At 39.0% G+C, this 235,775-nt stretch overlaps 6 protein-coding genes across 25 annotated transcripts; 2 read left to right on the plus strand and 4 right to left on the minus strand.

Moving 5' to 3' along the window:
* Positions 1-10,916: 10,916 nt before the first annotated feature.
* LOC121329194 (rap1 GTPase-activating protein 1-like) lies at positions 10,917-135,695 on the plus strand. Of its 17 annotated transcripts, none has more exons than XM_041274659.1 (25): positions 10,917-10,953; positions 54,666-54,701; positions 87,535-87,628; positions 101,460-101,495; positions 103,457-103,504; positions 104,017-104,055; positions 106,097-106,282; positions 107,192-107,295; positions 108,423-108,501; positions 109,763-109,816; positions 110,093-110,176; positions 111,134-111,234; positions 111,912-112,041; positions 114,742-114,897; positions 115,777-115,848; positions 116,539-116,625; positions 117,570-117,710; positions 120,320-120,451; positions 123,568-123,645; positions 127,071-127,180; positions 127,742-127,855; positions 130,731-130,860; positions 131,411-131,522; positions 131,992-132,092; positions 135,296-135,695. In XM_041274659.1, exons 4-25 carry the CDS (start codon positions 101,478-101,480, stop codon positions 135,383-135,385), a joined length of 2,166 nt encoding a protein of 721 aa, XP_041130593.1. In that variant the 5' UTR covers positions 10,917-10,953; positions 54,666-54,701; positions 87,535-87,628; positions 101,460-101,477; the 3' UTR covers positions 135,386-135,695. The 17 variants fall into 17 exon arrangements, with proteins under 17 accessions (XP_041130593.1, XP_041130579.1, XP_041130578.1 ...); XM_041274649.1 differs by lacking the exons at positions 10,917-10,953; positions 54,666-54,701 and adding exons at positions 60,347-60,424; positions 134,060-134,110 and having other exon boundaries at positions 135,296-135,381; XM_041274644.1 differs by lacking the exons at positions 10,917-10,953; positions 54,666-54,701 and adding an exon at positions 60,344-60,424 and having other exon boundaries at positions 130,749-130,860.
* A 6,822-nt stretch (positions 135,696-142,517) lies between these two features.
* LOC121329196 (Y-box-binding protein 1-like) lies at positions 142,518-154,008 on the minus strand. 3 transcript variants are annotated; one of them, XM_041274662.1, is made up of 8 exons: positions 153,672-154,008; positions 151,755-151,818; positions 151,148-151,181; positions 150,711-150,800; positions 148,933-149,259; positions 145,440-145,537; positions 144,087-144,352; positions 142,518-142,871 (listed from the first exon to the last, which is right to left on the minus strand). In XM_041274662.1, exons 1-7 carry the CDS (start codon positions 153,817-153,819, stop codon positions 144,118-144,120), a joined length of 996 nt encoding a protein of 331 aa, XP_041130596.1. In that variant the 5' UTR covers positions 153,820-154,008; the 3' UTR covers positions 142,518-142,871; positions 144,087-144,117. The 3 variants fall into 3 exon arrangements, with proteins under 3 accessions (XP_041130596.1, XP_041130595.1, XP_041130594.1); XM_041274661.1 differs by having other exon boundaries at positions 145,452-145,537; positions 153,672-153,980; XM_041274660.1 differs by lacking the exon at positions 142,518-142,871 and having other exon boundaries at positions 144,085-144,352; positions 153,672-153,981.
* Positions 154,009-159,687: 5,679 nt separating this feature from the next.
* On the minus strand, positions 159,688-183,082 carry LOC121329369 (peptidyl-prolyl cis-trans isomerase H). Of its 2 annotated transcripts, XM_041274947.1 has the most exons (9): positions 182,899-183,082; positions 164,734-164,798; positions 164,281-164,304; positions 163,618-163,662; positions 163,017-163,059; positions 161,769-161,861; positions 161,187-161,274; positions 160,573-160,613; positions 159,688-160,200 (listed from the first exon to the last, which is right to left on the minus strand). In XM_041274947.1, exons 1-9 carry the CDS (start codon positions 182,962-182,964, stop codon positions 160,132-160,134), a joined length of 534 nt encoding a protein of 177 aa, XP_041130881.1. In that variant the 5' UTR covers positions 182,965-183,082; the 3' UTR covers positions 159,688-160,131. The 2 variants fall into 2 exon arrangements, with proteins under 2 accessions (XP_041130881.1, XP_041130882.1); XM_041274948.1 differs by lacking the exon at positions 163,618-163,662.
* On the plus strand, positions 171,410-176,598 carry LOC121329368 (probable G-protein coupled receptor 160). Its single transcript, XM_041274946.1, has 2 exons — positions 171,410-171,490; positions 175,016-176,598. Exon 2 carries the CDS (start codon positions 175,093-175,095, stop codon positions 176,188-176,190), a length of 1,098 nt encoding a protein of 365 aa, XP_041130880.1. The 5' UTR covers positions 171,410-171,490; positions 175,016-175,092; the 3' UTR covers positions 176,191-176,598.
* Positions 183,083-184,543: 1,461 nt separating the features above from the next.
* LOC121328244 (transcription initiation factor TFIID subunit 10-like) lies at positions 184,544-188,130 on the minus strand. Its single transcript, XM_041272808.1, has 5 exons — positions 187,794-188,130; positions 186,620-186,777; positions 186,158-186,222; positions 185,414-185,528; positions 184,544-184,967 (listed from the first exon to the last, which is right to left on the minus strand). Exons 1-5 carry the CDS (start codon positions 187,930-187,932, stop codon positions 184,878-184,880), a joined length of 567 nt encoding a protein of 188 aa, XP_041128742.1. The 5' UTR covers positions 187,933-188,130; the 3' UTR covers positions 184,544-184,877.
* A 1,751-nt stretch (positions 188,131-189,881) lies between these two features.
* LOC121328542 (EF-hand domain-containing protein D2-like) lies at positions 189,882-224,656 on the minus strand. Its single transcript, XM_041273254.1, has 4 exons — positions 224,149-224,656; positions 196,074-196,221; positions 194,980-195,114; positions 189,882-194,384 (listed from the first exon to the last, which is right to left on the minus strand). The coding sequence occupies exons 1-4, from the start codon at positions 224,442-224,444 to the stop codon at positions 194,253-194,255; spliced, it is 711 nt and encodes a 236-aa protein (XP_041129188.1). The 5' UTR covers positions 224,445-224,656; the 3' UTR covers positions 189,882-194,252.
* Between the last annotated feature and the right edge of the window lie 11,119 nt (positions 224,657-235,775).

The raw sequence follows: 235,775 nt of genomic DNA on the forward strand, positions 1-235,775 counted from the left end.
TTAATCCAGCTAATAGCTTCTTGCCTCAGTTGGATAGGTAACATGAGTCTTACCAAGGCATGTTTCTAACCTTGTTTGTGCAGATTTAATAGTGCTTAAAATGTATACTGTTTGAATGGGTCCCTAGCTACCAACAGCTCCCGTGTGCATTTTCCAATAATCACTGCCTTTCTCTCACCTGCTTGCTGCAGAGTGCACCAGGCTTTCCATGGCTATTTTAAAACCATTCGTCTCAGACAAGATTTTCTATAAGAAACTGCAATACCAGTTCTTGTGCTAGTTAGAAATGAACATATATTTAAAACGGTAGTGCTGTCCGGATTTTTGGGATAAAAGAGCAACACGAATGACCAGTGATCTTTTTAAACAGATCCAAAATCACAAATCAAATTAAATGTACATATTTCAGAATTCTCTTTTAACAGCGACATACTTTTCAAGCAGTGTGAGCCATCCCAAGTCATGCTGCAGGTCGCTTACCCAAGTTCAAAGTACAATGATACAGACAAGAGCTTCTATGAAGGACATAACACATTCCTGAAAATTAATTTTCAGAAGCCAGCTGTGGGTCAAATAAAGTCCTTACTCACCTTTTCTGTTTAGTGTATATATTCAGACTCATAAGTCATCAGACTATGATTCTGTACTTGGTGCTAGAATCAATTTTTTACTCAGTCAGTAAGCTTGATGTGATTAATGAGGTGCGGTTAGCTCTTTGTAGTCACATTCGGTTTCTTTATAAATGTGCTGTCCTCCCTTGAAATCTACAGGAGAGTCTCATCAAAACCTCATTCTCTATTCCATTGAGATCTGCCAGTTCTGGAGAATAGACCATTTCAATGAGAAAATTAATAGGGGGAGAAAATCTTTTTTTTCCACCACCCAGACATGGACATACATTGCTAGCTTTGATCAAAAGCTGTTCCCAACATTATCTAAAAATGTTGAGGGGTTGAGGTTGGGGTTCGGTTTGAGGTTGAGGTTGAGGTTGGGTTTGACGTTGAGGTTGGGGTTGGGGTTGGGGTTGAGGTTGAGGTTGAGGTTGAGGTTGAGATTGAGATTGGGTTGAGGTTGAGGTTGAGGTTGGGGTTTGTGTTGAGGTTGGGGTTGAGGTTGGGTTGGGGTTGGGGTTGAGGTTGGGGTTGGTTTAGGTTGGGGTTGAGATTGGGTTGGGGTTGGGGTTGGGGTTGGGGTTGAGGTTGGGTTGGGGTTGGTGTTGTGGTTGGGGTTGTGGGTTCATATATCAACAAAACCCATGAATAAATGTCATCCTTCATATTTACAGTAGGATGCACATTATTCCTTGTATAATGTAGAGCATTGAAACCTAGTTGTGCAAGCTATCTATTAGTGAGAGATCAACCACAGGTTGAAGACATATACACTGATTCTGTGTATTGTCATTACTATTTAGGTACTGCAATTTGAAGCTTTTGATGTGCAGGTATGTCTATTTTTTGGGGTTAATATAAACCTTTAGTATTGAGTAAATCATTTCAGCCTGACATTTCAACATAGCTTCAAAAGCAGGGACTGAATTTTGTATACTCTAAACAATGCATTGAAATGTTATTTTTTGTTGACAGAATGTTGTGCCTCTTGAACACAGAGGAATGTAATCCAGGCTGATCAGCGAATCATGTACATGTCTCCTCTTAATGAGTTTCACTAATTGAAGTGGCACATTCCATTAGCCTCGCTCCTTCGAGAGGTTAACAAACTCTCTGTGCTGTTTCATATGTATCAGGTTAGGGGGAGTGCCTTACAGCCTGGAAGTGAAAGCAAGCACTGTGCTGATTTATTTTTTTGTGTAACAATTCCAAATGATATGAACAAGCTTAACAAGATGTTTGGGAGTACTGGACAAACACAACCCTTCAACCCTGGATGCAAACCTTTAAAAATAAGAACATGCAGAATTCACAGGACAGGAGCAAGGACTGGATTGGAAGGGAAGGAGTGTGCCTGTGGCTTAGTAAATAGGACAGAGTCTCCACTTGACTCGTGGAGAGACGCCCTTGCAGAGGTGAGGCCATTGGTCTCCCCAGGCTTGCTGAGGGAAGACTGCCAAGGCTGAGTGATGAGCTTCACATCCTCCTAGGTGGAGACTGGAGCGCTTCAAGGAGAAAGAATACAGAAACAAGCAAGGATGCCAGGGGCTCCCCCTGGTTAGAGAGCCGCCTTGGTGGAGCAGCCATGTGGCTGGGCTCCGAGGCTGAGAAACACGGGTGAAAAGGAGAGAGTGAGCGCAGGAAAGAAAAAGGAAGAAAAAGGATAAGAAGGTTTTGGCCTTGTGATTGATTTTTTTTTTATTGATTACAAATATTCCCAATATATTAAAGTTTAAGACTTAGATGTTTAAGATATTGAACTTAAACTAACTTCCCCAGCAGGAAAAATCCCCAACAGAAACAAATTCACTGAAACTGGAAATTTGTAACCTAGAATTGCAGTAAATAAATGCACTGAGCACTGTGCTTACCTGTAAGAATTGTTCATAGGGAAGATGTTTTTTTCCCCTGAAGTCAGACTGCTATGGAGGAAAGGCATGACCAATGAAGATGGATTTTTCAAGGACATGCTTTCACAGACTGCTTTGATTACATTTTTTCAGCAGAGTTGCAGTGCGTGGGGAAAAAAAGACTTGAAACTAATAATAAAAAAAGTTTTATTGCAACCCGTTACAGTATAGACCAACATTGGGAAGAGAAATGCTCTGTAAAGCTGATTTCCCTCCAGCAGTTGGGTTTTAGTTGGTGCTATTCCAAGTTATACATTTTATCACAACCCATCTTTCATAGGTATCCAGAGCCGGTTGGTTAACTACAGGTAATGATAGCTATAGAGAATATTAATACTATTGCAAACCAAATCTATAGTTTTGGTTATGAGTGTTTTAAAGGTTGTGTTTTGTTCTGTGTCATGTAGGCGACTTTAAGTGTATGTTGCTATTTAGCTAAGCTGTAAATTCGTGATAGCTCTTAGAGGGCATCTGTGGGATAACAAGCACTCTACTGGGAATCTGATTGGCTGAGACAATGTGAGGTTGATCATTTACTTTAACTGGAGATTTCCTGCGTTCTAACTCCAATGTTCTCTACAGCACAGGAAATAATTAGGTATTGGACTGCCTTTGAAAAAAATGTAACCTGAAGAGATTTGACAGTACAGGGCAGTGACAGTATGGCTAATACTAATAATAAATAACAAAATAGATTTTTTTTTTTTTTTAAAAACCTCGTTTGATTTCTTTCTGAATCACAGACAAATTCTCAATTCTTCATAGCGGTTTCATTTTTAAACTCAATTTAGCTGCAATACTTTGTCTTAATTTTTTTTTTTTTCTTAAAATCTATACTGGACTGCTGGATTCTTATGTAGAATAACAGAGGCTGACCTTTCGGTCTGCAGCCATGTGTAACCCTTTTATATTTCTTTTTATATGTCTGTATCTGCATAGAGATTTGTCATTCTGTGCTGCTGAAGTGGAAGCCGTTTTACACTTGTACACTGCAGGTAACATTTTAGACTACCATTATTCCATCTTGAAGTGGTACAGATCACTCTTCTAAATTTAAAAGTTGTTTGCCGAGCTACCAAAAAATTATGCTGATAGATCTATTAATTACCAGTGAGTAAGTGGCGTAGGTGTTTTGGGGGAATGCTTTGCAGGCATGGAAATAAGACTCCTAATGCATAACAGTTTCACCCATTCCAGGTTTTATTATGAGCTTGATTAGCCACAGTGTATAGGTAACAAGCTCAGGTGTGTCTCATTAAACACATGGTGAAACCAAGAATGGATCAAACTTTTATGCTATGGGAGTCTATTTCCTTCCCTACTTTGTCGTAATAATCTCTAGTTGTGGGAGTTGATTCCCCCGCCAGTATAAATGTACAGTATGCACTTTTTCAAATAAATCCTAACAAGTTAGAAGAGCCACAAGCTTTCACAGGCCAAACAAACAAACACATCAAAATAGCATTGTTTTTGTTTGGCATCTCAGCATCTTAATAGTAAGGCAAGGGCTGGACATGAATTGTCTGACCTCACAGTTCAAAGACAGACATCAGTAGTCAAGAGGTAAATACGTCTCTTATGCTGATGCCAGTATTACTAACTCACTAGCCTCTAGGAGGAGATCCATTACAGCATGTCCCCTGCAAGTTTGCACACATTTAATTAAAAAGGCAGTCGGTCATCCAGATCAAGCTATAGTTTAATAGGAACTGGGTTCCAGTGCTCCTCATCAGTCTGGTTTTCAGTTAGAGGCAGGCAGTTAAGAGTACCTATAGAATTAGAAACAGAGTTTGTGTTCTCCTAGGAAGTTAACAGAGAAAGCACCTGGTTTATGTCCTTGTCCCTGTGGCTTGAAGCAGACTGCCGGATAAAGCAATCCAGTGTCAACTTTTCTAAGAGAGTTCCCTTTTAGCCTATAACAAGAATGTGAGTTCCCAGTTTAAACCCTGAGGGGTAAATGTACTGCAATGGGCGAATTTGCATTTTCGTTGCGACAATTCTTAAATGTACTAAGAGAAAATATGTTCGTGAAGAGAGCTGCAATATACTAATTGAAATATTTGTTGCGTCATCATAGCGAGATCTCACGTTGCGAGAGTCATGAGAAATGTTTTCAACTGAATAGCGGGAGTTGTGGTTTGCTACAGCAGAGGGGCCCGAATAGCCCGATAGCTTCTGTACACCACTCTTACCTGACACTGTGTTTTACGAGCCAAGCCAAGTGGTTTGGATACTTGGCAGCTACATTTGTGATTAGTAACTGAATCACAAACCACCTGCATATTAATAGAATAGGTGTGATTCCTATTCCTTTGCAGATGCTCAGAATGAGCTGGAGGGGTTAGCGGCACATGTGTGCAGTCTATTGCTCCCAACACTTTGGCGAAACCAGAAATGTCATAGAAATTTGTTTTCAAGGCTTGTAAGCATACCCTGCTTTTAGGGAAAAAGTGGACTGTGAAATGCCAGAGGCAAGATAATGCAGGGTGGCCAGTAGTTTGACCATTGCAGGGATAGCATGGCTTATCTGGGTCCTCTTTTAAATCAGGCAGCAGCTCAAGAATTATGTGGCTGCCATGCCTGTACCTGGGCTTAATTTGGTCTTCATTTAAATCGAAGAGGGTAATGTGGGTGCCAAATACCCTTTCTCTTCTCATCCTACAAATCACTCGTTCTTGCTGAAGGCAATGTCTCCTTCTTGCTGCAATCACAGTAACCATAATATTTTTCATACTGCTTTAAAGGTTTGCTAATTGTAAACTGTTGAAAACGTGCTTTCAAAAGTTCTTAACATATTGATGCAATTGTAAGTGTCGCAATTGCCGGTAGCTTTAATCCATCTCAGTATAATATTTGAGAATTTTTATTTGCTCCACCCCATTTTTACAAATTTATGCAGGAATGCCCATAATTACATATTCATCTAAGGCTGAACCGCAAACAAAAACTGCTGCTGCAAAGCATTCCCTAAAAAGTCGCTAACAGCAGTGCGCATGTTTAATACATTTCACCCTAGACTTCCGATACATTTGCAACTGGGTTATGACTATTGGGACAGCCGCAACATTTTAGTACATCTACCCCTGATTCTTTCACCGATTCTTCAAATTTCAAGTATCTTTGAAAGGAGATTGTTAGCAATCCTGATCCATTGATGCCAGGTCGTACTTTTATTTTTCACATCTTGCCTTGTGTTTATTATTGTAACCGTTTGAGAGGCAGTTTATCAGTAGTATGGAATGCAAGGGTGGAAATGCTTGAATAACCTGTGCATCCTTGCTGCTGTGCTGTAGCAGAGCCACCAGTGTTGTTGGCTTTGCAGCTTGCAGTTCAGTGGAAAGCGCTCTCAGGAGCTGCTGCATTATCACCACTCTGCACCTGTGATTTAATTTATAACCCAATCAGAAACACATCTCCCTGCATACTGTAGGTACTGAACAGCTTGTGCTGTGCTAATCTGAGTTTGTTGCCATAGCCAAGTGCATTTATTGCTCCAGCAATGGCATTTGTGCTACAGTCAGAGAAGAAGCTTAGGGACTAAGCTACTAAGTTACTAAGCTTTATTACTCTGGGAGACTGCAAGCCATCTGCTATACCTTTTTTTTCTGCTTCTTATTATTATTATTAATTTGCGTTCTGGCTGTGTGAAGTCACCGGTCTTCACTGGAGATTCTGGAGGGAGTGTTACATTGGCTCTGGCTCTCCCATGGGTTAGAGTTAGTAAAGACAGCAGGGATTGTTTCTCCTCATTGCACTACAACGGACCCTACCGGCCAGGCGCCTGGTGAGCTCAGGGAAAACGATAGAAAGAGAGCTTTTCTTGTGAAATTAGCACATTTTTCAAAAGGCATGTTTTGAAAAAAATGTCATTTTAATAACTGCTGACAAAATCATGTTAAAGGGAATTACTCTGCTCCAGCTTGTATATACCCAGAATTCCATACAGCAAGTAGGTCATGTCCTGTACGCACTGTGCGTGAGGTCACTGAGTGAGTCATAAAACCCAACAACTCGCTTCTCCTACAATGGACTTTTAATGTAACTAAAAGCTTTCCTCCTAATGTAATTACACAGCTGCCTTTCAAATAATGTCACAGTATGTTCTACACAAAAAAAAGTAATCTTCGAAGTGGTTTATGTATTTTTTAAAAAGGAAACGGTGACTCATTTATTTGCAGTCTGTGTAATAAAATTTTTTTTTTTTTTTTTATTTATTTTTTTTTTAACTATCTCTTCACAGAAGCTGCTCTTCTGTTCTAGTTGCCTGCCATGGAGAGAGTAACAAATGCAAGATTGGCCAATTATAGAAGTAAGAGACAGTGCCCTCTAGTGATGCTCCAATTTGGGTTTGCTTTTGTTTTCTTGGCAATACAGTGCTGTACACTAGACAGTGAAACAGGTGAAGAAATCCAAGCGGCTGTTTCTGCCTTTGTTTCACTTTGAATGGTGAGTTAGACTCATCAACACCAAAGACCCTCACCTGAGTGTCAGCACCTGATGTCTGTGGAGAGTTCAATCTGAATAGACTGTTCATGCAGCTCTAATGACAGGTAACTAAAACTGAGGAGCAGCTTCTGAACTCATAGTCAATGTCCAAAGTTGGCTCTTCCACTCCTGGTCTTTGTTCCAACCCTGTTGTTTAATTGAACCAGTGAAACCTCCATCCAGACCCTGACTGGTTAATTATCACATTTTACCTGTTAAACTAGGAGTGGAATGGCCCTCCAGGACCGGGATTGGCCACCCCTGACCTTAACCCTTATCAAAAAATAATTTTGAGTCATTTCAATAAGAACCATTCAAAATGATTGCAAACATCAGAAAAAGAAAATGTAATTTTGAGCTACTTACTCTTTGAATATTTTGTCCTAGCTCTTATTTTTTACTTCACGTAGCCTCCCGGTTCAGCAGTACATTGTGTCACATTGCAGATCCTGACTGTGTGTAGAGACCTTCTTCTCCGCTGTGAGTCTGTGTGGTGCCAGCCACAGTTTCTGCCCTTCTGTGTCAGCCTTCTGCTTTGAATGAACTCATTTCCCCTAACATTGGAACCTGGGGTTTTCAGCTAATTACAGTGGTAAGAGTGACATGCTGTCCTCCTTCAGTTACAACAGGAGCAATGGGGTGTCCCTTCCCCCAGACATTTCAGTGTGTAGAATTAAATAGCATTCCAAGTTCACAGAATACAGCATGCAGTTATTGTACTGTTACAAAGAAAGTAACAGCATAAAGCTGATTTTAATAAACAGCTCAAGAAATACTGTAATTGATTTAAAGAGCAAAAATATGGGTATGAAATATCATAGTTATCTTAACTGTTATATTCTTCTCATTGTTTCACTTTGTGTATCATTCTCGGTTTCACACATCACGTCCTGGTGACTTTTTTAAAACTCAGCAAGTGGACTGTCAATCATGTCTACTGAGCTGTCTCAGAGACATTAAAATTATTGTTATACCGCCAATCAAACTGAGAGTGTATTTCTCACACACTCTTTGCTGTGTCAATCATTTAAGCCTAAATAAAAAAAAGACGAAAAGCTGATATTAACATACTTAATCTGTTTGTATAGAACCTGTTGTGTTTGAAACATTTCGAATGACGCTGACATTCTGAGTGCGGAGCTACACGCACAGTGATATAATAAGTGTTGTTGCTGCTTGTAGGTTCTAGTGGGGACGTGACAGGATGTATTTTAAAGCTTTGGCTAAAACTCCTTTAGAGGGCGCTATTTTTCCTTGTTCTAACGTCACGTGCTGGAGCTTGCCATACTTCTAACCCTCATTCTATTGCTAAGTGAGTTTACTACTGTTTCAGGTAAAACATCTGTGTACATGTACAGTATAGCCACACAGTTAAGCAGTCATATGTAACTACAAAACCATTTGGGACCACAGGGAGATATTATAATCAAGCATTTATCTTTCATGTAGGTCACAATTTTTTCACATTTGTAGGCTTGCAATAGCCCTTTTTTTTTTGCCCAAGCCCAAATGGAACAACACTTTGTAGTTATGTGTACCAATATGCATTACCTCACCACCTAACCCAGTCCAATTCAGCTCCTGATGCAGCATTTCCATCTTCTCTGAAGCATGCCATTTCGCTGTGTGCAATTCCAGTTTTAAAGTGGGCCAAATCCTATTGCAAGCCATTGTCTTTGTACAGTTTACTTGGAATTAAAAGGAGGCCCACTCCAAAGGTCTTATTATTATGGGAGACAGCTCTAACACTGCCTCTAATTAATATATTCTAGTGATCTAGTGCTATGTGCTGTTCCTTTGCTTTCTGTGTACAATGCATATTTATAACCTCCCATAAGCACACCTAAAAGCTTGGTTTCAGCATGCTCCTCACAGTGACCTTTACAAGCGGTACTGCAGTTCCACATTCCCAATCCCAATCCTGGTCCTGGGGGACAGCTGTGTCTGCTAGTTTTCATTCCAACCCAGCTCTCAATTACTTAATTGAACCCTTAATTGAACTATTCATGAGCTTAATTAGACTTTTTTTTTTAATAGTTTTCAGCTTTTAAACAGTTGGAGATTTCAAGTTAACTATACAATTTTATAAGTACCTTGAAATCAGCAATTTTTTTAGGAGCAACTTTTTGTGCCCGAATCTCGCCCTCACAATGGAGGGGTCGACTTTTAAACAAAGTCGACTTTTACTCGAGAAAATACGGTAGTTTGTTTTTGTTTTTTTGTGGTAGTTTTTGTTTTTTTAATAAGAAAGGGGTGAAGTCAATGTGAGTTATGCAACCATTTTTTCTAGTGTTTATTGGCTATACCCCAATTTCATTATTTTTGTATTGGGGGTGTTTTATCTGTTAGAACTGAAAATCAGAAGCCCTAATTATATATTACATATGACTATATATGTTATGGGTTTGTCAAATTTCCAGAACATCTTCTCTTGTGTATAGATCCTATCCTGTGCCTATAACATATGACAAGTTAAAAACCAAAAAAACACTTTTTTTTAATGTGTAATAGTAGTTAATGAGAATGATACCAGAAATGAGCAGCCAGGCAAACCTTTGCTTTGAAATCCTCACTCCTAAGAGACCCCCTACACATGAAATATTCATTCTAAACTATTCTAGCTGAGATACCATCTTACACTTCCATTAAAACACCATTTCTGTTTTTTTTCGCAGTTTTATACCGATGGTATTCTAGTCCTCTTTATTTTCCCCTTGATTCAAAACAGTGTTTTTCCATCAGTCCCCGAGGCTCTGTAAGATTGAGAACCCCAATCATTACATTCCAAAAATCAATTTCAACTTGCAGCACAATGTTATTCCACCTCCAGGAAAGCAATTATACAGCTTTGATGTCAAAGGAAATGTAAAAAATTGAATGTTCATCATTGTGGCTCATTTCAAGTTGCAGCTCCTCAATGTCATAATTAGTTTTGAACAAAATGTAATGATTTTCTGTCTGTTAGCCACATTATTCCATAGTTTAGACCCGTTCTGTAAGACTTCTCCTGTAAACTGGACGCTTGCTGGAATATCTAGTTGAGGCAGGATTCAATGGGAAAGAAGAAAAAAAAAAGTCATTTTAAGTCTTTGGTGAATACAAATTATTCATAACAGCCCTGCACTTTTCTTACAAACAGCACGAGATAACATTGCTAATACAATAAGAATGCCCCTACTCACAGCACATTAACTTGCATGATCAGGGTTGCTGTCTGTGTCTGTATTTCTCTGTATGGAGGTAGATGCAGCAGCTGATGCTTGTGGGTGGCCCTTGTGTATTATTGTTAAATTAGATACACATGGCCACTGGTGGCAACTTCCCCTGGCCTGGGGTACATTGGTATGACTGCAGTGCTGTCAGGGTAAGTGGAAGATAGTTTATTTTCACTACTGTCCACAGACCACCATGCATGAGCACTTAATGTGTCCCTTTGTTAAAATAGAACTGCATGTGTGAGAAGTAATTGACTGGCTGGGAGCAAGGAGCTGCTGCAATGATTATGCATAGATGATGAAGCTGTATTATTATAAAACTTAACCCAAGTCTGGCAGACTCCCAATTCAAAGCTGTTTTAGCAATTCCAGGTTTTGCTGGGACGACCAACTTTACAGTCAGTTATTTTCCAACCGCATAACATTGAGTTTATTAATGCGATCTGAGAAAAAATTTCACTAGGTTGCAATTGCAATTAGATTACGTTTAACAAACAGCACCTTTAAATCGGAGTTCCTTGCAGGTGACTATAATACAAGTGTAAGAAATATGATTAGACGGGTTATACAGCCCACTGAAAAATACATTCTCAGATTCTTTAACAGATGAGAGTTGCTTTATTTCAGTTATTCTGTGAAAATGGTTTATAAAGAAAAAAAATGACTAAATAAGTTGTTTTTATTACAGAACTGAAGAGGACCTTTCGAAGAACAAAGACTGCAACTACAAAGGTAAGAAGTGCACTGTTTGTAGAACACAGAGTTGGGGATCTTTGTAATAAGTATTTATTAAGACCCCTGATCAATGTTTTAGCACTACACCATTTAGGGTGAGGCTTTGAAAACTGACATAAAACTCAAATGGCTGGAAAGGTCCTTCATTACATGCAATAGAGTTGAACTCGCAGTTAGTAAAGTGATGTTGTTGGTAGTTAGTTTATTAGTATTCGGCAACTAGTACAAGAACCACATAAAAAGTAAAAATCAGAGCTGGCACTGTAAATGTTCTGTACGAAACAGTGGGTTGCTTTACCTGCGGCTTGTGTGATTGAACATGAGGGAGAGAGGAATAATAGTCTATCTAACATTATTTTGGCAAGGAACCTCACACCTTCTGTCGAACTGATTCAGCCAATTTGAAATACCGTGTGAACAGAAGATTACATTGAGTTGGGCTGATTTTCACCCACAAAAGGAAAGTGTAGTCAACTAAGCCAACCAACAACCACAACACATAGTTCCATTGGGTTGCCATTGCAGGTTGGCTAATAGCCCCTTTCTGTATGTCCTCCTTAACTATCTTTTGTTCAATATATCTGACAGAAAGGAGCAGGAAGGATTGACACTGTCTGAAAAAACGAAATGACAAGTCTGCAAGGATCGGCTCTTAAATTAATCAAACCTCATTTCAGGGTAGCGACGATGTGTAGAAAGAACACTGTCTAGCTGTGATAGCTTGCTGTAATTGATCCTTGTCCCAGGTGTCTCCCCCAGTCTGCCACTATATTGTAATTATCAATCCATTTCCTTCCTTCCTCTCGTCCCTATGAAACCGGATTTGATTGAGTGCCTCAGTTTCCCTGAAATTATCAATAATTCCTTTTTATGAAAGGGAATTGTATTTGCATAGATCAGGCTCTGGCAGGCCATCTGACTGTCTGGAAAGCGCAAGCTATCACTCTGAAAGCCTGCATAACTTGTTTTACTATGGAATCTCATCCCAAATCATTGTCATTGTTGTAATAATAAAAGATGCTTGATAATATTTGATTATGAAGGGATTTCTGTACAGTATGTTCTGGTATTGCTCCCTCTTCATTATGATTTGAAGTCACAGTATACAGGTTGTAGGTTATATGCACAGTACACTCGTATTATACTGTTCTTCAATATGACAGTGCTAGGTTGGAATACAGAAGGTACTGGACAAGGAGCTGCATATGGTATATGATGGAACCCAAGACTACTCTAGAACAGTGCATCCAGAATGCTCACAAGCGCTGAGTCCGGAATGCTCACAAGCGCTGAGTCCGGAATGCTCACAAGCACTGAGTCTGGAATGCTCACAAGTACTGAATTTGAATTTCTTCTGATTATGTAACACTCTGTCATGGTCTTATTATAAATGCCAATACACACTGCCTGGACCTGTATTTAATATGGGGGTAATGATGAAGACCAGGAAAGATCCCTGAAGTATTTGTCATGCTCCTAAAATTATTTGTACACACTTCTGGCACAGTGGATGGATGCATTGTTGTATCTGTGATAGTCTCTACTCCAAACTTCTCACTCACACTCCTCACTCACACTCCTCACTCCACACCCATCACTCCACACCCCTCAACCCTCACTCACACTCCACACTCCTCACTCCACACTCCTCACTCTACATCCCTCACTCACCCTCAGTTTATATACATCTGTCTTATGCACCTGTGTCCAATTGTTTGGAAACTGGCATCCATTTTGGCTTTCGACCTCCCTGTGGGCCCTAAACATTTTTAAATAATAAGAAACCTATGGTCTCGTACAATTCTGTGCATAAGGTCTCCCTTCTTTTAAATACACATTTGTATGTCCTTTGACAGGCCTAAATGTTTTACAGTTTTGGAAAATCAGTTGAACAGAAACCTATGTAGCAAACAGACACCATTGTAAAATTGGACTTGCTTGTAGGACACTGCAGCTATAAAGACAGTAAATTTTTTTCTACATTTCAAAAGCTTATTTTTATAAATTCTTCCTGAGATATTGACCAGTGGGAAGAATTTTGTTTCTATTGAATAAAACATCAGGGCAATGAAAATAAATTGTTTGAAATATCATACCCCTTTGGTATTAGCGTGTTTACAGAGAAATAAGTCACCACTATGTATTTAATTAGAGAATAACATATGAATACCAGAACCCTCTTGGGTCAGAAGCAACCTTTTTATTTGCTTACTAATGTTAAGTTATGTGGGGAAAACAAACCACTGCAGAACTGCTGTTCAGTTTTGTATTTGCATGCATTTCCATGCATTTCCATTCAATACTTACTCACAGAATGTTGCCATCCTGGATGGATTCCACCAGCAGCAAGAATTGATTTAGTAACGCTTTACATTGGGACTCTAATTAATGTGTATTCACACAGTAGTTACATAGTAAATACATGTGTACTTACACATAATTACAATGTAACATGTAATTCTTTTTTTGTATATGTAGGTACCCAATTGCAGGGTTATAATATTGTAATTATATGTAATTATGTGTAAGTACACATGTATTTACTAAATAACGACTATGTAAATACATAGTAATTAGGGACACAATGTAATGTAAAGTGTTATGCTTTTTTATGCTTTTGCTGTGACTGTGGGGATCAAAGGCTTTTCAATGGCCAATGAGATCCCGTGAGACAAGCTGCAGAGGCTCTGAAACAGAGGTCAAATACATGGAGGAAGACCCAGGTAAAATAAATGTGATTGACTTGACCCCTTCAAAGGTGATGCTGTAGAATGAACTAACCTCTGATTGCTTCCCTTCAGCATGTCCCTACAATGCTTAAAACATGCAGGCTTCAGTTGATTTGCGAGCTTGTGAATGGGAGTGCTACCAGCTGGTTCATCGCAAAGTGAAAAAGATGGCAGACATTTCATTAGAGGACCTGAAAAAAAAACAGATTTTTAAGGGTGCAACACACAACTTGTAGGAGAAATCCTGTGAGCTGTATTTTGTTGCATATTATAAAACAGAGAACAGTCCATGAATGTTCAAAACTCAAGATAAAAGTCACCACAGCACTCCATGAACATTCATGTATTTTTTCACACTGATTTTTCTGCACTGTCAGTATTAAATTCTGTATACATAAAACTCAGTGGTGTCTAACTAACATATTACAGTAAAACCTGCCCAAGCGACCACCTCTCAAAACAATTTTTCTTACTCCCATCCATAAAAACAAGCCTGAAGGAGAAAATGCTCTCCGATTAACAGTCTCTTTGAAGTTTCTTTGAAGTTTTCAGATAAATATTTTTTCATTTGCTCATTACAGTTTCTGAATTACTGCCTCTGAACAAATATTTCAGTGCCTGAAGCCAAGAAAATGATTCGAGACCTGAAAGCATTTGCCATTCAAAAGGGCTACAGCTGACTTGTAGAGCTGTTCAATGACACGAAGAAGAAGAAGAAGAAGAAGAAGAAGAAGAAGAAGAAGAAGAAGAAGAAGAAGAAGAAGAAGTGATAAAAATGCTCCTGTCATCTCAGAAGCAAACATCGGTAACAACAGTAGCCTCTTTGTACATCGTGAAAGGGCCCATTTCACAGCTAACCTCTGAAGAGGGACCACATCTCTTGCAAGCAGCCACTTTGACTCCTGTGAGTGGTCTCTCCTGGCTTTACTCTATATTATGGCAAGATTGTTGCCCTTCTGATTGGTCAGCCTTGCACTCGACCCGTGATGTTATGCTGGGATTTAGTACCGGCAACCTCCTCACTGAAAACCTAGACAGACATATCAATCCACCACAACTGTCAATAACACAGAATAAACTGCACAATTCCTGAAGTTAATTTTACCTTAAACAACATGACAACTGTGGAATCCTCCTTTGGCAAAGAGCCTTCAAACACAGAGCAGCCAGGAGACTAGACAGCACCTCTGAATGAGAGAAAAAAAAACATAAAAAAGACACATGGAGATCGACTCTGAGGGACTAGACAAGATAGAATCTGACAGAAATGAAGCATCCATGAAATGTCAAACCCACTGGGTAGTTTTTTATGACTGGGTGAGTGAGAGTATCACAAATGTAGACTTGAAAACTATCACGAAACGAAACACAGTAATACAGTTCTACTACAATTTCATGCCTTTGTCAGGAATAGCTCTGGAGAGTATGGCATAATCAGTTACGTGGGGCGCAGAGCAGGCTTAAACAGACACTTAAATGAACCGCCCCTGAGACGTAGCATTCCTATACTGTCAGATGCAGAGTTCAACCCTGCTAACAATGTGTTCATGACATACATTAAAAAAAAAAAAAAAAAAACCTGAGAAGTCCTGTTGTTATTAACTCATTTTAAACTGAAATATCACTTTAGTGTATCTATTAGAACATCATAGTCCATACTTCATGAACCATTTTATGAAGCGGAATGTTATTTCCACATTTGTCTAATTAAAATCAGTTTTAAACATGACATTAGCTATTTGCTATTTTTACAATCATTGTATAATAGGAATAAAGCATTCCAGGTTGTGCGTGGTGCTGGGATGCACCCAAACACCCGAGGCGTGATGTTATCCCAGCACAGCACACGCCCTGTCATGCATTTTTCCTTTAATAACCTCCTGTGTATCCTAGTTTCACAGTCCAATTGGGTTAAATTCCTTAGCAGAAACAAGCTTCCTTCCCTAATGCAATCAAGTGTGTGACCCAAATAGGCATGCTTCTGTTAAACGTGTAGCAGTTTATAAACTAAATCGTCAGGACCTTGTATATGTCCTCTAAAGTCAGATGCAGGTGACAGCCTTAAACATTTCAAAAGCTCTTTTTTAAATGATGTAAGATACTGCACCGTACATTCACTGTGCCTGTAGACAGCCGCTTGGGCTGCAGCAGTCGGAACCAATCGTGTTTAATTTTGTTGTCATTTGAAAGTCGGCCCCGGCGGGGGGGAACGTTCCTGAAGCCTGTGTTCTCAACCTCTGAATAACCTGATTAATACTGTTAACTCCTCGCTCAGTGAAGGCAAGGGAGGAGGGAGGGTGTGAGCTGGAGATGAGCTCTCCTTGATCTGCCTTTTTACTCAACATGCCTTTAAGAGGACGATGGCATCCCTTTTGAAAATGCTTGGGCCCTATATTCTAAAAGCATGACTTCCAAATCACTTTACCAACTATCAACTTTACCAAGATAACTAGTTGTGTCTTATACAGTATAAATAGGTTAGGATTTATACTGGAGCAAATTGAGTTGGAGTTGAAAGCAGGCAACAAGCAACATTAGCTCTGGTTGAGCTCTCCGCCATGCAGGGTGATGGGAGAGATTAGGCCAATTTTGTGCTGTACAGGAATCTGCTACTTTGGCGTCAAACCCTTTCACTTTCAAGGAGACGGATTGACAGCAGCCCCTTTAATACAGCAGGGCTTTCTAACCGATAATTCTGTGTCAGTGCTGGAAACCAGCTGCAATGTAGAACTCTACCTCCTACACAGTACAAAGAAACTGGATGCAATTACAAGTAGCTGTCGCATTGCCAGTCCTTTGTTATTGAACATGACATTTCCCATTTCATAATGACAGTGTTTTTATAAAGTGTTATTTTAAGGCATGGGTTGTAGGTGGGTGGGTGTGTGACAGAAATATCAGCAACTACTGGTGACTAGCTAGAGTTGAAAACTGGATCACATGGTTACTGCTGTTTCTTTTTCTTGGGGTAGCTTCACCAGCAAGTGTGGTTCTTGGCTCTTCAGACACGATTCCAGTCTCAGAGAGAGCAAAATCTTAAAATCAATTCTAAATCTAATCTTGAACTAACAAAGGGCTGAACGAGCAGCTCAGGTCTGCTTGTTAACACAGCTCTCTCACGTCACCAGTGATCTCGAGATGGAAGACCGAAATTAGACACCATGAGGAAAAACTCCATAGTGGCATCCGAGGTTCTGAACCTTAAAAGAACAAGGATGCCATACAGAAGATAGAACCGATCCGCCATAGTGAGTACGCCATTGTCGCAAGTGGTAGAGCAATCTGCCTTGGTCCACTTGTGCTGGTCAGCAATCATCTGTAGGATGAAAGAGAGCAGATCCCCAAGCCAAAGCTCCAGCAGCTTATCTCAGACTGAGAATCTATGTCACACCCTTGTGTCATAATCCAACAGCAGGTCTCGCTAAATTTTCAATGCACAATGTGAAACAGAAAACATAAATCTGAATTCTTGACAAACTCTTAGTAGTTAAACACTAGCACATTTTGTATGCACCACTGGTTCTGTGTAATTCATGCCTTGACATTTCATTATTATAGGCGCAAGATTGCTGAAGCATACGATAAGTGCTTCAGTAAAGACAAGCTGTATTTATGTTTCTGCTCCTGGGAAGAAATTCAACTTATTTTGTAAATTGCTTGCCTGATCTCTGTTATAATTGCCATTCTTCATCACATATATGTCAAGTACAGATTCATCTTTCCACTTGCAGAGTATTGCAATTTAATTTTTCTTGAACTTTATGTTAGAACGGTACAACATGTAAGGGTGTAATTGAGGCTTAGATATTCATCCATGTAGCTTTGTTTGTTTTTCTAGGTCATTCTTGACTTGCCATTCAGTCCTAAGACTCTCTCAAGCAATCTATTGCCAGTTGTGTGGTGTTGGTTTTGTGATCTGCAGTAATTTCCACTGGGGGCTAATCTCAGACCAACAAACTAATTTAGTTGGTAATTTAATCGGACTGTAACTAATTGATTTACATGGTGACACAGTGGTTTTGCAGTGGTGGGAATTTTGCTGAGATTCTTCTGCAGTAGGTGTAAGCCTTCTCACTCTTAATGATAAAGGCAGTGGCCCAAACATGTGTCTACTTGGCTATTTTAAAAGCATTTGCTCCTTACTTTGATTAACACCAAATTAACAAGTAATGTCTGACCATACTTCCACCCACACGACAAAAGCAGTCTGCAAACTTCCATTTTATCTGCTTCCAATATGTTGCTGCAGCCGGTTCCATCTGTAATCTGCACTCTGGTCTGGTCTGTAGCTGTTCATTATACCCACATTATAGATCACCTGTTTTTGTTTCATTTATAATACAAAAAATGATTCACCAACCTCTAGTACTTCCCAGAAAGCATAATATATTCACAGCCCTGTCAATATTTAAAGCAATTTTGCAGTGTGAGATATAAAACCCACCTTTTGCGTCCTTTGGATCATCACTGCGAGTTTTGACAAAACACAATAGTAATCAGGGCTGACGAGGTCCCAGTTGAAACTGATTTGACCTTGCTATGTCGCTGATGGAAACGAATGAAACCTCTTTCAAGTCAGTCCCAGAGGCAGATGGAAACATGGCATAATTCAAGAAACAGGAGTTAATTTAGGGCCAGAAAAAAAACCCTTAGAAAATGTTGCCTTAGTAAGTCTCTGTCCTGGAGAATACCACTGGACAAGGGCATCATTCATTAAAGTGACAAGAGCGTGCCAAAGATGATTCCTGCCCTGCCTCAGCATCTCTCTATCTATATATCTGCCCATCGGGGTCTCTATCTGCTGTCTCTTCAAGTCTGTTTCTGTATCTGCATTTTCTTTGGTCTTCCTGTGCCAAGTCTAGCCATCCTGTCAGTTTGTTAAATTGCATTATGTTTATCTAAATGCTGACACCCTCTGTATGCCTGTCTAGCAGTCTGTGCATGTCTGTTTCAGTCATTCTGGTCATACGTTTGTCTCATTATGTTGCGTTTTATTTGAACCCTTTATTTACATACATCTTTTAATATGAAATCATGACATGCATCTAGATCAGGGAAGGGAGTTGACAAGAATGAATGTTAATACAGTAGTGGTGGGGGGGGTGTTCAAAAATCAGCGTTATTGTGTGGAACTCATGGTATAGTAACGACAGCTTTAGTAGCAAGTGATTTTCAAAAGGAATTTGTTAATGAAATCAATCCGTTAATGCTTTAATATTGAGTCAGTGAGGTCATTAATGAACAAATTGCTCTGGTAAAAGCTTAATTGTCGCTGGTCACATAGATCTCAACGACTGCATAAGAGGAACTTGTTAATCAAAATGCATGCTAAAGAGAGCAAGAAAAATTATTTGCTGTTATCACCTGCTGGACAGGGTTGCCTCCGTTTTCCCAGGCTGTCCCTTTGTGTCACACTGGCCCACATGCAGGTAGAGGGAAAAAAGTAGTATTTTGAATCTGATTTTTTTTTTATCATATTTTTGGATAGGGCATTTTTAGTAAATCAGGGGTCCGCTCAATCACATTCTTAGTGGACTTGTGTGCCCTAGTATGCCTGTTCTTCATTCGTGTGTGGATTAGACGCATTGCTAATCCTCAATCACCAATCTAGTATGCCATTTTCTATACCAAGATTTCACTGTTTGCCATATGATGTACCTGTCCAGAGTTCAGATGATTCGGCAATAGTTGCATTGATAATTTCTTGGTAGTAACAAATAGCGACACTGTATATCATTTTAACAGTACAACAAACATTGCATAAGGTTTCAAATGATTAAAACAAGTGAATAAATCTCTTTCATAAGAACGTTGTTATTTTAAAAGTGTTTTCCCTTCTATCAATACCGTATTCAAAGGTAGTGTTTTCATTATTCTTGTGCAAAATAGTACATGGCAGTTTATTTTTTATTACTTTACATTGCATTGATTCTCAGTTTGATTTATCATGTAATTCATGAATGGTACAGTACTTTTCTACACTACACATACATTACAACGACCTATGCATACTGATTTGCCAGTACCTAGGTGATGAAGCATACCCACACTAATGGTTTAGTTCTTCCTTTGTTCGGTTTCTTGGATTCATTCACTGACCTACAATTGAATACATAGATAAAGGTTATCTGGCTGACTTAGAGTTGCTGTATAACTCCAATGAGCGACACTATGCTCACTGAGGGCTCAAACGCACAGCTTTATTGCTGCACACGGTTAATCAGCCTTATGAAGGCAACAAAATTGTACCCATGGTGACAAAGTATCATTTTGAACAAAAATAGTACTTGTGAGGGAGCTGAGATTGTTATTTTCTTTGCATTTCTGTAAATGTCAAATGCGGAATGAGTATTGAAGAGCCTGATTAAACCAGAGTGGATTGTCTTGCCACGTATGTAGTCTGCTTTTTCATCAGGCTTTTCATTGTCTAAAGGAAGGTGGAACAGCCAGCGACCTTCTGGTTTTTTTTTTAGCTTGAGCACAGGGATTTACTTACCATTTTACTGGAAAAATAGGAACAGCCTGGAGAATATTTCTGCGTGACTGAAAAATTGCTTTGAATAATCATTTTGAAAATGGAATTGGTTTGATCCATGCAGTGGGTATTAAACAGAAATCAAATTAAACTAGACCTTATTAAAGGCTTACTTTTCAGAATATTGAATCTCCTACCTGTTTAATACCCTATTGCTGCTTCTGATCACCATTTATCAGGATTAGTCCTTTTTCAACCATGTTTCTGAAAAGAGAAAATAATTTCTCTTGCGAGGTGGTTTGACCTATCTGCAACCGTGGCAACAGTGAGAAAGTAAATCTCTAACTAAAATTATTAATAATGATGCCCCCAACTGGCCAAGCATCTCTTATGACATTGATAAACCACTAAAGCTTAAAGTACATGTTTCATTACACCAATGCTGCTGAAATTATAAGCTTAATAGGTACAGTAGTGGATTATTATTTCTGTTATTATAAAGTCTCCATTAGACAGAAGCAACCACACCTCATCTCTTGCACAAGTACAATTCTAAACACACAGTTCCTTACTGTACTGTTAAGATAAATGCCATGGGCTTGCTGTGAGCAATCTATAATCTAGTGACTTCAGTCAAGAACAGCTGGATGGTATCTGAAAAGCAAACTATAGATATTTTGCAATTAGAACATTTTTAAACACATTTCTATCAGTATTATTGGCTTTCCAAACAGTATCATGTCTTATAATACCTTTGTTGAGTGCCCTGCATATGAAGACTTGATGAGCAGGCATTTAAACACATTGAGGCAGGGCGTAAGCCCTGCACATGGGGGAAATATGTGGTTTATTGTATGTTTTTGGGTTCACTGTTAATAGATTCATTTAATTGTTTAGCTGCTGTGGCGCTCCGCCAGTGACGATTACCCGTCTGCGTGGAGCAGCAGCTGAAAGCAATCAGCTGTTCCAGCAGGCGGGTGGGCGCGTCTCAGCGGAGCGTCAGTATAAAAGCATGGCGATCGCTGTGATCGGGGCTGCTGCAAGGCCTGCCGTTTTCACGGCACCTTTGATTTATAGTTTGTTGTATTATGTTTTATTTTGCACTTTTTGTACAGCTTGCTGGTAATGTCACATGACCACCTTTATTTACTTTCATTTGTGTTTGTTGTTAATAAAACCTGCGCGCCTGTGCCGGCGTTTCAACTCCACGTCCATGTGATTCTCTGCGTGCTTAAACAGCGGCTACCCACACACGTGACACGAGCAAGACCTTGTCACACACAAATATATTATAAGAGCCTGCTGTGTTGAAGTGGTTCAAACTGAAAACCAGGACCCATTCACATACAGTGAGAACAGAGCATACCATTTTAAGCCACAACTCAGACTGCTCAAGTTGCTTAAATAATGCTATTTTTCCATCTGTGCTGCGATGTCAAACTGAACTCCAAGTCTATCTGCAGTTCACAATTCAGTCTTTTTCTGGATGTTCCCACACAGTATCAGAGATCACCCAGGTTTCTGAATATTTCTTCTAGTGTTTCCCCTGATAGTAAAAGGTACTGACAACTAAATTCTGCCAAAAAAAAAAAAAAACATTCTGCAATTTAAGGTTTTACATCTGCCTCTAGCCTTCTTTAAATCGTACACTTATAAGACAACTTTCTTCATAATAAATAAGAGGGCAATCAAGTGTAGCACCCCTATGTCCCCTCTCGTCACTCTGGGATGTACTTGTCTGTTTTGTTCATTGACATTTCCTTTCAAATAGGTTTGTGACACAAGAAAGAGCCTAATTGCCCCCTCGCCTATCTTTCCCCAGACCTCCGGTTTTCAGATTTAATGGACATTTTGTATCTCTGGGCATTCTTGCAGACAGGCTTTGTAATCACTTCGCTCTGGGATGTATAAAAATAGTCTTGCCCTTTCTGTTAGCTCTGCTGAAGTGTCATCACCGAGCCAGGGCGATGCAGAAACACGGCTCTGTGTTTCAGATGCAAACGAGAGCATAGGCTGTACAGATCTCTCAAGAATGGTAATTAAACTGTGAGAGAAGCAGCTCCTTATCTGTCTTAAAGGAAGATTTGCATTCACTTTCAGATTCATTGCTTGCTTTGGTTCAGAGTGCTTCGAGAGCCTGCAGCTTTAACAGCATTAGCTGCAAGCCAAGCATGAGATTGGTGGTTCTGATTAATGAGAATGCATCTTGGATCTTACTTTAGCAGCAGCTCTACCCTGGCAATAATACATCAAGGAACGAAAACTTTTTGACTAAGTCATTTTCAATGTCAAAGACTTGTAGTGGAAACATGTGTCGTTGAATTGTTGTTCCTTTTAGTATTTGAATTGTTGAATTGTTGTTCCTTTTAGTAGCTGAGAGACACTGAATGCCTCCAGCCTCTGTGAATCCATCACAAGAACCCATTACTCTTTTTTTATTAATGACCTTTAAACGCTGTTTAAATGAATGAAGCCTTTAATCTAACAGGTGGAGCTCTGTTGCTGAGCCTGCGTAGGTCTGCCCGGTACATTAATCCTGCAGAGTCTGACTTTGGAAGAATGGTGTGGGTTTGTTAAGATAGGGACACGTCTGCAATGAAGCTTGCATTAATAGCTTTCAACCACAGAAAGAACGAGTTAGGAAAAGTTTGACTGAACTACTTTTTAAAGTGTGCTCGATTAATCATTTTTCTTTGGAAAGTAAATAATTTTGATGTACTCTAAAGTCTATTTAATAGCATCCATTTTCTGCATGAATACCCAATATATTTTAAGTTTTCTCTGGCATCGTAATCAGTAATGTGACAAGACGAGACGAGGCAAGGGGGTTGTGTCATCATTAATCTTTCCAGTTGTCCTCTTCCATTCGTTATGTGGGTCTTAAATGTGCAGTTTTGAAAGAAGCATGTTACAGTAAAAATGCATTTTTAGTTTAAAACATGAGCTATGGTTCTACACTATGAAAGAAATATCTGTTTCGAACCAGACTTTCAGATAGTGTCCATTCACCAGGATGGTGAAACTGTCCCCACTTAACCCTTCTTTCCTGCCATTAACCAACCTGTTGACTGACATGCTTTAAGCCAGTAGCTGGCTTTTACTTGGAAGACACGGCTGAGGTGAAATGACATAGAACATGTAAAAGAGAGAAAAAAATAGAAACTTTCTTTAACCAAATCTAATAGGACATGTTGTTAGAACATGTGTTTATTTCAAAACTACACATTTGAGACCCAAGTAGCTAATGGAAGTGCCAAATAGTGAAGCATTTTGAAACTATTTTACAATTACTTTGATGGTAAGTTAATATATGGTCAACTAGTCATAAACTATTAATACAAAATAATGATAGAAAAGATCAGCACCAGGTCTAGCTCTTTAGGGCTAGTTTATCAACTCAAGACTGATCATCCCATTGAAACACAGTACACTTTGTTTAAAGACTTTTGTATTCTTTTATACCTTTAAAAGGTGATGTAAAACAGCATTGGCTACAACTAGATACAGCTCTGCAGACAGTGCACCACAGTCCTGAACTGAATCATTTCTGACCTTTATAACACAATTAATTTGAATGATGGGCTTATTTGTCCTGGTTAGCTCTGAGTCAGATTTGAGAGATGAAAAGAGGGTTCATTGACTAGTTAACAGTTAAACAAAAGTAGCCCTTAAAAAAAAAAGACTCTGAAACACAACACTGAAAGAAAATTCAGCACCACGGACAGCAGTCTTCTATGAAGGCGCTCCCTTGTCAAAACTGATTCACTAATGTATTCTGACTGTCTGTGGTTTGAGACCCAATATGTTATTAATAATGTTTTCAACAGCCCTTTTTTCAACTTATTAATGTGCAATCACTCCCTGCTGTCTTCACACTAGGGAGCTAGTTCAAATCTTGCAACGAAGTAAAAAAGAAACAGCTTACAAGCTGACTGCTGTATTTCACAGTGCTAATTCCATTCAATTCCATTTGAACCGCACTCCAATACAAAAAATGGAAACCAAATAGCAAAGGTGCAATCAGCGACCAAATTCCTAATTGAATGCCAGGCAGGTAAAACATATAATGATCACTGCATTGAGAACATTACTAAATAATGTGTAGACTCTTCAAATACAACTGGAATCATGCATGCATGTGTTATTAATAATATTAATATAATATGTGCCTTGAGAAAACTGTTATTCCAAAGCAAGAAGCAAAACAGAAATGTAAACTGTCCCAAATGTCTTCAAATACAGTACAACTGAAAACATAAAAGTGCTAGTAATGTGATGTGTATGAGTGGTGTAAGGCTCCAAGTAGGGCATCCGGGCAGCTATTTCAGTCAATGACTGCTTCATTGAGGGCTACAAAATAAAAGCCCTGGCGATCGTTGCTGCCTCTCTGTTGAGTAGTGTGGAACTGAGGTTTCTGTTGGAAAGCGTGTGATAGCATTAGGTACAGGGGTTTGTGATCTAGAGCCCCAGTAGTGAACTTCATTGTGTTTTCACTGCAGCATTAAAACATAGTGTCATAGCAGTGTAATTATAATCAAAAGCAACACCGTGCAAGACTGGATTCAAGTAAAAAGGTTCATTCATAACTATTCAATATTAGTGTCTAATTAAGAAATACTAAAAGGAAGAACAAGTCAATGACAAATGTTTCCACTACAAGTCTCTGACATTGAAAATGACTTTGTCAAAAAGTTTTCGTTCCTTGATGTATTATTGCCAGGGTAGAACTGGAGGCATTCAGTGTCTCTGACTGGCTGGTTTACTCAAGGAAAGGCTTTTGTTTTTCACAAGGCAGCTTATTCTCATATCTGATAAAAGGACATTTGGGGTCTGAATAACATAATACCATGCATCAACACTACTATCATCACTATTATTTGACCCCCATTTTTTCCACAAATTAAAATGCCCGATTTGTATGTTCCCTCACCACAGGAATTACCCTCAGGAGAACTGAAGTAAGGGTCCTCCGATCTAAGCCTCTTTACTCCCAGAAGCTCGACAGTGAATGCCAGCAAGCGATTAGCCCCTGAAGGTCAAAGGCCAGCACTGCAGTTTTGCTTGAGCTCACTGGGGTGTCTGGCCAGCAGGGGCCACTGTCGTGCTGTGCAGAGACAACAAGTCCCACAGGAGTAGACTAGCCAATGTGATGCTCCCTGTGGAATCCACTGCAACTTTTCACAGCCACGACACAAACATGTGCTCCCCTGACTGCATGGCCTTGTACATCTGGTTAGCCATTCGAAGACCCTACTAGGTGGAGGCTGTTTAAATAATGTACCTGTTATTGTTCTTTTCATTGTCAACATCCTGACAACGTTTTACACATAGAACTTTAAACTCTGTTTCAAAGCTCTTTTCAAAGTGGTAGCTTCAAAATGTGTCTACTAATGCTTGTGTGTTCAATTTGTGCCTTTAAAAAGACTTAGTCCATTATCATGTGACCAGACATTTTCCTTTTTAATCTGATTTAGGGGCTTATTTGATTCCATATCACTTTTAGAGAGAAAGGATTATCCCCTGTTGAGTGATGAAACTTGTGAAAGACTGTATAGCTAGATGTTATCTGTAACTGTTTTATCTTAGCTTGGTTTATTTAGATTTTTTTTACCCAGGTTAACGGTTACACTCTGGAGTACCAGATTTACTAATCTGCATCTACAGAACCTGTTATCCTGGTAGGGACATTCTTTAGCAGAGTGTATTCAGAGTGTAATAATCCAGGGATAAATGGTTAAACTGAGCTTTAGATTTTAACGTGCATAGCTAATCAATAAGTAGTAAGAAAAACTCTCGGATTTCCCTTTCTGTCTTGGTTTTCTAACCAATGCCTCATTCTCCAGAACACCTTAAAAAAGAGGCAGCATCTTATAAAGAGTCAATGCAACGGTGAGTAAAAGAAAACCAATGAATACACATGAAATGTTGGCTTTTGCTCATGATGAACTACAATGATGCTGTTGGCTTTTGCTCATGATGAACTACAATGATGCAGAGGTTATCTGGATGTTGCAAAACAGCACCCCCGTGTGGCTGAATATAAGAAATTGCAATCAATTTCTTCTTGACTCCATACAGTTGCTGCTGTATTTTGCATTTAGTGTGTATTCTTCTACAGTCTTTGAATTCTTTGTAGTTTCTTGATAACTCAAACACCAGTAAATCTAAATACATTATGTTTATCTACATTTGAAGCAGTTTGATCAGTAGTCCAATGGCAGTCTCAGTGCTAAATGACATAAAACCTTTTCATATATATTTTTATGTTACTGTCCCCTTTAATTTTTAAGATATTTACAGTCATTGCAAATAGATGTTATGGCACTTACTCAAATATTGCCTTTGTTTCTATTATTTGATAAGTCTGTGTTAAGGCTGTTCTGTTCCAGTTGTCTGCTGCAGACAGACGGTATATAATGTATATTAGTGTCTTTATATTCATAAGCGCCAGCGCCATCTAGTGCACAGCAATGTATTGCCAGATAAACAACATGAAACATGAGTCAAAGTGGCAGCTCACTAGATGATGCTCGCTGTAGCCTAAGCTAAATGGATCTGCGTCAGGCAATTAAAATTGAAGAGCAATTCAGAGCAGACTACAGAGACATATAAAAAAAAAAGTTATTGCATTGCTGAAAGCTAGACACATTTAAAACATGTCTAAATCTGTGAACAAAAAGCATTCATGCATCAGTGCCCATGCAGTTCACGCTCTGAAAGCATTCATTCAGCAAAGGTATTCGGTTCACCTTAAAGTCTGTGTTGGAAATAAAGCAGGCACTTTTCTCAATGCCCTTCCGGGTCAAATGACCGAAGTAATTAAAAACAAACCGACCTGCAACTTAAAGCACTTCCTGTTTGGCATGGAGCGGTTTCCTGTCATTCACAACTATTCTTTTGTGGTAGGGGAGTGTTTCCAGAATGTGACCACCGTGTCACTTCAGCCTTTTCTCACTCGCCACAGGAAAACACAGATAAATAATCTTTTTAAAGTGTCTCTGGCTCTTACTTAGTAAGGTGAGGTGTTGGCTAGGCTGAGAAATTTTCCTCATAGCTCTGCAAGTGAGAGCATGGCCCTCAGCCCTGACCTGCACACCTATTCAGCACTGTGCCTCTCTCAAGCAGACTGACAATCCTGCTGAATTGTGTGCTGGTTTTGAGGTGCTGACTTCCCCCACTGAGCTAAAAAAAGCCTTCTGCACCACCAAGCCTATTTCTATTGAAAGTTTTTTTAATACAATAGCCTCTAAACCAAAGCTACTTGGTACCAGAGCCTGTTCATATTCTGGTTGATATACTGTATACAGTGGTGGCACAAATCCATATGTATTTATGTACAGTATGTCAGATGTACAAGTTTACATACAGTAAACTATATACTATCTACAGAACCTTGAATCTGATTGTGATGCAACTTGGTAAGGACATTCTTTAGCACCATTTAGCTCAAGTGTCACACATTCCTAAAAGGTTCAAATGAGCTGTAGCTTTTCAATAAGTATAAAAGAACAAACTCTGATTTTCTTCTCCGTTTTTTATTTGCTTGTAATGGTTGTTTAAGAATTTCAGTTGTTATTTGTTTGGCTGTTTGGTTTTGTAATCTGACAGTGAAATTCAGATTAGTCTTAATGTTATTTGTTTGGAATACTTATCATAACATGTAACATACTAGCCTTGTTTTTTTTTTTATGTTTTTCATACTTGCATCCAAAATCTTCTGAAAAAAAACATACTGCTGTAAATGTTGCAGACACCACTATAGCAGTTTCTACAGCTGCTATCAGAAAGCATGGCCTTGGATTATAGGTTAGTTAGGACTACCAATATTGCAATAAGCACGAGTCTACCGTACTACATAATGATTTTTCTTTGTATTCTACCAGAAACCTTTCTCCCTTAAAGCCTTTTCTCAGTCCCACTTCACAGAAAATGGAGTCACAAACAACACAGGAAGTCTTGGGCGGGTTTGGGCATCCACACAGGAAGTAAACAGGAAGTTATAAGGACACAGAAGTTTTCCATCACATCCTTGAAATGTATTTTTAAAAAGCATGAGCTTGGCATGGGTCACCGCAATATGTTCTTTAGTGAAGACCATTGTAAGACTCTTCCAGTCAGCTCCCCACAAGGACTTGTGTCATCAATGCATCAAGTGTAAGAGATCAATACTAATTAGATCATTAGTATCACCTTTCTGCACCTGTGTGAGCTTCCCTGAAGACAACTGCATTGTGATGGGCAATTTGAGTTCATTGCTGCTGCTAACAAGATTCAGTGTAATAAAATTGTTTTATCACAGGGAAGCTTGCATATGTGTTTAAGGTGAGACTGTTAATCATCTTATTGTTCTCTTATCTTAAGTGTCTCACTGAGGATGCAAAAGCCCTTGTGGGGAACCAACTAGAAACATCTTCATATGATCTGCAGCAGAGAAAATACTATGAACCATGCTGAGGATGTACTGAAAAAATGGAAACAAAACCAAATTTAGAAATGCAAATGATATTAAGCACACCCTTTTTATTATGATCATTTTATTTATACATCCTGTTTCTTTTACCTTTCATCTAGCTGCCCACCCCTTAGAAAAGTGTACCATGGTAGAGTCATCTGCAGTTTTCTTGTGCTTTTCCCAGGGTAAATCTATGCATTTCTCATAGTTTATGTTAAGTGCTGTGGTTTGCTATGTGCTTTACTATAATAATAATTATATAATGCCTTTTATAGTGGACAACCATCACAAACTGCAGAGTCAATTACAACAATGTCTCACCTGAATGACAGAGCACAAGTGACTTGCTCAGGGTCAGAGAATGAGTCAGAGGCAGAATTTAAACCAGGGACCTCCTGGTTATAAGCCTGTTTCTTTAACCACTGGACCACACAGCCTCCTCTCTGGGCTATATAGTGTTTACCTATGCTTTTACTAGGTAAGCTTTTCAAAGTGACAAGGCAGTGTTTATATAGATTAGTTAGCCAGCATAATGATTTGTAATGTTGTTGAAGCCATTTCAAGCCATCCCAAATAAGCAGAGCTCCTATCCATTTTTAAAGCTAGAGTGCAGTTTTTATTGAAATATCTTAGCACTCCCAAAATGTGTCTAGCTGTGTTTGGATTCCCAAAACCTCTCACAAGGCATCCTGATCAATTCCCATTGATTGATGAGGCATCCAGGCAAGCAAGTTCCTTTCAACTGAGAAATGCATTCATCCAAATCCCAATTGGGAAGAGAGAGACAAGGAGGGGGCCTGACCACGTCACTTCCTTGAGACTTGTATTAGTCCCATCATATGGAAGATTGTCCTGTTAGAGGTAGTCTCACATTAGTCTGCATTAGTGCTCTCTCTTCTCACAGTCCTAGGGAATAAACAGCACACAGCACTATTCAGTGCAGTTCTAACTAGAAAGCACTCCTTCTGTCCAGCAAAGAGACAATAGCAGGGATATCCCCTGGCAGTCCCAGCTGTTGAAACTTGTGTCAGAGCTATGCTGGCTCCATCTGAGATTGCTCATTTCAAAAGCATGCCCAACAATAATCCACTCTTCTTCATAAAAACTTGTTCATGGAGCGCAGCTGTACAGATCAGCGCTGGCGTCGATGGTATAAATGAGTGTGGTCCTGGGAACAAACCCCTGCTTGATCCTGCACAGAACTGCACAGTCCTGGACTGTGAGAGAGTGGGGGTGAAGGTGGGTGCTAGACAGAACTGCCACAACAAGACCGCTTTTCTTCTCACTCCATCAGCCCAATTTTCTGCAACATTTTTTCCAGTAAATCGGAATGAATGAGCTCAGTGTCCACGGCTCTGTATGTGGCATTTAATGGAGTGTTTGTGAAAACCACAAAGTGCGGATTTTAACAGCAGCCCCAGCGCAGTCATTGTCTCCCTTGCAGAGCTGGTTGTGGTTTTAACCTGGGGGTCGTATATCTTTACTATGCTACACAAGCACCAGCACTTCAGGTTACATTAACAAAACTGTGACGCTCAAAGTTTTGTTTTCGAAAAAAAAAATCTGTAAACGTTTCTTTGTAATACAAACTTTTAAATTTGTATATCTTTCCACAACAAGTGTTGAACAATCTAGCATTGAATAGCTTTTTTTTTTGTATTCATCACTGCTGGATTTGAATGACTTGTGCTGGATCAATAGGGGCGCTATCCCACCGCTGCCAAGGGCTGATTGACATTAATCATTCAGTCAATCACCACCTGGTCCCATTCCACACATTACCACTCGAACAATCAAATCAATTAATTTAAGAATTACTAAATCACTCAAAAAATCAAAACCATGTGGTTGTGCAAATGGCGGCCATCTTGGTTCGAGGCTGACCCTTCACCAAGATGGCCACCGACCACCAAACTCACTCAAACACACACACACATGCACCCCCATGTGCAGTGCCTATGCTCTGTCACAATATAGACTTTCAAATGATGATCTACCCTGTACTATGCATGTGCAGTAATATTTACAAATATGACTGTTCAGTGTCCACAGCTGTGCTAGGTGTACAGAGTAGCATGGTTTGGGTATGCAGGAATAGGGAATAGAGAGAAGGTGCAGTTTAATTTTAGAATTTAAGTTGTTTCTGTACTGACTTCTATTGGACCTGTAGGCTGGGAACCTGTAATGTATGTTTCTGAGTGTTTGTGACTACATAATCAAGTTGAGAGTGTATTTCTCGCTCACTCTTTGCAGCATCAGGCCTGCGGGAGAAGCAAGTTGTTCTGTCACACAAACAGTGCATGAGAAAGCATAGACTCGACTTGATTAGAGGAAGCCATCACACACTTAAGAACACATCATGAGTCATTAAATTGAAATAAAAAAGAGATAAAGCTGGTGCACCTTGATAAACAAGGACATGTATTTATTAAAAATTCAGTAAAAAACAACTTTGGTTTTAGTATTTGTTCGAGAAGTAAAGATAAAATTCACTTTTCTTATTTTTTTTATATCAATTTTAATTGTTGGTTGCCTTTCTGAATATCACATCTATTGCGATATCAATGCCATGGCTGTTCTTGTAAATATTTATTTAATGTGGCTCTGATGGAGATTCATCTTGACTATTTCTTGACTTTATGCTAAGTGTGTAATTGATTTGCTTATATAGCATGTTCTGTGGTTTAAATGCTTAGAATGCTTTGTCATTGACACTCTTGAGAGCGAGATCTACACTGTCAACATTATTATGTGTAGGAGCAGCTAATAGGTTCCAATAAGCTATATGTTTGTTTTTAATTCGGTAATAAGGATGGGGTAGGCTGTTTTACTGTATGTTGCTTAGTTTGATGAAGAAAGGATTATGAACACAGAGTGGTCTGTAAACTGGTCTAAACAGCTAGGTATCTAAAAACAAAACGTCAGTTTTCTTCATTTTCATGCTTTTTTGTCACCTCAAAGCGCTGTCCATATGGAACAGAAGACTACTGTTATAAAACACAAGCCCAGTTAATACACCAGCCTAAATAATTGCAAAGACCAAGTTCTAGAAAACTCCAGAATAAAAGGCTGACAGCTAAACAGTTGTAGACGCATTAATTGATAAACAGCCTTTTGTAACCCTAGAATGTGAAAACCCGCATCACCATGTGTGAGTCTCTAATTTTGTTTGAGCAGTTTGTGAAATTGTAAGATCTTCATTAAAGGTTCTTGGATAACTGCTTAGTAAAATACTTTGTTTACCCTTTCACAGCCTTTAAAGCTAGCCAAAATGCTGTAGAAAGTAATGCATTAGAATTGGTTCTAAACTTCACCTTGCAATGTGTGGTGTAAATTGCACAGTAAACGCTTCCAAACAGTAGCTCTCAGGAGATCTTTCTAAAAACCAACATCGTGAGCTCCAGCACTGAGATAACAGAGATCAGGGTTCCTTATCCTCCCAAGTGTGAACAATCTGTTACACTGTAACCTTCAAGCCCACAGGGCACTGCCTACTGATCCCCCTGCGCTTCACCCCACACGTCTGCCTGATGAGTGTTTAACACACCTGCCAAATGGAGAGTCACAGATTTTCTTCTAATTGTCAGGGGTATTGAAAAAGACAGTGAACGCCCCAATCCCTGTCTAACTTCACGCTCAGTTAGTGCTGCCCAAATGCTGCCAATGAGGGGTGGAGGACCCCTGCTGTGCCAGCATCATGTCTTCAGCAGAGCTGAGCCCAACCAGATGAAATCACTGCACACTGACAGCAGGAGGAGAGCACTTACAGGTTGCATAAGGAACAGCAATTATAGTCTTGTGACTAGAATTTTCAGTAGCCCCCAATGTTGAAAGCCATTAGCTGCTGTAGTAAGACTGGTGAATATTAAGCTAAATAGAAACTGCATGAGAGAAGTATACAAAACACACATACTGGGACATTAAACAGATGAGACGCAAAATGCAGCCTGAACTAGGAATAGATTAGTCTCACAAAAAGAGGTTAGGGTTACAGCAGAAGTTTATTTGCCTGTTTTGATCAATCAAATTGGCCCTGATTTTATTCTCGTCAAGAGATGCTGAGATTGCCTTCAAAATAATTTGTGAAACGTGTTTCTTTTGCCAGCTTTTTGATAACCCAGGGTGTCTGAATAGAAAAAATATTGATAACGCTTTAAAACAGTGGCTGCAAATTCATAATTAATTCTGAGTGAATACCATAGAAATGCACTGCCTCTGAGCTATGAAGTAATTAATTTTGAAAAACAAACAGGATCAACAAAGTGCTGCTTCAGATTTGGCAAGCATGTCAGAATCAGGGTATGCAGATGTAGTTACGGCACTCGAAAATGCACCACGATTTCTTGTAAGATAAATGTTACGTATAGTGAGCAACGTTTTGTTTTGTTGTGATCCTATTTGTCAGTTGCATACGTAATCCTCAGCAATGCTATTACTTTATGAAAAGGTGTCCTTTTCCACTTTGTGCAGAAACTACAATAGCAGAGATACAAACACAACTTCTGTACTGTTTCTGCCTGAAATACACATAGGAATTATTTTTTAATTTTATAGTTAATTCAGTGGAACAAAGAATCCTTCGCAAACTATTATTCTGGAATATTACAGTTTTTCATAGAATTGTATGCTATAAAAACATTGCAAGATTTAGCTGGGAATTGTGCAACATGTCATTGGAACAGGACAGTGAAAGTACTGTTAGCTTAGTATATTAATTTACATACATTTATATAATTGATGAAGTTTGACCTGTTGCCAGAATAATAATAATTAAAAAAAAGATAAATGTAGCAAAACACCAGATTTTTGTCTCCAGATTATTATTAGAAGGGCCTGGGAATTAAGATCCAGTACAGAGAAACACTTTAGTTTTATTATAGGAATAAATAAAACATTTAGAAGTGCAGAGGTCTATATTTTCTTTATTTTTCATATGCTATATTTACTATTTTTAGGAAATATTTGCAGTGCGTCCACCAATAAGTGAACGTGGCCGCACTTTGAGGCCACCGAAAAAATGTATTTGAGAACTACTGCGCTAGCATTTAAACAGCTATTGGCGACAAAGTATTGTACGTGGCTATTTATTTTTCATACCTTCAGAAACATGACGCTTTTTTAGCAGTGTGTACAATATATTATTAGAACAGAAAAAGAAAGTGACACTTGTTTTTTTTTTCAGTTCTCACATTATTTATGAAATGCTTGAGACAGCGTGCATGTTACCAAGGCAACAGGAAGTGGATCAACGATTTCAAAGAAGAGTAAGGTCTCTGCAAGAAAGAGGATGCAAAAGAGAGAAAATCCAAAGAAAGGACAGTAGAAGGCAGTGTAGTGCACACCACTCTGTCTAGACTCACTCCGCTGGCTCAGAGAGAGAGAGAGAGAGAGAGAGAGAGAGAGAGAGAGAGAGAGAGAAGATTCTGAGAAGCTCACTCACTCACTAGTAGTAACCCCTTCATTCAGAGTTGACAAACTTAGCAGAGTACTCGCTCCCTGGATTTGGTTTCCTGGCAATTACACACTCCTAGGATGCCTCAGAGAAAAAGGAGTTTCACTTTTGGAGCGTATGGCGGGTAGGTTTCCCACATGGAAACTATTTTATTCATTTTTTTTCTTCTGTTGAAACAGATGCATGATGAATTCAATCACAATACTGGAAAGATTCTGTGTTTCAATTGGTCTGTAGAGTGTACATAAAGGGTGAACTACTTATTAATTGAGTGTGGTCGTGTTTATGGAACTCTAGTCATTTTTTGGAATTGGAATTGCATAATAGAACTGTGTCCAAACACCTCAGCTCAGCTATGTCTTCAGTTAACAGTAAAGCAGTATGAGTCAAATGGGGAATGTTCCATTATCTGCGATTTGTGGATAGCAAGTGACCAATAATCCTGTAGGATTTAGTAGGATGCATTAATTGTGCATTTCCAAAGTATAGTTCATAGGCATTAGAAATGCTGCTGTACTGTTAAAGTGCATTCTACAAGTGTATACATGTGTCTAGTTGTATCTGGTCACATTAACTCATGCTGTTGTGAACAGCAGAGCTGTTTGTATAGATTTGTCAAGGTGTTACTGTGCAAATCCTGCTTTAAATCAGTTTGAATTACTGTGCTACAATGCTTGGAGCAGTTCTAAAGAGCTGCCCTATAAGAAAACAAACACAAACTGAGATTATGTGTGAGTAAGCAGTAATGCATGAGAAGGAGGGCAGTTGTACTGACACAGCTTACAACTTCGAGGCTGTGATTATAATGTAGAACAGCCAATATATTTTAATACATTTTGATGATGTTAGTGAGATCTGGTACTGTGTGATGTTTCAAAAGACTGGAATCAATGCCCAGTCCAGGATTTTGCTCAGAAGCTTGGTTCTGTTTACATCACAGATTAACTTGTACTGGGGGGGGGGGGTTCCAAGTGAAATGGGATTTACAATTCCAATTTGAAATACAAAAGGCTTTGGATGCATGGGCAAAGCCTAATAGAGTAGTCTCAAAATACTGTAAGATATATTTGAGCTGTCTGTATTAAGCCATGTTTGCTTCAGCAGACTGGCTGTCACACATGGAAACCTGCTTTTACTCTTCTTTTGTTATAGTCTCCTCAGTAATTCATCGAAACTGCGGGACATCAAAATACTGTTTAAGATTTATACGGCCCGCAAAAAAACCTGTGTATGGGATTCTCTTTCTTGTATTCATGTCTATGAATATAGATTAGGGAGGATCCTATTCTATTGATAACACTGTTTATATGTGTGTGTATGTGTACTGTATTGTCATCTGAGTTTGAAAATATTTTGTTTTATCTTAGATCTTGTGCAGGTTTTATTACAAGCTTGATTAGCCACAGTATAGGTAACAACCAGGAATGGATCAAACTGCTATGCAACGGGAGTCTTATTTCCATCCCTGGTCTCCCTTTTTGTCACCAGTCCTGTACAAATGTATGGTTTTTAATGAGCCTCTGTGCAGCTGTTTTGACAGTCTAAAGCCTGTTTTATATACAGAGTGTGGTACTCACAGATCAGCCTCTCACCTCACCGGCTCCCAGCTTGCAGCAGTCTCATCCAAAAAGCTGAGCCTGAGGTTTATCTAGCTAACCAGCTTGCTGGTTTAATTGTTATCCTTTTGGTTAATTTGGCAGCTGGATTTCGAGGCAGCACTGTGGGATCATTGACATATTTATTAAGCAATGTTTATTGAATCTGAGTAAAGTTAGACGGCTTTGTGGTCTAGTACTAGTGTCAAAGCATATTTACCTTTTATATTCTTACAGTTTTACCTGAGAACTGAGTATCTGAAATATGTAAAATGGGACTTAAGCAACATGCTTTTTCTTAAGAGCTCGCCAAAAAATGTCAGGATTTAACAGCAATACAAACACATTGTTAAGACTTCTTGTTGAAAATGCTTGCCTACGTGTACACAGTATCTTACGACTGACTGTTTGCAAAATGCAAGAATCCCAGCAGTCCTAGGGTTCAGCGTCACAGTTGCAGCAGTAGCCTGCTGTTCAGTTTTTGCCCATGTTGGGCTGCTGTTTCACGAGTGCCAGGAACAGCACTCTGTTTATTCTCTAGACAAGCCGCTCAATTGCTCTGTTTACAGCGACCATGTGTTTCTTACCCTTGGCTGTATCGTGTGCTGTTGGTTTTAGTTCTTAAAACACTCAGTGCTTTTTTTGTTACTGTGTTTTTTTTGTTTTTTTTTTAAACAATGGATACCCGAAACGATGACTCATCTTCAGGTACTTGAAAAGTTTTGAAAGCACTTGAGCTCATCTCACAGAGACGTCAGCAGAACCCTTTGAATTATTTAAAACACTCTGATCTGATCTGCTGCGATCTGTTATTGTAACGCACTGGGTTATTTTCTGTATGTTCGACAAGCACACCATAATGCTTGGCTAGCGTAAGGGTGTAGCCAGTCACGGGAGATGACCCAGGTTTTCAAAATGTGAGCAAAGCACCCAATATCATTTTTACATCATTGGTCCACTATGAGATGAAGCAACATGCTGATTTGGCTTGTTTGTACCTTTACAGCAAGTTCCATAGACCTTGCATGTTTTTTTTTTTTTTTTTTTTTTTTTTTTTTTTTTTTTTTTTTTTTTTACAGCACCTTTCATAATGGACCACCGTCACAAAGCACTTTTCAAGACATGAGACTAGGATGTGTGAACTATGCATAAACTCCAGAATCACTTACAACAACATCTCACCTGAAAGACAGAGCACAAGGAGGTTAAGTGACTCAAGGTCACACAATGAGTCAATGGCTGAGCTGGGATTTGAACTAGGGATCTCCTGGTTATAAGCCTGTTTCCTTTAACCACTGGACCACACTGCCTCCTAGCACATGTCTTGGACTACATAATGTCACCTTAGGTAATAGTCCAAGGCTAATGCTACTCAGAGTGAAACCGGACGGTACTGTTTCTGTGGCCTGCATGGTTTTTCTTTTCTTTTCACGTTTGCTAAATGAGATGTTGGCCCATTCTCTAATAACAATACATAGTATATAATACATTCTGTACTATATCCCATAGTTGAAATTCCAGTGGAAATGGCCTTGTTCTTCAGCATCATTCTGTCAAATTCCCATACAAATGAGGAAACTCCCCATACTGTACCCGTGCCTGCAACAGCAAAAAATGTTAAATTCTTGTGTTTTCTTTTAATTGAAAGCATGTGAAACACTGCCCTCTGACAATTATTGGGACAGATGAGTACATACAATGAACTTGGCAGACACCGTTGCAGAAATCCTTGAGGTGAAATGAAAACCAAATACCCCACCCAGTCGCACTGGGAGCAAACGGATATAGAGTAAAATTACAATTGGAGAATTAATTCTCTTAAGTCAAGCCCTGCATCTGCTTAGCGGTGAAATTTGGAACTTTGAGTTTCGCCCAGTCGTTCTGTTGCTGCTTGGAATGCATGCATGGTAGAGAAGAAAAAAATTAGACCCAGTAGTGTTGGTTCCTAACACTGGCTGTATACAGTATGTACAATCAATTGCATTTATTTTTGGATGAGGTGGTTATTCAATCGTGGATACTAAGATTATGCAGACAGGTTATAGCTAGTGTAAGAGAAATTCAACTTGGTAGTGATGAGCAGGGATCCAGGTAGGAATTCGTTTGCTGAGGAATAACACAGAAAAACACAGATTTTCGATGCTGTAGGAGAATTATTTGTTCTTTTGAGAGACAAAAAAACATTCAAGGCTTTTTTGCTTGATTGATAAAAATCAATAAGACTGTCTGAGCTTGTTACATCCTTAGAAATTTTCATTTTTTTTATTGTGGAAAACTAGGATCCCTGGTGACAATAAATGTAAAAATGGATACTCTGAGAAATCCAATAGAGACAATCATTATATCTTTCACATCTGTTAAAAAAGGTTTATTTTATGAATGTGAATACTATTGGGAATGAGAAGAGCTAGTTCCCCTAGTTCCTTTTTTATATGTATTTTTAATACAATTTGCTTTATAAGCATTTTCAGCTGTACTACCGAGCAGTGTCCTGCAAATATGCAGACACAGATGAACAATACCTTCAAGCGATCGTCAGTGGCACTCCAGTGCAATGGTTCAGTCCTATTCGACAATGGTGTGAACTAACGATAAAATGGTACTGTACCTGAAACCTGTTTTTATTCCTTTAGTATTCTACTTATATTTTTGCAAAGTTATTTAAAATTCAATTTACCGGGGGGGGGGGATCACTTCTCCATGGAACACCTAATTTCTGTGTAATTCCCTGGTGCAGTTCGGAAACCAATTATGCCATTGTGCTCACCCACACATTCACTAACTATTGGGTTATGTGATTCAGATATAATTAAGGAATAATGACTAGCCGATAGTGCTACTAGATGAATGTGTAAGCTAGTGTAACAATAGTTATTCCTAGAAGAAGAAAAGTTATTTTAAGATGTCTTTGTACTTGTCGTTGTCCTGCACATGTTGTAATTTGCAATATACACTAAAGATAAGTATCTTTGGGTACGTGGAGTTCCAGTTAGGTTTAGAACAATCATAGATTATTATTGTGATGTTCATCATCATCGTGTTTGTCATGGTTACTTACTGTACTGATCATAGACAGTCATCTAAAGCTAAAAGGATGCTACTGAGATGGTTTGTTCCTCTCTTCCTGTAGACAACAGATGTGTCCATAAAGAGGTACTGGGGGAGCGGGTGTTAAGTGCCGTGTAATTAAACTGAGCATCAGTCAATTACTTTAATTCAGCCCCAACCCCCACCCCCCACCCCCCCTCTTTTGGGAAATAACAGTGGTATGGCTTTATTTGAACTCTTCCATGCACGAAATGTTGAAAATAGCCAACAATAAAACATTTGAAGTATGAATAAATATATTTTTCATTGACATTTTTTTCCCCATCTCCTATCCTCATATGAGGTCATCATGCATTTATCTGTTCCATATTTTCCTATATAAAGACTAGAAGAGGGTTTTTCTTTCCAATAACCGGTAATTTGAAATGTGATTATCATTCAACCCTATGGAACAAACATATATTTTAATATATGGTAGAAAAGTATGATCCTTATACTTTTCATGTACAGAAATTGGCCCCTTTCTTATATATTTAAAATATATGTGATATATATTTGAAATATATTTTACTCTGTAGTCCATATATTTATTTTATATGGATTACAGACTGATGAAAATATATGGTGCACCATATATTTTCAACATATATAATAAATATATGTTATGCAGAAACATGTTTAATTCTGAGAGGTGGGTAGCTACAAAATATCTGAGGACATTGATTAAATCATGGAGGTTTTTCTGTAAGAAACAGGAAGTGATGGACGCTGTAGTAAGAATGCAACTTCAGGGAAGTTTGGCTTTGTGGTTTGCTTGAACATTATGAAATCGGAAGCTTACATTTCTTTAAGAGAAAATCCCCACAGCTTTAAGATGCCAGATAGTCAATGCATTGATCACAGCCCTCAGATATTCTCCAATATCCGTCTGTCTATCTATCGATCTCTGTCTATTTGTGTTCAGCAGGTGTCACAAAGCTACGGGGTAGAAATGTCATAGTCAGAATTTAGTAAGGATATTGACCACAGTCTAGTAACACACATTAAACAGCAACTCCAGAAGTTTTCTCAACGAGAACTGATGTATTCCTTCTCCTGGGCAATCAGTCTAGAGCTACAATAAAGTCAAGAATCACTTTATTGGAACTATAAAAAATAAACTCACATGCTCATATGTTTTCTTCAAATCAGGTGGAACTGTATTCTGATCACAAGCTTGTAACTGGAGTCTGGTTGAAAGTAAACAATATCCATTAGACTGTATTCCGAGGGAGGTTAATCAAATTCCCTTCCACGTGTATTGGTGGCTGTTTTTGTTATTCCGTGATCTTCAAGGATGCTTTCTGGCAGCGTTGCTTCCATGGTAGCAGCTGCAAAGATCATTGTGTAAAGTGTAAGAGTGGATATGAATGCCTGGCACAGGGGGTGGGTTCTTACCCAAGTCAGTGTAGTAGTCGTCATAGCACAAGGTGTCAACAGTTTGTTGATTTATCTACCATTTACTAGCTTCAGTTTAAAGTGTCTGGAAATGCAACCCCATCCAATTTTCCTCCCTAGTCCTCAGGAGCACACTGACCAATGTCCCTTTAAGTCCCCATTAAAAATTAAACAAGCAAGCTCCCAATCGCATGAATTGTCCCTCACACCGTATGGCAACGTTTTTGCACTAGGGATCCGTTGCAGTTGATATATTCGTTTTCTATATTAATTTGAACGTTGTCTCTGGGTTTAAATGCTCACATCTCAAAACTATGTTATGTGTTGGTTATGATAATCTTGCAGCATAAACTATTTTTTTAAAGCAAGTGCAAAGGCAATTTCCCTGAGAGGAATAACATAGTGAACAGTATTAAACTACGAATAATCTAACTGGGAATGAATGTACAGTAGCTAAAATATTGCTTGCTAGTTTAAAACTCCAATTGTTTCATATGCCTTTTACCTTGCATTGCAATTGGCGAATACAAATTGTTAAAGCATTTATATAAATAACAGCAAGTGCATCACTGCTGCTCCATCGGCACTGCTACGGAAGTATAAAACAGATTATGTTGCACTTATTGCTCTGTACAAAAGGAAATTGTTTTTGTCGAGTGTGACAAATCAAAGTCCAGAGTAGACCCAATAAGGTAATCAAGCCACTTTGTTTTCATGAACACCCTGGGAATGAACATTGTTTTGCTTTTTGTTTTGATGACTGTTGTAAGTATCACAGTATTAGAGTTCATCTGCTTGCAGAGCGTGACAGTGAAGCTAAAAGGGTAAAGTGCGTGTCAAATCAACAGTAATACTAAATGTATATAGGAGGCTAGGTGTTTAAGTTTGGAGAAGATTGAAGCAAATTCATTTATCATGTTCACCATGTAGATAATGACAGACAGACCATTTTCAATGAGTCAAAATGAAAGGAAATCTGGAAAACAGAAAGAGGAACAGCAAAGCAAAAGGAGGCTTTTGAAAAATGTTAAGTTAATGAGAGGTTGCGTAGTGTTTAATGCATTGGTTTTCAAGAGACTAAGAAAGTCAGGTAACTAAAGGGGTGGGAAGGTAGCTTACCTCCTCCTGCCCCCTCCTTCCCTCTCACAGCACAGGCTTCATTTGCAGAGCTGACTGAACTCAATATGCAGCCTGGATTAAGATTCTGGCAGGTTTCCATGGAAACTAGGTTACCTTGAAGATAAGGAACAAAAAGAATGAAAGGATCATCAAATTCTTCTTTTAATAGATTTATTTTGTGTCATAAGAATTCATGAAAGAGAACCATCTCGAGACTTCCACTCACAAACTCAAACACACGTGACTTCACTCAGATAAGACACAGTGAGAAACTGAAGCCTTTGTTCCAGCAACATTTTAATCTCCAAACACTAGCGATTGGACTGCATCGCTCCCTCCATGTCCAGGACTACTGGTATAGTCACAATCATAGTCTCAATCAAGTTATGGGAGAAACAAACTCAAGTGAACTTGTTTCACAATCAACACTTTTCCAAGAGTTTAATTGAATCGGCTCAATAAAAAGGACATAACGTGATCACAAATAAAAACCGAAAACAAAGAGCTCTAGTTATGTGATATCATGTGTTAATCTAGTAACTATACAGAAAGAAAAAATATATATATATATATATATATATATATATATATATATATATATATATATATATATATATATATATATATGAGATTTAAATTTAGACATTAAGATAGTTGTTATCTAGGATTTTCAACCGAGCCTTCATTTGTTGGATATCCCTGCTCCATTGAATCATGCACAGTAGTTATGCCTTTATGTAGGAAATGCACAGCACCATTTACATGTTTGATGAGGTTTCTGTGAAGTAACAGAATCGGCTCCAAACAAAAACCTTCCTCTAACAGATGAGTGCTTTATTACAGGATTTTAGTCATGGCTCAAAAACACCTAATGAAATAACAGAAGTGTTCTGCAGCACTCAGAGGCTTGGATCCAGGGGGCCAGGCTAGTTTATTCATTTCTCTGCATGACAAGGTAAGGCTCATTTAAAAGGCTTTGCACCACAGAGTAGAGTGATTGAACTATGCTTTCTATTTCCATGTCACCTTTCCAAATCGTTTCTAGACAGGGGGATTGGAAGCAATGCTTCATCTGTGAGGCTGTGTTTAAATGGCAAAGGAAGAGCTTGACAAAAGATCAGGGAGGAAGGTTTAATGACTGGCACAATCACTAATTGACTTCATTGAGCCTGCAGGGCTTCTAAAGCCGCTCATCGTGCTGTCCTAACAGATCAGGTGGGTGTTCTAGTTTAGATTTTAAAGCTGTTTCTTTTAACATTCGGAATGTTCAGTTCTATTTTCACTTCTCCCCCTGTCATTGTGGACCGGTAGTTTTTTCGTATGCGTGTGTTTTGAAAGGTTGAAAATGCAGTAATTGTTTATTGAGGTTTATATGTATGTTTTATATTCTGACTTTTTTAATTTTTAAACATTGAATAATATTAAAAACTAGTGTGCAAAGTAGAATAAACATACTAAAGCAAGTACAATAAATGTCTATTGATTAAAAAATTTAAACTAAAACAAGATGATTAAAAATGAAGACGAAACTTACACTACACATATGTGCATATACAAGTTGGTTGTTCACTCTATAAAGAACACTAGACAACTGACATTAAAATCATGAAATATTATCTCCCAACTGAGCAGGCTAATTATCTTGGTAATGTGATATTTAGTATAGCAAGTCAGCCTATGCTAGGTTTCAAATCTGGTGTGTAGCAACTAGTGCTTTCTTAACCTAGTGTGTTCAAAAAGGTCAAGGCTGTGCTTGTGAACAGTTGCTGGGTGGGGATTCAGCTCATTTCATGCTCAATTTGCAGGCCGTCTTCCTGTTCTCTGTTTACTCAATGAACTGAAGTCTTGCTAATTAACCCTAAATCTCATTCACAGCAACACTGGCCCTTTATCGAATGGGGAAGGGGGGGTTAGAGACAGAACATTACTCAATTGAAGTCTGTGTATGAGATCTTGTGTGACGGGAAATTAAGTGTAACTGAATGTTTTCTCTGCACTCAGTGGCACCAATGCTGAGCAGCCTTTCTTCAGCTCGAAAGCACTGCTTTTAGTGTTCGCTGAAGTCACACCTCTTCTCCCATTCCTTGACCTCCTTAGATTCCATCTCCAACCAGATTTGGAACACCATTCTAACCGTTTGACTCGTGTCGTCTCCCCTCGGTTACACCCAGAACCAACTAGATTAAACTAATCTAGGCAAATGAGCTCAACACAACAGACCAGTTAACTAAGCCTGGTCTTGGGGTTAGGGGTTGATTTGATCAATCTGTACTGTGATAACCCAGATCTGGATCTGTTTAGAGCATTTACAGATCAATCACCTAACCCTGGATATCCCTACCACTAAAAGCGGTTGATGCAAGCCAGGTGGATTCCATAGTAAAATCTTCAAAGCAAAAATCCATCTCAGACTTATTCCCTCTCAATAAAATATTCATGGAACTAATAGAAAGCCTGGTTGCTCTGATGCAATATCTCTGAAAGAGAGGTACGCTGTGTAATAATCCTGTGTATGACAGCTCTTCAATGTTAGAGAAGAATTGTGTGTTTTGTAGACATTGAGTAGGGAGCACAGGTAGGCTGATCTTGACAAAAATATGATCACATTTTGGAGCAGGATGAACAGTGAGCTGCTGTGTCTTCCAGCACTCGTTTGTCATTTTTGTACGATACACGTCACCAGGTGTCATTTCATACTGCGTTGTTTCTAACATGCAAGTGTAAAGATCGGAATGACCTTTAGGAATGCAGATGGAGACAGTATCTGGTGACGTATCTCCCTTTTAAATCTTGTGGCTTACTGACAGAAAAGCAAAACTGAAAAAATCAGGCTTTCGATATCCCCCTGTCAATATTCCCCAACATGAAGGTAACGGTGGAATATGTGTGTGTTTATGTGGGCATGTGGTTTTCATTACAGTATTTGATAGCTTTATTTTCTTAATGTATCCTGTGAGTGGATTTAAACAGCTGCACTATGGGAATGTTATGTTAATGGGGGGAGAGTATGCTTTTTAAGGGCTTGTTTTCAGTTACACCCAGTGATCCTATAACCTTTTAAAATGACTTAGAAGAAACTGACTGACTATTTTAATACAGTTAGCATTTCAAGTCAGTCTTCAGTGAAAAAGGTCCGTGATACAAGTATACAAGTTATACACAGGTTTAATCCAGTCGTTTAATCAACTGGTTTATTTTTTTTAAAGAAGAACATTTCTTTGCAAAATGAGACACCAGCACCTTAAAACTAATTAAAAACACTTTATTGTGTTATTTCTAAATATACCACAACTGAGGGTTTGTATAGTTGTGTTAATAAAAGGCTACACTATTTAATTTGTGACTCTGTACTGTGGTTTTGGCAGGTTCTGGTATTGAAGACATGAAATCCACAATCTTTCAGAACTATAAATAAGTGATGTGATATGTGGAAAAGTAGAGAGACTTAAAAGGAATATTTTTGTAAACAGGTTTAGTGAGCAGATTGAGTGCTGGTGTTTAAACGCTATGCTGTAGAATGCCATCCCTCTCCACTATCATAAGAGGTTCTGCTCCCATTGAGACCTCTGTGTGAAGTTATTGAAAAAAAAACATTTGATAAATCTAGATATGCATATAAATCAGCGGAGCGGACTTGATCAGAAGCTCACCGAAACACAGAAATGCTAACATAAAATAAGGCACATTTGCTATGAGACTGCAGTATAGTACCAGAGTTTTGCATTGATTACAATTGTGGTCATTAATAATAATTACAAAAACAAAACTGTATCCAATGTGTATGCATTTTACAAGTGTAACATATATGGCTAATTCAGAATGATCATCAGTGCATGATTTTCTTTTTTTTCTGAAAGAAAATAATAATAATAATAATAAACTATTTGGAACAACTTAAAGAGTACTCACAAGTCTCTAAATGAAGCATTGTGCTAATGACAAGTAATTAGCTCATTGTAAATTAAAAACATCAGAACACTGCTGACATTCACATTGCAGTCTTCTGTATGCTAGATTGAGCCGAAGTGAGTGATATTAAGTGTGGCAATAACAAAAGTGATATTATCAGGAGCTTGACCTTATTGCCTCCTATTATAGTCTGCCTGAGGCAGTTAACAATAAGCATGGCATTAGTGCGTTCTGACTACACATTGAAATCTCCCTGTCATTCACTTTGATTGAGATTATAAATCCTGCTATCCTGTCGGACAGCCACGGTACACTTTGTATAAACAGTATGTAAAGGAGTCTTAAAGAAAGAGAGTACAGCTTGAGGGAGGTGATACACGTGATACAGATAGCAACATGGGGCGAGGAAAAGACGCTTCAAAACTGAGACTGCAGAGAGCAATTGCTATGAATACATGTTGCTGTGTGCAGTGCAGTATATATATGCAGAATGACACAAAGACATTGTTCTATTCTTTTGTAACTGTACGAGTCGTTGATCAGACACAAATTGTCTTCTTGCAGAAACCCAGACTATAAAGAGTATATATTTGGAGACAGATCTAATGATTTCACTTCTATTATTCTGCTATTGTAGTCTCCCTGGTGGTCTTAATTTCATTGCAGTAAATTTTGCCAATTTCATAACCTCAAACAGAGACTTTGTTTTTTTCTTTTTTTTTCCTTCATTATTTTCAAATATAAAATGTCTATTTAAAAACATAAATATGATTTATAAGACATTCGTATTCCACAATTAAAGAGGGATAAATCTTTGAAAGGAGACAAAAAGGAGACAAAAGGAGAAAAACGTTTCTTCAGCAATACATCAACCAAGAATACATTAGCGCAAGTGCTTGAAGTCCGATGTTTTAAAAACCAAGAAAGATGTGTTTGAAGTTTGACGGCCTGTGATTATAATGAGTTGAGACCACTGTTACTCGTGCACAGTGCTGTTATTATTAGAATACATGGTGAGTGATCATTTTCCTATAGACTTTGGTGTTACACTGTTATTATACACAGCGGTGGTGTGAGATCTGTGTATGATAAGGTTGATGATAAAACTGCTAATTTTTTTAAAGCAAACTCCACCACCACAAAACACTATCAATACCAAAGCAAGCAACAATGCATATTAGGAGCAGAATTCTACTGCTTTTCCATTGAATACCATTCAGACTTCAAGAAATCTGGAGATATTCCAGTATTGCCTGCACAACACAATAAGCCCTCCTAACACAATAATTGTCATTCTTAGTTGCTACATCATATTTAGTAAAGACCTTTGGGGTGAGACCTCGTTGTTATGAAACCAGCTTGTCCACTGAAGTTTTGTGTTTTAACAAGTCATATTACTAAATCACATGTACAGGGTTGTGTAGTGCATAACCAGTGGCAAAGCATCCAACACAGTGTAAACAAAGGCAAGCCTTTTGAAATCCCACTTGAATTCAGAATCTCATAAACTCTGTTAACTTGTACAGAAAAAATGAAACTAGCTTTTGGGGATTTAAACAAAGCAGGCTGGGGTGGAGCAGAATAAGCAAGCCTAGTTTAAAAATGTGACCAGACTGGAATGAAAGCACAAGAACAGAAATTAACAATCTAGTTGCATAACTAAGTAAAAACTCTTCTACCGAGACTCCAGCCTGTAACTTGAAACATAAAAACTCAGATTTCACAAACATGTGGAACATGCAGGAGATCTTTGACTTGTGTGTGTTGGCTGGTTGTAGATTGCTGACTGCAGGTTGTTCTACAGGTTCTTACAGAGTTCTACAGGTTGCTTTTATGATGCAGGTGGAAAGTGTTAATATCAGTTCTGTGCCCAACAGGAAGCCAACACAGGGACTTAAAGTGCAGTTTGAGTTTACTATTAAATTGGCCGTGCTTGTGGAGCTGCAGCTTTAATTTGATCCCAGTAACTTCATTCACGTGTGTAACGTTAGATTAAAGGGTATAGCCTAAGATAACACAGCGTGATGAAACGCACTGCTCCCCCTGGTTACATTCCATGTCCCACATACATATAACACGTTAGCGTCACCGCTGGCTTTCAACTTAATTAAATGATGTTAGTCATTGTCAATGGCCCCATAAACAGACACAGTAAACATGGTAATAAAACGACCTGAGCTATCTCAGAATGGTTCTCATTTTTTTATTCCAGGGATAAAACCTGAAGTTAGCAGCCCCCTCTGAATTGTACCAATTACCAGTGTGGACATGTCCTGACATATATTTCATAGTTATTGAACGCATGCGTGTTAAACCTCCTTTAGCGGTGACCTTCCATTTCCAGCCAACACACACTTAAAATAGTCCTCTTAATTGTTTACCCACTTGCAAAGAGGCTAATGTTTGTGTCACGTGCATCTATTTGTACTTCTGGATGTTTTTCTCAGACAAATATGTGTACGCCCACATACTGTTGTTGAAATGCCTGCTACGTTGTTGTTTCCTGTTGAATGTGATCCATATTCCAAAAACAGAGTTTGGAGGGAAACAAATGCGTCAGTCAAGCCGGGTTTCAGCTGATGCCTTCAGCAGTGCATGACAGGTGACAGTCAAAGCATTCTGCTGTTGCCATACAGCATGACTGTTGAGCAGGCTGAGGACTGGCTCTGACAGTGAGGGAGGAAATACTATACCAGTGTCTGCAGCAGAAATTAATGATGCAAGTGCTTTGTTTTTTATTTTTAAATGAAATAGACATTTTGCTAGCCATTAGTGCAACGACACTTACTAGTAGAGCACTATACTGTAGGCATTACGTTACATTTTCACGTTATTAGTTTCTCTTTGTATTTGTAAAGCTCTGTGTTTAAAAACAAATATTTCATTAATTAAATGTAATTCTTGATGTAAAACCTGGACCGTTGGGGCACTTGAGTACCAAGGTTTAAAACCATTGTCCTGGACTGTGTGTATGAGGCTCACTACCTGGGGTCCTAATATCTGCTATTTGCTTGCATTTGTACTGCTCTGCTTCAATTGGTCATTTCACTCCATCTGTGTTTTTGCAGTCAAAGCATCTTACTGGCTGCAAACATGTCAGTTATTAGGGGAAGCAGTTGGTTGGTTGCTGACAAGAAAGAAATCCTTGGGGCGGGAACAATTTCACTCTCCAAGTGAAATGACCTGGGAATTACAAGTCAATCGGACAGCATGGCTTGCCAGCAGAGATTTCTTTAATCTAGCGCAGTAGCTGGTGTCATGTTTTCAAATGATTTGTTAAACATGTGTTTATTTCAACACTGCACATTTGAGATCTTAATGAATGGATTCAATTTGATGATACTTTACAATTCGATTCTTCACAGTTAGACCCTTGAGTATTTCATTACTCTTGAAGTTCAAGCTTCTTGATGTGTAAATATCGGTACCATTGATTTCAGTACCAGAGAGTGTGCTGCCACATCCATGAGGTCCACTGGCTGTCCTTGCTTGTAATGAGCTGGTCTTCTGATGATTTTTTGACAGGGATTTTAGGTGATGCATTTAAGAGTCTTAAGATGATATGCACAGTTGGAAGTAATTGGATGATTTAAGATTTGTTCTTGTTTAACTTGAGAAGATAATGGTGTCACATGTCAGGTCTATCCTGTAGACTAGCTCTGAGTGTTATCAAATGTGACAGTGTGGACAACACGACGGATTGCTGCCTCAAATTGGAAAGAACACAGGCGAATAGTTCTTTGGCATGACTAGGATAGCTTTTAGCATATTGCATTATACCATGCTAAAGCATAAGTATAGAAACAGCATGTTAACACTCTCAATGGGCACAGCTGTATACTCTGGAACCTTACAGAGCTCTACATCATTCCAGAACCTTCCAGTACCAATAACTAGACAAAAATACAAAGTCTGTTAAATATGAATTCTTGAACCAAATATTATATCATTCTGAATCAGGTTGTCCTGTGATAAGACAGTCTACATTTCAGTAAGCAAATGTCACAGACTCCCACTGACAGCACAGCCCTGAAGGACTGACCGGTTCTGTTGAAGTCAGATCAGAAGCAGCAAATACAGTAGATTTTAATGAAATAGTCTTAATAAAAGCACTTGTCACATAATAGCTATAACACAGCCAATACTATAGAGTGCTATAGGATGGCAAACAGCTGTGCATGTGTGTAATATCAGCACGAGTAGAAGTGAAAGGACTGAAAACCATGGTCTGTTTAGGAGCTGTGAGTGCTGATATAACCAACACAAACACACAGATACTGTACCTGTGGTCCTCTAACACTATTAAGTACTGTTATCATATTAGTGTACAAGTTAACAAATCCAGCTATATCTGTTTTCTAGTCGTTGCCAACCTTTATTTAGTCAATTGTTGAAAAGAGGGACAGGTTGATGAAGAGAATACTGTTAAGTGGCTGATGTATGATTGTGATGTCATCGTTCTGAATGGACTTTTCAGCCGAATGGAATTCCGAGAGGTGCCCAAGGTGTGATTTCTTTAAAGCAGATGCCGTTGACCGTACTGACAGGGATAGTACAGCTTGGTCAAAACTCCAAATGGTGCTGCTGATGCAATGAGTTGGGAATACAGCAGAAGAAACATTCGCTCTGATTGGTGGAAAGATCCTCAGCTGTCTATAGTCAATAATAATATTGATAATAATAATATGAGAGTAATGTATTATTTCATTTCTGAAACAAAAAACACCTTAGAATTTACTTAAATAACAATACCAGACGTGGTAACCTTTTGAAATTTCTGTTGGATTGAACAAATTGAGTTTCATCTCTAAACTAGCAGTAGTTGTCTGGAGATTGACTTAAAGATATTAAAGTACTGGTCATCTTGAAATAATAGTTTCTGGCTTTATTTAAACTTATGGCACAACACAGAGCAGTAACATACAGAACAGTAGTATCTGTGCCTCCAGGGTTATATTCATTTAATTGTATTCGTTTTAAATCTATATTGCTTTCCAGACAATTCACGTAATAGGCAGTGCTCCCAGATTCTGGTATCTTTGGTAGTGGGTGTTATTTTTAAGACCCTAAGGTCGTAGTGAATTTAAATGTATTAGAACTGAAATGGGTCACCATTCAATTCAAAATACTTATTTGAGAGAGATTGTCTGTAGTAATGTAGCTGATAACACATTATAGTCTAGCATAGTGCTTTGGACACTATACTAGAATCATATACTGTATAATATTTTAATCTTATGCAACACAAGGCAACATTGGCACAGTAAGAGAAGCTAGTTGAGGAGATATTTCTCATCTCCACCTTGTGAGTATTTCAAAAAGGTGGCTGACAGTTACAACGCCTTTAGGGACAGCTTTCTGCACAGAAGACTATGGAAGAAATATATAAAACAAACACAAAGAAATTCAACTGGGGGGCACTGCAGCTTTAAAACTCAAGGGTGCGGCGCAGAGCATTTAAAACAAATGGGCTTCATTTTAAAATTTTTCCAAAGACGATCTGTCACGCGCGAGGGTCCTTTGGTGGTGAATGAATATCAAACAACGCAGTCCATTAGTTGCCAAGCTACAGGAGACAAGCTCTCCACAGATCTCAGCACATTAATCGTCGCTACAGCACCCAGGGGAGATAAACAGGGCTGTTTTCTGAGTATTTGTTCAAAAAACAAAAAGTGATTTTCTAGAAATTGATGCCAATCTGAGTGTCATGCAGAGGACTTGCAAGCCTACACACACACTGTATATCTATAGATCTTTATGTTTTGGGGTTTTAATCAGTCGTAGCAGGGCAGCGGCTGGGCATGAACCGACCACCACTCACTGCAGACGAGGGTCTTAACCACTGTGCAAAAGAACCATGTGTGGACAGAGAGCTTTTAAGATCCTCCCACTGACGGGTCAGAAGCTGCAGCAGCAGTCAGTAACACAGCCTTTAATTCCATACATGCGCAGAAATTAAGGGCAAATCAGCTCATTTTTGTATCATGCTTATGAAAAAAATAAAATGCCCTTCTTAGCGTCTACAAAAGGGATCATTTTTTAAGTATCATATAATAGTTGCACAGCATTATTGATGTGATCTTGTAGGTTAATAACTGTCGCTGTTTTGTGGTAAAACGTATCCCTGTGATATTGACAACATGGCAAAGTATTGAGTTTCTTGTGCACACTGCAGGGTGTTCTGTAACACTTCAGATATCTGTTCAACAGTCATTGCAGTATAGAGAGAACTGCGGGGCAGAGAAGGGACATTACAAGTAGAAGACAGTGACCTACAGCAGAGAAGATGACTAGTTCTGCTGGGGGGGGGGCTGTTTAAAGACCTCTTAAGTGAACCTTGGTTTTAGACAACAGCCCTCTATTCCAGGTTTCTATTTCCGGACCTGAGACGTGGCCAATACCAATAGTCACTTCATTTCAAATTCAGCTAAGCACACAAACAGGTGTTCAAAATAGACCCCGAGTGGGACAGAGCCCTTTTCAAATGAGAGCTCAACGAGGCAAGAACAGAAGAGGGGATGGGGAAAAGCTATTTGAATATCAATGACCTGCCTTTCGCTGTAAACACACAGAGACAATGAAGCGCATCAGCACCTCAGAGTGGTATTTAACAAGTAGCTGATTAAAAAAAAGGAATAAAAAGAAAAGGCGATGGTCTGTGTACATCCTTTTCTTTTGTACGTATTTTGTTCGTATCTGCGTGTGTATTTCTGAAGATGCACAGATAAAAGATAAAGCCACTCTCCATTTAGATGCACATAAATTGTGTTCTAAGGACATGACTCTCCCCAGCTGCAGGGATATCAAACTTAGCTTTGCTGTTTATCCAGCCCTCGGACAGAATCATAGCGCCTCCTACTGTAAACCTATATGTATTACATTTGTAAGTGAAAAATTAACACCTCTGTAATAAATTTACTCACCTTCTCTATTTCACAACTTTATTATATATGCATTTTAATTAGTTCTGTTTTTATTTTGTATTATTTGCATGTGTTCTTGCTAACAGGGCTTAAAGGAATGAGCTATGAAGACAGAGAAAACTGACAATACTTTAAGCGAGTCACAGATACCAGGACCAGGGAACACGGTTGGAAATTAAGAGGAGATAGAATAAGGACAGAGAGTAAAAGACACTTCACACAGAGAGTGGTCAGGGTATGAAATGGGTTACCTAGCTACCTCAGACAGCCATTGCTTTAGTCTACTCCCTGATAAAATTTTTGATAACAACACCTTTTTTTTCTTTCGAAGACCGCTACAATAGCTGTTCCTTCAGCCGTGGCTTCACTCTTTATCCCTCAGGAAAAGAGGCTGCAAAGTGTCTGTCAATGAGAGGGTAAACCGGAAACCATTTCTTCAGAGAGAAAGACATTTGAAAAATTCATTAACTTGTTAAAGTGGGGTTCTCCCTCTGACATGTTTGAACTGTATGTCCATAGCTGGGTCCATTTTGAATACAGTAAACATCTGGCCGATTTATCAGGTAGAAATGAGTTTCTAAGAATAGTACGCAATTTGATAAATTCCATGCTCAGTTGTATATTTTGCAATGCATGTGCACGCATAAAAAATTTGAACTATTGAGGCCAGTGAATTAATGAAGGGTCTTTACACTGCAAAGTATAATATCCTGATAACGTAGCATGGTAAATATACTCTGCATGGACAATGTATTAGGACCTGTCTATTAAGTGCTGTCCTGTCTACCTATTAGGTGCTGCATTTGGTGATGGTGATAATGCACCTATCCATCGTGACAGAGTTGTGTGCAAATAGTTTGGAGGAGGATGACTGAGACTTCAGGCTTCTTCCTTGGCTTCCCCAATCCCCAGATCTTGATCCATTGAGCATGTGTGGGATGAACTTGAACAGCACCTCTGCATGAAAAAATTGATACATCCCTCAAGCCAACTTCCAGCCCCTTGTGGAGCCAAGGCTGCGGGCAGGGCCAACCTGATGTGAAGTACAGATCCTAATAAAGCTGCCAGACAGTGTGGATTTACAATAAAAGATTAAAGATGGTCCAAACACACATTCTAATTTCCTTTCTGATACAATGCTGTTTTGAAGAGAATTCCAGAGAGTTGCAGATTCTAAGCTAAACAACAGTCTAGTTATATTCCAGGCTTGATAGGCAGCAGTTGAAATGTGCTCAGTGTCTGCGGAATGGTTTGTAATTGGAAACTGAGTGGAACGGCGTCTGCTCCGCTGTTACCATAGTGAGCTAATTGTCAGCAGACTCATTTTGACACTCTGTGGTGTCAGATACTCAGTAATGTAGCTGTCTCACTGTGCTGTTATTAACTAATTAAATAATTCATTCCATTTTACCGTAGAGTCCAAATTTTTCTTTTTTTGAAACTGATAGGTCATCATAAGTCCTAATTAATTTCATAAAGTCATTCTATCATGTAAATGTTCCAAGAATTTGAGTGTCTTTATATTTTAAAACTCTTCTGTGCTTGTAGTGTTCAGTGTCTTAAAGTGATTGTAGCAAACAAAAAAATTGCATACATCTTGAATGTGCAGTTTTAAACACAAATCACATAACAAAACTAAAACTTCTTGTGTTGAGATTGGGTGCCACTTGTGAGGCTGAACACAACTCCTAATCCAATACACAAGGTGTCAGTAGAGGCTTATTGAACACTGAAGACAGAATAATCAAACACTATGTGCTTACCTTAGAATCGTTATTATTAATTGGTCATTTTTAGCAGACACATTTATCCAAAGCAACTTATAGAGACTAGGTGTGAATTATGAATCAACAACTACTGACTTACAACAGGTTCCTGGTTCAATCCCAGCCACTGACTAACTGTGTGTGACCCTGAGCAAGTCACTTAACCACCTTGAACCAGGAACCTCCTAGTAACAAGCCCTTTTCTTTAACCACTGGACTACCAAGCTTTCCTTAAAGAAAAAAGGACAATATTATAGCACAGACAGGTGAACTAGTTTCAGTGGGAGGCAATAGTAGCAGTTATACAAAGTGAAGGAGCAATTTCGAGGCACAGAAGTGCTGATATAGTACTGAAGAGTGTAACTAGGAAATTAAATGGGCTGATCCACAGGTACCAATCAAGAAGGAATGGTCTTTAAAAGGTCTGAGGCAGTGAATAACAACAGTAACTGTGATAAAAACCAGATTCAATCTCAAAACACCCAAGCAAACCAGTAAAAACAGATATCACCAGCTGTTCTTTAATAACTGGTGGCTGTCCTTGTGTTGTACTATATGCAATGCCTATTTCATGTAAAAGAAAATGCTTTATGTCTCTTCTATTTTTGTACCTGTCTCCCCATTTTATTCAGAGTGTGTTTCTCTCACAGTCCTTGCTGTTCGGTCTTGGGAACTCTGCATTCTGTCTACAGGAACATTATACCTACAGAGTTACACTATGGATCATTTTAAGAAGAAAACAGGCTTGAAAATAATGCTCCCGGCTTCTACAAATTGATTTTTTTTTTCTTTTTTTTTTTACAGGGTCGACAAGTCCTTCTCCCGATCAAGAAGCTTATGGTGAGGAATTCTTTACTCCTGTTTCTGAATTCAAAAAGTTTTTTTTTTTTTAATTATTATTGTTTTTTTAATAATGGTTTGTTTTTTGGTTTTTTTTTTTACTGTGATTGGCATTTTCCTTTGGTTCTTGGTTTGGTTGAAAGTTAAGTGAATTAGTATTGTGCTATTGTGCTATTCCATGGTATTCAGTACATTTGGAGATTTACTGTAAAGATGATAAATGCATGGGTGGAACGGGGCGGGGGTTCCAGTGGTTTGGACGAAATCGAGTTATGTCATTTTTTTTTTTTTATCCTTAAATGGAACAGATTATGCATTTTGCAGTTTTTTTCAAATTCTAAAGCTCTTTTTACAAAACACTGTGTATTAGTAGCAGTAGTATGCAGTGTGAAACAACACGATTACAGTTATTTCACTTGCTGACTTTACAAAGTACAAATCTTTCATGAAACAGGGCGCTCTAGCAGTACAGGAAAGAGAACTCCACTCAACACTGCAGAGCGCTCTAGCAGTGTAGGAAAGAGAACTCCACTCAACACTGCAGAGTGCTCTAGCAGTATAGGAAAGAGAACTCTAGCAGTGTAGGAAAGAGAACTCCACTCAACACTGCAGAGCGCTCTAGCAGTGTAGGAAAGAGAACTCCACACAACACTGCAGAGAACTCTAGCAGTGTAGGAAAGAGAACTCCACTCAACACTGCAGAGCGCTCTAGCAGTGTAGGAAAGAGAACTCCACTCAACACTGCAGAGCGCTCTAGCAGTATAGGAAAGAGAACTCCACTCAACACTGCAGAGCGCTCTAGCAGTATAGGAAAGAGAACTCCACTCTCAACACTGCAGAGCGCTCTAGCAGTATAGGAAAGAGAACTCCACTCAACACTGCAGAGCGCTCTAGCAGTATAGGAAAGAGAACTCCACCCAACAGTGCAGAGCGCTCTAGCAGTATAGGAAAGAGAGCTCCACTCAAAACTGCACAGCACTCTAGTAGTATAAGAAAGAGAACTCCTCTCAAAACTGCATTCTGTAGAAAACCATAAAAAAAAACAGAATATATTTAATATACTAATACAGTATTTGTATCAATGCCTATTTTTATGTGTCCTTATGTAAAGTTACTTAGTGCTGAAAGAGGTACAGATCAAAGTATGAACAAGGCAGGTATTATTTAGACTTACAGTATATGGTCCTGTAGACCTACAATCCAGCTGAAGAGTCGTCCTGTGTCTGCATGGCTCCTTGCTTAGTGCAGCTTGTTTTTATTTCATTTCCTTTGCTCCTTAGGGGAGGCTGTGGGTGAGCACTGAAGTTTACTATCGCTAATTTGCTTTAAGGTTCGAGTAGAATAGGGGACCTGGCAACCTGGTACAAAAAAAAAACAACATTCTAACAGACTCACTAAAACTAAAGTAACAATTTCAAACCATTATTATTCATTGATTAAAAGTGTCTAATGTTACCTCTGGCCACCAATTGATTGTGTAGTTATTGCATATAGTATCCTGAGTATTACAGGTTTAGCTGCCTGCCCTTGCCTTGTGTTTGTGTGTCCATAGCTTGGATGTGAGTGCAGGTGTTCCTGCTGGGACAGATTAAAACCCAGGATTTTCTTTGTGTTCCTGAGAGTCATGCTGAAATACTGGGATGTTTACCTAACTAGTTGGAATGAGATTCCTTTTTTCCTCTAGCGCTGTAGTTCACTTCTTTTCCAGCAGGTGTCAGTTTTGAGTCACTGCTGTATTACTTCAAGAGAAAATGTATGCTTTCAGTTTTAAAGCTACAGGGTCCGCGCACTCGTGATTAATTTTATACTGAAATATGATTATTTTGTGCCTGTCTGATGTATCCTTTCACTGCTTAGCAATCTACACATACGGCAGACCTTGTTCCCAGTGTGGTTGCATTCCCAAACACATGTTTTAGCAGAAGGACACAAAGCTGAAGCAAGAAATCACTTCTGCTCCCGCTTATAAAAGTGTACCACTGTAATTTTGCACAGTAACTTTGCAGTTTTCCCATGATGTTCCAGCTTTTTTAATATGCTTTACCAGAACCTATATGTGCTTTACAATGCTTACCTGTGCTTTATTATGCTTTAGTACACTTTGCTATGCTTTTACTATAGGAGACTGTTATAAGGGCCCCTCCCCCAGCATCTCGTTATTGAGAAATCCATTGTCTACAGGAACAATACATCTCAATAGCAGCGGGACTGATTCCTTGTAGCTTTAGATGACCGTCAGAAGCAAGATGATTGCAGTAAAATAATAATTAAGGCTAATTAAAGTCATGATTGTTCCAATCCTAGTGTGCCCATTGGTGTACATGTTGTTTATGTAACTAAAAAAGGGTTCCTTCTACTTATAGATTTGACCAAGGGAGTAGGCTGTTGGTGTACCTCATTGTAGTACAATAAAAAGACCTACGATTCCCAACGCCCACTGCAGGAACCATTGTATATTACAAGGGCTCTTTATGTTCAGCTTTACAACTTCAGCAGTCTTGCAGAAATGAGGGGACCGAATAAATGGTTCTCCAGTGTGCAATTTACAAAAAAAAAAAAAAAAAAAAACCTGCCAACATTAAAGCAGTCAAAATGAAATGTAAAACTATTCTACTGTATCGTACAATGAACTATTTTTTAAGTTATGGATGGATTATCCTGTTTTTCTGGTCAGCCTGCTCAAACAAATTTCCACTCCGCTTGTGTTGTTTGCTGGTGTTCTTGCTTCACTCCACTGCAGGTGAATGAGGATTAAACTTTTAACTGCTTCAACGGTCTGGTTCTTTCCATGCAGAGGTCAAACCACTCTCTTGCAGAAACATTGAAAGCATGTGAGGCATAGCAAGAGCAGCGATTGGTTACTGAGAAGGAGCAACACAACCGTGGAGGATGTGCAAAGGCTTCTGGGAATTCAGTCTGACCAGCTGCTCATTGTTAGTTTATAGCTTAAAACTTTTTACACAATTCGTAATTAACTAAACTGGCATTTTATACATTTAATAACTGGTGTAAATACAATGGTAAAAGTTGCACCTTCGAGGTATACTCTAGAGGCATTTGAACCTTTTCACTGCCAAGCAACAGTGCCGCATTAAAAATGGAAACTTTGCATTCGTCTAAAGTCTTTGTTTAAGCACTTTACAACCACATACAGTAAGACTGCAAAATTACTTCTTAGCAACATCAAAACAGGGCCCACGTGTCCAGAAAGTAATATTATTTTTTTCTATAACTATGTTATTTCGTTATTTGACGTTCACATTACAAAATTATTGAAAACAATGAATTGGTGAAGGGCCCTTATACAGGACTTTTACAATTTACTGTCAGCCGTGAACTAACCAAATACGTGCGTTATCAACTCATGAAATAACGAGAAAGCATTCTGTACTGTATTTATGTGGTACGTTGAGCTAGAGACAGTAAAACAATGAGCCTGGTCGTCAAAGGCACTGAAAGGGTTAGAGAGAGAGAGAGAGAGAGAGAGAGAGAGAGAGAGAGAGAGAGAGAGAGAGAAGACTGCGGGATACTCTTCAGGCTGCATGGACTCCAGTGAGGTTGCCACAGCAACCACTAACAACATTGCGGCTGTCCTGACTGAGCTGATCCAAGTATGCTGCTGACTCTCTGTCTGGGGAGCTGCACAAACACTGCCATACTGATCACAGCTCTCCACAGAGCATATCCTGGCCCTGCATGGATTACATGCATTAAGTAGCATCAGGCTTGCTGTGTTGGGCTTGTATTGGATGTGTTACACAGCATGATTCATGCTTCAGGCTATAAGGAAATCATCCCAGGGGATCTCTCCCAATGCGGTCAGGATTCAGACACTGAAAAAACAGTTATTTCGGCTTGACACAATACCAGCTTGTCAGCTGTCGATTCTTTTGAAGAAGATTAATCACACACACACACACTTTTCTATTCTGTAAAGGATACTGGGAATATAAAAGGAGAACCCAGATATATGTGTTACATTGCGACTGTTTCTCATACAAATCTTGACTTGAAGAAGAAAGTGACTGATCTGTGTTTAAACGGATTGTTTGACACTATTTATGTCCTTTGATGTCCTTTGCATGCTGTTCCGAGATGTTTAAAAGATGATGGTAATTATTTGTTTGAAATTCTACGTCTAGATTACTACAGTCATGATTGAGGCTTTTTTTTCGAGATCCTCTCCTAATTGCTATTGACTGTGAAGTAGCTGAAGAAAGCAGGAGAAAACATGCCAATTCATTTCTCTCATAGCCGGGTCCATGTGCGCACACGGCACAAATTGTATTAGCCAGCCAGTACTGCTCAGTTTAATACCTTAGAGGTCTGGAGTACCTGGGGTTGTGTAAAAGTAGAACTGACCTTTTGGTCTAAAAGTTATCGGGACACATTGCTATATTGCAGCTTAATCAAGCATTTTACAGTACAAACCAGCATTATAAACTTGATAAATATGGCACAAATGCTTTTCTAGCAAATGTACAGTGAGATGCTAACTGGTGTTCTATAGCTATGCACACTGTATATTGAAAGAGCTATAGTGAAATTGTCAATATACTGTAGTATTTAACTCAGGCTTCTTACCTATCATTACAAACAATGTTATCACTCTTTTCTTAGTTCTTCTCTTGTTTATGTTGTGTAGTTCTGTTTATTAATGGTACTGTGCTGTAGGTCAGTTCACTCCAGTGGTTGAACTGCAGTCCGCCCATGTGACCTAACTATACAGCATGCATAATGTATTATGTGGAGCTGCAGTGAAATTGTAGGGCAGTAAAATCAATTCTTCCCAGCGCATTTCTCATAATGAATGGCTTTTTTTAAGGCTTGTTTGCACTGCAGCAATTGCCTGCATTAGAGTAAATGTGATACATTGCATGCAAGCGGTGGAGTATAAACCATTCGGAAATACATTGATGGCTTCACTTTCACAGTGCTTTACAAATGTGTGCTATAGCATTTTTCTTTCTCTGAGACTTAGACAACAGAAACCTGGAGCTATTTTTTTTTACCTGTAAACAGAGGCAGTTTGGCAGTCATATTGCAGTCAGCTTTCTTCAGTGGGTGTGTGGGGGGGGGGAGATAAGTTAACAAAAAGCTTTGTTCATTACTTCTTCTCTATGACTCACCTGCACGTCAAGCTACAGCATCTGCTAATTCACCAACCTTGTTAAATATTTTAACACACTTCTTTCTGTTCGGCCACATTCATCACTGCAATTGCGTTTTTAACGGGGCTGCCGTCCGGAAATTGTGCAGCTCCTCAGCATTCGATTTCTGAGAGAACAGCTTCTGAAAGGTTTATGTCTTTCCCCACGAGTATAATTAGGTACTGCCTTTAAACAAAGATATTTGCGGCGAAAATGCTGATGATCTGAATTCAATATATATATATATATATATATATATATATATATATATATATATATATATATATATGTGAAGGAAAAGAGTGACAATATTACTCTAGGCCTGTAATTGAAGCCTCCTGCTTTCCTAAAAGATGAACACTAGCTTCAGGATCTCCGCAGCAAGGAGCCAGGCTTCTACGAGACACAAATAAGCAGCACTGCTTCGTTCTTCAGAGGACTGAAGCAGGATTTATTTGGGACTATTGGGACCTAAAAGCGAAGATTGTGTTTCCAGGGTAATTTAAAGGCACAAATCAGTGCTCCCAACATGCCTTGTTCTCCATTTCGGATAGGCCGTCCCAAGAAATTCTGGTGAGTTGCTATTAAGAGTATGTTTCTTTAAGCAGTGTGTTGTGCTTGGAAGACGCCGTGACATGATTGACTTTTAAATACGTGCTAATGAAGGATTTAAAATACATTTCCTTACCTCTTATTTGTTACAGCAACGTGTATCACTGGTCCCGTGGTCTTGGTTCTTTGCTTTTATTGTAATACTTCTTATTTCATTTATTTGCTTTCTGGAACCTGCATTTCCTTTGCTGTAGGTCAGAGTCACTCCAATGGTCTTGTGCAATCAGCCCATGTGACCTATAACACAGGAAGCAATTAGATATCGGGTTTTAAACTTTTAATCCATGTTGGAATTAAATCTAAATATCCTTTTAAAAAGCAAAGCAAAGAAGATCTTCAGTACGGGCAAGTGGTAACGATAATACATTAGTTATCATAGCTTTGTAATGCAAGCTTGAAGTTCATTTTTACTTATACTTTTAGCACGAAGTGCACTGGCCTTTCACCTCTGGGCTTATGTATGGGAAGTGTAAGTGTATATACTGTATAACCTTTCCTGTACTGTGCATGGCTTCAATTACAGTGTCAAACACATAACAGCCACATTACTCAGTGGTTAGCTGCTATTCTCTGGTTTAATTATAGCACTGTGGTTACCCTGCACCTTTACGAGTGAACACTAGTCTAAACTCCAAACACTCCATTCTCAGCTCTCCAACGCTGTCAATACACCTTAATAGTGAGCACCAGTCTAAGCACTCCATTCCCAACACTCTTGTGCTAATATTTTCTAACATTTTGCAACTGCGGGTTCAGTCTCCTTTGAAAGTGTGATTTTTGAATAGAGATTTTCCATTTACTAACTAATTCAGTTACAGGGGGGGGGGGGGGGGGGGCTAATATAGTTGCACCTTAACACTTTCAAGCATGATTCCTACGTTCCTCAATTTGCAAGCAATTCAGGAGCACCAAAATATTTCAGTGTATGAAAAGCTGTATATAATTTTCAGAGTATGACATGCAGCCCATTGTATTGTGAGCATAACTCTGCAGTTTAATTGAACACCCCTTGAATAACACACATCTGATGTATGCTAAAAGAGTGGTGAAGAAAAGAATAATTATTAGGATCGATCATGCTGTATTTGTAAATTCTAGATTATCACTGTATCAGTTAATCATTAACTGTACACTATATGCCAATATCTATACTTTGGTTTGATTTTTTCTCAAATATAAATAAAGGCTTAACTGTACCATCGACTTTTGCAGACAGCTGCAAGAAAAGCAGGTTGGTATTCATGTAGGTTGTGACTTATGATACAGATGAATGATGCACTTAAGTATACCATGAGACTTGTTAAAAACGTGCATCTTGTATATAGCGCACCAAGATGATAAAATGGGTGCGCATTATATTTAACATTACGGTAATCCGAATATTTTGGATCAAATCAATTTTCTGTCATTATACACTTATTGAAGGAAAACCCACATTTCAAAAGAGATTACCTGCAGTGTACGTAATTCCTAGAAAAACATTTGACCAACAAAGATAAATATAAATACAATAATCAAAATACAGTTTAAGTGTGGCTTGGAGACTAATTTAAAAATAATTCTTACACCAGTTAAACTAAACTGTCAAAGCGCACATTGCGCTATTTATAAGGCAAGATTCACGTTTTAGTGTTTGCAAAGAAAAAAACAGCAGAAAGAGGCATGAGGGTGCAGAAGCTACAGCTTTATATTTTAGGTGTTGTCTCATTTACTGGCTCTCCTAATGTGCTAATAACGAGAGGTCTTGTTATAAAAAATGCTGCATAACATTAGGGGGAAACTTACTTATCATAGTTTAATGGAGCCATGTTTTAAATGCAGATCTGCAGGGTACCTGCAATGGTTCATCTGAAGATCATTCTACAATGATCTACTTGAGAATATATTTGAAATGCATAGAACTCACTTTTGAAATCATCTTATGTAATGCAATTTGTTGTTTACATATGTGTAAGCGATCTGGGTTTGACAGCGTTGTTTCTGAAAGACTTTACCAATTTCATGTTTTCATGTTGTGTGTGTGTGTGTGTGTGTGTGTGTGTGTGTGTTTATAACTATTTAAGATTTTAACAGAATATTAGAAATGGTACACTTTTTTGCCACGGCACTGCAGAAACACAAACATACTTTTTACGTGGCAGTCGAATAAGAAGACAGTCTTTAATGGGTGATTGACATGTCAAATCACCTACCCCTTACACATCAGACTGTTCCGATTGGACTACCATTTAAAACACTCTAGGATGCGGTTCTACAACTTGAAACCTTCTTATTACGCTTTAATTGATAAATTAAGATATGTTATAATGCCAATGACAGATTGGCAGTGCTAGTGTTTAAAGATCTATTTCTGTCTGCCAATTAACACTCTCCTAGTCCCCACCCTGAGAGATGTATTTAATCCAAGGCATGAAAGGTAATTAATTCTGTTGATTGGAGTGCTATTTGATTTTAGGAATCTCAAATACTTTCTTTACAGTATCAAAAAATCTTTCAAATCAACAGCTTCATGTGAGGAACTGTTTTTTGCTGGTGCATGCTATGGTTTCTAGAGTCATGTGACTCATAAGAGTCAGCTTGTCCCTTGATTAGTCTCACAGATTTAGCTTCCTTTAAATTGTTGGGTTGTTATAACCAGACAGATTTGTAAAGCAGGATAGTTTAACAAACTCAGCAAAACTTTAAACAGTTTTATTGTTTGAAGAGAAGGTTTCCTGTTATCGGTTTACTTTTTAAAAACCGTAATGCAACGCTTATGAAAGCACAAGCCTGTGCTCCCTCAACCTGCCCTGAGAATGCTTTACTACCCATTCTCACCGACTGAGCCTGCTTGCTGAAGGAGAGGCAATCACAGCATAGAGCTCATTGAGAATGTCAGTTTAGTGGTACCTCAAATTGTGTTAATTTACTGCCAGTTCAGAGTGACATGATTTTACAATAGTGATATCCAGTGATTACACTATGTAACACAATTTTTGTTCCTGGGTAGTAAGTGTTATTTCCTAATTGCTTATGCCTCAAAAGTATAGAAAATTGCTATTATTCCCCACAAACTTTGCTTTTGTGACCAGGACAGGTACATTTCAAAATATCACTATTTCCAATGAGAAAACAGGTGAATTTGTGTCGTTTTGTTCACATAAAGCCAGAAAAAAACAACATATGAATCCAAATTAACATGTATTTATACTAAAGTAATACAAAAATGACTACAAAAGATTTAGAAGTGAGTAGTTTTTCGAGATTTACGATTATACTGTAAATTTACAGTCAGAGAGTAGCAGTGCTTACTCTACAATAGTCATTTTGCCACAGAGAAGGCTGAAGATTCATCGCGGAGGGGTTTAGAGACATTTCCTGTCAGGTACAGACTGGTGTTGGGTTCATTCTAAATCCCTTCTTTTCTGTCATCAACGGTTTGTCAGACTCGATGCCATTGTGTCGTCGTTCTTCTTTTCCTGCGGCCACTTAGTATTCAAAATTGATAACATCTTCCCCCAGGCCATGTCGGTGCATAATAGCATTTCCAAAAGAGAAATATTCTATTTTATTAAGCAGTCTGGGAAGTCATTGACAGATGGTGGCTCGGGAAGGATGAAACTGTGATTTATGAGGTGCTGCTTCAAATCGGCAATGTCTAGAGTGAGGTTGCGATAAAGACTCTTGAAGAACGGTTATAGTAAAGTAGCAACAGAAGGGACTGGGTGACCCAGTTTTTGCTTTTAAAATCTGGTGCTGGCAATGACCGTATGAGACCATTACATGTGTTTCTTGAGGTAGATATCATGAGATCTTTACTGTTTTGCAAGAGCACCTCAATCCAAACACACCCTACTATTCAGACCTGGGCCATCAACTTCATCTGGTACAAAGCTCTGCAGCACAGGTGCTAACAAAACCTGTATACACCAGCACATCTCCCCAAGCTTGGCATCCCATCGCTGGCAGCCAGTGCAATCTAGACTGCTGGTAACCCACAAGGGGTCAAGCCCCTTCATACATTTCTGACCAGCCTTCATGATCTTATCAGCCCTTGAATCTAATATTTCTCTGTGAGCCTTGGAAAAGGAGGGTCTTTCAGCTGTTGCGCTCCTAGACTGGAGTACCGTGCTGAAGAGTATTAGGGATGCTGGCTGTTTTTAAATCTCGCTGTGAGACTTTTTTTGACTTAGCTCTTTACATTATAATAAAATGCATGTTTGTAAAGCTCTTTAGGATGGTCTTGCTCGTAATAGGCGTTGTGGAAGTGAAATGCTGTTGTACTCAGTTGTTTGGTGGTTTTGTTAAGAGGACGTGTGACGGGCTGGCCAGTCCGGCACTAGTGGAATTCTGACACTTAGCCTCAGAGTGTCACAGTTTGCTTGTTTATGGTATTCTTTTTTATTGTTAGAAGAGAGGTTCACACATTACAGAAGGCTCCGGGTAATTTTGGCGCTATCAATAATCCTCAATTAAGATCCCAAAACATATTTTTCAGTCAGTAATCACTGAATTTCAATGTACTGGAGGGATCGACTCCCAAAGCGCGATAGTTAAGGAACTTCAACTCCAAAGTAAATGAGCTCTTTTGTCAAAGAGATGATACATGCACACAATTTCTTCTGTATTCTCAGCGGTACATTCCAGATCTTCACCTAGAAAAACCTTTAGACAGGGTTATCAATAGCTGTAACAGAGGATCATTGTTTTTATAGCCCAATAATTGCCACTGTTTTTTTTTTTTCTTTTTCTCCATCAGCTTTTGCACACTGGCTTTTTAAAACACCACTGTGGTCTCCCACAACAGAGGGGAGACTGAGTTAAAGTATCTTTCTCAGCACAAAAAAAGGGTAACAGTGCGTAAAGTGCTGTTATAGAAGGAGGCCTGTCTGTGTATTCATATGCAGTTGACTCTCCAACAGTATCATTGACAGTCAATTGCATTATCAAATTCTACCAGTGCCAGGCTTTTCTTCTGGTGCCCCCTAGTGGTACAAGATTGTAGCATCAATTTAATTTATTTTGCTTATGAAACCCGACTGGAAGTTAAGCTGTTGAATACAGAGAAAGATGTTCTTTTTTTTTTTTTTTTTTTTTTTTTTTTTAATAAACTGTGCATATGGATCATACATTTTAAATAAAGTAAAAGCAGCTGAAGAGGACACTGTTTAGTGATTTCTTATCGTAATCGCTACCATGCTGAAAATGTGCTGAAAAATCTTTGTTTTATGTTTTTGATTCTTTCCCAGATTTTATACAGTAAGTAGCGCCTATATTCTCTCAGTCATCCTGGGTCCTGAGTTAAAGGGGCAACGAACCGTGTGAGTGGCGGAATCTTTTACTATATATATATATATATATATATATATATATATATATATATAATCTATATATATATATAATATATATATATATAAGCATCGCTAGATAAGCCAGTGTCTTTATAGCTGTAAGCACAAGTCCAGTGTACTGCCAGAAAAACAAAGGTAAACAGTGGCTAATCACGAAATAGCATTTCTATAAGGTCACTAATTCAGCCTCTGTTACATATATCTATGGCAGCGAACTGGAACAGAAGTGTAGCTCCTGAACTCAGTCAAAAACCCTCAACACAGACTTACAGGACTTGAGTGCTTGCAATAAGAAACACTTGGAATGACTGCAAACATCATAAAAGAAAAATACAGTTATTTGTTATTTAGCCCTTTATTTTAAGAAACTTATAAATGTTGATCTATACTGTAGTATACATGACTACAGATTAGCAACTTTATGTGGCTTATGCTTATGTGAATCATAGTATATAATGCATAGCATATACTGTAAAAACCTTTGTATAAGTCTATTTTCTAGGTATTTTTAGGGCATCCAGAAAAGGGGGGAGAGAGTTAAGTCACGCTGGTGTGACTTATAGGCTTTTTCCTGAAATTGTTGTCCCAAAAAAGTGAGGGGTGACTTACAGACGGTAAATTACATACATACAGTACATAAAATGAATATATATATATATATATATAGATATAGAGATATAGATATAGATATATATATAGATATAGATAGATATAGATATATAGATATATATATAGATATATAGATAGATAGATTCAAACTTATTAACAGATGTATTTACTGTTGACCTAGCAATAGAGCAAAGGTGCTTCTTTATCCCAGCAATAAAAAAAAAAAAACAGAGTGTTTTATAAATGCAAATCTCTGGATTGCCTGCCTGGTTCACCCTAAATGGGACCACTTCAAACAAGCAGAGAAATGAGTTTGTGTGCTACTGCTTAAAAATAAACCCACAGGATTCCAATCCTCGCCATACCTCGGCGTTCTTTTAAAGTAGTTTGTTTATCCTAGTTTTATGAGGCCCTCTGACAATATAGTAAGGAAAACAACAAGTAGATAAGAGGTCATGGAAAGGTTGTTTTTTGTTTGTCTTTTTGTGCTGGCCGATTTTAATATATGTATTTGTTTCCTATTTGTTTCTTTTCTCTGTAGTGGGTTCCTTGTGAATTCAGTGCTCTAAAAGGCGAGGGACAATGGGCCATATTTTCAGATCATTACCTCCAGTCTTTTAATTAACTCCCATTTTTTGAAAAGAGAAAACATCAGGTAAATGTTCAAAAATGAGAAGCAACCTCTCCGAGGGTGCTTAGGAGAATTTTAATTATATGACTTAGTTGTTTGGCGATTCACCTTGTTCAGAAGACTAATTAAAGACTGGAGTAAACGCTTTGAAAAGGCACCAGGAGAGCTTCCCGTTACACTGCTAGAAGCAGACAAGCACACTTCAATTAATCCTGACCTGAACACCCAAATCCAGGAGTGTCAGAATCGCTTTAACCACAACACAGGGTCATCTGTACGTTTATATTTGTTTTCTGACCAGGAAAACATGCTGTGGTCTATTTTAATGATCTAAACAGTGGCTATTTTAACGATCTAAACAGTGGCTAAATACTGTCGCTCCTAAACGAATTAATCCAAATGGGTATTTAGAGACCCATTTAACATTCCTACATACATGTAAGGTTCGTTTAAAAACAGGGTTAGAGGATATAGGAGGACGGTATTAATATCCACCATTGTTAAGAACCTAAAAATAGACCCCAGTGACTTCAATATTTTTTTAATCTTCAATTTCATGTTATAATAACTTCCAAGTTATAAATAAATATAGGAATATGCTGAAATATAAATGTATGCGACTCTGTGATAGGGTCAGTGCCACTGCCCCACGTTAACGATTCTAAAAATAAAAACGTTTATAAACACTTACTGTGTTAATGAATCGACCACCGGGCCAGCACTTCATTCCCTTACATTATTGGCAGGAGTCTAGGCCAGGGGTCACCAGCATTCTGAAAAGAAAAAGCACTTACTGCAGGTAGAGGAGATGATTTAATTAAACATCTCTTAATTGTCATGTTTTGTCATTAATCGATAATGGGGGGGGGGGGGGGGGGGGGGTGAAAAGAGTGTTGTTAATAAAGCATACATTTTGAATGTCAAAAGAATCCTTCTGGCATCTGAAGAATTTCAAACTGGGTGAGCTACAACAGTCAAAAGCCCAGAGAGTTTGATCCTTTTGGGAAATTAAACAGTGTCAACAAGTTGGAAAGAATGGGAACATGTTTCTCTGTTTACAGCGTGAACTTAATTAATAATTTCCTACAAGTTAATTAAGTCCCTGGCTGAGACATTTTTCATTTCCAGTTTCTACAATCTGTCTCTGTTTTAGCTCCAAGATCCCCCCCCCCCCACATTAGGACATTAATATTCACTGCTCTAATTTAACTCTCCTCTTGTATCTAATTATTAATAAGCAGAAATACAAATTATTACATGACAGTATGTGCCTGATCTCTCTTTTCAATTCTGCATCTCATTAGCATTGATTAAAAGATACAGAACTTTTACAACACTGCACTGATTACTGAAGAGATTTCTCATCAGAGAGGAAATGTATCCACTCTGCTCCATTACTTCACCTTAGCACAAAGACGTATCTGTGGTGCGGGGAGCAGGGCGTGCGTCTATCGAGAGGATGCGGAAACAAGATCTCTGTTTGTTTGTGAGTTGCAGAGTGTTTGAAGGTCTCAGCTCCTCCTCTATTCATACTTTCATATCTGATTAGAAAATTCTCTGAAGGATTAGCGTTTCAGGAAGATGCAGCAACTGATACTGTGAGCTGGGCAGCCCCAAGCAGATATAATGTGTATCTGTGTGTGTTTGGATTAATTGATGAAAACAACAGCCTAGTTGGAATAGTGTTTAACAACTTTACTGTGTTGTTGCAGTCAAAATAGTTTCAACAGTGCAGTTAAACTATGCATTTTCATTTTAAAACATGGCATCAGGTACTACGCTAGGTTAAATACATTTCTCAGTTTTCTTGCCTTGCTTTCCAGGAAGTCTGTTACTGCTTTACTCACTTGATATTTCACCCCAGCAGTGTCTTCTGAATCGAAGCTTCTTACTGGGTGCAAAGCATGTCAGTCATTAGGGGAAGCAGCTGGTTGGTCACTGACAGGAATGAAGTCCCTGAAAGGGTGGGGACAATGTTTCAATCTTTCTTTGGTTATCATATTGAGTAATCTTTTGTTTTGTTTTTTCTAAATCTGCCTCTGAGCTGCTCCGACCTTTTCTGGAAAATGTGCCTGCACTGAACAGCCTTCCTTATAACAATCAAATCATGTGCCAAGGTGACCTTCCATCTGTGCTAGCCCCAGTTACTACAGTCATGTAGACAGAGCGCAGAGGGAGAGGTTACACTGACGCATGATTATCAAAGCCAGGTAAAGGCAGGAAATAGCTCGATATTGGAGTAGAACCACTAAGTGGAAATAGTAAGGGAAAAGGGAAAACAGGATTTACTTTTCGTTAAGGTCAGTGTAGAAAATAATGTTATTAAATTCAAAAGTATTTAGTTTAGCCCCAACTCTCTTTCAACACCAACAATGTGGAATTGGTCAAAATCCTTTTTTTATTTTATTACCTCTTATTAGTAATAACAAATGATGAGGCCAGCAATATGCTGAGAGCACAAAGTGGGGGTGCTTAGGGAAAGGGGCTGCTTGTTATGTTGCTATTTTTTAAGGACTATCAAGAGTCATACATTGCAATCACTTAATCAGTTTAGAACCCAATTATTTTGTAATTATCGTCCAGGGGGGCTGAAATTGTTTAATGTTTGCGTATGCGATTATTTAAATGAGCTTGTTATAGACTCAGGCTGTGTGTTTCATGCCTCACTGTGTGTTTCATGCCTCGTTTCTCTTTCTGTCAGGTGGTTCTGCAGTTTTTTATTGTCTGTTACTATTGGCTCATTGTCATCTACCAATCTGCATTTTTATACCTGTTTTTTCAAGTCATTGTAACAGTGATATAGCATGATGAAAGCACAGCAGTAATTTTAGTGGAAACATGGCCAAACATAGGCAGGAATAGTAATACAGATGAGCTGTATGGTAAAGAAATGAGCACAGTAAATTCAGAAGCATGGCAAACTGCATAATGCTAGCTCAGTGGTTATAGAAAGTGCTGGGCTGCAGTGTGGAAGGCAGTGGGTTTGAATAGCTCAGTGGTTAGAGAAAGTGCTAGGCTGCAGTGTGGAAGGAAGCTAGTTTGAGTAGTTCAGCAGTTTGAGTCCCACTATTATTTCATAATCAAGTGGTCTTGAAAATGTAATACGCCAAGGTCAGACGAAACACAATGCTTTTGTTTTTCTGACTCGTTGGGTGAAACCAAATAAAATTAGTAAACCCCAGATGACTGAAAAGGACCCATCATATCAGATTTTCATGAATAATCATCCTAAACCTGGCAAGGCCAGCTGTTTTCATTACTGACGGCTTGCATATGCATGAAGTGCACACAGTAGACGGTGTATATAATCACAACAGGTTCTGTTCTTTCTGGCTGTGCTGATGACCTTCAAGCAAGCCTTGTGCTAATACCAGCCTCGCTGGCAGATTCACAAGCTTAGTACCTCGCTAGCATTACATTCATGCGGGTGCTATACCAGACTGACAGTCTGCATGCTTTTCACAACCAATAACTTTATATCTGAGTCTATTGTGTAAGCAATGACACCACAAAATCCAGGACAATTATTGAAGCTGGACAAGTTTAATAAATGATTACCAGTCTGCCAGGATTTGAAACTGATTTCTCTATGCTATTTCATCAAGTTTTACATTTGTATTCACAGTGAGACGAAAAGAAATTGTAGTCGGTCCGTACAGTATTTTGACATTGTGCTGCTTCTTTTCATTTACTTTCCTATAAATGTTGCCCAGCCTGGTTACTTTAAAGACTTAAAGGAGCGTTGACCAAATAAAAAACTCTGTACACATTGTAAAGAGCTGATAAGAGGAAGTCTTGTTAAACTGGATTCAGTGCATCTGAATTCTGCTCCTCTCCCGTTTTGTCATCCACACATATTTATTTTTGCTTTTGCCCGGCCTCATCGGATGTTTTAGGGGTTCCTGAACAGAACTGTCACCAGCTGATTATCCTCCCCTAACCCTAATGGAGTACAGAGGCCAATACAGTGCTGACTGTGGGTTCACAGCCAAGATCGCCAGCTTGTACTGGGACTCACCCCACACTCCAGCCAGCCAAGTTATTACAAGTGTAGCCACTTTGGGCCTGGTATCCCAACCCCTGATAGTCATTCGCATCAAGTTTCTTAATTACAAGTATTGTATACTACAGTGGTTGCAGGTAGGGCATGAATAGGTTTATGGTTTGGGATGAGCTTTGTTGAAGCATGGGGAAGTATGTAGTGAACTATCTGGTAGCTAGCTGACTGAGCTGAGTAATGGAATGTAAAGTTACATCAGTTTGTTCCATAAGTGTAGTCTACAGTAGTGGTTACAGCACTGCAATCCACATGCATGAGAAACTGACTCAGTTACAGTTGATTTGGTCATTCATTCAAGTTTGATTTTGTTTTACTTGCCATTACAAATGGAGCATGGTACATTTGGTAGTGAATTCCTTACTGCTCTGCTTTTCACTATTCTGTCATTCGGTGAATATTTTAAGATATCATAAGATTACAGATGTTCCTTTTCTTTCCAAACTCAAAACCTTAAATAATCTAGAGTCATATTCTGGGGCTAAATGAGCTATATACAGTAAGGCTGTCAAGCCTTCTGTTGGACAGCTCTCCTACAGACCTTTCAGTTTGCTTAGCAGCATCCAGTAAGGCTGCTTTTATACAAATGTTTAACCTACAGATAAACATAGTCTGAGATTTGGCAGTATGTCTGTTGCAATATTTTTTTTAAAGCATTTAAACTGTAGGCATCTCTGGCAATATCCAGTTAGAGGGTTTTGCCTGTTGAAAACTAACCTTGACAGCATTTAAACTGTAGGCATCTCTGGCAATATCCAGTTAGAGGGTTTTGCCTGGAAAACTAACCTTGACAGCTGCTAAATAAGCAGCTTTTAAAAGTTACCAGATTACACGACCGCCGTTTCTGTTGAGAGAGAGAGAGAGAGAGAGAGAGAGAGAGAGAGAGAGAGAGAGAGAGAGAGAGAGAGAGAGAGAGAGAGAGAGAGAGAGAAAGAAAGAAAGAAAGAAAGAAAGGAAGAGACCTGGGGCTAAATTAATCCAAGCTGTCAATATGCTATTTAAACTCCTCACCAGTGCAATATAAGAACCCATGGTTCAGCATTGCAAGACTGAAGTAATGCCGTGCCTCAGGATTCTGCACCAGTTCCATTATGTACTGGTGGTCACAGAGGCTGAATCCTCTAAGCTGATCACTGTGTGATAGGAGGCCAATGTTAATTTCCCGATTTAAAACACTCCATACAAATTGCAGTTTTCAACCGATTTGTTCCTGAAGATTTGGGGGAAGGAGGATTTGTAAGCCAGGCTTTCCTGTGTTTTGGATAATTGTGTTTTTGTTATCTGTGTTTTATAGAATGGCGAGGATTCTTTTAATGCACAATGATTATTTTTTTTTTTGACGGTCAGCTTAAAAAAAAGCCCAGATACATACTACAGCGGTATCTTTGTATTTATGGATTTGCTATTCAGTATCAGTCTGTTCAGTTCATAATTCAGTGCTGCAGCAACTACTGAAAACCAAGGTCATTTTCAGCATCACATTTCCAAAGCACCGACTAACATCCAAAGATCAACAACATCAGAGATTTACATTTGGCTGCAGGGATGTATACCAGTTTTTATCTTGGGTGATAAAGCAACATTGCAGACCAGGCTGTGAAACTAATGAAGAATAGCAAAGAGGAGTGCTTGACACAGGGCAGGCAGAAACAAAAGGATTTAAGAGCACAGCAGTGCATTTTATGGATATGGCCTCCAACTGAACTGGTTTTCATAGACAACGCATAGTGTTATTTCAGAAACAGTTGGACATTGTAAATCTGACCTCCCTCTGAGGGGTCGGCACAGGGTGACAATCATGCCAGGGGGCCAGATTAAACTGCAAGCTCTGGTGATCGCTGTCACTCTTCTGCACGAAGAAGCAAATGAAGCACAGGTAGCAAATATGTTTACTGGTTAAACTGGTTAAAATAACTGATGTTTAATTTGCCATTTTATGCTGCATCATCACACATGTATTATTTTAAGACTTAAGAATAATGATTTGTTAGTTGGCATAATGGCAGTATTATGTGATGCACTGCTGTTATGGATGCTGTCCCCTGACAGTGAGATGAAAGGAGGTTAAAAGCTCTATAACCACGAATGCAGAGGAGCCCGGCTCTTTTGAAGTGATGAAGATGCTCGCTTGCGATGTTCCAGGTCGTCGATTCTCAGCCAGCCTCCACCTATTTTACATTTCAAATAAAGGACTGGTCTGCCAGGGAAAAAAAAATTCTTAAATTATTTGAGAATATTCTTATTTTTTTGGCTGTGTCCTGTATAAAACTTGCACAGTGTATTATGGACATTATGGATATGCTTGCTGTCTGATTTTATTGACTTCTGAATATGCTTTTCACAACGCTCATCTGACGTTTATGTAATAAACCCTTGTTTCACCATAATAAGTCCATTTAAATGAATATGACCTTTTCAAGGATCTCTGTATATTGCATGTACATATCTCACTTTAGCTTTGCATGTATCTAGAGAATCGCTTGTCCAATTGTCACAAAACGCCCTTCTTTGGCACCTCGGTTCGCTAGGTCCTGTATATGGAGGCTGTGTGTCTGTCTGCTTGCATCTCATGTTTACATTTTTATAGGTTCCTCCTCCACTTGATAGTGAACCTTTTCATGATACTGAAGACTCCAGTTCAGATTTACAGCTGTGACAGGGGATGGAAGTTACTGACATGCTTGTTTTAATTATGACAGTCTTAAAGAGTGTTACTCATATAGATTCAGTGCTGTATGTGTAATAACCCTGAAGCATATGAGATATCAAGTTTAACAACCTATGAGCATTTCCTTTCACGATATCATGTTCATTTCAGGACACTCCCATGCCACATGAAGCACATGTGACTGGTTTTCTATGGACATTCTGACAGATTCTTTTCATACTGTGGTTGAAGGATGTGATGCAGTGATTACAAGAGAGAGGGTGTTGGACTCAGTTCAGCAAATATGGATTAGATCACTTGGAATCAGAGCTGCTTTTCCATTCTGCAATCAGCAAAGAGGAAGTAGCAGGTTTTCGAAATACCTTGCGTTTGAAGGCATGACACATGGTTCTAAGTCACCCCTGATGTTAAACACCAGAGGCTGGTTTCACAGACTCATCTTGCTTGGTGAGACAGTCCAAGATCAGTGCTAATCAGGGTCAGGGAAACAAGCCTACAGAGAAATCCATCAAGTAGACAAAGGTTTGGGGAATGTCTTCAGCTTTCATGTAACGTACAATATATTCCTTCGTAGTTTAGTTTCTGTTCCATTCAGATTTGTGTGCAAGATATTTTTGTAATGATGTATGATGCTGTCTGTATATTTTATCGTAGTCTCCGATCAGAATTTTGCAGTAAATCTGAAATAAATAGTTTTACTATCTGTTTCTGGCATAAAGAAATGATAATATTGAATAGCTATTCACAGTAGGTGGATTAACAGTAGCTGAGACCTACCGATTTTGCTGGTAGCCTACTGATTTTTGTGTCTTTAAAGATAAATTGCGAAATTCTACCAATTTATTAAAAAGGACCAAAACAATTACTTTTAAGCAGCAAAATAAGCTATAGTAACAGGAGTTGCATTTTTGTATAGATTACACCGTGTAACAATTTTTTTTTGGTTCCTGGGTAGTAAGTGTTATTTTCTAATTGCTTATGCCTCAAAAGTATAGAAAATGACTATTATTCCCCACAAACTTTGGTTTTGTGACCAGGACAGTGATATTTTGAAATTTACCTGTTTTCCAGAACATTCCAGATAGATTCAGTGCTGAGTAAACTTGGAGTAACTTCTAGAACTTTCCAGTAATATAAATAGTAGTATAAATACAGGGGCCTTAAGCCCACCAGTTCAGTTTAGTTCCAGCTGCCTAAGTGGATACATATCTGCATTTTTCTGAGATGGCATCAAGAGGCTGCAAGCATCCGGCAGATGCATTTTGCTATGTCTGCGGCCAGTTTATCAAGACAAGAGCGAAAAAGTACTCCGTGGAAGCATCTGCTAAGATGTGTGAGGCCTACAAGGCATATTTCGGCATGCCTGTCGGGGATCAAGACAAACCCTGGGCACCTCATTTCACCTGCGAGCACTGCAAAAAAACTGGAAGGTAAGATGGACAATTGTTGCTCGGAATTTTATGTTATAAAATTTGTTAAAATTTTTTAAATTGTAAAAGTTTTTAATTTTAAATTGTTTTACAATTTTCAATGTTATTGAAAAAATATATCATATATGAAAAATGTTGCGAGAATCTCTTACACATTAGTCATGGGTGAAATAAATGTATTTTTGTAGGATGGTACAGAGGGGAAAAGGGAGCCATGAAGTTCGCTATCCCAAGAATTTGGCGGGAACCCACTGACCACTCAAGCAACTTCTACTTCTGCATGGTGGACCCTTCTAAACATTGGACTGGCAAGAATGCACCTGCTATCACGTATCCAGACCTTCCTTCATCCATCGCCCCGGTGCCACACTGCCATGAGCTCCCCGTACCCACTCCTCCGGAGAGAGAGAGCAGCTGTCTTTAGAAGAGAGCAGCACGTCAGAGAGCGAGGAAGACATTGTAGATCCAGATGACAATTTCAGAGGTGGAGCTGAGGAGAGAAACCCATACTACCCCAACCAAAAAGACCTCAACGACTTGATTAGAGATCTTGGTCTCACCAAGTCCAATGCCGAGCTTTTGACGTCTAGGCTCAAGCAATGGAACTTGTTGGATGAAAGTGTGCAAGTCGCAGATCAGAGGAAGCGTCGTCAACCTTTTTCCAGCTTCTTCACCCGTCAAGATGGGCTCTACTGTTCGAGGCAGTCGGAATCGCCTGTAACCAGAATGAGTGGCGCCTCTTCATTGACAGCTCATCCAGGAGCCTCAAAGCCGTGCTGCTCCATAATGGTAACAAGTACCCGTCTCTTCCCCTGGCTCACTCGGTGCACCTCAAAGAGGATTACAACAGCATCAAGACCTTGCTGGACGCCTTGAAGTATGATGAGTATGGCTGGGAGGTCATAGGAGACTTCAAAATGGTGGCATTCCTGATGGGTCTCCCAAGGCGGTTTTATCAAGTTTCCCTGCTATCTTTGCCTTTGGGACAGCAGGGACACCAAGGCGCACTACCACAGGTGGGACTGGCCATAGCGGACCGAGTTCTCTGTGGGGAGGAACAACGTCAAGTCGGAGCCACTGGTGGACCCCCAGAAGGTGCTGATGCCACCACTGCACATCAAATTGGGCCTTATGAAACAATTTGTCAGAGCTCTAGATAAGGAGTCGGCAGCCTTCAAGTACCTTCAAGACTTCTTCCCTAAGCTGTCTGAGGCAAAGGTCAAAGCCGGTGTCTTCGTCGGACCACAGATAAAGAAGATCCTGGAGTGCAATGAATTCCCCAAGAAGCTCACTAGTAAGGAGAAAGCGGCTTGGAACAGCTTTGTCGCAGTGGTTCGGGGCTTCCTGGGCAATCACAAGGCCGAAAACTATGTGGAGCTGGTTGAGACTACATTTGGGGGCTGATTCGTGAAAGTGATTTACAGTATAATCGTAAATCTCAAAAAACTACTCACTTCTATATCGTTTGTAGTCATTTTTGTATTAATTTAGTATAAATACATGTTAATTTGGATTCATATGTTGTTTTTTTCTGACTTTATGTGAACGAAAAGACACAAATTCGCCCGTTTTCTCATTGGAAATAGGTAAATTTCAAAATATCACTGTCCTGGTCACAAAAGCAAAGTTTGTGGGGAATAATAGCCATTTTCTATACTTCTGAGGCATAAGCAATTAGGAAATAACACTAACTACCCAGGAACAAAAATTGTGTTACATAGTGTTATATAAACATACAGTACTGTGGTTCAGTTGAATGCTCCAAAAAATGCTTTACAGTTGTTGTTTTTTTGTGGTTGTTCAGACAAGTAGACAAATGTTTCAGCCAGAACTTTATCCAGTGTACTAATTAGAAAGTTCACCGGAGCCAGCACTAGCTCAAAAGTTTGTCTGCTTGAATTCTTTTCTTACAGCTTCAGTTCAGAATTCTGAGGGTTTTGAAGTTATGGGTGAACTCAAAAGGAACTGAATTATTTTTCAAATGGAGTCGCGTGATCATACCACAAGAGGCCGGTTCAGCTTTACATACTCACTGAAGTATCTGAGAGATACACACACTCACTCACAGTGGGGGAGAGACCCTGTGATGTACTGAACAGCACACTCAGGAACAGCAAGTGGAATTGCAGTAAAAGTTAATCTCTCCAGCAGTGTTACTGCCTGCTGTGGCTCACTAAACCTCACTGGGGAACATTAATACTCCTTTTTTCAAATGCAGTAGATCATTGGTAAGCTTGCTGTTTGTATCCAGTATAAAAGGGGTTAGGGTTGGGTCTACTACTGCTGGCTTCTATTGTCATAATCCCTGGTTTGCATGTAAATGACGTCAGACCGACCAAATAATTCCAGTGAATGGGAATTGCATTATGGTAAACTTGAATTAGACCTTTATAATGGTATGGAAGCTGTGTGGTCCAGTGGTTAAAGAAAAGGGATTATAACCAGGAGGTCCCCAGTTCAAATCTCGTCTCTCACGGGGTGTGTGTGACCCTGAGCTTAACCTCCTTGTGTTTTTTAGCCCTCACTTAATCTCCTTGTGCTCTATCTTTTGGGTGAGATGTTGTTGTAAGTGAATGCAGTTGATGCGTAGTTCACACACCTTAGTCGCCTTGGATAAAGGTGTCTGCTAAATAATAATAAAACATTTTATTGTAGAAATTCAGTTCCTATTCCAGTTGAGTTCAGGAGATGACATTAAGACATGTATCCCAGGCAGAGGCATTGAAAACATGTGATTCATAGGAAAAGCAGAGATTGGATTGAGAAGGGGAGACAAAGCCAAGTATAGGATAGTGCTGTTGTGGTGGATTTCTAGGACCTGGACTTTAGACATTTCATCCATAACTATAAAGCACTCAACAGTGCTAAATCTAGAAATTCAATGAAAAAACATTTCAACTGAAGGTCTGTTTCTTCTGTGTCTTCAATGTTGAAAACAGTTTGGGTTCACCAACGTATGTCACAGGGTGATGTGGTTTTCACCCCGAGTGCTAAAGTGTGAAGGATCTCTTAATGGGCTGGATTGGAATTAAAGAGCTGCAAGGAAACACAAATATAATATTCTCATTTGATTCGTGTGTTTGAGAGAGTTTGTCCATTAAAATTATGATAGTTGTGTTTCACTCCAGGTAACAATTAGGGACTTGTAAAAACGTTGTGAACCATGGTTATTCCACCAGCTTTAAGTACAGTTAAAGGGGGCTGTATAAAATTCCAGCACAGTGGAAATTAACATGCATGCTAACAGGGGCTGCCCCCTGAAAATAAACTGCCTTTGTGTCAGACTCCTGCGGCTCAATGCTTCAATTAGGGAGTGCCTGATTAGCCCCTGTGAGGCTCCTCTCCTAGCTGCATTAATGTGTAGCATACAGCCTGTGGCACTTCCATTTCCCTCGACAAGTCCTATCACAGAATCCCATTTAGCTGCAGGGGACATGTGGGGAGTTCAGTAAATCCCAGCCAGCTGCTATCCCGGGTCAGCAGGTAGACGGTTGAAGCGACCCCATCAGTAAAGCATGAATCTGCACAGCATGCAGTGTCCGGTTTCCTTTGCAATAGCTTGTGGTGAATTACTGTTGCAGGGAAACAGCAAGTAGCTTTAAATGTGTTCTTGCCTTTTTATGATTGCAATTATGGTCTGTAGTTCTGGCTTCCTTTGCTTCAATATCATCATCTGTTATTACCTGGTTTTGAACTTGCACAGATAATTGTAAGTGCCTAGCAGGGTGGTGCAAAGGGGAATTCCACCAGACCTGTCAGGGGCCTGTAAAGAAATAGTTTTGTTTGTCTGTTTGATTTTTTTCCTTCTTGCTCTTGTGTTTCATCGTGGGCCCCTGACATTGCTGCAGACAAGGCTAAGAAGGTCCTTTTTAAAAAGTACTTAGTGTTGATTGAAGGACTGAACAGACTTTCAATTCATGTGACAACATGGCTTGCCCCGTCTACTCACCCTTTCCATATATGTATAGTAGTTTGGGCCAGCTGAACTGAAAGGTCACATTGTCAGATTGTTTGAAAGGAATACAGAAGTACAGTAGACCCCCGTTAATCTGTGCAGATTGGGACTGATTTGAGCCTGAATTAGTGAAAAACACAGATTGAGTTTACTGTTTGGGAAATCCCAGTGCTCTTGACAGATTCTGCCGAGTCAACGCCCCGGTTTGAACAATCGCCCCATCCCAACTTTTAGCTGAAGGTCAAATTTTTACCATGAATTTCCGATTTTTAATAACCTGCGCAAATAATGTCTGAGCGGAAATATCGTGGCTCACATGAATAGAAAAAATTCAGATTCAGGGTCAGGGTTATCTTCAGTTCAGGCAACGAAGACGTGGACTTTGGTAGTTTCAGATTAGATGATACAGGTTTTTTTTTATTTTTTTAGACAGTGCAAGAGCTTGTAACTTAGGCACATTTTTTGTGCTGGACATTTTAATGCTACAGTGCTATCTTAGGATGCTAATTTATTATTTTGTTTAGTGTTTTGTTTTGCCATTTCTTACTTGCAAAGATTATATAAAGCACTTTATTTTATGGATCAAAAATGTAGCGACTATTTTTTATTTTAGAGTTTTACAAATGTGTTTATTTGTGGTGTTTTGCACTAGACACCGCAGCTTTAAAGTTTAATGTTTGTTTTGTGCAAAGTATTAAAATGACAAAACAGTGGACATACTGCAGAAGCTTTGAATTATATTTCACCAGTCATTAAATATGTTAACTGCACTTGTTGATGCTGTATCATGACTGTGTGCTGTGCTCTGTCTTTTGAATTTTAAGCATGCCTAATCTATCTAACTAATGTTAAAAGTACTCTCTGCAATAATGCCTGTAATTTCACCCCTGCCTGAGTCAATGCCCTCCCACACTTTTGCCTTAATGACAACTTTACGCCTCCTGGGTGTTGACTCGGCAGAATCTGGTCTTTGAAAACTCGCAAAATGCAATAATACAAATAAAATATAATGCCCCAACAACAGTCAAAATATATACTGCGCATAATCAGCGTTGTTCAGAGGCAGACAGCTAAACAAAAGTCACTGATCTTGCTCTGAGTCTTTAATTGTCATAACTGCTCTTCATATTCAGACTGCCAGGCTAAGAGAGTCTTAAGTCTGCTTTCTGCTCGCTTGTCACTGGTTTCAGTAACTACAATACAGCACCATTCGTTGGCTTGCACTATACTGTACTCAGTTTAATTTAATTAAATGATGACAGTCCACTTCCACACAGATACGCTGATTTCCACACTAATAAAACGTGCGAATATCCACTTCCACATAGATCAGATGATTTCTGCACTAATACATTTCGATAATGTACTGTAATAAACCGCGCAGATTATCGAAACACGAATTAACAGGAGTCGACTGTATTAGAATTCTCGATGCACGTGTAAGGGAGGTTCGAAGACAGAAATGATATCTCAGTATTGGAACCCATTCGAACCCAGAACCACTCTCAATGACTGCAAACAGGGAAAGGTGAAATGAAATAAGTTACAAAGAGTGGTGGTGAATGCTGTGGGCAATGGACTGAGGCACACATCATTTTTAACAAGAGGTTCATCATGCTCGCTTTATGTATAGATATGGCTATTATGCTGTAACAAATGGTATTTTATTTTATTTTATTTACACATTACAAATAAGTGGCTGTTTGAACTTCAGCTAGCACCCAAAAACAAAAAATAAGGATTTTTTGTTTTTCTTAGGGTTCAATGTAAGTGATAATGTTTGTATTGGTAGTAAATGATAAGATAGGTTTTAACTGCTTAGCTAGCATTCCTTTAATGTTAATGTACAAGGAGTGACAAATGTGATACAGCAATGAGGACTGAATGACTGACCTGAAAAACTGTATCGAATTGGTTGAGCTTCTTACAACATGCTTCATTTGAAACATTTTCTGGGTCAAGTCACGACTAGTGTTACCTTTATCTTCATTCCTAATATGTTGGGTTTACAAAGAGAACTGGCCATTCAAATGGCAGCTGAATTTTACAGACAGGTGGGCAGTTAGTAGGGCTGAAATGGTGAAACAATTTTAACAAATTAGGATTAAAAAAAACAGAAAAGCAATCTTTCTATAGTTGAGTATAATAAGCAAAAGCCAGGCTGAAAAATATTTGAGCTTTGGAAACCTACATATTGCTTTTTGTTTTTTTTGTATTCTGAGAGGGTGAAAATGCAGGTCTATAACTTTTGACCTTTCCAATAACCCTTTAATGATACTATCTATTGGCTTTGAAATGAGCTTCAGTTCAGCTGCAGCAGCACTACACCGCCTCCAGGGGGAGACTATTTTATTTTATTTTGTTTACCAGCTGTTTACCACAGCTTTGTATTGCAAAAAAATCAGTGACGGAGCTAATCAAAAATCATAGCTCATTTTACAATTGAAAAAAATCTCGGTGTCTGTTTTCAGCGCCAACAATATCGTTTTGTTACATGCTCCGTGCCAGTTGCATACTAAAGTACATACAGTGTGCAGCTGTAGTAGTGTAGTTTACAGAAAGGAATATAGCAAAGTGAACAAGTTGCTGCAAAATACTGATTGCTGTAGTGATTAAACTACAGTAAATACATTTTCAATGCAGATTTGCCTCCAGAAAGGAGACACAATCAGGCCTGTGGGTAGGAGCTGGAGGGATTCCATCTCTGAAGGGTTTGAAAAGAAAATAAGCTCAGTAAAACTGATGAACTGAAATGGAAAAGGACAGGGTGCTTACCATGAACCCACAGATACAACAGCAGAGATATATCTGTGGAGTGCTTGCATGCACCTGTCCCATCTAATCTTACATACAAAGAAGAGTTTAACCAATCTGGGGATAGAAGGAGATGCCTGTTGGATAGGCATGGTGGAAGTAGGTCATGACCTTTTTGATGCTCATGGTTTTACAGCCGTGGCTCAGATGTGTGTTACTGATATGCTTTGTGTTTGTAGATCTCCCGACCCTTTTACAAGGGCTCATATCTCAGTCTATCTCTGTAAATGGTTTGACTTCATATTGTTGGTATTATGGCTAAATCTAGCAGTGCCTTAATTTGAATCATCTTATTAACAGAGACAACTGGCATTGACATATTGGGGACTATTCAATTGATCTTAATAGCAGCAATGCTTAAATATATTCAATATAACTTAGTATTTTACTAGTATAAGTTAATGCTTAGCACCAATAATAATCATAATGACTATTTGTTTTTCAAACGTTCAAATACTTTTATTTTTTTAAAACACAATTACCAGATGTAGCCTAGATATCAAAAATGTTAACATATGACTTTAAAATTTTGTACAAAGTCTAAACAGCAATAAACAAAAATCAATATATGAATGGTGTATTACTGCATGTACACCATTGGACTGTAGATTCTCTCTCTCTCTCTCTCTCTCTCTCTCTCTCTCTCTCTCTCTCTCTCTCTCTCTCTCTCTCTCTCTCTCTCTCACTATTAGAATATATATATTATATATATATATGGATAATATATATGCTCTATATATATATATATCCTCTTTCTACTTTTATGCTGGAGAAGAAAACTGCTACGATAAACTGATAACTCACTATTTTAATTTTTTTAATTTTTTGTTTTTTAAATGGTGGTGCTCGGGTGCTTTGGGTTTCATGTTGAATTTCTAACCCTGTTGCCTAAGCGACAGCCTCTGACAAAACGGCATGTTTAATTAAGGCAAGGCAGCATGGACCGGCAGGCAGGCAGCAGCAGCCGTGTCCCCTTGTGTTGAAGGAGGAGGAGGGGAGGAGGAGGGGAGAGGGAGAGGCAAGGGGAAGTAGCAGCTCTATTTAAAATGAACGAGTGAATCAGTATTGCCAGCAGGTGCATTCTAAACCAAAGCCCAGCGCAGGTCTCATTTTAGGTTTGGCGATTCTTGCACTGGAGGAGGGGAAAGCTTATTGAATGACATTGATGCACTGCTGCTTGTCTTGTTCACAGAGGAGCCTTTGCATTGTATGCTTCCACAAAACACAGGGCACAGTAAGTAACTTCATTTTTAGCATTTTATTTCCTGCTAAGCTTTTGATTTGCGACTTTAGGGGTGAAAAAAAGGCTATCGTTGACTGCTAATGACAATCTCCCACTGTCTAGAAAGATTAGGCATGTACCAGCCAGAGGATTATAATCTGAGTTTACAATTCAACTGCTGTATAGCAGATACAATATGACATTTATACCCAAGGTTTTAAGACTGAGGGGTTTGTTGTACTGTGTAATTTATAATCTACCAGCTGGATGTTGTGAAGTGGTAGCTGTAAACTAATCCTCAACCAAGCTGATGATTATTAGTATTATTATTTTTAAAAACATGGTTTACTATGCTGAGTTTATATCCATCTGTCTATCATACACTATATGCAGCTGTCATTTTAGGATAGCAATGCTATGCAGGGTTTTGTTATATCTCCTTTGTATAAAAGAGAAGCTGATAGTCTGTGGCTGTTAAAGTCTGTTTAAAGTCTGGCTGTGGTTACAGTGCACCTGATGTAGGTTGGTACCTGCTAAACAGCTGGACCTGATCTTTCTAGGTCCGGGGTTCTCAAACTGGGGTCCGGTTGCCCAGGGAGTCCCAAGGAAATTCTGGAAGCTGTTTTGTAAATAAACATACATGTATAATGTACAAAAATGCACTGTTGTGGAGAGACACATTCAGCATCCACTTTCAGTGCTGTACACTTCCTCTTTCTTGTTTGTGATTTGCCTTTTCATCAGTTTTCAGGTGGGGGTCTCTATCCAGAATGGTTTTTACAAAGGGTAACCCCAAACAAAAAAAGACAACCTCTGTCCTAAGGCACAGTAGTTAGGTAATCTGTAAACCCACATATGTTATAAATAAATTTGTCAACTCTGTTCCAGCTGTGAAAACTGTTTTATTTCTGCGTTTTTTTCTTTTAAATTTTATCCCCTGCTTTTCAAGAAAATACGACACATAACGCATTTATCGATTTAAGATAGCTGACGTATCATGAAATTAGCTCAAACAAAAGGCACGCAAGTAAAAAAGGGCTTTAAATTATACAGTGTGCTGCGGACATTGCATTAGTATGGGGAGCTGAGTCTGCAATCCTGACTTCAATCCTGCTAGCTGTCTGTCCTGCAGTGACCAACTAATCTGCCAGCTGTGAGCAGCGCTGGCTTCCTGCAAAGCTGTCTTCTTTACTCACCAGTAGCACAGCTCGGTAACACTTTGCATAGTAAATACGTGTGTACTTACACATGACTACAATGTATAGTTAAATCTTTTTGCACGATATAGTTAAATCTTTTTGCACGATATATGCAAGCACACAATTGTATTAGAAAAGGGTTAGGTTTACAGTTATGGTTCAGGTTAGGATAAGGGTTGTATCATGCAAAAACATGTCCACATTAAGAGTATTGTAACCGTGCATAATAACTTTGTAATTATGTGTAAGTACACATGTATTTACTAAACTACTATGTAAATACACTGTAATTAGAGGCACTTCATGTAAAGTGTTACCCCAAGCTCACTTTTTCCCATGCATCCTGTGTACAAACTGAAGTGTGTCTTTTGTTGTTACTTTGAATTTACTAATATGTTAAATAATAATGAATATGACACATGCATGTGTTCATGGTAACACTGCTGATTTCAACCCATATTAAAGTTTACTTCATATGCACTCAATTCCACTTACTAATTCTAAAAAAAAGACATTGAAAAAGACTTTGAGTCAAAAAGATTATCATTGAATTGATTACGTTTCTTTTAGTTTTCCTATATTCAGCTCTATTGCGTGTGTATTAGTTATGGATGATACTATTTCTGTCTATCATTTTAAGGTTATTAGTCAGTGCTACTGATTTTGTTTAAGAAGTTGTTAGGGACAGTTACTTATATAATGCTCCACGCAGTAATTTTACATTTTGTAAAACAAATTGATAAGGTTTACATTAAGAAAAGGTTAGAACACTAATTAATTTCTAGCAGGTATTTTACAGAAAAACCTATGTTGAGTTAAACATTTCGACAGAAATGTTAGCTCCAGCATTAGTGTAATTTTAGCATCTATTGATCCCATGAATTCAAAGTACTACCACTGTGCTCTGTATTTATAGACTTGGTATGCAGGCCATTATATGGTGGGTTAGCAGCTGCCCTGATCATTTCCCCAGGTTTTCAGGGAGCTGTCCTGGGATTTCAGTACACCTTCCTGGGACGCCAAACAATCCTGCAACATCTGGCACAGCACAAGGACCACCGGCAAGCATCAGCAGCTCCTTACAGAGAGCTACAAACAGCCACACAAAGCCAGCACAAGTGTCACTGCTCGATTTAGCTGAAGCAATATACTCTGCACAGTATCAAATTGCTTTTAATGTATTGGATGAATACAGATTTTAAACTGAGAATTGAAATTGTAGCAAGCATGCTAGTTTCAATGATTCTGTTGAGGTGTCCTGATGGTTTGATACCTCAAAGGGTTCTCCTCCAAGTACAAGTCTTTGCCTGACCATATTTGTTTGATTGAACCTAACTGTAATTAATGATCTGATTGTATCATGATCCTAAATAGAACCACTAGTTCACACGACTGATAACAAGCATTCCAGCAGGTTAGGATAGGGCATTGGCTTCTACTGTACCATGCATTATACTGGAATACTATGCTTTGCATGACTGTAAATAAGCTACTTTACTTTCATAGTTGAGTATGATCATAAGAAAAGGCTTGCAGTTGGCTGAATAAGTGACGTTTCTGTCTAAAGCTATTTTTTTGTAATGCTTTGAATCCCTAATTTGTAAAAGCACTGTATTAATGACACCACAAGACCGAGCACAGATTTCTCCTTCCTTACACAGTGGGACACTGGGCTGTGACACCATTCTCCAATACACATGAATGGCTTTCTCAATCCCAGGGGAATATTACCACAGGGGCTGGTCTGACAGTGCAGATTGGTCACATTTTCTATCACGAGGCAGACGAGTAAATGTGCCGATGATTTTACAGCCAGCCCCATCTCTAGATAAGGCTTTGGATCACTGCATTCCCTAAAGGCCACGTCCCAAACACAGAGCCATACATCACAGTCGAGACAGGCTGGTCTCTTACGGCTTTATATTCCAGCAGCAGATGTTGACAACTGTGCTCTGAAACAGTGGTCACCCTGTCCTGCTTAGTTCAGGATTAATCCATTGCGATCATACAATATGATCTTTGCTTTGCTCTTCTCCAATTATTAGCAGTCAACTCTGCCTTGCCATGGCTATTGTCACCCTCCGATTGGGCCCCTTCACCCAGCTGCTGAAGCTGGCAGATACCCAGGACAAACAGTGAGAAAGACAAAGAGGGGGAAGAAATCAATAGAGTTTGAAACATAGGTTTGACTTATTCAACGTAGCACGTATTCAACACATCTGTTCTAGCTTGCTCAGGCTATGGGGGTTGTCCTTAACTACAGAGTTAATCTTGTGGATCCTCTAAATTCCAAAGTGTTTCACATGCAGGATTATGTAATGCAGGCTAGATCAACCCAAGTGTTTTTAAATGTGTCAGCAAAACAAAAGGCAAGCAGCTCCTGAAGTCATGAGAAAGCACCTGCACTCAGATACAAATAACAGTGTTTGAGTAATTGCAATTTAAATAAAATTGGATGTTATTTACTATTTAAGGTGCTCTGTCCTATCATCACAGAGGGGACCTTTTTTTTTTTTTTTTCTACCAGATGTTAGTGTTGACTTGAACACACTGAAATTATCACCAAGGTCTTTGGTCACAGGGTGCAGCCGAATTCTGCTCACGACTCCCAAATGAGCGTCTTAATCTGATCATTAGTTCCCAAAACCAACACACGATTCAGCACAACTGGAAGATTCTGCTTGAGAGAGAAGCCCAGGAATGAATGGCAGACAGGGGGTGTTCAAGGCAGGGCTGAGGTGCGCTCCCATAAAAGCTTTAAGTGGGTTGAGCTAGTGCTGGCTGAAACCTCCCAGCATTCCACTGAGAAATTACAAGAAGTGGACTGTACTTGAGATGGTTGTGATTGAAATAGAAATGTTCAAAAAAAGCTTTGAGACGAAGCCCTCATTGTTCTTGACTACCGCCAGTGCCTCCCTGCACAAAATTCAGAAGACAACGTAAAACGTAACCCTGTATTTCTGTATCCCGTCTGATCCAATGCTTAACCACCCCTTTATATTAATATTTTTTAAATCCATCCTCACAAGCCAAAGTGTTTTGTACAAGAAAGAGAATCTAGTTATCTATTACATAAAGTAGCGTTTCTCGTTTCAAAAAGGCTTGGCCATTACCTGGTTAAAAAAAGAGTGACTGTTTTATTCCTTTTTTTTGCAGGAAGCAGGATGGCGGGGTCTCTCCCATCTCTAACACTCTAGAGCTGCCGGTTTTCCACCCCCACCCACCATACACTGCTCCCCACTATCTGAAGGTAGGTGAAACCCTTGCTTCCATTGACTTTGTCAAGGTCACACGCTCATGCATGTTTCATCCTTCAGTCCACTGTGTCTTTTGTTCCCTGTGAATGTGCATGCCTTTATTGGGAAGAGGCTCTCACGCTAGGATGGTCAAAGATCATTCCCTTTAAATACACTGTGCCGGCAGACATGGTCAGGTTACATGGTAAGAGCTGCTTGTAGGAGAAGGTCCAGGTTTTCCCCCCTGAACAGCACAGTGTCCCAACACACAATGCTGAGGGACTGAGTTAAAAAGTTTCCATCATCATTTTATTTTAATAACTGGTTTGGTGAAATGTGTCTGGCGCAATATTCAGAAAACTTTACTTCTTTTTTTTTTCAAAGAAATAAAGGAAAAGGGTTTATTATAAGCTATTTTAGTTTTGGTGTGCTTGAAAAGAAAATAATGAAATCCTGCTGGTTTCTAGAATGAAGTTTCTATTCTGGATTGATCTGTGGAGGTTTAAAGATGAGCCTTCATGATGACTTTATTATTTTATTGTATGAAGGCTTTTGTAACGCAGAGATGCACGGTAAATATTTGTGACCTTCTTTTCTATCCAATGTATGTTTTTGTTGAGTGTGTAGAATTATATTTTTAATGAAGGCAGTGTTTGTGGTTTCATTAAGGACTATTGTGTGGCAGATGGATCAGATACACATTATTGTATGTGCACAATGCTATTTACTGGCAGATGGATCAGATACACATTATCGTATGTACACAATGCTATTGTGTGGCAGATGGATCAGGTGCACCTTATTGTATGTACACAATGCTGGAGACCTGTTAGAGGGGCCAGTCACTGATTGAAGAACAATTGGAGATGGGGCAATATGTGCCCATTTTACCCCACTTGGATGCCTAGGTTACTACATATATTGGCATCCCTTGATTAGATACATTGTTTCATCATCAACTGTATACGACAGGTTTGTTCGGGGGGGGCCGAGTGGCACGACTGTGTGGTGTGCAGGGTGGGTGCATCCTGGCTGTGCCAAGTTGACGATCTTGGCTGTTGATCTGACAGGGGGTGTCACCATGTTCCTTGGTCCTGAATTTCCCACAGGTTAGGGAGGTTAAATTGTCTCATCTTGCTACAGCGCCCCCTTCTGGCCAGGCACATGGTGATCCCGAGATGACACCTGCAGGACTATGTAACAAAATGGCATTAATGCACTGTGCTGTACAGCCTGCCTCATTCCCAAAAGAGCAGTGAAGGTGGCATGTCCTCAGGAGTGTGGAACTAGGGGTGCTGTGGGTGCATGGCTTCCATCATATACAGGGGTTACAGTTTTGTTCAGTGGCTTTCAGCACCCTCACTGTAACAATTGTTCCTGCACCTCTGCATGTCCTCCCCTTGTCAGAAGGATTGGGGGAGGGGGTGCGATGGCAGATTTGTCACAGCTTTCTGGTGCTTTTAATAGGGTTGCTGTGCTCCGATGAGATTTAAAATATTGATACTTTTTTTCAGAAGGTATTATATCCCTGGCCCGGATGCACTGCCCCTTGGGAAAATATGAATTGAATGTAGAGAAATAGGGAAGTAATGCGTCTCACAAAGCAGCGGTATTGTATTATTTTTTTTTTTTTTTAATCAATTCCACCCCCAGGTCGGATTGGAATTGGGTTGGGGGGGGTTGAAATGCAATTGAGATGCCTTGTTATTTCATCTTGGCTTTCTAATGGACTAGCTTGTTCAACCTTTACTCCCATTAAAGAAATAACCCCTTGATCCTTAATAGGAAACTGTTGGATTACCAGTGCTTTATTGAGGCCTGTAGTTCATCATTCGCGACTTTACACCCAATTAGTTCCAGGCTTGTATAACAGATCATATCTTTCTGATCTCATTCATTCACAGGTCTTGAAAGATGGGAAAGGTTTGCATTGAGGTGGGGGGAATTGAATTCTCGGGAAGGGTTTGAAAGAAATGTAATGCAAGGCTTCTACAGTGGCACTTTGAAATCAGGTTTGAAGCTCTGTTCTAACTATAGTGTTAGTCTACTACTCTCCATACACTTGTATGAGCTGTTTGATACCCATGCATATGTCTCCTCCACCCTCTTACCACCTGTAATCAAGCCTCAACCAGCTGGTTCATCTTTGGATAGTTCACAATTATTTCAACATCTTTTCCAAGCATTTACTTCAGTGTAATTAGTGGAAAACACCTCTATTAATTTTCCAAAACTGGAACCAAACAACTAAATAATACTATAACCATGTATTCTAGAATCTACAGCTATTGCCTTATACAGACAACACTCTCATATCATCTAACTGTGCCTTGAGAAAGATTGAGAGTAGGATACACTTTTAGAATAATAGGGCTATTTGTTTCACAGATGTACTTCAACACAGCAACCAAATTTGTACCTAACTCTGTAAAACTATACAAAAGATACATATTGTAGAATTGGGTTTAGTGTTATTGTCAAAAACTAAAAACTGGCCTGGTATTCTGTGACATTGAGTTTAAAGGTATCCACAGTCGTGTGAAATTGTTGTGGTGCTTTCCGGTTTCTGTTTCTGCATTTAGAACATTGTTACATATAGCGATAAACGAAGAACAAAACAAGACACTCTTACAGAAGAAGGAGGCATCATCTCAACCTGCAACTGTACTCAAATCAATGCCTTCCCAAACTCACACAAAGGCATTAGGTAGTTTGCTGATTGCGGAACTTGGTCCAGAAACTCTGTTGATTTCCATCGCTTATCGCAATCAATAATCAATCAGTTTGTTATATAGCGCTTTTCACGATAAACTGCCTCAAGCACTTTCCAGATACAAAAAAAAAAAACAAATTAATATACAAAACTCTTTTGAGAAATAGTAAGTTGTTTTAATTACATGCATTCAAATAATAAAAAATGAGGTTTGATATGGAGTCTGGAGGATCAAAGCTATAAGCAAAGCAGTACTGGACCCAAAAGACCACCTGGTGTACAGAGAAAAGGTTTTCTACACACACAAGTTTAAAAGCGTCAGTCACATCAGATGCTTTGGGAAAGGGGTGAATGCTGTATGGAGGAGCGTTACATTGTGCTCACACACAAGGTGACCTTGAGCTATCGATGTCAGTCAAGATTTTTGCAGAATAAAGACAACACTACACCAACACCTTATTTATTTTCCTTGTTTTAATTAAATGCTACATGGGGGTGGGAAATAGTACTGGCTGTGCTCAGGCATGATGCTGTGAATGAGCGTATCAGCTGTGGGGTTGAGAACTGAAATAATGGTATGTAGTTTGAAGAAGTGTTTGTGCTGAAACTTGTACTGAAGTGATCGTAATCAGGTCTGTTGGCTTAAATATATAGTGCTTGTCCTGATTGAACTGCAGTTTGCTATTAGAGCCTTGATGCAGAACGAGTGGTTCGTTTGCTTTCTGTATGTAGTATTCAGTCATACCTGCTGGTTTATGGTGCTTTGCGGTGGCGCATGTGTTGCCTGTTGCACCACACTTAGTTTGCTAAATATCTTGGTATCCCTGCGTAGATAACAGGTGCCTACAATTGTGACTGCCAACACAGATCTCAGGCAGCATGATATTTATTAATATCTCACCCATTCTGCATTAGAAACAAAGGCTGCTGGTAGTTCATAGATACCTGTAACTGTAAAACACTGCGGCAAGGAGAGTGTGGCTGTTTTCACAGACCCCAAGCACTGCCTAATGTTAGATTAAGTAACACAAAATACACAGGTGCTAATCGGAGCCTGTAAAACCGGTACTGCAGTAATACTGGAAAAAAAAATTCTTGACCATTTTGATTAAAAAAAAAAAAGTTTTTTAAATGTACAACAATGGTAGGAAATGGATAACATTTGTGATGCCACTTCATTGTGTGTCATTTCGTTCAGTGTGGGGTAAAAGGGCAATAGGTCCTACCCAACATGCACTGCAAACCAGCAGAGGTTGAATACTCGAGTCAAAGGGTGAGCTGAAGATGTCTCATCGTGTCCACCAGCTTGTTCCAGTCTTGTCGTTGCTAGGCGATAGTAGAGTTCAGACTTTCTAATGAAACTTTCTAATCTCAGTTGCTTCTCCCTGGGCAGAAAATCCTTACTCATTTTGAAAAGCAACCCCCTTCCTTGCAAGTATAACTGCTAGAATACATCTTTTTACTGCTTCTTGGCTTTTCTTACTAATTCCGCCAATTTAGCACTGTCTTTACTCACGGTTTGTAGTAGATGGTGTCATCAGATAAGCATTGCTGATTATACAGTACAGCAGGGTATCAACAGAACACTTCCACACACAGCAGGCAATGCGAGCAATAAGTTTTGCAGTGCTGGTTTGAAATGGCTAGTTTTCAAATCATTCATATCTAAAAAGAGAGTCTCAATTTGTCATTTGTATTGCAGTTTGATTGACATGTCATCTTTGCAAGGCTAATACAGGGCTGTCTTTGTACTGTGCAATGTGATTGATTTACCCGCTTTGCAACGTAATACTACACTCGAACAATACAGTGGAAAGAGGACCATGTGGGACAGATTCAAGGGAGATGGGACTAAGGTGTGCTGCTGTTTCTACCATTGAAACATACCAAAAGCTGTTTCTTTTAAGCTTTTATACACTGCCGGGCTCTTTTATTGGGACCTGCCTACTAGATTGAAGTAGATTACTTAAGTGTTGTTGCAGATCAAGTCCCTACCAACAATACTGCGCTTGTAGCCTGATGGATACGTGTACCACAATGCTACAATTATAATAATGCACCCATCCACAGTGCTACAATTACAATAATGCACCCATCCACAATGCTACAATTATGTGCTAATGGCTTGAGGAGCATGACAGACATTTCCCATCTACATCCTATTGGACAAATGGGGGATGAACTTGGAACGCGTAATCACAATCCTCTGCCTACCTCTCTGCACCAATTGTGTAAAATACGAATGACTTACTGGATTAACATCCCTCGAAATGTCTTCCAGCACCTTATGGAATCACATTGTGTCAAGGCTGTGATCAGGGCAAACGGCAACCCAACCTGATATTGGGTACAGGTCAGGGGCTGCTTAGCTAAGATGTCATGTGCTATTGAAATGAGCAGGCTGGTGAGTTAGGCACTCATCTTGCTCTATTTTTGAAGCATGATTGATATCCCCTAGATATGCTTTTTTCAGTTGGGTGGGTTTAAACTGCATCTGTATTGCGGAATGCACATGTGTATTCCCTCTGTAATGCTGTTGTCAGCTTTGAAGAAATTGTTTGGCCTTAAGACTGAAGGGGCTATTTTTCAAGTTTAGTGAATCTTGCTCAGAAAATCATTGTTTCAACATTCTGGAACTTGAGGTAAAATCAGAATTTGTGCATAATTACTTAGTGAAACTACACATGGCAAAACAAAATAATAATGGAACTTAAAATAAAAAAAAGGGGGGAAAGCAGAACTATACCAAGTGTGAAAAAACCTGAATGCGTTGGGCTTGGTGTACTGTTGTGTCTTCTTGGCCAGGACTCTTTTGTGAAATTATGTTTTCAGCCAATTGAATTGAAGATCAGATCAAGGTTGCACTGAGAGACATTAATTCTGTTCAAAGGGTTCAAAGATTTCCACCTCTTCCATCAGTGACACAGTACAAGCGGTGAATGGAATTAGGATGGTTTTTGCCTTGCAGTATGAAAGGCTTGAATAAGAAATCAGTGAATTTTAAACCAGAGAGTAAAAGGGTGGAAACTCAACAGTGGTGGGTCTGAATTCAAATGGATCTTGGGCACAACACTGGCACAGTGCTTTGGGTTCTGATATTGAGTGGAAGCTAAATCTATTTTATATCTGTCCTAAAGCATTTCACATGGACTCTACAAAAAACAGTTAGGGAGCAGCCACAAAGATATCAACAAAAGGAGCCAAGTTCTATACTAATATAGTTTCAGTTGTGTAAAGATATATGTAGATTGCTTGAAATGTGCTGTTGGGCATATGAAAAATAAATTGGTGCTCCACGCTGTGCGAATGTTTAAATGTTCAATTCTGCTTGACGGATAGCATCCATCAAAATAATACCAAAGGGAATGTATTCATGACAAACTCAGTTATCACAGTGCAGTCAGACCAGACGATGAAATAGTTGTACTGTGTACATACTCAACAAAATCATTCCCATTGAAACAAAAACCCTGCGATCCGCAGTGAGACAATCAATCACTCAGGCGTTCACCGAAATCACAATGGTGACAATCAAAATGCAAAACACTTTGAAGGACGGCCTGTTGAAGTATGAAGTACATGTTTTTCACATGGAGCAGTGCACTGTTCATGCATGTTGAGTGATGTAATGATTAATCTGTGCCAATTCATTGATGCAGAACTGTCTCCAAGGACACCTGTGAAATATTTTTTTTACTGATGATGAAATAAATGCATGTTAAAGTGGATCGCTGGTACAGTAATTGGATCTGACAGTTTAAATCAGTGGTCCTGTGCCCACGACGACGTCTGACAATCTGGACAATGAGTGCAACTGAAATCCTTGCATTCAACTACTGTGCTCAGTCTCTGCTTTTGTTCCATTTGATATGTATTTTAATGGCCTATAGTATTCATAGTGGACAGCTTAGTAGAACTAGTTTAGATTGGGGTTAATAGAGACCCAACTGAGCCACCCTGTTCTTTGATTAATTTCATAACCACAGTTCACACTACAGGGGAGAGCGTATACTGCACTGATAATGTACTGCTTGTCTTTAAAGTAATTCTCTATCAGGCTTGTGGGATTGTCCTAAGATGGCTTAAAGTTATCCCTTCCATCAATCAATACTGTAATCTTTTAACATCCTGGAGGTGGTGCCCTTTGTGTTTTAAATGGTGTCCTTGCTAATTTGAGATTTAAGTGACGTGGGCTTTCTTTGTAGACACTGCACTAGTGACATACCTTGGCTGGCATTTTGTATTTGGGGTTGGGCAGAAATGGAGCTCAGAACATAGTCTCTGCTTGAGTGAGGCCCAGCATGGAATGGCAGGCTGGGGGTGTTCAGGTCAGGTGTGTTCTCTCTTTGAAATTTTGACCTCTGATTTTAAAAAGTAATTTTCACAATATATTCTAAGTTGGATAAGTAAATGTTTCATAATATTAAGGAAAATGATGCAATTAATGGAAGTTAAAATATGAACCCAAAGCTCTTAGCATTCCTTGGTTAATTGCATGAATGAGCTGTACTGTTTGATTTATTAGTATAGATATTAGTGCACATGTATTCAAGCATTTTGCAGTAACCAGCCTCCAGATTATGAGCCGTGGTCAGAGTTTACTTTCCAATAGATTTTAGTGGTTCAAGTGTTTGAGTGGTTCTAGCTATTAAATTGTACAACCTTGCAGACATCCCCAATGGGTACTCAATAATTCAGACCTGCCACCTGCCTCAGGTTTTGACCTGCATACTCTGCAGGTATCAGCTTCCTGACATGAAAACTAAATACTGAGGGCCAGAGCTAGAAGCTATACATTCAGCTTGGACAGATACACAGTAAACCGGAATTATTCATAACTTAACAATGGTGAAGTTAAAAGTGTTACACTGAAGGCAGCACTAGACTAAGCCTATGTCTACTTGGCTTTCACAAAGTCTCTCCTGACTGGTCAACAGTCACTCTAGTTTCTCATATTAGAAGCTGGTTACATCCTTGCCTCTGGAGAGAAAAAGACAATTTTCCCGATGTACGATTAACTTAAGACACTGGCAGTTTTCCCCAGGGGAGCAAAACATGTTCTCTTGGCCTCAGCCCAGTTCAGTCAGTCGTAAAAAGAACTATCACAGCTGGAACTAGAAATGAATACAAGTGAACACAAAGACAGACACAGCTGTAGGGCTATTTCTGAGTGCATTTTGGCTGCAGTGTTTGTGTACCATTGAAAAAACGCTTTGAGGTGCTTCAGTGCATGAAAAGAAAGCCCTTTACAAATGGAAGATTATTGTGATGATGATGCCAGCTGCCAGTCCAGGCCCATTGTAAAGCAGTCTCATTGGGAGTTTGAAACCCATTTGTGTGTGTTTGTAAAGTGGATTCCATTCCCGACTTTAAAGAACATCCTCATCGCAGGAGCTGCGTCCCGCCCCAGAATTAGTTTAGTTCGTTTGGGTTGGTTACAGTTTGTTGAAATTAAAGTTGTGTGTTGTAACTTGGCAGTGACGGAGTTAAACACCCATCCCTGAAGCACATGTGCACAATATTAACTGATTGACAATTTGACTCTGACCCACGTGTATAAAAGAAGAGCCAATAGCCAAGTAGGTAATGTGAAGTGATCTTCAGCTGCTTGTACGTCAGAAATAGGGAACAAAACTAAAATGAAGGTGTCGCCCCAAAATATATTCACCTTATGTGGGATTGCGTTCCTGAGTGCCAGGACCTTCTTTCCAGGACCTTCTCTCTAGGGGAGGAAACACCCCTGGCCAGGCAGGGCACCTATTTGTTTTGTGTGTGTATTTTGTGTATTTTTGTGCATTCCCCCCTGACACTACCTGCGTTATTGTTGTGCATTTTTCATTTTCCTCATTATCACCTCAAGAATTGATGCACTATTCTTAGCAGTTACCACTACAGAGACCAACCATCTGTGTTACCAAGTGTATATATGTACACACCAAAGGTGGGCCTCTTTCTGGACAAAAGAGCAAGCTGTTTTTATTTATCCCTATAGCAGTCTAAATCCATGGGTATTGATAGATCTCAGGGTGACGCTCCTTTATAACACGCCCCAAGATCACAGCAATGCCTGACGAGCCTGTTCCTCCACCTCTGGCTCCCAGCCAAATGAGAAGGAGGGCGGGTATTCAGACAAGGCTGTAGGAATGCATAGCTTCCTAGAATGTGTGTCATCAGCTGAAGATAGTGAGACACGCACACAGACACAGTCTAGAAAATCCTGTACTGTCTACTGTCAGAGTTCAGCAGTCATGGAATGGTGTAGCATGGTAAGATTCTGGCTGCCAGGGAGAATTAATTTCAATGAAGGAATTACAGAGTACCTTTGAGAATTTAGGGCTTCATATCAGGACTGTCCCCGGGAACTTTTCTTTTTTAAATGCTCATCTAACAGCCAGAAGGATTTTACAGTGGAAGTTGGTGATAATCTCCCATTTGATTTGAAATATATATTTTTTTTTTTTATCCAAAATGGCAAAGTGTCACCTTTTGCACTTAAGCCCTTGTGCATTACGGAGAAATCATTTGGAACAGGCAAGGTCCCCTGAAGATGTAAGTACCATTGCGTCTACCTTTACTTTTGAATCAGTGGTGATCGGGTATACTCAGAAGTGATCAGTATTGGTTATAAATGCTTGTCAACTTTTTGAAGCATTTTAAAGTACCAAGGAATCTAGCTGCATTGAGTGGATAAGTGCTTGATGAAATCTAGGGTCATTCTCCAGTGCTTTTCAGTGCTCTAAAACTTAAGGATGCAGACAGTATTTAAACAAGGAAGGGGGTTGGTTCACCATCGCAACTTAATGTAGAGGTTCCTTACAAAGTGAATAGTGGCTACACACCTCCAAGGTAGTCAGAGATCATACAGTTGAGTAGGGTGGTTGCCTCTGGCTCCCAGCAAGCACGTGGCTCAGTCCAGTTGGCTTAAGAATTACCTGCAGAGCATGATGTCTGCTTGGCAGGTCATTCAAACTTTGCCATTAATCCTAAAAATTCTGCTTGGCTGCTAAATCCCTAGCTGGCATTTCAACAAAGAGAATGCAATATGAGCTTGTGGATACTATCCCCGTTTACCTGCTAAATAAATCATTTAGTCAAAAAACAAGGCAGTGTATTTTAAGTCAAGAGATCCTGGACTCAGGTTTCCACCCGTCAGTATCAGGTGACCTCTTTGTCCCTCAGTACCGCGTTAACGCTCTGCGCATTGTTCTGGTCAATGCAGCCATTTGAGTTATTCTGCATTTTGATTTGACGCCTTCTGGCTGTCCACTGCAGCCCCATGTCACTCCTCACTTCTGATCACATGTAGTAGTGGCAGTCGAGGTTGCTTTCCATTCCTTAAATATGCATGTTGCCTGATTCAATAAGCATTCAGGGATGATATGTTGTTCATTAAACAACAGCACTGTATTTTGGTTGCTCCACAGTTTTACATATATCTGGTGAAGCACTTATTTATAGTGATGAATCCTGGTAAGGATGTTGTGTAACAGGTTATTAAGTGTATCTTGGGATCTCTCAGTGATCTGAGTTAGATGTTTGTCAGTGTGTGCATTTACAGTAGTAAGCAGTGTAAAGTTAGTAGATTTCTCAATTTTAATATTTACCACACACATACATGCACACTAGTCTGAAATGCAGAAAAATGATCAGTAAATGTTAGGGGGTTCTAGTGATTTTAGTTTGGTTAGAAGCATTCTGAGTTGGAGTACAACATGTTTAAAGCATATTTTCAAAAACTATTAAGACAAGTAAGGAATCTACTGGAACACCCACGTTTTTAAATGGTTGTTGTTTGCACTCAGCTTTGTCACAACATTCTTTTCCCAGCAGAAGAAACAGTGCAGGCATTGACTTTGCAGGCATTTGTTTTTAAGGCAGAAACTTGTTTGTGGTCTGTTTAGCTAAATACAACACAATGAAAAAAGAGTGCTTTTTCATGTTCAGATACATTTGTGTTCAGCAGAGAATTTATTTCTGGTTTATACTCTTATCTGTTAAAAGCATTTCAAATGTACCAAAAACAACCACATTAAGATAAAGGGACCAGAATACAAAGATATCTGCAAAAGGGAAGGCATCATACTGTCCAGCCATGTAAAGGTGGAATGCAACAGCTGCATTCCCTATCTTGTCTCAGTACCCACAAGCACACAGTTTCATGAAAATCTGTCTTCATCTACGTATGTTTTGCTTCTTGAACAAGATTTATACCAGTTTTCAGGTATAAAATAGTATTTAGAGCTGTCCAGAAACACAATTTGAATGGGGCTGAAACAGCCTGGATAGCTGCGGTAATGCACTCGATTCCTTGTGACGATCAGTCCTGTATGCAGTAGGTAGTCACTGTAGTTGTTCTTCATGCATTATTGCGACTTGGCAAGAGTAATAACTGTGACTCCCAATGTCAAAACATGTATGTTTAGTCTTGGTAACACTAACAATTGGGGACCAGTATTCAAATTTAGAATATCTGCTATTGCACAAAAATATACTGTTTATATCCAACTACATATAATAAAGTTGTAAAGATGTTAGTATGTGGGCTTTTTAATTATTTTTTATAAAGCTAATAAAACATCAACTATCTACTATTCCCATTAGCATGACCAAACCCATATCCTAAAACTCAACAATACTAACTGTTGCAACAGAATTCTTATATTGTGTGAAGTGCAGCATTACTAAAAAAACCGAACCTAAGACCTTCGACAGACTTTTGACATTAGACCAAATACTGGCAAAGTTATGGATTAACTTATTTTTATAAAGCACATGAAATAGATTCATAATAAAAAAGGCTTTTGGTTTAGGTTGAGATTTACATTCAGCATGGCAAAATAATGACACATCCATACATACATACAATCGGTTCCTAATAATTGTAAATGCCCCCAAGGGTAACTGTCATCTTTGTTACAGGGAGGTTTTTAAAATGCCTTTCCTGTCACTCTGCTGTTAAACAGAACACCCCTATGAGAACACCTTTGCAGTGATGTACACTGATACCACAGTCACTTATCAGATAAACTAAGAAGCAGAGGTCCACTGTTACTAGATTGTGGCCAGTAATTAATTTATATATATATATATATATATATATATATATATATATATATATATATATATATATATATATATATATATATATATATATATGAAGTCGCCTGTGTAAGAGTAAGAGATTTTTGTTTATTTATTTAAAAAGCCAGGAAAAATATTATTGTTGTTCTTAGGCCAACATATGTCAATACATCTGTAGAAGATGGTGTACTTAAATCTAAAATGTAGAATTATTAATAGGAGTCAAGCGTCCCTCAGTGTATGTATAACTCTAAGATGCAATCTGACAGGTTGTTCACACCTGGAGCGCTCATGTAAGGGGCGTGGTAGTTGTTGTCTAGCCTTTGTGGGCGGTATGGAGGCAGCTGCTTTCACTCTTATGCTAAAAGGGATTTGAACCCAGGACTCAAGAGCTGAAAGGCTAGTGAATTAGCCTGCTTATTTATTTTTGGTTCCCTAGCAAATCTTTCTGCAATTCATTGTGCCGAATCTCTCTAGAGACTTCTTAAGACTCAAACCAGTTTATTTCTGAAGGAGGTCAGTGGATCCAGGTGACTAAATAATGTTTACCAATTGAAACCTGACTGTAATTCGACTCCATGCACTGGTTACATTGCTTCTTATTCTCTCATGGGGCACAGCTGGGACGTCATGTTCCGATGAGGATCTACCATTCTGTCCTGATTTTACCAAGTGCCTTGTGGTTGTACAGTATTCTTTAATTAACAAATTGCGATTGCGTCGAGAACCATTTAAATACTTTCTTAAATGGTCAATCTTAAATGCACATCCCTTATATTTGCCTATGAAACCACCCTGTACTACTCTGGCCAGCTACAACGCAAAAATGGTCATTGCTAGAATTTTCAATAGGGATTCCCAACAGCGACACCGACAAAACATTTCAACATTTTACACTTTGGCATTTGTTGATAGAGCCAAAGTAGTACAATCTAGCAACGCACGCAATAAAAGTAAAACTAACATGTAGTGAATAAAATCTTCATTGCAAAAACAGGGCCTCCCATTTAGTAAACATGCATAATGTGCTAAACAATCAACTGCTCAGTTGATAAAGCCAGAAGGAATTTAGCGGCTGATGTCTAGTTCTGGTTAACGTTTTCATGTGACACTCCTAGAATCTAGACTATAAGACTCAACTGCCTTTCGTGCACATCTACTTTTAATTGGTATGAACAGATATGTGGGATGCAAACCATGGAATGATCAAGGAGAACAAACAGTCTTTGTCTTCTATGTAACATCGTCAAGCCAGTGGTTCCTTCCTAGAAGCCAATTAGTATCAATCAAAAACTACTACTTTCACTACAAAACAAACAAATACTACAGCTTGCATACTGAAATACAGATGACCCAAATCATAAACCTGGGCAAGACGACCCTATTCCTGGTGCATTGTGAGCTGCAGGTCCACTGGTCAGCCAGTGCATTTTAGAACCACTGCAACAGATGGCTATTAATTGTAGCACTCAGGTTCAGTGGCATGTGGTTTGCAGCACAGCAGATTAATTGTTTGAGGGTGTACAAGTCGGTTGATGTAGTTGCCCAACCTTGGGAATTTGTCAAGGACTGACTGTGATGTGTGCTCAGAACAGAGGGCTGGGAATCTCCTGTTGAATAACACAGGCGAGCTGTTCTCACATGATGAAGGGTTCAAAAGGAGTAAATGGGGATATCACCTTGGGAAATACCAGTGAAATCCTGATTTAAGAATGCCTTACTGTTTTTACACGGAACTACATATTGCATGGTAATGGGTACATTTCACAGAAATCGTGAAATCTGATCGTGAAAAAACTACAGCCCTAGTAACGACTGGTTGAGATGTAGGATCACATGGGGGAACTCCATGGTCTGGCAGTGTAAGTCCACACATGGTTTGGGGGGGCTTGGTTCGGCGATCATATACAAGCTTTGGTCTAGCATGGAAAATGGTCATTCAAGTTGGCTGCAAGTATGAGTTAAGAAATACAGTCACTGGAACACATTCCTTTGGAATTTAAACAATTTAATTTGATAAAACCTTACCTTTATTTATTTTTTTTTTCCAGAATACTGATTTGTTTGAAATGATTGAAAAGATGCAGGTAAGGCACAGTTTTTCTTTTTTTCAATGTATTTATTTTTTACGTCCATGTTGGTTTCTTGAGATTGCTGAGAAGGAATGATCTTTTTAATGAACAATATTAGTCCTGAGGCTTGCTCCTCAACAGCCATTTATCCTTCACATTACTTTTATCCAGATTAGTTAGTCACCTCTCAGCAATTGCTCCTAGTATTTGTAGTGTCAACACCCTACGTTCTTGAAAAGTGGATGAGAAAAGGCTATTTCTTTAATATTCTGCATCCACATCATGCAAGACTGTGTTCTGAATATTTCATTAACTGATTAAAGCAGTTTGAAATGCATGTTATAATGGAAAAGACAAAGGCAATTCTGTAATCAAATGCCTCTGAATGGAAACAGCAACATTAAAATGTGTACAACATTTTACACTACGTGTTGTACATCAGTGATCACCATGCCAACATCTGCAGAATATTTTAGCTGAAGGTAATTCCAACGCATAGGAGCCACCAAGGGCAATGACTGGAACAACTTCAATCAGAAGGACATTCTACATGAACAGTGTATAAGGGTTAAGGGTTAAATGTTATTTAGAAGAAGTTCATCTCCATTGAAATTTCACTCATGACCAGTGTAACTGCTTTAGAAAAGCCATTGATTTAAAAAATATATATATATATAAACAAAAATAATGACATGATAATAAACAAGGTTGATTGTGGTAAGAAACAAAGAAAGTGGATTTTAAAGTACTAGAGCTAGCAAGATAATTCCAGCAAATGTTCCCCAAAATGGATTACCATAATTTTGCAGGTCTTATGTTTTCCTTTGTAAAATTCAAACATGTAATAGTATATTTAATGCAATGCTGCATCTCCACCACATCCCTGCATCAATGAGGGACTCCATGATATTGACTCCTGTACAAGAAGACAGCAATCTGTTTGTCAAGAGGAGAGCCATGGCATAGCACCTGGGAGTTTGAGTTGTTGCAATGAGAAAAGCGCTTCTCGATAACCAAATCATTGCTTTTCCAATGACTCTTCTGGTTTAAATGGCTCTACATTCCTCCAGGTGACCTCTTGAGGCAGCAAGCTGGGATAGGGGACTGGAGGTGCAGTGTTGACATATCTAGAAGGAGATACCCATGCGTGTTGCTCCCAGGTAGCTTTATTTACTTTAAATTCACTCCAATACCAATGGAAGTGTTGACATGTAGCCTTGCCTTTACATATTATACTGGCTCAGCAGGGCATTGAGAAGACACAGTAACACAATTAACCATCACTGATTCTGTGGGACATTCAACTTGGATCATGTTTAGCCACAAATAAAGCTAGCAAGTCTCAACTCCCACAAGCCTCTCAACAAGGTTGACCTCTGGGGTGAGGCCTCTTTCCCCCCTTGTTCTCTATATTGACCCCTTCTGTCCTGTATATTCTGGGTTTGATTTGAAGAGATGATACCCTTGTAATGAAAAAGCATGGAAAACCACCCGACCCATCCCATTGTCTTTCGTGTTTGTATTTGCAGTGTCTTTGAAGATAGATTACACTATGTAACATAATTTTCGTTCCTGGGTAGTAAGTGTTATTTCCTAATTGCTTATGCCTCAAAAGTATAGAAAATGGTTATTACTCCCCACAAACTTTGCTTTTGTGACCAGAGAGTGATATTTCAAAATATCACTATTTCCAATGGGAAAATGGGTAAATACAGTATAATTGTAAATCTCGAAAAACTACTCACTTCTAAATCTTTTGTAGTCATCTTTGTATTACTTTAGTATAAATACATGTTAATTTGGATTCATATTTTGTTTTTTTCTGACTTTATGTGAATGAAAAGACACATATTTTCTATACTTTTGAGGCATAAGCAATTAGGAAATAACACTTACTACCCAGGAACAAAATTATTTTTTTTTTTTTGTTACACAGTGTTATCTATTTACTGTATTTCTTTCTTAATCTCTTGCAGGGCTGCAGAATGGATGAACAAAGATGTACTCTCCCACCTACACTTAAAGTACGTCCAAGCCTTTACTTTTCAAACAGTCTTTTGTTATGAATGGTTTGGAGATGTAGGCTGAAATTTGAGTTGGCAGAAGTTGAAACCCTTTATAATGATCAATCAAGACAGTAAACTGAAGAAGGTACCAGCCAAAATGCCTACCGAGTTTCTTATATATTTTACTATAGAATTCTGATTGAGCGTTTAAGTTATGATTGATTGACCTGTGAGATATTAAACAAACTAATTCTCAATTTAAGGATTAATATCACAAGTTATTTTAAATCGTTTAATCATTTCAGGTTAAATGAAATGTAGCAATAATATTAAAACATTAATAAAGTCACAACTTTAAAAACCTGTTTAAAAATGTTGAATTGTTTACTGAAAGAGCTCTTGTTGGGATATTAGAGCTCAAGTTCAGAGTATTTAAAAATATTATTATGTGAAGAGGTGGAAGCTTCTTTGATTTGATTTTACACTTTTATAAAAGGTGAGGAGGCTAAATCTTTTTTTGTTTCTCTCAGACTGAAGACGACTACATACCTTACCCCAGTGTGCATGAGGTAAGAGAAGCTAAACTGGGAACAAAAGGACACATTATTTGTACTGTTGACTTTTTATTTGTATCCAGCAACATCAATCAAATTAACTCATCCAGCAGCAACTCAATTACAATGGCACACTAAATGTCCCACATTGAATTAAAAATCTGAGGAGTTCATAAACTCTTTTTATGTGTTTCAGTGGTCGACAGTACGCCCTCTGTTCGTCACTGGTAATATTAAAATGTCCTGTCCGGCATTTGAAAGCCAATTACTTTCTTCTGTGCCAAAATACAGATATTCAGAGAACTTATAAGCCTTGAATTATATGTAGTATTATGTTTATTTAATTAAAAAAAATAGCCATAAATATAATGTAGGATTTAGGTTTAATACTATAATAATTTTTGTACAACTATATTATTGTCTTGTAATATGATTACCAGGGATAAAAAATATTATATATAAATTGGATCGACTGGCTTTGCGTTAACACACAACTAATGTTTGTTTTTTTATCTGAAAACAAAACGTGCAAAGTTTACATTCCAAACTCAAATCAAGTTCGTAGGAATCAATGCTTCTGAACCTTCAGATCGAAAGTTGTTACATGCAGAATATACGGACTCAAATCCTAAAATAAGTAGCTTGAATCCAATTCGATTGTGCATGTAATAAGAGAGCAAATGTTTACTTTATTTAATGGATGAATTAAAATGATGGACCAGAGATAAAAAAAAAAAAACATGGACATGGACACAAATGGGAAGGTAGTTGACTTTGTACAGTATTGCATTGAGAAGTGATAAAGGAAGTCACTGGAGCACACCTCAGGGAAAACAGCAATGACACATAGATAGAATTAAAGAATGATTGTATATCCTCTACTGCTTCAACATTTAAAAAGATCCCAAAGGACCAAAAGAGGTCTGGGTATGTGGGCTTTCTAAAAGCCTTGACTTACTCTTAACTGTCTCAAGCAATGTACCATTACACTAGAATGTACCATTAAGCCCTGTCTTTCACATTAGAAAAGGTCCTAGCCTAGGAGTCTAGGTTTAGGTTTGAATCTGCTGTAAAATGACCAGGCTTTCAACACTGGAATCTACTTGAGAATATTAAATCAAGTTCCAGATCATTGAAAACTGCTCCTGTGAATTTATTTTTTATTTTTTATTAAATACATTTATTTATTTATTTATTTTAATAATAATAATAAATTGAGACAATAAGAATTGTAATGTTTCTGACCAGGATAAAAAATTGAGGCTGAGAACTGGGGAAATCCCAGCAAAAAGAGTCATCCTCTTGATGGAAGTAGGCCTGTCCCTCATGAGAGCTGCACTCAGACAGCCTTGTGTTGGAGTCTGAACGATCTGACAACACCTGGACTCCTTCTGAAATCCAGTCCCTCCCACAATGTCGTGTTACTCGGCTGTTCCCTTTTGTACAGGCTATTCACTCCTTAATGCTTTAAGATTATTTTGTGAAAGTAACTGAAAAGAATCAGCTTTATACATTCCTCTTGATTTATTCATCCATCAAATAAAAGGAAGCAAACACATTCCTTAATGATTGAGTAGACAATGGGATTGCAGTGTATTTCATTTAGTCCACTTGATGCGATCAGTGTTCCACTGGGATCACTTGTTCAGATCAACTAAAACAAATTAACAGGCTCTTCTGATAATTATGTTGTAATCGGAACTCATTTTGTGCAGTTCTTTAGGATTGTTCTAGTCCTATAGTTGATCATGAAAATCTGAGTATGTAGATACGTGGAGGTCAATGAAGTAAAACTTCTTGTTTTTTTTAATCCCTTTTTTTCTTTTTCTAGTATTGTACAAATAGCAGGTGTTTTTCTCCTGACAAAAAAATTAATAAGTTACTTAAAGACTATTTTGTAACGTATGTAAAAGCTGGTCTATGTCTACAGCTAATCATTTGTCAATACCTGCTCAGTTCTTCAGTTGCATTCAGTGCCGTTTCAGAGTTTAATTGAATGACACAGAGATCTGCGAGTAGGCCGGTTCGATCTTACCAGCTTTGTTACCTCTTTCAGGTCCTGGCCCGCACAACCCCATTTCCCCTCATTCTCCTGCCCCAGTTTGGGGGTTACTGGATCGAAGGGACCAACCATGACTTAAACAGCCCTCCCGAGATAGAGCAGCTGCTGTCCCCGACCGCTCGCATCAAGCTGGAGTGCAACACCACCGCCAAGCTGTTTAGGAAGCACTTTCTCGGCAAGGTGAGCAATGGGAGAGGACCTCGCAACACCACCAGACTCGGGAGCACAGGGTCTGGGCTTGCACTCTAGGACCTGACAGAGCAAAGCGTGCAAGAGAAACACACTCAACTTGATTAGAGGTAGCCACTGAGTACTTGTACACAAAGCACTTGTAATAAAAGCTGAACTATGTTTGTAAGATAGGCCAGTTTGCATAACATAGTGGGATAGAAAGTTCTGGTCTCAATTTAAGTCAGTGTTTAATGGAATCAAAATCGATCTACCTGAAAGAATTGAGGTGCTGAATGCTAGTGTTTGTATGTCAGTGAATCTAATAAACTCAGTATCTTGGTGTTCCTTCATCATGGGACATCTTGAAGAAAGAACCCATAAATGAAGGCTGCTTAATTGAGATCTGTTTCTGGTTGCATTTAAAAAGAATGTGTGAAAGAAGCCCCTTAAATGGCATGCTCAGTCCTGCTCCTCCTGAGTTTAATCAATGATCCGGGTTAGCAGACAAAAACCTGCACTTGATGTGAATTCCCACCCTGAGCAGCTCAATTACCTAACAAGCCCACTATAGTAATTGAAAAACTCATCTGATACAAATCTCCTGCCAATTTCAGTCCCACCCCCCCCCCACACACCTTGTGAAGTCACATGGTTACAGTTGCATGTATAGCCCCCAAGCAACTGTTTAGAAAATATACGACTAAATATAATCTTCAATCCTGTGGTCATTTAGCTCAGTCACTCCATTCAAAATATGTTCTGAATCCAGCCTGAGTAACCATGTGCTCTTCTCAAATAACGTTAGCTCATCAGTCTTTGTGATGTTATTTAAGTCCAGACAATAGAAAAACACCTATGTCACCCACATGGAAATGTCCCTGCTGAAAGCTGATTGTTCTTCTTGTTTTTGGTCTTTAGGAGCATTTTAATTTCTACTCCACGGACAGCACCCTGGGACACCTGGTCTTCTCAATGAAGTACGATGTGATTGGGGACCAGGAGCACCTGCGTCTGCTCCTGCGGTAAACACACCTCACACATTCCTCAAGGGTTGAATTTATCCGTGTTCAATACAAAAGCCACTAATAAGAGAGATCCAGTACAAAATATTCCTGTACACGTGTTCAATATCCTTGTATCAGTGTTCTGCATGACTCTCTATTGCCGTTTTTGATTATTTGCTATGCTTACTAACTATTCCAGCAGAAGCTGCTACTGAAAAGGCTCCTCAATACTCCTTGTATCCATTCCGTGACAGAATAACCTGTTAATCACAACATATTATCACTCAGTAATATGCCTCACAATGGTTTCAATATTATTGTCACTCTATATTATTGCAGAATTTCACAAGAGAATTTAAATGACCAGACTAACCTACAATTCAGTTCTATGCCTGTGTGTATAAAGTTATGTACAATCAAAAACATTTCAGTTTAGATGACTAGGCCTTATCAAGTACTTGCACAGCTGACGTCAAATGTAGATTGTACTTGATTTATATACCAACAAAAAAAGTAAATACTGTAATATATTTAGCAATTATGAAAATAATTCTGACAATAAGCTGGCTGGAGATGCATTATTTTACAGCACAACAGGGAATGCTATGCAAATCGCTCCAGTAGTCTCACATTATTAATATTCTTGACTGGGAAAAGCAACAATTTACATGCTTTCTGTTCCTGCTCAAAACAATATAATGTACTGTACTATAACAGTTAATCCCAGACTCATGTTTTGCTTTGAAAAGATAGATAAGACTGTGGACTGCTGGTGTGTATGGAGTTCTGAGCCATGCTCTGGTAGTGAACACTTGATGTGGTCTGCTGATAGTGGTATCTGATCCTGGATCTAACACTAGATTTGCTCTGCATTTAAAAAAAAAATAATAATAATTCTACCATAAATTTTTTTTATTTTACTCAAACTTGAAAGTGAAGTGACAGTGAACAATGTTACTGCCTACAGTCAGCCCAGGAAAGCAAACTTGTCTTCTGCAACAAAGCTGAAACAAAGCCCTCTGCAAAGGAAAGGACAGCTAGCAAACTTTCCAAATGATCCATGTTCTTAATAGAACCGTCCACCAAACACATACAGTTTTCAAGTGTAAAGTTTCTTAAAACATCTGTTATGTTTTTATTTTCAGAACTAAACTGAAAACGTACCACGATGTCATTCCAATATCCTGCCTCACTGAGTTTCCCAATGTTGTACAAATGGCAAAGGTAAGCACTGGAGATTGGAATAAGAGTTTCTGCAGAGATTTGCCTACAAAAAAAACACAACATTTAAAAGGACACAACACATGATTTTCTGGAAACATTTCATTAGCTATAACACTTATAGAATTTAGTCTAGTATCCCAACACTAAATACATCTAAAATGTAATTCCCAAAAACTGCACCTGTGGTACAGATGTTTTCAGCTACAGCCACCCCTTATAAAAGTTTCCCATAGAAAGCATAGCATGGTATAATAAAGCATTGTGAAAGAATAGTGAAGCACAGGTGAAAGAATAGTAAAGCATTGTAAAGACCAGCAAGGTATGACATATTAAATTATATGGTAAACCAGGATAAACTGTGATAAATTTATAGTATCACTTTGGGAAAAGCATGGCACAACTGCAAAAATACTGTGGAAAACTTTTAAGGGACCTGAATAGGCAACAGATGTGTTTGTTAGCAGTTAAGCATATCAAAAATAAGAATTGTATTATATTGCAAACCTGTAGTGCAGTACTGGGCAGGTCCGAACAGGGTTCTTTAGCATAAAGATGTCTTTGACAAACAAGAGCTAGGCCCCCAGATGTAATCACAGCCCTGTTTCCAGTGATAAGGTGGGTGCGGATAAGTGTTGTTATCAGATAAGAGGGCTCTGTTGTTCCAGACACCGCTCACTCTCTCGGTCGGGTTTCGGTAATGCAAGGTCCTGTTGCTAGGAATGCCAGCTGTCCTTGTTTACACAAACGCACCAATGAGTGACAAAGCAATCGCCAAGACAACCAGCTCCATGTAGCTTCATGGGTACTGCAGTGTAGTGCTTCACCGTGGGGTTACAGGAGCCACTCTGAGCTCACTACATTTAAAATGGAATCATGAATGGCCCCGCCTATAATAACCACTCAGAAGGAATACCCTTAAGTCATTTGAGCCAAGAAATGCACAGAAATTGAAACCAGTCCATTATAGACATTGGAGGGACTTGGCTAACGCATTCAAAATTTGAAATCTCTGTTGAATTGTGGAGTGCGTTTCTTGTTTCAGTTTTTTTTATATTTATATTTAGTATCTGAAACCAGGTGTTTTAATATTAATAGACCTCTACTTTGTAATTGTGTGTCTCTCATTAGGATTGTATCCATCTCGGTATCAGTGCAATACATTACAGTTCATTTACTTTGAATTATCCCAATAGAAATAACTACATTTGCGACTGAAGTGGTTTTATACTATAAGAAGCCCTAACTGTCTTTTGCTTTTCAGCTCATTTGTGAAGACGTGAATGTCGACAGATTTTATCCTGTCTTGTACCCCAAGGTATACACAATATATAAACATACAGTGTATATATGTGAGTCTGTATTTGTTGAATGCTGTTGTAAGAAGTGATAAGTGAGACTTACAAACACTCACTATCCTCTGCCCCCTATTTTTATTTTTACTAAGACTTTGCATCAAACTTACATTGTAAATGGTAACTTAAAAGCATGACCAAACACTTTTTTTTTTCTGTGTATTATAAATATGTCTTTATAGCGGCCTGTCTAGATGTGTGAAAGTCTTCACGTACGTTCACTCGGTTTCCCTCCCCAGGCTTCACGACTGATTGTTACTTTTGATGAGCATGTCATCAGCAACAACTTCAAGTTCGGAGTCATCTATCAGAAATTTGGACAGGTGAGCACTCTGGTTTGTATTATTGATTATTATTTAAATTGTCAGAATCGCTGCTACAAAGAGGCTCAGATAACATGTTCTGCAATATGAACATCAGCACAATAACGCCCAAGCTAGACCCCCTCTCCCCTTTCAACTCAGCCACAGACATTCCTAAGAGCCATGAAGGAGCTGGAAATGAGGAGCCACTCTCAAACCTGTAAGAGTCCTTCAGGGGGGACTGTTTGAAAAGCTCCTTTCATCCAGGCCCAGATAAAAGCACTCTGGAAAAAACACAAATAAGCGTCGTCTTGCTGGGAAGTGGTTTCTCTTTTGTTCTCAAGTGCCCCTGAAGTGCATTCGTCCAGCTTCAGGTTGCCCTGGCACTTGAATGGATCCTAGGGTCCAGACCCATTGGTTTTAATGAGGAACCACTTGTATCACGCCAGACCCTGCGCTTAGCAGAAATTAGTGTTTATTCAGCTCTACCATTACTATGATTATTATGTTAATTGGACTTTGGCTCACCTTTTTAAAAGGCTTATTAGAATTGCTAATGTTTCATTGTGTTTCTCTTAATATTAAGATTGATTATGTTAGATCGGTGAGGCTTTGTTTGATATTGTTTTTGTTTATTTTAACGGGGGTGGGTACATTGATTTTTTTATATAGAATGTAGAGAGGCAAGACAAGATGAAACAGAGCAAACTTAATTTAAGCAGATGTTACAACTAATTTAGTTGGCCTAGGTTCTAATTAGATGTGCTAAACCAATTCACTCAGCCAGCTTTCCACTAGTATTTAAACACATTGGTGCAAGTAATTGGTAAGTCCTAGTTTTTTAAACTGAGAGAAAAGTTTCCGACTGTAATGAGACTGACCTACGGGTTCATGCTCTGACCTGGTGCCCTGTTTAGTGTTTAAGCTTTGGTAAATGCCAGCATGGCTGTGTTTCATTCATTTAGTTGTTTTTTTCAGACAAGTGAAGAGGAGCTCTTTGGAAACAGTGAGGAGAGTCCGGCCTTCGTCGAGTTTCTGGAGCTGCTGGGGCAGAAGATTGAACTCCACGATTTCAAAGGGTAGGAATCCAGTGTACTGGATGAGACCATGCGCCTACATTCACTGAAAAACCAGACCCGTTCTCCACAACATGATAGTGTTTACCTTTAAAAAACAATGCATTAGTCACACAGCAGTGCAATTGCTATGTACCAGGCCAATGGTGGAGCTTAACTCAAAACATGTTCTGTAATGATGTTTTCATATAGTGAATTGCTTATGAAATGTTTAGAGCCTGTACTGTATACACACATTGAAATGCCATACAATTAATTTTGACAAGGGGGGGGGGGGGGGGGGGCACACAATAGAAACTTAACATTGTTCTATTAATCTTTAAGCACTTTACAACCAAAAACAGTGTATTATTGATGTAGAAGAAAAAAACACTGAGGTGCAGTGATAACTTCAGGTTTTGGAAGTGCACTGTCAGATCCTATGCTTTTATATGATTATGTAACAAATTACAGCATTTTAAATCTTCAAGGGTTATACTGGTGTCAGCTAGCTTTTCAGAAGGAGAATACTAAAACCCTCGCCAACATGGCTTTGCTTTTGAAGCTGTGAGTGTCTGTCAGCAGGATGTTTGCTAGGTTTGGGATGCTTTTGAAGCTGTGGGTGACTGTCTGAATGCTGTTTGAGGGTGCCTGCTGTTTGACCAGTTTTGATTGATGGTAAGTGCTAAATTTTGTTCTAGTTTTCGTGGAGGTCTGGACGTGGCACATGGGCAGACTGGCACAGAGTCTGTATACTACAACTTCAGAAACAAAGAGATCATGTTCCACGTGTCGACCAAGCTGCCGTACACCGAGGGAGACACGCAGCAGGTAGCCTGCCTCCTTGTCCTGTTTTGAAACAGAACTACTGCTTACATTTTCACTGCCCTGTAAATAGGACTTCTGTTTCCGCTGTGCTGGTGTAAAAGTGCCAGTTTGACTTTGTTCCATTAAAATCCTTGTGGCATCATTTAACAAACACATAACACCAAACTCGTATATAATCTATGATAAAAATATAGCAGGGCTACCATACAGATTTAGAATTCTACAGTACTCGGGAGTTCATGACTGCGGATGCTGTCAGTGTCAGAAACGGTGCTATCAAATCCAGATTTCTTACACATTTAAACAGACAATTACAAAGGAAGATGATTTCTAATATGCGTTTTATGCATTTATAAGGCTAATACTTAAGCAGATCGCTGGCAAATAATCCTTAGACGAGCAATTGCTGTTACCTTGGGCATCAGAACTGTAAACACGACTTTAAAACTACGACATCTTACTAGAATTCATGTTCCCAACAAGATCAAAACAGGACCCTATGAGGACAGACACGTTGTCCATTTAATGACAACACTGTTCACTCCCTTACAACTTGTTTAACAATATAGTATATTTCATGAAGACAGAAACGATGAGCCCAATTATCATAGGCACAGGAAAGGTTACAGGTTTTAAAATATACTTCTTATTGGCATTAGCAGCATTATAAATTGATGCCTTTTTTAATATGTTTTTTTTTTTTTTTTTTTTTTACAATACCAGACAGTACATGTACACCTTTAAGTTGTGAATCAGGTCCAGGTTTTGTGGGAAGGCAGTTCAGAGAATGTCGCACTGTCCTTACAAGGTATCTCAAATATTATCTCCAGTAACACTGTTATATTCTCAAAATATTCTATCCCTGATAATTGCAGCAATTAAACAAATAAATAAAAAGGTAGCAAACAAAGCACCCTCACTATTCTCATCTCTGTCCCTGAAGAACAGATTCATTTGTTAGCAGCTTCCTCTTAATCAGTAACTGATTTGCAAGTCATTTTACATGCAGAGCGATTGTCAGTTGCCACCTCCTTTTCTCCAGTCTGGGATACAAATATCCCCCACTTGTTTCTCTGTGTTACCCCATCAGAACGCCTCTGTTCTCAGTGTGTGATTCTCCACGTTACCCCATCAGAACACTTCTGTTCTCAGTGTGTGATTATCCATGTTATCCCATCAGAACGCCTCTGTTCTCACTGTGTGATTCTCCAAGTTCAGAGTGCATTTGAATGGGTGTAGTCATAGACTGAATATAAAATGAGTCAGTCACAGAACCACATTATTGAGCAAAGCACTCAAAATGGAAGGACTTGTGAACAGGACTTTTTTTTTTTTTTTTTTTAAACTTTGACGGTTCATTGGATAGAAAGAAGGTTACTTGTATCTGTCAAAGTGAGTTCCAGCATCACAGAAGCGCATCTAGTCTGCTGTACCACCTGTGTGATAAACATGCTTTCACTTCTCAAAATACACTCTAGTCGTTTTATAAATGATGATAATAAGCATCAGTAATTAAACAGACTTAAATGAGGGATGCAGTATTTATAAATTAAATATGCGATTAAAACCAAGATTAATTTTGTAATCAAGATTAATCGTAATTAATATTTAATTGCTTGACAGCCCTAATTTAAAACAGTCAATCAACTGATATCAACCCCACTGGCAATCACTTTAGGGAATTAAAGATCAGATTACATGGACTGTATTTTGCATTGAGCCCCAGTTTAAGAACTGTAGCTAGATTTACATTAAACCCTTTCATTGTGCATTTGCCCAGCATTTTATTACTTAAACAGCTCATGCAGCACTTTCAGAAAGACAGCAATGTGTACAGCAACCAGTGCGAGTTCAACTGGATGTTTGTCCCCCTCTATATGAAATATGCTACTATAAATTCACATTTCCAAGTCCTCAATTAGTTTTAAAAAACTTTCTGAACCGTATTATATTTACCAGTGGATTAAGCAACAGCTGATTGGGAAGACCTGGCCCCTGCAGTTAATTGGAGGCTGCAATATATGCATTGATGTACAAGGATGTTATCTTGTATTTTTATTGATGTACAAGGATATTATCCAAGTTCTGTTCCCCATTTCATAAAGATTGCTATCTAACAAAGTCAATAGTAAACGCCAACATCTGGACTATGAATGGCTGTCACACCTGGATGAAAACACATTGGTAATTGCACACCGTGTCACTAAACAGATTCATATCGAGTTCAGTAAGCTTTTATGCTTCAGCAGAAGTAACATTGTCTTCATAAATTGATCCCTTATTTATTTACATTCAGGTAGCAAATAAACCCAGCTTGTGTCTGGTGAGACTTGTATTGAAAACAGTTTCCTGCCACATTAAATGACTTACATACATGCTACTCAATTCCAGTCACGATTACGGATTTGTCAGATTTCATCTTGTGCGTTGTACAGATGTCACTCTGTGCCTAGAGCACACACAATTCTAATGCTCACTTTATTCAAAGCAGTTCCTGAGTCAGATCTTCGTTTCTGTGATTCCTAGTAAGTTCATACAAGTCCTTTCACCCATCAATAATTGAGACACCCTATCCAGGACAAATTCTTCTGTAGTAAAGGCGATTTTTGTTAGAAGGCACACAGGATTACAGCAACAGCTAAACTGAATAATATGAACCATTTAGGTTCCTGAAGGGGCTCTAATGCTGCTTTCTCTATATAGCTGCAGAGGAAGAGGCACATAGGAAATGACATTGTGGCCATAGTGTTCCAGGATGAGAGCACGCCGTTCGTGCCGGACATGATCGCGTCCAACTTCCTGCACGCCTACGTCGTGGTACAGGTGGTGAACCCCTGCTCCGAGAACACACTCTATAAGGTAATCTCGGGTGAAGAGCCCCCAGACTGGTGCCGTGGCATACTGGAGGCTGTATACGATAAATATCAGTACTTGTCAACCATGGACCTCAAGCACACTCAATAGTGTTTTGTTTAAGTCAGTCAGATTTTCTGTCTAATGTTCTTTCAGTTCAATATAGCTACAGACAATTTCAGGTGACGAAGGCTGTGTGGGAGTGTACTAAAAACCAACGCAGATATAAAACCTATATTTGATTGTAGCACCCTTTATTCTTGATATCTGTGTTTCAACAAACTATCCACTTGTTTTATCGCCTGAATATCATTAAACTGCCAGAAATATGCGTTCAAGGCAGATTTGGAAATCATAATTTGGCCATAGAGAATATCTACAGTAATTAAGGCCAGTGGAGGACTCACAAGACACACTACCAAAAAGGTGTGGTCCAAAGCCTTTCAAAGCTTTGTGGCTAAAAGAGCCATTCCAATTACCAGGTGAGTTGTTACCGAGCCATGCAAACAATGAAAAAAAGGTGCATTTTCTGAAAAGCTCAGTTAATAGTAGCAGCTACACTCAGACACTGCTTCAGTAACGTCATGCTCATAAAAACATGCAGCACGTTTCAAACACAAACCCAGTAAAACCTCTAATATAGGATACTTCAAAAAGAACTGTATTGTGGAGCTCTAGAGCCATTCACTGGACAGCCCCGGTGTAGTGCATTTAAAAACCAGTCATAACTGACCACGGGATACGCAAGACAACACCGGGAAGCCTGAGACTGCTTAGAGACATTGTTTAATGACACCATATGCTAGAGTGTAACTATCATTTTAGAAACAAAGACTATGGCAGTAATTGTGTTGTAATATAATATGTTTTTTTTTTCTTCCCTAGGTGTCTGTAACCGCCCGAGACGATGTGCCTTTCTTTGGACCTGCATTACCGAACCCGGCCATTTTCAAAAAGGTACAGTAAAAAGGCCCATCAGGAGATGTCCAGTACCCTCGATAAGGTGAAATGCAGTGAACTCCCTCTGTCTGCAGACCTCCCTCTATTGAGACATTACTCCGTCCCCTTAGGTGATCTTTCATGTGGAACAAAAACCAAGTAGCACATGTATCTAAAAAGGGATCCATTCAGGTTAGAACAGGAAAACATGTGAATAGTTTAAGAACCTAAAACCTCCAGTTGATAAACCTCAAACACACATGTTGTATTACAATAGCATGTAATGGGACACACTACTCACAAAGAGATCCTGTAATGCATGTTCAAAGTGGTCCTTTGTTCTGATAACATGCTCCAAATGGATGACCCATTCCTGCAGCACCATGCAGAGCACCTTCTCTCAGTGACAACACATCATCTCCAGTTATCTTTGGTGAACTAGTGCTTTCCATAAAGAAAACTACTAGAGGAAAGGGATGTATTGGCCTTCTTTGGACTGTTATAACCACTGGATTTAACCCAACTGGAATACCTCACAAGCATGTTCTCTTGGTTAACCCAAGATGCACGAGAATCTTTGAGCATAGTTCAGCAGTGTTCTGCATGTGATGCTCAGTAAATGTTTTTGCACGTGGAATTGAAAATAGGTGCAGTCATTAACACTTGCGTTGCCTTCAGGATGTAATCGTAGTTCTGCTCTTTCCTCAGGGACCAGAGTTCCATGAGTTCTTGCTGACGAAGCTGATCAACGCAGAGTATGCTTGCTACAAAGCTGAGAAGTTTGCAAAGCTAGAGGTGAGAGGGGGCGGGGTCAGTGACATGACAAGGAGAGGATCCAGTACACAGTTATGTAAAGCAGTGCATTTCCAAACCCCAGAACTGCTGAAGACTATACCATTCTCTTAACTTAAGTGCTGGAGCAAAATTACAGTCCCAGCATCAGCAACACATTTTATAAGTAGTTCTGGTTTTACCCAGCCTCCCAAAAGGTTGGGTTAATTTTCTGACCATGCAAACCTATATTAAACTAACGGTTTAAGTATTGATAAAACACACAGATAACCCATTACCAGAGGAACGCCAGTAAATTCAATATAAATGGCTACAATATTAATGTGTATAAGAATGTGCAACACTAGTGTATATATGGAAAAACAATTTTAGAAATCTACACGTGACCTCAATGTATAGTTACTACTGTATAAACACTAAGGCCAACTTCTTCAAATCGCCATGCGTATTTGATAAAGTTTAACATCATCTAAACATTAAAACATCCTTATTGTAGTTATTATAAATACGGCCTGTGTTCCAAAACAAATGATCAAGATTATTTTTGTATGAAAATAAAATTTTGTAATTAAGTGCATTTAATGTTAGTATAAATGTAAGCTTTTTTATTTAAAAGTATCATCAGCTTCTACCTGGTATATTAGAAAGTGGAATCCATCTGTGACTCAGGTTATTTAAACATTTATCAAAAAGGTACAGAGATACAAGGTAAACTAATTAAGATAAAATTGTGATAGCAGTACAGGTACCAAGGATTTAGCAGCCCATGGTAATTCGCCTCATCTTGTATACAGTAAAGTCATTGTAAAACAAAACATGACATAAGAGTTCAGTTCAAATTAGTACAATTGGAGTATGTTAGTGGGTATTGTATTGCTAATAGATTAGTTGGCAGTGGGAATGGTTGATTGAATGACAAGTGGATCAGGAGGTTGCTCGTGTTGCAGGAGCGCACGCGGACCGCCCTTCTTGAGACTCTATACGAAGAAATGCACATCAACAGTCAGTCAATGATGGGCATCGGGGGAGAGGACGACAAGATGGAGAATGGGGCAGCAGGGGGAGGGGGCTTCTTCGAGTCCTTCAAGGTAACCAATAGGAAATAATTGGGAGGCGGGAGCTTCTTTAAGGTAACCAATAGGAAATAATTGGAGAGATTGGGAGATTCTTCAAAGCAACCAAAATCGGAAAGACCAGTAGGAGGAGATTCAAGGTATCCAGTTGGCAAGAGGAGGGCGGATATGAAACACAATGGAAGGTAACCAAGTCAAACAGAATGGAGGTGGGGCTTCTGAAGTGGACGGGCACATCTCTAAAGGTAACACAAAAAATGAAACAGTGGAGGGTAGAAGCTTCTGCCTGGTCCAGTAGTTAAAGAAAAGGTGTTGTAACCGGAAGGTCCCTGGTTCAAATTGCGGCTCAGCTACTGACTCACTGTGTGACCCTAAGCGAGTCACTTAACCTCCTTGTGCTCCATCTTTCGGGTGAGACATTGTAAATGACTCTGCAGCTAATGCATAGTTCACACACCCTAGTCTCTGTAAGTCAGCTTGTATAAAGGAGTTTGCTAAATAAAACTAACAACCAATAAGAAACAAGGATGAAGGACACTGCTCTAAGGCTATTCATATTACAATTGTTGTTTAGAGTAACCAAAAATCTGAAAGTATGAGGGGAAGGTATCCAGTCAGATACAAATCTGGAGGCAGGCTTCTACAAGGTAACCAGTATGAAAGGAGAAGGGAGTTTCTTTTAGATGAATCAAAAACAGTGAGGGATGGGGGCTTCAGCAAAGCAAGCCATTGCATTGAATCAGGTGGTGCTTCTGAAAAAGAAAACCAAAAAAAAAAAAAAAAAAAAAAAGTACTGGATACAGCTCTCAAGAGTCATGAGTGTTCTGGATCTGCAACGACAAAAAACAAGCATTCTCTATTTGAAGCAACAAAATTAACCGTGCCAGAAAACATACAAATGTGTAGAAGCAAGGGAACGAATAGGTGATGAAAGTTCATCGTGCATAAGGAGTGGATAGATTACCATATCAATCCAAACCAAAAAAGCACTTCAAGTAGCAATTCGCAGAACATTCATAATACAGCTTGTACTGCTACCAAGAGCAGTTAAGTGTGGAAGACCAGCTAGCATCATTGTAAAGCAATTGGTCATCTCGCTAGGTCATCCAGTATGAAGCTATTGTAGACTGCAGAAGGTCCAAGAAACCTTAGTGTTCAAGGTTGTTTTTTGGTTGTTTAGCAACAATGGAGTCTATTGTATGCCAGGATTCCTCCGGTAATATGCTGCTGTCTGCAATGTAAATCAGTGGTGTTTTTCACACAAAAAAAAGGTAGGAATTACAAGAACCTATCATGTTCCACACTGCAGCTCAGTGCTGAAACCACTCCAATGTAGACCAAAGATGAATGGTGAAATGCGTTGTGCATACATTTTTTAAAAAGGTTAGTTTTGGCTTAAGAGATGTAATGGCCCTGGCTTTAAAATTGCATTGCCTCTCATTAGCAGAACACCTACAAATCTGTTGCTGTTGCGTATTACTGATGTGTACAATAATGTAAAGCTTCTGAGGGTTGTCATTCACTGTTAAGGGTCACAAGCTTTCATAGAAACCTTTGGACTAGCAACCCATTTCAGAACAGACTAAAATAGTGCTCTGCTCCAGAATTTAGTAGTTAAATAATTGGAAGTCATTGTACATTTACAAAAGAATGTGTAATTGAATCCTTTCCACCCTTTTTCTGAAAGTATTATTTTCAGTTTTCCCTGGAGCAGTATTCATAAAAATGTTTCATCATCTCGTATTTCTAAAAGTACAATACATATATTTAAGTCATACTAGTTCAAATATGTATTGCAGTTGATCTGTTAAGTACCCACAAACAGAAAAATCTCCCTTTTAGAAGTAACTCACCATCTTGTCAAATCAGCAACATCCAAATTAAAAAAACAGCCATATGTAATGTACACAGATCTCATATCAAGTTAGGGGTTTTGCACAATCTTTAGGTGACTGTAGGTCTTAATTCAGCGTAGTGCTTTTACAGTGACCTCTGGCACAACAAAGTACACTAGAGAGTACCTAAGGATGTACCTAAAACAAGACCATTTACTGTACCACTGGTGCTGTTTCAGGTGCTTGGGGAATTGTCTGCAGTTAGAATTGAGCACTTAAACCTGGTTTGGTAAAAGCCATAAAAAAATAAGATAAAAAACATACGATTGGTCCAGACATTTAAATACTTCAAAAATCTACAAGAACGTTTATTTTTATTTTAGGAAGGCTACTCTTCCACAAAAAAAAGTACATACACTCATCTAAAACACCTCACTTCTGAAAATCTGGCCCTGGAAATTCCCTTGTCATGTGCTGCCCATGGAACCCACAGTGGATTACACGAGATGGGGTTCTATTATCTGTAACACAGGAAGGAACTGAATGGGGAGAGGAAGCCTAACTTACAGCACTGATGTGTCAGAAGGACAATATAAATCTGGAAAAAAAACAGCAAAATAGGAGAAGTAAGAATGTGGCTATTCTAATGAAAGGGAAGAAAATGTCTTTGGTGATTACCCCTTTATATAATCTAGTCAGTGCTGGGATTAGACCCGAGACCCCCACACCCCCCCTGTAAGTGTCGGTGCTATACTGGAGCTCAGTGTGTTTTTACGTCTCTCTCTGTAGCGGGTGATCCGCAGTAGAAGCCAGTCAATGGACGCCATGGGCCTCAGTAACAAGAAGCAAAACACAGTCTGCACTAGTCACAGCGGGAGCTTTGCCCACAGTGCACCCGAGACCCCCAAATCACCTGGGATAGTAAGTAACCATTTTGGTTTTCAAAGAGACAGCGGCTGATCTCAGTCAGTGTATCTCTTGTATTCAATGGATTGCTCCCATTGAATACAAGAGATACAGGTATCCCCAGATGAAACAGTAAGGTAGGGCTGTTTAAGGAAGGCATAGGAACCAACAGCTCCATTTAGTGTTGGGTGCGGTTATCCACTATGCTGGGCAATAGGTCAAGTGGGCAGTTTGGTTTTAAAGGTTTCTTCCGTGGATTTTTTTGGGGGGATACTATCATTTTTTCAGGAGTTGAAGGATTGCATAGTTCAACTTTTGGCCTACACTGAACTAAACTAACCTTTGTTTTGTATTGCCATCAATAATGCAAATAAAAAAGCTGTTCATTGCAATTGAATTTCTGGGTCCCACACATCTCACCATCCAGTCCAGTTATATTTACTCTGCATTTCTTATGTTAGGATTACATTCTTTATGGTCTCATTTATTGGGTCTGTGATACATTGAGCAACACAGGTTCTGTAGAGTTAAAAAGGGTCCTTCTACGTACTGTGTATGTTAGCTATAGCGATTTTCTTGGTGGTTCAAAGATATAACTAGGGTTCTTTATTTTAGCTCAGATTTACCAGAAGTATTTCAATGTCCAGGCCCCTGACATTTGGCAACGTTTGTGGCGGTCACAAATTTATAGGGCAAAAGATCTTTTTACTAAACCTATGCACTCGAGTTTTGCTCCTTCTTCAGCTACATGTTTATTCGGCTACCCTTGTTACATGCTTGTTAAAGGTTTAAATGTTTATTTTAAAAGAACAAGTGGCCAGTGTTGAACTGCAGTGTGGAAAGCATTGGACTCAAGGTCTGGCAAACAATGGCATATTGCTTGCCCCCAAGCTGAGGCTATTAATTAGAACCTGGTATAAATAAAGGGTAAAGGTTCACTGGTGCATCGAGGCTGCATAATGAAAGGAAACAGCCAGAACCAGCCCTCCAAACCTTCTTTGAGGCAAGAAGCATTTCTAGTGGGGCAGTTAAGCATGCATCTAAGACTGATTTATATGAAGTCTGTTGCGAAGAGCTTGGATGATTGATCATAACGTGGCAAAAGAGAACTGTGGACAATTTATATAATTTGGAGGCAGCATCTATGTCAAAACATATCTCAAAGTCTTTGATAATGTCTTCAAGTCAGCTCTAGACAACCAGTGCCATTTGCTGGTTTGGCTTTGAGCCAAGCCACACAAAGCAGCTCCCATGAAACTGGTCTTTTAAAATCCATCGTTTTTGTAACCAGTACCAGTTACCCTGTAAAATGGTTGTTCAGAATTAACAGATATAAAGTAAAAAGGTAGACAAGGGATTGTGAGAGAAGGGAGGGGAAACAGGCATGTGGAGTTCACCATACCCAAAGAAGAAACTACATTACAGGTAATCCTGATATTCTAACCTGGAGTGATGAACTCCATACAAAAAGAGGACAGAGGACTGTATACAAATCAATCCAAGAAGTGTTCTTCATTGGTTCGTCCATAGCCTCATCATTAAATACAGGTCGGCAATAAGGAAAAAATGACATTTAGACAAGCCTCCATTAACATCTTCCATGTTAGAGCTGCTAAATTCAGTGAACAGTTTTTTTTCAGCCTTTGCATCACTGGCCATGTGAATGTTAGAGCACAGATGTGCACTCTTTGGAGAGAGTGCAAGAGGCAAATAGCAGCTGAATTGGTTGAAATATCAGTAGTATTGAATGAATCCTGGATGGAATATGCAAAGGGACCTTCGAACCAGAAAATGGTGCTGTAGCTTGAGTGGCCACTGCTAGGGTGCATCACTTCCCAGAAGAGCAGCACCATGACAGTATCCACAGCAGGTCAATACAAACAGCATGTGATTTGTAGGAGTTGTGCTGCGGCACACAAAGTGATGGTAGTTCAAAAACACCGTCCCACAAAGCAGACATGGTGGTGGAGTAAGCACAGAGACAGAGGACAATGTAAAGTACATGAAAGAAGCCCAGGTTTTCTGAGAAAGATGCATTTAATTCCTCTCAATTCCAGGTAAGAAGAATGCTTCCTTCCTGGGCAACAGACAATAAGACCCCACTTGAGGCTTGCACTCTCGTTCTATAGGCATCTGCTACCTGTAACCTAAGAAGTGAATAGGCAGAGGACGTCAGAGGGTAACGTGAGCAAGTGCAATGGTGAATGAAACCATGTGCACTCGCAAATAATCAAGCACATTGATCTATTAAGCCCTGTGCAAATAATCAAGCTCATGGATCTGTTAAGCCCAGGTTCCCAGCCCCTGGGATTTGTATGTGCCTATTGTGTTCCACCATCATAATAAAGCTATATACAAATGGCTTTGATTAATTAAGTTATAATCCTCAAGCCTTCATAGAATCCCTGAAATAAGAAAACAATTCCAGTATGTGCACTTTGCATGCTTAATGAGAAACTACTCGCAATTACAATTGAACTGCTACCTGTAACGGTGCGGTTTCATATACCACTGGAAATCGTCTCATTCCTTAGCAAAATGCATTGGCTTTCTTTGCGCTTGTTTCCTACAGTAGGACCCGTAGTGTTATGGACATGTGAGATTATTATGATAAAGAAAATGCCTTGGTCATTGCAACTTCAAAGCAGAAACAAAGGGTGGACTTAAAAGCCATTGCTTGTTTTGTTCAGTAATGAAAAAAATACAAATAAAAGTGCCAAATTCTGTGGAAAGCTATTGCCTACAGTCTTCTGTTTGGTCTGGCAAGTGGATATTGGTGGCAAAGGCAATAGGTGGGTATATAATAAAAGCTTGGGTAAGCAAGTCTTTCTCCTGGTTACCAAGGGAGATCACCAAGGAAATTAGTATACTATCATCTTAAACTACAAAAGCTTGTGTTGACAATTGGCTCTGTGTTAACCCTTGCTTGTTCATTAATGTGTCCATTTGTTTTAAAACAGAGCCGCACTTTCTCTCTCCCTCTGTCTCTCCAGCCAGCGGCCTTTCTATTTTGAGTCTCCTCATTTCATAGCTTGTGTGGTTTTTCTGCCCCTCTAGAAGATTTTAAAAACAACAGCTACCTGCTGCATGAAATCTCATGGTGTTTTTTCTTCTCCTCCTGTCGGACTCAGTCATTGCTTGTGCCAGGGAAAAGCCCCAGTAAATTTGGACGCCGCGGCAGTGCCATTGGCATAGGAACTATAGAAGAGGTTCATGTCTAACGCTCCCTTCTGCTCCTGCATGCGTCTGTCTTTTTGCACATTTTATTAAAAGCAAACCGAGAAAAGCATCATTCCTGTCTGAAACATCATAGAATTCTTACACTAGTCTTACAGGGAAAATACCCCCCACACAAAACCAAATCAGATACCTGTATTAGCCTTAAAGTCAGAATGTGACAAGCCAATTACTTGCTGTTCTTGATCTACATTGCACAGTATGTTGTAATAAGTGCACAAGCTACCGACAGTATAGCTTTTGTTAGCCTAAGCAATGCAAAATGAATCATGATCCATTTTCTAATACCTTCAACACTGAAAATTCAAAGATAGAGAAATGTCCTTCATAGAGTTTTAGAGCTAGATATACTCTATGTACAGACACATGTGCAAGTCAGAGATCATGATAACGATACTTAGGTAAAAAATGCACATAACTGGATGTGTACAGAAAAAAAAATTCACACATGCAGCTTCTCACACACGTGTTTGGCTACATTCAGGATAGTTATGATAGATCAATATCGCCCTCTTGTGGGGAATTAGGGCAATTACATAAAAAAGGATTCCCTTTGAGAATTTAACTAAAAAAAAATAAGTATCCAAACTTGAATAAGTAATGTTTACATGTGCATCTTCACAACGGCCCCCGAACAGGAATGCATTTCTTGGTCTGCTGTTAAGATTTTTGCATGCTATTCTAGTTTGGCTGAATTAGAAGCATCTGCTTGTAGAAACTTTTTTTTTTTTTTTTTTTTTTTTTTTTTAACTATATCAGTATCTACATGGAGAGGGGCTGGAGCTATTGAAGTACAATAGAAAAAAGACATGCATGCGCATTCGATATAAATCCACACTTGACAAAATTGTTAAACTATAGAGGCTGCATCCAAAATAACTGCCATACATTTACAGGATATGTAGATAGGAACATTTTAATGAAGAAAATATATGAAAAACATAAATTGCCATTGAATGCAATAACATTTCTCATCTCAATAAAAATGGAATATTTTCTCATGCTTTCCCCCAGGGTAGAATTTCATACTCTGACAATTGTGACATGTCTAAAAATCCAATGGACTGACTCTGCTAGCAGGGACTTATCAATAGACAAAGGTGTGAAGGCTAGAGTCTAGGACTGGTAATAATTATTCCAGGTTAGACAGTCTTTCAGCACAATGCTGGAAACTAAAATCTCTAGACCGCTGTCAATTCTTCTTATGTTCTACTAGCAGCCACCTTCTGGAATCCGAGACAGGGCAGTTAGCAGTCTGGAACCAGCAGTGAACCGCACAGAAAGAGAGAGGAGACCACTAACAAACAAAACATGAACTTCATACCAGAGTAACAGAAATCAGAAAAAAAGAACATACTAAATTAATTACACAGAAATTGGGTTAAAGATTCTATTAATTTAGGACTTAAAATCAGCAAGTTTTGGAACAGTTTTTGTACAAGACACTGCCAAGCTGTGCAGTTTTGTAGACGCTCTTAAACTGGCTGTTTGAGGTTCATTTTAAGTTTTGGAACATTAAAATGTATGGTATGGCATTATGGTACCATCCTTATCCCCTAGTCAGGTCTTTCTATACCCTTTAAACCAGATTCCCAGTTGCAGTAGCTCACTGCCTTGTGCCCAGTCCTGCACCCTAATCATTGAGCTTCCATGACCAGCCCTTGGCCATCCATGAACTGTAGATCTGTTTTGCATGCCACTAGTGTACCTGTGTAAGATCCAAGGTGTGAATGAAATATTGTGTATGTGTGCTGGGTGTCCTGCTGCTTTGAGTGGAGGGTAGCATCTCACACTAGGGTAACAAGGATGACTCACTTTCTTTAGGGAATAAGTCTTGATTCACTGCTGCAAGATCTGCAGAAACCTAGTTGAAGGAATTAAGCATGAGGCAGGCTGTTCTTACTGTATATATTTTTGTAAGCAACTAAGTTAGTGGCTATTAATCTAGTTGAAATCTGAAATATAATGTAAATTTAAGACACTCATACATTTTGGGTACTAGCCGAAACTGGTCTACTTGCCTTGAAGTTTTGACCTTCTGTTTTTGCATGGATGATTCAGCTTTCACTGTGCTGGTATTTGTTACAGCATCCAGTGTGATTTTGAACAGAATATAGAAATATGCTTCCATTCAAACCACAGTGTTAAATATCCCCGATAAGGGTTGTACTTGTGAAGGAGATGTAAAATCTTCACAGAGATAACCATGGCTTTAAAACCATTTTCTTGCAGAGTAAATATAAACCACCTCTTGGGTCAGGTCCTAGGTGTTTAAATGCCATGCCCATTCACACAGGGTGTAATGTTGCATTAAAATGTGTCATTTCACAGGGACAGTGGTTAGACATAGCAGCATTCTGATCTCAGTGTCAGTTACAGTTAAGGGTTTGTTTGTTCACTTTCCCTCCAGTTGGCTTCCAGCTGTTCTCTAATGCTACCCCCCTTTTCTTTTTTAGTCTAGGCCAAAGCATGTATCTGCTTGACTTACAAGTTTACAGTTTTTAGGTTTTCCCAGACCCTGGTTAACACCTGTCTGAATTTCATTTAATACCAATTCTAAAAGAAAGCTCTGGTTTGTTTTGCCTCAGCTTCCTGTCTTCGCTGCTGCAGTAGAAATGTTAACTGCCAGTCTTTATCTTCAATTGCCTCAGTCAGTTAAATACTTTTGAAAAGTATTTCTGCTTGCCAGTGGTTATTGCAATACCAAAGCATGAGAAATACTCTTAGATGACAGATTTCAGCCTGAGCTTAACAGCCAATCAAGTGTGATGTGCATACTGCTGAACATGCTACTTTGTATAGAAGTAGTGCCTGTACATCTATCTAGAACAAGCACAGCAAGTGTGAATGGTTGTGCTGGATGCAATGGTTATGGGTGTAACTGTACATCAATGTCATGATACTGCGATAGGCCTCAATACATGCACTGGTCCTGATGAGCTTGATGCTTAAGATCATCAATTAACCCAGATGTGCCTGTTGTCCTGCATACAGGTCACTTTGATGGTATTGTTAAAAGACAAATGAAAGAGTTCAGGAGGGTGTATTTATAGCAACTATGAAACGTCTTCCATTGCATTCTTAGTTTTGCATCACGATTCGTACCTCTATTACAATAGAGTGCATCATGCAAAGAAAGGATCCAGAATCAAGACACCCCTAGTAATTGTTTGTTAACCTCCAATCTACAGACATTTCTGGTGACATTTGGAAAAACCTACGATAAACAAAACCAGTATCAAAGCATTATGCACTTTAAAAAAAAAGTTACATTTTGGGCAATCTGCACAGCTTATAGAGCATGTACATAGACTTGTGATTAAGTAGGCAGACTGTAAATCAAGCTCTGTCAGATTCCCAATTCCCTATCCAACACGTCTATCGCTGTGTTTTGCAGTCCTTGATTATCCCGGGGAAGAGTCCAACCAGGAAGAAGTCTGGTCCCTTCAGCTCTCGCCGGAGCAGCGCCATTGGGATTGAAAACATCCAAGAGGTGCAGGAGAGGAGGTGAGTGTGGCCAGAGAGCCAGGGCAATCCACCAGCGTGGTCAGAGAGCCAGGGCAATCCACCAGCATGGACAGAGAGCCAGGGCAATCCGCCAGCATGGGCAGAGAGCCAGGGCAATCCACCAGCATGGGCAGAGAGCCAGCACTGGAATGGGTTATGAATAGGGCTTCTGATTTTCTGTGTTTTACCCCAACTTTTATACTGTCCTTTGAGAATTAATTTGATACCTGTTAAGCCATTCGTGTATCAAATCATACTGAGAAATGTGTTAATAGAAACATTACTTTTTAAATTTTAATGTGACAAACTAACACTTTTAATATTGGCCAAGCCTTCATTTACAAGTCAAACATAATGTGTTTAATTTATTTTCAATATTTATCCTCATCTCTCAATATTAGTCCAATTTAATTCCTTGTCAAAATTACTTTCAATTTCAGCAATATTCATTAAATGACCAATAGTACAAAGTAACGCAATTTAATAGTCTGATTTATAATTTTTACTAGGCATATATAATTATACTGGTGTATTTGATGGGTTAACCCTGTTTGACCCCAGCAGGGAATGTTCCCCGAGTACCCAGAAGGCAGCGGACAGTGGTCACATATCCCAGGAACCCAAGTCGGATTCATCCAATCAGAGTTCACCTGAGATGCCCACAACCAAGAACAGGTTAGTCTGGTAAACTTGCAACCTTTGCCTGCTTTTTAAAACACCTACCAGTCAGCACTGCCTATCCTCACCTCCACAGTTGCTGTCAGAGAAGAAGGGTGCAGCGCTTTGTTGTACAATTACCACAACCTGTGTCAAACCCTTTTGGCACATTCCAGAACACTAGAGAAGCACACCCTTGACAACGGGCCTGTGAAGGGAAGGGACGTCAACACATGTCGCAGTTCAGTAATTCCAGGGGTGGTCCATCCACAACTACAGTATAAAAACACTCAATGGTAGAACATGCAGTAATACTAAAATAAATGTTTGACGAACGTTTAAGCTGTCTTTCTGCATGTCTTTAATGTTGAAATCAGATGAAGTCACATTCTTACACCACAGGGCTCCGTGCGAGGTCTACATTCCCCTTTGAGGCAAATTAACATGTGTGGCTTTGTATGCTGAACACATTACCCTTGTGTAGTTGTGGAGCGATCCATGATCACCAGAGACTGTTGGTCACGTAGGCAAAGGAGAGAATTTAGAATTGAGAAAATAAAATAGATGCCAGCGAGTGTAATCAAGATGGAAACAAGAGCATGCAGGAAGAAGTAGAAGGAGAGGTGTGTGTTAGTGATCACTAAAAGCAGAACACTTTCGGGTACAATACTGTGATTGTTCATTCCAATTGCTGCTCTTTCTCCTGCAGCGTTGTGTTAAACTGCAAGCAGGAAATATTTTCTAGCTCAATAGTATTTTGTTTATTTTGATTGGGCTCTGTTAGTTGTGCCATCAGTTGCTGCACCTTTACCTTCTTGCAGTGTTTCTGCAGGGTCCAGAAGTGATGGATGATTGTACACTACAAAATACCAATTCCACTACAAAGCAACTCTTATTAATATTACTTCTGCAATGTGTCCATATATAATAAATATATTATCCATACCGAAATTATGCAATAAGGGTTACACGCAGTATTCACACAAATTATTGTGGTGTCCGCTAAATATTGTAGAATTCAATTAACTGTTAAGATACACATTATCCAATTGATTTATATTGATGTAAGCTGGTATATACAGTTGACCCCCTACTGAAATGATGGCATGTTTAAAAGGCATGATCATGCTGGGAGGGGGAGGGGTGTGTAGCAAGATATTTAGTGCATCATGATGATGTACTGTACAATCTCATCCCTATCTTACACACAATGAAACATCTCTTCCTTAACCACAAAAGAGCAAAACACACATAAACTAAAGACCAGGAGGGAAGATATTGAACACAGGGCAGCTAAAAAAACAACCATACAGAGAGACCACGTTCCCACTGAGAAGAAAAGAGACAGAATACCTTCTTATACACACACGCCCACAAGACAACAGACAGGGCCTGCCTTCACACTCCAAACTCTCCACAAGTCTACTGAAGAACACCAATAACCACAGGATTAAAACACACTGGAAATTAAGTTTGATTGCCAAACTACTGCACTAAATGCAACTCTGCAGAAGACAGGAAAATCCATTTACTAAATAAATAAACAAACCTGCGGCCATTTTATTTCAACACCTACTATAACGACTTGGCATCTCAGCCCACTGAATTGAATGGAAATTCGTCTTTGAATGACATGGTTTGCCCTGCCTCTCTGTCCAATTCAATGGACCCATTGCCAATTCATTACCCTACTCCGGTGCTGCACTCCCCAGCACGATCCTTTAAAACAGGGCCTTAATTGCCATTCTCTACTTTATAAACACAACTGCTAAATCATAAATGAAATGACAAACTACCCGCACAGTTGCTGACAGTTTGGAACACAATATACATTTATAACAGTTATAGAATATGTAGTAATACCAGAAAAAACAAATAGATAGACTTGCAGTCAAGAAGTTTGTCAAGAATTCTCCAGACCACGATTGTGAATGAATGGAATGGCAATTACACGGTTTCAATGTTTGTTGATCAAACATTTAGGTAGGGTGGTTTGAAATAGAACACATAATCTGAGCTTACTCACCAGCTCCCTTTGTTCCATCCAGATCCTTAATTACTTTACTAAACACCTACATTCAATTCAGCCAGGAAACACCTGCTAAGGCCCTGGTATGCTTGGTTCAATAATTAAGGTATGACAAACAAATGCCTGCACTGGAATGTATTTTGAGCCAGAAGTGAGCACATTGCACAGAGGAAGGCATTCGACAAAACAGGTGTTCTTAAACTCAGGTTGGCATTAACTGCTAAAGCTTGAACAAACACTTCCTTTTTGAAGAGCCACGCAGAAACCTGTGCAAATGTCTTTTAAATACTAACAATTAATTTCAGTCTGCCATGTTGCTAAGAGCTTCTGAGGAACAGAAAATCCCTGGCAACTCATTTTCAGGGATTGTGTTCGAGTCTGTGGGTTCACCACTAGGTTACTGCAGCTATAGAGCAGGAACACTAACAGGAGCCAGACTGCTCAAAGCCCTGGCTCCTGGTCTTGTGTTTGACAACGCTCTTCTAGACCGTTAAAGTTGCTGGGTCTTTATTGAGCAGTTTACCTGGAAAAATGACTGGCAGAAACTCAACACAGGCCAGAAAGCCTGTGGCAGAAAACATTTAATTTAAGTGCATGAACAGGATTTTTGTCTGACCTTAAGAAGCACTTAAGGGGAAATTTAACTGCCAGAGTAAAAATCAAAGGCAATGCTAGGTGCTTAACATTAAACAGCAGCGGAAAACCAAGCTTAAAGCCAGCTAGAAGGGAAACAAATACATCTCCATGTAAGAGCAAGACAACAGAAACATGAGTCACTCATTGCAAACACCATGAGGGACAGGTGAACAAATGACCCATTGAAAAGACACTGGGAGTGATTTGCTCTTTAATTCAGGTTTGTAGCTATTCTGTGTATTGCAGAGCTGCCTCCATCCCCGAGGCCAATGACCTGTCTCGCTCCTCATCCAACGCTAGCAGCTTCGCCAGTGTGGTGGAGGAGAACGAAGTCCTTGAGGAATACGACACTGGAATGGTAAGAACCAGCTTTCTAACACCATCCCAAAGCACACACCAGACCCACAAGTGAAAGGGGTATACTAGGCTACAGACGGCTCCAGCACATAAGCAGATACTTCAAATATCAATATGGAAACAGATTTGTCCAAGTAGCATGACGATTAATGAAGTAATCCCAGGCAGATTTAGCTTTATGTTTGTCCAGACAAGTGGTAGTCTCAAATACTTTGTCCCAACAAACAACCTCCAACAAATATGGTTCACGGTTCAGTGAGTGTAAACTGTTTGAGGTAGAATACAAAAGTAGCAATTCTTGGCTTCACCCTAATCAGACTATCCTAGGTAGAAGCTGTAGTCTAAGATATGTTGTATCCTGTTGTGTGAACAGATTTAAAACAAACTAGACAGTTCAAAAGGTGTTGAAATACAAAATACATGCAAAAAAAAAAAAAAAAGTAATAGCTATGCAAATGAGAAAATCCAAGATACTAACCTTAAACCAAAAGGATAGATCGACAAGTCTGTGAAAGATTTTGTCCCATGGTGTTCTCTCACTCTGCTGACAGGAGAGCCTGTCGTCCGCTGGGACCCCTCACAAACGGGACTCCTTCACCTATAGCCCCTGGCTCGAGGACAGTATCAGCAGTGCCAGCGCAGCCAGCGGAGGGAATTCACCAGGTACGGGGGTGGGGGGCTATGAGGAGCAGCACCATCACAACAGGCAGCCCATTGAGGCTTGTCCTTTGTCATAAAATGGACTTTGGGTTAGCGATACCATTTAGGGTTTTATTAACAATTAAGGAAGTTGATATAGATCGCTCATACTGTCTTGGGATTAGTCTAGTTTTCTGAAATCTTCTCTAGTGCAATGTATTTTTTGTAGTGAGTTCACCAGTGCTGGCCACAGTATTCTAAGTGGGATCCAATTTAAGAGCATTAAATAAAGTTAGCATAACTACCCTTGACTTGCATTGCTATTTAAGTTAATATTCTGCTTGCCTTTTTAAGGAACATTTTCATATTGGTATGACAGCCTCAGCTCGATATTAACCCTAAACATGTCAAATTTTAGAGCTCAGTGTTTTTTTTTTTAGTGCTTCTAAATTCAGACCCCCTTATGATAATCAGCACCCACCTCTCCCCGCAGTGCCAGCGCGCTGCCCCCAGCCCGACTCGGGGAAACCAGCAGAGCCCTCGAGACCCGAGATCCGGATCAAACTTGAGAAGCCCCATGAGCAGACGTCATCGGTAAGGGAACCACAGGGGAGATTCACCCAGGGCAGGGGGCTGGGTGTAGGAATACCTAAAGAGTATTTTCACAGAGGGATTGAGTACTCTGTATAAACCCAACCCCATCCCTGTATTTGTGCTGTTCAAAACAGGAAGGATGTCAAATCATTTACACTGCAGCCAAGGAAAGAAATCATTTCTAACCAAAATGGAAGATACCGTTCATCAAAACATTGTGAGAAAGTACTACCCTCACTAAAGCATCAGCATTTTAGACAGTTATTTCAGAAGTGGGTACAATCAGCTTTCTTTTTCATCCTCTCTCCCACACATCACCATATGTCTATAGGGATGTGTGATGTGTGCATGTAACCGCCCAGACTGGTACAACATTCTTGGGGATAAAGAACAAATGTCCAACCTAGTTTTACTAGGTGTTAATCTGATACAAATGCACTGCTCTGTACTTCTTATATTCAGCTAGCCCTGTTGTGTCAATTAGGGGCGAGTCGGTATACTGGTTTCGCTGTTTAGGTACATTACAGTATTGACATTATTACTGTTGTGCTGTATCACAAATATCAGAATTATGGTATACAATGGTTAATGCTAAGTTCGTGTACCTATGAACAAAGTGAAGGAAAAGGCCATTTTCATTTGAACTTATTAAACATCCTGTACAAAACAAGTCTAAAAAACTACTCTGCTGGCTCACTTAGCTTCACCGGGACAAACAAAAATAGTTTGTACACAGGTGGATTATTCCATCAAGAATAAAAAGAAAAACACTGCAATGAGCTGAACTAGCTACACAGGTTTAGCAGCATAACTTGTATTAAGCCTATCTTCACTGCGAGGTTTACTGTCTTATTCATAGCGTTAATGCACTACAGTCAGTTATTTGAATGTAGTTTGAACTGATTACTGTATTTTGATAATGGTTTTAGAGGAAACTGTCAGCCACACAGAATACAAGTTTCAATGTCAATTTATTAGCAGAGACAAGAGACTGCAGCGGGAAAGTCTACTTATTCGCAAAGCTATTTCGTTTTCAAAAATTCAGTATGTTGCAGCACCACATTGTTTTGAGAAAATCATGAAAATAGTTTGAATAATGCATACTGTCAGTTAAAAAAAATTCTGACTCTATAAAAGAACCAGCTTTTGGTCGTATTAAAATATAAAATCGCTTAAAGCACTCCATGAAAAGAAGTGTGGTTTCTAGAATTACATTTGTAATGCAGTGTTTGGGAATTACTACATTTATAGTATTTCCATTTTTTGTAAGTCTTCATTTTATAATTTACATGATTTATACCATGGTATTAAGGTATTTTTTTACGATTTATCATACTGTGGAGATTGTATACCGACCCACCCCTAGTTTCAATGTCTTAATCAATCAATGTACCTTCTCTGACTATTAATAATCTGGAAGTGAACACTACAAAAAATATTAGGTATAAGTTAAGCATTCAGAAATTAAGCCTTACCCTATTACCTTTCGTTATTCAATAACGTCCTCAACTGAAACTAAATTAGCATAGCATGTTCTGCAAGTATGTGATCAAACTGCAGGAATAATATCCAAAATAATGTTCTCCACACTGTGTGCAAATTGTATGTATATATTTATTGGGTTTATCTCGTTCAGTATTGGTCAATTACAGTTTGCTTTACTGGAAAGTGATTTTTACAAAGCAGAAGCTAACTGGGTGAGCGATGGTTTTAATCTCAGTGGTGCCGAGTTCTCTTGACTGGTTGCCCACAGGTAATGCTGCATTGACCTTTGCACAGCTGCATGGTAGAGAAGTCTGTGGACAGTCTGCCTCAGTATACCTCAGAAACCTCTGCTGGTCTTGTTCATCAAGGACAATGTTTTGAAACTGCATGTGTACCCTTGCCCTTGTACTGTTTATCATGCCCCCTCTTTAACTTTGTTTAACCCTCTGTTGTGCTCCTGTGCATCTGTGTGTCCTGTCCAGAACTGCTAGCCTCTCTGTCCCGATCGATTCATGGATTTCCATCTCCAGCAGGTCAGAGTAAACCCATTTTTATCTCAATTTCTTGGGGGAGGTGTTTACCAGGCAGAGCAGTTTGCTGGGCCCCTTTTCTGAAACCTAGGACAGATTTATTCTTGTAATTTCAGCAGCATTGAAGAAGAGTCCTACTAATTACATTCCATAAGCGTTCTTGAGAAGTCATGGTGATAGTTGAGAAATGCACCTATTCTAGCTAATGTGTATTTGCATTTTTGTTTTTTTAAAACTACCTGGCAACCACACTAGATTAAGAAAAGCCCTCAGCTTCCACGTGTTACACTTTCTTAATGATTTTACCTCATCACTATCTTCAGGGTCTATCAGCATGTCAGTCAGTGAAGCAGCTGGTCAGTTAATAACTGGAGATCATTAAGAAACGTTGCCATCGAAGATCAGCTGATAGAAGTGTGGTAGAAATTAATCAAATCTACTTGATTATATCCTCTATCCTTGATTATGACCTCTACCTTCTTTGGGCTGGATAGGCTGATTGGAAACAGCTTTCAGTGCCACACATTCGCTGCCACTCATTCATAGCTGCTCCAGATCTTCCAAATCACTCTGATCCAGGAAGCTGAAGCTGAGCTGTTTGAACATGTTGGAATATTTCACTTGCTCATCTGTTCTTCTCCATGCCACTCCACCGTGTATGCTGCTGAAGCTTGTAAGGTGTATAGCATACTTTGATAAAAAATGCAAGGACTATAATGTACTGGGACAAACCCTTGACCACAATGATATTACCATTAGTTTAATATTGATGACATATCAAAAGATGTACCATTTGCCAGAAATGTCTCTGTTGTATCTCCTTCCGACAAACATGAGCTGGTTTGACAATGGCAAAGATCGATTGTGAAGAGTTAAGAAAGGTCTGACATCTACTAACATATGAATAGACAGTGCGAGTGTATAAAAAATGTCAGTAAATGAAGGCATACTGAATCTATAGCCAATTAAAAGAACAAACCCTTTAGCAAAACATTGGCTAAGGAGTTAATTTGATAAACTCCACCGAGATGAGCCACAGCACTGGGGAATCTCCCTGGATTGCACCAACCACTCATCTCGGGTGATCCCAGGATTACCTGTAAAACATATGAAACCATTACTAAAGAACTAACAGTGTTTCAATATTGTGTATAGGCTAATTTAACACTTGTTTTCAATGTCTGGCAGCATTCCCATAAGAAACACAAAATCAAGGAGCTGAGACGAGCACGGATGTTTGCCACGACGGACGACGGCAGCCAGCCGCCTGGGTTCTGAAGAGCTACAACCATCACTGCGATAGAAGTATGACGTACATCCTCCGGGTCACACAGCAAAGGTGCCGGGAGGCACAGGACTCTGAACTTGTAACTAGAATCCTCATTCCACTGACCACGTGACATACCACATTCCCAGCAGCCCTTGCAGACTCTGCCAAGGGGCCCGCCTCGAGTCAAGAAGGACCTGATTTGCACTGTGTTCATGTTTGTTTGTTGTTTGTTTATTTATCAGTTTTATTTAACACTCTGCCCTACTAAAGCTTTTGTCTGTATAACTAATGGACCAAGTGATAAAAAATAGAAACAGACATTTTAAATGATACTGTATTATGACCACAAGCAAAAGTTTTTACAAGATGATAGGTCTGAATTGCAGACTCTTTCTAGGTTAAAACTATTGCATCTATAAGGAAACTCAATTTCAGAGTATCATACAATGATTGGGTACCTTTGCAAGTTGCATTGGAGGGCCTTTTTATGTAAAGCAATTTACATGTTAGAAAGTTTTATCCTGAGTTGCTAAGGCTATTTTAAAGGGGAAAGGATCTATTTAAAAAAATAAAAAATAATAGAAAAATACATTTCACAGAAATTAATCTAAACAGCAATGGAGCTAAATAACATGAAATAGCAGCTTCCCAGCATTTTCAATGTTTTTATAGACATTGAAGAAACAGGTTTTTTTAACCTAGGTTTTAAAATAGTTTTCCTCTCATTTGCAATAACAATGTTGGTAACCCTTTCTTAAACTGATTTCAAAACCTTGGTTAGCATTGATGATCAACAGTTTCCATTGTATTGATGCATCTGTGTGAGAATGGAATGAGCTTACCTGTGCCGTCACGGCTCCACTGCTGTTTTCAGAGTTGATCAGCAGCTACAAACCAGGTCAGCTTAGACAGTCAGGAATTAGGGGGAAGTTTCCTAAACTCATGATTCACTTTGAAGATGTGGAGCTATTGGGAGAGTAGACGTCATTGTGTCCCAGCTTGTCCTTCATTGGGAGAGTAGACGTCATTGTGTCCCAGCTTGTCCCTCACTGAGAGGGTCATCTTCAGTCCAACCATGTCTGAAAGAGACTAGGAATTGGGGATCTTTAAATGTAACTCCATCTGAGCTTCACAAATCAACCAATAGTGACAATAAAATAAGACAGATACATCTTTATATTGTATAGCAGCTAACTAACAACGTTGAATCATACCAGCATATTGCAGTCATTTATTTATCTACAGGAGTCAGTCAATGAAGGCAAGCCCGGGTTATAAATAGGCACATCTATGGAAGGATGAGAAGCTGGGAAGCGGTTTTAATCTGCAAAGCCAACTGGAGTGGTTTCACTTGATCTTCACTACCTTAAACTGGGCTTACACTGCACGATTTTGGCAATCGGGAGACGCAGCACCACTCACACTTATCGATTGAACTACGATTTTTCACTGTAGATGGGGGACTGCAAGCTACACACACTAAACGAGATATCCTGTCGCGGACTGCGCCTATTTTCATTGCAGAACCGTAGACATCATGTGGGAGAATTGTGGACTCAAGCGTGGAGGCGATCACTGTTGTCTGTGCATTGTTTTGCACAGAAAAAAAGAAGAAAACGCGGAAAAGAACCATTTGAACGCGCAATTGGCTTAATAGATGTAGCCAATACGGACTGATTATGTAACTCGAGTCGAGGTGCCTCCAAAATAAACTCTAATCTGTTCAAAAAGCGCAACTCTCGCTCGCAGTACAAAATATTTATTACATTCAAATATTGGCGTGGGCGATTGGCCGTCAAGCGATCTTCGTCAGAATACCAGATTCTGATGAATAATTTGAAGACTTTTAAACTAATACATATTTTGTACTACGAGCGAGCGTTGCGCTTTTGAACATAATTTTAATAGTAGGCTACTACAAGTTTGTTATAGGTTTAAATATGCAACAACGTAATCTACATTCTATTTCTCACACATACAGACGCGCACCCCTCCTCGTATTTTGAATAAATTAGCAATACAAGCATACAGTAGGGGTTTGAAAGGGATATCGAATACAAGTGACTGTAGAAATTGATTGCCAGGAGAGCACACACTACCACACACAGTATCTGCTTCGGTGTTAACAAGTTATAACAATTATTTACTTACCAGGTACCTTCAATGAGCGACCATGACAGGAAATGTCGCTTATGTCTAAGAGGGACACAATCTTTCTTTTCGTCGATATTGTTGCTAGCTTGTCCTATTGGCTGCTGGCAGCATTCGTCAAGAAATCGGCCCTTAGCCCCTCGCACACTTCACAAACTGCTTTCTCAGGGACTACATTTTTCTGACATGCTAGAAATTTGTCGGGACGTCATAAGAGCATCGGGAGATCACATAAGCTATTAACAAGGCATCGTTGACCCTCTCACACTTATCGACCATTTTATCCCAGATTTTTTTAAATTAGTGGCGACTCCTCAGCTCATCGGCGGTCAGCAAAAATTGTGCAGTGCAAGCCCGGCATTACACTGCCAGTGTTTTGTGTCAAAGCCGTCTCCATTATCAGAACCAAGATGTAATAAGCAGGATGTTTCATTTCTGAATCAGTCGTGCAGCTGCTTATTTGGCATTCAAAACCATAGAAATTGCCCCACTAAATAGAAAAAAAAATAAAGCTCTCAGCTGACAATTAGATGTCTTTCAGGGCTTATTCAGTGAATGCAAGCAGGACCCTAGCAGGTAGCAGCTATCACCATTTCTGTTCCAAATCAAGAGGCGCTAAAGCAAATTAACAAGTTGTTTTACTGTGTCAATTCTGAAGCTATAGGAGAGTGGTGTATGCTATCGGTAGTCAGATTAGATTTTAGCATTTACCTGTAACATGTACCCATCTTTCTAGATGTAAACAGAACAAGACGAAGAAGGATCTCAGACTAGATTTTTTTTTTTTTTTTTTTTTTTTAAATCATTGTACATAAAGATACATTATTTATGGTCATCTGCGTACTGAGGCAACTGGGATTGTTGTTTTAAGGAGAACCAAATTACATCAAAAGGAAAGTATGTTGTCCGATTCCTTTCTGGAGACGCGCGGCTCTGCAAGATACTTCAGAGAAGACACCCTTAAAGTACCGAGTGGTAAACATCACAATGTTGTGTTATCACAGAAATGTATTTATAAAATGTATGTACATTTGATGTGTGTTTTGATGTACATATTAAGACAATGCTATTTAATTTTTTTTCTGCCAAAATATCAGGAGGAGGGGTATACAAGGATATTCATCTTTAAACACTGCTAAAGGGTTTAAGTTAATTTAATTGAAAAGGGGGGTTCTGAAGTTTGCACCTGTAAGTAAATGTTACTGTAGCTTTTATTTTATAAGCCCTTAAAATAGCATATGGGCTATTTTCCAGTCCAACACAGCTGCCACATTGAGATTTTCTTTCATAACAAATTTAAGCGCACCTCTCTGCTTACGTATTTGGCAGTTTTTCGATCTGCCTTGTGAATACATTGCCTCATAAGTACTGCTTAAAATTACCAAGCTCAGCTGTTCGTAAAAAATATATTGCAAAACTAAAAACCATCATCAGAATGCACTGGGCTTACCTGGATAGCAAACATGGTGAACTGTAGACATGGGCTAAAAATGTGACCGCTCCATAGGAGAATCCTAGTCACACAAAATCAGAGAAATAAGCAAGATGGTGCACTGACCCAATGAAATGTGCAAAATAAGGCAGTACACACTCGTACCCAAAACACAGATCGACATCATAGCTTTGGGTGTAAAGCTTCTTAATGTTGTGATCTGTGAACTATACAGCTTGTGTAGACTGCTTAACGATTTAACAAATGAGGTTGTGGCATAGTCCTGTTCTAGTGTTTTTTATTTATTTTTTTAATTTCATTTTCTTTTTTTTCTTTTTAATAGAACAAAGCACAACAATTAGTTGACAACAGGACAGCAATTAAATGTTGATAAAAAAACTTTTACCTTTGCTAAATTTGTTGTATTTGTGTTCCAGTGATTATCAAATGCTAAAAACTACACTTGTCAGAAAGTTTTATTTGTAAATATTGCTTTTTGTAAATATGGCCAACAAAAAATAATTAAAAATTAAAACACAAACATCAATGCAATGGGTGTACATGCTCTCTGTGCCAGTGTGTCGGCTTCATATTTGTAATCAATGGTTCAAGAGTAGGGTTACCAGAAGTAATTCTCAAACTGGGCAAACTGATGCCCTCTGAAGCAATGTGGCTGATGTGACAAACAGCCTTATACAAAGGGGATATTACAAATAGATTTTATAAATACACCATAGAAGTACAGACAAGAAATAAAACTTACTTTCTTAGGGACAGACTTTCATAACTGAGCATTGCACTGTAATCAAAGAAATGAGCACAAATAAAACTTAGATTTATCTAGCACCTGTCATTAAGAATGCTTCCAAGACACTTAAATCATCGTCACACATGACCTACAAGAAAAAAGTGGATTGGCCAATTGATTACAGGAATATTTGTAATGTAGGTATTCATGAATATATTCAGGATGATTACAATAAAAAAATATTGCAAAACAATCATATGAGCGATGTGCTGTGAACCAGTTTAACACCCACCATTGGACAGGAGATCGACATTCGTTCCATCTAAAGGATTTTAAATATGCTTTTAGCACCAAGCATTAATATCGAATCAGTCCTTTAAACTAGGTTTCAGTTTGTTTACTGGAAATTTAGCATTGCTCACTGAGTAAATCAATTTAACACAATTACTCGGTGGAGATTATAAATAGCATTTCTGCATAGCCAGATGGCAGTACTCTTGAACAGAAACAGGTTGAGAGTAATCAACACCAGACATATGCTGTCACTAGACAAACCAGTCAAAACCTGCCTCGGTTTCATTTTTCACACTGATCTTTTCGAACAACTGCTGGCTTTGAGTGAGAGGGCCATTTGGATCACACTACAGCAAACACAATCTGCCAAGGGCAAGAATTATGTACAGCACAGTATTTCCCAGTAGAAAATGATTTAGTGAGACTGTGCCAAATCCAAACACCCAGAACCATATTCCCTGTGACCAAAAAGATTCCCCTTTCTGGCTGTATTGCTGCCTAAAGCTTTCCAAGGTTGATAACCTTACCTGAGCAATCCCAGGTTTGAGGACAGTTGACACATGAACATACAAACCTTACCCTGCAATAAATAAGTCTGTTAGAGAACAGTCCCAAACATTAGTTTCATTACCTTTTTCAAGGCTACTTTGACAATTTATTTTGACTTTAATATTTGAGTTGCCAGCCTGTTGCACCAAAAAAAAAAAAAAAAAAAAAAAGTTTTCAATCCATGGTTAACAATGCATCATGGGGGGGGGGGGGGGGGGGGGGGGGGGGGGGGGGGGGGGAGACAAGACTCCCATAAAACAGTGCATCTTTGATTATGCTTTTAGTAAAAATACTACCATTTAGGATTTTTATTTTAGCTTATACCTTTACAACCTGTTTGAACAAGCCCAATTAAAGTCAACATCCACTGTAGTTAAGGTCTTTCTTATTGCCAACGTAACATACACAGCTCCATTGTTTTTCACTTTGGGTGCCACCAGTAGTCAAGACCTCAATTCATTCTTAATGTTTCTATCCAGTTGTAACTATTTCTGTATTACCATGGGAAACATATTTGAAATCTCTTTATATGAACTGTATGGAAGAAAAATAAATTTACATGGGGAAGAATGCATTTAATGGCGAGCTAGTTGTTATAGCAGCCTAGGCAGCACTTGAGAGAATGGAGATATGATAACCAATTCTTTAGGATCCTATTTTTAATAATACACCTTGGATGTTAAGCCTTGGATTTCCTAGTCTGATTTTACAGTGTTAAACCCAGAATCAGCCCTGCATGTTGTTTTATTACCCACAAGTATGGTGCCGCTTCACAAAACAGAGCTTTTATAAACATGTAGATCTTGATCCTCTTCCATCATAACAAAAGGACATTTGGCCAGCGTAGATTAAAATTTCTTCTATGGTAAAGTTATGCCTTCATTCCCTCAATGAAACTAGGTTTCAAATAGAAGTAATAAACCAGAAGAGGAAACACAGTAACCAGATAATCCTGTTTAGTAACCCAACAAAGCTCTAGTGCTTTATCCCTTTTGTTTCAGCATAGCTGAAAGGTACCAGAGACTTAACGAGGGCAAGGGAGCATAGGTAGGGATCGGTACAATGACCTGCTCACAGTATGTGGAAACACTTCTTGTTAACCCTTTGAGGTTAAATGTCAGACCAGGTCTGACATTACGATTTTCCCTTTCCAGTCCAATGACCCTGTCCGACATCATCGAAAAGACGTAAAGCACAGGTCTCTAGTCGTTTTTCTCCGGAAAAAGTTCAAGAAAACCATTCAAATGGCTGAGAGACCAACGGGAGCCGAATGAAATCGAAAAAAAGGGTCCGTATGAGCAATAGCCCTAGCAGCTGCGCCACACACAGACAAGCAGACAAACAAAGGAGGTATCTGCTTCCGCATCCATCGCTCAAAGAATATTAGACATTTGGAGAGCTTTTTGACATGTTACAGTAATAAAATAATGACTTGGATCGCATTATTGAGGAGTTTGGTGATAAAACGAGTGATCAGGAGAGGATTTATCAGTATGCACGTCTATAAAGAGGTATGTGAAAAATACAGGGAACAAGGGGTGGGGCTTAGCTAGAAATGCAGTACTGATGTCGCTTAGCACTGCAATGCCCTTTAAACCAGTTTAACTTGGGGGGTGGGAGGAGAAAAAAAAATTAAAACGGCGTGTGTAAAATAAACAGCGCATTCTGAAAATAAATTGTACCTGACAGGTGCTGAATAAATGGACCGCAAAGGGTTAATGTTAAGAATCTAACCATCTTAACTGGAACCAAATCGCCACCTATATGGGATGTGTTACCTCACCAAGTTTTACAATTTGAATGGCTACTGGCCAAAACAAAAGTCCAATTACAGTGCACCAGGAAACCCATTACAAGGAAGGTGGAGATTTTTTGAGCGCAAAGCATTTTTAAAAACAGCTGGGACTTTCAACCAGATCCCAAAACAACCATTAAGCCAAGAAATAAACCACAGGAGGAGATTAGAAACTTTGTTTGACTTTTATTTGCGCTTGCCTTTGTTTTCAAATTCAGGTTGTACAAATAAATTCAGATTTAATTCTTTAATTTAAAAATGTCAAATTGACCAGATATCAAATTACTTTAAAAACTACTGGTGTAAAAACTTAAGACCGATTTACAAAAAACTTGAACTGTTTCCAAAAGAAGTTGTGTTTTAAGTTGTCAGATAAAAGTAATGAAAAAATTGGGCTGCATAGATTCTGCAGCCAATCACTGGTATCTGGTCAACTGCATGTAGCAAAGCTTTCAAGATCGTCAAGTCAAATCTGTTTCTTATTGCTCTGTTCATTTCCTTTGATGTTTCTTCATGTTGACTAAACTACAAAAAAAAAAAAAAAAAGAAATTAGTAAGTAGTAATTAGCATAACACTTTCAAAGTTCAACAGCTATAAAATTATGCATCATGGTCTATCTTAGAATGGTAAAAGCAAAAACAATCCTTTATTAGAAAAGCATTACTTATACACTTGCTTTTACTCAAAATATTCTAGTTTGATAATTCTCAATATCCTTAGCTTCTCATTTCAGAAATGTGTTCAATTTTAAAACCATGCAAGAGATTGGAAATTGATAGAATTGTTTGTAAACATGGAAATGCACAAAATATTTCAGTGGATTATGAACAGCATGTCCAGTACATGTTCCTACCCATGAAGTAAATAAATCTGAAATACAAAATTGGCTCATTACAGCTTTCTGAAATATGGCCACTGAAGTTATTGCTACAAGTTAAATATATACAACATTGTGCTTACATAACTAGGCTTAAATATCTTGATAATTTACAAGCCAAATTTCAATATTTGCACTATATAAATGTGATACTGAAATGTATGGCAATGGTGTAAATTTTTGGCCCAAGTACAGCAAAAAACACTAGTCTGTAGCCATGAACTTGCAGTAAAGTGTTGCACTAACCAAACTGGGGCTAATTACTAAAAAAAGTCTTTGCAGTTACTCCATGTAGTTCAATGGCAGTGCAAAACAAAGCTTTAGCACTTGACCAAACATGTCAATGAACCAAACAATAGAAATTGCCTAGTGATGTTAACGTTTGTTTCAAACCCACTGCATTACCTCATTTTATTATTTTTATGCAAGATTAGTCCCTCAATGAAAACTGCACATTTAAGCAGGGTTTGCAATGAAACTTTGTAAAATAGTAGCTGGACACAAACCCAATATTGGGTATTCTATGGAATTGGGTTTCCTCTCTGACACTGGCACACAATGGCATGAGCCCTCTGCAGCAAAGCAAGCAGCTTTTGCAGATAACGCTTTGGATGTGGCCAGGTACCAAACCTTAACAGCCTCACTAAGCTACTAAAGCAGATTCCAAATCACTGGCAATAGAGACAAGATCAACCTTTCTACACACAAAAGTGGTTCATTATGTGGCTCCATCAAATTAACGAATTCAGTGGTGACTAGGTAACATATGCAAGACAGTTTTCATTCGATACACCAATTAGCTGCCGTGTTTCATGTATTAAACGTTAATGGATGGAAGCCCTTCAGTCCCGCCGCTACGTACCCGGACGATGGTGGAGGTGGTATGCCGGTATTTACTCAGCGCCTCCCTGCTCGGCCGGGGGAGCGGACGTTTTCTCAGCTGCTGGTTCGGCTGCTTTGTTCTCTTTGCCATCTTCAGGTTTATCGCTCTGAGGGCGTCTGCGGCGGTAGTTGTAGTTGCGGCGATACCTGCGCTGGCGTGGCTGCTGGTCCTGGGAGCCGTCACCTTGGTTCTCCTTGTCCTCCTCATTGGCATCATCCCGGGGTGGTCTGGGACGAGGGGGGCCCCTGCAGACAACCACAGAGGTCATTTTCACATTAAGGGGAAAATCCACACATTCTCTCAGGTAGCCTTTTTTTGTCTTATTAAATGGTGTCAATGGGGGGGGGGGGGCTGGTTTCGAAGGAAATGCAACAATGATATCTGACCACATGGCAACTGGACATCTATACTCAGAACTGACCACACCTACAAATCCTTGTCAAAAGTAAATGGGGTTCCCATTTCCTAACTATGCATTTTTAGTTGTATTCAATTCTCTGTAAAGCTACCTCATGACGGTAGTCAGCGGATCATTTGTTTTATGAAACCCGACATACAGCAAATCCCTGAACAGCCACAATGACAAAAGGAAGCAAGTTAGTCAATTGTTTGAGGGGAAATCTAAAATTGACCTCTAGTTGCTTTGAACTTGCAGACTTAAGTGTGCTAATGCACATACCCTTACGTACACAAGAGTCGAAGCAGAAAACATATCAAGACACAAGTATTAAATAACGATGCATCTGTATTTTTAAATTTGTATTTCTTAGGTGACTCAATTTAGTGCTCATAGTATTCAAGGGACAATGGCTACAACTAAACAAACCCTCTAAATTGTGTAGCAGTTTTATGATGTGGACTAACTTACTGGGGGCTAGGTTTACACCACTAACCCAATTTGAGATTAGAGTTGGATTTGAACAACATTAAAGGTCAGACCCTCCTTTGCAATCAGGCATAACTCCTCAGATACAAACAGTGAAGGATCAGACACCTATTACCACTGTCACTTAGGGTTAGTAAGCAGTCAAAAGAACTTCTCCATAAACAGGAAATACAGAAACCCAAGCAGGACATTATAAAATGTAAAAATATTTTTAAAAAAGCAGTTGCAATTCAGTGTAGTGCTGCAACAACGAGTCTATTTCACTTGTCGACCGTTCAGCTAACACTTTACAATCAGAATACAAAGGTGGCAAGGATAGAAACATCCTATTTGTTTACCAAGTGACTGAATACAGTAACTCAAGCAGCTTGGTCTTTTTGCACATCGACAACCCCTACCATTAACTCGTTGTTGCAGCTCTAACTCTGTGAACACAACATGCAAACCTTGGTCTGAACCTTGGTCGGTAGCCTCTGTAGTAATTCTGCCTCATTGGTTTAGCACCCTGGTCAACAGCACCTTGGTTCTCTTCTCCTTCACCTCCCTGCAATACAAAATGTTAATTTTAAAATGATAGAACTTAGAAAAACCCTTTGTGGTTTCCAGGAGATATGGCTCATTACTACCTACAGTACAACCAATCTGAAATTCATGGAAGAGTACGGTGCCATCGTATTAATAGCATGACACGTGGATTCTAAACTAGAGCCAGAAAAAAAAAGGGAGTACACTTAAATGATCAATTGTAGCACACCTTGTGCTACATAAATTACCTGATAAGCTGAATTATAAGAGGTGGATATCTGTATGCAGCTGACACCTCACATTAGCATCCTGCTACATAAAAGCATGCAAACACCAAAGGGTCAATTGCAACGTACCACTTCCTTAGTATCTTGGTACTAAATCCAGATTTGGTTCAACTCCTGTTTAAACCATTAAAATTGGTCTAAATTAAACCCTACAACAAAGTACCAAGCACCTAAACCAAATGAAATGGTTCAGTAAGACCCATCTAGTTTATTTTATACACGTTTTAAACCAGCTCTATTTAAAAAACAAATGCCACAAATGAATCATGAATTCCTGGCGAATTCATCAACACAGCAAGTAGGAGGTATCTTGTAATACTGAATATGCCTATATGAAACCCAAAATAATTTAATACAGCATTTAAATTACTATACTGTACGTGTCTACAAAGTTTACCAGCAATGTCTGGAAACTAGCAGTGAACTACAGCACCAAACAAATGTTCCTGGTGGAATGCTAACTTTTGACAAACTGTATCCAATTTGGAATTGGTTGTTAGTGTATGTTCTGAAAGAGTTCCTGGGATTTCTATACGGGCTTCAATAATCTAACAATGGACACCCCATAGACTAGATAGGAAACAGAATTATACGGTACCTATGATGAAATCCTGTTTAACTTTCATTCTTAGTATTTCATTTATTGCATTGCATTTCTAGGGCTGCTACTTTACTATTTATTAGATTTTTCAGTCCTTATTTTTAGCTATTGGAGTTTTGGTGGTCAATGCAAACTGAGCAACCATTGTCAAGTTTTTTTGCAGTGTTTGGCTATACACCAATTAATTTTTTTTGTAATTGTTAAAACCAAAAATCAGCAAACTTAATTACACTAGTCCAACACCATTTAGCTATACCTGTCCCTACAGAATTTTGCATACCGTTTTAAATAAACAAATAAGAATTTGGGTAGAAACTTTATAACCCCTTTTCACGAAAATCACATTTTGCACCAATATAAAAAATCTAAAATTAAAATTAAGGTGCAGCAAGCACAGTACCTATTGTTCACAAAAGCACTTAGTTATTTACATGAACAATTTGTTAAACTTAATTTTTTCAATAATATAAAAACAGCAAATGGATCTGTTTTATACATGAAGTTGTAATATATTTGTCAGGGGCGGCTGGTTAGCAGTGTTCGCTTGCTCACTGAACCCCCAGTCTCTTATTAATGAATTGTGCTTCCTTTCTGAGTGATGTGCGTTTCATTTCCCCCTCTCATGTGACAGTGGCACATCAACAATGCTGTTCATCCCATCCGAATAATGGCTGTGCTTTCTCAGAAATGCAAGCACCAATATCCGGCGTGCACATGCGCAGTAGCAGCCAGCCAGGACTGGCTATGATTGGCTTAATGTCTTGATGTAGTGCAGCCGGTTAGAGAGCACGGTGATCAGCGTGCACGTGCAAGGACAAAGGCTATAAATATGAGCAGCATGACTTTGTCTCTTCTCAGGTCTTGCATGGTGTGTTACTTTGCAGAAAGACAGAAAATGTTTCAGCTGTTTAAAGTTTAAAACAATTTGCTATTTTTATTTTAATTTAAAAAAAAAAAGTTAGAAAAGTCTAATTCTCTTTCTCTAACTTTAAAATTAATGTTTACGAATACTCATTTGTTCAAAGTTGTTCTTTTCAGTTCTAATACGCTTTTACTTTGCAGCCGTCTGTCCCTTTTTCTCCCGAGGCTGCTATTCTTCAACAGTGCTTTAAGAACATAAGAACATAAGAAAGTTTACAAACGAGAGGAGGCCATTCGGCCCATCTTGCTGTTTGGTTGTTAGTAGCTTATTGATCCCAAAATCTCATCAAGCAGCTTCTTGAAGGATCCCAGGGTGTCAGCTTCAACAACATTACTGGGGAGTTGATTCCAGACCCTCACAATTCTCTGTGTAAAAAAGTGTCTCCTATTTTCTGTTCTGAATGCCCCTTTTTCTAAACTCCATTTGTGACCCCTGGTCCTTGTTTCTTTTTTCAGGCTGAAAAAGTCCCTTGCGTCCACACTGTCAATACCTTTTAGAATTTTGAATGCTTGAATTAGGTCGCCACGTAGTCTTCTTTGTTCAAGACTGAACAGATTCAATTCTTTTAGCCTGTCTGCATATGACATGCCTTTTAAGCCCGGAATAATTCTGGTCGCTCTTCTTTGCACTCTTTCTAGAGCAGCAATATCTTTTTTATAGCGAGGTGACCAGAACTGCACACCTAACTTAAGCTCAGTAATATCTTGCTGCGTTCTGCAATTTTGTTTTTATTATTTGGTAATTTACCAACCACTACTGCCTATTTGGGGTAATCTGTTATTAAACATACCATACAGTATATTTGTACAATTTTATACTTCTCATTTTGTTGATAACCGTGTCAGGCTTTTTTCTAGATGTTTAAATTACACTTTTTTTTTTTTTTTTTTTTTACTGTTTGTAGCTGATCAGTCTTATTAGGTCTATATAACAATGATCTGCTGGTTCCTGGAAAAAATAAATAAATCTACTTCACTGTTAATGTTTTTTAATTTTCTTCCCCTTAATTGTGACTTCAATTTAATGTCTTATTTTTTCCTGTTCTTGGTATTTGAATTTGGGATTGATTTAGATTTTGGGACAACTTAATTTAAAACAAATTCATTTAAAATTTGAGTACATTCAGTGCGTTTAATATATTTCTTATTTCAACATCTCACTTTATATTATTTTTTTTAAATGTATGACAACCGAACAATTAAATGCTTTAGCCATGTTATCGCTTGGGGGGGGGGGGGGGGGGGGGGCACCCTGGACACCACCCCCTCACCTGCATCTGAGGTGTGAATAACCAAAGATTTTTTGTGAGAAGCCACCACTGATATTTGTAGATCTAATACTGCCCCTTCAGATGGTAGAAAGTCCAGTTAAAACTGCTGCTACATGGTTTAAGAGAGACCACAAAATGGGCTTAAATTAAGACACCGCTGGAACCTTTAAGTTGAAAAGGCCTTTTGACACCTAGAACTAAATTAGTACATTGCAACCGAGCTCACAGACCGGCCTTTAAGACTCGTTTTGAAGTTTAAACCTCAATTGAAATCGATATAAGTGGCACACTGTAACTGATTCAAAGAGTTTGAAACACGTATATCCAGGCTTACCTCTGTGCTTTCCCCACGGGGTGAGGTGTTGGTGTACGGTGGACGGCGTCCATAGCGCCTCTGGACATAGTAGGGTGGATAGCGTCTCTTGGGGAAGGGAGGGCGGCGCTGCTGGGGCTGGATCTCCCCCTCTGGCACACTCTCCTGGCCCTGGCCCTCTCGCTTCTCACTTCCCTCGCCCTCACCGTCACTCTGGTAGTTCTGTGGGTAATCGGGCGGGGGGCCCCTGCGACGAGGGTAGCGCCTGTAACGATTGCGGTCTGCTGCGTATTTGCTTCCCTGAACTGGAACTCCCCCTGGACCAGTAACGTTGGCTGCTTCTGCACCCTGATGAAGGAAAAAAAAGACATTATCTGGTTAACTACTAACCCAGATACAGCGTTTGAATTATTGTATTACATGATCTTGTAGCTAAGGGTTCAAGAGAGTAATCAATTATCTATCATTTTTGTTGATAATGATTTGTTCAACATGAGTTAGTACATAAGCAGGAGAGAGACAAGGTTTTATAAAATGTCTCTGGGAATATTACATAATACAGAAAGCAGAGAGTACTTGTACAAGGGGAATCTAACCGGTGCAACGTGCTCAGTGGGGTGCTACAGGGCTCTGTCCTTCGACCACTCGTGTTTCTAATCTACACCAACTACCTATATCCGGAAATTAGCAACAAACTGGTCAAATTTGCAGATGACAGAGCTTGGGTGAGTGGCAGGTGCATTTACAGTCACATAGGAAAGCAGAAGTTTTAGACTGCATAAAGAACAGGGCAGAAATGTGGCAAATTAAAATCAGTATCAACAAATGTAAAATGTTACATGCCGGTGACAAAAACGTACAATCCAGATACCAAACAGAGGGGATAGAACTAGAACAGGAAGAACAGGAGAAAGACTGTGGTATAACAGATTCACCTCTGTCAGCAAATCACACAGTGCAGGGATGAAAAAAAGCAAACAGAATTCTTTGCTATACTGCCATAAGTGTAGAGGAGATTATGATGAGGCTATACAATGTACTGGAGAGATTACACTTGGACTACTGTGTCCAATTTGGGGCACCACAGCACCAAGTGGACACTGTGGCCCTGGAGAGTCCAAAGAGCAACCAGTCCTGGGATTAGTCTTAGAAGGACTGTGTAACAATGAAAGGCAGCAATAACTGAATTCATTTAGCTTGGTACAAAGAATCAGGGAGGAAAGTTAAGTTTTAAAACCATTTTTCAGGACAGTAGTGTGCCTAATCGCCCAATTTACTAAAGCTTTAAAAAAACCAAAGTGGTCCAAATGAGAACTAGAAAAGTGGTCTGGACCTTCACTTATAAAACAAACTTTTACTTGTAGATTCTTCAAGCACATTAAATCTATCCCATAATGTTATTTTATTATAATCCCTGGGAAGTAAAAATAGAGTGTGACACATATCACTGCATGACAGTACACAAAATCCATTTCATTACTCTATACAAGTCTAAAAGGTCTCCACACACCAGATGCAATGCAATTTTTTTGTTTGGTTTTGCAGCCACATGACCACACACCTGAAGCGACGCAACAGGTTTGAAAACTGCCAGCTTGCCGCACCACATCTGGTGGGTAGCAGCCTTTACTGCTTGTGGTTTAAAAAAAATTTATATATATATTATATATATATATATATATATATATATATATATATATATATATATATATATATATATATATATATATATATATATATATATATATAATATATATATATATATATATTTTTTTTTTTTTTGAAAAAGCACAAGTTACCTTCTCTCCTTCTACAACATCAAACTCTACCGTCTCCCCGTCTCCAACACTGCGCAGATATTTCCTTGGGTTGTTTTTCTTAATGGCAGTCTGGAAAACAAGCAATTGAAATGTGAACAGAGCATCCCTCCCAAATCACCCACCATCAGCATGCAACATGAACAATCAACTGTTATACGGCCATAGACAAAACTACATGAGATTGCATTCAAAACATCCAGCTCATACCTTGCTACGTTGTGGGTATATCCAACATTGAGAAGTGTAAGAAATCTGAATGTTTAAAATTAAATTGGCAATTTTCTGGTAAAATTAACCCCAACTACTAATTCCCTAAACTAGACCCCACCCCCAATCCCACATTCCATTTTATGTGCAGTAAACGATACACAAGCGGACCGCACTTGTGTAGGTAAGATATTTGCATCTATACTAACCTGGTGTACAAAGACATCATCTTTTGTGTCATCCCTAAAAAAACAAATATTAAACCGTTAGTGTATATACTTTTGAGGGGAACGGTACTAATTACACAAGTTAAATAATTGTGTGGAGAATATTTAGTTTTTGTTTTGGGGGGTGGGAGGTCTACATCTATTCAAAATATACAAATATTTCAAACAAGGCCATTAACTGCCTCAAGGGACCACAGATTACATGATCTGATCACAGCAAGACCATTGGGTTAATTGTGCAATACAACCAAAAGTTCCAAAGTGAAGTACAAAATCAGAAGCAGAGAAAATGGAGACAAGTGATATTTGCACTCCTTCAAGAAATGGACTATTGGATTATAAAGACCCATAGTAGCAGTTTTAAAAACCACAGAATTAGTGCAAGCCTAAAATGGATAGCCAATATTCTTAATGGGGTCAAACAATGTTATTGGCTTTAATAGTATTAACTCAAAAGCAAGAGAAGATGTGGAGTGAATTTAGTACATTTGCTAGTATGTAATTCAGTACACTTAACAGAACTTAATTTATCCTATGCACATGGTGTAATGTCAAACAATTTAGGGTGCAAGTACTGAGTCTAACAAACCTGTTGATGAAACCGTAGCCATTTCTTACGTTAAACCACTTCACTGTTCCCAGGACTTTTGTTGCTGTAAAAGAAAATAAATCAAACCAATGACAAAATGCATATAGACGGTAGTCTTGGAATTCTCCATCAACGGTAGACATGGGAATATTACCCAGATCGTGCATGCCATGCAAAAACTACAAGGGAAAAAAAGTCATTTAGATACAACAACTACTGTAATACATCCAGCCAACAACTTTGAAACAGAAGCTCCAATAGGCAAGCAACATGGCCGCTTGAAATATCTGGATACTATAATTAACCGGGAAATGGGGTGCTTTTAATAGACAATGATGTAAAGCTTAGCTGTCAGCGCGATAGAGCAAGTGGAACTACCCCACGGGCCTATATTGAAAACACATGCCTCACCACTGCCTCAAAGTATTTTATATTGGCTCTCAAGCTAAACGAGATTATACGGAATTTAACTCGGATATGTATTTCAATGACACGACTACCGCACTTATAATACGGCACATTACTGAAAAAACATTAACGTCGTGTCAAACCAATTGTACATTCTTCCCGGAACAAACCTGACCTTTACCAGTTTATGGATGAAGGAAGTGCCGAGTTTACACGTGGTTGAAAATATAAACTCCGTAGTTTTTTTTTTTGTTATTATACACAATTACTCAAACATTTTAGGATAAATAAACTACTAACACTACAATAAAACTACCAGAACGCAGCTGTTTTATATAAAAACACACAAGCTGAATGCCAAGAAATGCGGCATTTCATTCGGAACACGCATTTAAATAACTCGTTTCTGTGAACTACCATGAGGCTGGAACCAAGCCAATGCATCTAGCGCAGACCCGGCCCAGAATCCGCGCCAAATGTACAAACACACACAAAACAAGACCGAGGTGAAAGGCTTTTAAATAGTCGCCAGATATCACAGGCATTCTGTTTATCGGATTTCCAAACGATTTTATGGAGGGGGCGACTCCGTAAAACTAGTTTTTCTAGACAAAAGGGACGCTATCTTAACCAAACACTACGGCGGACATTTTGGAAATAGAACCACCAAGTTCCTGCTAAAGTCACTCTACTAAAACCGGGACGATTGGTACCGGTGAGATGATTTACATTAACAGTACTCTTGAAACTTAGACATCCTTTGTTAACAAAAGGAGCATCTGTGTAACTAATGGGCATTTAGGCAACAGGCGATACGTTTTATCAATTTATTACTACTGTACAATACTGAACAAAGGGGTCTTCAGGTCGGTACAGTGCACTGCAGAGTCTGTCTCGGTGGATTCAGTGCATACCATTACAAGAGTCTAGGTTAAAATACCACCCCCACAAGGTTAAGATGAAGATCTAGTTCAAGTCCAAGTTCACTGAACACCCCGCCTGCATAAACCAGGCAAACAAGACCACTCAGCCCCGACACCCATCACTAAACGCCCTGCGCTCCCTTCATCGGCCCAGTTACAACCGAACTGAACCCACTCACTTCCTTATCCAGTCGCTAACATTACTATACACACGAGTAGCCCCCTCGTGGCCCACCAGAACCTCCCCCCTTTTTCCGGTCCAATCAAGCCCACCCATCCCGGCGGCGCTTCGGAACCCATGCTCACCGATGTCGGGTAAAATGTCACAGATGTGCAACCAAACTTCCAAGATAATCGGGCCGAACTAGAACACTGTTTACTCAAATACAAAACGCAGCTCGTGGTATACCGTTTGCCCAACCGACTTTTTACACAAAGAAAATCAAACGTTAACAAACTGGGCATCAATGAAAAAAAAAAAAACACATTCCTATGCCAACATGGGAGATGGGGGGGGGGGGGTTATTATGGGAATTCACAGAATAGCTTTCTGTCGGATCAAGAAAGCCTTATCCCAGCTACTTACCGATGACCTTCTTATCCCCCGCGGGAGCTGCCGCTGCCGCTGCCGGGCCGGATGGGCTCTCCGCTTCGGCGGCCTGCTGTGGCGGCGGCGGCGCCTGCTGCTGCTGCTGCTGCTGCTGCTGCTGCTGCGTCTCGGCCTCGCTGCTCATGATGGTTTCTGGATGGTAACCTAAACTTATGCCGGCGGCGGCTGTTAGCGTGTTTTCCCGGTGCTGGATGGTAACCTGGGCCGGCGGTGGTGGGGCTGCTGCCTTCGGGCTCTCGACGTTCCTTTCTCCGCTCCCTCTGCCGATCGAACTGGACGGAGTGTGAGCGGAAACCAGACAACATTGTTTGCAATTTCCCCACCTATTCTACATTGTAATTGGTCATTACGTGTGTCTATCGTCATAAACCCCGCCCCAGTATTCAGCTAATGGTTGAAGTATAGTTCATCGCGAATACAGAACTTAATCACGAATATGATTGGAGCGCCATCCTGGCAGTAAGGTTAAGTCCCACAAACACCGCGCACCAGCAGCGGTGATTGGCTAAGTAGGTATCGTAATGAGATCCATTTATTCCGTCTGGGGTTCGTTTACTAAACTGTCACTTACAGGCAAACTTCGACAGATTAGACAAACGTCTCTCTATTTTATAGGAAATTGTTACAATAAAAGCGATTGTAATGAAATTGGTAAATAACTGGAAATAAAAGTTTGAACGTTACGATGAAGTCTCTTAATACAGACTGTTAAACATTATTTCTTGGAGTTTTTCTGCCTACTTATTTTGATCATCAGGGATCATATACTATGTACTATATATATTTTTGTGACTAAAAAGACAGATTTTTACGCCCAGCGAAACTGATAAATTAAAAAAAAAAAAAATGCAAATTCAAGTGATAAAAACGCAAATCCGATGTAATTACTTTAAACTGCGTCTGCTCATCGATGACTAGTGTCACATTTTCAGCAGGAGATTATTGCGGTGTCACAGATTTAACCCGTAAATTAAATAAATAAATAAATAAATAAACAAACTTTCTCAAATGGCAATTTAACACGCCACGTTTCATAATATCATTTTGATATTATGTGTTCCCGTTCCTGCCATCATGTGCTTATGTTGGAAGCTTGTCTATTAATAGGCAATACTGAGAATTTGTGGGAAGAGGCCAATTTAAATTCCTGCTGTGTACTGCAATAGCATTCAAATATATGTTATATACAGGTATATAATGTGTGATCCAGATTGGGTAAAAAGCACCGGACAAGAAAGCGTGCATAATTAAATTATGATAAAAATCTCATCCACCTGGACAGTATCTTTCTGGAATAAATAAATAATTCTCTCTCTCTCTCTCTCTCTCTCTCTCTCTCTCTCTCTCTCTCTCTCTCTCTCTCTCTCTCTCTCTATAAATTATTTATTAAATGTATGTATCTGAATTGTATTTATTCCAGATTTAAAAACGGATTAAATAATTATTGTTTGAAAAATAAGCCATTACCAATTCTAATAATTTGGTATTTATGTTTTCTTCAATATTGGTCCAATTTTATTGTTTTAAAAGTACTTGCAGTATATATAAAATAAAAACGACATGGATATTGAAAATTAGGGACATAGTGTGGCATCAAAAACATTCCACCATGATGTATTAGATTAATGGCTAACAAACACTAGCTTTCAAGACCGCCAAAGTATTGTCTTCAGTTGTAAGTGGACATTTAAAGAAAGACGTTATTGTTTGCATCTGAGGAATTGTCAAAGTTTGGGAATAAAACATTCCATTCTTTTGGTGACTGAATGGAATGCTGAAAATATTCCTTCACTACATTTCAGTGATAGCAGGCCATAAGGGCAAGCTTGGTGTTATTTTTGTTTTGTAATGAGAATTTAGCAGCCATTGTCTTTTCTATAAACTCATGTTAAATCCATGAAACACAAGGCATCTTTCAGGCAACTATTTCTGACGATTTACGAAGAAACACCTTGTAGGTGACCTTATTAACGGCATATTTAAACAGCTCCAGTCTTCAGTAAGTTGTTTCACATTATGAGAGACAGATATTCAAAGTTTAAATTTGGCACTCACATTAGAAAAACAGATCAAAATAGGAAAAAAAACACCAAAATGGTACAAGTTTGTCTACATGGGTTTTGATACAGATGGAAAAATATGAATGTGGCAAATACACCCAATCAGAGTTCCAGTAAAGGTGAAACAGCTTCCCTATTTTTCATCTGCACTTTTAGCCCAAATTCTCCTCTGATAGATCTGTCTTTAGAGGAATAAAAACCTAACCGCTATATATTCAGACAACACCTTAGTGTTACAGGGCTCACTTACAGTAAGTGTGCAAAGTGTTTCCAATCGAGAAAGCGCATCTAAAAGGATCATTAACACTCAAGTGTTATTTCTGAATGTGACTTTACATTTTTCTAATGCATTTATCTGTGAGTTGATCTAGCCTCTGATTAAAGTGATCTTTTCAGTGTATCCATTAAAAAGAAAAAAAACCATCATATCAGTAAACAAAGGTAAACAGTACCTGTCTCTCAGTTTTGTTACTCTATACACCTCTATTAGTATTGAGATGGAGGATACATGAAGAGAACAGAGCTGATTTTCTTGTATTTATTGCATCTTGTAAGCGCTTTGTGGTGGGGTTCCACTATGAAAGGTGCTATATAAAATAAAGATTGATTGATTGATTGACACCCCCATTGTCCCATGACAATGCCGCAGGAGCCGAGATACCAGCTCCATTCAGCACCATGCTGGGCTGTCTATCGGACTTTAGGTTACTGCCAGACATACATTCATACCTGAATCTCCCAATCACAAACATTATTGGAACCAAAAACAATTTGAAATCAAGGGTCTGAAAGATGGGAATTTTGCCTACAAGTGATGGTCAGAAATGAAATATTTACTAATTCACCTTTAATGGCACTACCAGTGGGTCTGTTTGCAGGTGTGATCTTGTCTATTGCCACATTCTTATTTCCATGTGCATTAAATCCTACAGAGGCCAACTTGCCCTACACCATCATTTATTGATTTTTGTTAATAATGATCACATCTCATCCTGCTAAACTAGCGGTTTAAAGACGGCACAGGCATTTAAAACATTTCACGCATGCATGACCTTAAAATGAGCAAAAGCAGATACACATTGAGACAAAAATAATGTGCCAATAGACAAGTTATTTCTGCAAATAACCCTCATCTCCTTTCAATATCACATGCATAGTTATATACTGTTCAATCAGGCCTATATAAAAAATAACAAAGTTTACTGTAACAAACTTTAAATTGATCAATAACTATACAACAATGTTTAACTAAAATGCATATAGGATTTGGAAACACAAATAGCAGTTATTGTAGCCTACTTAAACTGGTGTAAAGGGGCATATTGCCTGATTAAAGTAATTTACGTAACTTGAACAATCTGTCTTGACAATGGCCAAGAAATAGGAGAGGAGCTAGAACCGAGGTAGTAAAACTTAGAGGAAGGCTAGTTACTGTGCATACAGATATGGAGTACAATAAGGAAGTCCAATAAAAGCTTGCAAACAATGTAATCCTGATGTGATCCTCCTTGCCCTTCAGATCAAGCAAAGACTGTACCAGACTGCGTGTTGGATTTTAAAAGACCACCAAACTCAGTGTGCTTGAGACCTGAGCGGGATTTTAATACAGGCCTCCAGAAATGCAAAGCAAGAGAAACCAGCAAGTCAGCACTCTGCACCACCTAGCTCCCTTTAACATCTACTGGCAATAGAATGCTATATTGACTTGTACTATATGCACCCTGAGCCTTTGCATTTTCTATTTAAGCGCCAACAGCTTCATATACTTTACATTCACTGCCTATAATGCCAGCTGCTGATGCTACAGTCCATTAAAGCACTTCAAATTACAAGTGAAACCTCTCCACAAGAATCATACTCCAAAACCCAGACAAATGAATAAAAGCAAAGTGACCAGAGATGGGTATTGGTTGCTCAACTCACCAAACTCTGACACCAACTCTTGGTATCCCCGATTTAAAATCAAGGCTATCTTTCTGTGTGTAAAAATTTGAGGTTTCTAAGGAGAAGTGAAGCCTGGGAGCCAGATTATATCCCAGCTCAACCATTGTCTTTTGGGTGTCTATTTCATCACCTCCCCCATTCTCTGATCTAATTTGTTAAACTCATCCTACTTGACACTCCACATGGTTCTACGAGAATATCCTGGGTAGCCAGAAAATAAATAAATAAATATGTGGAAATAACGACTGAACCATTTGTGGTGTTAAAGCATATCAATGTCCCTTTTTTGAGTAATTTCAGGCTCAAACCTTGCAATTCTTGTTCAAATCCCTCTTCTTTCTCTGTGTGATTTCCAAATACACAAAACAGTGAATATTGAGGGGCATTATACATACAATTTAACAATTTACTGTCAACAGTGTCCTACTGCAAAATCAAATCTTGAAATAGAGGGAGCACCACAGAACGAAACGTGTCAGATAAAAAGACACATACCTTTCCAACGATTTGGTTCCTGAGCTTTCAATACAAAAAAACAACTTTAAACAGAAATTTAAAAAGACCAAAACGATGACAATATAAATGAAACAATTCAGAAATGATAACCTAGTAGGACATTTAGGTTGGTGTAAAATTATTTGCAGGCATTCACATCTCAAACTGTAATCATTTTATGTATTGATTTATGGCACAAACCATGGGTCATCTGGTACATGAGATTGTAATACATCTCAAAAGTTGTATGTTAAAACTGGCATTGAAAAAATACCAAAACGAACATTATACAAACTAGGTCGTTCCATTTAGCGAACAACTGATAGCAAGCAGGTAGCATTGTCATTTTACAAGTCCTTGGTTTGATAGCTTTCTACTGAAACAAGCCACTTGCTTGATGTGTGGAATCCAGCTCTAGATTTTCAACAAGCACCCCCACCCCCCTTTGTTATGCTAATCTATTCAGAGTTATTGATGATGGCTGGCTGCTTTGTTAAGTGTTACTGGTAATAGCTTTGCCTGTTATATCACACAAAGACCACCATTGACACCCAAGTGTGTGCCTCCCACCCAGTTGAAAACACTTCCTGCTTTGTCTGTTACTGTTAAAGCTGTTTGAAACTAGTTATGAAAAAATTAAATTAAAAAAGTGCTTGAAAACATATGGAGCATTTCATTTTCAAACTGCAGAATGACTTCTAAGGCTTCTTTGTGTATTATGTTTTGTTGAAAATGTGTTTCAAAACACAACAGTGAATATCTTCTTAATGTGAGATTGCTGTGTGCTTTTCTGTAAGTAAGTCAAGCATGTTGCTGATTTTTTGTTCCAACAATAGCAGTGGTCACTTGCTGTAGTGTCTTCAAAACCTCTTGGACATTCATTCCAGCAGCAACAATCTCTGAAGAATGCACTTACCACGTTTCATCACAATTTGGATATAAGTGTTTCAATATTTAAACTAAGCTGAATGGAAGTGTACTGTATGAGCGGAATACAGAACTGTAAATCAGCATCCACTCATGCCTTTCCCTTCAGAGGCCTTTGCTGGAATCCACATCACAACTGGACGGTCAGGATAGAGGCACTGACACAGACGCACCTTTTACATGGACAAGAAACTCTGTATTCTTCAATGCAGTACTGCTAGGAATGTTAGGACTGAGCAAAAGCTGATGGCCAGACTGCAATTGAAGCAGCTGAGTTATGGCTCTAACTACCATTGCAATCATTTCCTGGAAGTAGCTCAGAAGCAGCAACCAACACCGCTGACTTTTACCATCCTCATTTCTTATCGTTCCTGCCTGGCAATGTCTTTTTAAACACAGTCAGAATTATTTTCATATCTGTCCTGGGTCAAAGCCCCTTTTACTTCTAGCCTGTACCACCTGTAGACTTATGGATGTCCATAAATGAATCTGTAACTGCAGCCCTGAGAGCTTCGACAGAGGAGAGGCGAGTTGAGTAAGGTAATAATGTGACATGAAAGCAAGGAGACAGGCGTTAATGTCGGTACTGTATTACATCAGTGAAATGTAAGGTTCATTGAAAAAGGTCAAATGCTTCTCTAGAGAGACAATTTCTTGGGTTCATAGACCACCTCTTTTTGACTATCTTTATCTGATTAATAACCCAGGATAATCACGATTGTGTTTATAAAAAACAAATACACAACAACAGTACATTTTATAGAGCAGAAAAACGTTCACTTCTGCTTTAAGGGTTTTTTCAATAAAAAAAATACAGCTTTAAGGGGTGGATCAATAAAAAAATACAGGTTTGTTTCCCTGTTTTAATGTGCAATCAAAATTTGGCCAGGACAAGTCTCTCACTTAATTTTAGTCCGTAATTACAGTCCCTGAAATGTAAAAAAAAAAGAAAAAAAAAGAAAAGTCGTTATCAGTGTGTATGCAAAGAGGATTTGAAGAAGTTTGTAAAGTTACATCTCTCCACACTGTGCAATAACAATAGGGAGCTTCGGTTTATTGTTGGGACCAGTAGGGACGTTCTGAAAAACAAAGACAAACATAACTATTAGAAACAGAGGACTGTGTTCCAAACATAGCCTTCAACTTTAAAGAATATACAGACTTATCGCTAGCATGATTGTAAACAGTATTCCATTTTAATCACTCAGTGAGAATTAATGCAATTTTTAGCCTTTCAGAGGATGCTTAAATACAGGGGGTTAGACAGTAAGTTTACCACATCAGTGATATGGTGCATTGATGTGGTAAACCTACTTTCTAATCACCCTGTAGATCAGCCTTTAACTTTGGTGCCTCTTTGTGAACATATGTGCTATACTGTAGCTCAAATGTTCATTTATTTTGTTTCCATATCTTCATCATATATTTTGTAATAATTCAAAAATACGAACCTCGATCTTCCTCATCACAAGTAAACCATCAACTATTTTACCTAAAAAAACAGAAAAAAACCCATAAACAAATAAACACTTAAATTCTCTCTGCATAATATATACTGTAAATGTCACTTTATTATGTTTTTAACATGTATACTTAAAAGAAAAAAAGTACAACAAAAACATAGCTACCTTACACAATAAAGATTTATATTTTTCATAAAATGCTGAAGCCTTGTCAATTACACATACAGTATATATTGTAGCACAGCATTCATTTATTTATTTTATTCTAAAGTTGGTATATTTTTACATTCTCCAACTGAAGGTATTTTCAAAGTTTTTCAGAATCAGTGTATTTCCTGCCAGGGGAGCACAGCTTGTTTTTATGTTTAATTGTGTGAAGAGCAGGAGATTTTTTTACACAGAAGAGACTTTTTAAATCACTTACAAATAAGATGATGTGCCTGTACAAAACCAATCAAACAATTTGCAATGAAAAAGTTATGGTTTTAGTTCAATCATAGGAAAAGTCAGCTAAAATATCCCAACCATGTTATAGATCTGTGTTTTACTTCAGCAGGAAAAATGTGTGCAAAAGATCACTCTGCAATAGAAGGCTTACTTACCAAACACAACGTGCTTCCCGTCCAGCCAGTCACATTTGGTACAGGTGATGAAAAACTGACAGCCGTTAGTGCCTGGGCCACTGTTTGCCTGGAGACACAAAGCAGCTCTTATTTGTTATTGTGATATAAAGCAAACTGAAGTCATATACACACAAACTCAAGCACAAATCAAAATGAAAACTTTACACATTTTCATGCATTTCTCTATCAATAGAAGTTTCTTTGTTGTTGTTTTTGGTACATAATTAAGGTGTCTGTGCCCCAAAAATGCAACTTATTTAGTGCACCAAGATGTGTCTTTTGTACAGCATAGATGTAAATAATGCAACTTTATTGAAATTGCACTGCATCTGTGGGTCCCTAGCCAAGATCAGCTACTCTGCACTACCAGAATTCGAACCACCAAGCTCCTGATTGCATGACTGCATATAGCAGTGTATTTACTGTATAAGCCACTGCAGGACCCATTCAATATTTTTTAAATACAAATCAATCTACTAAAAACTATATCGCATGCACAGGTAAATGTAGCAATGATTCATATGGTATCAAATACAATGCATGACAGATCCTTATCCTTACCATTGCTAGCAGTCCGGGAGCAGAGTGTTTTATTTTGAAATTCTCATCTGCAAAAGGACCCCTGTAGATACTGCAGATCCCAGTGCCATCACCCTGTGATTGAAATGCCAAATGTTAACAGGTCAAACCACTGTATCAGATAGTAAATAAACTGAAGCACTGAATCTAGTCAAGTAATCACAGCCTCTCACTATATCTGTGATAGATTGATATTACTGTGCAGATTGGGTATTCCTATTCATTCAACATTACACTGTGAGAGCTGATGGGGGGCAGTAGGTCAAAAAAGCAGGAATCTCTCTCCATAAAGCTACAATTGCTTTTGCTGGTATGTGACAGATGCGTCTGCAGACTGGCACCATCAGCTGGGGAATGGAAGTAATTGCAGGCTATCCTCCTCTCTTTTTTAAAGAGTATATTACAGTGTAATTTTACCCAATTGTATTACACTCCTGTTTTACCACCACCTATACTGAATAAAAATCAGCATAATATTGAATTCTACATTTTAAAATAAAGGCTAACCATCTTTTATGACTTCAGAACAGCTGAAGAAATGCTGTGTGTGAGGGGGTGTACTGTGGACATACACATGCACACACAGAATAAACACCAGTACCTACTTCAGTACTGTGATTAAGTTCGACAGTTTGTTGCAATTATTCATATTCAGCAGATGGCAGCAAAGGCCATTAAATCTCAACACTGTCTCTATATCTGATTGATTCTATATGTGAATGCTTACGTACAGCCAGTTGTAGCTCAATGAAAATGGCTTTGTTAAGGGATACCATTGGTTAGCACTCCTTGAAGGAACAACAGGATTCATCAGAGTAATGAGATGACATGCTGCGCTCATTAATAAAATCCTGCTAAACTTTTAAACAAGCTGAAAATCTCAGCTGTAGTGGTAATCAAGACTTTAAAATGCATTTCCTTAAATCTTATTTTCTTAATAGCACTAGCAATGTAATTGCTGGTCCAACTTCTCTTCTGTTTAAGATCTTTTGCTAATTTGCTTTTTTTTTTTCCCCAATTTGGAATATGCAGATAGAAGAAAGGTTTAGGCTGCCTATTGAATTCATGTGTTGTAGTTCAAGCTCCATCCAATGGTAGTTTATTTGTAGTGTTATATTTGAAATATGTAACCTTAAAAAACAAAGTACCAAATAGGGAATGGATTTAAAAACATTGGATATCACGCCTTTAAGGAACAATAGAACGTAGGCAACACAAAACCTTACTTACATTTACAAAGTCCCCTCCTTGAATCATGAAGTCCTTAATTACCCTGGAAAGAGAGAGACAGATAGACAGAGACAGAGAGCGAGAGAGAGTCAGAGATAGAGAGATAGAGAGAGAAAAGAGAGTATCATTAAAGATACAGTAGGACAGAGGTTCCCAAACTTGCTTGGTTCACAACACCCCTTAACATAAGGCATCCGGACTGAGGACCCTGCCCAGTGAATTCATACAAACAGAGAGCCACAAGTGTTTAGATAAGGGTCTGGATCGTTTCTGTAAAAATCTGCTGTTTGTTCCCACATGGTTATACAGTTTGCCATCAGGATAACCGTAGCTAGACCTATCACATACTGCAAATATCCATTTAATTATTTGACAAGTTCACAAATGTTCTTAAACTAATCCTCAAATTACTACTACCTGATACAGGGTCGTAAAAGATCAGATCTAATAAAAAAGAATGACATTTCTGTCCATGTTCAGGTGCAAACTTCTGGTGTGTGGTACAGGTATTTAACAGAGAACCTCCTGATCGGTATAATATATGATATTCCCCATGATGTTCTGTGTTCCGAAATTCTGCAAGCTAGCTGCAGAACCTTACCTGTGGAATGTGGTTCCCTTGTAACCAATAGGGACACCATCCTTCCTAGTGAAAGAAGCAGACCGCACATTATTAAAGCTGACCTTTGCTGGTGTTCCAGATATTTTCTTTACAGGTGGAAATACATTAAAGAGAGTTGGATGGTCATCAGTATGATAATGTTTTGCACTGAAGGGCGTATGATTTCCACAACCGTGGTACACCTTCTGTAATGATCCTTTAAGATAATGTATATGATATGTCTACACATGTGTACTAAACCCACAAGTCAACATCCAGAATTGGCATGGCACCCCATACCGCTGTGCAGCAACGGAATGCCCTCAAGTGTGGGGAGTTCTCTGGAGTTTTTTGGCACATTTTCCTGCAGATTTGGACTGCCTCTCCTTATAAGTTATACCTTACATTTAGATGTAATGCTTTGAACTTATGAATAAAGAAACAGAACCCGCCTCCACAGTGAGAACTTGAGAGAAAGTAGCTGCAAATTACATTTCCACGTTTTTATTTACTTATTTTTGTTTATTTGGGGGATTCGTATTTAAAAAATGCATGCAATATCAAATGTTTTGTCCATTTTAAAAGATGAAGTTAAATGTTAGTGCTCTAAAAACAAAAGTAGTCATGCCTCATGCCTTGTGTTGTGCCTAAATTCTGACTTACCTGAACTCTCCAGTACAAAACTGCCTGAGGAAGACAAAGAAAGTGTTAAAAACAGGCTTTTAGATTAGTAAGCTGCAAACCATGATGCAGTGTACTGCTCACATTACAAGATATTTTGACCTATGCACATATAAGCACAACCACTACATACCATAGGAATAATTGTACAATAACTCGTTATTCCACATTTCTAAAATGAGGAACGCAGCAAATAATCAAAGAGACGATAAAAACATGTACTTGTCCACTTTATTTATTTATTTATTTTTTTAAAACTAAGAATCCGGAGATGTGTTTTTATTTTCTGCCAAGCTTTTTTTCAATGATTAAATAGTAAAGCATTAAGTTTTTCCACTGCTGGATGTTTTTTGGGTTTTTTTTTTTTTAATGTGTGTAATTCAACAGACTGAGCCACAGTTTGGTATGTAAATGGGCAGTGTCTTCAAACTCTACCTGATATTTTCTGCAGTTTTGGGCACAACGTCAGCAAACAGCTCAATCTTCATCCGTCCAACCTCCTAAAAAAAATAAATAATAAGAGTTAGGTTTCAGTTTTAAAAATTTGCCCTTAAACAAAAGAACACAAAATCTAGACCCTAATGTAACAAGTTAAGGTTTGGTATTTCTTTAAAAGCCAGGCAACTACACCCATCATTTAACAAAATGCCTAGGTTTGATACACATCAGGGTGATGATAAAGCAAGATATATCTAGTATCTAGCACTTGAAAAATGGCTTGGCAACATGAGATTATGAGATGACATCTGAAGACCAAATCACAAACATTTTTCTATCTAGAATGCCCTCTATGAGTAACACTGATGTGTTAGAACACAGCTCCGCTCGAACTTTATTTATCAAAGAGGAGCAGGTTATTTCTTTTTACAGTAAATTTAAAAAACAGGCTTAGGTTGGGAGACTCAAATTTTACTTAAATAAACTCCTCAAATTTTTTTTTTCACTGTATCAAGAAAAAACACCTTGCCGTTTCGGTTTCCGTTTACAGTCCTCATAACAGACAATACTAGGATCACAACAAAACAAAATGTGGATCGCTATGCTTGACATGCACCTTGCAAGCTGGGCCAGTGTTTGCAAAGCGTGAAGCACACCTCCACCTGCATCCCAAATCTGAAGCAGCACTTTGTTGATCCTGTTTTTTTTAATGCTAATCCCTACTGTCCCACACATCACTTGCCATTTTAGAAACTTTCTCGCAAAGGTGATAAATTGGTGCAAGGCAAAACACACATTGTGATGATTCTCTTTCTAATATTTATCAACTATGTAATTTATGGTGAACACTGACATGGTTTTCTGCCTTCAAATGCATTTTTGGTCGTTTGAATATTCAGATAGTTTCTCTGCCGCACTAAAGAAAACAATAATTACTCAACAGTAATAATAACTCCATAACGCAGTTTTCATGTCACACTGCTAAAGTCTTCTCTTGTTGATCAACCAATGAGCACTAACACAAAGCGAAATGGGCAGTTTTGTGACTCATGCCAAAATTAAATCTGATCAAAATGAAAGCTTGGCTAATTAACATGCAGTGATTATACTGTTGTTAACAGAAGCAGTACGAAGAAACAGAATGCAAGCAGCATGAACTGTGCTGAATGAAAGCGCATTTGAGAAACGTTACACTTGTGCACTATGTGAGTGGATGGATTGCATCCAAGTTGGATGAAAAGCAAATGAAATAAGTCCCGGTACTTAGTACTGGTGAGTACTGGTAGAATTTCACCTCTGACTTGGTTTGATTGAAAATGACTAGTACACACCTAGCTTCAGTATACAACCTGAACATTAATTTCAATAAAGAATAACAAGTTTTTAATTAATTGTATCAAGACTTTACTGTTTCATTACAAGCCTAATTAATGTAAAATAGAATACAACATGAAAGTCTGTAAAAAAACAGAAAACAAAATTCAACGCCATGTGGAGTTGCTCTAAGTTACTTACAAAATGTTTTTATGAATCCTGACAGTCTCTGACATGTGTGCAGGAAAGTAACGTCTCAAAATGCCTGCCTCACACCCCAAACTGGGGCGTGCACGACTGCACCGTAGGCTGTCAAGCGACACCTGGTAATGAATCTCCATTGTGCGGGGAAGCCAGGTGTTTCAAAATCAGGTGCAATTCATGTTATTTGGCTTCCAATTCTGTCTTAAGCTTTCAGTTAAATTGACGACAATTACAAACAACAGCAGTAGCAGTATGATAGTGTTGCCCTCGTCCCAAAAATTTAAGTCGCAAAATGAATGCTGTTGATTATTACGAAACAATTCCTGTTGTAATAACCACATCCCGATCCCTGAAAAGAATATTGTAGTCTGAACAAAATAAATGAATAAATAGGATGTGGGCACAGATTGAGAATTAGACACATTCTCGATAAACAGAGCTAGGATTTAAAATACTGCAACCTGAAGATGCCATTTAGAGCCGCTTACAGCTGCCTTATACATTATATTTTAGTGTTAGTTTGGTTAAATAATGTTTTGCTCTTTGAAAGAATAAATGAATAAAAACCAAAATACGACAGGCCAGACCACAGAAGTTGGATGTCAGAAATGGGCACAAACAAACAACCTACATTACCAGATGTGAGGCGGTTGAGGACAGAGCTGCATTGCTTTAATGTACTTTAAAGAAGTGTTCTGCATTTTTCTAGTGGGTGAAAGGATCAATTACACTATGTAACACAATTTTTGTTCCTGGGTAGTAAGTGTTATTTCCTAATTGCTTATGCCTCAAAAGTATAGAAAATGGCTATTATTCTCCACAAACTTTGCTTTTGTGACCAGGACAGTGATATTTTGAAATGTACCTATTTCCAATGAGAAAACAGGTGAATTTGTGTCTTTTCGTTCACATAAAGTCAGAAAAAACAACACATGAATCCAAATTAACATGTATTTATACTAAAGTAATACAAAAATGACTACAAAAGATTTAGAAGTGAGTAGTTTTTCGAGATTTACGATTATACTGTAAATCACTTTCACGAATCAGCCCCCAAATGTAGTCTCCCATCATGTTCTCGTTATACTGTCCTTGGTAGCGGCATTCAAAGTCCAGTATATCCTAGTGGAAGCACTTGCCTTGCTCCTCCGAGTACGCTACCATGTTCTCCTTGAATTTATCAAGATGAGCATCAAAGATATGGACTTTGAGGGACATCCTACAGCCCATTGTGCCGTAGTTCTTCACCAGAGTCTCAACCAGCTCCACACAGTTTTCGGCCTTGTGATTGCCCAGGAAGCCCCGAACCACTGCGACAAAGCTGTTCCAAGCCGCTTTCTCCTTACTAGTGAGCTTCTTGAGGAATTCACTGCACTCCAGGATCTTCTTTATCTGTGGTCCGACGAAGACACCGGCTTTGACCTTTGCCTCAGACAGCTTAGGGAAGAAGTCTTGAAGGTACCTGAAGGCTGCCGACTCCTTATCTAGAGCTCTGACAAATTGTTTCATAAGGCCCAATTTGATGTGCAGTGGTGGCATCAGCACCTTCCGGGGGTCCACCAGTGGCTCCCACTTGACGTTGTTCCTCCCCACAGAGAACTCAGTCCGCTGTGGCCAGTCCCGCCTGTGGTAGTGTGCCTTGGTGTCCCTGCTGTCCCAAAGGCAAAGATAGCAGGGAAACTTGATAAAACCGCCTTGGGGAGACCCATCAGGAATGCCACCATTTTGAAGTCTCCTATGACCTCCCAGCCATACTCATCATACTTCAAGGCGTCCAGCAAGGTCTTGATGCTGTTGTAATCCTCTTTGAGGTGCACCAAGTGAGCCAGGGGAAGAGACGGGTACTTGTTACCATTATGGAGCAGCACGGCTTTGAGGCTCCTGGATGAGCTGTCAATGAAGAGGCGCCACTCATTCTGGTTACAGGCGATTCCGACTGCCTCGAACAGTAGAGCCCATCTTGACGGGTGAAGAAGCTGGAAAAAGGTTGGCGACGCTTCCTCTGATCTGCGACTTGCACACTTTCATCCAACAAGTTCCACTGCTTGAGCCTAGACGTCAAAAGCTCGGCATTGGACTTGGTGAGACCAAGATCTCTAATCAAGTCGTTGAGGTCTTTTTGGTTGGGGTAGTATGGGTTTCTCTCCTCAGCTCCACCTCTGAAATTGTCATCTGGATCTACAACGTCTTCCTCGCTCTCTGACTTGCTGCTCTCTTCTAAAGACGGCTGCTCTCTCTCCGGAGGAGTGGGTACAGGGAGCTCATGGCAGTGTGGCACCGGGGCGATGGATGAAGGAAGGTCCGGATACGTGATAGCAGGTGCAATTCTTGCCAGTCTGACGTTTGGAAGGGTCCACCATGCAGTTGCTTGAGTGGTCAGTGGGTTCCTGCTAAATTCTTGGGATAGCGAACTTCATGGCTCTCTTTTCCCCTCTGTACCATCCTACAAAAATACATTTATTTCACCCATGACTAATGTGTAAGAGATTCTCGCAACATTTTTCATATATGATATATTTTTTCAATAACATTGAAAAATTGTAAAACATTTTAAAATTAAAAACTTTTACAATTTAAAAAATTTTAGCAAATTTTTTTACATAAAATTCCGAGCAACAATTGTCCATCTTACCTTCCAGAGTTTTTCTGCAGTGCTCGCAGGTGAAATGAGGTGCCCAGGGTTTGTCTTGATCCCCGACAGGCATGCCGAAATATGCCTTGTAGGCCTCAGACATCTTAGCAGATGCTTCCACGGAGTACTTTTTCGCACTAGTCTTGATAAATTGGCCGCAGACATAGCAAAAGGCGTCTGCCGGATGCTTGCAGCCTCTTGATGCCATCTCAGAAAAATGCAGATATGTATCCACAGCTGGAACTAAACTGAACTGGTGGGCTTAAGGCCCCTGTATTTATACTACTATTGATATTACTGAAAGTTCTAGAAGTTACTCCAAGTTTACTCAGCACTGAATCTATCTGGAATGTTCTGGAAAACAGGTACATTTCAAAATATCACTGTCCTGGTCACAAAACCAAAGTTTGTGGGGAATAATAGCCATTTTCTATACTTTTGAGGCATAAGCAATTAGGAAATAACACTTACTACCCAGGAACCAAAAAAATAAATAAATAATTGTTACATGGTGTTATTACACAGGTAAAAAAAGATTGTTTTGTGGTGCTGGGGTAGTTTGCATGTGTTTCTGAAATAGCCTTTTGTGTTTTAGTAGTGTAAGATTATTTTATACTGTAATAAAGAGTTTATATAAAAACCATAAAAGTGGAGGATTTTTGTATCAATTTCTGCCTTAATCTTGCGTGTCAGTTTCGATAATGTCTATTCTGAGCTTACTGTCAGGGGCATGGGACAAGCAGAGACAGAATCTCACAGTATCTCATGGCATATTATCTGCTTAAAAATAACATAAATTGTTTGTATTTTAAATTCTGCACCTGTCTTGTGCTTGAGGGATGAAACTCTTATGTATAAAGTATGATGCAACCCAGCGTCCGGTGCTCAGACATACATCCTGAGAGCAGAACCAGCTGCTCTGTATTCTATTACTACAATAAAACAGACCTTATTTTTACTACCCAGTGTTAGTGATGAGTGTTTTTCTTACAGTAGGGGTATTCAAATTACAATTGGTCTCTATTAGTATTAAGCTTGCGAATTGTAACTACATTTCTGATTTTGTTTACAATAAAATAACTTGAAGTTATATACATTAGTTGGCATGTGTATTATTTGACAGTTTGTATTTATTTTAGTTAAATGTATTTTTAAATAAAAAGGCTAACTGTTTATAATGGTACCACCATTACTGATTTTATGGCAACTCCGTGTTTTCCATTTGCCACTACAACTCTGTGTATATAACAATAACTTGAAATTTAAAGCAGTGAACAACCCTTTTTAATCTGTTTTAATCTGTGAAAATAATGAAAATGAATGGTATTGTAAACGCACATTCTTATGCTAAACTCTTAGCACTTCAAGATACATTTCTTTCTCTGTAATATTAAGCAAAAATCAAGTTGAGTTAACTGGATCACAGAGAATGCAGGTATGCTATGGTTTTAAAAAGATTAAGAGAAAATACACAATGGCTGAAGTGACACTAAAAAGATGTGCTATACAAGGATTTAGTACACAGTGCCAGTGCTCCGCAGCGCCTCTATAATGAACACCACACTCGAGCTTCACGCTGCAAACATGGACCATTCCTGCAATCAAAGACAGACACTCAGGCATCTCTGTACAGAATATGTCTGACCTGCGCTTCTTCAAATAATAAAAAATAAATAAGATAATTTTATATACTTTACGTTAGGCTCTAAAAATACTAAACGATTATTATTTATTGGTTTTTTTTTTTCTAAATTCAGCACAACTGAGTGTTTATTGTTTACTGCAAATTGTACATACAATAAAATGGCTGTTTCTTTAAAAAACAAACAAACAGGGAAGTCTTGCTAATCTGCATTATTAAAAGGGATAGAAACACTTGCTGAAAATACTGCATTCTGATTGGCTGAGACCTTCTCCCTAGCCATTAGATATGTAGTTATAACACAACAGTGCAGAACAACTTTCTTCGACAACGCTCATAAACCTATTTAATAATAACAATAACAGGGTCTGTGTGTTACCACAAGATAGCGCCATTTCTTCGGTGGCACCCATGTCATGTATTATTGCTTAAGTAAACCATCTTCAATTTAAAACCACGCTGTCAACAGTAATAGAACCTGGAATTAGAACCTTCCACTGTTCTACTTAAGATCAGTTTTTGATTACTTATCCAGTGATGCCTCATTTAAATTCCCAGTTTAAAAAAAAAACAAGAGGCTTGTAAGTGGAAGATACAGGCTATTTTTTCCAATACTGCAAAAAAAAAAAAAAAAAAAAAAAGGTGAAATCACACACAACGGAGAACCATGGGCTCAGTGTCTGCACAGTTATATATTTAATTCAGCCTTGGCGGGTTGTTAAGTCTCAAAGACGCATTTAGGATCTGTGGTGAAGTGCTTTTTTGATTGCACAGAAACAAGTATGGTTTATTTGCCTGAAATAATCAGTCAGAGAGCTTGGGTTCCCACCCACAAGGTAATTTGTGTTTGGCAAGGTATTTGAATTGGGTCACTGCCATACCCAGAGCTTACAACTGTGAACAACATTACATTAACAAGACTGTGTCTGGAACTGCAACAGCTACTGTACACAAATCCTCTGGTAAGTAAAACTCACACTATTTAATATTATTAAGAAACTAGCTGTTTTATTGCACTACTATTGTGCACAAGAGATTCAAGAAGATTCAAAAATAGGAAGTCAAAAAGTATTTTTTTGTTCCTGGAAAAAATAGAGGATATTCCATAACATTCACTGGTGTTTGTGGTTCAGCGGTTAAAGAAAGGGGCTTGTTACCAGGATCCTGGTTCAAATCCTGACCCTGGGCAAGTCACTTAACCTCCTTCTGCTCCGTCCTTCTGAAGAGACGTATAGTTCACCCCTAATAATAATTGTAGCTATTCTGCAGATGAGGATGACTGACTAACCTGAGTATTCTGTTTTCACAACAAGTCAAATGGATGGAAATGATGCTTTCATCCCAAATTTAAAGAGCTGAATCCAGGCAATTACTTTCCTTATATAAAGTTCTGTTTTTTGGGGTTTTTTTTTTTACAATGTACAGTTGGAAGAGTTTGATTGATCTAGTCATTCTGCTGTTGGATTTGAATAAATGTAAGATTCCAAAAAGAGATCTTTAATCTCATAATAATTTTGCAGGATTGAATCACCAGATGTGGATTTGATTTTGGACTGTATCACCATAAATATGCAATCAAATGAAGTCTATAATTACAAAAAGCCAGAGAAAGTAGGGAGGTCTGTTTATTAGGAGATTTTAATTTGTTAATTCTGCAATGCATCCTCACAACACACGGCCAGGGCCCCAGACTAGCCTTTTTGTTTTAGGAGCCAATGGCTTGGTATAAGAAGGGGACATTTCATGTGTCTGCTGTTATTATTACATGTATTTATCTTTTTATTTTGTTTGATAATTCACCAGTGTTAAAAAAAAAAGTCTTTAAAAGGTGCACATAAAAAACCAAATATTCTACAATTTAGCATTTACTGTTTTTCAGGTAAGCATTTAAATATTTAGGAACACCTGTTTTTAACTAGAGAAAAATGACACATTCTGAATGTGACAAAGCTATTTTTAAATCGTGCATATTTTTAGACTGTGAAATAAGCACATTTTTACTGTGAGATACAGCCCTAACAATAACCCATGCATGTAATGAATAAATAATGAAAGTATTAATGGGCTTGGTTCCTGGATGCAAATCTAAAAAACAATGGACAGGAACATTTATTATTATCATGGATTTTTTAATGAGCTTTCTTTAAAAAAAAAAAAGTTTTTAAACACCATAGACAGTACCACAGTAGACATTTCTGCTCCCTCAGAACGAATGTTTGCAATGTAGAGTGGGGATCCGAACAATATCATGTGCAACACGACGCCTACAATTAGCAGCTTTCATAATGCTGAATAATTTGATCAACAGTAGGGCGTAGTAGTCACCCAGAAAATTACAATCTACATTTTACCTTCAGTACACTCTGCTTGACATTTCCAGTTTCTACACGTAGTTTTGCTTCAGGCACACTGTGTGTCAGGGTGTGGCAGGGCAGCCCATTTCAAAAGAACAAAAAGGTTTGCTGGGAACGGAGGAGAGAGTTGTTTAGAAGGGCTGAGAGCTGAAGGTTGTGCTTATTGCCCTGTCTATCCAAGAGTTTGGGTGCAGTTTTGGGTCGTATGCTGGTTTGGATTTTTGTTTAAACCTTGTTTGTTACTTAAGAAATACAAGTGCGCAAGAGCACCGAATTGCAATCTCCTGTGTCTGGGTTTGCTATTTCTGCCGCTGCCCAGCCTTGAGGGCACGCCACTTTACCACACAGCGCCACATGCAGCACAACAGCGAGTGTAGCTCATTCTGATACATTGCAAGTGGTTTGTTCAAGTAGCCTATTCTCCTACTTATTCAGAGTGTTTGAATTACGAACAATTTGCATAAGTAATGTAAGATTCAGCTTGGAGTAAATCTTCAGGGGTGCTGTAAAATCAGTCTGAAAAATACTTTATATACTACCAAAATGATCAATGACAAATCGGAGAATTCTTATTCTGCACCAGTAGCTAGAAATTGGGAGTCAATGAGTTGCCACAAAGCAATAGTCATTTTCCAAACTTTGTTGAAATGACCGTTTTTCTTGTTCCAAGCTTCTGACCGGTGGTGATTCTTTGGCTGCTGGCTCCTTCGATGCTTGCAAATCTTGACTATGAACGCCACTTGTACTTGTTTCTGCCGCCAGAGCAGAAAGCTTTATTTTGAATTACAAATGTAGCCATAACAAGGATGAAATTGTGCAACATCCAGCAAGTATATACTGCTGTGATGCGTTCCTCCGAGCTGCGCAAGTGTATGCTGTGCAAATCTATACTGTGCAAGGGTACACTGCTGCGATGCCGCTGTGAAAAGCCTTGTGGGCCGCCGGTTCCCGACCCATTCTAAGACTTCCAAGGCAACCGAGGCAAGAACATTTACACACAGCCAGCAATAGCGATTCTTAAGTTTACCTGGAGATGCTGCAAGATTATTAAATTTACTGATATTGAAAACTATGGTTCAAAGGGGGCTGATCCAGTGCAGGTACATTAGCAAACAGGTTGATTGGGGCATTGTCTCGTGGGTATGCAGTGTTCCATTAATATTCTATCAAAAGTAAATCCTCAAATCACTTCTTATTCCATAATTGGGTAAACTACCCCTAAAGGCCCTTACACATCAGACGCGACGTGACACGACAAGCGATGTCGCCCTGACACAAATTCCAACACGTGCGATGAAAAAAAAAAAATAGAAACTGATCCTATTTTTGGGAATTGGTCGAGCGACAAATACATAACTGACCAATCACAGCTTCATGTCATGTGGTTTGAAATCAAGCAGTTTCACTTTGTGACGGGGTGCCCACCCCTTGTGTGTATTTTATTTTTTATGTAGGTATTCTTTTGTTGTTATTATAAAACTCAAACGCACTGCTTTTTGCCATCATCTTAAATAATAATCATGTCAGATGGCTTTCATCCGTCCGCACATAAACACAATATGTTTATATACTACGACTACTATACACGTTCACTGAAAATGGAAGTAAAGATCCTACTTGCAGTACCTAATTTCCCTGACCTACAATAATAATATGCCATTTTCCATCGCGTTTGTTAGTAATCATACTTCCTGAAAGATCTGACAAATTTCCAGCTGTCGCATCGTTTCTGTGATCGCTTCTGGTGTGCACTGTGTTTTCGCAGCGAATCTGTCGTGTCGAATATGCAAAAGCAAAAAAAAAAAAAAGGAAATACTGAATAATAAATAAAATTGCCCTACACTGGCCTGCATATTTTTGACAACTGTTTAATTGAAGCGCTTGCCTGACATTTAAAACGATTAAATTCTGAGCTATTAACACCCAATTCGAACCATGCTCTCCTGACTTACCCTGCACTCCAAGAGGAAGTGTTTTTACAAGTCATTGGGGACCCCTAAAAAACTCAGTTAGCTTCTGTTAAAAAAAATATTCAAAGATAAAATAAGAAAATGTGAAACAGTTCAGTCGTATAGTTTAAGCAAAATCTGAAAAAAAACAACAACAAAAAAAAAATGTCTTTTTATATTACAGGGGGGCATTGCTAGAAGAGGTCCCAGAAAAGTGTCAAAGAAAGAGAAAGCAACGTCAAGAAGATTAACTAGCATGCCATGGCCTTCAGCTGTGACCCACAATACAGAATAATGATAATTCTAAAATCAAAGGGAGAGCTCCAGAGCACTGTTCATGACAATGCCTCTATGTTCCTGTACCTCTTCCTTTTCAAAGCAGGGCTAAACTGCTTGGTCATGACAATCAGCCACAGGAGAATGCGTAGATCCTTGATGGGCTTCTTCGGCCTCTCCTTCTTCCTGGCTGACCTGATGTTCCTCTGCTTTTTGGTGGCCATGAAGTTCAGAAGCAACCTATCCGATTCCCTGTGCTCTATCCTGTCCTACTTTTCCAGTGCCTACGCCAAGCTGCCTCTGCCCATTGTCATCCTAGGGGGCATCGACCATTTCATGAACCTGTCTCGCAGTGGCTTCCCAGTCTCTCGCAGCAGGGTATTCCTGTACTGTGTGGAAGTTCTGCTGGTTTGGGCGATCGCCATATTCAATTCTATGCATACAATCATCACTGAAATTCAGAGGCTGGATCTCCCCAATAACCAGAGAGCCTTTCTATGTCCAATCCACAGCTCCAATACAGTCAACTTGTTCTGTGTGTCGGTGCTCGTCTTCACATGCTGCTTGGTTGCCCTCTGTTGGAAACAAATGCTGCTCTTTCAGAGGATCTTGCAAGCCACAGACCAGGATGAGAAATCACTGGGTGAGCCACTGCGAAGCGACTTGCCCTTTACCTACAGCAAGCTTTCTGATCAGGAAGAGGGCAGGGAGTCTCTACTGAATCAGCAGCAGCAGTCACACAGCAAGAGCATGCTGCTTCTCCTGGGCATCAACGTGGACTTCTTGGTGAACTGGGGTGTCTTCCTGGTGGGGAACACCATCATAATTTTCTGCAACCAAGCTGCCCCTTCCTACATGAGCATCAATCTTCTGTGGCTCTTGTGTGCCAACAGCTTCCTGATAGGTCTGGTGTACTGGATACAGGCTGACAAGGTGGGGCCTCTCAATGGCTTCCCTGATGACATCTGTACATGGAACTTCTACTGGCTAATCAACAGACAAGCTTCTAGCCTACAGGAAAAGGTGTCCCATAGTATCTATACCCTATCTGACAAGACGCATAGAAACTCCTCTCTAGTCTAAAACCAACACAATTCCGCAATATACTGAAGGAGCACCCAGGAATATCGTTTCACTGCACCAAGTATCAGACTATACTGAACACACAAAAATGAAGTATGAACTATCTTGCAGCCACTGTACCTTACCAGCAGCTCTGTATAGCCGTTTCGGAAGTCTTGCTATCTAAAAGCAATTAATACTGTACAGTTTACTGTTGTTTGAATAATAAACCAACTTATAAAATGGGTCTTTGAAATACTCTATCTTGATTGGTCAAAACAGGTCACATGGGAGTGTGAATATTACAGCATATTCCCAGTGGTTGAAACTTTTTTCAAAAAGGGGCAAATCACTTGTAGATATCCATACGCCACTAAAAAAGCTATCCATATTTAAATGTATATTAATAAACAGGACTAACCACATTTAATATTTAATTTTGAAAAAAAAAAGGTAGCCATATTTAAATTTGTAATAAAGTTGACTGACAAGGTATATCAATTTTGATCTTTCGGGAAACTCTAGATGAGATTTTGGATATCTGAATCAGACACCAACACTTATTCAGGTGGTGAAAAAAAAGTAGTACAGCTAGACATCGAACTTTCCAGCTTCTGAACACAGAAAAAGGGAAAAAAAGAAAAGTCCACTGCCTGGGCATCGGGTGTCCTTTTTATGTCACTGTCCGAGTATTTGAAAATGCAAACAACATCTTTGTTGCCACTAAGAAACAGTACCGCAAATCTGGCATGGTTACCTCCTGTCATTACTCCCGTATCACAAAGGACGATGATAATAATAATAATAATAATAATAATAATAATAATAATAATAATAAACTTCCCAAACACTGTCACCTGACACTGCTGCAGGTCTTGTGAGAAAGGTTTGTTTTGATGTGCAGCTAAATACGGCCAGACATGGCAAAGAAGGTCTATGTGATTGTCCAGCTGCACTTCCTCAGACAACAACAACAACAACAAATCAAACCCCATGTTGCTCGTAATCGCTTGCTGCAGCTCCACCTACTCTTCAGAATGAACATCTAAGGGCCTGTAAATCTTCAAAGCTGCAATTTCAGTGGCAGTGTTCAATTTAACAGCTATAAATAAATAGTGCTTCTTGTTTTTAATCAGTTCATAATAATAATAATAATAATAATAATAATAATAATAATATTTTTGCATTGTTGGTTTTATTTTTTTTAAGTTTTAAAGGAGTATTATTTAGGTGGAAGGATATTTAATAAAAAAATACTTTGTTAATACATGTTTTTTTTTTTACGTTTTTTTTTTAGTTTTTTTTTTTTTTAATTTAGTTAGTTGACCCATTTTATAAGCGCAATAAGGTACGGCACGTGACTTAGTTATAACACACCTGGGGCGTGTGGATACTAGCGTACCTTCCACACCCTGTCATACCTTATTGCTTACGTATCTCAGAATATGAAATATGAAGTTCTGTTACTCGGGGGGTGAAGTTAGAGTGGATGTAAACAGCGTACTAATGCTGTGCATATTTTAAGCACTCAAAACACAGCTATAGACCCCAACCAGCTCTTTTATGGAGACATTACCAGCCAGATATCCTAACCTCTTTCCTTTTGGGATTCCAATCTGTAAACACTATTGTGTCTCCAGAATCAGTTTTTAAGCAGTTAAGAACATAAGAAAGGCTACAAACGAGAGGAGGCCATTCGGCCCATCTTGCTCATTTGGTTGTTAGTAGCTTATTGATCCCAGAATCTCATCAAGCAGCTTCTTGAAGGATCCCAGGGTGTCAGCTTCAACAACATTACTGGGGAGTTGATTCCAGACCCTCACGATTCTCTGTGTAAAAAAGTGCCTCCTATTTTCTGTTCTGAATGCCCCTTTGTCTAATCTCCATTTGTGACCCCTGGTCCTTGTTTCTTTTTTCAGGTCGAAAAAGTCCCTTGGGTCGACATTGTCAATACCTTTTAGTATTTTGAATACTTGAATTAGGTCGCGGCATAGTCTTCTTTGTTCAAGACTGAACAGATTCAATTCTTTTAGTCTGTCTGCATATGACATGCCTTTTAAGGGGTCGTTGCCCCTTTCTCTTTCCGAATCGTAATGACATTGCTGGTACTTCCGTGAGTCTTCTTTCAAAGTTCTTAGTAGCTGCTTTCTGGTCGCTCTTCTTTGCACTCTTTCTAGAGCAGCAATATCTTTTTTATAGCGAGGTGACCAGAGCTAAACACAATATTCAAGATGAGGTCTTACTAATGCATTGTACAGTTTTAACATTACTTCCCTTGATTTAAATTCAACACTTTTCACAATGTATCCAAGCATCTTGTTGGCCTTTTTTATAGCTTCCCCACATTGTCTAGATGAAGACATTTCTGAGTCAACAAAAACTCCTAGGTCTTTTTCATAGATTCCTTCTCCAATTTCAGTATCTCCCATATGATATTTATAATGTACATTTTTATTTCCTGCGTGCAGTACCTTACACTTTTCTCTATTAAATGTCATTTGCCATGTATCTGCCCAGTTCTGAATCTTGTCTAGATCATTTTGAATGACCTTTGCTGCTGCAACAGTGTTTGCCACTCCTCCTATTTTTGTGTCGTCGGCAAATTTAACAAGTTTGCTTACTATACCAGAATCTAAATCATTAATGTAGATTAGGAATAGCAGAGGACCTAATACTGATCCCTGTAGTACTCCACTGGTTACCACACTCCATTCTGAGGTTTCTCCTCTAATCAGTACTTTCTGTTTTCTACATGTTAACCACTCCTTAATCCATGTACATGTGTTTCCTTGAATCCCTATTGCGTTCAGTTTGAGAATGAATCTTTTGTGCGGGACTTTGTCAAAAGCTTTCTGGAAATCTAAATAAACCATGTCATATGCTTTGGAATTATCCATTATCGATGTTGCATCCTCAAAAAAATCAAGCAAGTTAGTTAGACACGACCTCCCTTTCCTAAAACCATGTTGACTGTCTCCCAGGACCCTGTTACCATATAGGTAATTTTCCATTTTGGATCTTAATAGGCCTTAGTTGAAATAGGCCTATAACTGAAGCATATATAGAGTACCAGACTAGAAATTCCTTTTAAGTCCTTTGTTTGATATTTTGTTTATGTATTCAATTTCACATATTTCAGGTATCTATTGTATGATCAATTTAATAATTACATATTTGTAAGCATGTTAGATATTGACTTTATGGGTGTCATACCCAGTTACTAATAAAATTCTTTGGAAAAATGTAAATATTTTCCAATGACTTAAAATTGAGGTTTTTAATGAGAATTTTTTAATTTTTTTTTTTTAACCCTGTTCTCAAAAATGATAAAACCATTGCAAACTTTTCCTGCACCCACTGCCACCAAACACTAGGCAGCAACAGGCCGACTAGTTGCCTCCTTCACTGTTATCACAGATTCCACCATTTCTGTGGAATTTGTTGTACAATTACTGCAGAGAACAATGATCCATTTCAATGGGGTAACATTAATATTTTCCGCTTTAATAAATACTATGTTTAAAAAATAAAAAACAATGCCCAACCCGTTATCATTATAACAATAACTTGATCACCCTGAGATCACATGTCAATGCATTCCAATGTAATAATGCCACAGTATATTTAAGTAAAGAAGCTGTGGGGGGAGGGGTTCTATTGTTCTGCTGTCATATTGTTCACACATAGAAAACAATTACCTAAACAAAGAGCCATTTGTTTGTAATGCCATCTAACTTGTAAGTAATTTATGATCAAGCAAATTGTTAGAACCATGTTGCTCTTGCACGACAGTATACATTTCTGACCAATTGTATAGGGATGCTTTTACACTACAGAGAGAGGCTAAAGAATTAATACATATATTTATGTATGCATTTTTATCTATAAAGGGAGCAACATTTTTTTATTTAACTTTACCACCACGACTACTACTAGCGCAGTACCGTCGCGCAGTCAAAGTAGTACGAGTCTCCGATAAGCTTCCTATGACACATCGTATTTGTGGTTGAGTCCACTCCATAAGAGGGGTGGGGCGCCGTTAAACAAATTCCCTCTAAAATGAAACATTGTGATAGTTTTTTCATTTAATTAAACATGAAAAAAAACGTTTATCCACTATGATCAAGCTCTTCAGCAACGTCACCCACGTGTACAGCACTAATGCAGAATGGCTACAACAAAGCGAAAGCAGGTTGTGCTTACAATTGAAAGGTTCTACTGCTGTGTAAATTACTCGACACTAACAGAAGTGTATACAGCACTGTGCATGAATAGAGGGTTTTTCGTGTAAATGTATATTGTAAATAGTGTGTATTTACTGTAATGATACTGGGAGAGCCTGTCTGCTGTGTGCGATTACCGGGTGTGGAATCTTAGCAGCAGGTAAGTGTGTTCCAGCTGGGCGTCAGGTATACAAATGTTTTATTTATTCACCTCAGGGCTGCTGCAAAACCAAAGCCAACTGGCTAAAGAAGCTGAAATCTGTGTGTGTGTGTGTGTGTGTGTGTGTGTGTGTGTGTGTGTGTGTGTGTGTGTGTGTGTGTGTGTGTGTGTGTGTGAGAGTGAGAGTGAGAGTGAGAGTGAGAGAGAGAGAGAGAGAGAGAGAGAGAGAGAGAGAGAACCAGGTTTCGATAGTGAAGAATAAGCAAGGCGAAACCACCGACAGTCAAGCAAGTAGCCGGACTTCGTTTACTATTGAACAAAGAACATTAGTTCAGAGATTGTAGACCCCACCAAAGTTTTCGTACCCCGGGCTCTATGTCTCCGAGCGCTACCACTGCTGCTGGTATCACCTGAGTTGATCTGTAAATACCGGTAAATCCTGTTCGGTTGAGAGGTCTTCAGGTCAACTTCAGGTCTTGATCTCCAGCCTGTCACTCAACAGTGTTTTGCCACAAATGCATTTTAGTGAACTCTGCTTATTATTCCAATGCTAAATCGCTAGTGGAAGTGGCTTGTAAACTGCAGATTAGCGGATCCAGTTTATGCACATGTTGACAATTCTATAGTTTAAGGATCCAGGTTGAGAATATTATTACAATATTTTAGGTAGGGGTTTGGGTGCTTGCCCCAGATAGAAACTGTAACTTACTGTACATGTGTCTCTGTGATTTTTCATGGCTGGCTACAGAATTAATACATAATGCTTTATCTACAGTGATTGCGTAGATATAGTTTATACCCCAAAAGATCAAATAATTAAATTGTTAAAAATAAGCAAATAAATACATTATTGTGAGCTGTGTTAATGAAGTAGATTAACAAAGAAAAATACTTTGCAATTTTACCAGTAGTATATAGTGCCAGCTTTCCATTGTTTGAAATAGATTAGCAATGTTTGATTTAAGTGAAGAACCTACACAAAACCTGTTCAATAAAGTGGTGGGTGTAGTCTAGCTCTGTTTATCTTTGTTTTGCTACTCATGGCTTTTTATGAGCTCTTTCAGTCAAAACGGCTGGACAGTTCTGACGTGAATGTTCATTGATCCTCCGAACAGAAATAGTCAATAAGACTGTGCCGCCATCTAGCGGACAGATGACCAAAACAACACACTTGTTAGAGTAGTAGTCATTTTCATGACCCTAAACGTCGGTGACCTGTGCAATTATGAGTGTATATAAAACTGTGTCATTAGAAATGTTTGCAGAATGTATTTAGCACCATGCTACATGTAATCCCAGTAAGATTTTTACTGGCAGCTGATTTTGATGCTGCCAGTAACTGCATAAAATCTAATTGTCAATATAAACTACCAATCCAATTTCCCTCTCTAAACTCAACACCAATAAAATACAATTATATCTTTTTTTCAGCTGAGCTGTTAATCTAGTGGTAGCAGTCTTTTGAGAGTTTCTTACTGGCAGTAGAGTGTGTACAATATGAAACTCCAAAAGAGTAGCTGTTCTATTCACAGATTTGTTTTTTAAAACTGAAGGCAAAATTGAACAGGCATGAAGACAGAGCTGCCGACTCCTCGGCGCAGCCTGCTATTCCTGCCAGGGATACGGAGGAAGGTATTTGGTCATCAGTGCTGCAAATTCAGTCTCTTTCTCTTGTGTTTACAAACCTAGTTTATTTTAGCATGAACTGTTATGTTATCTACTGCGTTAAAAAAAAGAGGGCCGCAGCAAACCCGATGCAAAAAAAAAAAAACTACAATACACACAGATGTAAATCACAGGTCAGCTTTCAAATTGAGTTCCTTTACTTCCATTTCCACTCTGAGAATACACCGACTGTTTAAAAACAGTGATATTTAGCAAATGGCTTTTTCTAAAAAATAAAAATAAAAATAAAAAAAGCTGTACCAAAAGTTTCTCCCTTGCAATGTACCAAGCGCTACCGCGATTATATACAGATTACTGCCTGGCTGGGTGCAGCAAAGTTTTGTGAAATAAGAAATTCTCATTTTTGCTACACTTTCAATGGATTTTAAAAGCGTGCGCTCCATTTATTTATGTAAATACGTCTTAACGCCCGGCGAGTAGAACAATTTGTTAGGCAATGCATACCCTGACCGCTACATATGTATTTTCTCAAGTGTGTGTGTATGTATATATATATATATATATATATATATATATATATATATATATATAATATATATATATATATAATGGATTCATGTGTTTACTCTCTGTAAGTAGTATTGTAACGCATGGTGGTCCTGTGTAAACAACAGTTCACTCACGTGTGTTGTTAATTTCATTTTGTAAAATTCCACTTACTTGCCCTCCTATGGTGACGTCGAAGAACACAACAGGATTGTTCGGGTTTGAAACTGGTAACGCCATGACCGCTTATTGGTGGGAGAAAAAAAATTATAAGTACCGTCTTTAAAAATTCACTTCTGTCAGTGAATTGAAAAACACACTGCACACGCACTTCTTTCAAACGAGTCGGTTCCGCAGCTACGGCCACCGGCAAAGGACAATATACATCGGATTGTGGAAGACCAAAGTGGAAATGTTCTAATTTTTCCATTTGTGAAACGACTTCGCGCTGAAATATAGTGGTTAACTGTTACACCAGCATTGTGTTTTTTTTTTCTCAGCAATACATACTCACACTGAAGCGTTATCACTGCATCATTTAGTTTCTCTTTTAAGGAAATTTATTTCTGGAACAACGTTATTGAAAATAATAAATACAAGTTTAAATAGAAATAATAATATAAACAAAGTTCAGTATTTTACATTGTCATTCTATATTGGGGATCTGACATGGGTTACTTGAACAAACTCCAGCTTCCACATTTTGATATGTATTTCTGTCAGAATCAGTGCTGTCTGTTCTGTGTTTAATATCCACCGCAATGATGCTGGGTATTCCAGCAATGATCAACAATGCTGACTGCTGGTGCAATACAAACCCCTTTAACTGTAAAATAAAAACAAAGGCTGTCTACACATTTGTGGGTGCGGTGTCCAAAAATAACGTTAATTTCACTATGCACGAATGCTGGGCGAATATTTAATATATTAATCTGTTTTCTATGGACTCTGCTTGAATAGAGGGGCACAAAACAAAAGCAATCTACTTTTCAAGTGTATTCCAAAATAATATTTTATTATGCAGTTTTAATTGGCAAGAGTTGAAAAAAAAATGAACCCCTATCTATGAACTGAAGAACGCAAGTACCAGTAACGTAGCTACATGATGCATTTCGTCCTCATGTTATAGTGATTGGAAGCACTTTGTTTCACTCCACACACATATTTTTACCCAAGTGACACAAAAAATGCTCCAGTGTGAGGATTTGTTTTGGAGCAACCCCTTTTACATGCTAGCCACATCACCAAATAATAATGCACTATCATCCATACAGAGTGGTTTCAACATACTGATGACAAATAATTTCAGCTGTGTGGATATGGTACTACAACCCATCAACAGAGTCTGCTTTTACCAACCATTACAGTACATCTAGACTTTTAAATAGAAATGACAGGGGAGTTGTACTAGGTGTGGACCTCTCCAAGTCCTTTTCTGAATCTCTGCCATACACCTTGTTAATTTAGCATTTCCACATTCTAGATAAAAGGATGGCATTTAACAACACAGCAACTTTTAAAATAAGTATAACAAGTACAATGTCCTTTTTCATTAGGTGTAAGTTATTGCACTGGTAAATTCAGCAGTGCTATTTTTGTGTATTGCTCTATTCGTATAAGAATCTCCTAGTAATTTACGTGGCTCTTAGACAAAAAGGTTGGACCAGTTTCATTGAATTCCTTGGCTCTGCCTCCATAAGAAAGTCAAAAGGTCAAGCATCTTTACTCATTTTAATTTCTCCTTTGGGGAGAGGTTAATCCAGGTTTAACTGTATAATACTGAACCGGATTTAAAGTAACACCAACAAAACCAAACCACTTATTGAAGCGTTTTATTACATCATTCGCGTGAATACAAAATATTACTGCCCTTCTGCAAAACTGTAAAAAGTGCCCTTAAGATGATTATTATGTAGCTTGTGGAAACACTTTAGGAGGACGCATGGGATGCACTGCAAAAAACAACGTAATTACAAGCAGTCTAGAAATGAACCAAACAGGATTGAGAGGGGAGCCTCTATAACACCGCAAGGGAGTTAATAAAAATAATACGAGGAAGGGATCGTCTCGGTTAAACCAAGAGAGGTACAGAGGCTGGGTTGGAAGGCCTCCAGGTTTTAAGCTGGTTTGCTTGCGCAAGCTTGATGCTTGTCTCATGTAAAGTAGTGAGGCTTCTTGACGTTGATCCCGTATTCAGTGAGAGCAGGAGTGAGGTCCTCCATTGTCAGAGTGTATTTCTTATCCTGGAACAGAAATGCATTGAAATGAAACGACAGCCCATTGTAAGGAATTAGGCATCACGACATTTTGGAATAACTGGAAGCATCTCGCTATTCCAAATTACACCACTTTGCTAAGACAGATGCCATTTGATCAAAGGAAAGTTATTCTCTGAATTCAACTTTCTATTTAGGTTTACATACATTGCACTTTTTTCATGAAATGTATAGACCCACGAACATTCATTGAGTGCTGTGTTTTTTTCACTCAAGAGGATGGCCAGGAGTCATTCAAACGTCCTATACCAAAAAGAAAATAATGTGACAACGTGACTAAAAAACAGGACTCTCCTTATAACCCTAGACTCGGATACTCTCAATAGTCTTGTTTAGCTAACTTCTAAAAATAAGTGTTAGACATACAGACAAAAAACTGGTCATATCTTTGATAAAAACAAGTGAAACAATACTTTGGATTTGTTTCTGGAGTTGACCGAAGCTGTCCCTTTCATTTTGCAGTGCTGCAGGGCATCATTTGCAATGTCAGAGATGAACTTCTGAGCAGCCAGAGAAATCAGCCGGATTCTGCAAATCAACGGATCACATCACCGATCAGGAATTAAAGCTGCAGTATCCCACAATCTGATCTTACTCTGCGATATACTGGAATTCCTTGTGACTTTTTAACAAGGTCTTCCATTATTCTGCCTCCTCTTTAAATAGTCCCCACCACCACAGTTGAATTTAAAAAGCAAAAAAACTAAAAATATGTAAACACACACACACACACATATATATATATATATATATATATATATATATATATATATATATATATATATATATATATACACACACACACACACACACACACACACACAACGGTATTGGTAAAGTTGCTGCTGCATCCTGGTTCCCGTGCTGTAGTTCAAACTCATTCCAATGGACTAGCTGCAAATCGGACTGTGACCTACAGCACCAGGATGCAGCAGTTTATCTAAAACACAGTCTTAAAAATATTAGCTTTTCTAATGCTGACAAAGCTTAAGAAAATAGATTTTAAAGCTGTGATTGTCACTCTTTTAAGGCCATCAGTAGCACGCTATCCGAGTTACATTTTACAGTGTCTGGAATAAAATGCAAAATTGGCTCAAAAAATAAATAAAAAAGGAGAATAATTGTTGCAGCTATGAGGCAATGAATTAAGCCCTTACATTCTGGGATCTGATGCTTGGAAGCCAGCTCGGTTAAGATAATATCCTGTCACTGCATCTGGAATCTAAAAATACAGAAACAAGCAAGACCACCTCTTAAAAGACCAATTAATGCAAAAAATACTCAATCTGTAATGCATCCACACCTCAACACTAGTGTTTAACAGTTGCATTCTTACCTCTCTCATTAGCACAGCAATAATCCCTTATTGTTCTGTTGCTGATAATATTTGACGTGCACTATTTACACTTACTGTATAATCTATTTCACCTCTGTAAATTAGAAAATACTTGATTTTCCTCTCCCTATTCACTCTGTGTGTTACAGGTAAAAAGAACTCCAACTAAACTCAAAGTGAGTCACAGAGAAAAGTTCAAGAATCAAAAATATATATAGAAATCCATGCTTATAAGAGGGAAGAAAACCTTCTTAGCGACTGTCAACAAATACTGTGCTCTTACTGTTGGTGTGTAGTCCTCCAGCTGCATTAAGAAATCTGCCAGAGGGGTGGTGGAAAGGACAGGCTTCACATCTCCATTGGCAATCCCTGAGGGCACATAGACCCCGTTTGCAACGTAAGTCTCAGAAGAATGAGGAGCAGAAGCAGCTGAGGAAGGCACTGAAACAAAAAATAGTCAGTTCACAAAACTGGATTCCAAACCTAGAATTCATGCCGGGACTGAGTAAAACAAGTGCGTTAGTAACCTACACCCCCTGCCACTGCTGTAAATACTAAATTAAAGCAATAAGCTTAAAAAAAAAAAAAAAAAACTAACTACACAGCCAGACAGGTTGACTTCAGGTTCGATTGATATCCAGTTACATGTAGGAATCTATTTGCATTATTATATTAAATCACCCATATTAAACACAACAGTGCTGAATACACAGAGATGGCTATTAGACTCCCATTGCATATCAGTTTAATCCATTCCTGTTACCTACACACTTGTAGTAAAACCTGGGATGGGTGAAACTGCTACGCCACAGGGGTCTTATTTCCACCCCCGATTTAGAATCACTAAAAGCAACACACTCAAATTAAAATCTCAAAATGTTTAAACAAGAAGTCTTTTTCATTGACTCGGAAGATTCCTTTCAACAAGTTTGTTGCTGAATTTATTTTCTTTAGTATTTCTCATGTGAATTCTTGTAGGGCAGGTGGTCCAGACAGAGTTCCAGCCTGCCTCCAAACTAGAAGTGAGAGACAGAGATAATGCAGTGACTTGTGCAGTATCACCTGTGCTGCAACCCATCAGCTAGTTCAGATACACCAAACACTGACTGGCGCCACAACAAAACAGATGGACACCAGCGTTTTAAGACAAATGCGAGTCTTATTATAAAACACGTGTATGTTTTTTTTTTTTTTTTCCAAAAGCAAAGGTCTACTGCAGTATTTATGAATACATGTAGTTTGAGTAAACAACAAAATAGTATGCTTGTATCAGCAGAATCGAAAGTTTTGAGACACAGTCACAATACAAGGATGGCAATAAGACTCCTACAGCAGTTTCAACCATTCCAGGTTTTACTATGAGCTTGATTAGCAGTATATAGGTAACAAGCGCACGGTACAATAATTTGCATAGACAGTACATGCACAAAACCATACGATGCAGAGAGCTTCCTCACCGCTGTTTGCTGCAGAGGGTGCAGTGCTGCTAGTATTGTTAATGGCATCGTTAGTACTGTTGTTACTGCTGTTGCTGGAAATAGAGGCGTTTGAAGATGCAGCTCCGGCAGAGACCGGCTGCGGCGTATCGACGTTCATTTTGTATAAAAACAAACACACCGATAAACTCTGTCTGTTCCAAAATAAAGTAACCGGGAATACTTTCAAAATCACAAAACAAAATGAAAATTGTACTGTCTAAATACACAAGGCGCCGACCCAAAACGCACAAAACAACAGGGGCTTTGGATCGTAAGGAAACCAATCCGGGATACTAAAAACAAACAGGTTCCGTGTGTACACGTCGAAATACGTCCGGGCTACAACTTGGTTAAATCACATAAGTTCCAATGGTCTTATTCTTAAGGGATCTCAACATGGGTAAAACAGGAAACACATTTTCTCCAATTATAAATTGTCACAATACAGTACTTGCAAGTGGTATGCTTTCTTTCTCACACCGTTGCAAGATGTTACCACAACAGCACCCGCAGAGCTCAGTGCTGCCGCCTGGTGCTGGAATGAAGAAGAACACCTGGTGTTGAAGGAGAGATTGAAGCTCTTTAGTTGTGCCCAGTCTTGCTCTCCTCCTTCAATAGGTACCCACCTAGGACCTTAATAGTTTTCCATACAACACAAATATGAAAGTATTTTCGCTGTTCAAATCTCAGCTTAATTGCTTATTTACATCTCTTCCTATTGTATGGTGTTCACAGTCATTATCGGCAGCTCTGGGGTCTGTTGTTCCAGTGTTGAGTTATTAGTATCATTTGTTTTCTAAATGTGCCTTTACTTGACCTCCTTTGAGCTTGTCTGGAAAATCCTAAGTGCCAGGACTGAACAGCCTTCATGTCACCTTCAACTGCTTGTACCACCCACTCTCTAGTTGTGTGTTTGGGACCCCACAGGGTTTGTAATGGCCCTGTTCCGTTCAATAATTCAAAGTGGTTCTTATTATATATATATATATATATATATATATATATATATATATATATATATAGCAAGCCCTCGTGCACACTATGAAATCAGTTGTTTGTAAGTATGATATACAGAAGGAAGGATAGGCTCCCCCAATAGCCTTTGACACACCAATATGCAATGATTGATTGACTGAAGTCCATAGATTCACAATATCTGATACTCAGCAACTGTTGCCAAAGAATATCCTGACCATGTTTTAACCCAACTGGATGAGCGATTCTCAAGATACACAAGTACCTCCAGAGTCAAACCCCATTAAATTCACTCCTGCTAATGTCACCCTCCGTTTGTTATCACCACATTGAACTGTCCCAGACAGAATATAATGGGAGTCTGTGGAGACAAGCCCCTGATAATAAACATTTAAGAGCCATACAATTGATTTCCAGCCATCTCAACGCCACACTGGGAAATAAAAGCATAAGATTAGAGTGTTTGCATGTTAGTAAATTGCTGTACAGTGCTGAAATGTTCATAGTGTAAAGTATGGTAGATCAATACTGAACACGTTGTGATGTGCATGTTTCTAGCTTGTGTAGTGTGTGTGCAGTGTAATCTTGGCACTTCATTTTATTAATGAACCCTCTTGTAATTAGGGCAAAATCTAGTGCTCCATTTTAATTCCATGTGAAAACAGGCATGTTAGTTGTATCCACTTGTTGGGTGTATTTATTTTGCCAGGTTATTAATAAACTCCTGGTCAAGTCAACATGTCACAAGTTGCATAGGGTTACCATGACGACTGTCCCCAAACTCTTTAATAATTCAAAACACAAATGGCAGAGATTTAAATGATAGATGCTTTTTATTTATTGCTACAAGAATAATTATACTTTTTTCCGTAAGAATTGAAAAATATTTACAATATCAAGTAGCCATTTTATTATTTTTATTATTATAGTTCATACTTCTTGAATAAAATAATAAAAAAGCCCACAAAAAGATGATCCATTAACCACCATATAAAATACAGACTTCAGCACAGCACAGGAAGAGTGAACCACAGGGAATGATGGAACACACAGTCAAAGAATTTGAAAATAAAAACACACTAGAGGGAATTTGAGCCAAATAAAAATCATAAATCACTCCTTTTACTGTAAACCCTACAATGCATGGGACAATATACAGCATGGAAGATATAGCTCAAGAGCAATGGGAGCTCATTGTTCCCTTCATGCACTCTTAAGTTATCGTTCAAGTAAATACTCTTTATATTTTGCTCCTTTGTTATCTACATCAAGGTTTTAATCTCATCAGTAACATATTTTATTTTTATATAATAAACAAGAGCCAGATGCACACTCTTCATATAACAGAACTATCCATATGCACGACTTTAGGGTTAGGAATGATTATCACTATTTGGCAGATTTCCCATTAAGACTATGGAAAGACATGGAAAAAAAACATCAGCAACAACATGCATTTATCAAGATGGAGAGAAGATACCAGCTAAATAAAAAAAAAATATATATACACACACACACACACACACCACAAATGTATTTGATCACACTTCAGATACAGTAAGCATGTCTTTACGCAATACATATTCTGTAATACAAAGCCACCTCTATTATCCAAGCTAACTTTGAATAGTGTGTATTTGTACAAATACATTTATATCTGTAAGGCTATTTGAGTTGTAGCATAGAATGTCATCTTCTGAGCTTCAATCTGTCTCCTTCTTATGATTTTTGCCATCATTCAGTGGTTCTTCTAGCAATAAACGAATGAATGTGTTTTTTTACTTTTCATTAAATAAGTCGAGGTGCATGTAACCTAGACCAGTCACATTTATTTTTGTTTTCTGACAATAAGAGCCACAGATGGTGCTGATCTAGCTTATACTTAATGTGTCTGGAAGACAACTAGAACTGAAGTGCAGCTCCTGAATTCAAAAACAAAATATATATAAAAAAACAGAATATTTTAAACAAGAACCAGTTAGAATGATTGCATATACCATACAAAGAAAACAAAACAGCAATGCACTTCAAGTCAAACAGTCAAAAAACAGATAGCCATGGTTTTACTGTATCCTTATGTCGACGAGATGACAAAATATATCTATTGAGATACAGTTCACAGTTAACATTTTGGTCGGTTTATTCAATGCAAAGGTCAGTTTAACCAATTTCAGCTGCTGCTTCCCTCATTGGAAGCCAGTTGGTGGCATGCCCAGTTCCAAACTCTGCCACGTGTGATTGGTCATGGTCAAACATGGCAGACTGTGATTGAATAGGAGGACTTCCTTGACAGAAACTGTAGAGGTTGCCAAGTAACAGATAAGGCTCTTAGATAAAAACACAACAGAGATGGGTTATCTACACTACAGTCCATACATCATTTGTCATGAAAAACAGAATTTGCTTTATTACACACACAAGGTCAACAGGCTATAACCAGCTGCTGTTGTTCTATTCCCAAGCCAGCACAATACCTGTGCGGTACAGTATTAATAAAAAGAATGCACAGAAATTACATTTTGATGGCTTTTCAATGGTGCCCATGCCTTTAAAAACACATTACACATCATTGTTTTTCCATGATTTGTTTTTATGCTTGCTTGTGAGACAGAAAGCCGATATCAAACCTCCATTCTATATTCCACACTCATCCCTTCCCTTCCTTAATCTAAAGCAAGATATTATAGCATGTGATTCTGCTGAATTCCTTCTTAAACTTTTTGAATACATGTCCAAACATATTCTGAATGTCGAGAAGCCCTATGTTTAATAAACATGTTTGCATCCTTCAATAACATTTCTGTGCATATGGACACTATAAAACACTAAGGAAAACATATATTAGAGGCATATTTTTAGCAATGGTTAAACGGTCAAGTAAAATTCTAAATTTTTCCGAATTGGTTTAGCACTAACCCATTCCCACTCTTTCCTCATTTTCCAAGTTGCCAAAATATTGACATGTTGTTTACCCTGGTTGCTAAGCAAACAGAGGGCAGAACACTCGCCTTCAATACAATAGCACTGGCAGAACACCACTCTGCAAAATGACATAGCAGGCTTTGTTTAGGTGGCTGGCGAGAATGCCTTAATATCTTTGAGGGAAAAAATAAAAAGCAGCCGGAATGATTGTAAATCCAATAGGAGGATAGAAATATATTTTAAAAAGCCATAACAAATAAAAATGTATTTACAGACATTGTGCTTGTTACCACAATGCAAGGCCCAGAACCCAGCAGTTGGTGGCTATAATAAGTGGCTAGGAAGGGGAGTTATTTTCATTAACCCACATGCCCTAGCAGTTACAAGAGCAGCAATGTCATTTTATTCACTGATCACTGGCTGTGGACAGGAGTCACATGCACACTCAGGAGCTACAAAGAGTAGGTCCTCCTCTTTATCACAAATCAGACTGGTTATCCACTGCATTACACAGCCAAGTCTTAGAACAGCACTCAAGCCACCCTGCCTGTCATTCCAGTTGCTAGAACAGAAACGGTCAGAATCATAAAAAGTTGCAACTAAAGTCCTGACTTCGAGTTAGACCACAGACATCAGCTTCCTGTGGTGCAGGTAACAGGACCCCTGCCTGAGCCTTGACCTTATGCTTCACACTGTAATATCAGAACAGACTAAGTGTTAAATTAATGTGGATAAACCTGTAGATTAGGTACAGCATTCAAAAAGCATGTTTTTAGTTTTTTAAATTTAGTTACACACATGCAAAGCGTGTCTGGCAAAACAAATACAAATTTAACTTCTAAAACACCCTTTTTAGCTAGATGTGGGCAAAGCAAATGCAGGTATGTATACCGTTATTGCATATTGACAGGGCAATTCTTTAACAACTTAGTTTAACAACTTGTACTTTGTTTTCATTAGCAGAGTTTCAAATTTGAATGTATTATTAATATGAAAAATGAATATGGGATAAAAATAACCACAGCTTTAAACTGTAGATTAAAATGACCATGCTTTATGAATACAAGCAGAGGTGATTAAGAGTAAGACAACATTCTTAAAGGGATACTGGAATAAGAGGTAAAGTAGCTACCTGCAGGACTGCATTAATCTAAACTGGTATTAAAAGGAGGAATGTGAAGCCAAGAACCTCTCATGAAACCAATCATGCAAAACACCCCAGAAATCACCACAACACATGCAATATATATATATATATATATATATATATATTTATTTACTTTGTCCCCCATCTTCACATTAAAAAATAGAATTTTACATTTCATTAGTATCTTTTGCATTTCTCTTTGTTTCTGTATGTATGTGCATTAGGCGTTATCTGCAGCAGTGGTCGCCGTGGTGACCAAATAGGCCACTGGAAGCAATATTTGGCGCTTTGTTTGCTTTTCAGAAAGCGCACCTGTAGGCACAGGAAATGACATCACAGAAATGACAGTATGCAAGGCCAGGGAAGGGGGGTGCAGGGGGTACATTCAGTACAGGGTCTGAAGGGTAGGGCACAGACTAAAGAGTTTTCAATAAAAGCTGGGGCAACACAGACAGTTTCATCAACACTGAGGATCTAGACTGAGTCCAGACTCTGTTTCTTATAGTTTTTCCTTCTCAAACTATACCGACAAAGTCAAGTAAAAGAAAAAAAAAAAACGTATCTCAGTTCCATGCATGTTTTACAATAATACTCAATCATTACTGCAGGCAGTTTATGTATTGCCCCAACCTTAATTCTCAACACCAGACTTCTAGGAACAAAATGGAAATTATCTGAAAAACTAAATAAAGATAAAGGCTTTAAAATCTATTTCCTTATCTCGTACTAGGCCATTTTAATTGCTTCCTATTTTCATGTGCTGCAATGTTTTATCTCATGGTTCTAGGTTTTGCATTAAAAGTTACTTCCTTTTCTGGTACTTAATAACTTCCTGTTCTGTAGGTCACATTTCCTGTCAAAGTCCACAGCTCAGAAAGCAATCAGTACCAGGAAACAGCAGGTTTAAAAAAGTGAATATGCCTCTGTACGGGGCTGCTGTGTTGCTAAAGCCAGTAAGAAATAAAGGAGCCAATTTAAAAGCCATTATAAAAAACATTGCAAGGAAATCTAGCTGTAAAAAAAAAAAAAAAAAAAAGTTTTATTAAGGTCTTTCAGGGACTGTCAATAACTGTGCCAAACCAAACCTGGATAAGCTTTTTTAAAAATCGTGGTGCAGAATCTTTAGTCCAAGTCTCCTTCAGTTACAAGGAAGAGAAAAGTGTAATGAAGAACCCCATTTAGCACTCCCAAAGCCACACCTGTTATACTATTAAGTTCACCAATCACAGCTCCCCTTCTCAACCCCACCCCCCAAAGAAATCCTGCAGACTCCCTGGCTTGCCCACAACCCACCCCCTGGACCTTGATGTTTGATTTCATTTATTTATTTATTTTAAGAGGAAAAAAAAAAAAAAAAAAAAAAAAAAAAAAAAAAAAGACAGTGCGAGCGGGCGTCACTTGAAGGCAGACTTAAGATCTTTGAAGGCTGCCTGGCGCTGCTTCTTGTTCTCGGCTTCCTTCTTCTTCTCCTCTTGCTCCTGTCGGATCTCTGCCTCGAAGCGGTTCGACTCGCTGATGGCATGCACCTGCAGGGGGCAGCACAGGTTAGCTAGGGTCCTGACAGCACTGGAACATTACCAGACTGAATACGTGTTGCTTAGGATTTAACAGGGTTCAGAGCTACATCACTCTTAAAGGAGGGTTTGTTGGGTGGGAGGGAATCAGTATGTTGTAGGAAGGCTGGAGGCATATAGGAGGGGAGGGAGGGATTCTGTAAGGTTGGTGAGGTGAAAACAAGAGAAGGTGTAAAGTTGCTTCTTGTACAACTCAATTTAATATGGATATAACTATCATGATGAATTCTGTAGCATCAGAACAAATAATACATACATTTTAATGATTTTCAGTCAACAGTATAAAGCTCTGCTTTGGCTGGAATAGAGCTCTCATAAACATGTCTTATCTCTAAGCACAGCTGATACACTAGAGTGTAACTATTGAGTGGAAGGAAGGAAAACACATTTGTGGCATTTGTTACTCTTAGATGAAATTGGCGCATTTTTGTAAGTAGCAAACAGGCGCCTCCACTACACCACCTTCACAAGGGATTTCATCCACTGCGGGAGACAACAAGGTGATGAATCAGGATTAACAGTGTAAAAGGAGTGCATTGATCCTTACTTTGGCCTCAAAGAAAGTCTTTGCCCCCTTGACCCCCTCTGTGGAGACGTCTATCTCAGAGAGTCGCGCCAACACGTGAAGACCACTGTCCTCCGAAAGCTCTCCCGCCGCCGCCTTCCGGAAAATCAGCAGGAACTGGGAGGAGAGGAGAGAGAGGGGGGGGGGGGGGGGGGTAAATAAACAAGATTACAGAAGCTGTAAAAGTGTAAACTCTGGCCCTTAAGATAGAAAAAAAAGTTGAGAGCATTTTCTCCAATATCAGAATGTCACTGAGGATGCTTTTGTAATATGGCCCCAGGTCTTTGTTCCACCAATTCCACCTCCATCCAGCTCTAAAGCAGTGAATTCATGATCTCTGTTAATGCCCATTGATGTGGCGGAGTGTACAACCATCAAGGGAGGTCATGATAAGGTTGTATGATGCCCTGGTGAGGCCACCTTTTGAATACTGTGTTCAGTTTGGGTTTTCCCTCTACAGTAAGAACATTGCAGCTCTGGAGACAGTCTGTGGAATAGTAACTAGACTGATCCCGGGGCTCAAGGATAACTTGAGGGGACCAGATCTCTTTACCCAGGAAAACAAGCTAAATTGAATACAGATACCAAGACCCCGGCACACATTTGCAGTGCATACAGATTCAGGGCAGACAGTAAGAGGCACTTTCACACCGAAGGAGTCAATGGTGCTGACTGGCTGTGCACTGTATACTGAAGGAGTCAATGCTGCTGACTGGCTGTGCACTGTATACTGAAGGAGTCAATGCTGCTGACTGGCTGTGCACTGTATACTGAAGAAGTCAATGCTGCTAACTGGCTGTGCACTGTATACTGAAGGAGTCAATGCTGCTGGCTGGCTGTGCACTGTATACTGAAGGAGTCAATGCTGCTGGCTGGCTGTGCACTGTATACTGAAGGAGTCAATGCTGCTGACTGGCTGTGCACTGTATACTGAAGGAGTCAATGCTGCTGACTGGCTGTGCACTGTATACTGAAGGAGTCAATGCTGCTGGCTGGCTGTGTACTGTATACTGAAGGAGTCAATAGGGTACATTCTGTATATGGTGCAGCAAAGCCCTTGTCTTGTAATCCCTTACCTCCCGGAAGCTGAGCTTCCCATCAAAGTCCTCGTCCACCTCCTTGATCATGTTCTTCAGGCCCAGGTGAGTCTGAGGGGCTCCCAGCTTCTCCATCATCAGCTTTAACTCCATAAGGTCAATGAAGCCGTCCTTCCCTGCGTCGTACCTGAGACACAGAGAGAGAGAGAGAGATGGTGAGCAGACTGCTCCCACCACAGCTCACCCGCTCAGGTGAGAAACTAGTGCACACAAACAGCTGTATCTAAAACAGGGCTAAAGCAAGCTGCCAATTTCTTAGATTCTGTGTGTTGTTTACAGTAAATGATTTAAAGGATCAGGGATGGAAATAAGGTTGCTGGTTTTACTAGGAGTTTAAAAAGACACTCCTGAGCTTGTTACCTATGCACTCTGGCTAATCAAGGTTGTAGTAAAACCTGGAATGGGTGGAACTGCTGTGCAATAGGAGTCTGATTTCCATCACTCAGGATAAAGTTTAAGCTGTTATTTCCTTGCCGACAGGTGAGTAAATGTTTGTTTGGTTCTGTGCATCGGCATACACAGGACAAGTAGGTTTACACTGGTACATGTTTGACCACTATTGGATAAGCAAATCTCCAGATGTAAACCTCTAAATTGTGACATGAACAGACTGATCCCTGGACTCTATCACAGTCAATAATACAATAAAATTTAAAAATGTTCAGTGAGCTGGACAAAAGGTTGGCCTGGCAACCAAGGCCCTGCACTTTACACACGCATAACATTTTCCGAGAGGGATGTCTGACTTCAAACGAGGTAGTTGGTGCCACATCTGTGGGGAGAGCAACGGGGAGACCTGCGAGCTAACCAGACAAGCACAAAACAAAAAAAAAAAAAACACACACACACATGCAGAATATCGCAGTGCGCAAACACACACACTCCCTCTTACTGAACTCACACTGTCACCACTCCCAGACCCTTCCCTGGGCCAATAGAAAAGCAGGTCATACTATTACAGGCCCCACAGGACCCTGGGTGTGATTAATGGGCATCCTCCAGTCTCAGCATATACCCTGTTTATGAAGTGCAGGAGGCTGAAAATGCGTCGAGCATGCTCCTGCTCTTTCAACTCAACCAGTTTCTCTGGATTTCCCAAGCTTTTTAACCTGATTTACAGGCCTCAGAAAGGATAAAAGGTCTATTAGATGCGCCACCATGTATTTTGCATTAGATGTGATACAGTACATGTTAAAAGATGACACTGTTTAAAAAGACCCATCCTTTTCAGTTCTCATTGCCTGTCATAGACAGCTGTGGCACTAGATCAGCCCAAACTGTCTTTACAGTAGTAAGGCCTCATGTAGCAGCTTCTACAGGGGTGATGCGTGTCCCTAACAAAGTGTCAGTGCGTGAGTGTGATTACAGAGGATTACGAGAGGCAGATGGCCTGTGATAGTGATTAGTCTCCTCCGTTTCAGATGGGATTTTCCCTTTGATCGACTGCATTCCAGCTGAATTAAGGATTCTCTCATCCCAGTAATGTCCAGCTTGAATTTACCTGTTCAGACTTCCACCAAGTTACACTAGCCACAAAGTGCTGTCAACACAATTTCATATTTTTATAGTCAATAGTAGGTACTACATAGGGAAGCACACATTGTGAGAACATCAATGCAATGGGCTGCTGTTACCATTCCAAAAGGGTTACTGGGGTTTTGCTGCACAAAACGATGTGCTGACAAGAAGGATCCTGCTTTGCAAGAGATATGGAGACGATACCAGTCTCCACCAGCAGAGGGCACTGATGCAGTAAGCAGAGCATTCGTACTGATCGGATATAGATGTGCATACCATGGCTGAAACAGGCCATTTACTGAAGCAAGATCTTATCTTAAAGGGATTAGGTGTGTGTGTGTGTGGGGGGGGTATCTACAGAAGGGCTAAGAAAAGCACACAACACTGCCTTCCTGGTATCATGTTTCAAGATTTTCTTTTTTTTAATCCTTGTTCAAATTCTCCTGACAAGTTGCTACTGGTGATCAAATGTCATGGCAACTCCTACTGTGAAAATTGCAGATTTTCAACCAGAACTATTGACCACAGGAGAGCAGAAACAGCTGGCTGGAAACTTAACACCTAGGTGCTATATACAGGAACTCCCTCCACAATGTGAAGGCTGCTGTAATGATGTAACTCCCGTCACAAAAAATGGAATTGGCTGGTTACTCTTTTACGCTTTTCTTGTCTGAAAATATGTGGGCCTGTCTCTACGTGCATTAGAAATGCTTCTTGTCAGATCACAGAATGCTGGCTCTCTGCTGGAGTTTAATAAAATGAATTCTTCTTCTACAGTTTCTGTTCCCTGGGGCGGAGGGAGGGTCTGCCTGTTCTTATGGATTACGGACAGAAAGCTTATATCCCCAGATTCTGAGACTCGTGTCATTTCCTAATCAAGTTTCAGCTGTTCTCCAAAAGGCTTGTCCTTTCTTGGCACGCCATTTGCCCCTATTAAAGGGGATCTAATTTAATAGGACATAATCTAATAGTTGTTTGTGTTTCATCCATGTATTTATAATTGTGGAAAAAGGTGCTTCCTACCTTCTGCTGTGAAGTTACTTTAACTCAGCTTCCACTTGTACCTTGTCATCCTACTCTCTTTATTACATTTGACTTGGGTTAACCTTATCTAGACAGTTTCTGATTTTATAAACTTCAATTAAATCCCTCTTTAAGTTGTTTTTAGGCTTTAACTTCTTGTTTTTTTAATTACTTACCCCGTCCACAGTCCAATGTAGATAAGCTTGTCTTCCTATAATATAATTACTATTACTATTTGTTTTGTAAATAATTTCAGCTGCCACGTACCTCTAAGTTCCTTAAATCTACATTAGTGTTGGCTGTGCTCCAGCTTTAGTAGCTCCGGTCCCACAGTGGCTCCAGTAGCTCATCTCCAGCTCCAGCTCCAGGCTGGCTCTGGTGCTGATGAGACCCCCTGCTCCAGCTCCAGGCTGGCTCCGGTGCTGACGAGACCCCCTGCTCCAGCTCCAGAGCAACCCTGGTGCAGCTCCAACTGCTTTTCACTGGCTCCGGCTCTAGCTCCAGCTACTGAGCCACTAAAACCTCTAATCAGTAATGTACGTTCATCCTCCTTTATCACCATAATAATGTAATAAGCGATTCTCTAGTACAAACTTAGTATGAGACAGGCAGACTAAAAGTGTTTCCTTTTACCCCCAGATTCACTCTAGATACTTGCAAAAATGTGGCATTAAGACAGCCTCCACACCCCAAGATTATGACACATTTAATAATTTGTACTAAAGAAAGTCCTTATCAAGTTTTGTGACAATTAGACAAACAATTCTCTAGCTATATACACCTTGCTGAAGTGTGATACAGGTATGTGTACAGTACCAGCCTCCACTATATACGAGAAATCCAGTCTGTATAGAACACAGGCTCTGAGAGACCAGACTAAAAGGCTTCCGTTTCGGTCCCGTTGTAGTTCTCTAATCTCAGCATGTATCACACTGAAGTCTGGCCTGGAACAGTAACCATATCGATTGGTAGGTTTGTTTGCTCACTGATCCATTAGGAATCACTTCTATAAGGTTAGAAGCTTACAGATGTCAAATACCTGTTTCTACTTCCTCATAAAATGTGAGCTTCCTCTTAGCTACCCCTGACAACAGTCGTCATGGCAACACTTACATTCCCCTTTTAAAGCAACAGCGACTCAACCAACAAGTAGGAACAGATACGAATGCACGCTTACTCCCTGTTCCTCATTCCTTGTTGACAAAAAAAAAAAAGACTTAAACAGCCACCAACCCTTATTTAATATTTTCACAAATCATAAGACCCCTAATGCAATGCAAAATATAATTATTTAAAATAATTATCAGTCTTGACGCAGCAAGCTCAAAGCCAGGTAGAGGCAGATTTAGAGAAAAATCCATGGAGGGAACAAAAGAACTGATCAGAATGATTGCAAACACCAGAAACAATGTGGTTACAAGTCAAAGCTATTTACTTTTTAAATAAGAAATGCAACTCAAGTAGATCAAAATGTTTTTCCATAGTTTGTATATCTGTATATCTATTGTCACCTGAGCCAGCTAGTTTGTATATCTGTTGCCACTTGAGCCATATTCAAAACCCAGGTTTTTAGAAGTATGTGCGCTTAGTGTAACAGCCTGCTGTGCCAGAAAAGCATGCAATACTAGAAGAACATTAGGCAACCATGCAAAACTAAAAGAAAATTAGAAAGAACAGAAAAAGTTGATGAATAACGTACAGCATTAAGTGTCTAAGGCTCGATATCCATTCAAAGAAAGTCACTAGCACTCATCATGTGCTATTCTGCAGCTATTTCAACATCCTCTACAGACGCTTCAAAAGTAACAGGCCCCTGCAAGACAGGCTGCCTCATGTTCATCTCTCAGTTTATTCAAAAGGTCCCTACAGTGAAGGAGTGCGCATAAAAACTACTTACACTGACAGCTAAAGAAGAATGTATGACTTCACAGGTCTAGCCAAATAACTGAGCTCCAGTTTTCTATTTTTTACCCTACACAAAACGAAACTCACTAAGATCTGGCTAAGCAGATGTCAGCAGACCTTCTTCAGAGCATTACAGAGACGTACAGCTCTATATGTTTTGGAAACCTGCTACTTACTCTAACACTTTCTTTCCTACTGCAAAGGTCTTTCCTCAAAAACACTCCTTCCAAAACACTCCAAACACCAAACACATGTCCAGCAAGTCAATAATGCTGCAGATTTGCAAGAGGGTTGAAGTGGCAAACTGAAAGGGATTTGCAAACTACAGTAGATATAACAGCAAGTGCTGTTTTTACCTAGACAGCATGTTGTACTATGAAGGCGACCCCATTCAAAACCACTGACCACCAGTGAGGGGCACAACCATAGCAGGAAGAGCCCGGAGCTATATTTACAAAGCGCTTCCTCCCTCCTTTAATTAACTCCCATCTTTTGAAAGGATAAAAAAAATATATGTTAATGTTACGAAAGGAGATACAAAACCACACAAGAGTGCTTAAGAGGACTTGAAATATATAACTTAGCTGTAGACTTCATCGTATGGTTTACGTTTTGTAAAATGAACAGGTGTTTTACCTCTTAAAAAGAGACTGGGGCAAACCCTTTGAAAGCACAGCCCCTGGTGTTTGAGAATGTCTTTCTGTAGTCAACAAGGCCTTGTTTTGGACCATGACTCGCTTGAAAAAATAAACTTTCTGAAAGACACTCACAGAAAATCATCATTTGATAAGGGGAAGCTCTTTCATGTGGCATTATGTGACAACCTAACTATCTCTGCTGTTCTCTTTCATTGGGATCCTAATCCCGTTAGCCTGCGATAACACCACACTGTGCAGTTTGTTAAAATAAAGGCCATGAAGAGTCAACTGACAGCATAGATACAGCAGCCTGCTGTCGAGCCCAGCGACCGATTCAAGTCAAACTTAAACTTTTAAAAATGTATCACTGTATCGGCAGAGCATTTGCCAGGTTTACTGCACTAAAGTCTCAGTAGCACCTAATCTCTTCATAGGCTTTTCTCAATTGTTTCCAGTTTAAATGCTCCCATTATTTTACATCATGTAATTACAGCACTTTTTAGAAATGTATAACATAATTTCAATATTGGAATTGCATCCCCCCCCCGCCATTGACTACTTGAATTTTATTGGAATTATGGCACAGCTATCCTCGCCACAGCTTTATAAGGGCTTTCCTTGAAGTGGGAAGCATATCAGTGTTGCACAGGCTTCAGTATGCAATGCTTCACCTTTGTGCTTCAGTGCACAGCGCAACACAAACACCTCCTCTCTATTTAAAACCAGCTTCTGTGTAACTGGATTACATGCAACACCTGACAAGATTACAATTACCAAATAAGATTACAATGGGACCGCCGCTTGATCCCAGACCTATTTCAAGGTTACACACTGGTACAAAGTTTTTTTTTTTTTTTTTCAATTTAGATTTTGGGGTGGTTGTAGAAAAGCTTTGACACTTATGTAAACAGACCCACTTCATTGTGCCTAACACAAAAATCAGCATAACGTAGTACACATGAAAATGATGCCTTTTTGAAGGTGGCAAAGTATTTGACACCAACAGGCATTACAGTCTAGAAACTTGTCATGCATACAACATTTTATTAAGCCATACAAATATAGACACACTTTGGCTGTCTTCCACAATGACATCCTTATGGTCACGAGTACGTTCTTCAGGGGTGTTTGTGTGTTTAGGCATTTTTTACATTTTGCCATAATTTGCAATTCTGTTATAAATTCCACAAGTGTTTAAAGTGTTTCCATACTTCCTATGGAACTGTAATATAGCTTTAAATCTCGCGAGCAAGAACAATCCTTCGTTTCTAATTGTAATCTTGCTTTAAATCTCACAAGCGTGTACAATCCTCCAATAGAAATGTAGGAATTTGCTGTCACTCAGGTCAGGGCCGGCGTCAGCACCCGGTCAAGCGCCCAGGACCCCGACACCAGAAGGAGGCCCACACACATACAGAAATAAAACTGCAAATATGAGTAAATATACCATTTCTGGGTCAGAGATCCTACTCAAACAGCCTTCAGGGCTAGAAATGTTTAGTTTTCACTCAACTAAACTAAACTGTATGCGTGCAGTGCAACTTTTCAGATCTCCCTTTTCCTGCTTGAATCCGGTTCCCTTAGTCCCGCCTCTTCTCACTCCCTACTGGCTTCCACCTTCGTCCCCAGTTCTTCGTAAAGTCTAAAGCTATTGGCTGATCGCGACATACTATTATACAAATGTGCCAATTAAAGACATTCTATAATTGGCACATTTCTGTCATACTTTCCAACAACCAAGACTTTCAAGTGTTTTGAATTCACAACTGTAAATACACAGTCAAATTTGTAATGTAAATGTATTTCTGTAATAGTGCGTGTGTTCTGTTTTCTGTTAATTGTGTACTCAGTAGGCTACAGTAGCAAAATAAATTGTGCTAAAATGTTTTCATTTTAATTAAAAATAATCTTTTACTGTTTTCACACTGTACAGTAATGTGTAAAAGCTGCAGCATGATTTATTTTGTGCTACCAGTAGGCTAAAGTAAAAAGAAAGTGCGCCTCAGGTATTCATTTGATTGTACTACTATATACACCTGCACTGTACAGCTTTATTACAAAAAAAATATTTAATTTTATCATTTTTTAAAATTGGTCGGCTAATTAAATAAAAAATATGAAAACCTTTTTATATCTTTTTTTTTTTTTTTTTTTTTTAAATTTGGGGGGGGGGGGGGGGGGGGGGGGGGTGAAGGGGGGGGGGGAGGGGTCCAAAAACCTGGCACGGCCCCCCTGTGCACTCAGGAGTTGGGGTGGGTTTAAAGTATTCAGAACGAATCAATGCGAGACACAAGTCAGGGAGGAGAGACATTCTCCAGCTGCACTGGGAAAGTTTTTTTTTTTTTTTTGTTATTTTATTTACTTATGTTGCAGGGAAAGGGGTGAAATCAACATGAATTGAGTAACCATTTCCAGTGTTTTTCTGGTGCTTACTGGATATAAACCGAAAATCAGAAGCCCTAATTGTAGTATATTACCAGCCCCTGTTAAGAATTTGATTGGGACTGCACCTTAGCTCCCTTGTACATTGTAAATGATGTAACAGCAGCATATAATCTAGGTTATATTTACCAAAGCTGTCCAAAGAAAATTATTTTAACCTGTCCGTGAGCTGGTGCTAGATTTAAGGAGGGGGGTGGCATTGACACTTTTCCTCAAGCATTGATGTTTTGACTCGACCCCTAAATCCCTTAGGAAGTCGGTGTAGGACTCAGAGACGGCAGTTTAATCTTTCTGTCCTTGCAGTGCTTAGAAATCTACCCCCCCAATCAGGGCAGGGAGACATTCCACCCATTCCAAGCTTTCCTGAGGGTGTGGAGGGCAGACTGTTTAGAGAAACAAGAAATTGTTTTATAACTTGCTGAAGAGACAGAGCCAATAGCTTCTGGTTTTAGCACCAACTCCTCAATAAAGCTTTCCTGAAAGACTTTTGCATGCAAAATTTACTTCACAGAAACAAAAGAGAAAACAGTCAAGTGGTAAACAATTAGAACAAACCAGTATAATTATTGAAAGATTACTGATTCACAAACAGGTTTACATTTTAGGCTAATATACAATACTCAAATTTCACCAGTAATTTCTGGTTTTTAATAAATCACACGTAAATAATCGCAGCTTACATGAAAGAACTGCTTAGAAGTAGTTGCTCTCTACTTTAATGATTCAGACAGTTGCTTGCATCATCAATGATGAAGGCTCAGATGAAGACGTGGAGTTTGGCGGTTTCAGATCAGATGATACAGACTCTGCAGTCTGATTGATTAAGCTTACCTGTTACGCTACAATCTATATTCTTTTATTGAACAACTATTATTTACTATTATATGAACATGATCATTTTAATCACTGAAGGTTTGAATACTAAAATATTTGTCCCAGCTCTACTCTGCATTATAAAAGTATAGCATACTGTAGATAGGAAACTGGTAGAATTATATTTGCAGTGAGCGAAGGGGACATAGAAACCAATACATGTGTACTCCAACTCAAAAAAACCTTTTCATTCTGCCTGCTGGACAAATGACTTGAAGCATCGATTCCCTGCCAGAACACATGATTGGAACTCACTAGAGCCATCAGCAGATCGTTAAAACAAACGAGGCAATTTCAGGGCACTGTTCGCTATGCTAGTCACTGCAGGCAAATCAACAGAGCACAAACGCTGATTGCATAAAAGTAACTGTCGCTAACAAAATAGTTGCATGAACTTTCTTACTGCCATGAACCTCTATTCATTTCATAGGTCTCAAGTGTGTAGTTTTGAAAGAAACACATGTTTTCATTAAAAAACAAAAACTGGTACTACACTAGGTTTAGTAAAACTCTGGAAACCCTGCTTTTAGACAGTCTTGTATTTCCTGGGTCATAGTGACCTTAAGAGTGAAACTGTCCCCACTTTTTCACTGGCTTCTTTCCTGTCAATAACCAATCAGCTACTTCCCCTATTAACTGACATGCAGTCTGGAGCCAATGGAAGTGCATTTATGTTAGCTCCAATTAATTTAGATGACCACTCCCTTAACTGTGATTCTGTACAGATGTATGGGAACTGTACTGATCAGAGGTCACAATGCATCTGAACAGCAAGCTAGATAGAAGGTATCAGTCACACAGCACGGTACAGGAAAGTTGCCACGTGATGTGTTTTACATTGTCCCACTGAGGGGCGCAGTGCTCCCCCTAAGGGACATGTTCTTTACAAAATGCTTGAGAAAGTTGTTATTTGTGATGGTGGTGTGCCTTAGCGATTCATATGGGAGGTTGCTCAGTTCCTCTTTTATTATTTTGTCAATAAAAGTAATAAGTAGATACTTTATCACAATGAGGCAATGTCTGAGTGTGTTATTATAGTCTGGAGAACACTGTGACATAGTGGAAATAACTGAGGCTATTACTGACCTTGCCGGTGTTTGGACTTCTCTTCTTCAGACTAGTCCAGCCAACTAAACATAAAGTCAATTCACAAACGCCCATAATGCGTTTGCATTACCGGACTGAAGCTAAAGTTACTCATTTCAACTCATGTCAACACCACCATCAGCCTTCAAGCTGTTATGTCTACAGCCATCTCAATACATTAAATAAAACAGTCTAGTGCTGATAAAAAAATAGATAAAAAACTAAAATCACAAACCGCAGACACCTCTGTGCTAGAGTTCAGTGGATGTTGGCAAGCTCTGGTCCTCTGGAGTACAAAGGCCAGCCCTACAGGTGTCTGCAATGGGAGTGTTATTACAAGTTGTAAATTTGCCAGGCCAAAACGGCTAAATGCCTGGAGTTCAGAATCTGGGGTCAGGTTATACAAGACCGCTCAAAAGAGAATGGGAAAAGGAAAAGGAAATGGCTTGAACTTCCTCAATCAAGATCTCATTTTCAAACAAATACACACAAACAATTTCTCTTCTGTATCGACCAAACCCCAATCACAGGGTAGTGGTCAAACAGAAAGGGCATACTGTATTAGTGCAGACTCCCCTGATGCTTGGCTACACCTGTTTTGAGTTGAAAGGGCTACAGTAATAACCATGCTTCCCTTACTCTTCTGCAGTTAAGGTTACTTTAAAAATGTAGGTTCGGAAGGATTGTAGTTGGGTCGTTAGGTTGGAAACACTGATGTTAACAACAAAAGTACAGTTAAGAGCGCATAAAAAACATCTGAAACAGGGTAACAATGAGGCTGGGTAACAGCAAGCCAATAATTTTGAGCTCATCTTGCTTTTCACGTGATCTCTGGAGCAGCGCATTCTGTCTGCACTGCTCTGCAGAACGAAACTTATAGGCGGAAACAAGGCTACAATCAGGTAACAGCAAACAGCTTTAAAACTAAGGAATTAATGGAACACAAATACAAAATCAAATCAAATTCCTGAGGAGATATGACCTCTTTCAACACTGCAGTTAATAATTAACACTGCAGGTATCTAAAGAGGTCAACTAAAGTTAAGAATAGCAGTGCAATCCAGGAAAACAACTGATTCACTCTGCCAGTTAACCGGGCGCAGTCATGGGTATGAATCTATGTAAGTTTATTTAAAGAGGTACTGGCTTCAAAAGAAGTCCTAGTGCCAGGACTAAACAGCCTTCTCCCAAAAAAGCTTAAACTCCGAGAACAGCAGGAAAAAATATACTGGAGCAACAGATCCTACCAAGAATGATTACAAAACTTCATAAATGTTCAGACAGAACACTAAAAACAATAAGAAACTAAGTCAAGTAGACAAATATTTCTGCTTGTGCCTTTTTCATGGTACGACTGTAATTCAATATGTTAAAAATAATCAGACCTGCCTTGTGGTAAGTCTGCATTCTGATAAGGGTAGGGTTTGGAAATTTCTTTGAACTGAGCGCTTCTCAAATAAGGTATGCAACAGCAATCTCAAAACAAAATAATATTGGGCATATACAGTTCTGAGCCCCACAAAAAATCCAATAACAAATTAGGCTGCATTCACACTGGGTCTGGTTCGTTTAGTTTGAAACAATGTATCAATGTGCTTGCTGTGCACACTTATCTACGATCAAAGGGACCCAGTTCGTTTGGATGCAATGCAGTTTTCAAGAGAACTCTGTTCATATGGTGTGTGAACCGGACGTTTCAAATATCCTGCAAGGCATGTTGAAAGACGACAGCTATTGCTGTACTGCTCCGGTTTTTAATATAGCATGTTTCAGATTCTTACATACAGCTGTGGAAGAAAGCACTGGGGGAGCACTTACCTAATTTAATTAATACATGTATTGAATACCTATAGCCTACAGTATAGGAAAATAATGCAGTTTACTCAATTCTGCACAGTTCTCTTAATGTCTGCATTTAAAAAAAAAGTTAATTAAGAAAAGACTGAATATTTCACTATTTTTATTAGATTTGTCCAGTTCGGCTTGGATTTCGGTGTCTGACCAAATTTCGGTCAGAGTTTCAGTTTCTCCCACTGTCCAGATTTCCACAGTGAAAAACTGTGATGTTCTTAATATTCTTCAATTCACCGATGCTGTAGCAACTCTGAAGTCGTTAAAATAACAGTATACCACAACTGTTAACAAGGTAACAGTTTAGAAATTAAACATTGTGTGAATTTATTGTAGATCACAACAATTCACTATTCTCTTTATATTGTCATACTAGTCACCACATGTTAAATAGATCAGCTATTACCGTTTAAACATATGCACATAATCAGAATGGTTAAACAAATAATCCATATAATTATTTTATTTTTGAATGGCGCTAACACAACCTAATACATTACTCTGCTATTAACTTGTAGAGCACACTGATGCAGTTTTATACTTAATACAGATACAAAAATAAAATAGCAAAACCAGAACAATGAACAATTATACTGTTTTCTGACCGGGACAACAAATAAGGCTGAAACTGTGACAACCCCAATTTTCACAGGATGTCTGGTAACCCTAATGTAGTTACAATAAACAAAACATCACTATTTCAATTTGCATTGAAATACCATCTAATGTCCTCATATATCAATTCTGGCAGATCTGAAATTGTTATAGATAATCAAGATTTTTTTATTTTTTTTTGCTCTACTCGATTCCCAGAATATGAACTAAACTAAGCGAAAAATGTTTACTTCCGAGTCAGGTTACCTTGCATAGTTTGTTTCCTATGTGCAACAGGACCGAGTTCAGCACTAGCAAGCTAATCAGACTCAGTGCGTTTACCAAACGGACCAAGACCATCTCTTTAGGTGGACTCCGTTTAGTTCGTTTTCCGAGCAGAATTTGTTATTCACACTTCACACCAAACCGTACCGAGTGCAGACCAAACCCTCTAAACGGACCCAGTGTGAACACAGCCTAAGACATTCATCGAGGGCCAAAAGTAAACTCAGCCCCAGCCGTCTAACAGCCTCTCCCTTAATTGTATTCAATTTCACATTTTCCAAACAAACACCTTGAGTTGAGTCAGCTGGCTTGCAGGTGTGCCTTAAGACAGACACATGAAGCATCACGTCTGAATCACCTGCACTATCTGAATGAAAGGCACATTGGTATTCCGACAACAGCAGCCTGCTGTGTGTCAAGCAATATTCATGAAGAAACTGCAATCACATCACATTATTTCAAGATTGCATTACAGGCAGCGACAAACACAGACAATTTAAAGGCTACTGAGAAGTAAATTAGATACACTTCCATCTCCTCCTAATGCTGGTCCCATGTTGAAGATAAAGGGTTCTTAGAAGTTGATGTTAAAATAATACAGACATCAGATAAGCATAGAGTTTTGGTACAAAATTATTTCGAATTTTGCTGTGCAAAGATAAAGACAATTATCTAAAAGCATGTGTGTCTCTATGAAACAACAACTAAGTCATGTTGCCTCAATTATTTAGGCCAGGGGTCGACAGACAACAGTATTCCAACAACTTGAAGCAGTGTTTACAAGAATAAATAATTCACTCATAATAAACTTATGAATTAACTGGAAAACATATTTCTCCTGTGGTGGACCAGCCACTTCTGAGTTCACAACATCTATAGGACTCAACAGATACAAGGGACCACACATATGAAATCCAAAGAAATACTTCATGAATTGAAACTCACACTGCACCCTGAGCTTCCCTTGTTACAGTACATAAATGAAAAGGACCAGGTGCCAGGAGAACAAGCAGGCCCCTGGTAAAGGTGATCTAAACTGATCACACTTCTCCTGACAGCATTATGTTGTTCAAGCAGCTATAAGGGAGGAAGAACGTATTTAACACCAAGCTCCTGATCATTTAAGAAGGAAGTGAAGTTTTGAAATGAAGGGCTGGGTGCAGGGCTAGTGTTAGTTTAAAGCCATGCTACTAGTATGGCTCCAGAATGTAGCATACAGACTCACCCATTTAAAAACCGCAAAGACACTAAAAAGTTAGCTATGTTATACTCGACCAGAATAATAAAAGTGGCTGGATTGTGGTGTTGGGTGTGGAACATGTGTTACTCATTTTATCACAGCTTGCATACAGCACATCTTGAAATCCCTGAATTATCTTCTCTTTCAAAAATTGTTTAAAAAAACTCTAAGAAACTATTAAGGTATCACAAAAGTTCAGTGGTGTCTTAACTGGTATCAGAATGATTGGAGTGGGGTACTGCCCATTGTATTCCCAGAATTGATTTTTGCAATAATGTCATCCAAGGTTTTGTTGTACTAGATTGAGTATTTCTAGCTACTAGTATGTGCATACAAATATATAGTATAGGGATTGTGTGAACAATATTTATAGTAATAATATTCTCTGTAATACCCTGCAAGTGTGTTCTGCATGATTCTCTATTGTAATTTCTGCTTGGATTTGTATTTGCTGTGCTTACTAACTATTCCAGCAAAAGCTGCTACTGAAAAGACAGCCCTAGGCTGATTGGGGGGAGTTTGGGGAAGCATATCGATATTGCACAGAATTTACTGCACAATGCTATACCTATAACTTTCTGCATACAGCGCAACACTATATGCTTTCACAATATGCTTTCCCAACTCAGCCTTGAGGAGTCTTTCCAGAAGCAACTGTTGCTAGAATGCTTAGTAAGCAAGGCAAATAATGATCTACTGTATTCAATGTCTCAAAATTACTTCACCACCAGCATGCCGTTTTGGTATCTTACAGCTGGTAATCTTACAGCTGCTGTTTTCAGCTGCTAATCAAGCATGTCTTGAGGAGTCTGGAACCCCCAGCCAGCTGTAGAGGCAGATAGGAGCAATCACTTGCCCCCAGTCCCAAGCTTGGTATTCTTCAGAGTTCAGTACAAGACACAGGTAAGCTGTACGCCTGCAGACACGACGGCATGCCTGGAGCACTGTAACACTGAACACAGCTGTGTGCGCCTGTGATGTTTAACAGGTGCAACTATCTCAAGAGGATATAGTATTCACATATAACTCGATAGAACTGCTTCTCATCCCTTCATTTATTGCATGTATTTGTGTAAGTGTGCAGGGTGCCTCACCGTTATAAAATCTTGACCAAGTTTGTCTTTTAAAAGAGACATCCTACACATGAACTTATAATAATATCACAAAAAAGACTGTACTCATGAACTACTATTAAACACAAAAACATGTTTGGTTTTTTTTTTTTTTTTTTACTTTAGAACTGTGCCGTATGTTCTTTGCTCAGGATGACATTGATAAACAGGATAAGATTTTAACAAATTCTTAACAGAGATATGTTGATTTCTCTTCAGCGATTAGTGAAAATGGTACAGCACTATCAGATTATTAACACAGAAACCTGGTACGCAGTGTGCTAATTCACTAGCCTTTCATGCTTTCAACCTTTGGAGGCCTGGGTTCAAATCTAGCTACTCTGATCACAAGGGCAAGCGGATTAGCAATTTTCCACTTTGTCCCAGGGGACTTTTGTCCAAATAATCATTCGACTGAGCTCGGCAGGCGGTGTTCAGGTCAGGGCTGTGCTCTCTCGCAGAGCTGCGAGGGCAGGCTCTCATGCGACTGTCTGCTGGTAGAGTGCTTGACTGAAGCCACTGCCACTGTCCCTCACCTATCACAAGCCCCAACCTCTAAGGCTGCAAAGGTTTAAACAGTAAACCAAAATAGAAATCATTAGGTAGTATTCTAAGAAATGTTCAACCGGAAATGTTTGGTTTTCTGAAGATTCCCCTAAGCAGTTTATTATCATTTATAGAGCCTTTGTAAACCACTCTAATTTCATGGTATACGTGAAAATCCATTTAAAAACTGAAATAAATGCAAAGATGACTATAAATACTAAATCAAATCTACTTTCTTTTAAAATGTGCATGACATTTTAAATGGCAAACAACTTTTATTGTGCATAGGTTTACATTTAATCTATTAAAACAGGCTCAATTCTCAAAGATTTGTTATATTAAGACAAGGCTCTTGCCAAGGCAGAGCCTTGTGGCCCCACCACACTGTTCTATACACGAAGCTGAGGAATTCAAATAAGGGCAGGGAGTGACTAACAAAAGGAACCCAGAGCACACTGCACCGCTTCTCTGGAAGAAACCCAAACGAAATTCATGAGAAACTGAATCCCCCGGCAAGAGCAGGCCCTCTCTCTGACAGGTTTATACAAGTGCTGGTAACAGGAAATGGTTTATACAAGCGCTGGTAATGGCAAACAGTTTGATTTTCAGAGCTCTAAAAAAAAGCAGATGAGTCTGTCATTAGCATGATTCTAAAATAAATTTTAAAAGAAACTTGAAGCAGACCGTGAAACATATTCTAGCAAGGCCAGCGCTTCAGCATTTCTAGCAATTGTGCGTGGGTCACAGAAAGACAAGTTACAAGTCAGGCAACTGTGGTGAGCGACTCCAAAACAGACACAAAACAAGACAAAAATATACAGAACTACCAGTTGCAATTTTGTCAATAAGAGTTCGCACAAGCAGTTACAGTGAGAGCACACTGATTGTACCCGACGTATAAACCAGTAAAATCACAATTCCAAATGTCAGCAAAATGAGTGAAAAAATATTGATCACTTGTTTAGTCTTGATTTAGTCTGCTACCCCCCACCTCCCCCCCCACCGCTTTATTGGGGAGAGAATACATGTATGTCTATAAAATCTAAGAAAAAAAAAGCACAGAAACAGAACCAAGAAATACAGATTCAAGTTACAATTCATGGGAGTTAAAACAGGATTTAAAAAAGTGTTGATCCTTGCAAATTTACAAGCCACCCAAGCGAGACTGCTTTTTTCTGCAACTCCAGAGGGAGAGAAGGATTTGAAAGACTTCAAGGCTCAAAGCACGTGCAGGCACTGAGAAACCAGAGAGTTAATCAGCAGTGACGCCTATTCAGAGCGAACAACAATAATCCCATATCGACACTGACTGCTGCGCCGGGATCCAGCTGTCTGCTGCTGAACGGTTTGCCTGCAAGAACACGAGGCAGGAAGAATTACATGATAATTAAATTACCTCCCGTCGGCAGGAGAGCAGGCCATATTAACACGACGTTCTGTTCTGTCTGGGTTCGGTTTATCCACTTGCTTTGTTTTTGTGTTATGTTGTAGCCACTCGGCTGTCCTAGGACCCGATATTGTAGACTACTGAGGCGTTTTTAGCCAATTGGACTGCCATAAACCCCATTCTTGACATCAAGCCCACCATACTGTGTTGAAACAGCCGTAAGGCTCATGTCACCCGCTTTAAAAAAAAAAAAAAAAAACATACCCCTTCCATTCAACTACTGTCAAAACTATGATGTTATAAACCGATCATGTATCCCAGCTCCTTAACAGAATTCCCTTCATCTGCCCTTCATCTGAATGAAAGTAAGACTCCCATTGTATAGCAGTTTGATTCATTCCCGTTTTTACTGGTAGTTTAATAGATCACACCTGAGCTGGTAACCTATACACTGTAGCTAATCAGGCTCGTAGCAAAACCTGGAATGGGTGAAACTGCTATGCAATAGGGAGTCTTATTTTCATCCCTGGCCTATTCCATCATAAAGTCAGCATCCCGTGACCCTTTAATAATCTATCATAAAGCTGTGGTTAATGATTACTTGTTTGTTTTTGTATTTGCAGAGAAAGTATGGTGCAACGGGTGCTACCAAAGGGGCTTGTTCCTAGACTTTGAACGGCACAGTCTGACCATAACACCGTGTAACACATTTTTTATTTATGTTTTTGTTCCTGGGTAGTAAGTGTTATTTCCTAATTGCTTATGCCTCAAAAGTATAGAAAATGGCTATTATTCCCCACAAACTTTGCTTTTGTGACCAGGACAGGTAAATTTCAAAATATCACTATTTCCAGTGAGAAAACAGGAGCTTTTGTGTCTTTTCGTTCACATAAAGTCAGAAAAAAACAACATATGAATCCAAATTAACATGCATTTATACTAAAGTAATACAAAAATGACTACAAAAGATTTAGAAGCGAGTAGTTTTTCGAGATTTACGATTATACTGTAAATTTACAGTATAGTCCTAAATCTTGAAAAACTACTCACTTCTAAATCTTTTATATAATAACACTTACTACCCAGGAACAAAAATTGTGTAATCTGACAATGAGAGACACAGTCTTTGAACTCGGACACCTGTGGAGATGCAAGACTCATCTAACTAGGCATGATTGAGCCAGCTCTTAACAGTCAAACAGGTATTCCATGAGCAGAGACACACTCTCACATTATCAGCTGCAAACAGGTATTCCATGAGCAGAGACACACTCTCACATTATCAGCTGCAAACAGGTATTCCATGAGCAGAGACACACTTTCACATTATCAGCTGCAAACAGGTATTCCATGAGCAGAGACACACTTTCACATTATCAGCTGCAAACAGGTATTCCATGAGCAGAGACACACTCTCACAGAGCTGCTTTCTCGTTAACCCTCATCTTTCAGCCATCTTCACAAACTCACGTCATGAGGTACAGTGAAGCTTATATTGACGCTGTCTACTGTACATGCACAACACATTGCAATAACAAAAGCACAAGAAAGCTGTAAACATGCACTAATCGGCTGTGTGACTAATTAATGCAAGTGGTATTAGCCAGAATATGACTCCCATTATATTTCAATGAGTGGGGGGTGACATTAAGCAGGTTTGACAGTATATCGCGCTGTTTGAAGAGGTAATAAAAGCAGCCGGTATCAGCATTTATAATCACCACACTGCAGCAGTCCATTCTGTCAGTCGCTTCCAGCTCATTCCCGCCATTCAGCACACGAATCCAGCCAGCTTCGTGCAGGGATCTCATCACTATGCAGTGTGCGAGGCAGCCTCCCATGTGGGGAGATTAGAAATGCAAGTCACAAGCAGCACAACAAGAAGGGAATGCCTGCCACAGACACTCATTGCTTCAAGCCACCTTTTGCTTTCATTTCTCCTATACACTTTTTTTTTTTTTTTTGGCCCTTGAGAAGGTACAGATAACGACAATTTGAAAATCCTTTGATGCAAAGAGATTAAAATAATTAGATCTCAGTCTAGTTTTGTAACATTCATTTCCACTGCCGCAGCTATCACAATTACAGTAAAGCTTTAGCATCCCGAGCGTCCAGATTCGTTGTTCTAAAAAGACCAATCTGCGAATCGAATTAAAAAGCAAAAGAAACCCTGAAAACATGCATGGGCTCGTAATACAACATATACATGAGACTCCCAACAGAGCACCAGGGCGTTGTATCAAGCAAGGAATGTGTGAGGCAAAATACTGATCAATATTAATACATCTCTTCACACAAAAGTCCAGTTTTTGTGTATGTGTTTTAGTATTTATATGTCACCATTCGGATCATAAAACAAATATGAAAACATCTTGCAGCGTAAAAAAAAAAAAAAAAAAAAAAAAAGCCAGTCAATTTGTGTCCTTTGAGGAGCCAAAGTTAACTGCACAAAATACTTGGAGGTTAGCACTGTGAGCTGTCATCTACTCCCGTGTTTATTTAAAAGTTAATTCATGAGGTGCTTTAACAAAGTCATGCTCAGCAGATCATGGCTCCCGCAGCCCATTAACAGCCTCCAGCTGCTGAAATGAAGCACTGCCCCACGAGATGAGGGCACACTGCTGCAGACAGCCCCATGACAAGCAATTTTTAAACCGACACCACATGGGGCACACAGTAGAACTTGTTTATCATGACAGCAAAGAAGTTAAAGCAAAGTATTTGTCCACAGACCATGTATTTTACAACAGTCTTACAATAACTGTGGACTATTAGAGTGACAATGTGCCACAGCGAAGGGGAACATTTTGCCAGACTTCACAACTGTGCTACATTCTAATTACAATGCCCTCTGTAGTGATGGGCATGGCATTATAGCAGAGGAATCTTAGCCTCTCAAGGATAGAGGAAGGTGCTACTCGGTCAATTATGGGGATACAGAAGAATGTAAAGCATTTGTAAAGCTTATCAAACTCTCTTACAGCAAAAGAAAACCCTGCCTTCTTCACCATTTAGAAACTTAGTACACAAATACAAACAAATATGACTGTCAGTATTATTAAAGAAACCTGCAGTATTTGCTTGGTGGATGAAATTAAAAACCACATGCATTTGTGGCCTACTATACAGTGACTTTAACCTAAATAAACAAGCTAATCTGTTTCTTTTAAACCTGCTGCCTTGCAACTAGATGCCAAGTGCTGGATGAATCACAGGAATGCTTAATGAAGCTGGGCAATGAAAATAAATTGTTTGAAGAAGCTGTTGTCTTTTCCCTTGTGCTGGACCCACAATCCCAGTTGTCTGCCTCCAGCTGTTTGGCTAACAGTCGGCTGATTTATCTGCCAGTACTCTCTCTCTAGCTCTCCTGCTGATATAGCTGCCAGTACTCTCACTCTTTCGCTCTCCTGCTGATTTATCTGCCAGTACTCTCTCTCCTGCCAATATATCTGCCAGTACTCTCTCTCCTGCTGATATATCTGCCAGTACTCTGTCTCTCTCTCTAGCTCTCCTGCTGATATAGCTGCCAGTACTCACTCTCCTGCTGATATATCTGCCAGTACTCTCTCTCTAGCTCTCCTGCTGATATATCTGCCAGTACTCTCTCTCTTTCGCTCTCCTGCTGATATATCTGCCAGTACTCTGTCTCTCTCTCTAGCTCTCCTGCTGATATAGCTGCCAGTACTCACTCTCCTGCTGATATATCTGCCAGTACTCTCTCTCGCTCTCCTGCTGATATATCTGCCAGTACTCTCTCTCGCTCTCCTGCTGATATATCTGCCAGTACTCTCTCTCGCTCTCCTGCTGATATATCTGCCAGTACTCTCTCTCGCTCTCCTGCTGATATATCTGCCAGTACATTCTCTCTCTCTCTAGCTCTCCTGCCGATATATCTGCCAGTACTCTCTCTCTTTCGCTCTCCTGCTGATATATCTGCCAGTACTCTCTCTCTAGCTCTCCTGCTGATATAGCTGCCAGTACTCTCTCTCCTGCTGATATATCTGCCAGTACTCTCTCTCGCTCTCCTGCTGCTATATCTGCTAGTACATTCTCTCTCTCTCTAGCTCTCCAGCTGATATATCTGCCAGTACTCTCTCTCGCTGTCCTGCTGATATATCTGCCAGTACATTCTCTCTCTCTCTCTCTCTCCTGCTGATATATCTGCCAGTACTCTCTCTCTCTCCTGCTGATATCTGCCAGTACTCTCCCTCTCTCTAGCTCTCCTCCCGATATATCTGCCAGTACTCTCTCTCTAGCTCTCCTCTGATATATCTGCCAGTACTCTCTCTCTCGCTCTCCTCCCGATATATCTGCCAGTACTCTCTCTCTAGCTCTCCTGCTGATATATCTGCCATTACTCTCTCTCGCTCTCCTGCTGATATATCTGCCAGTACTCTCTCTCGCTCTCCTGCTGATATATCTGCCAGTACTCTCTCTCTAGCTCTCCTGCTGATATCTGCCAGTACTCTCTCTAGCTCTCCTGCTGATATAGCTGCCAGTACTCTCTCTCCTGCTGATATATCTGCCAGTACTCTCTCTCCTGCTGATATATCTGCCAGTACTCTCTCTCGCTCTCCTGCTGCTATATCTGCTAGTACATTCTCTCTCTCTCTAGCTCTCCTGCTGATATATCTGCCAGTACTCTCTCTCGCTGTCCTGCTGATATATCTGCCAGTACATTCTCTCTCTCTCTCTCGCTCTCCTGCTGATATATCTGCCAGTACTCTCTCTCTCTCCTGCTGATATCTGCCAGTACTCTCCCTCTCTCTAGCTCTCCTCCCGATATATCTGCCAGTACTCTCTCTCTTGCTCATCTGCTGATATATCTGCCAGTACTCTCTCTTGCTCTCACTCTCCTGCTGATATATCTGCCAGCACTCTCTCTCTCTCTCTAGCTCTACTGTTGATATATCTGCCAGTACTCTCTCTCTCTCTCTCTCTCTCTCTCCTGCTGATATATCTGCCAGCACTCTCTCTCTCTCTCTAGCTCTACTGTTGATATATCTGCCAGTACTCTCTCTCTCTCTCTCTCTCTCTCTCTCTCTCTCTCTCTCTCTCTCCTGCTGATTTATCTGCCAGCACACTCTCTCGCTCTCCTGCTGATTTATCTGCCAGCACACACTCTCTCTCTCGCTCTCCTGCTGATTTATCTGCCAGCACACACTCTCTCTCGCTCTCCTGCTGATTTATCTGCCAGCACACACTCTCTCTCTCGCTCTCCTGCTGATTTATCTGCCAGCACACTCTCTCGCTCTCCTGCTGATTTATCTGCCAGTACTCTTTCTCTCGCTCTGCTGTCTCAATTTTTCACACCTTCTCTCTGCTGTATTAGATAGCACATTTTACTTGTAATTTGCTGTTGTGTACTCTGTTGTAATGCAATGAGGATGCAGGACAAATAAAGGTGAACATATCTCAACTGACTAACAATGTGTTACTGACTACTGGGGATTCTTGGAATCTGCTTGATGCAGGACAATGGTAACAAAATCAATACAATTATCAACAACAGTGAATTAACACCATGAAGTTCCACTATAACAGCAATACAATCCAGGTTCATTATTATTTCAACTTATTGTTTGTTTATCTATACTGTGGCTGGGAAAACTTATTTTTATTATTTGATCTACCAATGTTTAACAAAAAAAAAAGAAGATTTTTTGCTTGCATTGAACTACTGCAGAGTGTCAATAAGGGAATGTAAACAAACCAGAAAGCCAACAGTGTCTTGTTAGAACCAGAGAGGACAGAAGGGTTAACTGTTGAATAATCTTGAAAACTGTCAGGACTAGAGTTTTAAATATAACATGTGTGCAGGAATATAGACAGAATGTATTTCTTGGCTCTGCTATAGATGTACATTCTGATATACATTCATAACATATATCCAGGATATATTTAGCCCACAGTTTATTAATAAGGGTATATTGCAGCTATGTTTCAAATACAAGAGAAATATAGTAGCCTGTAATGCTTCACTCTCTTACAACAGATTAATATTCAGAGCTGCCTTATCCCACACAGATGCACACATTTGAAAACAAGTTTGATCTGATCATTTTGCATAAATGGAGTGAAGGCAATCATGCAAATGGCTGCTTACTGAAGCGGTCTCCCATTCAAATGAAGAGCGTTCTATACAGTACAAATTCAAACAATTTCAATAATTTGTGCGTAAAAAAAAAAAAAAAAGTATGAAAAAGTTGCATCCAAATTGTAGTTCTTAGAACTGAACTCACCTTAACAGACTTATAAAAATAAAATAAAAAACATTAAAAAAAGTAAATAAGTAACCCCACCTCCACCCCAGCTCCCTCTAAAGAAAACTAAATGTAAAGCTACTTACACATTAAACTTTAGTCTAGTACTCATAGATGTGTAGCAAGTCATTTTATCTAATTGCCTACAAATCATTATCTGCATTAGGAATACAGGGAGGTGGCTAGAAAAAGCCATTCTGGTTGTAAAATGTCTCTTTCTATTCATTGCTTGCCCAGTAACTGCAATGCACACCAGACTATGAGCAGCTCAAGTGTTTAAGAAAACCTTCTCTTTAAATGTCAAGGCTTTTAACACTTCCTCTCAGTATTCAACTCACTAAAACCGTATACCACACAAACATGGAAATACTATGGGCAAGGGCAGAAAAACAGCAAGCTCAACTCAAAAATAACACAAAAACAAAAATGATATCAGCACATCTCTGCAGCCGTCATCTTCCACTTTGACTTCCGAACAAGTAGACTAATCAGTAGTCTTACATGTTTATTCTTCAAGTGATCAAAACATTGTACAGCTAACTGCTCAAGGTCTTAAATACTGCAGATAACACTGGCAACTTGTGTGCTAGGATTTTAGTTGTGAGCATGCACTGTATCCAGAAAGGATGGGGTGAGGATAGGGTTATATTTAATGAAAATAACGTCATTGACCATGCATGCTCTCACACAAAAGAGATCCTGTCCCCAGCGTCTAGAAGTGAGCATACTGATACTGGGGAGGGGGTTCTTTGAGTGAATGCCTGTCTTCATGCTGGGGGTGGGCAGCGAAACATTCTGCCCTTTTGTAGAGCGTGCAAAGCAAAATTGTGCCCATGTTGGAAAGGGGGAAGTGAAGCAAGGATGAAATGGGGCAAAAGGAAGGTCAGCTCTGCAGGTGTCCACTCTTAACAAGCATATGGCATATATCCCCAGAATCTGATCAATAATGTTAATACCAAGTTTCATGACGTGGCTCTCTAGATATACAGTATGCAAAAATGGAAGTGTGACATACAGACGGATTGATGAACACAGACAGATGCCTCAATATACCCCCGAGAATCCCATACTCAATAACTTATGCTAAACAATGTTAACAGCAAGTTGACAAAGTGGTTCTCCAGACATATTGAAAAGTACCGTGGGATAATAAGAGCTTCTACTTTAGCTGCACTTCAGCTGTTTCTTGCTAGTTCTGTAACATTCAAGTTTGTTTTTTCCAATGAAGTTTGTTTTTGCTTATTTAGCCCTGTGGTAAACAGTTTGTGAATATGGCCTTTAGCTGCTCTTCATTTTCAAACTGGTCTGACGTCATATTCTAGCTTTCAGACTGCTGGCAGATTTCAATAGCAGCAATGCAATGCCAACACACACAGGCAGTCCTAGATGCTTAAACTGGAGAGGTATTTGTATTCACTGTCTCTTCCACACCCCACACCGATCAGCACAGCCACAAAGTGCTCACTTAAACACTTCTGCATGAAATGTTTCTTATTTAAAAAAAATAACAAGTCCCCGAATGTAGACAAACTAGCAAGGTAAAAAAAATAAATAAAAAAAGTGATTTTTCTGTGCTTCATCTAGTCTTTAAGGAAGTGTCTCTCTCTCTCTCTCCTTTCTAAGAACCACACATAGCCATAGTAAAATTTGTATTTAATTTCAGTCTATATTAGATAAGAAATATCAGAGTTATCTTAATGTATTCATCTTTGTCTTCACTTGTATAATTTTCTGGTTTCAGCCATAATACTAGTGGCTTTTTAAAACTGAGAAGTTTAACGCACCTCTGTGGCCTCAATTCAGCTTGAATAATGTATAACCTCTAAATACATACATGTAGCAGTGTGTAAGCATTAACTACACCCCTACAACACACCCTATGGGTGCAAGAAACACAACATTTATCTCTTGTGGTATTTCCTTTGCCCTACACAGCCACACTCTAGTTATACCAGATGTACTAGATTCTACATGGACCTGAAACGTCTAAGAGTTAAAACCTTACAACAATGTATGACAAACTGAAAAAGATAAAAAGTTAATCAAAAAAGAGGAAAAAAAATAATATTACTTCCTGTGTGTGTTACAGGTAACAGGTCCCCAACTAACCCAGCAAACACAGTTTCCAATAGGCAGGAAACATTGCAAGAGTCTGGAGTGATCCTATTAACATAGAACTATCTTAGTATGCTGCAGCAGGAAAGGCTGGCTTCACCCACGTCCTCTCCCACAACAACTCCACAATGAATTGCTGTACCATACTAGTTGCGATCTGTCTGCCAAATGCACAACCATTTTGCTGTCCACTTCATAATGTGGCTGCCTTGGGAAATGAGTTGGCTGTGAACATCAGATTTAATGGCACAGCACTGTAGTACAGCAGTTTGGAAATCAATTTTAAACAGGAGCAACAATGTCGACATCGCAATAGATAAGTGGGATAAGGTGAGAGACATTCTTAATGACTGCTGATGTGCTCGCAGTGGGTAGGACACAGTCTATTTTAAAATAATACTCAACCTTTCAGTGCTGGATTTCTACAACATGTGCTTATTGCATTTAGTAATAATTCTTTAAGATTCTATGCTTGATGTAAAATTTAAAAGCCTTGTTTCCCAGCTCTTCTTAGCAGTCGTTTTATCAATTCCCTCTCTGGTGAGCTTTTAGTTCTGCTTCTTTAGATTTTTTTTCTTACACAACACATCTATGCTTCTTTGTCAAGGGGCCACAAGGTCTAACTGCAGATCAAGTGACTGTGACCTACAGAACAGGAAGCTATCAGGCAACATAACAACCAGTTGATAAACAGTGACCGGGCATTCTTAATGTGTGTCTGTGGCTGAACTTTGACCTGTTCCACTAGGACCTCTGCAAGCTGGCATTGCTGTTTCTCAATAGTGTTTTAAAAAGTAAAAAGAGAAAGAAGATTACTACAGCACCACAAATATTGCGTCACCCTATTGACAGCCTATAAGACCTGCCTTTCATGATAAAGTTTGGCTATGTTAGAAAGAGCAAAAACTTACGGAAAGTATTAGCTATAATATGACCTCTAAATGAACAACATTGTAGGTCTACATAGGATTCAACACATATGGAAAAAACAACAATGTGGCTACAGACAAGTTCTGCAAATCTACTCTACAGCATTGTCATTAGAGGTGAAACAACTTCCACAGCAAATATTTCATTGTGGAACGTCATTTTACAGACCCATTTCCTTTGGTATGACTCCCTCACAGCTTATCTGCTGTCTGGGTGGTAGATTTTGCCACTATTGTGAATAACACTCAATGCTGTTTGCTTTTCACTACCCTCTTCAGTTCCAGCGATGCCTGATGAGATTCAGGACTTGAGATGGGTGATAGACCTTGGTGTTTCCAATCAAATCAAAATGAACGTTTGTTGCATGCTACTGGGGGAAACATTAATAAGGTAATGATCTCATGGCAGTGCCTTGAAATCTGTATTCAGATCACACACAGATACATCACGCTGCGGTCTCTGGTATTAGAACTCCAGCCTGCATTGTGAAACCAAGACAAATCTCCCTGAAATTACACACGGAAAAGGAAATCCCTGAGAGAAAATTACAGCCTAAACCTTAACTTTATGGTTTGGAATGGAGAGTTCTGTGTCTAAAATATATTCACAGAGTTTCAGTGACGCAGGCTATTGGCTTCTAGCTTTAAACTGAAATAATGTGTTTCTGTATCGAGTTTCTTTCTTGCTTTGGAAATGCATTTAATTAGTGAAGCAGAGCATTGTGGGCAGGGGAAGCGCTCTCAGGGCAAAGAAATGCAAAGGCTGAAGACAGTTGCTTTATTGTTTTATTTAGCCTCATGCCCAAGCATGTTGACTTATCTAGATGGCTGTAAGGAATATGCATGACTCCCTAGTGTAATAAACAAGGCAGGATTCAACATTAACCATGGCCCACTTCAGAAAACCACTGGTAGCAGAACATATAGGGTATAACTGCTAATGCAGTATGAGTAGTTCAGAAATAAGAGGGGACACATGACTCCATGAGCCTCTAAATTCGGGCCTCAGCCCTTCTAGTCACCCATTATAGAATTGAAAAGATGAACAGCAACAATAACTTGAAATACTCTTCCATGAAGTATTCAGTAGATAATAAAAGGTAAAAAAAAAAATTAACACAGGAGAGGCCTTTAAAAAAACTATTTGTTCATCTAATTTTAGAACTATAAGCTTCTTTGTTAAATATATTTATTCTTAAGTATTCTTTACTGAGACCATTCCCTCCCTCTCCCCCAAAAGGACACCCACAGCTAGTTTCCCGTATCAGTCAGTCAATTAACCGGATTTACTGAGCATTGAAAACCCAATAACAAAATACCGACTACAGCAAAGAAAACAGTCAACGGTGCAGTGCGAACATACAATGATTGGCGATAGTTCTGGGCGAGCACTGCACAAGGAAGCCCTTGTCAGCTGCATTGTTGGCCAGGGAACAGTGTACGGTTTCCAAGATTTGTGAGGGTCGTCGGTCTTTATTAAATTGCTAAGTAGTTTAGATTCTGGCTAATTACTTTTTTTTTTTTTTTTTAAATCGCACCACGCACCTCATCTCAAAAGCCAAACAGCGTATGGCAAAAATACGTCAAGCATACGAATGCGCCAAGTGTATGCTGCTTTATATTTACTGGGGTAAGGGGGTGTCTATTAACATACAGTGCAATATACCAATAATAATAATAATAATACACGTAACCCACTGCGCACACAAACGCAATGATTTGAATCAGTCATTTAAGTGCATCTTTTAATTTTGCTTTGATAAGGAAGCGACATTAACAAATTATAATTGAACCGAATGTACTTCCCGATTTTACAATGAATCAGCCTGTGCACTGTGCTTCTTAAAATTCACCTGAGCAGTTTGTAGCCTACATTTATTTTTGCCTAAGCACACGATTATCATTTCAGCTTTTAAAACACCTGCCATATTTCAGTATTTCATTTGATTAACCACTTCTCCGCAAGCATTATTTTCTGTAGGTTCGCTTTAAGCGATTTGCATAAACTTCACCTGCGCGTTAGTGTACGCCTGAAACAGAAGACCTGTGTTTACCTCCGAATTATTTTTGGTTTGTTTTAAAGAAACATTTATTTATTAGATTTCACAAGTGACAGTGATTGAACCAAGTCCGTCACGCTACACATAAACTTAAGCCCCCCCTCCTCCAATGCAAATATACGTGCCGGTATACGATAATTGAGTGCACCATTAATTATAGAAGCGGTATCTAAAATAGACAACTCACTGTTTGAACATTTTCTCCATGTCCTTGATTTGCTTCCTAGAAAACTCCTTGAACTCGGTGTAGGGGTTGAACACCTTTTTGCTGGGTTGGTGGTGCTCAGCAACCCCATCGTTGATATCCGTCCTGCGAAGCAGCTTAGCCCCCAACTCTGAGTCTGCATTCGCCGTCGCCGGCTTCTCCTCCTCGCTTCGCCCGGCTAGCCCATCCTGCGTGCCGGACAGAGACACCGGCTCCTCCGCTCCTTCTTCGATCTTCAGACGGCGGGTCAGTTTGGATGCTAGCTCGTCAGAAGCCATGGCTTTTTTTAGAACAGAATTGTTCTCCCGTGGAGAATGAAACGTTACAATATTTATAAAATATATCTTTAAAACCCCAAGGCACAGTGTCGCTTGTAGTGTAAAATAGATTCCAGACCCAAAGCACCCGTACGGTTGTCCAGCGAGTCATACAGTGCAATAAACTAGTTCAAAATCCTGCTGTTTTAAAGGAACACACTACTCACTGCATTCTTTGCTAGCCCTCCTCCTATTTCTCGTAATCTAAGATTGCAAATCACACAACTCCCTCGGCCCCGCCCATTAAAGCGACTCGCTTATTTATTTATTTTCAATAATACAGTAAATATTTTATATCAGAAAAGCACATTGCTATCTATATATAGCTGAATAGAATAATCGTAAATTAGCACAATTCAAAATATGTATTTTAACTGGTTTCGCAAAAGTCTAGTTAGAACTATGTTATTTTAGTATCATTCATGAAAGCAGTGCATCTCTTCAATTCATTTTTAGCATATGTCCACCACAGTATAATAAGACCTAGCGTGCATGTGCTTTTTTTAAGTATGGCTAATTTTTAAGCAGGGCGTCACAAGCAGAGGAGATACATCTCAGGTTTGTTAAACAGTGTTTGTCTGTGTTATACCTGTTGCATTCAGAAGTCCATTATTATGGAGAAGGGTACAGTAAATCGACCATTATTAACACCACAACCATATCATGTGGATTGTTCTTATGATTTGCCCAGGAAAACTGAAGCACATTCCTACTAATTAATACCTGGAGGTGCCTGTTGATTAACAAACACAGGCTGCCATTCTGTCCAGATCTCAGCAGATCAACTGTGCCGAAGATAAGGTTTTGTAAACGGCCGAGACCTCCAAAGTCACGTGTAAACTCTGCCTAAGCTCTTTTTTTTAAAACTTGTGTTTATGTGTTTTGCAGTACACCTAAACGGATAGCTAATATCGCCTTTTAAAGTAACATTTTGTCAATATAAACGACTTTTAAACACAGGTAAGCCACCACTTATTCCATCTGTTCCTGAGCAAATGTATTTGCCCTCTACTGGAATAATATTGCATTTCAGGCTGCATGCCTGTTTTTGTTGGTTCAGAAGAAGGGTGTGCTCAGTTGTGATGCGCTTACCTGTTATACAGTGCATTCATATATACAATATAGAAGGGAGTATAGAAATGGGATACTGCATTTACTGTATGATATCCAAACAAGAACCAACATGGAAATAGAAAAGAAATTAAAAGTGTCAACATGAAACACGCATTCATGTTGACAGCAGTTCACGCTTCAACTTGCCCTGTTCAAATCCCCACCACGTTCTTTCAGTGCAGACACCTGGATATGCAGAGCTTTGCTCAGTTTCTGTGTGTGTATTTTGTGTTTTGTACAGTATTTCAGATAATACATACTCAACTTCTTTAAACACCTGCAGAAGATCTTAATACATTAAAATACAAAGGACAAGAGGACAGCCAAAAATGAAATATTCCTATTTAATAGCACTGCCATATTCCCACATCTGTGGAGGCTGTATGGTCCAGTGGTTAAAGACACAGGCGTGTTACCAGGAGGTTTGCAGTTCAAATCCCTACTCAGGTATATTCTCACTAACTCACTGTGTGACCCTGAGCAAGTTACTTTACCTCCTTGTGCTCCATCTTTCATGTGAGACCTTGTTGTAAGTGACTCTGCAGTTGATGCATAGTTCACACATGCTAGTCTTGTATCTTATAAAGCACTTTGTGATGGTGGTCCACTATGAAAGGTGTTTTATATATATAAAGATTATTATTTGATTTATTCAGCTGTATTAAATCCTAAGTAGGCCCACATTTTTCCTATTTTGCATCCATTTCCTAGTGCGATCATCAAATTCAGTATGTTCTTAGCATTATGAGACGTGATAAATATTAAAAGATGATATTGTTTAAAGATGGTGCTTACATTAAAAATTGATGTAAACTTTCATAGCATAGACACTGAAAAAATAAGAACATGGCCATAGACAAGTTTTGCAAATATACCCTGTAACAAATCAATTAAATCAAGGGGAAACAACTATCATGGAAGTCATTCATTTTTTGGCATTTGTAAACAAAATTCCCATTTTAAAAACCCTTGTCATTTTCAGTACATTTCCAATAAAAATAACAGATTACTAACAAGCTTGTTTCTAAACAGTTCCCAATGGAAATTCTGCCTCGATCTAAACAATGCAGCTGTGTTGGCTTTACTGATGTCAGGTGGAATTGAATTCCATGACCAGGGGCACAGCAATTAAAAAGACAGCTAGAACCAGCTTTCTGGTCTCGCCAGTAGGTCAGTGCTCTGGAATCTCAGAAGGTTGGGAAACTATGGAATCAAACACGAAGGACCTTACAGGTGCAAACATAACATAACAAACAAAGCATTTTAATAATCTACCTGAAAAGAAATAAAAGCATGAACTAACATCTCAAAATCTTGTATTAGTTAGCAGGGAGCTTAGTTTGACAACGTGAAGGCATCAAAACTGTTCAGGGTCTGTAACAATCCCAGAATGTGTCGTACTTGTTGCTTAGTTTGACAACGTGAAGGCATCAAAACTGTTCAGGGTCTGTAACAATCCCAAAATGTGTCGTACTTGTTGACTGAATAAAATGATTCACCTCAAAATGGAGTAACCCCGTTAATGTAATACAAGTGGATCTGTTCAAAGGGTTGCTGTTGCTAGTAAGAGGTAAAAAAAAAAAAAAAAAAAAAAAAAACCTTTGGTTAGCAATCCTCTAAAGACGATCAGTATTGCTGGTGCTAATAACAGGTAAGAGAACGGATTTTAAAGTTATGGTTACCACTCCTGTAAAGGGGAGCAGTGATAATCTAACTGTTTCCATTAAGAAGTTAGAAAATTGATTTTAAACCCTTTGCATGCTTTGGGTAAAAATAAATCATTCAAATTCCATCATTCCTTTTGTTGAAAAGGGCACGTGGTGACATGTCTAGGCACTAGACTTGGCTTGATGATAGGATACTGAAGACTGGGAAGTGGCTGTTTCAGAAAGCTGTGCAGTTCTTTTAAAGTGCTTTGGTTTTGTAAATGTGAAATGCACACAAGGAAAGCACAAGCCCCACCAAAGACAAACAGACTTATCAGCAGTTTAGTAGCAGAGGGCTGTGCTCGTGCTGTAAATGGCAAATGGTAATTCAGCTTTGCAATGAGGTAATAACGAAGGATTTACAAAACATTTACTTCCCTCTTATTACCATAAGATCATTCTATTTCTGATTATTATTTTTTTCTCCTTGACTCGGACGAAGCCCATCTTGTCAAAGTGAAAATAAAACCCGGAAAACTGAAAAAAAAAAAGATAAACTGCTGCCTGCAAACCAAACAAAGGCGATTGGTAAGAATGTTGTTATCTTTAGGATAAGTTTTTAAAGTTTGAAAAAAAAAAAAAAAACTCCTTAATTGTCCTCAGCATTGTTTTCAAAGCCACTTGTACCCAGTTTTCTTTTATACTTTTCTACTCAGTTTGACAATAGAGTCACCTTAGTGCTGCAACCCACTTACCGAAGGAGGGCTGACCTCCGTTCCCGCTGTCTAGCCAAACAGCTCTGTCCCACAGATGATTTTCCTCCTCTTTCTGCAGCTCAAAGACTAATGCAGCCTTCCCTGTGGGTCAACATCCAGGACTCAACACCACCGGGATTTGAACCTATGATTGTACCACTCACTCTCCTATCAATGCAGCAGGGCCATCCAGATAACTACCTGAAGGTACACTAGACATATCAGTCTGCAGGTACAGTATTAGGGTTCCCCCAGTGCTTAATGCCCTGCAGCTTCAATAAAGAAGCAGCATGGTTAAGTGTTGTGTTAAGTGAAGTTCAGGCAGGAAATGGACTGCAAATGTCCATCAAAGAGAGCATGGGGTGGGAGGGGGACTTAAATGGGTGCGGACAAACATGGATAAAAAGGCCAGCGCTGTATATTGCCTTATACTTTAGTATTGGAAGGGAAACACTTCAACTATACAGGGATAAAGGAACAATGGCTTTTAAAACCTTAAACCTACTCGAATGAATTGCAAGCAAGCTTTAGGCTCATCTTAGGAGGATACCAGTAATAAATACAAAGTCAAAAGGTTGTCGAACAACTAGTAATGCTAATCTCAAATGTCTATGAACTGATATATAGGGGGTTGGTTTCAGTGCTGATGAACAAGCTAGATCTTTTGCACACATAACCACACTGAGGAAATTGCACCAACAGAGCTTTCAATATTGAGAAATGGAAGTTCTATTAAAAAAGGAACCTGTTTTGGTGGGTTGTTGTTTTTCAGTTGACATTTTTTTAAGGGGTAGTCTAATTTTAATTCCATTTTCACTTCCCCCTCAGTTGCAGGGGCAGTGACCATGTAGCTGATAGTGATCAGATTGCCAAAGCGCAGATAGATTACAAAAAGTTTTAAAACTATACGGTGTATTTAAGAATGCTTCTTATTTGAATATAGGGCTTTTATCATTAATAACAACTAACAAAAAACAACAACCTCTGCACAACCACTGCACCTTCCTTTCCAATTTGGGACTCTGTTTAACTGCATGTTATTTATAACCCTGTGCATTGCTTTTAGTTTAGTATAATAACCTGAATTAAAAGTATTATTCTGGAATTGACCATTGTTCATGTAATTAATGTAAATCGTGCTATCAGGTGACATTGCTTTATGTTTTTGGATGTCTGGTCATCCTATAAACGAGGCAACAGATTTGATAGCCTTGCCTGCTCTGCAGTGAGCCTGCTGTTTCCCTGAGCTTTCTTAGAAACTGACAGGCAAACCACCTTGGAACCTGATCTGCAGGAAGCTCAGCAAGCTGGGGCCTGGTCTAGTGGAGACTTGAAGGAAAAGCAGGTGTTGCAATGCATGCAGTAGTGCTGGAGCTCAGTAGGGGGCGCTCTCTCCTCTGGCACGCCCCAGCATGGTGTTAGGGCACGCTGTGCTGCAGGAGGTGCTGTCATTAAAAAGCAGCTTGCAGTCTCCTGGCCCTCTCATCAACACTACATTCACAACTTTCAAAGATGAAACAAAGAGCCGTGTCGAACGAAAAGATGACACCCTTCTCTCAACTGAATCTTTTTTTCCTTCTTGATGGAAACTGATCAGCAAGCCCGTTAAGCATTTATTTCAATGCAAGTGGTGCCTGCAGTGACTCAACAAATTGCTTTTCTGCATAAGCAAGTGTTTGGATATATCAGCCGATCCCACGCATACTGACAGCTAACAGTGGGAGTCGTATTATTCTGTATTAATGAGGTGTTTGTTTTTTATTATTACTACCATTTTTCTTACTTTTACTTTTGCTTGTCCGAAATTTCAGTGAAAATCGGCACCTTCGCACAGCCAGGACACAAGCCCAAGCTCCTCTGACAGTATGACTCAATCTGCACACCATGCAGCCATGCCTTTACCAGACGAGCCACTCTGGGACCCCAACCTTTGTACCTTAAGACAAAAACATATGACTACAGTATATGCAGAATAGCTGCTTTACTAAATGTCAGATGTTGCATCTCTTTCTCTGTTGTGGTGTGTGTTTAGATGCAAACTTTTTATTGGACAATTTTATATCGTTGCTTGACTCAGGAGCCCTTGGGAAGCAGAAGAATATTGTTTTGTTTTTATTGCACTTAATCTAATCTGACCTCCTCAATCTCTGTATTAAAGGTCCACAGCATATATCCCAAGCTGTCAGAACGTTTTAAAATGTCGTACGAGTAATGCTCCTTAACTATTAAGGGTTGAACTCATGAATTTGTACATGTAAACAGTTCATTTATTACAACATCGTAAAATCTACTATCTACGTGTAATAAACACTATTCTTCTAAATGTCAAGTACACAGGGGAACGTAATTACAGGAATGTTTTAGTGTTACAGCTGTTGCTGTTTAATGTCTAATGTATTGCATTGATCCTTGTAAGAGTTACATATTAAACCATACTAAAAGTATAATATAGCATAGTGCATGCCTGGTAAAGCACAGGTAAGCATTGTAAAGCCTAGAGAGGTATGGTAAAGCATATTAAAAAAAAACATGGTAAATGCATAGTATAACCATGGGGAAAAAACATGGAAAGATTGCGAAATGACTGTGGTAAACCTTTTAAGGGTACTGTCAATCCATTTTTAGCCTCAGCACAAGAGAAGCACTTAGCATTTCTGAAATGCTGTTGACCAATATCAAACAGTGAGCCATCAATAGCCATTACCTATGCTACACACGCCAATTTGACAGTTCCAGAATTCAGAGCTTTGATAACAGTTATACAGTGACCAATGAAGAACTCCCACTCTGTTCAGACACTGAGTCACTGTGGTATTAGCATGCTCTCCCACACTTCCTCCCAGCCTCAGTGTGGAACAGACAGGTAGGGCCACAACTGAGACGACACACTCTGTTGACTACATGAGTAAGCAATGTGAAAAAAAAGTGTTCAACAGACTTGCTAACTGATATGTTCATAAAGTGGTTGTAGCTAAAATATGAATTCAATAACCTTGACCTTTATTGCATAGCTGGCCAGTTCTGAAGGAAAGTATGTTTTCAGGTGCCATAATCTCAGGGAATGTGTTATGCTTCCTAAGCCATTTCATCTCAGCAGTATCTTCTGGGTTAAAGCATGTTACTGGCTGAAAGTGTGTCAACTGACTGGTTAATGACAGGAAAGAACCCCCTGAAAGAGTGGGGACAATTTCAGATGCCAGGTGAGCTAGGAAACACAACACTATTTGAAAGCATGCAGGCAGAACATGAAGCATGTTACAATATTATATTGTCAGGGAAGTACCAGTCTCAGATGGGATTGTAGACTGCAGATGATACCGGCTGCAGCCTCACTTTGATATCGGCATGGGATGAGATGGAATTGTATAGGCTGGTTTCATGGGGCCTGTATAAGAATCATGCCTTGATGACTCCCCACCTGCTTTACAGGGATAAGTTTTATTTCTTGGACTCCAGTGAAGTTCATTTGTCTGACTCCGCACGATGAGACAGTTTGTTTTTCTTTCCACAATTCCACTTCCACTTCCGTTCCTGTGTTTTTGTTAAAAAATAAATAAATCGTTTCATCACAATTTCCTAAGGTCAGCATAGGACACAAATACAAGGTTCCGGTCGAGTTTTGTGGTACAGGAAGTGGACTTTTAGTCCTGCGAAGAAGAAAGCTAGAAAACATCAACAGCATTTGTAATGCTTGCTTATTAAACTGATCATTCTTTAATAAACCTGACCAAAGTTTCCAATTTGTCATGATTTTAATGACACTGAGCAACAGGCCGGGGGAGGGGAAGGTCATCTATTAAAAGCACAGGTTAATGTTTAAACTTGAGATTATTTTTAAACAGCCCACATCAGCAGGTGCCTGTTTTGGCGATTGTGTTTTGTAGTTGATAAAGCAGCGCAATATTTATTTGTAGCACACATTTTCTTCCAGCCCTTGAATTGCACTTCTCTGTATGTGACTCAGCACTGCTAGTAAATGCAGACCAGTGCAGTACCTGACACATCCAGCTCTATGCCCTTATATGGTAGCTGACCAAAGCACATCTGGAATTCTGGCACAGGGGGAGAGAGAACTCAGATATGACCTCACATCCTGAAACAGACCACGGCAGGATTTATCAGGAAAAAAAAAAAATAGCAAAACAGTACCTCCCAATTAGAGAGAATGAAGAAATACAACATTACACAGGGAAACAGAAGGACAAAGTTATAAGGCTATTGGTTTGATAACCCAGATTTAACTTTTAGTTTGCTAAGGGTTTAAAATGAATCTTGTTTTAGTTTTGGTATAATTTTCACTGCTACCCTGGTCATTGTAATGTTGAACTTTTACTGGCTGGTAGTTAAACCTGTAGTTTTGGTTCACATCATACCTTTCTCTCTCTTTTATTAGGATTTATACAGTGTATCCCATATATTAATTCAGGCATTGTTCCCATTATCCCTGACTTATGAGATACCCTGTAACACAGACAATGCATGCTGCCCAATAGTTTTCATAATCATGCAAAATGCTAATTTGTTCTCAGTTGACGTACCACTGATTCATCCACACATTTTTGGTCTTAGATACATTTTATTATATTTTATTATATACTTGATTCTGAAGCATGCACTGCCTGTGTAAAATTATAAAAATAAAGAAATTAAAAAGTGACAGAGGCAGATCTGCCCCAGAGATTGACTTGCAAAAAATGATATCAGAATACTGATGGGAAAGTGCTTAAAATCGTCCTCTTTCTGAAGAGACACAATTATCTATTCAGGGATATTTTATTAACCAAGGAGTCTGTCTTGGGTAAAACAGGCAACAAATGTCCCACCCCCAAACACCACAAACCAGCAGTGGAGGTTGAACACTTGAGTTCCTCTAATCGTACACAGAAGCAATATTATAATGTTAGCATAATGAAGGAGTTTTCAGAAGTACAGCTATAAATATTAAAATCGCATAAATCTTCATTTTATTTTTAAAAGTGGATAATATTGATCTTAACCATAAGACACCAACACTGAGGGCGCAATTCCTTTATTGTATACAATACAATGAAAAAAAATCGGAAAATGATTTGAGGTGGCTATATGAATAGGACCATTTTGATCACTGCAGTGCATCGAAAGCCTGGAGACAGTGGTGAATCTGATTACTTTCTTCTTGTAGCTGAACTGCTGGATAGCTTTCTTAAAAACTCATTAACCTGAGCTACGCAGACATATCTAGGGTAAAATCCAGCTATTAAATTCTGAAGGGAACACTCTGAAAACATCAAATTTTTCCATCTCTTTTGAAAGCAAGAATGATAAAATATTGTTGCATGCGTTTTTGCCTTTTCGCATTAATGGTGGTGGAATCAAGGGCTCTGGAACTAGGGGTGCTGGGGGTGCGGTAGAACCCCCTTGGCTTTGCATGGCTTCCATCATATACAGGGGTTACAGTTTTGTTCAATGGCTTCAGCCCCTCCACTTTAAAAATTGTTCTAGGGCCACTGGTCCTGATGGGCTACTTGGATGATGCATAATATCAAATGATCATATACGATGGACTTTTATGTTAAAAGACAAAAATCTAATGAGATAAGATTATTCATATCAACTATAACACACTTATTCTTCATTCTACCACATTTGGTGAACTGCAGTGACTTATTTTGTGCTTTTGATAGAAACAAGGCAGTACATACCTCTATTACGATACAGTATATCATGATGAATCATTACATCCCTAGTAATTCATGTGTTGTGCGAATGACATGAGGGCAGCGAGATAAAAGAAAGATGCATCTCCCTGTTTCCAGTTCAAATGTGATGGGCAGGACAGCAGATTTGACAGGGCTGATAAAGGGGCTCAGTTGACTGCACAAATATTTAGCTAAGAACAGTCTCAAACAGAATTTGCAGGACTGTAGAGTTCCATCCGAACATACCTGAAGGAATATGAACCAGTCATAATGAGGAATGATCCTGTACCCCTTTAAAAAAATTGAATACAAATCAGAACAAATTCTATCTTATGAATGTCATGAGTTCTCACAGTAGCCTTTCATTTCAATTGCAGCATCAGTGTTGTTTTCTGAGGGAGCATGATCTGGAATGACAAATATTCTTTTGAATTTAGTAAAAGTTGAGAAATGTTTACGGATTGATCCCAGGTTTAATTTCTTACCTATGATGTTCAAATAAAAATACCAGAACAATCTGGATTATGTTAAAAATATTTTGCAGCCAGACAAAAACCTTGTGACATAGCAATGGCGATGTGTTTCTTGTAAGCACTGTAGTCCCTTTCACATCGCCAAAGGACAATATAACATGAAAACAGAATATTTGGCTATTTAGTCAAAAGTGTAGAGTACAAATCAAAGGAGGTTATGGTGAGGCTGTATAAAACATGACTATTGCTCAGTGATTACTGCCTCTAATGCGTTGAGGGACAGGGAAGGAACTTTACACAGTCATTACTTTGAAACTGTAACTTGTGAAATATTAGCCAATGCTTACATGCGTTTTTGTTAAATAAGGAGGAGGCTGAGTCTTCCACATAAACATATAAATTCTATTTTATGATTCTGAAGTGCCCATACACACATTTTTTTTTGCATTGAGTCCAGTATTTGAATATTTACAAAGCCTGAGGAAAACGTCTCTGCACAATTTAAATATCTTAGAATCGGAGGGAATAGATTGACTGGGTTCTATGGATCTGTAAAGGTCGTTTTCATAACAAACTAAATAAAAACCCATTTACACAAAAGTCTGTGCTTCGTATCGTAGGCGATTTCCATTTCTTGCACAACCCCTATATGCACATATATTTCTAGGGATTGATGATACTCTTACTGGCTAGTGATGTTTGCTGGTTTTGAATTCCTGTTTCTACAGTAAGAAATTGTATCTTGTAATTCTGTGATCCTGCACTAAGGGACACATGACTCATTCCACACTTGGCTGAGTTTAACCAGTCCCACTCAGACCTGGCATTGTACAGAATTCCAATTCTATCTGAACAAAGAAAGGCCAATGCCTTGCAGCCCTTTTAACTGCAGTGACTCATCTCGTCACTAATCCAATCTTGTATGCCATCAACATTGCTACTGTGTGGACTGGATGTATCCTCAGCTTCATAAAAATACATACAAACCGTATTGCATCAGTGGAGTTCTTTTCATGTTCACGAAAAAACTGAATCGGTGTATTAATGGAAACACGCAGACCACTCAGGGCATGAACAAAAGATGTCAGTCTCCTGAAGCATTGTAAGCATTGCAATCATGTAGGCATATATTTCCAGGTATTTATTTTAATATCCTCGAGCTTTCGTCTTGCCTGCCAAGCTGTACAATTTAATATGGCAGGCATTCTCTTATAAATCAGTGTAAATTATTAAAGAGCGACTAGCTTCAAAAAATGGGATCCTTATGTAATGATTGTGCCAATCCGTCCATCACATTCTACTTGGCGAGCATCTTGATTCTGCACCAATCACCACCAAACCTTTATCATACACTCCTAGCTTTCTGTAGATGTTTCAGACTGCATTTGGCAATAATATGATACATATATATTTTATTATGCAATTGCGTTCACAGGTTTTATTGGAAGTATTAAGTGTTCGGGAGCTTTTACCAGAGTTCTGTAGCTGTTCTTCAGTTCTGGTTGCCTGTCATAGACATATGTAACACAGGTTAGAAGAGCCAACGTGTTTTTCTATTAGTAAGCATTGGCACCCTCTAGTGCACAGCTGTGTATTGCCAGAATTACATCCAGATGCAGTGCTTGTA

This window comes from Polyodon spathula, chromosome 16 (genome assembly GCF_017654505.1).
Source record: "Polyodon spathula isolate WHYD16114869_AA chromosome 16, ASM1765450v1, whole genome shotgun sequence".
NCBI classification, from domain to species: domain Eukaryota; kingdom Metazoa; phylum Chordata; class Actinopteri; order Acipenseriformes; family Polyodontidae; genus Polyodon; species Polyodon spathula.

Bases quoted from the DNA above. Each gene is read 5' to 3' on its own strand.
- LOC121329194 (XM_041274641.1), top strand. From the start codon at position 60,381: ATGCCTTGTTCTCCATTTCGGATAGGCCGTCCCAAGAAATTCTG. The intron at 110,177-111,133 runs GTGAGCACTCTG...TGTTTTTTTCAG, and splicing joins TCTATCAGAAATTTGGACAG to ACAAGTGAAGAGGAGCTCTT. The intron at 111,235-111,911 runs GTAGGAATCCAG...ATTTTGTTCTAG, and splicing joins GAACTCCACGATTTCAAAGG to TTTTCGTGGAGGTCTGGACG.
- LOC121329196 (XM_041274662.1), bottom strand. From the start codon at position 153,819: ATGAGCAGCGAGGCCGAGACGCAGCAGCAGCAGCAGCAGCAGCAGCAG. The intron at 150,801-151,147 runs GTTAGTATAGAT...CTTGTTTTCCAG, and splicing joins ATGATGTCTTTGTACACCAG to ACTGCCATTAAGAAAAACAA. The intron at 144,353-145,439 runs GTTTGCATGTTG...GGTTGTCTGCAG, and splicing joins CGACCAAGGTTCAGACCAAG to GGGCCCCCCTCGTCCCAGAC.
- LOC121329368 (XM_041274946.1), top strand. From the start codon at position 175,093: ATGGCCTTCAGCTGTGACCCACAATACAGAATAATGATAATTCTAAAA.
- LOC121329369 (XM_041274947.1), bottom strand. From the start codon at position 182,964: ATGGCGTTACCAGTTTCAAACCCGAACAATCCTGTTGTGTTCTTCGAC. The intron at 161,275-161,768 runs GTAAGGATAAGG...TTGTGTCTCCAG, and splicing joins CTCCCGGACTGCTAGCAATG to GCAAACAGTGGCCCAGGCAC. The intron at 160,201-160,572 runs GTTCGTATTTTT...TTTGTTTTTCAG, and splicing joins TTGTGATGAGGAAGATCGAG to AACGTCCCTACTGGTCCCAA.
- LOC121328244 (XM_041272808.1), bottom strand. From the start codon at position 187,932: ATGAACGTCGATACGCCGCAGCCGGTCTCTGCCGGAGCTGCATCTTCA. The intron at 186,223-186,619 runs GTAAGAGCACAG...CTGTATTTTTAG, and splicing joins TGGAGGACTACACACCAACA to ATTCCAGATGCAGTGACAGG. The intron at 185,529-186,157 runs GTAAGGGCTTAA...GTTGATTTGCAG, and splicing joins CAAGCATCAGATCCCAGAAT to AATCCGGCTGATTTCTCTGG.
- LOC121328542 (XM_041273254.1), bottom strand. From the start codon at position 224,444: ATGGCTTCTGACGAGCTAGCATCCAAACTGACCCGCCGTCTGAAGATC. The intron at 196,222-224,148 runs GTGAGTTGTCTA...TCTGTGTCTCAG, and splicing joins ATGGAGAAAATGTTCAAACA to GTACGACGCAGGGAAGGACG. The intron at 194,385-194,979 runs GTAAGGATCAAT...TGCCCCCTGCAG, and splicing joins AGACTTTCTTTGAGGCCAAA to GTGCATGCCATCAGCGAGTC.